The following is a 227,303-nucleotide window of genomic DNA, read 5'->3' as shown; positions in this document are numbered from 1 at the left end:
AGCTGCGCTGCAGGACCTCCAGGGGCACCTAGATCACTGCACCACTCCCACTCCGCCTTGAGTACCACTCACTCTCGGCAGAGGAACCTTATCAAACCAGTTGTCTCTTTGTGGTGAATTCTCTGCCAAGGGCCCGGAAGTTCTGATAATCTGACCTCTGCCAGCTACCCCCCAGTCTCCCAGTCCGCCCCTCCTGGTGCACCTGATGTGCCTTTATGTGCCTGGAACCCAAATGTGGATACTTCGAGTGCCAAACACAAATGACCCTCGGGCCAAGTGCGTGAGTGCGTGTAAACAGACCATGAAGATGTGAGTATTGTTCGCATCTTGGAGTAGTTATGAAATGTTTTCGGTCTGGATTTTGTGTTTTTGTTGGCTAACTTTTGTTGTGGTTGTTTGCTGTTTTATTTTCAGATCTCAGGTGCAGTGTTGAGTGAACCATAGTCCTCACTTTGTGTTACCTCTGCAAGATCTGTGCAAGGTCTTGTTCTTATTATTTAGTCCTCTTATTTCCATACCTACAGTGACCAAATGTTTTATCATACAAGCAAGAACCTTGTGAGAAGAGAGAGAAGCATGTTAATAATTACTGTGCTGGGACCACAGATGTAAACCAGGGCATGTGGTCACCCTGCCTGGACTTTATGTCCATTCCTGTGACCCTCTAAGTGACTATTCTATATTGTTTAATTTGTGTGTGTGAGTTTTTATTTTAAAGATTTTATTTCTTTAAAAAAATTTTTTTAAGTTTTATTTTTCATATTTGTGAGAGAGACAGAGACAGAGACAGAGCACAAGCAGGGGAGGGGCAGAGAGAGAGGGAGACACAGAATCTGAAGCAGGCTCCAGGCTCCCAGCTGTTAGCCCAGAGCCCGATGCGGGGCTCAAACCCACAAGCTGTGAGATCATGACCTGAGCTGAAGTCAGATGCTTAACCGACTGAGCCACCCAGGTGCCCAACAATTCTGTTGCTTCTAATAGATGCATAATGCTCCATGCTGGGCAACCACCACATACGTCGATGCCCCCACCCGGTGAGGATGCCGGGCTGCCCAGCCTTACCTCATCACGGGAAATGCCACAGTGGTTCTCGTTCAAGGAACCTCAGGGCTGCTGTGAGAATTGCTTTGGGATGTCAGGAGGAGAACTGCCAGGTTGTCATTCATGTAAGTAGGGCTGCATTGCTGTCCAAAATTTGCCTCTTTGTGAGGAATGTATAAATTTCAGCTCCAGCCCAGCTGGGACACGGGGGCCGAGACACCTGAGAACAGAAATAGGAGAAGCACCAGAATGTAGGGAGATGGGAAACCAAGTGGTCATGAAGCCAGGAGGGAAAACAAGAAAGGCGATAGCAGGGTGGAACAGGGGGTGTGTTGGTGCAGAACCCTGGCTCTCAAGTCAAACGCACCTGAGTCGAACCTTGGCTCAGCCACCAGTGAGTTCTGTGACTTTGAGTTTCTTATTTGCACTCAGGCTCGGTGTTCTCACCAGCAAACTGGGCTGAAACGAGTCCCTACCTTGACCGGCTGGCTGTAACTTAGTTCTGTATCTAGAACATGATAAGTGTGGGGGTGCCTGGGTGGCTCCTTTGGTTAAGCCTCTGACTCTCGATCTCAGCTCAGGTCTTGATCTCAAGGTTGTGAGTTTGAGCCCCACATTGGGCTCCACATTGGCCATGGAGCCTACTGAAAAAAAAAAAGAAAAGAACTTGATAAGCATGCAGTAAATGTTAGATATTTATTCTCTAACAGCTTTTCATTCAAGAACTTGCCAGAGTTTGTCATTATATTTTTATTTGTATGATCATTTGATTAATATCTGTATCTTCCACTGAATAGATTCTTCCTTGGACCAGGGACCTTGTCTATTTGATTATGATTTTATCCCTAGCATCTAACACAGTGCTTGGTACAGAGGAGACACAATAAATTTTTATCACATTAATTAGCCAGTGGAAATAAAATATGGAGGGTAATTATAGATTATGGGAAGTGGAACAAAGCAAAAGACTGCATGATGTGTTAGAGAGTGATTGAGATGAGGGAAGAACGTAGATAGGTCTGCAGGGAAGGCTTCTCTGAGGAGGTGATAAGAGCTGAGAGAGAAAGGTAGAAAATGGACCATCTCCATTGAAAGTTGAAGGAAAGCTCTTCAGGCAGAGGGACAGCACATTCAAACGCCCTGAGGCAGGTGAGGGCTTAGCGTATCATGGGACATCAATGAAGCGTCTTTACTGGAAAAGGAATATAGCAAGTAGAAACAGAGAACCGTTAGGAGGCTGTTGCAGATGGAAGACGGTGGTGGCTTGTGCTTAGTGGCAACAACATGAAAAAGAGTGGGTGGGTTTGGGATGCATTTTGCAAGGAGAATACAGGACATGATGAGTGATCAGGTATAGGATAGGAGGAAAACTATAAATCGAGGTTGGCTTGGGCAATCGTGTGAGCCGTTAACTGGGCCAGGAAAACCAGGGGAGAAATAGGTTTGGTGGGGGGAGGCAGTGACTGAGGAGAGAGAGCTCACATATCAACATATCAAGTCTGACCTAACTTCAAGATCACTAAAGAGAGACATTGAATAAGCAGTTAGACGGGGAAATCTGAGACTAAGGGAGAGAGAGAGGTCCCAATTTATGTGGAGTCATCAGCATAGAAGTTGGTATTTGAAGTCTTGGGATAGGACTGGATAAACCCTCAGGGTGATAAAGTGTCAACAGAGATGGCAAGAGGGTTGCCTTGGGCGCCCCCGCCTTTGGAGCCTGGGTGGGAGAGGGGGAGCCAGCAAAGCACCAGCAGCGGTCACTCCTCTTTCTCCTTTCTCCCTAGCCAATCCCAGCTCCAGACAGCCACTAAGGTACTTCTTTTCTCTAGAGATCTGCCGCTTCTGGACATTTCCTGTAAACAGAGCCATGCAGTCTGTAGCCTTTTGTATGTGGCCCCTAGGGCTGAGTATAATGTCTCTAAATTCCAACTATGTTGCAGCATGTATCAGGACTTCATTCCTTTTTTACGACTGAATAACAGGCCATTGTCTGGATAGGCTACCTTTACAATTTTTTAAAAAGTTTACTTATTAGTTTTGAGAGAGACAGAGAGAGGAAGAGGGAGAATGCCAAGTGTGCTCCAGGCTGTCAGCACAGAGCCCAGTGTGAGACTCAGTCTCACGACTGTGATATCATGACCCACCCTGAGATCATGACCTGAGCTGAAATCAAGAGTCTGACGCTTAACCACCTGAGCCACCCAGGCACCCCTCCATATGCTACGTTTTCATTCTCATGCGTCAGTTTGAATCTCATGGGTTGTGTCTACTTTCTGAAAGCTCTTATGAACAATGTTGCTATTGTTATTGCCATCTGGATGTTAAGTTTTTCTTTGGACATACATTTTCATTCCTCCTGGGTCCACACCTAGAGTGGAATTGCTTGGTCATATGATCACTGTGGTTCACATTTTCAGACAATGCCAAACTGTTTTCCAAAGTGGCTGCACCACGTTGAGGGTTCTGATTTCATCACAGCCTCACCTTCACTTGTTCTTGTCTGTCTTTTTTATTTCAGCCATCCTAGAGAGTATGACATAGTATCTCATTGTGGCTTCAATTTGCATTTCCCGAATGACTACTGCACGTGCATATTGGCCATTTGTATACGGCTATTGGTAAATTCGACAAGATTCACAGGAGTGATGGCTGTTGAGGCCAGCTGAGTTAAAGAGAGAATCGAAGGTAAGGAAGTAAGAAAAGGAGATACGAAAACTATTTGAGAGGTTTCTTTTTGGAGCAGTTTCAAGGAAAGTTTCTTTTTGTGTCTTCTTTTCTTTTTAATGTTTTTTTAATGTTTATTTATTTCTGAGACAGAGAGAGACAGAGCATGAGCAGGGGAGGGGCAGAGAGAGAGAGGGGGACACGGAACCTGAAGCAGGTTCCAGACTCTGAGCTGTCAGCACAGAGCCCAGGGCGGGGCTGGAACTCACGGGCTGTGAGATCATGACCCAAGCCGAAGCCGGGCATTCAACTGTCTGAGCCACCCAGGTGCCTCTGCTTTTTTGTCTTCTTAATGATAGGAGGCACTGGATATGTTTGTTCCTGAGAATGTTCCAGTAGATATGGTTGCTTTGGCTATGCAAAGAAGTAACTTCAGAAGCAAAGCCCTTGAGAAAGGGATGAGGGCGGAACTCAGCACGAGATGGGGTGGCCTTTAAAAGCATCCCGCTCTCCCTGCCCTTTAACCTGTGAGAACCGGGGTACAGGTCCGGTTAATCTATGGCCTTGGTGTTGGTGAGATGAAGGCGTCCCTTTCTGATGGCTCCCATCTTCTCAATGAATGAAAGAATGAGGTCTGAACAAGAAGCGGCTTGGAAGATGTGTGGGAGGTTTGAAAAAAAGAGAGGGGGGAAAATAGAAAAAAAAAACCAGGATGTAATAAAATAATTAGTTGGAGGGCAAGAAATCAAAGTTAAAAGAGAAATATAGGTTTGCCAGAGGGGCATCGAGTGCCCATCGTGTCTTGAGGCCATGGATTTATAGTAAATCCCATCAGTGTGATTTTCTCCAAGAACGTTCAGCGACTCAGCCACAGGAGCAGGGAATGTGGGTAGTTGGGCCCACACTGGGTGGAGGCTTTGCCGGCTTTGTAGCAGCGAGGGAGCCGGCAGAGAGTTGAGGATGTGCGCGGAACAGCGATTTAATAAGGACAATGGCGGTGGTTTTCCAGGTGTGATTCCCTGGCCAGCAGGGTCAGCATCAGTGGGAACTTGTCATACGTGCAGTTTGGGGGCCTCACCCTAGAACTACGTAAGAGGACTGTAAGGGGGGACTGTGTCCTCAGAGGACAGATGTGGAGATAGAAGGGAGTGAGCTGCTTATAGATCGGAAGCCCCGGAGGAGAGACAAAAGGGTTTGGGGGCTCTGGGAAATGGGTCAGCTTAGTGGATACTGAGCAGAGATTTGGGGGGTGGTGCACCAATGATGAATCACCCAGGAGGCATGGTCTTTAGAGCTTCCTAAGTAAGTAGGGATGTGAGGTCGGCTGGAATGCTACCATTACCATGAGGAATCCCAGACAACCGTGGTAAGAGTTCCCTCTGGAGGGGTGCCTGGGTGGCTCAGTCTGTTAAGCACCCAACTCTTGATTTTGGCTCAGGTCATGATCTCACGGTCCATGAGATCGAGCCCCATATCGACCCGGCTTGAGATGATCTCTCCCTCTCTCTCTGCCCCCCTCTCCCCCACTTACACACACACACTCTCTCAAAAGAAATAAATAAACATAAAAAAAAAAAAGAGTTCCCTCTGGGGTCCTGAATCCTTAGCTGAATTCTGGATGGCAGCACTTCCTGTAGCTGGAACCTGGCATCACATCATTTCTGTCACATTCTGTTGATCAAATAAACTCTCAAGCCCAGCCCCATTCCGGGGGAAGAGACCACACAGAGGTATGAATACAGTCAGGTGCGTTCATTGGGGTCCACCAAAGTAACAGACTTCCACAACAGTTAATGCTTTCCGCGTCCAGCTTACAAAATCACCGACTACTGCAAGATCATAAAGACACTCTATGTTTTCCTTTAAAAGTTTTACTGATTACCTTTCATTTTGAGGTCTACAATCCATCTAGAATGGATGATTGTGATACATGTGAAGTATAGACACCCATCATGTCAAAAAGGCCATCCTTTTACCATTGTGGTGGAGTGTAACCTTGCCATAAACGAAGTATCTATATAAGCTTGACTTTATTTCTGGACTTTCTATTTGGTTCCCTCAGTATATTTGTGCTTGCCCCTATTTCAACCTGTCTTGATTACTGTAATTATGTACAAAGTCTTGATAACCAGTACATGTAAATCTTCCAATTCCGTTATTCTTCTTACAAGATGTTCTTGGCTTTTTGCATTTTTTATATAAGTGCATTAAAATAAAATAAATTTTGAAAACATTATTATAAATTGAATTGTGCCTCCCCCCAAGATACGTTGAAATCCTAACTCCCAGGCCCCCAGAACGTAAACTGATTTCCCCATAGAGTCTTTGCAGATGAAATCAAGTTATGATAAGGTCATATCGGAGTAAGGTGGGCCCTAATCCAGTATGACTGGTGTCCTCATAAGGAAAGGGCTTGTTCAAATGCAGATGGGCTGGGCCCCAACCCAGGGGCTTCCAGTTCAGTGGGTCTGGAGTCAAGTCTGAGAATTTGAATTTTGGATGAATTTTTGATGCGTTCCCAGGCGAGGCCGATGCTGCTAGTCCTGGGCATCCTTTGAGAAGCAGTGGATTAGATTAATCAAGACTCATCTGTGAGGGTTGGGCTCAACTCCTAGAAAACACAGTGCCGCTCAAGAGGAAGGAGGATACCAGACAAACTGAGGGTTCCATCAGTGTCTAGGAGAAAACTAGAACACTAGGGGAGACCGCTGTTGGGTAGTCAACTGGTAGGGTCTGCTGTGGAGCACCCAAAGAACAACCTGGAAGAAATTGAGAAGGACTGTGTCCAGACAGCAGAACAGAGTGTATCCAGGGAGGCATGGAGAAGAGATTCAGGGAGAAAGTGGTCACGGCAAGTGGTGAAATAGGACCACTGGCTTTGACAAGTAGGAGGTCTTTACTGAAACAGAAGAGCAGTTCTGTTCTGAAAACGAGCCATGGGGACAGTTAAACAAAATACAAAATTCTATACGTCTCACTATCTGCTGCCCATGCCAAGTGCTAGGACTAATTTCTAGAGTAGGGATGGGCTTTCCTGGCATCCAGGAGTGGGGTTTGACTTACCGCTGAGCAGTGAGGTTAAGTTTACGGAGAAGGAACTCTGTTCTGAGCTCCAGTTTAAACCCAGCCTGAGTCCTGAGTTACAGACAAGAGGTCTTGGTTGTGGGGGAAAGGTTTGCGCGTCTCCATCCGTTTGCCAGAGCACACATCTGTCTCCGCATATGTTCAGTGATGTCTACTTACCCATCCAGTCCCGCCTCCTCCTCTATGTACGCCTATCATCTCGCTTCACAGACATGTGGAGTTATTGACAGACAAGTCCAGATTCCACCATTGGCTGCTGGAATAGCTCTCCTGGCCTCCAGTTTCACATCTGTGAAAATAGAGATAATAATTACCTCTCTTGGGGCACCTGGGTGCTCAGTCAGTTGAGCGTCTGACTTTGGCTCAGGTCTTGATCTCGAGGTCTGTGAGTTTGAGCCCTGTGTCAGGCTCTGTGCAGACAGCTCAGAGCCTGGAGCCTGCTTCAGATTCTGTGTCCCCCTCTCTGTTTCTCTCTGCCCCTCCCCTGCTCGTGCTCTGTCTCTCTGTCTCTCTAGAAAATAAAATAAACATTAAAAAAACTTGTAAAAAATAAAGTAATTAAAATGTGTGTGTATGCAAGATAATATTGTTAAGGCTACACATCCATCACCCTCTCCACACATTAACATCACCAGCTAACTAGCAATTGGTTCCTAAGTGTAGCATGAGTACAATTTAAAAAGTGTATTTATACTATATGACTCCATGTGACGTCCTGGAAAAGACAAAACTATGGAGACATTAGAAAGATCAGTGATTTCTAGGAGTTGGAGGTGCGGGAGGGATGGGTGGAGCACAGGGGATTTTTAGGGCAGTGAAACTATTCTGGCGAACACTGTAATGGCAGGTGCACCTCATCGTACATCTGTCCAAACCCACAGAATGCACAACTCCACGAGTGAACCCTAATGAAATCTAGGAGCTCTGGGTTATTATGATGTGTCAGTATAGGTTCGTCGATTGTGACAATGGTGGGGGGTGTTGCTAATGAAGGAGGCTATGTGTGGGGGTGGGGTAGGGGGTATACGGGAAGTCTCTGTATCTTACACTTAATTTTGCTGTGAATCTAAAATTGCCCTAATATAAGAAAATCTTTTTAAAATTTGTTTAATGTTTATTTATTTTTGAGAGGAGAGAGAGAGAAACAGAGTGCCCACTGGGGAGGGGCAGAGAGAGAGAGAGGGAGACCCAGAATCGGAAGCAGGCTCCAGGCTCTGAGCTGTCAGCATAGAGCCCAATGTGGGGCTCAAACTCACGAACCATGAGATCATGACCTGAGCCGAAGTTGGCTGCTTAACTACCTGAGCCAACAGGCGCCCCAAGAAAGTCTTTTTTATTTTTATTAAAAAAAATTTTTTTAACGTTTATTTATTTTTGAGACAGAGAGAGACAGAACATGAACAGGGGAGGGTCAGAGAAAGAGGGAGACACAGAATCCGAAACAGGCTCCAGGCTCTGAGCTGTCAGCACAGAGCCCGACGTGGGGCTCGAACTCATGGACTGTGAGATCATGACCTGAGCCGAAGTCGGCCACTTAACTGACTGAGCCACCAGGCGCCCCAAGAAAGTTTTTTTTCAAGGCACATTTATATCTATCCACTTATACCCACCTACACATCTCTACCTAGAAATACATATGCATTTGTTTCTAGCATTGCATATAAGTATGTTCTGTCTTCCCAGCAGCTGTCTACATAAACAACTCTCTGCCAGCAACACCCATGTGGACAGCTGTCTCTCCTTTTGCGGCCGAGAGGCGTGCAAATCCAGGTCCTCTGAGAATCAGATGCCAATATGGGATTAAATGCGCAGGATTTTATTAGGGGAAATGCCTGGGGGGGAAAATGGTGAGTAAGCAGGGCAGGCGGAGGCCGGGGTTGCTGTCCGACCGCGCTCCGCGAGAGTGCGTGAAGAGAGAGGAATCTTCCCAGACTGCCATGCAGCGTAAGAAAGATTTGGCAGGGCTGTTGAGGGGTCCTCCAGCCAGCTGGCCCTGAGGGAAGCCCTGGTCTCTCAGTCCCCTGCCCCACTCAGTCCCTGGCCATGGCCAGGGGCAGCCCCCCAGGGGCGTGGCCTGGACACAAGGGCAGCCCTGGACGTCAGTGTGGCAGCTGGAACCCTTGACTGATTACTCACTGCACTTGGAGGTCCGGGAGCGGTGCTCTCCAGGCCACCACATGAGGTGTCATCCATGTGTGCGTGTGATAGAAACACTCCACGCTGAAAACCAGGAAATCAGTGCAAACGTGGGGAATTCACCTGGGGATAGAGTTGCCTGTGTGGTCCTCCTGGCCGCCACGGCTGTTCCAGATGGAGCCCCGGCCCAGAGAGGCCCTCAGGCTGATGCCTCGGGAAGTCCAGGGCAGTGGCTGCCCGTGAGCTTGGTTTATGCTCTGCTGCAGGCATGCCATCGGTGAGCTCCGGCAAAGCTCACTGCTGCTTCTCCCTGGGTATTCTCACTGGGTATACCCTGGGTATATACTCCCTGGGTATTCCCTTGCCCTACCCAAGGACTAGAGAAGCCAGAACACTCTTGGCTGGTGTCTGTGGAGACCCAAACCTCAGAACAGGCGCAGCATGAGGTGGGGGCGCACCCCTCTGGGATTCCCCATCATGTCTCCCTCTCCCTGGGGTTCACGACCCCCTTCATGGCAGGGCTGCTGCTCCAGCCCCGATCAGAGGACAAGGGACCAATGGCAGGCCAGTGGCTCCGTGTGAATCACCTTGTGTCCCAAGGTGAGCCCCACTGATGAAAGCATGGAGACCCGTGGTGGCCCAAGCCCAGTACTGTACGGATGAAAGTCTTATTTATGTGAAAGATATATCTGCAGAGGGAGCAATAAACTGTAAGGCAAAGTATGAAGGTTTGCAGCAAACGCTGTTAAGTTTTATATTCCTGAAAACTAGGGATAAAAGATACAACCATTTAAAGCAAAGTGGATAAAAGGGGTTCCACACGATTGTAAAACAGGCTTATAATAGTTAATTGCTAGTTTCTTATTACAGCAGAGAGAGTCAAACTAGCCTTTAAAATTCCCACCATTGGAGAGCGGGGGTGGGGGGGGAGGGGAAGAGGACAGGTGAGGGTGACCTACCAGAAAGAGGGTTTGGGCCCAGTTCCCAGGTGTTTTCAGAACAGGGAGCACTGTTTCGTTCCTAGAAGCCTGCCCCATCTCCAGTACTGAGGGGGAGCTCGCTGCCCCGGCCCGTCCATCACGTTCTCGTTCACGCCCCTGAGTGACTGTGGACAAGTCACTTTGCAGCATCTTCCTGGCCATGAGAGAGTGCACGGTGATCTCCCCAGTCCCGCCAGCTCCAGGGCTCAAGCCACATTACTCACCCGGTGCCTCGACAGCCCAGGCACTGTGTTAGGAAGGCGGCAGGGAGGAAGAGTGGAGAAGACAGACACTGAGGCAGATCGCTGCAATTCCGTGCAGTAAATGTAGAACAGAGGCATGTGTGGGGGTGGTGGGTACGCAGGAAGGAGGCACTAAGAACTCTGAGGGGAGCTAAGATCTAAGCCAGATCTTGCCAGAATGACATTCTACGCAGAGGGACAAGCATGTGTAAAGGCTCCTGACAGAGCTTCCTGAGTGGCACAACTCCAGGGGCTCTGTTCACATTGGGGTCCGTGTAAATGGTGCCCCTAGGGTTGTACAGTGCACAACCTGTGCAGCTTGACAGAGCAGTCCTGTAAAACTGGTGCCCAGAGGCATGCTGGGGATGGTGAGGCCCACCCCAAATCCCAGAAGACACCACAGTAGACCTTCAGGGTTGAACCTCTTACCCATCCCCATTTCCCACCATCTCCCTGATATCTTGCCCTTTACTGCACAGATATGGCCTGGCCTCAGGGGGAGTTCTGTTCCACTCCCAAACTCTGGGCAACCCCCAAGGAGCTGTCAGAAAGCTAGGGGGAGATCCAAATCCATTTCCCCCTTTAGCAACACAATTGTACTTTCTTTCTCTCTACTCTGAAGCGGGGTGGGGGGGGGGCAGATGGGTTTCCTCCTCCATAAAAACAGATTATTAATGAAAAGCAGACCTTTAAGGCAATGGTTTATCTGAGGATTCCTTGTCAAGCCAGCTGCATTTAGCCGAAGCTCAACCCCACGGGGCACGTCCCCTCTGTCAGCAGTCCCCCTCCTCACTGCATCCCACCACCCCACACGCGAGCACAAGGCAGCGTCTCCTGCTCCGGGGGTGAAGGGGGTCGAGGGGGTTCGCAGAACCAAGCCCTCTGGATGGTGGGGGTGGGGCCCTCAGAGCCCCTTTCTGCCTGCCTGGGCCTGCCTCGCACTGCTTCCTGCTCCAGCATCAGCCCATCCTTCTTCTTAGAGGTGGGAGGGCAGAGGCCAGCCCAGGACCCCCCACCCCCCGCCCCATAGCTCTGCTGAGGAATGTGACCCCACAGGAAATCCTTCTGACCTCTGAGGCAAACCTCAGGAGGAAAACCATGATCCCAGAGTGGACAAAGGGCAGTGCTGAGGCCTCTCTCCCCCTCCCCCAGCCCAAGACCTCTTGTCCCTAGAATTCGTGGGAGTGGAAGCACTCCCAGCTGGCCAGCTCCAGCAGGGTCTCCGCCATGGAAGGGGCCGGGAAGACCCTGAAGAGGCAGGGTGCCCATGCATCCCGTTTGCCCCGGACAACCCCACTCTAGAGTAGGCTGTCCGTGTGCTGTTATTAATTCTGTCTCCGTTTCCGGGACAAAGATACTCCGGTCTGGATGAAAAATCCTATGGTCATCCTAGTAGACACAGACTGAAATGGAATCCACGCTTTCACCTTCCTTCCTTCATCCCACAAAGCCTGAGCCTCCCACCCTGGGCCAGGCATGCATCTGGCCCTGGAGGTGTGGAGCCGAGTAAGAAGCAGCCAGTCCCTGCTGGGGGAGGGAGTTCACCATTTCAGCAGACACAGCCCCAGACCAACTACAGTGGCTCAGTGTGAGGTCCTGGCAGAAAGGGATTCGTTCTCTTAAGGGTCTCGGAGAAGATTCGCCGAGCAAGTGGCAAAGGAGCTTCAATGGCCACCCAGCCTCCGCAAGGCGACTGCCCTCACGTTCCCCAGGACCCTTGCAGCTGCCCAGGTCTTTCTCTAGCACGGGACTCCCTGCCCCCCACCCCCACCCCAAACCGGTAGCCACAGTGAGGGCTGAAGGGCAGCCTAGAATTGAAATTTTAGGTAAGGTCTCCCTCTGCAAGCAGGTGTCTCTTTCCCCAACTGCGATGCATTCATTGATTCACTTACCAAATGCAAAGCACGGGGCGTGTTCAGGCACTAAGCGAGCGGTGACTACCACCAGAAACACCTGCCTTCGGGGACTTACAGGCTGGGAGCCGGGATAAATGCTAAAGCAAATCACTCAGCAAGAAATGAGTGCACCACAATTATTGTAAAGAAATTGGCGGGGGTGTGGGAAGAGCGTGTGCTGGCTGAGGCTAACATAGTGGGAGAAACAGCCCTCACCTTCACAAGACTCTGGAGGCGTGAGCCCTTGGTGGGAATTTGAAGCCCGAGGACAAACCCATATGGCAGACAGATTTGAGTTTCATTAGTGAGAACCAGAAAAGTGAGTCCTTGGGTGAAAGGGGCCATGGAGTTGGATATGTCAGCCAGGAGAAGAGGACACAGTGCAGAACTGGAGCCTAAGCCATGATTAAGTGTCACCTAGATGGAAAGGCAGAATTTCCTGGACCTTCAGCTGGGAAGGTCCTCTAGAGGCCATGCTGTCCATTCCCCTGCCTCCGTGTACTTTCTCAGGCAAAGAAGGTGGATCAGGAGAAGGGAAGTGATTCCAGACCCCATCCCATGCTGAACACCTCTTAACCTGGAGAAGCCCTTACCACTGTCAAGTGCCTCTGCCCACTGGGAAGATGAACAGATTTGGAGGGGGGGAGGAGAGGAGAGAGAGAACCTGCCTCAACCCAATCCTGTATCACCTGCCAGGCTGGGGTCTGGGACTCATTGCTTCCTGGGTTCTGCTTACATATTCTCTTCTGCTAAGTGATACTAATGCAGGATGCATCACCATAAACTATTGCACAAATGAATGTTGCCTAATAGAAAGTGTATTTCATATATAGTATTAATTAAATGGGTCTGAGATGGACCACACCTCATTTTGCTGATCAGGTGTCCGGGCAGGAAGCTTCTAGAATTGTGAGTAAGAGCAATAATAAAACTGTAGTTAAAATTTATCAAGCGTTTACTTTGTTCTCAACCCTTTACTTGTGTTGGTTCCTTTTTTTTTTTAAAGTTTATTTACTTATTTTGAGAGAGAGAGAGCATGCAGAAGAGCAGGGGAGAGTCAGAGAGAGAAGGATAGAGAGAATCCCAAGCAGGCTCCCTGCTGTCAGTGCAAAGCCCAAATCGGGGCTTGATCTCATGAACCACGAAACCATGACCTGAGCCGAAATCAAGAGACAGGCCCTTAACCCACTGAGCCACCCAGGCACCCCAGTTTTTGTTCTTTTATTCCCTGTAACAATCCTGTACGGCAGGTCCTGCTATGGAATGGATTTTACAGATGAAGAAACTGAGACACAGAGAAGTTAAGCACTTTGCACAGGATTTCACAGAGTTGTAGAACAGTGCCCTTCCCCCAAAGATGTCCTCTTCCTAATCCCCAGAACCTGTGATCAGGCCATACTACGGGGTAAAAGGAACTTTGCCTATGCGGTACAGTTCAGGATCTTGAGATGGGGACATTATTCTGGATTATCCAGGCAGACCCACCGTAACCACCAAAGTGTTTGTACGAGAAGGAAGCAGAGGCATCAGAGGAGATGCAACAAAGCAGAGAGATCTGACGCTGTTCCAGTCCTGGCTTTGAAGACGGGGAAGGGGCCACAGGCCAAGGACTAGAGGTGGCCTCTAGAATCAGAAAAAGACAAAGACGCAGATCCCCCGCTAGACATCCTGGAAAGAACACATCCCTGCTGGTCCATTTTGGACTTCTGACCTTCAGAACTGCAAGATAATAAACTTGGGTTTTTAGATTCGTAATTTGTTACAGCAGCAGCAGGCGACCACTGTCCCCAGCTAGCATGTGACAGCAGCAAAGATACAGGCTCTGTGCTGGGAAAACAGTCCTTTCGCTCACCGTGTTTGGGACCAACTGCACCTCTTCAACACTGACCCCAGAGCTCTTGGACAGCTATCTCTATGTCCCACCGCCTCTGTCTGACTACTGACCCCCACCAGCTCCTGCTCTGCCCAGTACCTTTCTTCCACCTTATTTTCCTGGGATCACTGAGAACCATCTCAGCCAGCCCAGGACGGCCTGGGGTTGGCGCCCTGGAGACGTGGGCAGCAGAAAAAGGCTGAGAGTCCTCCGTGGGCCTGTATGTGTACAGGTTTGGGTAAAACAGCTTCTGCACCATCAGGCATCAATACCTTCATTGCAAAAGCAGAAACCAGAGGAGCAGCTAGGTGTGTGGCTCTGTGTGGAGTCCAGCTCTGAGCACAGAAGAGGGCCAGTTGCCCAGGGATCAGCATGGACACAGCTGTGTGACAGGGGAAGGGGTCAGTGGGACAGCCTCTGCCCAGAGTATCAAAACGGGGCATGAAACACTCTGGTCCTGAAGGAAGAGGGCTTCAGAGGCTCCTGGGGAAGAAGCCAAGGGGATGATCCAAGGTTTCCGGCCTCTCCATAGAACGTTTGGACTTTGCTGCCACCTTGTGGACAGACTTCAGAAAGACAGGGTTGTGGCTCTTCTGGGACAAAGATTGACATCTTATTTCATGCCTTAGGCTAGATCTTTCTAAGCCTTGGGGTTGAGGGTGGGAAAGATGGTGTGTGTGTCGGGGGTCCTCCCAGATACATGGAAGGGACTCCCTAGGCTTCCAGAGTCCCAAGTGTCATCCTCATGGTGTGGCCCTCTGCCAAAAGTTTCATTCTCTTTGCAGACAGGGACACTGGAAGTGGAATGGAATAGGAGAAACCAAGGGGTAGGCCACCCATGTTGTGCCAGTATGCACACACCTTCCCAGCGCAGGGGCTCCAAGCTGTTTTAGGCAGGAATTCTGTGCAAAGGAGCTGGGAATGTGCAGGGTGAGACAAGGGGGAGTAATGGGAGAAAGGGGGACACAAAGGGATGGGGCCCAGAGGTCTGAATCCAACCTGGTGGGAACGGGAAGTTGAGCCCCCGTTGGCCTTGTGATGAGTGACCAGCTTGCTTAGCCTTCCTGTCTCTGAAATGGGGATGAGAAGGATAAAGGCCTCTACTCTCCCGGAGGACGTTCTCACCCATTCCGAATGTGATGTGAGCACACTGAGGAAGGGCTGATACGCCCCGAGACACCTCTCGACTCCAGCCTCATGCTTCCCTGGGTTTTTGCCCCATATTGGGAGACACGTGCCCAATGAGCCAGGTACTGATATGACCCCCACTTTGCAGATGAGAATATTGAGGCACAGAGGAGTTACGTACTTGTCCAAGGTTTCACAGCTGGCGTGTGATGGGGCCAAGATGCAAATCTGGGGTAGCCACTCGCACCCATGGTGCCCCCAATAACTGTGTTGTATAAGGAAATGGGGGTGGCCACTGCAGATGCCCCAGTTCTAGGTTCCATCCAACTTGGGCTCTGGCGGTGGAGACTGAGGCAGATCTTCCTCCCTGGTCTGTCCCTTCCCAACGTAGATACAGAGCTCTCTTTCTTCCAAGTCTTCTCGAAAATAAGATTCCATTCCTTCCCTTTCGGACTCTCAATCTAATTCATGTCAATATGACTGTCCAGAAGTTCCTGCTATAGTCTAACCTCCACACCTCTTCCTGCAGGCCACCACCTTTGCAAGGTCCCAGAGAGAAGAGACAGAAGATGTGGCTGTGTTTCAGAGAGGGGTATTCTTGGTCTCTAAAAGCAGGGTTTAATTCTCTAACCATGACAGTCAGGGCTGGCCAATCACAAGCATTAATGGGGGAGCTTAAATTATAGAGGACCAAGTTAGAGAAAAGAAAAGAAAAAAAAAAAAAAACCCACCCAACTCCCAGCCACGGGGACTTGCAGCTGATAGGTAATTATCTGCTGTTTGTGCGCACTGTTAGGGCTCCCCGACCCTGAGCGGTCAGCGTGGACGTGAACGGCGTGTGCACTGGGGGAGAGGGCCAATGAGTTCGTATCAGGTCAAGACAATTGTGAGGGGCCCATCCGGCCAGTTCTCGACTTCTTCCCCCCTCTTCCGCCCCTCCACTCCCCTCCAATCAGGGAGGAGCTGCCCTCTTTGCCCACCACCCCTCCCCAAACACTCGGAGAAGAGGAGGAGTGATTAGCATGGGGCATTGTCCCCGGATAATGGGCCCCAGCTGCCGCATGAAAGAAGAGACAAAGCGCCTGGCCGCTCCACGCGCATTATCCCCTCGTTAAATCTCTGTTATTAGATTAGATTCAAAATGTATTGATTCAGAGGCTGGAGGGAGGTGGGGGAGGGAGGAGAATCTGGCTAGTGATTGCTGAACCCCACCTCTCCACATGCTCTCCCTCCCCCGCTGCACCTCCCCCCCTCCCCACCCTGGGCAACTTTTTCTCTCTCCTGTTCTCTTGGGGAAATCTCCCATATCCTGGCTCTGAGTTTAGCTCCTCTCCCTGGACTATCCTGGAGGCCAGCGAAGGTCCACTCCTGTCGGAAACCCTGAGGTCGCGGAGCCCAGGCTGTGGCTGACCAGGTAGAAAGGCAGCCTCCTAGATGGGATGGTGGCAGTGGGCTCCACAACTTGAGCAGTACAGGCCAAGAATCCACAGGGGGTTGGAAGGGTTCATGCCAGGCACTTTCAAGACCTGCAGTGGGATCTTTTGCATAGACATGATAGGTTTGGAAAGCAGCGTGAGTGGGAAGGGAAGGTGAGGACCCAAGTATTGTAGGTGATGAGGGGAGGCTGCAGGAGAGGAGCAGGGAGAAGACAGAGAACCGGCAGGCTTCTCAGAAACACTTACAAAGACACAGGTGGTTTCTGGTTCTCTCTCTCTGGATGTCTCATGAGGAAATGAGCCGAAGTGGCAGGAGGAAGGAAGGGAGCAGGTTCTGGGAGACATAACAGGTGGGAAGGAAATTCTGAGCGTTCTCATATCCCGCACAGGGCAAAGGTCTCCTTGGGAGAAGATCAAGATCAGTACTGATCGATGAGAGGCAGTACACTGGGTGTTCTCTGGCCCTGGGCCTCAGTTTCCTGTCCCTGGGTGGCACAGTTTGGATGCCGGATCGATGAGCTGATTGGCTGTGGCTAGTGGAGCAGAAGATGTTACACGTGGCGGCTCTTTCTCAAGGTGGTTAATTGGCTGCCTCAATGCTGGGCTCTGTTGCCCCATTGATTGTGGGTGAAGGGTGGGGGGGGGGTGAGATGAGGAATCAATAGGTTGATTAGTGTCTTGCTAGCTTTCTGGTTGGACACTTTGTCAATAGCCACCCACTTACTGACCAGTGGTGCACTGACAGTGCCAGACTGTCCCCCTTTCTCTCTCTCTGGCCGGAGGCATGAGACTCTGCCAGTAGCCTGACCAGCCCCAGCAAATCCTGGTGGGGTGGGGCAGCTTTTGGTCCCAAGACCGGGCTCCAAAGTAGGAGCTTCCAGAACCATCCTGAAAGAGTTGGGGTGGACAACGACCACCTGTAGCCCAATCTCTGCTCAGCAGGAGGCAACAACTGTGAATGGAGCCAATCCCCAGCCCCACAGCCTCTTGATTTTTGCTGGGGGACCCTGATATCCACCCATCAACAAAACAAAGGTAAATATAAAGTCCCTATTTAATAGCAAAAGCCCATATGTCTGGAATGGAAGAAGCAGGTGAAATCTCATTCTAGTTCACCTTAGGAGCCAGCAGCTGGTTAGACAATATTTAATGAGTTCACTTTGCATGCTGGGGAGCACAGGGTATGAAGAAGCTGAAAGAAGCTAAAAGAGATGAGTCCTCTTCCTCAGTCTCTAGGATATCTCATTCTTGAAGCTCCCAAGGGCTCAAGGTCTACCCTCCATCCAGCTTCGCAGGGTGGTCTACAAATTAGAACTGCAGTTTGGGGTCGTGAAAAGGTATAACTTCACATGTTCCCTACTGAAGCCCTTATGATTGGCCAGCCCAGAACAGTTCATCCCAAAGATTCCTTTGGGGTCCTTTCCCTTTAGACTGGCAGCATTTAGTGCATTTCCAGCACGCCTTCCTCTGAGTGACAGGAAGTCCAAGACGGGGAGAAGGATAAGGCTGCAATGAGAAAGGGAGAACCAGAGAAAGCCTCAGGCAAAACATTGTGACACTAAGGTCACTCTGGGTGGGTTCTGGCATTCCTTTCCTCTGAATGCTTGTTAGATGGATGGAGTGATGGAGTGATAGAGTGCTCCTGAGCATGTCTTAAACCCTGGTGTTTGGGACAGGGGACCAAGATATGAAAAGTAACATTGAAGAGCAGGCTCCTGACTCTGCCTCTTTCATGGTCCTGCTCTCTTGGGTGAATGTGCCAGGGGCTGGCTGCTAAGAGTTCCCAAAGGAGATAAACTCAAGCCTTGGCTTTCCTCTGTCTTCCAAAGGTCAGTGGGTGCTGACCGTGGTGCTGATGTCTTGGCCTCCACTGCAGGATCCTCTGGCAGGGAGAGAGCTCGCTCTCAGCTTCACTGACAGACCATGAGCACAGAATGGTAACAAGACTGTGAGGACTCTTCCAGCATCTTCCTGGGGGTTAACAGAGCAGAGCATTGCTAAGTGTTCATGATCCTTACCCTCCCACCTTGAATTCCACCTCCTATTAGGTCTTCATAACAGCCACTATGTGGTCACCTCCCAATTCCCTGGGCTAGGAAGCACCAAATACTGAAACCACAGGTAACACCCCTACCTCATTTCCACCAGCAACGTTTAACTTCTTCTTCCACCCACCCAGCTGCTGACAAATGGTTAAGAAGAGAGTTTAGGCTTCATTGTATTTTATTACCCCCACCCGCCCCCTACCCCACCATCATCCAATGGAACATGAGTGTTCAGGGAAGTGGCTACAGGTGAGGTGAAGAAGGAGAACATTACGGTTGAATAAACCTAATGCAGCGTTAGCAGCCATGTGCAGTAGAGAGTTGGTTTGCTTTGTATCTAAAAACAAGGCTAAAGGGGGAGGAGCGGAATTTCAAAGTGCCTTATTCAGGGAAGTGACAATGGGGATATCAAGGATTGATACACAGATAAATAGAATGAAGTTAGGGAATGCATGGGTTTTTCTAGATCAAAGACAGCATGTTTTAAAGCCATGATAAGTTGGGTGGGGGGGTGGGGTACAAGAGTCTTGAACATCAAGCTTTTTGGGAAGGGTTAAGGCCCTGCTTCAGAATTACTGGCATTGGACAGGGTCTTGAAAACATCCCTGGCATCTGCAGGGCCCTGAAATCCTCAATCCCCATTCTAACCAGTGCCTTACCACCCCTCCCTCAAAACACCCCCACTGGGCTGTGCCTACTCAAGAATACTGCCAGATGGACCACAGAGTAACCAGGGTGATGCTGTAGGCCAGCACTGCCACCAGGTAGATGCGGAAGAGCAGCCTGTCCAGCACGGAGCCCACATGCAGCCATTCCCGGGCCACCTCTCGGCTCTCGTCCCTCTTCTCCAGGAAATGCCTGATGGAGGACAGCTCCTGCAGCAGCCCGCACACTGCCAGGGAGGCCTCCCGCGGTGGTGAGGGGGGGCTGCCTCGGCCCCTTGGGGTCTTCTCCAAGTCCTGGGGTCCTCTCAAATGGCTGCAGTGGTTCCCCACGTCTGGAAAAAGGGCACAGCATTGGCAGAGGAGGAAAGCCTGGCAGAATGGCACGACCACTGTCCCTTCTGTGCCTGTGGCTTGCAGAAATTGTTATTATGAATTCCAGACATAAACAGTATAGATGTGAACTTACCTATTTGTGTACCCAACGTCTCACTTGAGCGAACAAAGAAAGCAACACGGTTGAAGATTCCTGCATACCCCTCCTTAGTCACATCCTCCAATCTGTCCCCAGGTCACTAAGATATGAATTTGGTGTTTATTTTTCCCACGCATTTTTTTAAACACCTGGGCTTCCTGCAGCAATTTGATATCTATTATTTCACTTGAGCCTCACAATAGCCCCACGAGAGAGGCAGAGTAGGAGTGATTACTATTTGGACTTTTTATATGGAAGTGCTAAAGCTCAGAGAGGTTAAGTGACTAGCCTGTGGTCACACAGCTGGAGCATCATCTAAAAGTGAGGCCACCAAGGCTGAAGGTATGTGGACTGTGACTCCACTGCTGTCTCTGCTATGCCATATGGCCTTGCTGCCCTCTCCTTGACTCCAGTCCAAGTACCTTTGTACCGGAAAATACACCTTCAGCTATGGCTACCTCATAGGTGAGCAGTGAAATTGGGCATTAGGCTGGAGTACTCACTCATCAGTTCACTATGAGGTGGTCTTAGATTAACCCTGCATCTCCTGTAAAAGGCCTAGCTCTCGCCAGAAGGGAGGACAAAGAGGGGTGGTGAAAAATACAAGCAGAGCGTCAGCTGGGCCTGGGTTCAGACCAGTCCACCAGTACCTTGGCTCTGTGACTTAAGGCAAGCTAGTTGGCCTTATGCCTGTTTCCTCACTTGACAAATGAGGATGACAATCCTATTATGGGGCCTGCGGATGGCCTGGGATCACGCACAGAAAGCGCACGTGCCTGCCTCAAAGTGCTCAACAAATACATCAACAAACCACGACTACCACCACCACCAGCAACGAATGTAGCTGAAACAATTTGTCAGGGAGAACGAGCTTCACGTTTACTGTCCCCTGCACCCCTGTCTCTCTGTCATAGGTGTTTGAAATTCGAAGGGGACTTGGTCTCTTGGCTGACTGAATGCAGAGTTTTAGAAATCCCGGCTGCACACTTAGCCATGCGAGGTAAGGGGACCCATAACTGCTGGAGGGGCACCTGTTTGACCCCCTTTTGGGTCGATCTCAGAGAAAGGCAAGTCCTTCCGAGCTCCTGACAGGCTCAGCCTCCCACTTCGCCCCGTCTCTCTCCACACCCGGACTGATGAGGGGAGGTGAAGGTGCAGAAAGGGTCCACTGATGACTTTGGCTGAACTCTGCTGCCTCCCAGTGAGACCCGGCACGGGGTGCCAGGTGCAGGGTGGCACTCAGTTCCCAGCCCCGGTCAGACTCGCCAGCCAGAGACTCTCCACCACGTCCGCACCCCCAGGCCCTCCGTGTGGGACGCCCCCTTTCCCTCTTCACCTGAGCAGTCATCGGTCTTGGCGGCTCGGGGGGTGGCCGGGGGCCGTCGGGAAGCTGTTTGCTCCCCTAGGCAAAGGAGCAGGGCCACCCGCTCCAGGACCAGGTGGCGCAGCCAGGCAGGTACGGGCTGCTGCAGGTCTTGCTTGTGTACCAGCCGCACGATGAGGATGGTCTCAGCCAAGCTCACCACCAGCAGCGCCATGCACACTATGAAGTAGACACCTGTGCACGCGGGGAAGGTCGGGGGACACACAGCAGGTGGGAGGGCGCCGGTTCTTCAGCCCCCGCCCACCCCCACCCCCAATCACACTGTGCTCTTCCCCTGGAGCGGGCTTTACCAATGAGGGGAGTGCCAATGGCTGTGGCCGGCAGCGTGTCCGACACGATGATCAGGAAGACAGAATAGCCCAGGAGGAGTGTGATCTTAAAGGAGACCCTCTCGCCACTGTCTGGAGGCAGGTAGAAGCCCACGATGTCCATGAACATGAGGAAGATGCTGGGCAGCAGCAGGCTGACTGTGTAGAACAGGGGCCTCCGGCGGATGACCACCTAGGACCAGGACAGGAGCTGGGGGAAACCCGGGGCACACAGGTCCTGCACCCAGGACGTCCCAGCCCATCATGGACCCCTCGCTTCATGGAGCTTCTGGCCTGGCCCTGCTGGAAGAGGAGGAACCAGACAGACCTCACATCCGGCCTCTGGATTGAGGCCGGTGGCTGCAGAGGACGAGGAAGGGACAATTCCCCTGAGCTTCCCCATCTGCTGCCCTGAAGGTCCCACGCATGTGTGTGACCTGGAGCTGGGAGAAGGGCTATAGATGGTCTTCCCCACACGCCTCCTGAAGTCTCCCTGGGGATGACGCCCAGCAGTTCTAGCTATCATTTCCCCCGCGTCTGTCCCCGGGGCCACTCACGAAGAACTTCATCTCTGCGTAACAGCCGCTGCTTTCCATGCTGAACTCGCGAAACTGGGTCAGCACCCCCAGGAGCTCCCACTCGCCCTGGTTCATGAAGATAGTCTTGTCGAGCTTCACCTTTTCTGGCAAGCGCCACAGGGAGATGTTGATGTCCTGGACTGGGAGGGAAGAGACCGAGCCAGCTCTGGAGTCCAGGGCCAGGAGGATGCGCCGGGCCCTGTGAGGGTGGGGCCCGCGGTGGGCCGCACAGGCAGGACTTAGGTGGACTCAGCTCTTAGCCTTCAGCCTCCGTGTCCTCAGCCGTAAAACGAAGTGATAACGCACACTGTATCTACCAGAACCAAACTATTAGAAAGCCCCTTCTCTCCTTCTCTCTCCTCTCTTCCTCTCTCCCCCTCTCTCTCCCTCCCTTCCTCCCTCTTCCTCTCCCTCTCCCTGCCTCCCTGTCTCTCTCATGCACGCCTCTTCTAGGTTTCCATTAGGGTCCCCCATTTAGGAAATGAACAAAAGTCAACATTCTTCACGTTTGCCTTTATAGGGCTGACTGTCCTCAAAGGTGAATTAGGGAAATATGCAAAATCTTCACTTAGAGAAAAGCGGTTTTACTTCTCTGCATCTACACTAGAGACATTAGATATACAGAAAGCCAGCAGCGTCCGTTACAGCAAAGTATAGGGAACGATCTACGTGTCCACCAATCAGGAAAGTGCTTGCTTAATCAACTATGATGCATCCCAACCCTGAGCTATCCTACAGCAGTCAACATGTAGGCTAAAGATCTAAATATACACTAACTCAGAAAGATGTCCAATGCTTCTTGTTGTCTGTAAAGAGAATCAGGTAGCAGTGGCATGAATGATACGTTTAGTAAAATAACGTAAGAAATAATTTTCATGTACTTTCCGTAGAGGAGTATGTATGTGTATATGCAAAGGATAGAGAAGGATCTGGAAGAACATACCATATGAGGCTTACTTATACTGATAAAAGCTGTTAAGTCTTGGTGTGTGGAGTTGCTGGTGAAGAGTTTAGGATTGAAGGTAGAGGTCAAAAGTCAAAGATAATTTGCAATTCTGTTTTTTGTGCAAGGAAGTTCTGTATTATGTTTGTAATTTACAGTTAATGTGACGAAATCAAACAGAAGTGGAGGATGCCTTCTTGCCAGAGGGTGATGCTCACTTTGTAGACTTTAGTGAGAACCTCGTATTCATCCATTAAATAAAAGTTGCCAAGCACCTTCCTTTGTAGGCACTGTACTGGGGACCTAATGGTGGGCCGGAAGTCATGGTCCTACCCTCTGTGAATTTATATCTGATCGAGGAGCAGACATTGAACAAACACCTACAAGTGCAATAGAAGTGGGGAGAAGATCAGGGTGCTAAAAATTGGACAAGGGGGATGGCTAGTCTGGGATGAGAGGAGTTTCCCCGAGGCACTGACGCCAGTGCTGTGATTAGGTGAGTAGGAGACTTGGCTGAACTAGGAGTGGTGGGGGGCAGGAGGAGGGTGCAGGGTGGCCCAGGAGAGGAAGCAGCCTGTGAGAAGGAGAGAGAACAAGGGCTTTCGGGCCTGGGAAGGAAGGCAGCTGGGTTGGGGCAGGACTCAGGGGAACATGCATGGGCTGAGGCTGGAGTGGTGACTATGGGCAGCCCCTGTCAGCCAGGTGAAGGGTTTGGGTTCTGTCTCAGGAGTGCAGGAAAGCCACTGAGGCTTTTAAGCAGAGAGGGGCAAGGTCAGGTTTGCATTTAATGAGCTCTCCCTGCTGGCTCTGAGGAGCATGAAGGAGAGGGGGACCACTGGGGAGGTGACTGAAGAAAGCTGGGCAGAGAGATGAGGGGGAGGGTGCACCCATGGAGAAAAGACAAGTAAGAGACACTTAGTGCCAGATCCTAGCCCTCACCGGGTGTCCTGGCGATCATTCAACCCTTGTGACTACTGGGGAGATGGCAAGAACAACAGAGTCCCGTTTGGAGGATGAGGAAACAGAGGCTCAGCGGCATTACGAAATAAGCAGTAAGTAACTTGAATAAAGGAGAGTGCCTGCTAGGGTGGGCTCCTTAAGTAGGGGTTTTGGGGACCCTCCAACCTGCACCCCCACCCCCCAAAGCTTGTGTGCAGTACTCACTGGTGTGCAGCCAGCTGGTGAACGTCAGCGAGCAGTTCTGGACGTCGAAGGGGAAGTTGTAAATGTCCAGGCTACAGGCGGTCACCACCTGGAGGGGCTTGTAGTTCTGGACCTCGCCATGGTGCCCGACATACACGTACGGGATACTTGGAGACTTCCCCACGTCCACACTGGCCAGGGAACAGGGGCAGTTTGGGGGCTCAAGATTACCTGCCATTGTCAAGGCTACTTTCCAAGCAGGAAAGGGCATTGCTCCTTCATTCCCCCGGCAACCTGGCCACAAAAGGCAGGTGAGGAATCCAGGTACCTCAAAGCCACTTGCTGTCATGAGCATGCCCAGCTGCCCCTACTCCACCACCCACCCAGCTGGGCAGAGCTCAGCTCCCGGGATCAGCAGCCCAGTGGCAATGGGCAAACTTTGTTGGGCGATCCATCCTGGGGATCCATCCTGACCTGGGCTTCTCTTTGCCTAGAGGTCCTGTGACATGAGAATAATCTTCCCAGGAGGAAAAGGAACTAGAGAAATCCTTGAGAAGAAAAGAGGCGAGGTGGACTTTGTCACTCTCTCTCAGCAGATCCCCAACCCCTAGGCTCTCCCAAATGACCACTGTGGCACAGAGTGGCCTGAGCTTAGGGTCCTGAGCCTGCAGCCTTCTGTGGAATCAGGCCAAGAGATAAGAAACTAAGATCCAGGCTACTTCATAGTCTAACCTGGAGATCCAGCCAGTAACTGGGATCCCTCCAGCCTGAGGTCTAGGTCAACTGTCTCCCCTGAAAAGCACTTTGAGTGGCAGCCATGTCATTGGGCAATGTGGTGGGTACCGGCGGAGGGCAAATGGCCCCGGGGCCACCTCCTCCTTCCATCTGTGTCCCCCAACCATCTTCCACCGCCTGGCATTAAGAAGCCCAGGCAGTGGAGCCTGAAAAACCTGAAGGATGGGGGGAGGGCATGTTGGCCGGGGCTGTCAGCTGTTGGGAATCAAGGATGGTGGTACCCACTTCACATTGGGGGTGCGATCTGGAGCCAGCCAGGCATGTGTATGACTTGAGAGGTGTGAGTGTCTCCAAATCACCCCTGGGACCACTGCTGGAGCTTCATCCCTATCGGTAATCTCACTGTCCCCTTGAAAACCACAGCTGTCCTTCATTCAGCTATTATGACAGGGCAAATTCATTCCTCGGCTTCCCTTCCCTGGGAAGGGGGCCCTTGGACCAAGAAGTACAGGGTTTCCACATCAGGCATAGAAAAAGAGGAGTTTTAAAAAGAAAAAAGAAAAAAAAAAAAAGAGAAAGAAACCAAAGGGGAATTTGGGCCCAAGCCAACTTTACCTACAGTTCTGCAAGCCTGGGTGGGACCTCTCATGCCACAGCAGAGTCTTGCCCCCAGCCCCATCTTTCCACAGCCCCAGAACCACCCAGCCACCCAGCATCAAATGACAGCACTCACAACTCGTTGATGAGAATGTCTGGGACCCAGATGCTCTCGGTGGGGATGGACAGCTTGGTGATGTTGTCGAAGTCCTCAGGGTTCCACTGGAGAAACTCATCTGTCCAGTACTAGGGGAAGAGCAGGGGATGGTCACAGGCGGCCACCCCTCGGGATGACCTCACCGCTCAGTGCCCAGGCAACAGACGGGCATCTTCTTGGGGGAATCACTCAGCAGTACCGAGAGTCCCCCCATCTCTGTGCTCACACTCTCCCGGCATGCAAATATGACCCAGGAAAATGACGCCTTGCCCTGCGGTCATTTCTCCCGTATGACTATCCCATCCACCAACTGCGGGATCTTGGACACATAGCTTCTTGGGTCTTGGTCTGCTCATATGCAAATTGGGACAATAAGATGCATCTGACAGGGTAGAGATGGTTACTGTTAAGTTGTGATCAACACATTCCTCACTATCCTGTCAGAATGACTGGTCTAAAAAGTCAACGTAATTATGTCATTCCCTTGCTTAAAACTCTAGGGATGCCTCTTGCACTTGGGATAGAGTTCAGCCTCATGGCCAGCAAAGGTCTGCACAATCTGACCTCCAGCTATCTCTCTAGTCTCATTATTTTTTTAGATTTATTCATTTATTTTGAGAGAGGGAAAGCGTGTGTCAGAGAGGGGCAGAGACGCAGGGCTCAAACCCTTGAACTGTGAGATCATGACCTGAGCTGAAATCAAAGTCTGAAGCTCCACCGACTAAGCCACCCAGGCTCCCCTCTCGAGCCTCATGGTTTTTGCCATCTTCTCTATGGAGTCTCCTTTCCACTGTGTGCAAACACCCCACGTGTCTGCATACCTGCGCTCTCCCACACCGCAATCCCTGTCTTCTCCCCTGAGGGAGGTCTTCTGTGTCCCTCCAGACTCAGTCAGAGCATCTGTCTGCTCCCTTCTCTGGGAACCTTCCGTGCCCCCCACTCCCCGGGCTGGATTTTCATGTGCCCCCTCTGTGCCCTCATGGTTGGTATCTCATTCTTGCCTCATTGGAAATCTTGCTACATTCAACTGTCTGTTCATGTGTCTGTGGCCTCCCCTAGTCTGTGAGCTCACTGCAGGCAGGGCCTGAGTCTCATTCGTTTCTCTAATTCCGGTCCCTTGGCACAGTAGGTTGGCATCCCGTTACTGCTGGGCACACAAGTGACCCTAGAGGTCCGGAGGTGGGACCTAGGCCAGATGTCCCAGGAAAGGAGCCCTGGGCTGCTTCTTCTTGTGCATCCCTTCCTTTGATGCAGGGAGTGCTCTATATTAAGAGATTTTTCTAGGGCAGAAGAGAGCAGTCTGGCAGGAATCAGCATCTGGCTTCTGCCTCCACCCCACCCTCTGCCCCGCATGCTGGTGGTAGTGGGGAGCACTCACGAGCAGTGGAGGGATGTAACAGAGACCTGCACATGCCTGGCATGTCCCCAGACAGAGCCCCTCTAAGCTCTGACCTCTACGACCTGGCCCCATCCTCCCGCCCCCTCTGGCCAGCTCCTCTGGTTCCCTTCTACTCTCAAATCTGCTCTGCAGCTCAGGGCCTGCCAGCCCAGGACCAGCCTGCGGACAGCAGTCCCCACTACCTGCCCGCTCTCCCCCCTAGCTCCTCACCAGCTCCCCACCATTTTCCCCCCAGCTCTCCCCCCGCTCCCCCATCAGCTCCCCACCAGTTCCCTGCCAGCTCCTCCCCAGCTCCCTGCCAGCTCCCCGCAAGCTCCCTGCCAGTTCCCCATCAGCTTCCCACCAGCTCCCAGCCAGCTCCCTGCAAGCTCCCAGCTAGCTACCCATCAGCTCTCTACCAGCTCCCCACCAGCTCTCTCCCAGCTCCCCTCTAGCTCCCCGCCAGCTCCCCATCAGCTCCCCGCCAGCTCCCAGCCAGCTCCCCGCAAGCTCCCTGCCAGCTCCCCATCAGCTCTCTACCAGCTCACCCCCCACCCCTGCTCCCCACCAGCTCGCTGCCAGAAGGGCCACATGAAGGCCTTGAAGGCCTCAGAGACGTTCTCAGCAGTGGCTGAGCGATGTCCTTCAGAAGCTTGGAGAGTCGGGAGGTGGCTGAGGGTGTGAGGACTCGATGGATGGGACTGCCCCGTGCCAATCACCCAATTTGATTGTCATCACCCTTGGCTTAATAGAAGGAAGAACTTTCTAGCAATTAGAGTTGTTTAAAAGTGCGGTAGCTTCCCGCTGAGCAACTGGGCACTGGAGGTGTTTATCAACAGAGACCAGACAAGTTGTTGTTCGAGATGCTGTGAAACCACTCGGAACCCAGAGGGGGTTTGGAGGATTTCTCCTCCGCTGAGCACGGAGCTTCCTTCCATCTCCAGTCCTGAGAGGAGAGGGGCCCAGGGTCCCGGGTCTCCTGAGTCTGTCTCTGAGCCTCTTCCCCCCTCCCCTCACCAAGGCCTCTGACATTCCTGACTCTTTTGAGGAATCCTTCCTGGAAGGGGAAGATCCCGTCCCAGGAAATGGGGGTGGGTGCTCACCTGCCGGTACCAGATGTAGGTGGTCAGGACCTGGTTCTTCTCATCCTGTGAAAGGAAAGAGGGCTCAGCATCAGTGCCCCGTGGGCGGACGTCCACCTTGCACACGTACCCCAAGAGGAGCTGTTGCTTTGTGTCCCTATTCCTTCGGAAAGAGGTAGTGAAGAAAAAGAGAAAAGGGCCAACCAGGAAGAGTTGGTTGGTCTTTGACTAGGACACATCTAGGAAGAAATACAACTGTTTCTTTTTTAATTTCCTATCTATCTATCTATCTATCTATCTATCTATCTATCTATCATCTTTTACTATTTTCTATTATGTTATACATATATATGTCTCTATGCTACATATATTTTACATATATAATATACGTAACATATAAGATAAGGGAAAACATAAAGGGGGTGCCTGGGAGGCTCAGTCAGTTAAGTGTCTGACTTCTGATTTTGGCTTAGGTCATGATCACATGGATAGTGGGATCGAGCCCTGAGTCAGGCTCTGTGCTGACAGTGTGGAGCCTGCTTGGGATTCTCTCTCTTCCTCTCTCTCTCTGCCCCTCCCCTGCTCGTGCTCTCTCTCTCTCAAAATAAATAAACATTTTTTTTTTAAAAAAGAGAAGACATATAGAAAATATTTTATCTATCTGTATTTTTAGATATTTATTTGTTTATTTTGAGAGAGAGAGTACACATATGCATACCAGTGGGCAAGGGGCAGAGAGAGAGAGAGAGAGAGAGAGAGAGAGAGAGAGAGAGACAGAATCCCAAGCAGGTTCTGTGCTGTCAGTAAGGAACCCAACATGAGGCTCAATCCCACAAATCGTGAGTTCATGACCTGAGCCGAAATCAAGAGTCAGATGCTCAACTGATTGAGCCACCCAGATGCCCCTATATCTATACACTTTTACATATTTGTATGCCTGTATATCTACATCTGTATCTCCCTCCCACCCTAGGATGCAGTCAAGAAATGCAAAAACACACAGTCCAAAATTCATCACTGTCCCTCATTCCCAACTAATTCCCAGCTTTGCTTCCCGAAACAGCCACACGGGCTGCAGTAGAGACCATGAGGTCAGGTCCTGCTCGCTCTGCTGCTCTCCATCTCTGCAACTGCTCTCTTGTTTGTCTCTGCACAACGTCTGACCTCCTCACCGGGCAGTGCACCCCGCCCTACTACAGTCATTGATGAAGGAATTGATTTATTAATTGGTTTAGGATTAATTGTTCAACAATCATTTAGCAACACCTGTCATGTATCAGGGGCCCGTGTCAGACACCAAGGGCCTAGAAATGAATAGGACAGATGAACAGGACGGCTTACGTGGGGACATGGTTACCATGATACAATGCATGAAGAACCACATGTGGTAAGTGGACCTCTAGGAATAGGGGTTGAGAGAGGCAGCCACAGAGGTGACCCTGGTTTTCTGGTTTGGGCAGCTCTGTAGACGGTCGGTGCTGTTGTCCAGCCTGGCACGGGTCTGTGCCAGATCACAGGTACTCTGGGTAGTTGAATGTCCCCTGTGCTGCCCAGGGAGTGACCCGGCCTTACATGGTCTCTCACCCCAAAAGGCCCACCTCTGAGTGGGGCAGATTGGGGCCTAGTGCTCACCACGCTGAGGATGGCATAGACAATGACATCGATGGACACGGTGGTTGGCTTCCTCCAGTCCCGTACGGGCCGCACGCCCTTCTGGTAGTTGGCCAGGAGGTAATCTGACAGCCTCAGCAGAGCGGGCCTAGAGGTGTTCTGAGCCTGGGGGTGCTCCCTGCGCCTGGCTAGGAAGAACAGGGCAAAGCGGGCATCAGAGCCTGAGGCTTCCCCCATCTTTTGGCCTGGTTTGAAGGCTATTAAAAGGAAAATGTCTCCACTATTTTCACCCCAGAGTCCCAGAAACTTCCACAGACTGAAAGTCCCGTCACTGGAATGTTTTGTCCACAGAGATTCCTGCCCAAATCTGAAGGTATTGTCTCCTAAGGGTAACCTACACACTCATTTCCATGAGAGAGGGGAGCTGGGCTGTAAACGCAGGTGATATAAGACAGGTGAGGTCTAAATGGGCCAGGCGCTGAGAAAGGTTGAGCAGGTACCTGCCCAGAGGAGGTGGTCTGCAGGAGACAGAGGAGGGGAGCTGGGGAGCTAAGGAGGAGTGGCCCTCGGGATGGGTACTGGAAGGAGAGGGGGCTGCAAGGAAAGGTGGCCCCAAGTACACCATCTCTAAGCCCAAAGGTCTGCATGAAGGTTTGCCTCAGTCAAGGTCAGACCTCAGCGTCTGGCCAGATCCTCGTCGGCTCCTTGACCCCAGCCTCCTATTAACAAAGAAAGAAAGGAGGCATCCCGTGAAAGCTGCCATTCCTTCCTGCGAAATCCTCCCCTCTGAGTCAGGCACGCACAAACTCCTGGGGGCGGGTCTCCTCCAGAGGGTTGATTTATGGGCAGATTTGGTGGGTTGGGAAGAGGGTTAGACGTGAGGTTACAGGAAGTGAGGAGAAACTGAATTGTTCCCAGAGCAGGAGACCTATAAGGGCAAAATGGCGATGAGAAAACCTAACTCTGAGGTCCTCACCCCATTCTATGGGGGTTTCACGTGCACCTGTTACCCCTCTGGGAAATAGCGGAAGCACTTCCTGAAAGGTGCCAAGAAAAAGAAGGTGAAAGTCATAGGGTAGGGAATGCGAGAACCCTAGAGGACCAGGGCACAGGGGGCAAAGCTGTTAGGGGACTAGCAGGGTGCCTCTGGGGTCTTCCACAGACCAGGTGTCAGTGGGCCCGACTTTCTCCAAACAAGGCTGCCTCTTCTCGCATCTTGTCTATATAATGTGGGCAAATTTCTGCTACAGATCCCCCTTCCTGCTCCCCACCCACCTTCCCTGATAAACTTTCAGCTTCCCTCCGAAGGACAGAGAAGAGCAGAGAGAGGGGGAGGACAAGAGACCACTTACTGAGTGCCTGCTGTGGAATAATATCAGTTAACGCATTCTTCATTTCAATCTTCGAGCAGCCCATGGGGGCGGCTGTCATGACGGCACAGTTTCCAGATAAGGGTCCCCAAGGCTCAGAAAGGTGGAGACTGTGCCCCGCAAGTGGGGGAAATGAGATTCAAATCCAAATCTCTCTGTGTCTTCACTACGCAAGCAATAGCCCTGAGTCTATTGCTGGGAAACGGACCGGTGTGCAGGGAGCCAGACTGGACAGTAATTCTCCTCAGCCAAGAAAGCTCCGAGCCACAGCCTTAACATGCAGCCTGGGTCTGTTGGCCCTGCCGACCTTCCTCAGGGACAGCTCAAGGGAGGAAAGCCAGCACGCACATGCATGTAAGTTCTTCCTCTCTGTCCAGCCCTGGGACGGCATCCTAATTGTGCCCCAGCTCTCCCAACCTAGCTCTGCATGGGGAGAAAACCTTCCAAAACAGGAAATAAATATTGTTTGTGGCAAAAGGAAACAAATCCTTTTGTGACCCAAACACCTCATATCCCAGGAAAGCAGGAGGAAAGGGTAGGGGAATGCAGAGAAGTTTGGGGTTACTAGAGTTTAGCTCTGGAAGGGAACTTGAGGAAAGGAGGCCCAGGGAGCCCGTGCAACAAGACCAGGGAAGCTGAGGTTGGTTCTGGTCGCCACTCTGTTGCTAATGTGCTGTGTGACCTTGAGTGAATTATGCCCCCTCTCTGGACACAGCATTCCCATTTATAACAAGAAGGAGTAGACCAAATGAAGTCCAAGGTCCCTTGCAGCTGCTGTTCCATGAGTTTGGGGCCAGGGCAAAGAAGACAGGAGCCCCTCTCGGCAAGCCCTGCCCTCACCTGGCACTCCACCACCCCTGCTTTTGAGCTGGACCATAGTGCCTTCAAATTCTTGTGCTCGGATGTGGCAAGACCCCTGACTTTCCCGAAGCAGCACCCACTCTGAAAACCTCCCTCCCTCAACCCCTGGGGGAATCAAACATCCCCTACCCGACCTCTGCAGGTGGCCAGCCATGTCCCGTATCTTTTCCCACCGTCCCCTTACCTTGTCCATGTGCCAGGAGTGTGGGCAGAAGCAAGGCCAGCAGGACCCGTGGCACCCACGACAGCATGGTGACTTTCCCCGGGCGTGAGCTGCCTTGGAGTGGCCTCAGGGTAAGACGTGCTGACAAGCAGGCTGCCCACACTCTGCCGGCTTCACGTCCCAGCCGGCCTGCCTCCTCAGGGCCGCCTTCCACACCTCTGAGGCTGCAGCCTCCCACTGCTGAGGGGCCACCAGCGCTGGACAGTCGCCAAGTTCCTGCAATCAGTCCCTCAGCCGGATCAGGTTTCAGGGCGGGAAGGAAGGAGAGGGAGCCAGTGAGAGGGGAGGCCGCCCAGCTGATGTCATGGGGCAGGACTTAGACCGCCCCTTCAGCCAGGTGGCCGGGCCAAATGCTCCAAGGAGTAACTTGGGGTGGGGGGCTGGGGGGCTGGGGGCCGCTGCAGGGGCTCCTGGAGCAAGGGTGCAGCCTGTCTGCTGGGAGTGGCCCCGGGATGCTACCTTCATTTATGTCCCATGGCTAGTACGCTTGGGTAGCATGGGGCTGGGGCAGGGGGAGGTGCGGCGGGAGCAGGGGGGGCCATTCGTTCACTCCCCTTCCTAAGCAGGGGCCGGGCATCTCTGCACACAGAGGAAGGGACCTGGGTTACCACATGGGGTTACCTCTGTCCTTTTGTCCTCATCAAAATATTTATTTTTCTCAACAAAATATTTAAATTTAAATATTTAAGTAGTAACCTGTATATGTAATTTATACTAAGCAAATATATTTATATATTGTTTCATATACATAATATGTATTATTATTATTAAGTTTATTTATTTTTGAGAGAGAGAGAGCACAAGGGGAGCAGGGGCAGAGAAAGAGGAAGAGAGAATCCCAAGCAGGCTCCAAGCACTGACAGCACATAGTCTGATGTAGGGCTCAAACCCATGAACCATGAGATCGTGACCTGAGCCGAAATCAAGAGTTGGACGCTAAACTGACTGAGCCACCCAGGCACCCTCATAACATGTATTATGAAAATATAATAAGGGTGCCTGGGTGGCTCAATCAGTAAAACATCTGACTTCAGCTCAGGTCATGACGTTACGGTTTGTGGGTTCAAGCCCCGCATCAGGCTCTGTGCTGACAGCTCAGAGCTTGGAGTCTGCTTCAGATTCTGTCTCTCCCTCTCTCTCTATCCCTTCCCCACTTGTGCTCTGTCTCTCTGTCTCTCTCTCTCTCTCAAAAATAAAGAAACATTAAAAAAGTTTTTTAATTAAAAAAGAGAATACAATAATACACGCTTATTATAGAAAAATATGAAGAAACATTAAAATCATCCATGGGCTTACTCACTACCCAGAAACATCCCCTGTTAATATTTTGATATATATTCCTCTATAATTTTCTGTTATAATGTGTACAATGAAGTAAATACACTGTACATATAATTTTGCATCCCATCCTGTCCTTTGCTTATTACTACCATTTCATGAACATTGTCAACACTTTCCTTTTAAGAATTTTTTCAATGTTTATTTATTTTTGAGAGAGAGAGGCTGAGCAGGGGAGGAGCAGAGGGAGAGAGGGACAGAAGATCTGAAGCAGGCTCTGTGCCGACAGCAGTGAGGCTGATGCGGGGCTTGAACTCACAAACCATGAGATCATGACGTGAGCTGATGTCAGATGCTCAACCAACTGAGCCACCCAGGTGCCCCATCAATACTTTGCTTTTAAACGTTTTCGTGAAACAAGGGTTTCTTTTTCCTTTGTCAGTTGAGGAGGAAAGGATCTATCCCTCAGACACCCGGCTGTGTGCCCAAAAAACTGTCAGAGAAGAGTGTGGCTGGGAATTTCTGTTTGAGTGAATCTCACTCCCACTTCACCGTTTGGGTAGAAGCAGGCTTCCTTGCCTCGAGTGTGTGAAAAGCAAGATACACCTGTATCAAATCACGGCAAGCTTCAACCACAAATATTTGTATTCCTTTCAATTCCATTTCCAGCTGGATTTAAGTGTGGCATAGGCTGGGAACACTGTGGGAAAGAAGAATTTTCTCAGTTGCCATGGTTAAAAAAAAATCACCTTGGTCAGGGCCGAGTCCTTTTTGGTTTTGTCTGGATTTCCCCCCTTATTCGTGTGCATGATGAAATCTGCATTAGCATTTAACACTCACTGATGGAGTCCCTTTGGATGGCTATTAGCCAGAGTTTGGTGCCGGAATGCTTGGTCCAGCTCAAGGAGATTGGGCTCCCCTTCTCTGAAGTCATGTGCTTCCTCACTGCACAAGCCAGATAAAACACGGAAAATCATCTCCAGGAATTCCTTTTGGAGGAATGGAGATGAGGACACGCGGTACAATAGGAGAAACTAGGCACCTCCACTCCAGAACGAGTACATCCAGGCTTGACAGCAGGACAAGGCGAGAAGAACCAGGCTGTCCCCAGGCGTCCAGGCTGAGGTCTTGAAGGGGCTCAAACTCAGGAATGGCATTTGTGGATTCCTAAATCCACCTTCAAGCCCAGCATCTGGAGTGACACACAAAGATTCTTAAGCTCATGTTCATTTCTCATTGTCACTGAGAAATCTGCTGTAAATTTCTAGAAGGATGTTTCCTCTTGTTTACGTGCATTATAAAATCTACAACAAGCATTATACCATTCACTGATGGGGGCCCTTCGTATGGCCGTTACCAGGTTTGGTGCTTAGCAGTAACCCCCTGGGGTTTCCATTACAGTTGCTGCATCATTAAAGAACAAACAACACTTAGCCGCTCCCCTCCATGTCCTAACCACTGCCTCCGAATGCCCCATTTTGTCCTCCCTGGGGCTCCCTGCGCATACCCACAAGGCACTCCCTCACCTGTTGCCCCAAGCCACGACCAGTGTGGCCTGGAGCCCATTCCTTCCACAGAGCCAAGCCACCTGGAGACCGACAGCAGGAAGAAGCACTGGGCACTGAACTTGTGCGGGCATGGTCCCCAAGCAGTGGGGGAGAGCGGGGCAAGAAGATGGTGCAAAGAAACAGAAGGTAATACTACAGGAAAAGAGGGATCTGGAGAAGAAGGGAGAGAAGGCAAAAGTAAAAGGAAGAGGAAAAGGAAGACGAGAAAAGAAAACATTGGCAGGAAACGGAGAAGAAAAGGAAGCTAGCAGTAAAAGGCAAGGAGAAAAGTAGAAAAAAAAAAAGAGGGAAATAGAGGGAGGAAAAGAAAAGAAGGCTTCAGGAGAGGCAGAGCCGTGGAGTTGGGGTGGCCTGAATGTGACTGACCCTCCAGTGCTGTGGAGTGGACGGCCAGCCAAGGCCACATGCCAAGCTCCGGGCAGGGAGCAATCAAAAAGCCTGGAGACCCTGTCCTCTGAGCCCCAAGCCTTCACTTCTGCTCTGAGCTCCTGGAATCCTCTGGGACTGCCCAACTGTGCTGGGGAGGGAAGAGAATGTCTTGGTACAGTGTGTACATTAGGGAATTAGCTTTAGGTAATAGGATTATAGCGAGCCGGGCAGGCCACGGCCTCGAATGGAGATGTATTGCCTCTGTGCCTCTCTGATGGAGCATCAGTCAAGTTTCCCCCAAAGAAATTTCCTATTAATGGATTTGATGGCACAGCAGACAGGGGGTGGTTAGAGCTGTGGCCAGTGGCGGGGTGTAAATTGCCTCCGATGAAACTGTGGAGTCACTTTTGTCCCTTTTAAACAAGATAAAAATTAGCGAGCGGCCTTGATGAACTCGCCGTGGCCGGTGGGGACGAGGGAAAAAGCAGAGGCCTGGCTAATTTGATTCCGGAGCTCTGCCTGCAGACGGCCGGGCTCCTCCGGGGGCGCAGAGGCAGACACGCAGACGGCAGCGGCCCAGGGTGGGTAATGAAAAGCCCTGAGGATGCAGGACCTGTAGGCCTGTGCCTTGGCTTTGTGTCCAGCTGCTCCCAACACCGTGCCCAGGAGGACTGTAGTCACGCCTGTGCTTGGCACTTTCCAGAATTCAATCAATCAACCTGGGTTTAAATCCTACAGAGGGCTCTGGGACTCAGTGTAATCAGGCGGTGAAGAGCCCAGGCTCATGGGGGCGCACACCCTCCTGCCCCTTACCACGGTGCTTGCTCCCATTTTCCAGGTTAAAACACAGAGCCCAGAGAGCCTCTGTGCCTTGCCTCCGTTCCCACAGCCTGTTAGGGGATGGAGCTGAGATACCTTAGACTCCTGGCTGCAGCCTTTTACTTTCAGTCGTGTCTCCCATCTCCTCCAGTAAATTTTACTGGTCTCTGAAACTTTTACCACCAAAGAGCCTGACCTTTTAAAACCTATAAACTTAGAAAAACTTCTGCAATCTGTCATAGCATCTGGCCCCACCAGGCGCCCACCTGCTGGGGAAGGGTTCCGAATGGGGGATGCAGCTCCACTCTCCCACGGCACCTTGAGGAGAGGGGTCCACGGGCCCTACTGGCTGCATGCTACCCACGCTCGGCACTTGTTCACGGAATCCCTGTGGGCTCTACCCCTCAGCTCTGGGAAGGGCACAGGGGCAGACAGGGGAGCCCTTCTTCCACCAGTTCCAGGCACCTGACACATCCTGGTATGGAGGTTGAAAGATTTAGGTCATCTCCCCATGGGGAAGATGGAAGCCAGGAAGATGGGAAGAGGCCTGACTCAGACTTCCTAGTTTCCCTGCCCACAGAGGCAGCAGTGGCCTTTATGGAGAGGAGAGAAGAGGAGCAGTCTCTTCCCTCCTGGCCTTTTCTTTCCTTGATGCCCCATCATGTCCCATCTCTGGGCCTTCTCTGTCAAGGCCCTGCTCCTTGGAATGGCCTGCTTCTGCACCACTCCACAACAGTACCTGCCATTTAGCAAGCACACTGTGTGTCAGGCACTGTGCTAAACTCTTTATCACATTTAACTTCTATTTCCTACGAAGAAGATACGATTATTCCCATACCGCAGATGAGTAAAGGAAGGCAGAGATGGCACAAGAACAGACACTTAGATCATGATATGGAACAGAATAGAGAACCCAGAAATGGACCCACAAATGTATGGCCAACTAATCTTTGACAAAGCCGGAAAGAATATCCAGTGGAATAAAGACAGTCTCTGCAGCAAGTGGTGCTGGGAAAACTGGACAGCGGCATGCAGAAGAATGACACTTACTTACACCATACACAAAAATAAACTCAATATGGACGAAAGACCTAAATGTAAGACAGGAAGCCATCAAAATCCTCAAGGAGAAAGCAGGCAAAAACCTCTTTGATCTTGGCCGCAGCAACTTCTTACTCAACACGTCTCCAGAGGCAAGGGAAACAAAAGCAAAAAATGAACTACTAGGACCTCATCAAAATAAAAAGATTCTGCACAGCGAAGGAAACAATCAGCAAAACTAAAAGGCAACCGACAGAATGGGAGAAGATATTTGCAAACAACATATCAGATAAAGGGTTAGTATCCAAAATCTATAAAGAAGTTATCAAACTCAACACCCAAAAAACAAATCATCCAGTGAAGAATTGGGCAAAAGACATGAATAGACACTTCTCCAAAGAAGACATCCAGATGGCCAACTGACACATGAAAACATGCTCCACATCACTCACCATCAGGGAAATACAAACCAAAACCACACTGAGATACCACCTTACACCCATCAGAATGGCTAACATGAATAACTCAGGCAACAACAGATGTTGGCGAGGATGTGGAGAAAGAGGATCTCTTTTGCATTGTTGGTGGGAATGCAAGCTGGTGCAGCCACTCTGGAAAACGGTATGGAGGTTCCTCAAAAAACTAAAAATAGAACTACCTTATGACCCAGCAATTGCACTACTAGGCATTTATCCAAGGGATACAAGTGTGCTGTTTCGAAGGGACACAGGCACCCCCATGTTTATAGCAGCACTATCCACAATAGCCAAAGTATGGAAAGAGCCCAAATGTCCATTGATGGATGAATGGATAAAGAAGATGTGGTATATACATACAATGGAGTATTACTCAGCAATCAAAAAGAATGAAATCTTGCCATTTGCAACTATGTAGATGAAACTGCAAGGTATTATGTTAAGTGAAATTAGTCAGAGAAAGACAAAAATCATATGACTTCACTCATATGAAGACTTTAAGAGACAAAACAGATGAACATAAGGGAAGGGAAACAAAAATAATATAAAACCAGGGAGGAGGATAAAACAGAAGAGACTTATAAATATGGAGAACAAACTGAGGGTTACTGGAGAGGTTGTGGGAGGGGGGATGGGCTAAATGGGTAAGGGGCACTAAGGAGTCTACTCCTGAAATCATTGTTTCACTATATGCTAACTAATTTGGATGTAAATTTTAAAAAATAAAAAATAAAATTAAAAAAATAATAAAACAAAATAAAGTAAAAATAAAATAAAATAAAGTAAAATAAAATAAAATAAAATAAAATAAAATAAAATAAAATAAAATAAAATAAAAAGGAAGGCACAGAGTAGTCAAGCAGCCCATGCAGAATTCCAGGGCTGATAAATGGAGGGTGTGGTGTTAGGTCCTACAAACTTGAAAGCCTGGGCTCGTAACCTCCCGATTACAATGAGTCCAGAGAGAGCATTCTGTAGGATTGACGCCCAGGCTGACTGGACTCTGGCTCCGATCCCTAGTATGGATGGGAGTCCCCCCATTCCTGCCTTGACTGCTCTTATTGAAAGGGCAGGCTCATTGGGTTGGCCCTACATAAGCCTGCAAATTAAAGATATTTTTATTAAAGAATAGTCATAAGAATATATGATAACTTTAGGGACCATTGCATTTATTGTTTTCCCCAATACAGACTGGATTCAGAAATACTGCCCTTTCCCATCCTGGCCCCAATATAGCCAGTTTCTGCAAATGCTAGGTATGGGGCTTCAGAGTAAACTTGGGACCAGTGACCTTCTGCAACCCCTCGTCATGGGATGGAAGTGATGCTAGAATCTCTGGACTATAATATTATTCTATTGAGTCTGGATGCATGGGGTGGGGCTTCCTTGTCATCTGTCACCTGGAGAGGAAGTCTTTTCTAGTCCTCCAAGCAGAAGGGATGGAAATCCTGAAGCAGGTGGCACAGTGGGGCTTTTTCTGTCGATATGGACCTCAAAGGTCAAGATGGTTGAGTTCATTTTAAGGCACCACCGTCCACATGCAGACAGGCAAGAAGTAGAGGTGAAGAAGCCCCAAGAAAGGGTCCTCATGAAGTCATGCTTCTTCTTTGGGACCCCCTAGAGCATTGTGGGGCTGCAGGGAGGTATTCGACAGGCCTGGGATGACCCAGCACCCTGTGCCCTACAAGACCGAGTATTTCAGTCGGCGAATACTCCTTTGCCTCCTTGTCCTTTCTCTTCCCTTAATAGGTGTTCATGTGGGAATCCCCAACTTTCATCTGCCACACTAAGGGGTGGAGGAGGAGGAGGACTTTGTTCCTGATTGGCCAGTGAGGTGGCAGCAGCAACTGTCTGAGAGAGAGAAGCGTCCAAGCAAAGTGAAACCCTAGGGGCCCCACTGCCCCACCTTCCTAGAGATCTTCCTGCAGCGAAACTCTGGAGATCCGGGCACTTGTTTTCATAAGGGTGGTGGCAATCCTTCATGCAGGCCATGTGCAGCAGAGAGGCAGGCCCACCCTTCTTTTCCCCTCCCCTCCTTCCTGGCACAGAAGGGTGGCCATATTGCTCTGGGTCCTTACAAGTAGCTAAGACCAGGATGCTCCAGCTTCTGGAGAATGTCTCCTTCCTATAAGATGAAGCTCCCCTTCTACCCCAATCCCCAGATATCCATCAAATTCTGTTCGTTGGCCACAAACAACAGAACCAACTCCAGGGTGGTCTCCAGAGTAGAAGGTCAACCTGGAAAGTGCACCTAGAGTCAACAAGCTGGTAGCAAAGGCCAGGCATGAGTGTGGCTGGCAATGTGTCATTAGCCCATCTGGTCACCCCAGAGCTGGGCCAAGGACAGAAGGTTTGGTTTAAATTTCTCTTCCACTTGAATTCTAATTTCTAGAAAGGAAGGGACTAGAGAGGGCTTTTTATCCATTCCCTTGCCTCTTGGGATATTAGTGTCTTAATATATTGTTATTAGTATTTTCCAAAAACTTTTCAAAGAAGGAAAACTCAGAAGCCCCTTTGGGATTCCAAAGTAAAGTTTCCTGTACTATTAAATTTTAATTGCACTTGGTACAATTTGAATCATTTCCTTTCATCCTGTGGAAATGAGTTCCATCTCCTATTCATCCTCTCCATTGTCTCTGAGAGGGTGAGAACCTGCTGGTCATTTCTGGGCTCTTCCAGAGGCAGAGAATAAAAATATTTAGCAACCTTCGTGAGGCTCTGCATGGTTTACAATGCACTTTCCTGCATGCTCCCCTTTCACTTTGATACTCAGGAGAGCTCTCTGAGGTAGGTGACCTTGTCCCCATTTTATAGCTGGAGAACTCCTGCTCTGAGACCTGTAGCAACTTGCCCAAGGTCACTCAGCAAACAGGTGGCTGAGACTGGTTTAAAACCCTAAGCCAAGAGAAGATCTGATTCTCTCCTCTGCCGTTTCCACTGGGGGAAGGAGCGGAGAGGAAGGAACAGCAGGCTGTATGGTTGTTGCCTCAGGGGCGGTGAGATGCAGATCCGGGGACAGGGTGGGGAGGGAGACGTTTTCTTTATCTACCCTGTTACGCCTTTAAGTTTTGTCCAGTGTACATGTACCATCTCACTGAAAAGAAACTAGATGGGTTTTTAAAAGGAAGCAAGAGGAAGAACGGAATATCAGGCGACTCTAGCCTTGCTTCCATCGAATACTCCAAGTGTGGGCGTGGGCGAACCAACTAAATCGTCTGTGCCTAGGTCTTATCACCTATCAAATGAGAATAAAGGAATAGTTGCTCTGCCTACCAAATTCACGGACTCTTCTTGAGAATAGTATAGTTCAGTAATTATTACTCTGGAATGGGGAAGGCGATGCCAACATCATATGGTTCAAATTAAGCACACGCCTTCCCAGATAATCTGAGACCCGCTCCCTCCCCGCCTCCCCCAACAATTATGAAAATTGCAATTCATGTGTTGTGAAAAAAGCACAGACTCTGGAGTCAGACTTGACCTCAAATCTCAGTTGCTCAGCTTACTAGTCCTTCAACCCTGGTCCAGACACCTAAAGCAGGTCACCTCAGTTTTCTCATGTCTAGAGTGGGCATAAGCACGCGTGCCCCCCAGGGGTCATGAGGATTCAACGGGCTGAGGGACGCACAGCTCAGCATGCAGCCCAGGGCCCAGGACACAGCATAGGCTCAGAAGCTATTAGTTTCCTTCCCATTACAACAAAAGGGATCAATAGAATTAATAAATAAAAGAGGTAATGGCTTGTGAACACCCTAAAAGAGTTAAATACAGCAATAGAACCTGAAAGGGGTGGGTTCCCAGCAGCTTGCCACCAGCCTGGGAAGAGGGGAGGGGAGAATCAGAGAGCAATAGCTTGTCTGTGAGCCTGGCTGCCCTCACCTGCCTCCCACGGCACCTTCCCAGCGAGACCTTCTCTGACCACCCTGTCTCACATACACCCCCCTTGATCCCTATATTCCTTCCGCACACTTCTCACACGCTGCATGCTCAGTTTATTTATCCTGTTTATTATCTGTTTCCCCTGCTAGAATGTGAGCTCCACAAGGGTGGGGATTTTTCCTCTCTCAGCTTTACTGAGGTATAATTGAGAAATAAAATTGTGTACATTTAAAGTGCACAGAGTGGTGATTGGATATACATATGCATTGTGAAATGATTACCACGATCAAGTTAACGAACATATCCAACCCCTCACATAGTTATCTTTTTCTTTGTGTGAAAATTCTTAAGACCCACTCTCTTAGCAAATTGCAGGTATACAATACAGTATGGTTATCTGTAATCACCATGCTCTGTGCAAGATCCTCAGAACTTATTTGTCTTTTTTTTAATAAAATTTTTTAATGTTTATTTATTTTTGAGAGAAACAGAGCGACAGAGACAGAGTGCAAGCAGGGAAGGGGCAGAGAGAGACACACACACACAGAATCTGAAGCAGGCTCCAGGCTCTGAGTCGTCAACGCAGAGCCTGACTCGGGACCCAAACTCATGAACCGAGAGATCATGACCAGAGACGAAGTCGGACACTTAATCAACTGAGCCACCCACACATGCCAGAACATAGTCATCTTATAACTGAAAGTTTGGACCTTTGATCAACGTCTCCCCACTCCCCGCCCACCCTCCCAGCCCCTGGCAGCCACCGTCCAATGTACTCTCTGCTTCATGAATTTGACTTTTCTTCGTTAATCCTATATATAGTGATACCATACAGTATTTGTCTTTCCCCATCTGGCTTATTTCACTTAACATAATGCCCTCTAAGTTCATCACATTGCAAAATGGCAGGATTTCCTCTTTTAATGGCTGAATAACAAATACTTCAGTGTATGTATTGATCATATTTTCTTTATCCATTCATCCACTGATGGACACTTATGTTGTTTCCAATCTTGGTCATTGTGCATAATGCCGCAAGCAACATGGGAGTGCAGATATCTCTTCATGTAGTGATTTCACTTCCTTTAGATACACACTCAGGAGTGGGACATAGGTAGTTTTATGTTTAATGTTTTGAGGAACCTCCATACTGTTTTCCATAATGATTACACCAATCTGCAGGAAAGGGTTTCCTTTCATCCACACTCTCACAAATCTTTCTTTCTTTCCTTCTTTCTTTCTTTCTTTCTTTCTTTCTTTCTTTCTTTCTTTCTTCTTTTTTTTTTCTTTTTCTTTTTTTTTTTTTTTTTTTTTTTTTTTTTTGTCTTTTTGGTAATAGCCATTCTAACAGTCCTGGAGTGATACCTCATTGTGGTTTAGAATTGCATTTCTCTGATGATTAGTGATGTTGAAAACCTTTTCATGTACCTGTTGATCATTTGAATATCTTTTTGGAGGAAATGTTTATTCAGGTGTTTTGCCCATTTTTAAATCAGATTATTATTATTTCTTGCTATTGAGTTGCATGAGTTCCTTATCTATCTTATACGTGAAAACCTTATCAGACATATGGTTTGCAGGTGTTTTCTCCCATTTTGTTGGATGCCTTTCATTTTGTCAATGGTTTCCTTTCATTACAAAGTCAGAAGCTTTGTAGTTTGATGTACCTCTGCTTGTTTAGTTTGGCTTTTGTTGATTGTGCTTTTGGTGTTATATCCAAAAAATAACTGCCAAGACCAATGTCAAAGAGCTCTTCCCTATATTTTCTTCTTCTTCTTTTTAATGTTTATTTATTTATTTTTGAGAGAGAGTGAGAGAGAGAAAGAGAGGGAGACAGAGTGTGAGAGGGGGAGGGGCAGAGAGAGAGGGAGACACAGAATCTGAAGCAGGCTCCAGGCTCTGAGCTATCAGCACAGCGCCCGATGTGGGGCTTGAACTCACAAACCACGAGATCATGACCTGAGCAGAAATCGGATGCTTAACCGACTGAACCACCCAGGCGCCCCAAGTTTTTCTAACACCACTTACTGAAGAGACTGTCCTTTAGAGGCAGAGACTTTTATTTGTTTTGTTGATTGTTGAATTCCCTGAAACTAGGAGAGTGCCTATCACCTAATAGGTGCTCAATAAATATTTGTTGGGTAAATGAATGAACGACAGTAGTAAAAGGGAAGAAAATGAGGCTATTTAGCAAAATTCACCTGTGCTCTGGAGCTCTCCTGACCTCCTTGGGGGTGTGGCTGTCAACTGAGGTAGTAAGGATACTGCCAGGCCCGGCGTTGGGATCCTTGGCTCCCTCCCCTGGTTCTGGGGACACATGGAGCAGACTGCCATGGCCCCACTGCTGTCATAGCTCTGGTCTGTTGCTTTCTTGGGCAGTGACCCAGGGGGTCTTAGCTGGCCACTGGGTGGCTTGTAAAGTAATGTATGTCTTGGAGTGGAGAACATTTGGGCTCCCTGACCTGCCACTAACTGGAGAGAGAAAAGACTCTGTGACATAGAGACTGTAGTCCTGTGTGAGCCAATAGACAGATGAGACAATGGGGAGAGGACAGGCATAGGAGAAATCCCAGCTTCACTCCCAATAAGAGAGAGGCAGTGAGACCCCACAGGAGGTCTATGCTATGGAGCCCTCTTCCCACAGCACCCAGTGGAGACGCAGGATCCGGTAAGGAGGTCACATGGCCTTCCTGCTTCAGGGGCCACTGTCTCACTCACTTTGCACTTATGGGAGAGCAATCAGCCTAAAGCAAGGTCTTCAACACGTCCCAGCAGACACGCCTGCCTTGGTATGAACATTCTCTAGAGTTGGAGACATCAGAGAGAGCTCCCTTTGGCCTTTGAAACCATCTAATCCAGCCTCCATCTGGCACCCAAATCTCTATGGCGTCCCCAGCCAACGGCTCTCAGTTTTTACTTGCACACCTCCAAGCAAAGGAGGAGACCTTTCAGAACCATTTCATTTTTGCTGAGATATTTCTTATTTTGCTCCTCAGATGTATTTCTCTAACGTTTCCACCCACCCAGGGCTATTCTTCAGGACATTCACAAATTGATACCAAGGCCTGCCACCATTATGCTTTCTCATCTACAGGCCAAGCCCCTCACTTCTGTCAGCACAGAGTAGAGCAGAAAGGACCTAGACAGGGAGAGCAGGCTCACCTTAGGATCTGCAGTGTCTCCCATCTGCCTGGGGCCTCCGCTGAATGAACGGAGGAGTGAGAGAATCCACACAAGCTTCTCAGTCTGTAAGTGAGGAAAGTGAATCTCAGGGAGGCTAAGTGACTTCAGCAAGGCCATGCAACTCCCAACCCCAGAGCTAGCTCCCAGTTCAGAGGATTTTCCCGAGTTCCATACCAGCGGGTTTAGAGACCTTGTTTTACGCCGTCTTCTCTTCTCTTTAGGTTTGGCCTGGCTGGCTCCACAGAGGTAGCCCGCCGAGCTCCTGTTCCCTGTGTTCACCTGCTATGACCTTCCCATCACTTTGTCCACTCCACCTTAGAACCTTCGCTCTAGCTCTTTGCTCTCCCAGGAGCTCTCTCTTCCCAGATGTCCACTTGGCTAATTCCCCCTCAGGTCTTTGCCTAAACCTCACCTGTTCAATGACGTCTATCCTGACTAATCTTCTTACTACCCTCTCCTCCCTGTCCCCACCTGGGCACACCTGACCCCTCTTACCTGGCCCCACTTTGTCTTTTGTTCCACAGCCCCATCACCTCCTAACATACTATGTGATTGACTTATGATGATTCCTAATTGTCCATCTCCACTGGTAGAATGTCAGTACCTTGAGGGCGGGGAGCTTTGGGGGTTTTGTCTACTGATATATCCCAAGTACCCAGAACAGTGCCTGACACCTAGCAGGGACTCAATAAGTATTTGTTGAATGACTCTCCTAGTTGGAAAACCCAGGAGGGCCCTAGGTCTGAATCGCCCCCCACGGAACACAGTAGGTGTTGAACACATGTTTGTTAATACATGGATTAACTGATTATATAACATGTCTTTGCTGCTCAGTAGCACTGTGTATCATGTGCTGCCTCATGGCTGAAGAGAGATGTGTCATGGGCTCTCCTGGGGTTGCCACAGAGGTCCCACCATGACCTAGAGGATACCCCTATCTCAGACCCCATGGGAGATCTGTGGGGTGCAGCTGGATCATGGTTGCCCTTTTGCTTCCCAACCCATCTTGGATGTGTCATGTGGTAGGCTGGGTAATGGCCCTGAAGATACTCAGGTCCTAATTCCTGGAACCTGTGAGTGTTTGCAAAAGGGAGTTTGTAGATATGATTGTGTTAAGGATCTTGAGATGGAGAGGTTATCCTGAATCACCCTGGTTGGCCCTACATGTAAGCTTGAGCGTTCTTCTAAGAAGGAGGCAGAGGAGGTGTGATGACAGGATAGGAGAAAGCCATGTGGAGGCAGAGGCAGAAACCAGAGATGAGCTTGGAAGGTGGAGGATGGAGCCATGAGCCCAGGTGCGCAGGTGGCCGCTGGAAGCCTTCACCTTGACTTTCACCCAGTGAAACTGATCTCGGACTTCTGACCTGCAGAGCTATAAGAGAACAAATTTGTGTTGTTTTAAGTTATTAAGTTTGGGGTAATTCTCTAGAGCAGCAACAGGAAATTGATACACACCATTCTACAGGCACCCCCCAACCCCCTTCACAACCACCAGCATAAACCCCAGGTCTGTTTTTCACATCACCCAAACCTCAGACCCTGGGAGACCAAGGTTGGGGTGGGGGTGGGGGCATGCTGCAGTGTCCCTGATAGCCTCGTGTTCCTCCTTCTGAGTGTTGTTCCCAGTTGAGCCGCCCACTTCCCCCTCCTCTGGAGCTCTCCAAATGCTGCAAATAGACCCTGAAGTGTCTTGCTGGCCTAAGTAGCTTCCCAGAGAGGACCCTTTCAATCTTCCTGCTTCCAAGTATTTAATTAGTCCTAAATGAAGAGTCCTCCAAAAGCGTACAGCACTTTTGCACATTTGCTGACATAATCACATTTGCTGTTGCCTCTGATCGACATCCTGGAAACGTTCCTTCCCTTCTGGCTCCCCTGAAGGTGGTTTCACGAGCTCTGAGAGCAGCAGCACTTTCTAAAGCATGTCCCTTGTCTCACGGGAACCTCTGAATTCCGCAGCACCATTTGCCATTCCACCAAATAAAGGTTAAACCGACCAGTCGAGAGTATTTCTGAACCCCGCACGCAATCTCCATGATTCAGTCTTTCCAGGCTTGGGTTTCTTGTGTACCAGGTCACAGAGTCAGCGTGACCATCCTGAAAGGTAGAATTATTATTCCTTCCTTACAGGTGAGGAAATCAAGGCTCACTCTACTGTGGGAACCCATCGAGGGTAGGGATTAGAAACTGGGTGTGGTGGTCATTAATGTTACGCTCCAAATATTCTGGCTGTCCCCTCTTCTGGGTTCTTGGACAGATTGCCCTCCTGGCAACATGGTTGTTGAGTGGGTGCATGAGGAGGACAATGGGACAATGAGTTAATTGTGAGCAGAAGAGACAGAGATGTCTTCCAGGCCCTGTCGCTTTCCTTCTGCCAAGGTGACCGACAATGTCCCAGATGGACGCTGCTCCACCGGCCTGGGTCTCAGAGGGAGGACATGGTCCAGAACCAGAGCTGGCCGGCAGTGGGCACACAACATGCTGTAAGCCACTGAGACTTGGGGGTCATGCGTCACCACAGTATAACCTAGACTCAGATCGAATGTCAGCTCTGCTATTTTCTAGCTCCGGGGCCTTGGATGAGTCAGTCAACCTCTCCAGGGCTTGGAAGCATGGATGGATGGCATCTAGCATAGAGTTTTAGGGAGAAGTTAATGAGATAATATGAGTAGGATGCTTAATGTTATGTCTATCACACAGTAAGTGCTCGGTAAATGGAAGTTGTAGTCGCTTTTGTTACTACTGTTATTATTATAAAGGAAATTGTCCAGAGTCTCTTAGTGGGAAGTGGTTGGTAGGGTGTGGGAAGAGGAAGGGACCATATTTTTGAGCATCTATGACAAGTCTTATATACTTCACAAGTCCTCGTGCTGGGTATTGGACCTTATAATCCCTATTTTACAGATGAGCAAACTCAGGCTCAGAGAATTATTTGACTTGTCCAGCATCACGAAGCCATTAAGTGGTGGAGCCAAGATTTGAATTTATGCTTGGGTGACTCTCTCCCCAGCATCTTCTTTACCTTCCTTAAAAAAGAATTCCCCCATGCTCTTGCTGGGTCGGTGGGAATGCAAACTTATGTGGCCACTGTGGAAAACAGTATGGAGGTTCCCCCCAAAATTAAAAATAGAACTACCCTACGATCCAGCAATTGTGCTACTAGGTATTTACTCAAAGAATACAAAAATACTAATTCAAAGGGATACATGCACCTCGATGTTTATGGCAGCATTATTTATTACAGCTAAATTATAGAAAGAGTCCAGGTGTCCACCAATTGACGAATGGATAAAGAAGAGGTGGTATATATATCCAGTGGAATATTATTCAGCCGTACAAAGAATGAAATCTTGCCATTTGCAGTGCCATGGATGGAGCTAGAGAGTATTATGCCAAACAAAACAAGTCAGTCAGAGAAAGACAAATACCAAATGATTTCATTGATATGTGGAATTTAAGAAACAAACAAGCAAGGGGAAAGAGAGAGAGAGAGAAACCTAGAAATAGACTCTTAACTATAGAGAACAAACTGTTGGTTACCAGAAGGGAGGCTGGTGGGGGGAAGGGCCATATAGGTGATGGGGATTAAGGAGGGCACTTGTTGTGATGAGCACTGGGTGATGTATGGAAGTGTTAAGTCAGTATATTGGACACCTGAAGCTAAATTTACACTGTATGTTAACTAACTGGAATTTAAATAAGAACTTAAAAAAAAAAAAGGAGAGAGAATTCCTCCAGTGCCGGGCACATGATCCCCCCACTAAACCCCACGTCCTCCACTCTAGCCTCCAGCCAGCCGTATCACTTTTCCAGATCAGCACAGATTGTCATGGGCTCCAACATGCCAACCTTCTCCAGCCTCATTTTGGACCCCGCCCCTGATCCTTCACCTGCTTCTCTTTGCCCGGGTAGGGGAGCACACAGGGTTCTTAGGAGTCTAGCCTAAGACACTGTGTGTACCTTCTAACCCCAGGGCACTGGGGCGGGCCTGTCTCCCAGCGGGGTAAGACCCCCAGGGAAGCTCACTGCTTTGGGAAAGAAGAACTGCAGCTCTCGTCTGGGCTCTGCACTGAGAAAACAGTCCCTTATCTTTGCAACTTCCACCCCCAGGAGCTCACTTAATTCTGCCACTGCTCCTGTGATAGGGAGGCCACCCGCTGCCTCCACCATCTCTCCAAACACTAGATACCAAACACCAGATACTAAAGCTTCTAGATGCTCTGTCAGATAGCCTTGAGTTCAAATTCTAGTCTTTACCTACTCATTGTGTGGCATTAGGCAAGTCACTTAACCTCTCTGGGCCTCAGTTTCTGTATTCATGAATTTATCCTACCATAAGGACTACATTAGACACCCTATGGGAAGTCCTCATTGGTCATGTGACACACAGTGAGTGTCCCATAGGGAGTGGCTATCTTTAATCAGCCTCATTACTATCACCTTTATCATTATCTAGGGTTTATTATTATATATTATTATTATCCTCTCCCAACCTCATCTGAAAAATGAGAGCTTTGAACGAGCTGGTCTGGTTCTCCTCCAACTTTGAGTGACCACCTCAAACACATATGCACACATGCAGGTGCATATAGGCATGTAAACCCATACACACACACACACACACACACACACACACACACCCGCAATGCTGCCTCTTTGGGCAGAACAAGGGGCCTCAAGCCTGGGCTACAATGACAAGCCTGGGTTCTGCCCTGGTATCTTCAGCGTCAAGTTCAGGGAGAGTGCTTTGGTGGCTGAAAGGTGAGAGGGCAGGGTGTTCAGGGGAGATGGGCTAAGTGGCCAGAAGGATCTGCAGGCCATAGGGAGTCCTAAGGCCTAGAGTGAAGCCCCAGAGCCATCTCCTGCAGGTCTGGAAGCAGTGCCCCATAAAACCTAATGGATGTTTGAATTATCACCAGTGAGGGAAGGTCCGGGAAACAGAGCTTTCAAACCTCCCAGGAACCGGGGCTGAGACACGGTGACGGAGTGAGCAGACCACATGCAGCCTTGGGATGTGGGTAGGAAGACAGAGCGTAGGCTCTGCTTGAGGGATGCCTCCTCCCAGCACCTCTGGGAGGCACAGGGAAGGAGCAGGGACAGCAGCATGGCTTACCTGTCACCTGGAGTCCTTCCCCCATCCTCATCCCTGGTGCTTTGATACCAGAAGACGACAAAGGCTTCAACCCGCTGCAGCTCGGCTTTCGGGGGGGAGTGCATGTTCCCCGCCTAGCACCCTCTGTGCCTGTGCTCTGTGTCGGGTTTGTTCTGGACGCAGGAAAGATGACTGTGCTGTGGCCCCTCCGGTCTCAGGTCTACCTCTGCCTGGTGTGCTGATGAGTCACGGCTCTGGGGGAGAGTCAGAGCTTTGGGTGAGTGAAAGGGCTACATCGTCAGAGGCTAGTTAGTGAGAGGAGGCTCCTCCCTGAGAAGAGGGACTCACATAGCTGAGGCCCCTTGAGATAATGTGGCCATGACACCGCCAGGCAAGGGGGCTCAGTGGTTTGCCCATCACTGGCTCTCCAGAAATCAGGGTGTCTGCTGTCAGGGGAAGGAGGGCAGTGGAAGGGACCTTCCTTTCCCTTCACTCCCTTCTCCCCTTGGATGGCACACAGAGCCATCTCCGCCATCTGCCCACAGCCTATAATTCAGCCGCCCAGCTGCACGGGGGTGCTTGACTGCTCTGATTGTGGGGAGGGCAGATTGCTGAGTGAGCGGGGTGATTGGCAGGTGCCCCGCGGGCCCAGCTGCCTGGGGAGCAGAGGCGGGCTCTGCGTGATATTCAGCTGCCCCTGAACCCCAGCTCCCAGGCCTGCCATGAGGCCTCCCTCCCAGGGACCCCGGTCCCCCTTTACCATCATCATTCTTTAGATCCATGCTTCTGTCACTGCAGTGTGCAAACGAATCCTCTGGGATGAGGTCAGAATTCAGATCCTGATTCAGTAGGTCTGAGAGGACCCAAGATTCTGCATATCTAACAGTTCCCGTGCTGCTGCTGCTGATCCAGAGACTATACATCGAGTAGGAAATGTTTAGACTTTACATAGCTTATATGTATAACCTCTCTGGGCTCTGGGAACAGCCCAGTGGGAAGGTGGTGAATAATAATAATAATAATAATAATAATAATAATAATAATTGCTATCATTCTCAATGCCTCTAATGCCAGGTACTGTGCATAAATCTTAACTCACTCAGTCCTCACAACACCTCAGTGAAAGACACCTTTGTCGGAATTTACAGATAAGAAAAACAGCCCTGACGTTCTGAGCTAACTCAGTTACTTGCCCCAGGTCGTAAACCTAATGAGTGGTAGAATTAGAATTCAAACTCCTATCTTCTACAGTAGCCACGTCTAAAGCTAGGAAATAGGAGCCTCTTTTAAGAAGTGATGGTTGAGAGTCAGGAGTGGTGGGGGCAGGGGGGAAGAAGTAAGAGTCAAGGGTTAAATCTCTGGAGCCAGAGTGTGCCTGAGCACAGGAGACTCCCCAAGAGCATGGAGTCTGGAGCCACACTGCTTAGATTTGAACCCTAGCTTTGTCACTCGCTAGCTTAGTGATTTGGGGCAATGTACTTAACCTCCCCGTGTGACTGTAAAGTGCAAATGATAATAGTAGGGTGACTATGAGGATTATATACACCACGAGGTCTCATCATATATATACATATCTCATAGTACATATAATCTTCATAATAGCCCTAGTATTATCTATCTGTCTATCTATCTATCTATCTATCTATCTGATGCGATTACCTACAGAGATCAGTTAGAGAGTCTGGCACAGGTATACATGATGGTGACCACTTGTGAAATGGGGGTATTGACTTTAACAATAAAAATTATTATATAACTGAGTACTTAGTGTGTGCGGCACACTGTTCTAAGCACTTTACATACAGTAACTCATTGAATTCTCTTAAGAACGCTGTAAGCTAGGTTTAATATTAATCATATTTTATAGATGGGGAAACCGAGGCACAGAGTTTCAATGACTTCCCCAAATCACATGGCTAATCGGTGGCGGAGTGGAATTTGAACCTGGTGAGGTTCACTCAACCCATATCGCCGTATTGATTGATTCTTACGTGTTTGGCGCAGCCACAGGCACTGGAGACGTACCAGCGAACACGATATACTCCCTGCCCCACTGGGGCTGACATTCTTGGGGTCCTAGAATATTACCACCCATGCACCCAGAACCCTCCTTGGCACATGACAAAACCCTCAGTAAACGTTAGCTCTGCTTCTCCTCCTTTTTAAAAACAATTTTTTTTAATGTTTATTTTTGAGAGAGAGAGAGAGAGACAGAGGATGAGCAGGGGCAGGGGAGAGGCAGAGAGAGAGGGAGACACAGAACTCCAGGCTCCACACACCAGCACAGAGCCCGACCCGGGAGAACCCACGAACCATGAGATCTTGACCTGAGCTGAAGTCAGACACTCAACCGACTGGGCCCCCTAGCGCCCCTCTCCTCCTCCCCTCCCTCTCCTGGGGCAGACATCACAACTGATCACAGCAATCTTTCCCACAGAGCCCACCTAGGGCCCCCAAACCTGTCTCGAGACAGCGCTCCAGGCAGCCTCCACCAGACCTTCAGGTTTGCACTGAGACCAAATCCATGCCAACTCTGGGTAACCATGCTCTAGTAGAACAAACAGATGTTTCTGACTCCAAAGCCCCGTGGTGTCCACACCCGCTCCCTGGGGTGCGGGGAAGCAGTAGGGTTAGGAGACAGGGGTGCTGAAGAAGGCTTGTACAGGAAAGAGCTGCGAAACCGAGATTAGGCAGGGAGGTGGGGAGAAAAGGGAATGCTGACAGCACCTTGACCCTCTTGCTCTTGGCCTGGAGCTCTCATCCTGGAGGATGAGCAGGGTGACCAGGAGCGGAGTCCCATCAGGGGCTGCCTGCCCACATGCAGCCCTGGACCCTAGGGACACTGAGCAGGGCTGGTAATCCTGCTAGGCCCAGGTCTTTGGAGCCTGGCACTAGGCTGGGGGAGATGCAGAGACAGCGAGGCAAAGGGCAAGCGAGGGGCTCCCCCCTCAGATCTGGAATCTGTCACCAGCCACAGAGCCCGCCCACGGCCCAGCAGTGCCTCCCCAGCCCTGCAGAAAGCCTCGCTGCAATGCCTGCTTTATGGCCTCTGCCAAATGAAGCACAAACTTAACTACATCACCCCCCCAACAGGACAGGGGAGGGGGGCGGGGGTGGCACACTGGGCTGCTTCAGCCCCCTAATCTAATCACTGGCGTGGGTCATTTCAATTATGGACACCAGAGTGTGGTGGGGGGCCTGGCTGCTCATAAAAGCCTCCATGCTGTTGCTCAGCTAATTATGAAGCTCTTACTGTCTCAGCAGGTAAATAACTCAGGACTGAGAGGTTCTGGCTGCTGAGATGGAGTGTGAGCCAGGGAGGAGGACGAAGACGGGGGAGACGCCTGCGATGGGCCCAGGGCACTGATGGGAGTTGCAGGGAGGGAGGCATAGCCTTCCTTCCTGGGGGGACCAGGGGACCTGGGGTCTCTACCTTGGGATGATCAGCCAACATCCAGGAATTGGTAGAGGAATCCCCTACCTTGAACACAAAATCTGAAATTTTCTAGAAACCTCAGAGCCACACGGTAGGCGAAAAATTTCAGTTCCACCTCCTTTTGCTAACCTTGCCTTTATATGTATACTTAGATCCCTGAGAAGTTAGAGGACCCAGGGGCCCTCCAGGCTGCACCGAGGTGGGTCTAATCCCGCCAGGTGCTGCTCCATGCTGCCTGTGCCCAGGATGGGAGCTGTGAGTTCTTTGGTTTGCTTCCCGGTCTGACCTGTCCAGGTTCAAAGCTGGGTCACAGAGACTAAGGGTGAGGGGGTCAGCTTCCTTAACCGCAACAGCTCCTCCCTCTAGGACAAGCAGGGAGGGGGGTGGGGGTGTCTCAGGAGGGGAGCAAGACCCTCCACGGCCTGATTATTGGCCCTACACCAGACCGCACAGGCTACGGGAGACCACAGCAGCCGGACTTGGAAGCTATTCTGAGATAGAATGACATAAAAACGGAGGGCTGCCTGTCTAGCCTGGGGCTGTGCTTAGCTAAGTCTTTCTTCTAGACGTCAGTGAAGTCCCCCAAATTGGAGCTGTGATTTCTTGGTGAGCTCCGAAACTACCTTAGATTCTGGGAAACAGCAGATGGTCGGAGCAGTCACAGCTGGGAAAATCCCATTTTTGCTCTGTTCCTCAGTTTCCTTCCTCTGTGACACAGGAATCGCGAAACTTCTAAACATTTGGAGGAGCTGAGCTAAAGCTGTTCTGTAAATAAAGGCTGCTGGTGCCCTATCTTCCTCCCACGGCACAGGGACTCTCTTCCAGGGGGAGGGGTCCCATGTCATTTGTTACTAATGGCACTGCTTCAGGACGCAGACCTGACCCTGGGGCTTCAAACGCATCCCTGGCTGCCACATTGAGATCAGGGCCCCTTGGCACTTGGACAGAGGTGGTCCACACTGGGGCCCAGCTTAGTGGTCAGGCCTCGCTCCTGAAAGGCTGCCTCTTGGAGGAGGACCGAGGAGATGCTCTCTAGGGAGGAAGTGAAAGAAGGCTGCATGGAAAGTGGAATGGGACGTCCCTTGGGCAGCCCCACCACCCAAGTCCCTGGCCAGAAGGCAGGTGATGGCTTCAGGCTTTGGCCCTTGGATCCTGGAATAAAGGCACTTCTGGGGAGAGCCAGAGCTCGTAAGTGGATTCTGATCGAGGCAGAGGAAGAAAGACCTCACACCAAAGCCTGAAGAGTACAGTCCATCTGTGGACAGCAGGCAGGTCTTATTTTTATTTTGTGATGTATTAGTTACTTTTTAAAGTGCTGTTAAATACATTGCTTCATTCCAATCCTCAAAGTTCTGTGATTTGGTGGAGTAAGTATAAGCAACCCGTGTCACATAGTTGAAGCTCTGAGAAATCATGCTCAAGGTCTCCTGGTTGGACAGTGATGGAGCTGGGACCAAAACCAGACGCTTTCCCCAAGGACAACTGGAAAGGAAGGAGACAACGTAGTGGGGAGTTCACTGCAAGCCTTTTCCCCCGTGACAGCGGAGGAAGAGAAGAGACATCTGGGGATTGATCGAGAAGCTAACTGAGCAGGCGGAGGCAGAGGAGGAAGTGAGGAGGGAAACAGGTGGAGGTTGGCACGGACACTTCCTGTTCACAAACTTCTTATGTTCCTCATTTCATTAACAGCAGCAGCGGAATTTCATGGACAATTGGCGTTGAGCACTAACTGGGAGGTAATGAGAGAGGGAGGATGCAGGTAAAGGCTGTTTGAATTTAAATTCTTTTTCTTTAGGGGGATGGGGGAGCAGGGTTTTTAAAAGACAATTTTAGTGCCACAGAAAGTTCCTGGCAAACAGCTTTGGACTTTCGTGTCCTCTGCTGGCAGTGTTAGGAGAGTTGACTCTCAGCCAACCGTGGTCTGCCCGCCAACCTCCCGATGGCTGCCCTGGCGGAGGGCAGAGGGATGCCGAGGGGCTGGGAGTCTGACTCCGGGTAGATTTTCCCGCTCAGACCTGGAAAAACACACTAGAAATGTGTCCAACGTCAGCAGCGAGCTAGAATGCGTTGCTCTGCAACAATTAGCGCAGAATCGCCATGAGCGAAGCTCTGTGTGGACCCGGGCCGAGATGGGGATAAACTAGAACTAGAAAATGGGATGGCTATTCTAGGAGCATGTGGTCTGTGTGATGAGTGATGTGCACACACATGTACACCACACACACCACACATACATACGTGCGCACGCACACACACACCATATACCGATGTACACACACGTATACACACCCACACATGTGCACACACCACACATACACATGTGTACACACACCCCACATCCCACATATGTACACACCCACACACCTGTACACATATACCACACCACACACCTATGTACACACACACACACACATGCACACACCAAACATGCACACACACACACAAGGCCCTAAAATGTTCAAAGGGGGAAGGACACAGAATAAGGTAAGGGTAAAGATAGAGAAAGGGGACCGTCACGAGGTGCTCAGGGGAAGAAGGTGAGGGAGGCTGTTTTGAGCAGGCTCCTCAGACGCAATGGCACACAGACTGGAGAAACAAAAGAATATGTCAACTCACAGTTGGAAATGGCAGGCAGGTTAGTCTGGCTAGGCAGAAGACTGTAATAAGAAGCCATGAGAAATGAAGAAAGTCAAAACAGGAGGAAGGAAATTTTGTGGAAGACCTGAACTTCCACCTTAGAATTCAGGCTGTGAGGCCATGGAACTGCCAGAAGGTGAGCTATACTCATGGCAGACCGGGCCACTGGAGAGTAAGAGCCAGAAGTTGACCAGTTACCCCAGTTCCATGTGCTCAGGGCTCTTCTGTCCGGACAAGTAACTGTGGGTACAGATGGGAGGCGAAGGGGCCGTTGGGACTGTGATGGTTAGTTTTGTGTGTTAACTTGGCTAGGCCATAGGACCCAGATGTTTGGTCAAACATTACCCTAGGTGTTTCTGTGAAGGTATTTTTTAGAGGAGATTAACTTTTAAATCAGTCGACTTGGATGAAATAGAGTACCCTCCAGAGTACAGGTGGGCCTCATCCAATCAGCTGAACGCCTCAGCAGAAGAACACTGACGCCCCTGGAAAAAGTGGGAATTCTGCCAGCAGACACCTCCCAAATAGTTGAGTTTGGACTCAAACTACAACTATTCCCTGGGTCCTGGCCTTCCAGCTTACGTGCAGAGTTTTGACTTGCCAAGCGTCCACCATCATGTGAGTGCTATAGACTGAATTGTGTTCACCCTGCCCCCCAAATTCATATGGTGAAGTCCTAATGCCCTGTACCTCAGCATGTGTATGTGGAGGCAGGGCCCTTAAAAAGGCCATTCAGGTTAAATGAGGTTGTTAAGGTACGCCCTAATCCAACATAATTGGTGTCCTTATAAGAAGAGGAAATTTGGACACAGACATGTACATGCAGAGGAAAGACCACTGAGGACACGGGGAGAAGACAGCCATCTATGGGCCAAGGAGAGAGGCCTCAAAGAAAAGTTCCAGCCTCCAGAGCAGGGAGAAAATAAATTTCTGTTGAAGCCACAAAGTCTGTGGTGTTTTGTTAGGGCGGCCCTAGCTGATTCTACAGGGAGAGTAGATTATAATCTCCTTGAACCCAAGGGGCATGCATGAAGCCCATCCCCCAGCTCGGTGCCTTATACACAGTCTGCGTTGACTACAGGTTGTGCTAGATTGGGTCTGGAAGGTTTGGAGCCCGGCTTCTGTCCAATTGTGGTGAGGTACTGGGGAAGAGGCGCTCGTTGGAGCCAGTGGGAACAAGAGCTTCAGGATACAGACATGGTGACAATTTTCCATTCTGCTTTGTACAAGGTTGACCTCGGGAATCATTCCAGTGAAGAATGATCTGTGACTGACTTATTCTGTGTTCTCTCATGTCCTAACATAACGCTTAGGACTTAACTGACACTCGGTAAAGGTTTTGAACGGCTGCCTGAGTGACTAAGATAAAACAGGGAGATGAAGGAATCTTACACTAAAAACAAAAACAAACAAACAAACAAACAAACACCCAAAAACATACAAGTATGTATGTACCTAGAAAATTTCTGAAAGAGATGGCTAATGGTGTCACCTTTGGGGAGTGGCCCAGAATGAGAAGGCGGGCTTCCTTTTCACTGTGTACCTGGAGATGGCCAGACATGTTCGCCATGAATGCACTAGCCCTGGGCCATTCAGTACCTCATTAGGTGTGAGTACCTGCACTGAATGAAAAGAGGCAGCAAGAGGGGAGCTTTTTAACCTGCCATGCCCCCCTCCAACCTCCCCACAAAACTTTGCAACCTTCCCCAAGTACCGAGAAAGCGAATGTTGGGTGAGACCAACAGCCTCCAGTCTTCACAAGCTGCTCCCCAGCGCCCAGAGGGAGCACAGGCTCACGGCATAGAGCCCCAGCACGACGAGGCACGCTTTAAAGAGCAGTCGGTCAAAACATTCCAGGAAGGCCAGCCACTTAACCTCTTGTCGGTCCTCCTGGTCCCAGGTTTGGAAGTAGGTGCTGATGGACTTAAGCTGGAACGAGACTTCCTTCAGGGTCTCTGACTGGGCCTGGTGTTCTCGACAGACCGAGGGCTCTGCGTGAGAGGGGAGAATGGGCTTCCGTGGCCCCTGGACTTCCCACTGGAGCTGACGGCCTCATACTACAAGGAAGGTCTGTAGGGGGTTCAGGGCAGTGGATTGGGTTGGGGCCTCTCTCCTGCCTGCTCAGGGCAGGTGAGGCTGTGCTGAAAGAAGCCCTGGAGAACACGGCAGAGCTGTGTTGTGAGGAAGGCTGTCTAGGCTGGATCCACCCAGGAGGTTTCCTGAGAGAGGGAGGGGCCAGCCCCACTGACTCAGTTGGAGTTTTAGAGGCTGGGATGATTCTTTTTTGTTTAATTGAGATATAATTTACATATAACATATTAGTTTCAGGTGTACAGCATAGTAATTTGAGATATTTATATCAAAATGATGACCAGAGTAAGTCTGGTTGACATCCATCACCATGCATAGTCACATATTTTTTTTCTCATGATCAGAGCTTTTAGGGTATACTCTCTCTAGCAACTTTCTTTTTAATTTTTTTTAAGTGTTTATTATTTTTGAGAGAGACAGAGACAGAGTGCAAGCAGGGGAGGGGCAGAGAGAGGAAGACACAGAATCCAAAGGAGGCTCCAGGCTCCAAGCTGTCAGCACAGAGCCCGACGCGGGGCTCAAACTCACAAACTGTGAGATCATGACCTGAGCTGAAGTCGGATGCTTAACTGACTGAGCCACCCAGGTGCCCCACCTAGCAACTTTCAAGCGAACAGTAAAAATAGCCTCATAAGTTGGCATATCATCTTCGCATGGGGCCATGCTAACCTCTGTATTATTCCAGTTTTAGTATATGTGGGGCCAAAGTGAGCCCTGAGATCATTCATACACTTTTTCAGATTAAGTGATAGGAACCCAAATACATACAAACTGTGCATGTATGCTCTATTATTCTAGAGTCAGAGGCTCAGTCACTTTAGGTACTGGTTAAAACTGGAAAACACAAACACTTGATCTCAGCCAAAAGGCCGAGAAGCAATGGAAAACACAAACAAAAACAAGGAAAGCCAAATGAGGGCCTGACCTCTAAGCTAAAAGGAGGCCTTCTGGAAAGCCAGCAGGTGGTAGACAGACTTCGATCTCCAGAGCAGTAATATCAGATGCAGCACAGAGGTTAAGAAGCAAGTGTTTCACACTTTTCACCCAGCGGGACACCGGCCTGGCGCTCCACCAACGGAAACTAGGGTGGAGAGTGATAAAGCAAGATAGGGTAGGGGCCTTGAGGCTTCTCACAAACCTGTCACCCCAGCAGGCTGGGCTTGGGGATCTCTTCTAGGCCCGTCAGCGTCAATGTCCCCTTGAAGGCATGAGAGGGGCCACTCTTGCTCACTGCTGCACTCATCATGGAGGAATGTGACCAATAGGATGGACTTAAATAAGCCGAGAACCAAGAAGGCCAGGCAAATTGTGAAGAAGACTCCTGGTGGAAGGAACCAAATGAGGTGGCATCAGCTAGAGTCTCTGGAGCCTCTCCCTCCCCCAGCGCCCCCTGTCTGAAATGCAGCATCTCCTCTCTGATGGGAGTCTGTAACATGGAGGTCTGGTGTCCCCAAAGCTGCTTACCAATCAGAGGGGTGCTCACTGCACTCCTTGGCATCTCATCAGACACGTTGACCCTGAAGACGGTGTAGCCCACCAGCACATTGGTCTTGAACACAATCCTGGCTCGGCAGGTGGGTGGCAGGTAAAAGCTTCCCAGATCCACGAGCACGAGGAAGATGCTGGGAATCAGCAGGCTCATGACGTAGACCAGTGGGTGCCTGCGAATCACCACCTGGCCGGGGCCATGGAGTCTACTGAAGACAGGGTATAAGCTGATGGACTAATGTTTGGCCAAACCCACGGCCAAGAGATCCCCGAAGTCCCAGCAGTTCTACATAATGTGAAATGACTATGTAGTTTCAAGAACGGAGATTATTTTGTGTTTTAGAAAATAGAAAAAAAAAACCTTTAAGCTTTTATGTAGAACTTGTATTAATATTATTAATAATTATAAGAAGAAGCCTCTATTTATTTACCACTTGCTGTATGCCAGGCACTGGGCTGTGTTTCCTATGCTCTTATTCAACCCTCACACCAACACTAAAGGCTGGGTATTATCATCTCCAGACAAAGAAACCGAGGTACACAGACATTAAATTTCTTTTTCAAACTTACACACCTGGTGAGTGAGAAGCTGTTTTAAATTGAGGTCTCACACCAACATTTTTCTTCGGACAGCGTGTAGGCAACATCTTGTACTATTTTTGGTTTAGCCCGTCTTCCTATGTGGAACGTGAGTACCTTAGCACCTGTGTATGTGTCAGAGTCTGGGCAGGAACAAATAGCACCACTGGGAAATCTGTGGAGCGCTTGGCAAGGAGACCGTTTACAAGGAGCAGGGCAGAGGGAAACCACAAGAAGGGGGGCAGTGCCCCAGATACTTGGGAGGACTGGGTGAGCTGCTTCTGTCCTTAGTCCTGAAGGTGGCAAGGGCTGAGAATGTGAACAGAATCTGAGAGAAAGCTGGGTGGAGAAGGCCACCAAGCAGGAGCTGTGGCTTCCCCTTAGGGGCACAGCCAGCCTCGTGGTAACTTGACTCCACCGGGAGAAAAATGGAGTGCTCATCTGCACCCTCCTCACTCTCCCCTTCTCTCCAATCTCCTGCCACTCCATCCCCTCTTCCTATTGGTCAGAGAGACCGTGGCTCGTCTCCAGGGGCACAGAGCAGGAGGAGAAGGGGCGAAGTGGGTCTAAGTTGGGGAGATAACTGAAGACACCCCACAGGATGGCTGAGCATCCAGAGCTCCTGCCGGGGCTCTGTAGCTGGGAATTTGAGACTCAGAAAGTTGCTCTGTCATTGCCATTTTTGTAGACCTCGCTTCTCTGGGCGCGGTGACAGGAAGTGTCTTTTTTTTTTATTATTTTTTTAACATTTTATTTATTTTTGAGACAGAGAGAGACAGAGCATGAACGGGGGAGGGGCAGAGAGAGAAGGAGACACAGAATTGGAAGCAGGCTCCAGGCTCTGAGCCGTCAGCCCAGAGCCCGACGCGGGGCTCGAACTCACGGACCGCGAGATCATGACCTGGCTGAAGTCGGACGCTTAACCGACTGAGCCACCCAGGCGCCCCATGGAAGTGTCTTTAATAAACACAAACTATTTTCATCAGGGAACGATAGGACTGCTTTCTGTGACCCTTTGGGGGCAAAAGCAGCAACCTTTAAAACATTCCTCATGGGGCCAAAGATAATACCCAGCTTATGATGGGTGTTCAATCAGTTTGCCAAACAAATGCATGTTCTGAGCTCTTTGCTGTTGGATTTGGAGGAGGGGGGTGGCATGGAAATGATACCTGAAAGCCAAGGCAGAGGCCGGGAATGGAGGAGACGGAGGTGGGGTAGAGCTTGGCTGGGGGAGACCAGATACCTACCACCTTGCAGGAGATAACAGGGGTCCCCCAGCCTTTGGGTCTGGGAGCATATCCCGACTCATTGGAGCTTGGTAGGCCAGAGCCATTTGGAGGATTGCAGTCTGGCTGTTGTCTTTCACATGAAGCATAATGGGCTGCAGATATCTAAATGAGAGCCACACTCATGCTTTGTAATGATTTGGTTAAAACACATTTCTACCAAAGCACAGTCTACAAGAAAAACCACAACAAAATGAACTGTCACCAACCCATGTGTCTCCAGCTCTCTTGGTCATGCTGTGACATGACCCACCAGGCAGTGGTTAGCTGGGGGCCGTAGGAAGGGAGCCACAGAAAGGGAGCCACGTGGTCAGAGTCCACAGGGGTCTTGTGCTGTGGGCCTGACCTGGGCTATGTGGGGTGGTGGGGGGCAACCAAGCCTGCTGTCGCTAGAGGGTAGAAGTGGGAAGACCACCTCCGCCCCCCCAGACCTCATGGCAGATACGACATGAACAGTAAGTGTAAGAACCCTGCCCTAAAGGAAGTACAAGTAGGCAGCTGCCTAAGCAGGAAGAGCCTAGGCTTAGAGTCAAGGGAATAGAGTTGCAGAGTCCCTGGATTCTAAGTGCCTACATGTCCTAGTTTAAGTGCTCCCAGGTGCATGCCTTGATTTTCTTTTCTTTTCTTTTTTTTTTTTATGTTTGTTTATTTTGAGAGAGAAGGGGAGGGGAGGGATAAAGAGAGAGGAGAGAGAATCCCAAGCAGGCTCTGTGCTGCCAGTACAGACCCTGAGGCAGGGTTTAAACCGACATACTGTGAGATCATGACCCGAGCCGAAATCAAGAGTCTGATGCTTAACCGACTCAGCCACCCGGTGCCCCCTAATTTTCCTTTTTTTTAAAAATGCACTTCACTTTTGCTTGCTGAACATGTTGGGTACATTTGAGATTGGCTGTTGTCTCTTTAAATAAAGCCCCTGTGTAAATAACACATGCTGAGATGGTTCCTCTCCACCCAGAGGCTGGTGCAGAGAGTGAACATAAATCTGGGTCAGAACCAAAGATGGCTCCTCAGTTTTGTCAGACCATGTGTCCCCCACAGTGCCAGGGGGGAGGTGTGGCAGGGGCCAAGAGGCTGCGAGGTAGGCGGGCTTCATGGGCATGAGGCTTGGGAAACTTCCCGGGTCCTGGCACTTACAAGGGCTTGTTTGGTTTCAGGCTCTGCTGGTGCGATTTTGAAACTCGTAATTTATGAACAGGGGGTCCCACATTTTCCCTTTGCACCGGACCCCACCAAGAATGTACCCAGTCCTGTCAGGAGAATATTTGTCACTGGATAGTGCCAGCAGCCGGAAGTGCAAGGGAAACATGGCGGCTACAAGGCAGACAATTAGCTGTCCTGTAACATAAAGCAGAAATCCTGCCACCTATGTTTGGCTTATAACACTATAAAGCTACACAGGCCCCCTCTTTGGTTTTCTTCAAGAACAAGGGGCCTTCCTTTTTCTTCAGGTTGATTTAGGAGCAATGTACTTATGGACTAATTTTCTCTGCAAGCCCAGTGCAGCCTAAAGAAATTCTAATTTTATCACAGTTTTCAGAAATGGTTTGTTTTCATGATCTCATTTGATCTTCAAATCTCTTTACTCTCTTGTTGAAGGAACATTAACTGACCATAAACGCAGTGTCAGGCACTTTTTTTAAATACTGGAATTAGAAGAGTTAATAGGACAGGTTTCTGCCCATCCCAGGGGATCAGCAACTAGACTCTGAAGATGGAAAGGGAATTTGCCCCAGAATGGACCATATCCAGAGTCTGTACCTGATTTAGATGATGTGATTTGGGACTTTCTGAGTTTATATTTAGATGTTATTTTGGTCTCAGAGTTGATGCTGAAATGGGGTAAGACATTTAGGGATGTTGGGAGAGGGTGGATATTTTGCATAGGTGATGGACATGAATTTGGGGGAGCCAGAGAGGGCAGTGGACTGTCCAGGTTGAATTCCCTGGAATTCCCCAAGAATTAATGTCCTTCTTGGAAGGTAAGAATGTGACCTTATTTGGAAATGGGATCACCGCACATATAATTAGTTAAGATGAGGGCTGACTGCAGTGGGGTGGGCCAACACAACTGGGGTCCTTACGAGAAGAAGAGAGACGCACAAAGGAGAATGCCACATGAGGGTGGAGGCAGATCCTGGACTGATATACCTACAAGCCCAGGGTTGCTGTCAGCCACCAAAAGCTAAGAGAGAGGCACGGAACAGATTGTTTCTGGAGCTCCCAGAAGGAAGTAATCATGCTCACACCCTGATTTCCAGCCTCCAGAGCTGAGAGAATGAATTTCTGTTGTTTTAAGCCACCCAGTTTGTGGTACTTTGTTATGGAAGCCCTAGGAAACGAGCACAGGTTACTTGCCCAGTAACACACAGTTGGATGAACGCCAAAGAATGGACTAGAATAGACCATGTCAAGCCGAGTTGCATGTCAACATCAAAGAGGATTAGCACATAGTCTCTGGAGTCAGACTGACTGGGGGCTCAAGGTCAGGCTCCACAGTTACCCTGTAACCTTGGGCAAGTTACTTAAACTTGGGCAAGTTAACTTCTCTGTACCCCGATCCATCCATTTGTAAAAATGCAGATACTCAGAGTACCCAACTCATAGAGATGTGAGGATTACATGTGCAAACTTAAAATGGTGCCCAGGGTCAAGTAAATGCTGGGTTTTGTGGTCATTGTCACAATGTCTCCCTGGGCAACATCCCAGGCCCATGATGGATAGCAGAAGCCCCGCTTTACCCATGCTTGTGTCCTCAGTGGGGCCACTGAGCCTGGCACATGATAAGGGCTCAAGAGATGTTCGTTGCGTTGTACTGGAGTCTTATTAGTAATGTTACTTTTAGTTCCAAGAAGGTGAGAGCATGGAGTTAGCACAGATAGGGCTTCTCCTATTGAGATCCATCCCCTGAGGGCTACCTCTCGGAGGGTCATTCCAGAGACAGTAAGGGACTCCAGCTGATGGCTGATGCTAGGGGGTGAAGGGATGTCACCAGCTCAGTGAAACCACTCTCCGTGGAACTGCCCCTACCTAGAGCCCATCATTTCTAACGGACTAAAGGAGCTGGTGCCTTTAAATTCCACAGAAAGGGAAGAAAAAGCACTTTAGTTTCAGTCCGTGTTCTCCATTAGACACCCTTCAGGTGTTAGCAATATTATGCCACAATTTCATTATCCATTAAAGCCAGGTAATAATAAGTACACAAAGGTATTTGGAGCCTATTGATGTTAATGAAAGAGATCAATCTAATTCAGAATGTGTGTGTGGAGAGCTCCTTGGAGATGGAATAGGCCCCAAGGTTAGCCTCTAATTGCCTCCTTGATGGTAGACCCCACCAGTACTCAATTTTGCATGACCGTCTTTATGACATAGTTGGAATTTTTGACGCCCAGACTCACGCTTCATACAGAAGCCCATTTTCCTCCTCTCCCAAGCCCCTCCCACCATTCCCAATTCAGAAAGAATGGGAAAGTTGCTGCCATTTAAGTAAGATCCCTGCACAGGAGCGAGAGCTTCCGGACTCAGAGTTGGATCTGGACCATGGGTCAGGCTGGGTTAGCACAAAGTCCATGATGTCAGGGTGCTTGAGTGACCCTGGAATGATTTCTAGGGCTCTAAATTCTCATTCTCTCACTCCCCTCCCGATCTGGTGGAGTTCAGAAGGAACCTCTCTCAAGTTCATGAGCTGCATTCAATGGATATCTCAACAAAACTACTCTAACCTAATCTATAAAGGAAAACTATGCCAGAAAAAGAGGAAAAGATGGGGCACCTTGCTTTCTCAATTGCCCCTCTGCATTTTTCCAGGGGTGCCTGGGAAGGCTCCCAGCCCTGCCTGCATGAACATCTCACTCATTGTGAGTATATGTGCGTGTTGGGCTCACTTTAGTTCTTCCAACAGCTGTCCACCCTTTTCCATCCAAAATGAATTCTCACATTTTATTCCTACCTCCTCCCACTTCTACCCTCGTTTTTTTTTTTTTTTTTAAACAACAAAAAAACAAAAAGCTGCCACGTAGACATGGAATGCTCACCCTTCTGTTTCTGGAAGCAGCATGTCCGATAATGTATTGGAGGGAATCTTCCCTCCTATGGCTGTTGGAGCAGGCGCCAGGCTGCACACAGACCTCCTTGTAGGCAAAAGGTGCCCATGCTCTGAGCCCCCTGTGGAATGTAGCCTGACTCCAATGTGTTAGCAGTGCCCTCTGATAAACAATACGTGTTCTAGAGCCAGCAGATATGACTGCACATTAGCTCGAGCTAACCAGGAATCCTGAGCACTTGATTTAGTAGTAATGGCAGCAGTGTACATCAGGCCCAGAGGGACAAGATATTTAGATCATCTTTCCTCCTGTCTGCTCCACTTGTCTCCACCCCCGCACTGGGCAGCCTGGACAGGGACAATGCAGGTGATTAGATCAGGAGGGAGATGGCCCTTTGCTGTCAGGACCCTGGCAGACCAGTGCTGGCAGAGAACTGGGCTCTCAATTTCACGTCATTGCCCAAAGGTCACCGAAGGTCACCAGGATGCCTCAGTTGTTAACTTCAGAGCAGGATGACTGGTATGGAGTAAGAGATCATGAACCCATCAGGGCACATAGCAGGTGTGCGGAGGCATGGGGGCTGAGAGAGGCCAAGGGAGACAAGAGACCTAGGATAGCCACTGAATCTACTTTAAGTCTTTCCAAAGTTGTATAACTGCTTCTGGGCGTGGCTCCCTGCCTATGAAACATGATCTGTGACTACTCAGGGTTCTCTCCCTACTCTGTTCCAGAGGGCGAGGGTGGAAAGCAGCCCCCAGGGCAAAGAGACGCAGGAAACAGCTCCAAAAGCATACAGTGCTGTCGATGCCCACCTCTGGCATACCTCAATGTAAACACTGTAAATGCAGAGGAAGCATGGCGGTGAACAGAGCAAAGGGATGGGATCACTGTTCCCGAGACACAGGGAAGCTTCTCCTTCCGTAAGCACTGTTTTACGCCTCTGTCCATCATATTTAAAAACGGACATACTACATAGAAAGCCTTTCGCCACGACTGGGAAGACAAATTAATATTCAGGGTAAAGGGTGACGTGTAACTACAAATAATGGCTGCTTTATGGAAAGAGTGTGAGTGTATGTGTGTGTGCGTGTGTGCGTGCGCACTCCTGTTTATCGGCCCTGCCTCTTGCCTTTGTTTGTCTCCTTCGTGCAGTGTAGGTAATGGTGTGTGCAGCGTTCTCCGGAGCGCTTGGTAGGTGACTGTGTTCCACCTTGCACGTGCTCCTCCCTCACATTTCCCTTTAATGCTCGCCATTATTCGGGCTGCATTAATAATGTTTGTGGGCTGATATCTTTAAAATTAATGAGGTGTTTACTCTTAGCCAAGAAACTCATTGAAATTAAAAAAGCTTTCTTTTTTCCCCTCCCTTTCTCTCACTTAAAAAAAAAAAAAAAAAGTGGACAAATAAGCCACGACGCCAGCTTTGCTAAAAACCAAGCAGAACAGGCAAACACCCAGACTCCACCACCAGGAAGGTATGAGTTGTGATGAGTTAGTTATACATTAGTCACGTTCAAGCCACAGCTATTTCTAGGAGGCCCTGATTTAACCAGAGCTTTGCTGGAAAGCTGCATGGAACGTCTTTTGACCAATGGAGGGGCATCTGTGCCCTCAATAATAGCTTATTTCGATACCACCCCCTCTTAGCGTATGATTATCCAGCATAACCATAGCACCTAGGCTAGTCTGAATTTTCCTTCTTATCCAAAAGGATTGTTTCCAAGAGAATTCATCTCGTGTGTCATCCTGACCTGCCTGTAGTCTCTATTTGTCAATCACAGACATTACCTGGCATGAAGAACTCCTCCCCACCCAGCTATCAACACTATTAGCTGACTTTGTGCAGAAAAGCAGAAGTGAATACTGACAGCGGATCTACCAGTTGCATGAACTTGCTACAAACCACTTATCAGGACAGTTTGCCAGAAGGGTCAGGGAAGGGAGAATGGCTGCTTCTGGAGTGCAAAACAGCAGTTTCGCTGTCCTGCACCCCACCCCTCAGGCTCCTGCTGAACAAACTGTCCCATGACAATGCAGCCAACAGCATCCTGGTGGTGCTTCCGAGAAGCTTGGGTTCTCATCGAATCCCTTTAGAGCAGCTGTTCTCTCTGATCCAGAAACCACCAGGAGTCTCTGAGGATCCTGTAGGTGATTTGTTAGCTAATTGCTCAAGATAGTCAAATTAATAATGATAGCTTTATGCATTTGTTTCTGGAATTAATTAATAATTTACTCAGTTAAAAACAGGACAGTAACGTTAAAGAGATGCTCTTCTCCCACTCTGTTGTTGTTGCTGTATGTGGGTTTTCTTTCTTTTTTTTTGTTTCCCCCTCCTCTCAGCAGCAATTGGGAGTGGGGATGTTAGTATGCACCGAAAGGCTTGAGGATGCCGGCTAAGGTGGGTGGTTCAGGTGCCTGAAACCATTCTCTTTTTACTCACATATGGAATCCTTACAGTAGGAGTCCAGGATCTGGGACTGAATCTCTGGTCTGTGAAATGCTGTAATGCAAGGAGCTTCCAGAGCCACCTGAATCATCAGTTTTTGGATGATGATAAAGAATGAGAATACACGACAGAGCAGAGATCCTTGAGCCCAGCAGAGAAGGCTTGCGACTGCAGAGAAGTAGGCAACAGGAACAGGAAGGACCTACGTTAAACTGAATCTGTGCAAAATCTCCAGTGTTGCTCTGCAGGATGTTGTATGTTGAGGACACAGAAAGAAGCTCCCACTCACTGTCCTTCAAAAATTCCTTTTTGTCATGCTTAATGTCTTCTCTGCTCCTCAGGAAGGCCAGGTCTACATCTTCCACTGACAACAAGAGAAACAATGGACTTCCTCACTCACAGAGGCCCCAATAACCACCCGCTTTTCCAACTCCCAACTCAAATTATTCCTTTCACTCTTGCCCCCACATGTACAGTCTTACTGAGATGGGGCTCAGTACAACCATTTTGAATTAGGGATAGGGATGTGGAATAGAGTCTCCCTCTCAGTGAAAAAAACAAAACAAAACAACCAACTGTGAATTTATAGTTTGCACTCCATTATCCATAGAATGATGGACCTGGTCCTACCACTTCTATAACCTTCTCAGTGGCAGAGGAGGCCTAATACTGTATTCCCAAACCTAGAGCAGCAGTGATCAATATATCTGGGCACAACACTGTACTCAGTCCAAATTACAATGGTAGCCAAATAGCTGTAAGAAAAGATTTCAATTTGTAAAAACTATGTGCAAGAACAAAATAAACCTCACAGACAGCATGATATAATTTCACCTAAGTGCGCCAACCCAGCACAAGAGTGTTTTCCCATTGGCAGACTATGCCGCTCACGGTTTACCCGTGTGCAGGATGCTACTGAAAGTTAGGCTGCAGTTCTGCATATCAAATGGAAAAGCGTTATGTCTCTAAATTGCATGTGGAAACCACCTGGATAGGCTTAGCATTCTTAATGGTCCCAGATGAGTTCACATAGACATAGGGGAGGCCGGGTGATCATTCAATGTCCACACTATATGAAACACAAGAAGACCTCGCTGTTACAGAGAAGGCCTTAGTCATTTCAATACATGAACAGAACTGATTATGAGATGGTAGTGGCTGTGATACTCAGGACTAGTCTAGAAGTGCAAAGACAGAATCACATTTCCCATGACGTCATTTACCCTGGCAAAGATGGATTCAGTAATGACAGCCTCAAAAGATAATTCACTTGCTACTTTTGCAACGGACATAACCCATGAGTAACCTCAAGCATTTGTAATTAAATCTGTATCTTAAATGATGTCAACTCATGGTACTTCTACCTGGAATATTCCCAACACTCTGATCCTCTTTAGGTTAAGAAACAAAAGACAGCAACAGTGACTGAAAGTGACAACTGGCATAAGTAGTCCAAGCAGTTTAAGCCCCGTAGAAATACACCCCAGCACACTTACAACTCACTGATGATGATATCAGGGGCCCAGATGGCGCTTAGAGGTAGAGAGATCTCCCTGATCCCATCAAACACGGTGGGGCTCCAGGATAAAAATTCATCATCCCAAACCTGTTAGGAGGAGCTAGAAAAGAAATGTATCAAAAAGGGGCAATGTCAATCTCCCCAAAGAACTGAAGAAGGATTTGGATGAATAACCCAACTGATCTGCTTGCTGGTACTGTTAGGGGAGAGGGCTTCCCTGCTAACCCCTAAAGATGGTGCCCCACCCAGAAACCGTGGCCATATATCTTACACAGATTCTAATAAATTAGATCTGCTGCAGGTCTAAGAAACTAAATTGCAAACACAAAGAAAATATCTATTCCTTAGAATAATTATATTTTGCAACAGATTTAAATTTTTTTTAATGTTTATTTATTCTTGAGAGAGAGAGAGAGATAGAGACAGAGTGCTAGTGGGGAAGGAGCAGAGAGAGGAGACACAGAATGAGGAGCAGGCTCCAGGCTCTGAGCTGTCAGCAGAGAGCCCGATGCAGGGTTCGAATTCATGAACCACGAGATATGACCTGAGCCAAAGTCGGACGCTTAACTGGCTGAGCCACCCAGGCACCACTATAGAAATCAGGAGTCCAGTATGCATGGAAGGAAACAGCACTTACCTCATAGTACCATATACTTGTCTTTAATTTTTGATTCTGTGCATCCTGCAAAGCAAAAAGAAAATCTGTACCAAATCTCAGAATGTCAATAAATCAAAGCCCAATTCAACAGCATAATAATTCAGAGAAAGAAAATCAAATTTAACTAAAAATGCTGATTTTAAAAGCACTGCCTTGACTCTTCAAATCTGACTATTCTCAGCTCCTAGTTATTACATGTGCCTGTCACTGTGAACTTGACTATAGCATCCATGACAAAATGGCACGAGGACTACAGCAACATCTTGAATGATTTTCTAATCCCTTTCCCACCCTAATTAGTTACTCTGCCATTAATCAAAATTAAAAATGACATGTAGTCTTAGCCAATTCTGGGTACAAAGATGAGGCCAAGCTTTTATTTGTAATCGAGATATTATTCACAACATTTCAACGACTGTTAATCTCAACTGCTACTGGCAGCCATTCTTGTTAGGTTACCTGATGTTTGGATCTCTCTGGTTATCAGACTGAATGAGCCTAATGTAAATGAAGTATATTTGTGATGATATAAGTAGATGTGATTTACCCATGTCTGCAATAAGTAATTGTTTTGGAGAAGACCCTTAAGAATAACAACCAAAAAAAAAAAAAAGAAAGAAAGAAAAGAAAAGAAAAACCACAAAACAAAAAACAAAACACTCCTTATCAATTTTTTTCATATATGTTCTAGTAATGAGCATTCTAAAACTACTATGGTCTTAGGAACTAAGAGGGATATCTCACACCATGTACAAACATTAACTCAAAATTAACATAAACCTAAACATAATGGCTAAAACCGTAAAACTCTTAGAAGCAAACATAGGAGTAAATCTTCATGACTCTGACTCCTCAGACAATGGTCTCTTGCATATGAGGCCACAACCACATGCAGCCAAAGGAAAAGTAAATGGGACTTCATCAAAGTGAAAACCTTTCGCGCTTTAAAGGACACCATCAAGAAGTAAAAAGACAACCCTCAGAATGGAGACGATACCTGCAGATCATATACCTGATGAGGAGTTAATATCCAGAATACGTAAAGAATTTCTACAAACCCAAACAAAACAATAACCCCATTTAAAAATGGACAAGGGATTTAAATAGACAGTTCTCCAAAGTGGATATACAAATGGCTAATAAGCACATGAAAAGAAGCTCAACATCACTGCCAAGGACCAAATTATGTCCTTCCAAAATTCATATGTGACTAAATTTGGAGACAGGACTTTTAAGAGGTAACTAAGGTTAAATGAGGGCACTATCTACTAGGATTGGTGGCTTTTGAAGAAGAGGTAGAGAGAATGATCTCTCTGTCTCCTCCATGTGGGTATGGAGAAGAAGGCAGGCATTAGCAAGCCAGGAAGAGCTCTCACCAGGAACCTAACTGGCTAGAACTTTGATCTTGGACTTCCCAGCCTCTGGAACTGTAGGAAACAGAGTTGATGGTCTTTGTTATGGCAGTCCATGCTGGCCAATACAATCACTAACCGTCAGGGAAATGCAAATCAAAACCACAGTGAAATACCGCTTCACTCTCATTAGATGGCTACTAAAACAAAACAAAATAAAACAAAAACATAAAATAAGTGTTGGTGAGGATATAAAGAAATTGACATCCTCGTGCACTATTAGTGGAAATGTAAAATGGTACAGCTGCTATGGAAAACAGTGGCAGCTCCTAAAAAATTAAAAATAGAATTACCATATGGTCTAGCAATTCCATTCTTTGGTATAAATCCAAAAAGAACTGAAAGCAGAGACTCAGTTATTTGTACACCCATGTTCACAGCACCATTATTCACAGTAGCCAAGGGGTGGAAGCAACCCAAGTGTCAATCAAAGAGGAATGCATAAGCAAAATGTGATATATGCATACAACGTAATATTATTCAGCTTTAAAAAGGAAGGAAATTCTGGCACATGCTACAACATGAATGAACCTTGAGGTGACACTGCTTCCTTCCAAGTTTTACCAGCTGAGAGATTCTGAAATAGATACTGTTTTTAAAGTCAGTATTATTTACATCTGACTTTCTTCCTCTGAACTGTCATACTGTAGAACTGGGCTTTGATTTACTGACATTCTAAGATCTGGGCTGTCCCCCACTAAAGCACATAAAGGCTCAGTTCTGGGTTTCGCTGCCATCACAAACAGGGGAAAAAATAACCCAAGTTCAAAATGCACTTTGTATTACTGGAAAACACAGCTTTTTCACTCTTCTTTCACAACAAATATAGTCTTACATCTATGAAATGTCCTGACCAAGTGTTTTTTTAAATCCCCGTCTCGCCAAGGCATGAACGTATCACTAAGTCAGTTATGTGGCTGGGGAGACCAGCATTTTATCCCATCGATTCGTATTGACTGCCATATTGATGCCTCTGCTGGCCCTTCTGTTCCCACCCATTGCTCTGTCATGTTACATGTAACAAGTATGAAAAATTTTTTTCTAATATATTAGGGGGTATCTGGGAGCATTTGTCATTCAGCCCTAAAGAACACAATGTCAAAAAGGAGTCTGAGGCTAAAACTGAAATCTTTTTTTTTTTTTTTTTGTCACAGGAAACAAGTTTCTCAATGCCAGCTGGTGAACATAATTGGTTCTCTGGTGGCATTATTCACAGCTCTTCCCTCTGTGTATCTCTCTCTCTCTCTCTCCCTCTCTTTTTTCTTTAGCTACCTTCCATCTTGCTTGTTAAAAGCAAAGGATATTTCAGAGAATTGGAATTCATTAGTCTTCCTAACAGAGGGAGTCTATTTAGATCTAAATTGGTGGTTAGCAAATACACAGATAATTCCCGCACATTCTTATTTATCTTTCCCAGTTCGGAAGACTATAGAAACAGATGCCTCAACGTCTGGCTGGGAGGCTCTAGTCAATGGGCTGGAAGACAAAGGTATCTGGGATTCGGAATTGACAAAACTCAATAGAAACAAATTGAAACTCTTCACTGTTGAGTAGATTATCTCTATAATCAGATTTCCCTAAGGTACTCATAATACCCAGAAATTCTAAGACAAGACTGTAGTCTTTCATATAAACAAAACAGGGGGCAAAACATAATGGAAGCGAGGTGCCACAATGAGAGCTGGGCTGAAAGCTCTTCACGCCAAACAAAAGTTGCCAGCAGCTCAGCTGCCGCCAGATGCACCCAACAAGTTATCTATTCACACTGGGGGTGTCCTTGGCTGATTCCGTGTGCCATGTCATCAAGTCCTTCCAAACCGACCCTGCCTCCAGGATGGACTCTAGGCTTGGCCCTGCTGAATGTAATAGAGACGTTCGCAAAGCCTATTAGACGAAGCCATTCATAATGGCGGTACTAAAATTGGCACTTATGTATTTTGATTAATTAATTGCTTGACAAATATCTATCCAGTATCTTTGAAGCAAGATATGCTGTGCTGCATAATATGGGAAATATGAATATGAGTAAGCAAGTCCTTCCCTCAAGAAGCTTATTAATAAATTAGGGTATGTGACATTTTAACAAATCACTATGTGTGTTAAGAAATATATAGACTTGGGGCACTTGGGTGGCTCAATCGGGTAAGCGTCCAACTTCGGCTCAGGTCATGATCCCACGGTTCGTTGAGTCTGAGCCCCGCATTGGGCTCTGTGTTGACAGCTCAGAGCCTGGAGCCTGCTTCGATTCTGTGTCTCTGTCTCTCTCTACCCCTCCTCCACTTACGCTCTCTCTCTCAAAAATAAATAAATATTTAAAAAATTTTGGGGCGCCTGGGTGGCGCAGTCGGTTAAGCGTCCGACTTCAGCCAGGTCACGATCTTGCGGTCTGTGAGTTCGAGCCCCGCGTCGGGCTCTGGGCTGATGGCTCAGAGCCTGGAGCCTGTTTCAGATTCTGTGTCTCCCTCTCTCTCTGTCCCTCTCCCATTCATGCTCTGTCTCTCTGTCCCAAAAATAAATAAACGTTGAAAAAAATTTTTTTTTAAATATATACAGACTTCTGTGGATTTAAAGGGAGGAGATATTGCTGTCAGCTTGCAGAATTGAGGGAAATCTTTCTCAGAAGTGGAGATTTGAAGGACTAGAATATTTTACGGATGGAGAAGGAAGACAAAGACATTTAGTGGAGGAAACAGCATACAGGCAGGAAACAACAAGGAGTTGATTTCATTGTAGTATTGAGGAGATAAGGCTAAGACAGTAGACAGGGATAAAACTAGAGGGATAGAATATAATATTTTTCCAAATTTCTAAGGAAAGTCTGTCTTATCCAGTAACAGGGGTATGTCTAATGTATTCTAGTAAAAAATTAGTATATTCCACAACAGTGGAGAAAAACATATCTTTGAAAAAGTAATGGTGTTCTCCTTAACTACCATAAGGAATCTGGTTTTATTTACTTTTATCGGGATAGAAAGAAAGAATTAGGTAAAAAAAATTCCAATTTGACACAGTTGTTCTAAGGGAAAATATGAATATAGAACTTAACTCCTTTTCTATATTTATCTCCTAATAAGCCTCTAAAGGAAAGCCTGAGCAATTCTACTTTATCTAAATCAATATGAAATAAAAAGTGGGAGGATGTGGAGGGACCTAGAAGGCCTCTCTTATTCCCTTACTCAAGGCTGATTATACATCTGTCCCAGGGTTTCACATGACATGGTTCATCTCATGTGTCTTTACTCAATTCAAATCATGCTATTCCCACTGTACAATGTCTGGTAAACGACGCAGTCATAATAGCTCACAGACAACCAGCAAAGACTGACATTTCTTAAGTAGGTGAAAATATAGCCCCAGGAAATTAAGTCTCAAGAATTTTAGTTCAATATCCAATTACAGAGAGCATTTAAGGGAGTTTTCTGTTGGAGCTTTCTGTAAGACTAGGCCTTTGGAGGAGGGGTGGATATTTCCTGGCATGTATTAAATAATATTTTCTAGGATCTTAGATCTAGTACTTTTGCTAAAACTGAGATTTGTATGTGTGTGTGTGTGTGTGTGTGTGTATCATTTAAATGTTCCTGTTTGCAAAGAAATAATGATTGGGGATTTATCTAAGCTGGAGGAAAATTATGCTAAAATATCTTGCATCAGACAAAAAAAATAATTTAAACCCTGTTATATTGATTATACTTTCAGTTTCAAATTATGTTTTTCATCAATTACAATGCCTAATTCTCAGTCACAAAAAAATCAGTCTATGACTCCCAGCACAGCACTAAGATATTAACATAGAAAACTACCTCTATTTAAATAAAGAGAAATTACTAAGTGATTTTAACAAAGTACATTAAAATACTAACATTGTATTGTGGGGTATATTATGTATGTAAATGTAAAGTTGAAGGCAAAAATAGTAAAAAAGTCAGTGGAGCAGGTAAATGGAATGTTACTATTGCAAGATTTGTACAATGTATGTGAAGGATAATAACATTAATTCTAAGTAAACTGTATTAAATGAATGATGGAAATGGGAATCCCTAAAACAACAGCTAAAAAAAATGATTCAGAGGCAGGCTAAAAAGCCAATAGAAGAACTAAAATCAAATATTAAAAAAAATATTTTCTTAACAAAAACAGATGGCCCAACTAGAGAACAAATAGAAAGTATTGGTAAATGGATGAAATGCTTCAGTTAAAATGCACAGATAGACAGGTTAAAAAAAAGCAACGCCCTGGGGTACTACTCAGCAACAAACACAATGAACTGAAGATTATGGACAACTTGGATGAACCTGAAGGGAATTACACTGAATGAAAACCCTATCTCGAAGGGTTACATACTGTATCTTTGCATTTATATTCTTTTTTTTTAAGTTTATTTATTTTGAGAGAGAGACAGAGAAAGTGAGTGGGGGAGGGGCAAAAAGAGAGAGAGAGGGAGAGAGAGAATCCCAAGCAGGCTCCGTGCTGTGGGCCCAGAGCCTGATGGGGAGCTTGAACCCATGAACTGTGAGATCATGACCTGAGCCGAAATCAAGAGTCTGACTCCTGACCAACTAAGCCACCAAGGCTCCCCTATGTGATATTCTTAAAATAACATAAATACAAAGATGGAAGAGACATTTATTGGTTGCCACTGGTTAGGAATAGGGGGCAGGGACAGGGATGTGGCTATAAAGGAGCAGAACCAGGTAGCCCCATGGTAATGACTGTGTTGCTTAATGTGTGGTAGTGGTGGTCACACAAAGTTACACACATGATAAAGTTGCATAGAAGCTCACACACACAGAGACAAATGAATATATGTAAAACTGGAGAAATCTGAATAAACTCTGTGGATTGAACCAATGTCGATTTCTAGTACCGATACTCTATTTGCCTAAGATGTTAACATTGGGGGATGTTGGGTAAAGGGTGCACAGAACCTCCCTATAAATTTATTTGCAACTTCCTGTAAATTTATAATTATTTCAAAATAAAAGTTGACCAAAAAAAAAAAAAAAAAAAAAAAAAAAGCAAGACCCAACTATATGTTGTCTCCAAGAAATGACTTTGAATACAATGTCATGCGGAGAGATGGAAAATAAGAGGATGGCAAGACACATGCCATGCAAAAAGCAAGCATGAGAAGAACTTCAAGAAAAAGAGTATTACTAGATAGGAAGAGGGGCATTTCATAATGATACAAGGATCTGTTCATCAGGAAGGCATGCAATTCTAAATGTATACTCACCTAACAACAGAGCAGAGAAATAAAGCAGTTATAGTTGGGGATTTTAACATTCCTCACTATGAAATTAATAAAGCAACAAAAATTTAAAAAGTTAGAGAAGATTTTAATAATACTATCGAATACTTTTATCAAATTGATATTTATGGAATAGTAAACCCTTCTATTCAACATTGTACTGTAGGTTCGAGCCAGTGCAACAGGCAATAAAAGGAAATACAGGTATAAAGAGTGGGAATAAAGAAGAAAAACTGTCTTTATTCATAGACAACATGATCTTCTACATAGAAAATCTGAAAGAATCTACAAAAAGCCTCTAAAACTAATAAGGTATCGTAAGGCCACAGGATTCAAGGCCAATACATATAAATCAACTGTATTTTTGTATGCTAGGCAGAGATTCATTTTTAAATACCATTTATAGAATAACAAAAAATGTGAAATAGGGATACACCTTAACAATTATGTGTAAAGCACTAAAAACTACAAAATATTACGAGGAGAAATGAAAGGACTAAATAAATGGAGAGATAAAATGGGCTCACGGATTGGAAGACTTTTGTTAAAGATGTTGATTCTCCTCAAATTGACCTATAGATTTAATGCAATCTCAACAAAAATTCCAGCAGTTTTTTAAATAGAAATTGACTCTAAATTTTATATGAAAATGCAAAGGACCTATAAGAGTCAAAATGATTTTCAAACAAAAGAACAAGGTTGGAAAACATGCTCTGATTTCAAGTTTTCTGTAATGCTGCAGTAATTGAGACAGTGTACTGATGGAGGGAGAAACACTGATTAGTTGGACAGAACAGAGTCTAGAAATAGACTCAAAATATATAAAGAACTCCTGAAATTCAATAACATAATAAGCAACACTATTTAAAACTGGGTAAAAGATCTGAGCACTTTACCAAAAGAGATATCAACTGGCAAATTAGAGCTCAAAAAGATATTCAAGGTCATTAGTCTTTACTGAAATGAAAGTTAAAAAAACACAGTGAGCTATCACCACAAATCTACCAGAATGGTTAACGTTTACAAAGATTGACAATATCAAGTGCTAGCAATCATGTGGAGGAACTGAAACTCTCACACATTGCAGGTGGAATGCAAAATGATACAGCCACTTTGGGAAACAGTATGGTAGTATCTTACAAAGTTAAACACAAGCTTATCATACAACTCACAATCCTACATCTAAGTATTTATCCAAGAGAAGTGAAAACATATGCAAATGTGTATAGTGGCTTTACTCATAATTTCCCCACACTGGAAATAACCCACATGTCCAAAAACTGGTAAACAGATAAACCAATTGCAGGACACTCGCACAACAGAATGCTACTGACTGCAAACGTGGGTTGTCTCCAAGGCAGCATGCCACATGGAAGAAGCCAAAACAAAGTGTAAAATATCATGATTCCATTTATATGGCTTTCTGGAAAGGCAAAACTATAGTGAAAAAGGTAAGATCACTGGTTGCCAGGTATTGGGGTTAGGGGGAAGTGAGTGGTGTTTTAAAAGGTGTTTCAGGGGCGCCTGGGTGGCTTGGTCGGTTAAACGTCCGACTTCGGCTCAGGTCATGATCTCACAGTCCGTGAGTTTGAGCCCCGCGTCGGGCTCTGTGCTGACAGCTCGGAGCCTGGAGCCCGTTTCAGATTCTGTGTCTCCCTCTCTCTCTGACCCTCCCCTGTTCATGCTCTGTCTCTCTCTGTCTCAAAAATAAATAAATGTTAAAAAAAAATTAAAAAAATTAAATAAAATAAAAAATAAAAGGTGTTTCAGGGTGCCTGGGTGGCTCAGTCGGTTCAATGTCCAATTTTGGCTCAGGTCATGATCTCACAGTTTGTGAATTTGAACCCTGCATCGGGTTCTGTGCTGACAGCTCAGAGCCTGGAACCTGCTTCGGATTCTGTGTCTCCCTCTCTCTCTGCCCCTCCTCAGCTCATGTGTGCTCATGTGTGCTTGCTCTCTCTCAAAAATAAATAAACACTTATAAAAAATAAAAAAATAAAAAGATGTTTCATTTTATGTAACTTATATCTCAATTTTAAGATGCTCAAAATCTTGTACAATACAGTTAAAGCAGTGCTTAGAGGGAAATTTACGGCCATAATTGCTAAAATTAAAAAGAAAAAGGTTTAAAATCAAAGCTCTAAGCTTCCACTTTAAGAAACTAAGTAAAGAAAAACAAATTAAATGTAAGTAGAAGAAAGAAAACAAATAAAGAGCAGATATCAATGAAATAAAAAAACGATAAAATTCAAAGCCAATATTTGGTTCTTTGAAAAAAAATAAGTAAAACTGATAAAGCTTTCACAATATTGGTTAAGGGAAAATAAAAGAAAACACAAATTACCAACATGAGGAATGAAAAAGGCAATATTGTAAACGAATGAATATGACAACTTGGATAAAATAAATCCCTTTAAAAATACAAACTACTAAAAGTGACACAAGAAGAAATAGGAAATATAAACATTCTTACATATCTTAATTAAATTGAACGCACACTTGTTTTTGAGAGAGAGAGGGAGGGAGGGAGCAAGCAAGAGTGGGGGACGGGGCAGAGTGAAAGAGAGAGAATCTTAAGCAGTCTCCATGCTCAGTGAGGAGCCTGAATCAGGGTTCAATCCCATGACCGTGGGATCATGATCTGAGCTGAAATCAAGAGTCTCAATCAACTGAGCCATCCAGGCACCCACGAATTCACATTTCAATATCTTCTCACAAAGAAAATTCCAATCCTAGATGGTTTTACTGGTGACTTCTATCAAACATTAAGAAAGAAAAACATACGGGCACCTGAGGGGCTTAATCGGCTAAGCAGCAGACTCTTGATTTCAGCTCAGGTCATGATCTCATGGTTGGTGGGATCGAGCCCCACATCAGGCTCCACACTGACAGGGAGTGGAGCCTGCTTCTGATTCTCTCTCTCTCCCTCTCTCTCTTTGTTCCTCCCCTGCCTGCACTTGTTCTCTCTTGAATAAATAAACTCAAAAAAATTTTTTTAAAAGAAAGAAAAATATCCACATTAAACAACTCCTTCAGAAAATTGAAGCAGAAACATTTTTTAACTAGTTTTTTTAAGGCCAACATAACCCTGGTATCAAAACCAGACATGCACATTACAAGAAATAACAACTGCTGCCCAATACTCCTCATTAACATAGACACAACCTGTATTAAGTAGGTTTTAAATCCAGAAATATAGAAAAAGGATAACATATCAAGATTAAATGGGGTTTATCCCAGGAATGCAAGGATGATTAACATTTGAAAATCAAAATAATTTACCCATTATAACAGAAAAGTTATCTGCTCTCCAAATAGATGGAGAAAAAACATTTGATGTAATTCAATATGTAGTCATGATTAAAACAAAACAAAACAAAACAAAACTCTCAGTGTACAAGAAATAGGGAGGAACTTCCTCAACCTGATAACGAACATCTATGAAAAAGCTATAGCTAACATCATACCTAATGGTGAAAAATATTCCCCTGAGAATGGGAATAAACAAGGATGTCTGCTCTCACCGCTTCTGTTAACGTTGTAGAAGTCTTAGGCAGTACAATTTGGCAATGAAAAAATAAAGAGCATAAACAGATCAGAAAGGAAGAAGCAAAACCATGTGCAGATGACATGATTGTGTATGTAGACAACATTAATCTACAAAAAAAAACTACCAGAATAAGTAAATTTAGTAAGGCATACAAAGTCAACAGGCAAAATTCCTATTTCTCTATAATAACAAATAGAAAATTAAAAAATTTCAAGTAACATTTATAGCAGCATCAAAAATACTTTGGGATACATTTAATAGAAATATGTGTAAAGCTTCTACATTGAAAATTATAAAACACTGTTGAAGACCCAAATAAATGGAACAACATAATATATTCAAGGACTAGAATAATATTTAATACTATTAAAATGTTAATTTTTCCGTAAATTACTCTGTAGATGCCATATCATTCTAAACAAACTCCCAGCAGTTTTTTTAAAAAATAGAAACTGACAAACTGAGTATAAAATTTATGTAGAAATGCAAAGGTCCTAAAAAGCTATCTCAAAAATGAAGAACAAAGTCCAAGGACTTACACTGCCTGATTTCATGAGAAAGAGCCTGACACTTACCAGTCAATTTGGTTTTCAATCAAGGCATCAAGCAATTCAATGGGCGAAAAAACAAGGCTGAAACAACTCCTGTTTAAATGCAAAAACCCAAACCAAACCAAAACACAAAAACAATGATAAAAACCTTGATCTATATCACACACCATCACAAAGATTAATTCTTAATAGATCATAGAACTAAAGGTAAGGAGCTGTAAATCTTCTGACAGAAAATACAGGAAAATGATGTCTGTGAACTTGGAGTAGCGAAGATGTCCTAGGACCTAGAAAGCACTAACCACAACTAACGAGCTGGTTTATTTTTTTTTTTTAATTTTTTTTAATGTTTACTCAATTTTGAGAGACAGAGCATGAGCAGGGAAGAGAGAGGGAGACACAGAATCTGAAGCTGGCTCCAGGCTCCAAGCCGTCAGCACAGAGCCTTGACGTGGGGCTCGAACTCACAAACCGTGAGATCATGACCCGAGCCGAAGTCGGACGCTCAACCAACTGAGCCACCCAGGAGCCCCTTAACGAGCTGGTTTAAAATGGACTCCATTAGGGGCACCTGGGTGGCTCAGTCAGTTAAGTGCCCGACTCTTCATTTCGGCTTAGGTCATGATCTCACAATTTTTGAGCTCCAGCCCCACCTCGGGCTCACTGCTTGCTGTCAGACTGCGCAGACACTGCTTCGGATCCTCTGGTGTCCTCTTGCACTACCTCTCTCAAAAGTAAATAAAAAAATTTTTAAAAAACGAAAGAAGAAGAGAAAAACTACTGATATACACAACATGAGCGAACCTCAAAAACATGATGCTGAGTGAAAAACTCCAGACACAATAGAGGACAACACAATAAAATTTCATTCAATGAAATTCTAGAACTGGCAAAAATAATCTATGGTGAAAGAAATCAGAACAGCAGTTGTCTCTGTGGGTAGAGGGGATGGGAACTGACTGGGCAGGCAGGCAATGAGGGACCTTCCTGGGGCGATGGAAAGGTCTGTTATATTGACAGGGGTGTGGATTCTATGGGTACACCCAATTACCAGAACTCATTGGACTGTGCACTTAAGATCCATGCATTTCCACATATGTATGTTATACCTTAATTAGAAAAAAAGTTTGAGCAGTAACTTGAAAAAAATATTAAACTATATTAACAAACAAGCTCAGTAAGGTCTGCTCATAAGAAAAATCAAAATAAATCTGGGACCTATTGATACTGGAAATTTTGTAATTAAGAAGAGAGAGGAGCAGGGGTAAGCCACCATTTACTGAGGGTGTACTGAGACCTCTGCTAACTGCTTTCCATGAATTCTCTCATTTGATTCCTGCAACAACCCCCTCTTTAGATATAGGAGAGACAGTTTTATACACAAACTTCCCTCACCATCCTTATCAAATACGTTAGGTATAAACTCAAGACACCAGGGCACTTTTTTCTTTTCCTCAATTTCAGGCAGTAAGTGGTAGATGTAGGGGAGCCTGGGTGGCTCAGTTAGACGTCTGACTTCAGCTCAGGTCATGATTCACAGTTTGTGAGTTCAAGCCCCTCATTGGGCTCTGTGCTGACAGCTCAGAGCATGAAGCCTGCTTCGAATTCTGTGTCTTCCTCTCTCTCTGCCCCTCTCCCGCTTGTGCTCTCTCTCTCTCTCAAAAGTAACATTAAAATTTTTTTTTAAATAAGTGGTAGATGTTTTCTTAAATCTACCACTGTCACTAAAAAACGTGAGCCATGGGGAAAAAACATACCTATTGCTATTTTTGGTGTCAGCAAACTCATAAAATATGTACACTGATCTATGACCACCATTCTTTTTTTTTAATTTAATTAATTAATTAATCCACACCCAAGTTAGTTAGCATATAGTGCAATAGTGATTTCAGGAGTAGATTTCAGTGATTCATCTCCTATGTATAACACTCAGGGCTCATGCCAACAAGTGTCTTCCTTAATGCCCCTTGCCCATTTAGCCCATCCCCCACCCACAACCCCTCCAGCAACCCTCAGTTTGTTCTCTGTATTCAAGAGTCTCTTACATTTTGTCCCCCTCCTTGTTTTTATATTATTTTTGCTTCCCTTCCCTTATGGTCATCTGTTTTGTATCTTAAATTCCACACACAAGTGAAGTCATATGATATTTGTCTTTCTCTGACTAATTTTGCTTAGCATAATACCCTCTAGTTCCATCCACGTAGTTGCAAATGGCAAGATTTCATTCTTTTTGATTTCCGAGTAATATTCCATTGTATATATATACCACATCTTCTTTATCCATTCATCCGTCAGTGGACATTTGAGTTCTTTCCATACTTTGGCTATTGTATGACTATAATTCTTAAAACCTCTTGGGGTGCCTGGGTGGCTCAGTCAAGTGTTTGACTTCAGCTCAGGTCATGACCTCACCATTTGTGAGTTCAAGCACTACGTTGGGCTCTGTGCTGACAGCTCAGAGCCTGGAGCCTGCTTCAGATTCTGTGCCTCCCTTTCTCTGCCCCTCCCAACTCACACCCTGTCTCTCTCTCTCTCTCAAAAATAAATAAACATTAAAAAAATTAAAACAAAACTCTTAATTCCATGAAACTCCTATTTCTAGACTATCTGCGTCTCAGCTTGCAAGTTGGGGACTAGAAAGCATGTGTCTAAATAAGTATTTTATCTCACGCTTACTGCTAACATGAGTCTAGTGCAACTTCCCTACCAGCTCAACTGGAGTCTTAAGAATAAAACATCTCCTAGGCTCCTGCGTAAATAGCAGGTAGTTTTACAAAAGGGTAACATGAATCAGAAAGGGTAAGATGGTCCTTACCACATCCAATACGGCATGGACAAATACATCCAGGTATACCGTGGTGGCCTTAGTCCGGTCATGAACTGGCCTCACTTTCTTGTGATATTTCTGTAATAGCTGCTTGGTGAGACGATATAGAGTAGAATTCCTGGGATGAGGTGTATCTGTAACTAGTATTTCTGAAAAACAAAACTTAGCATCTTAGCATCTTTACGAGATTTCAGACAGTTCAGGACTTGGTGGTTCCTAACAGAACATGGTTTTCAGCTTACCCCAGTCTGCTTAAATTCATAGCCAGCTGGTGGGCTTTCTGGCAGACACTTATTTAAAGCAAGCTGATGGTCTAACTGCCCAGTAGAGAAATCTCACTGTAAAGATAAATAAACCAACCTGATCTCCAAGGATCTGAACTTCACCTACAATTCTGTTTTCACAGTCTTGCGTCTTGGAGACAGAATCCTTTATTTCTGTATCACCCCCACCTACACCTACATAGAAAAAAACCTTCCTATACACTCAGCCACAAGTTATGTCCTATTTGGATTTTTCTTTTGATTTTCCATTCACAATTCAACGGTTAAGTAGAAAATCCAAGCAGGAACATGGACAAACCAATGGACCCAAAGATCTGTGTGGATTCCTCAATAATGGGATTAATGAGATTACAATTCACACTTTTCTTCTCAAAAAAAAAAAAAAATCTCTTTTTGCACTCAACTGTCTTTAAATAAAACATGCTTGTCAGAAAATGAGATCTCCGCTTTGGGAAAAAATTCTTTCTGGTTCCAGAGAACAACCATTTTCTATGACCTGGGAATCCTGATTTGCAGAGGAGCAGTGATTGGTGTTGAGGCAGGGGAGGCCAGGGGAAAGGAAGCCCGGGAAGCGAGCACCAACAATTGGAAGTGACAAATTTGCGAGGGCTTCCTCTGAATTGCAAAAAGATATTTTGCTCACAAGCTCTGCCAGCTCCTGGGGGATTCAAAGCTTCGCTAAGTCATTGGACTGAAGCAAATTGCACACCTCCTGCCACAGTGCGTGAGTGAAATCTATCTGTCGTGTCCTATGCGTGAATTCACCTCACCTCTCAGTGGTTTTGATGGTTATTTTGATGAGCCGCTGAAGGTGTGCAGGGTCCAGCAGGAAACTGTAAATGAGATCTCTTCTCTCTGTGCAACAGTCCTGTTTCTACCCGTTTCTTTATGAATGATGTCGTGTCACTCGCCACCACGGGCAACAATTTCTATGATTTATCAATGTCAGTGTGACCAAAATGCTAACAACGATGCTGGGGGTGCAACTGCAGACTCGTTGTGGGCAGTGGAATATTCACTTTCATTACCACCAGAGCTGCAAAGCTAATGAGCAGTTTAACTTCCTAACTATTCACCCAGGAAGACGCCTAAAATGGCATCAGCTATTCAGGCATGCAGGACTAAGGCAGGTGGCTTGCATCAGGCGTCATTTTTAAGGTTTTTGTGAACTGTGATTGTCAAAAAAATGTGCTGTGAACCTCTCCACCTGAGACCATTTCTTGCTGTTGTACCCCAGGGGAGAGAAGTCAGGTGCATAAAAGCAAAGCTGGTTTGGTGCTTTTCCCGTGAACTTTGCTTTGGGCAACTTCACTTTCACCTCGCTTGGAAGCTCCCAATTCAAGTCCCAGTCGGGGAAGTACTGAAATGTGCGTTTTCCAATACAGGAAACTATCAGAGATAGAGTGAAAGCATAATTCTGAGAAATGAATGTGTTTTCCCTACACCCTCTGCCCATAAAGACCCAAATTTTCCCTCTGCTATCTTTTCTAGGAAACAATCCATAGATACCCTATAGAATAACATAAGTTTCCAGAACATGTCAAAGTCTTTGGGTAAAAAGAGAAAGTTCTGGAATCTAGAACTAGGAACAATAGAGAAACAAGCAATGATAGGAAGAAAAATAAGAAGGAAATGAAAATATGCTGAAATAAACTATAAGGGCAGAGTTCTTTGTTCAAAACAGGAAGAAATAATAAATTACATTTCTACTATGAATGCAAATTTGCCTGAGGAGAAAGATCAATTACGAGAGAGATTAAGGATTTAAGTGACCATTAATTAACAGTAAATTATGCCCCCTTGAAAGCTAATGTGACATTCACACAAGCACTAAATGACTCAGTTCAGTGATGTTTCAACAGAGCTGATGGAAATGATCCACAGACCCAGGAAAGATTCCTTGTTAGCACTGCCTCTGTGGATGCTAATAATTTATTTGTAAGATTTCTGGAAAGTAGAATGTGTTAGGGGACTGAGCTATGACGCACTTTTAGGTGAAGAGAGATTTTTTTTTTTAAGGTAAGAATACAATAGAATTATTCATTTTCCTTGTTTTAACAAATTACTCTCACACCTATCTTAAAGTGTTCTGGGCACTCTGATGAAAAGAGATGTTCTTGCTTTAGTGAGTATGTCATGTCTAGGATTATTAAAAAAAAAAGAGTTATACATCTATCTGAGGGGTTATAAGGACATTCAGATTTAGGTGTGTGGTCTATTGAATTCCCAAATCTGACTGAATATGTGCCATATGCCAGGCACTGTGCTAAGAGCAATTGACATGGATTATCTCATTTGGCTTTTACAGCAGCCTTATGACATAGGTACCCTACAGCCCGATGCAGAGTCACTTTGCTACAGGTAAGGGACTACAGGCTCAGTGAGGTTAGTACCACCCAAAGTCCCACAGCTTGCAAATGAAGAGGCTGGAATTTAAACACAAGTTATCTGGATCCAAAGCCCAAGCTCTTAATCATGACACTACACTGACCTGACTCCCCCAGAATATTAGGGATAGCAGTGAGTAACCCTTCAAAAGGAAGACTGACATGTTGCATGGTGTGCATGACTGGGTAGAAACAGCCCGCTGTTATTTTCTGTGTGTGTGTGTATGTGTGTGTGTGTGTGTGTGTGTTTAGGTCAAAAGTATCTTACATTTGCATTGCACCCTACAATTTCACAATGTTATCTTATTAGATCTTCACAAATATACAAGAGAAACATTTAACTTACAGGAGAACTGAATCTCTAAGAGACTAATTGGCTTCTTCAGAGTTACATGGCTGGTGGGTAGTGGAGTAGGAACCAAACAGGTCTCCTAACCTGGGCCTCTTACCCCAGCACACATCACCTCCAGGCAGTGGCCTTGAATTGGTGGTTGGTTCAGTGCTCTTGCATTTACAAATCATCTTGATATTAACCCAGCAAAGATTCCAAAGGGCAGATTTTTCTGCAACACATGTTCCCAATATGATTTATAGTCAAGTACGGATTACTAGACACCATTAAAACACATTTTCTGTCACATTTAGAACAAAAATCAAGCGTAATACTAAACATTAGCAAGAGATATCGTTAAGAACAATTTCTTTCTTTTCCTTACCCTTTATCCTTCTATCTTACTTAGCTTCATGTTTACAATTATTTTCTGCTAAGAAACTCATCTGGCATTTAATGAAATTTCCTATTTTCATTTTTATAATTAAATAATGATTTTATCTTCGAAGTTCAACATTCAGGATTTTTATACTTTAAGGCTAAGTGGCTACTTTTCTTCTCTACCCAAGAAAAACTCATTTCCAGCTGCTTTGCTACCAAATTCCTTCCTCATTGCCATAAATGACGGATTCCACTTCCAGTTATATTTTAAAACATGGAAATTCCTAGATGTGAGTTCCACAAGACCCCTCAAAAAAGTGGGGTGTTGGGAAACACCAGCCTAAGTGATCTGCTTGATGTGTATGTGTCTTTAAGAATCCATTGTATCCGAACTCTAATGGCCCAATTCAGTGCTGTTAATACTGGAACCATAAAAGTGTAGTTCAGTTCCAGAAATATGGAAAAATATTTTAGTTTCTAAAGCATTTTAAGGGGAACTGTACACTTAAAACACACAAGTTCATAGTGTTTATCTTTTGAGATATACTCATTATCTATACAGACTTTGTACAGCTGGATGAAACCCTTAATATCAAAATGATATCTGGGCATCTATAGCCATGCTGTATCCAAGAGACTCTTTCTGTGGTCTACTAAAAGCTTACAATGAAGCCAAGACCATTTTAGATAATAAAAATGTATTATTCAGACATAAAAGCAAATCTGAAAAAGAATGCTCCAGACTATCAATGTAAATTGCTGCCAAGAAAGCCTGATTTCTAGAGAAACAGGGGTTTATCAAACAGTTTTAACATTTCAGAGCATATTTCCAGCTGCCTGTACAAAGCCCCACTGTGTGCCTCTGTGTGTATGTATACATGTAGATAAAGATACAGATGTAGATATACGTATACATATATAGATCTATCATCGTAGGCCTCCATGTACCTTCAGAGGACTAGGCGTTATACAGATAAATAAAAACAAACACTTGAAAAGAGTTATACAGCACAATGTAGACAAATATCATCTCTCGCTTCTAAGAGTTAATACTCAATGCCTAAAATAAAATCATTACAAGGACCCACCTGAGGCAGCCACCAGGATGAAGGGCCACAGAGGAGCCATTGCACCTGCCGTTGTTCCCAGGCACATCCCAAAGAGAAGAAACGTAAACTTACCTACGGGACAGAATACCACTCAATTTTTCCCAAAGGGGCCCCTCTTCACTCCGTTCTTTGCTGTTTGCCAGTTTATGCTGTCCTCACCGGTGCTATTTTGTAAACATTGAACAGGACCAAAGGCGACGCCAGCACCACACAATGTTTCAGAATTGATGCCACAGCAATACCCCTTAACTTCTCCATTTGGTTCTGCCCCAGCATCAGATCGTGGCCAACATTTCAATTTCCCTGACAAGAGATAGCTAAGTGAAAAATGTAATCTAAGAGGAGCCCCTAAGGAGGGGACATTCCACACTAATATGGTTTCCTTTACAGCCTTTACCTAAGGCAATGATCTTGCTGACATTCAGGACACTAATTTCATTAATAATTGAGACCTAAATAGCTGTTCTAAACCAGACTTATGCAGGAGCATCTTCAGTATTTGACAATGGCTATTGGACTCTTGAATCACACAAAGCTAATGGATCCCTGTTATTGTCTAATCAAGAACAGCTGCTAACAATACAGTGGGGAAAGTGCACTCTGTCTTTCCTGAGCTCCTTTAATTAAAAGTAACGTTGATGTTTGATAAATGGGGGTGCTTCTTAAATTGTCACTGAGTATACAATCCAGAAAGTAAACTATGTATGAGAGGATCCTTCTAGGCTGATTGAAGATGAGGGCTACGAAAGCTGGACATCATGTGATAAATTTTTTCTTTCATCTTTTCACTGAGCACCCACACTCTTCATTATGAAGGAAAAAGAGACCTAATTCCATATGATTCTATCTGCCACTGGTAGACCCCTAGATGCTCTAGATACAAAAACTGAATTTCATACCATTTCCAACATCTATCTGCTTTTTACTATGAGTGGGATTGTAGAGGCATAGGATTGAGATGAGTTTCACAGAGCAAACGGAGGGGAGAAATACATACCTGATCCCTGTTCTGCTAATTTATCTAGTCCCTTTGTTTACAATCTATGAAGCTGTCTCCTTAATTTTCATCTACCAATAAAACGTAGCCTGACTGACTTCCTACTGTTGGTGACAGGAGTTACAAATATGGAAAGGGAGGAAACTAGGATGAACCCTGAGGCGTTGAGTTGGTTTTGGAGGCATCAGTGTGAACTTGTGGTTTTCAATACATGTGGCTACGCATAAAAATAAACACAGATGTCAGTGTGTGTGTACAGATGTTAATACATACTTGTATCCCAAGCTCTGTCCACTGGTGAGTCTGGGAGCCAAGACACCCCAGTAGCAATGAGTATACCCGACACCCAGATCTTAGTTTCTAAATAACACACTTACCTAAAAGGAAGACATGGAGCTGAACAGGGGATGTGGGGATGTGTGAGAAGACCCCAGAACATCTTGTTGCATCACAAAGTAAAGAAGTGCTAAAAGAATGACAAGGAGGGGCACCTGGATGGCTCAGTCAGTTGAGCATCTGTCTTGGGCTCAGGTCATGATCTCGTGGTTTGTGGGTTCGAGCCCCGAGTCGGGCTCTGTGCTGACAGCTCAGAGCCTGGAGCTGTTTCAGATTCTGCGTCTCCCTCTCTCGCTCAAAAATAAACATTAAAAAATAATTAAAAAATAAAAGAATGATAGACACATGTTAAAAGGGCATAGTTAGTTGAAGGATCTCCCAAAATAAAATACAAATCCACAGGGTGCTTGAGAGGCTCAGTCAGTTAAGCGTCTGACTTCAGCTCAGGTCATGATCTTGTGATCGGCAGGTTTGAGCCCCAAGTCAGGCTCTGTGCTGACAGCTCGGAGCCTGGAGCCTGCTTCAGATTCTGTGTCTCCCTCTCTCTCTTTCCCTCCCCCGCTCATTCTCTCTCTCTCTCTCTCTCTCTCTCTCTCTCTCTCTCTCTCTCTCTCTCAAAAATAAACATTAAAAAAATTAAAAAAAAAAAAACGAATCCACAAGTCCATGCTGATTTAAATAAATGAATGAAATGAAGACTTTTCCTTAAGTTAGAATGCCAGCTAATACATGTAGAAGGAATGTCAGAATCTTCATAGTCATAATTCACTCAAAAAACATCAGTGGCTGATAAAACCTAGCTGGCGAAAGTTTGATGAAAAACAGGACACTTACACAACATACTTATTAATCAGAATGAGTAAAAAAAAAAAAACAAAAAAAAAACAAAAAAAAACTTTCCGTGGAGAAATCTGGCAGACAACACATTAATCAAATGATGAAAATTAACGTTACCAATCACGGGAGTTGTGTGCCATGAGATAGGAGGGACTGAGAAGACACAGCTGCACTTCTGTGATCATCCTGCCAAAAATTCAAAACTTGGATCTATCTGGAAGGAGACACCAGATAACCCCATACTGCGGGACACTCTACAAAACAGCTTATAATCTTCAAAAGTGTCAAGGTTAGGGAAGCTGAGGAAAGACGGAGAAACCGTGTCCCATAAAGCCGATTAAGGAGACATGACAACTCGGTGCAATGTGTGACTCTGGATTGGATCCTTTTGTTACAAAGGAACATCTTGGGGAGACTTCGCAAAATCCAAGGTGGGGGCCTAGAGACTCCCGATTTTGATGGAATTGAGATCATGTAATGTTCTTGTTCGTAAGAATCACATTCTAAGCACTCACAGGCGACAGAGCATCATGTTGGCAAACTACTCTCAAACGGTTGGGGGCGGGATTCATTTTACTATTCTCCCAGTCTTGCTGTGTATCTGAAAATATTTCAGAAAAAAAAAAAAAGAAATGTAACCTGGTAGTGAAAATTTGATACAAACTTATGGAAAGTTTAGAAACATCCTTGAAAGAGGATGGCCAGATAAATGGGGCTTTATCAAGAGATACGATCACCAAAGACTGATCTGGCCACCAAAGTCCCAGCACTTTCCATGAGGAGAAAAGCAAGCTGCAGACAGACGTATCTATGTACCTAGCACTTTTTATGGGAAGGCGACACAGAAGCTTCCCTTTATGCAAAGGTTTAATCGCGATGATGATCGGCATTACATTCTTGCCACACATTTTATTTTAGCAAGCCATGGTAAGTCAGACCTTCTGGGATATGCTTTCCCCTCCCTTTTCTTCTCACTTCCTCATGTACCCATCTGTTACTGGAAGGCCACTGCTAATGATGTGTAATACAGGTACATTACAACCTTCATTAGCTAATTTAACAACAGTCTGGTGATCCTGCCCATTACAGCTCTTTATTGGCTGATGAATTCTGCCAAGATGGGAACGGTTTTGTGTGACTGACTTGTTTTCAAAATAGTTTATACACAGACGCTTCCCCATCTTTCCTTGATCGCCTTGCTCTGAATCACCAAATGGCTCAGATGTTTGTTTTTCCAATCTTACTGTCCTGTCTGGATTTAGTTTGTTTACTTGGTGCCTTTAGATTTGGTATCTCTTCCCTGTTCACTTTTTTTTTCATGAAAATTTAATTTTTCATGAAATTTTTCAGGAAAATGGTCTCTTCTCACTCATTAATACAGTACTTTTTATCCATTACTCAAAGATCTCACCACACCCCTCTAAGCTATTTAGGAAGGATGAATGTGAGGTGAACCCCGTTCAGGCCTTTCAAGCAGATCAGTGTATTAAAACGAAAAAAATGGAATTGTCAGAAGCTAAGCATTCAGCCTTCTTAAAATATCAGCTAAGAAAAAGACTTAGTAATCTGAGGTTTGAATCTGTTGTTTCTTGAATGCAGTCTAGGGTCAGGCCTGTCACTAAGAGGCTACCTAGAGATGTATTTCTCTCAGAAGTCCCATCTCCACATTCCCAGGAGCCCTTGCACTTTGTCTCTCCATTATTTCCAAGTAAGATACAACACCTCTTAGCTGGACCAGGGTCTTTTGGAAGGAGGAGGGGGAGAGGTTTTATTATGCAAACATAATAAGAAGTGTTTATTATGCAAACAGCAACTGAGTTATGTGTCCTTTAAGACTACTAAATAGTTTTTAATTACTGCTATATCAGTAAATCCCATAAATATGCAAATGCAATTAGTTCACAAAACAGACCTTAAATATCTTTATTCCTCTCCAACAAAATTCTTTGAAGTTAATCGCTAACTCTCTTTGTTCACTCTCTTGGCAGTTGTGCTAACATTGACAGGAATTTTGACAGATGTACATATTCAGGGGAAACCACATTTTCTGAGCACATCTGGTCAGGCTGGAGCAGAAAAGTAGAAATGGACACTCTAGCCGAAATCAAATATTTAATGAGTACAGTCCCATGTGAAACTTCTTTTACTCTATAGCATTATCCTCTGAAATAAATATCAAGGTAACCACTGGGACGCCACTTCAAATACAAAGCCGCACTCAACATTTGATTTTCTTCTGGCTCAGAATTTCATTTTTAATAATAACGCACATTTTCTCCTGGTCCTTAAAAATGAATGAATGAATGAATAAATGAACGAACGAACGAACGAACGAACGAAGGAACAGAGGAATAGTATCCCCCATGACCCTGGCCCTTCCTGGCTATGTGACATGGTTTTCTATGGGAAGTCATGGAACACAGGAGTAAGTTTCCCAGGCTTTGGAATCTGACACATCTCAGTTGCCCTCCCAGCCCCATCACTTGCTAGATGCTCATGGCCGTGGTCAAATTGCTTACTGTTTTTAAGCTTCAGTTTTCACATCTGTAAAAAGGGTGTAATAGGCTCTGTTTTCTATGGCAACAAAACAAATTCCTACACACTTAGCAGCTTAAAACCAAACTCGTTTGTGAGCTCATGGTTCTGTAAGTCAGAAACCCAGGTACAGCTTGAATGGGTTCTCTGCTCAGGGTCTTAGAGGGGGAAGTCATGGTGGTATACTGGAAATGGCTCTTACTGCATCAAAAGGGCCAACTGTGTACGTCCCTTCCCAACTCTGTTCAGTGACATCAGGTTAGCAGCTTGAGAGCAGCCATGATGGGAATGTCTGCCACACGGACGTCGGACATCGGCAAACGCTGCCAGTCAGGGCTCCTCCCGCCAGCTGGCCACCAAACACCTGCTAGTGTGCTATGGCCCACTCCCTTGAACTTCCAGGGTCTTACAGATACCTCCTACATTATGGCATTTATGCAAGTATATTGTGACCTTCCTGTCTCTTCCAGAATCCTGTGAATTCTTTGAAGGTAGAGCACTGTACCTAATTCATCTTTGTGTCTCCAGCACAGAGCTTGGCACCTAGTGAGTACTCATTAAATACATAAGGAGGATGGAACAAAGAGAGGGAGGGAAGAATTAACAGGCGGGCAGAAAAGAAGTTTGGTTTATGCAAGAAAGAGGACACACCAAAAGGGATGAGCTTTTTCACAACCATACCCAATATGCTGTCCTTCCTCCACCATCTCAGAAAGGATGGGCGGGAACGATGACTCGGGTTCAGAGCAAGATCGCTTTTGGTGGGTTTGGTCCAGAGCCAGCCAGCAAGCCATGCAAAGGATACACACTGGATCCAGACACAGGGAGTTCATGCCTCTTTGATTCTCTCAGAGGGTGCTAAAATTCAGGGGTCTCACAGTCACCTGGAGAGAGATGTCTGTCCCCCCGCCCCCCAAAAAAAAAAACACTAGAGGAACATGGGATCACATGGTTTGCTGCTTCTTGTCATGCCTCTGAGGACATCGGTTCCAGGATGCTGCTTCAACTGCCATGTAAGGCAGGTGGTCTTGGTAATCTGCATCGTCCAGGCCTTCTGCACACATTATGGGCCTTGAAGTCTTGCTGTGCCAGCTCTGGGCATCTCCCCGGATCTGTGGCGCACTGCAGGACCCAGGGCTTCTCCATTTAGGTCCATTTAGAACACTTCTGTGGAGAGACCACGGTCAACCACAGCAGCCAGTAAGATATTCTGGTTCAGGTCTAAATTTCTGGATATTTCCAACTCTGCTGCGGACTCAAGATGGGGCAAGGGCTTTGATCTGCTGGAGCCTGTTTTATTTATCCAGCCGTCCATGTGCTCACTATGTGGGGAGTTGTGGTGGACACTGGGGAATATAAAGAAAGTTCAAGGAACTTGGAATAGAGGTGATAGATAAGAAACACTGAGCACACAATGAGATAAACACTAGCTAGCTGGTAAGTGAACTCGGGACAATGGAAGCAAAAAGAGGAGCCAGACTTGGGGTGGGGTGAGAAGAGGGGTTTCACAAATAGCATTTGTGTTGGGAAAAGGCGAGGGCAGGAAGAGTGGAACTCCCAGCAGAAGGAATAAGGTAGGAAAAGGGCGAATGGTACCTTCCCTGGGACTGCAAGCCTCCTTTTGTAAAACTGGGGAGCAGACAGAACACAGGTTTCTACCTGAACCAGCCTAATTGCCCAAAGAAAGGCCAGTTGCTTTAAACATAAACACATGAAATAAAGTAAAAGAAAAGCAAATTAGGGAGCAGATAATTCTAGACTCACAAGATGAGCGGATTAACACATGCATGTTGCAAAGTGTTGAGGGAGGAATAAAACAGAAAAGGGAAATATTGTATAAGTCTGTATAAGTGCCGTTATTATAAAGCTGTCTCTAAATGGTCTGTGGCAATTATTCTAAAATGCACAACAGCTGTATTTGTCCCCTTTCTGCCACTGCTGAAATTTACACTGTCATTGCTCCAGGAGGATGGCTTGGCACTAATAACAGGCTGGCTGACTATGGCTGGAGTGTGACAGACCTCTAGTTAGAGCCCTTAAAGAGGAGAGAGGAGTGGGAAAATGAAAAGCACAGTGGAAGCCAAAGTAGATGTAGTCAGAGCACCGCCTTGTGGCAGCCACTGCACCTGCAGCTCCAGGGAACATCCATCCAACCTATTGTCCGTTGTACTTTACTGTTCACGTTTCCACAGCTTGAAAGTCATGCCATGCCTCTATTCATGCCTCTTGTCTTCTTTGCTCTAAACATTCCTCTCCAGGTTCCCCAACACCAATTCATCTAATCTATTTCTACTTTGCTTGCAACTGTCAACAAATTCCTCTTTGCTTACTTCCTTATTACTCTTCCTTCTCCAAACTCTTGGTCCCAGGAGCACCCAAGTTTCCCAGTGATGTTTGAAGAGGTAGTTTCTCTTTCTCCCTAAGAGTGGAAATAAAGAAAGCCTTGGCTCTCCACTTCTGAAATGTTATAAAAAGTATTATTAAAAATCATATAAGGGCGTCTGGGTGGCTCAGTTAGTTGAGCGTCCGACTTCAGCTCAGGTCATGATCTCACGGTTTGTGGGTTCGAGCCCCATGTCGGGCTCTGTGCTGACAGCTCAGAGCCTGGAGCCTGCTTCCAATTCTGTGTCTCCCTCTCTCTGTCTCTGCCCCTCCCCCATGCATTCTCTCTCTCTCTCTCTCTCTCTCTCTCCCTCCCTCCCTCAAAAATAAACATTAAAAAAAATAAGAGATGAATTTAAAAATATTTAGTGTTTACTTATTTTTTGAGAGAAAGTGACAGAGTGTGAATGGGGGAGGGGCAGAGAGAGAGGGAGACACAGAATCTGCAGCAGGCTCCAGGCTCTGAGCTGTCAGCAAAGAGCCTGATGCAGGACTCGAACCCATGAACCCTGAAATCATGACCTGAGCCAAAGTTGGATGCTCAACCAACTGAACCACCTAGGAGTCCCAAAACCAATAAAGAATATTAATGTTATAAAGGTCCACCTTTTCTAGAATGTCATATAGTTAGAATCATACAGTATGTAGCCATTTCAGAATCAGACTTGTAAATACAGAGAACTGATGGTTGCCAGAGGGGTGGGTTTGGGGGTCGGGCAAAATAGGTGAAGAGGAGTGGGAGATACAGGCTTCCAGTTATGGAGTGAATAAGCCACCAGAATAAAAGGCACAGCATAAGGAACATAGTCAATGGTATTGTAATAGCGATGTATCAGGATGTATCAGGACAGACCAGTAGCCACACTTGTGAACACAGCATGACATATAAACTTCTTGTATCACTATGTTGTATATATGAAACTAATGTAACATTGTGTGTCTATTATACTTAAATAAAACATAAAATAAAACCATGCATTTTCTCTAAGCACTAGGTTAGGGGCATTACACAAATTTTGATATATTGTATATTCATTACTTTTCTGTCTTAAATATTTTCTAACCTCTCGTGATTTTTCTTGCCCCACAGATTATTTAGAAGTTGTTTATTTTAAAATTTGGGATGTCTTTCTAGATATTGTACGATCTTCCTCAACTTGTGATGAGGTTACATCCCCATGAACCCATCATAAGTTGAAAATATCATTAAACAGAAAATGCATTTAATACACCTAACTTACCAAACATCATAGCTTAGCCTACCTGACCTTAGCTGGGCTCACAACACTTACATTAGCCTACAGTGGGAGAAATTCATCTAGCGCAAAGCCTATTTTATAATAAAGGTTAATCTCTCATATAATTTACTCAATACTATACTGAAAGTGAAAACCCGAAACCAGAATGGTTGCATGGGTATAGAATGGTTGTAGGTGGATCCATCGTCGACCCTGGCGACCACGTGGCTGACTGGGCATGGTGGCACAAAGCTGCTGCCCAGTGTCACAACAGAGAACCATACTGTACAGCAGCAGCTCAGGAAAAGATCAAAATTCAAAATTCATAGTGGTTTCTAATGAATGTGTATCACTTTTGCACCATTGTGAGGTTGAAAATTGTAAGTGGGATCTTCAAAAGTTGGGGACCATCTGTACTGTTCTTGACTTGCAATTTAATTTTGTTGTGGTAAAAGAACATATTCGATGATTTCAATAATCTTATTTTGATTGAGAGCTGTTTTGTGGGTTAGCATATGATCTGTTGTAAAAGCACCGTGTGTACTGAAAGGAAGGTGCAGTCTGACATCGTTGGATGTAACATTCCGTGAATAACAATTAGATCAAGGTGGTACATAGTGTTGTTTGGGTTATATTTTTGCGGTTCTTTTCTGTCTCTTGTTGTACCACTTCCTGTGGGGTGTTAAAACCTCCTACTACCATTGTGGAATTGTCCATTTCTTCTTTTTATCCTTTCAATTTTTGCTTCATGCATTTTAGGAGCTCTGTTATTAGGCACATACACATTGACCCACATTTACGAATATCACGTCTTCTTGATGAATCCATGTATCTGTCATTATAAAATGGCCCTGTTTCTGATAATACTCTTTGCCACAGGTCTGTTTTGTCTGATATTAATACCCACTGTGGCCTTTCCATGCTTATTTACATGCTTTAACAGGAACTTATTTCTCACCATGCTCGGGGCTGGAAGTCTAAGGTCAGGGTGTAAGCATGATCAGGTTCTGGTGAGGGACCTCTTCAGGGTTGCAGGTTGCTGGCTTCTTGTATCCTCATATAATGGAAAGGGGACTAGAGAACTCTCTGGGGCCGTAATATATAATAAGGGCATTAATTTCATCATGAGGGCTCTACCTTCATGACCTAATCACCCCCCAGAAGGCCTCACTTCCTAATTGGGGGTTAAGATTTCAATATATGAATTGGGGGGGGGGTGGAAACAAACATTCAGTCCATGGCACATGGTATGTCTTCTCTTTCCATCTATTTGCTTTCAGCCTACATGTGTGTTTATATTTAAAGCATATCTCTTACATGGAGCATATTTGGGTCTTCTTTTTCATTTCATTTTGTTAATTTCTGCCTTTTAATTGGAATATTTGATCCACTAATATTTAAAGTAGTTTTTGATACGTTTGGATTTAAGTTACCCATTTTATTATTTGTATTTTATATTCTTTTTTTAAAAAAACTCCTCCGGGGCGCCTGGGTGGCTCAGTCGGTTAAGTGGCCGACTTCAGCTCAGGTCATGATCTTGCAGTCCGGGAGTTCGAGCCCCACGTCGGGCTCTGTGCTGACAGCTCAGAGCCTGGAGCCTGTTTCAGATTCTGTGTCTCCCTCTCTCTGACCCTCCCCTGTTCATGCTCTGTCTCTCCCTGTCTCAAAAAATAAATAAAACGTTAAAAAAAATTTTAAAAATAAATAAATAAATAAATAAATAAATAAATAAATAAATAAACTCCTCCTTTTCTGCCTACTTTTGGATTTTAACTTTTTAAAAATTTTAAATGTTTATTTATTCTTTTTTTTTCAACGTTTTTTTTATTTTTTTTTATTTTTTTATTTTTGGGACAGAGAGAGACAGAGCATGAACGGGGGAGGGGCAGAGAGAGAGGGAGACACAGAATCGGAAACAGGCTCCAGGCTCCGAGCCATCAGCCCAGAGCCTGATGCGGGGCTCGAACTCACGGACCACGAGATCGTGACCTGGCTGAAGTCGGACGCTTAACCGACTGCGCCACCCAGGCGCCCCTATTTATTCTTTAAATAGAGAGAGAGAGAGAGAGAGAGAGACAGAGCACGAGCGAGGGAGGGCAGAATGGGCGACAAAGAATGTGAAGCAGGCTCCAGGCTCCAAGCTGTCAGCACAGAACCTGACACAGGTCTCAAACTCACAAACCACGAGATCATGACCTGAGCTGAAGTTGGATACTTAACCGAATAGGCCACCCAGGCACCCCTGGATTTTTTGGTTTTTAATAAAGATTACCTATTGGCTTTTTAGCTATACTTTTTGCACAACTCTTTTTAGTGGTTATACTAGAAATTAAAATAAACATTGTTCACACAGTCTACTTTTCAAGTTACTACAGCACTTTCCCATCAAATGTAGTTACCATGCAATCATTTGGTTCCATTTACTGGCCCCTGCCATCACCACGCTCCGGTGTGTCATGTGTTACATCTAAATAGATACACCCCACAAGACAGTGTGAGAGTTTTTCCTTTACACAATACGTACCCTACTATAAAGCCAAGTCAATGACTTTTTCATTTCAAATACCGAATGTTTAAGCTTGATTTTTTTTTCATTTTGTTATTATGTTTTATAATTATCTGTGGAGGTTCTTCCATTTTGCTTACTACAAGTATGGTTTTCTTTACTTCACAGAGCTTAGTTATCACAGACACTTTAATGTTCTTGTCTAATGGATTCTAACATCTTCATCTGGCCTGTCTTTTCTCTTGGTAAGTGATCATATTTTCCTGGTTCTTTATATATCAAGTAATTTGGGATTGTATTCCTACATATTATGTTTGTTTTTAATGTTTTTTTTATTTTTTTGAGAAAGAGAGAGAGAGCAAGAGAGAGGGAGGGTTGGGATATAGGGAAAGGGAGACACAGAATCGGAAGCAGGCTCCAGCCTCCAAGCTGTCAGCACAGAGCCCGACGCAGGGCTTGAACCCATGAACTGTGACATCATGACCTGACCTGAAGTCAGACGTTTAACCAACTGAGCCACCCAGGTGCCCCCTTATATATTATGTTTTACCGAGACTCTCAATTCTCTGTCTAAAGGATGGAGAGGGTGTGTGTGTGTGTGTGTGTGTGTGTGTGTGTGTGTGTGTGTGTGACCTCTTTCTCCAATGAATGTCGATGTTTTTGTGCTTTGGCAGCGAATTAATTTGGTGAGACTCAAACTGCAAACTGTCTCTTTTGGACACAGGCAACAGCTCAAAGCTCATCTGATTTCTTCTGTCCTTTTTGAGGTGCTTTGCGGCTGCTGGAAGGGTCAGCCAGAGACGTGGTTAGACTCTGCACAAAAACCTGGGGATCTTTTTCTCTACCTCTCTCCTCTTCACAATTCCCTCCCTTTCTTTTGGGTTGCCATGTTTGTCCTAAACTCTAGTTTTTGGTTCCTCAGTCCAGAAGCCTGGTTGGTTTTCCACTAGCACTTCAACCACCGCATGTCATGCTGTGACTATGGTCCGTTATCTGAGTAAAGCTGAAATAGTGGGGCACACACCCCTCGTCGGACCTTTCTGCCACGTTACGACTCCCTTTTGAAACCTCTATTCAAGCTCCAGATACTTCAGGTACTTTTTATTTTGCCCAGACTTTGTAACTGTTATCTGTTAGACAGCAGATTTGTTAAGATCTTAATCCTCCATACCAAAAGCAACATTCTTGATTAATTTATTTTATAAATTAAAAAAAAATTTTTTTAATGTTTATATCTGAGAAAGAGACGGAGAGAGAGTGCACAAGTAGGGGAGGGGCAGGGAGAGAGAGAGACAGAGAATCCGAAGCAGACTCCAGGCTCTGAGCTGTCAGCACAGAGCCCGATGTGAGGCCCGAACTCCCAAACTGTGAGATCATGACCTGAGCTGAAGTCGGACACTTAATGGGCTGAGCCACCCAGGCGCCGCTTGATTAATTTATTTTAAAAAGCAACACAGTGGGGTGCCTGGGTGGCTCAGTCAGGTGGGTGTGGAACTCTTGATTTCAGCTCAGGTCATGATCTCATGGTTCACGAGTTCAAGTCCCATGTCGGGCTCCATGTTGATGGTGTGGAGCATGCTTTGGATTCTCTCTCTCCTCTCTCTCTGCTCCTTCCCTGTGCATGCACATATGCTAACTTTTTCTCTCTTAAAATAAATAAACTCAAAAAAAGGCAATACTATCTCAGCAACATAAAAAGAAAATAAATATAACTTGTTATGGACTGAACGTAATCATCAAAATCACAATTATTAATTACTAAGTTTTCAAATCTGAAGAAAAATAAATAAGAACTACAAGTAACAATGAATCACATAAATTCTGTAAAAAAATTGAAAGTATTTTCAGTCTGTCATTTATAAGAGGGAAAATGAGTTCTAGTAGCTGTTAAATACCAAGATAAGGGCTTACATTGTATATACATACCACATCTTCTTTAGTCATCGTTCAATGGACATTTGGGCTCTTTCCATAATTTGACTATTGTTGATAGTGCTGCTATAAATATTGGGGTACATGTGCCCCTTCGAATCAGCATTTTTCCATCCTTTGGATAAATACCTAGTAGTGCAATTACTGGGTCATAGGATAGTTCTATTTTTAATTCTTTGAGGAACCTCCATACTGTTTTCCAGAGTGGCTGCACCAGTTTGCATTCCCATCAACAGTGCAAAAGTGTTCCCCTTTCTCCACATCCTCGCCAACACCTGTTGTTTCCTGAGTTGTTCAGTTTAGCCATTGTGACCAGTATGAGGTGGTACCTCATTGTGGCTTTGATTTACATTTCTCTGATGATGAGTGATGTTGAGCAACTTTTCATGTGGCTGTTGGCCACCCGGATGTCTTCTTTGGAAAAGTATCTATTCATGTCTTCCACCCATTTCTTCACCGGATTATGTTGTTTTGGGTTGTTGAGCTTGATATATTCTTTATAGATTTTAGATACCAACGCTTTATCCAATATATCCTTTGCAGATATCTTCTCCCATTCTGTCTGTTGCCTTTTAGTTCTACTGATTGTTTCCTTTGCTGTGCAGAAGCTTTTTATCTTATATGCAATGGAATATTACTCAGTGATCAAAAAGAATAAAATGTTGCCATTTGCAGCGTGGATGGAACTAAAGTATTATTATGCTAAGCAAATTAATTCAGTCAGAGAAAGACAAATACCATATGATTTCACGCACATGTGGAATTTAAGAAACAAAACAGATGAGCATAGGGGAAGGGAAGGAAAAATAACATAAAAACAGAGAGGGAGGCAAACCATAAAAGACTCTTAAGTACAGATAATAAACTGAGGGTTGCTGGAGGGGAGGTTGGTGGGGGGGGGATGGGCTAAATGGGTTATGGGCATTAAGGAGGGCACTTGTTGGGATGAGCGCTGGGTGTTATATGGGAGTGATGAATCACTGGGCTCTACTCCTGAAACCAACACTACACTAACTGGAATTTAAATTAAAAAAAAAAAAAAAGGTAAGGGCTTACAACACCAAAGCTTCAGATTTTTAGTCTTTATGATAACGAAGACAGAGATTCCCAAATAATGTGTGTCCATGGTGAGGGGGAGGCCAAAATATACACCATATATGGCTTTTCTAGTATGGTTAAATACTAAGAATGAATTCCTAGACAAGAAAAGAAACAAAAACATCACTTTTGTTAAACTTTTGCTTCAATAAGTGCTCCTTCCCCAACCAGGAACCTCTAGCACTGGCTCTGAACAGGCAGGCTTCCTTGGTAATGTCCACAAAGTGACAGAAAGGGGCTCTTGACCCTATTCAGTTTGAGCAATGCAAATTTTGTTTTTATAAAAATCAAAACTTATTTAAGTGTCACTTCATAATGCGGAAAGTATTTTCATCACGTTCTCCCAGCGAGGTCACAACCAGATCATGGACCTGCTCTCCATGATCAAGCCAGAGTGTTGGTCTGGCTGCTATTCCATTCTCTTTGTCTTGCCAATGAATTAATGAGCTTTAACATATGACAATAATTGTGGGGATCACTGTTCCTCTTTTCATAAAGTTAAGGGAACCAAATTTGAGAATCCTCTACTTCAAATAACATGACTAGTAATTTCGAGCTAAGTAACTTTTCCAAATCTTTTTACTCCTTGGTACTAGAGAATCTTGATTTGCACAGACCAGCTCTCTGAACTGCCAGCCCAAAGCACGCACTACATACCTGTCCTCCTGGACACAACTGATGTCCCCTCTATGGAGTGGCAGCTCCTCAGAAAAATGGCTCAAGAGTCCACTCTATTCAGGACACTGTCTTCCTTTGGTTTTCACTTTCTGGTTACTCTGGAGAAGTAGAAGAGACAATAAATACTCCAACAAACCACTGTTTCCAAATTTTAAAGTTGTTCCCTTCAACGTTCCAGGTCTAAATAAAATTCTAAAACTGTCTTCTCTCATGGGAAGAAAAAAATCCCACAAAAGCAAAAACAAAAACCCATTCAACTTCTGCCCCCCTCTGGCAGAGACCATCAAATATTTTCCCCCCTTTTAACTCCACGTTGTCTCCTTTCTCTTCCGGGATGGCTCTCAGGCACCTCTAGGCCTTAAATGCCACAGAGGATGGCTTACAAAACTGAAAAAGCTACCCAGTCCCTTAAGGGCAAGGGTCTCCAGGCAGTGATCCCACCCACCTTCAATGGGGTGCCCTCTACTCCCTCTGGCAATGTTCTTTAGAAACAGATGAACCAGTTCTTATTAATGATACATACTTAATCAGACAGGGCTAGAGATTTGCATTTTAGTTATATCTGAAAGACTTTGGGTTACACTACGGTGAGATTCTCTAGGAATTGCTTACTTTCAAGATAAACTGCTCCGTAGTAGGATGACCAGACAATTTAACATCCAATCCTAGAAGTTTGAGGAAGGAAAAGCTACCAAAAATCATTCCGGGGAAAACAGGGGGGGTGGGGTGGGGTAAACCGTAATTGCCTCAGGCAAACTGGGACCTGTGGTTAACTCCACTTATAACTAGTCTTTAATGGCCTGCCAAGACTCCCATTGTCTTACTCTCTGCTTTCTCTGTCAACTCAGTTCAGGTAACACCTCCTCCGAGAAATCTTTACAGGCTGTTTCTTCTAATGATTCATCTTTCCTGGGTTTCTTTAAGCCAGAATCTTATATTTTACCTCAGCCTATAGAAAGAGAGCTAGACTGCTTAGCTTTGAATCATGGCTCCCGTCTTTATAGGAGAAAAGTCTTGGGCAAAGTACTTTATCTTTCTGTGATGGTTTCTTCATTTGTAAAGGAGGTATTAATAATAACAGCACTTCATAGGGTCTCGTGAGGATTAGTTCATACTTGCAAAGCACTCAGGACACCACCTAGCCTATAAGTGCTCAGTGAAGTTATTACTTCCTCTAAAAATGTTCTGTTTTCTTCCAAGGTCAAGTTATCAGATCAGTAAAAACATCCGCATTTCCGAAGGCAAGTTTGTATTAGTTACTCTGGCCTCAACTATTTTTTCAAATTCTGATATTTTGAGGAGGAAGATTTTTCACTTCAACGGGGCCCTGGGTGAAAACATTAAGTCACCTTAAGTTCCAATTTATGCTTCTAGTACTTGCTGCATTATACAAACTTCTATTTTTTTTTCCTGGGTAGCTTTCTGGTTTTTATCTTAAATGATATTTTCGGTTTCTGTAGGAGGCCACAACTTTGACATAGAAGTCTTTCCCCAAATCTTGAAGCTAAAGAGGAAAATGTTTTATAAAATAGAATTTCTAGCTCATTGGACATCATCTAAAATATGGATTTGGGGCACACTCTGCATAAAAAGGAATGGTAATATTTTTCATTTATCTTGGTGATAGTTCAAATTATAATTCCAGAGAATTTTTTAAATTTTTTTTTTTATTTTTTTTTCAACGTTTATTTATTTTTGGGACAGAGAGAGACAGAGCATGAACGGGGGAGGGGCAGAGAGAGAGGGAGACACAGAATCGGAAACAGGCTCCAGGCTCTGAGCCATCAGCCCAGAGCCTGACGCGGGGCTCGAACTCACGGACCGCGAGATGGTGACCTGGCTAAAGTCGGACGCTTAACCGACTGCGCCACCCAGGCGCCCCTTAATGTTTATTTTTTTAAGACACACACACACACACACACACACACACACACACACACACACACACAGTGTGAGCAGGGGAGGGGCAGAGAGCGTGAGAGGGAGACACAGAATCTGAAGCAGGCTCCAGACTCTGAGCTCCAGCACAGAGCCTGACTTGGGGCTCGAACTCACAGACCGCGAGATCATGACCTGAGCCGAAGTGGGATGCTTAACCGACGGAGCCACGCAGGGGCCCCTAATTTCAGAGAATGTTAAATTTCTGCCTCATGCATCAGCCGGCATTCAAAAGGGTAACCTGCAAACCACAGAGACTTTTCTCAATATTTTTTGAGGGCACGGAAACATCATTAGAGCAAGGATTGATAGGCTTTTCATTTTAAGTTTAATGTTCTTTTAAACTTTTGTATTACTGAGTAGTTAATAAAATTTATGTAAAATGATATAATGAACCCTCATGTAAATACCACTTGATTTATGAAACCAGAACATTAGGAGTACCTGTAAATTCCCTTATATGCCTGTTCCCTATCCCTTCCCTTCCCTTATCTGTCCCTTCCCTTCCCATCCCTTCCTTCAGAGCTTCTAGTTCAAATTTTGTGTTTATAATATTCAGGCTTTCATTTGTAGTTTAACCATATGTTTATCTCCCTAGATGATATATTATTTGATGGTTTTTGTAATTCATACAAATGGAATTACATTATGTGCCATCTTCTGTGATTTGCTTGATCCCCTACAGTACTATGTTCCTAAGATTCATCCATGATATTGCATAGCTGTAATTCACTCATTTTAACTGCTCTATAAAGTTCCATCGAATGACAACACAAAACAATTGATCAATTTTACCGTTGATATATTTAGGTTGATCCCTGCTTCATCTGCCATTAAAAAAAATGTGTTAACAACATCTTATACATATATCCTAACTAACACTAAGAATTGTTCTAGGATACATACTTAGGACATGCTGAATGTGAGGCACACACAACTTCAAATTTTAGTACTAGATGCCAAATTTTTCCAAAGTGGCTGTGCTAATTTACACTACCAGCAAGTGTGTAAGTGTTCTCCCATTGCTCCACATTCTTGACCACACTTGTAATTGTGGTATTTAAAAATTTTTGCCAACTGGATGCATGACATGGCATCTTTGTGGTCTTAATTCCTGTGTTCCTCATTATCAGTGAGTTTAAGCATCTTTTCAACTGCTTGGGTCTCCTTTTCTATCCAGCATCTGCACAGCGTTTGGCTGTTCCTTCTATTACACTGTCTCTTTTGTAAAGGTTTTTCACCTGGTCTGGATCATTGGTTCTCAACTGGAGAATATGCTCCTTAGGGAACATTTTGCAAGGTCTGGAGACATTTGTGATGGTCATTGGTAGGCAGCAGAGAGCTACTGGCATCTAGTAGGGAGAGGCCAGAGATGATGCCAAAACATCCTACAGTGCATTGGACAGGCCTCAAAACAAAGAGGTATCTGGCCCCAACATGTTCACAGTGCCAAGGTTTGGAAATTTTGTTCTGGATACTAATATGTTATCAGTTACATTGTTACAATTATTTTCTCCCAGTTTGTGGATATTTTTTTTTCATGGTACCTTTTAACGAAGAGAAATTCTTAATCTTTTGTTAATTTTTTTTTTAATGTTTATTTATTTTTGAGACAGGGAGAGAGACAGAGCGTGAGTGGGGGAGGAGCAGAGACAGACAGAGACACAGAATCTGGCTCCAGGCTTTGAGCTGTCAGCACAGAGCCCGACGCCAGGCTTGAACCCACGAACCATGAGATCATGACCTGAGCCGAAATCGGAACCTTAACTGACTGAGCCACCCAGGCGCCCTGAGAAATTCTTAATTTTAGCATTAATTAAAGTTACCAACTTTTCTTTTATGGTTTGCACTTTTGTATCTGATTTAAAGAAGTTCTCCTATCCTCAAAGTATAATCTCCAAATGGATGTTTAAAATTTTTTTAATTTTGCTTTTTTAAAGTCTTTAATCCACCTAAAACTGGTTTCTACTTATGATGTAAGCTAAGAGTCCAAAATTAATTTTTTATATGGATAATTAGTTGTCTGAGTACCATTTATGAAAAGTCCCATCTGACGCCCACGGGTCTACAATGCTGGTTTGTCAAAAATCAGGTTTGCAGAAGTACACTTATTTCTGGTTCTTTATTATCACCTCTCAATCTGGAAGCTAAAGTTATATTCACCTTCTTATAAAAGGAAAATTGAATCCCACAGGTTAAAGGCTTTCATGAATTCTGAAGAAAACAGATTTAAGATGTTTGTTTTATGTTTTTTTTCTTTTTTAGTGTTTGTTTTCTAGAGAAACAAAAACAAGGAGATATGAGGTTGTTATTTTGCATACTAAGGCCAAATACCTTGAAAATGAAAATGAACTCATTCACCTTACTGAATGGGTAACAAACTACATTTGCCTACAGTACACACTTCAGGAAGGCCAGAAATTCGTTTTTCAAGTAGCCAAAGAGAGCCTTTTCTGAGACACTTTCAGAACACCTATAATTTAACCTTGTACTTCATCTAATTATTTAATCTAGGGGTTATAACAGAAATATCCATACTGTTTCCAAAATAGTGAGAAAGGCCATTTTCCTAACTGCTAAGAAGCTGGCCCGTAAGGACATTTCTGACTAGATTGTTCCTGGAAAGGAATCCACTGCTCAGAGAACAGTCATACCTGTCAATCAGCCTCAGCCTTCAGCTCTCAGTTCCAGTTGCTCCCAAGACAGTGGCAGAAACTATTTACAGAGTGAAACAGAGAAGAAACAGAAGTATGCATTTCCGTCTTTCTCCTTTTTTCTTTTCCTAACACGTTCCTTTCATTCTTTTATCCCACAAGCTCCACACAAGTATTCAATAACACAAAATGGGATCATTTTATTACAATACAAATTCTATTTTGGGTTTGAAGTAAGTCACCAACAGAAATATAAATCCGTTGATTCAGAGAAAGTAACTTAGCATGGGGGCAAACAGTTTTCAGGGAAAGAAAAAAAATTCAATTTCTCCTTCAGGAAAATAGCCCCAAAACTATTATTCCCCTTTGAAATATGTCAATTACTTGCTATTGCCCCTTATTTTTTTTTTCCTGAACACTCTTGAAAGGATTATCAACTAATAATGTAATTATTCTGGAGCCTTCACGTATGGGTTTCAAGAAGGAATAAGAAAAGATTTTCTGTGGTGACAGCGCATGTTCCATAATGTCCATTTTTGATATTTGATCACCATGAAACTTGCCAACTGATGGCCAAGCACTGACGCAGACTCTCCATTAAATACTCTGTTTGGACAGGGTGTCTCTAACTGACTACCGTGTCCAAGATCAGGTGGTAGTTAAACACAAGGAGGCGAAGAGGATTTGTCAATCTAGAGCCCTCAAACTGATTATATCAAATTTATTACATCTGGAGTTCTGTTTAGATCCACACAGCAGAAAGATGCTCAATCAAAATTCAGGGGCCTATTATTTACCAAATGGCCTGTATACACTTTTTTTTCCCCCCAGAAATACGAGTGTAGGAGGTGTCTGGTAGTTTTTCAAGGAAGTGTTCATGAATAAGTTACAGGTTTTCCACCCCATTTGCTCCCATTAAACAAGCAATTTCCTAAAATGAATGTGCAAAGACAAACGAGTTGTTGCAGAGACATGGTCAAGACACACAGAAATAGAGCTTTCTGGTAACTTAGAAATATGCGAAGCTGTAAATAAATCATACTGAGAAATCAACTTGTTTTGCCGTGACTCCAGGGTTGAGGCCATGAGCCTCAGGTGTGGAACTCATGGGGAAAAAAAAAAGGCAAAGGCATAACCATAAAAGTCCTGCAACCATCAGACACACACACACAGTCCGCCTGTTGCACGTGGAAGATTCTGATCACTCTGTCAGTTTACCTGTCAGGGAAAGGGGAACCTCTGTGTCTCCAGGTGAAAAGCAGCAGCAGTCATGGCCCCGGCTCCTGTGAGTAGCCAGGTCTCCGACGGGAACTGCTCCTGTTCTGCACCTGTTTCCTGGTGCCACAGGCTGGGCTCACCGGCAGACTAGAAAGGCCTGCAGGTGAAACATCACAATCACATGGGCAACAACGCCAGGAGCACAGGGGGAAAGGCCAAGATCCACACCAAATTCACACCCAAGATACCGCCAGAGGCCCAGATCAGGAAAATGGCATAACCATACCGCTAAAAAAGGGCTCTTCCACACCAGGCCTCTAACTGAGATTTGGGACAGCCAAATGGGTGCCAACCGAACGGCGGTCAGTGATAACACGTGAATAATGTGAAACATGGTTAGTAGTTAGGATTTCCACCAAACTGTTGAAAATGCAATTTCAGATCGGGGGAGGCACTGAGTTCTTAATACGCCGTCAGGAGCAGCTGGCTCGGGCTTAACCAAGTAGATTGGAATTCTAGTTTAAACTCCAGAAAACCGCAAAGGGGACAACGCGGCAACTCACTCCCCACGCCCAGGTGTGTGCGGGTGCTGGGCAGCAGGGATGAGAGGGTCTGGCCCGTCTGGGTAGCTCTGGCCAGACCACGGCGCTCAGCCTCCGCCTCTCCCTGCAAACGACGGGTAACCCCTCCAGCGCCTGGACTCCCAAGCGACTCTACTGCCAGGTGGGAAACCGCCCAGAGCGCGGGCTCCAGACAGCTTCCCGAGGCCGAGAGCAGCTTGAACTCTTCCGCGAGACGGCCGGGGGGGGGGGGGGGGGCAGCGAGTAGTCCACGCTTCCCAAACCATTTCCTGGGTGCCAACAGCCCCGGAACGCCGGCGCCGCTGACCGTTAGCCGCGGGCGGGGCCTGAGTCACGTGACCCGCGCCGGGTCAGAACCCTGCGTGCGCGGGAGCACGCAGAGCCGCTCGGCCCCGGGCCGCGCGCCTTGCGTGCGCGCGCAGGCCGGGGGGCGGGGCGTGTGGGACGAGCCTCCGGCGGGCTCGAGGCGGAGGCGGGGCCGGAGAGGGGTAGAGGGCGGGGCGGGGCATAGCTACCTCCTCCTCCTCCTCCGCCTCCGTCTCCCCCGCCTCCTCCGCCTCCTCCGCCTCCACCTCCTCCACCTCCTCCACCACCATCACCACCTCCTCCTCCTCCTCCTTCTCCTCCTCCTCCTCCACCTCCTGCGAGGCTGGGCTGGCGGCGGCGGCGGGAGCCGGATGACCCGCGGAGGGGCGCCTCGGCCATGACTGCGGAGCTGCAGCAGGACGACGCGGCCGGAGCAGCGGACCGGCGCGGCTCGGTGGGCCCCGCGGCGGCGAGCGGGGACCGGGGGAGGCTCGGGGTCCCGGGAGGGGAGGGGGCTGCGGGGCGCGGGCCGGAGCGGCGCGGGCCCGGGCGGGCCTGCGGGGCTGCGGGCTAGGGGCGGGAGGGGGCTACGGAGGGCGCCGGCGCTGGCCGGGCGGGGGCGAGGGCAGTGCGCCGGCGAAGGGGCTGAAGTCTTTGCAGGGCTCGGGTCGCAGGGATCGGGGACGCCTTTCGAGTCCGCGGCGAGCTCATGTTGCGAGGGGAGTAGGTATAAAGGGCAGGACTTGGGGTTGTGTGCATCAGGGCTTTTTCGGGGGAGCGCTCGTGGGCCCTGACCTGGGTGAGAAACTTCCGAAGGTGGCAGCTTAGGTGGGTTTTGTTGTTTGTTTTCATTTTTAAGTCCCTTTTATACAGTAGTGTTTTGAAGTGTCTAAGCAGACCGAACTTAGCTGACTTAAAGGAGGGATTTATCAACACCTTGTAAAAAAGACCAGGGGTCCTGGTTACCACTCCCTCCCTCCCTTCCCTTACCCCTGCCACCCTCGCTTTTTTTTTTTTTTTTTTTTTTTTTTTTTTAAATCAACCTCCCCAGTGCATTCATCCCTGGATTTTTAAGGAGGGAGGAGGAACAGCGCGAGGAATACAAGGTATGCTCACAAATGCCTTCCCATTCCTATTATCTGAGAAGATTGAAACCGATACAGGGATTTCTGGGCTAAGTGGGTGAGAGTGGAACACTGGTTTGGGAGCAAATCAAAAGGCCGATAATGCCCGTGTGAAGAAACTTGGGAAGTAGGCAATTTGAGAATGTCTTCTAAGGTTGCTTTGGAATGCTATAACAACATTACCTCCTCACCCCTCAACTACTATGCTTTTTGGAGACCGAATGGGAAACGTGTGCCAGGTATGCAAATGAGAGTTCGGAAATGAGGAATTTCATAAACATTTACAATACAAAGCTGTCAGATACCTCCACGTGGGAAACCGGTTATGGCTCTTTATTGTGTTCCTGCGCACAGGAGAGCAGTATTTTGGAAGTGAACACACTTCCTTTTTGAACTCCTGTAGTAAGAGATACCTCCTGGTCCTGGGCTCCAAAATGAAAGTAACGTGGATGGTATTTCATGTGCTGATTTCTAACGGGGATGCTATTGTTAGGTGTTCACAAATGCCCATTGGAATCTGAGTCAGGATTTTCTCTGGTTTCACAGATCGTTTCTATTTGTTATAGGACAGTGACTTCAAAACAGGTGGGAAACATCTTAGTTTTGAGACCGTTGGGTTGATTTTAGGGAAGAGGCTATTTTAAGGGAGAGTAAGTCATACTTAAATTTGTTGGGGACCATGTGCCTGTTAATCAAAGGCATCTTCATTTACCTCTGCCACAATGGCCACTATCAGCATTCCCTACAAGTTTGTATGTGAGGTGTTTGATGAGCACTTGTATGTAAGTCATAGCTATTTTTGGAAAACTTGGAAGTCCCGTTGGCTGCGGCTGGCTGGAGTAGTACCCTGACTCCTGGCCATCTGCAGAGTGATGACATTCAGTGTTCTTCGCAGTGATTCGCCCCATACAGACAGATGATAAGCTTGGAATGCTCGATAATGTTTGCCCTCTTTGTTTTTGCTAATGAAGATGCTTGAAATTAGCAGGCTAGGTTGAAGGAATTCTATACAGGGAAACTACTTTTCACATCTCAGAGGAAAGGTTTTAATAGCTTCCTCCTCTTGATGAGTTTCATGTTAGAATGGCTCTATTTTGGATTCTCTGAAGAATTCTACATTTCCCTTAAAGGGTCCTTAATTGTTCTAGTTGGGAACAGTTATCCTGTCCTGACACTCAGAAGCTATTTAAAACCTAGAATGCTTCCCTTCCCTTATTGGTCAGTTGTGCATGGGACAGACAGAACCCTTCATAGCCTCCCAAGAATTTTAGCGAGAAAAATGTAGTACTCTTGAAATATGTTCTCAGTATGTACTAGCATCTGAAAGAGGATACTTTGTGATATTACTGAATGCCCCAGACTGATATTCGAATTAACCTATAGAAATTACTTACAGGCAGGTTTCTGTGTTTTTTCTTTCCTTATTTTTTTAAATTTTTTTTTTCAACTTTTATTTATTTTTGGGACAGAGAGAGACAGAGCATGAACGGGGGAGGGGCAGAGAGAGAGGGAGACACAGAATCGGAAACAGGCTCCAGGCTCTGAGCCATCAGCCCAGAGCCTGACACGGGGCTCAAACTCACGGACCGCGAGATCGCGACCTGGCTAAAGTCGGACGCTCAACCGACTGCGCCACCCAGGCGCCCCTTTCCTTGTTTTTTTAAGAAAAGTTTTTAATGTTTGCTTATTTTGGGGAGAGACAGAGCGTGAGCAGGGGAGGGGCAGAGAGAGAGAGAGGCACGGAACCCAAAGCAGACTCCAGGCTCTGTCTGAGCTGTCAGCGCAGAGCCCAATGCAAGGCTCAAACCCACAAACCATGAGATCCTGACCTGTGCTGAAGTCAGATGCTTAACTGAGCCACCCAGGCACCCAACAGGTTTCTGTGTTTTAATCACTTCTCGACTTGGATAAAAACCAGAAGCACAGTTTACTGTTGTTGTAGGATAAACAACTTGAAGTCAGGTTGGTTCTTATAAACCTGTCATCCCTGACAGCTGTACTAGAACTCATCACATGTTCTTGATGCTAACTGGAGCCCTATGAAAACCTGCCAGTTTCAGTGAAAATTTAATGTTCTTTTTGCTTCCTCTTGATTTATGGGCTTTTTATTCACGTTTCCCTTGTCTCATTAGTTGTGATTTTTGGAACATCAGTCAGTGTTTGGTTGGCTTTCCCAACTTTTTTTTTTTTTGAGGGAGAGAGAGAGGTGGGGGTGCAGAGAGAGAGGGGGAGAGAGAGAGGTGGGGGTGCAGAGAGAGATGGGGACAGAGGATCCAACGCAGGCTCCACACTGAAAGCAGCGAGCCCTGTGTGCGGCTCGAACTCCCCAACCATGAGATCATGACCTGAGCTGAAGTCAGATGCTCAATCGACTGAGCCACCCAGGCGCCCTGGCTTTCCCAACTTTAATTCCTCTTCAGCTACAGTTTCTGCTCACACGATGAGTACAATATTTATAAAAAGAATTGACAAGTAAGGCCTCACCAGGCAAGATCTTCCCATGTGTTACATTTCATCGAACAAGTTTAAACAGTAGCCAATGAAGCATATGTTTCTTAAGGAGAATAATGATGCTGGTAGTAGTAGCAGCTAACATTAATTGAGCACGTGCTCAGAACTTAACATACGTTCTCTCAGTACTCATGACAACTCCATGAAGTCTTCATATCGGAGGCTTTCACTTGTCAGATAATTTGCCCAGGATCACCCACCTAATAAACGATACAGCCAGGACTGAACACAGCAATTTTGAGTCTAAGAGCCCAAGATATCCTTGATCCTACTTCTTAGTCAATGGACCTGTTGTCGTAGGTCAGTACCTTTCTTTTACCCTCCAGAACTTTCCTCGTGTTTTAAACTTTGAATCCTGCCTACATTCTTTCTAAATATATATACAGTCTTTTCTACTTGGTTCAGCCTGGTGCTAACTAAAGCGGTGTGTGTGTGTGTGTGTGTGTTTAAGGCGATTTCTTTCTTTCTTTCTTTCTTTCTTTCTTTCTTTCTTTCTTTCTTTCTTTCTTTCTTTCTCTCTCTTTCTTGTTTTTGCTCTTCAGTATCTCTTTTCTTGTGGTATGAGTTACCACCCTTCCCTTCCTTCCTTTCTTAGAGATGAATCTAGATGCATGGCGTCTAGAGAGCCTTTTGATTGTGATTGCTTGAGGAGGATGCTGCTGGCTTCAGCGGGTAGAAGCCAGGGATGCTGCCCAATGTCCTATGATGTGCAGACTAGCCCCCCAAAACAAAGAGTCCAGAATGTCAATAATGCTGAGCTTCAGAAACCCTGATCTAGGTGATGTCTCTCCTCGCTCTCCTAAATGATCTCACATTTCCTTGCCTCAAGCCTAAGCCCCAGATAGCTTCACTGTCTTCTGTAATCTTGAGACTGAAAATGTGGTCTGTGGACCAGCAGCATCTGAATTATCTAGGAGTGCCTTGGAAATGTAGAGATTTGGGTGTGTTAGAGCCAGCTTGTACTGCCTCTCCAGCCGAAAGTGTGTGTCTCTTCCCAACTCTGTATTCAGTGACCTCATGGTGGTAGCTTGAAGTTCTCATGGTGGAAGTGTTTATACCAAGGAAATCAATAGCCTCCACAAATCAACATACCCCTGTTGAGGCCTCCACCCTAGACCTGTTGAATCACAGTTTGCCTTTTGACAACATCCCTGAGTGATAACTTTGAGAAGCTCTGCCCGACTGTGCAGAATTCCCACTTTCTTCTCTTTCATTTTCTTCTTGTTCTTTTAAGTGCATTCATTTATTTTTGAGAGAGAGCAGGAGAGAGAGAATCCCAAGCAGGCTCGATCCCATGAGCCATGAGATCATGACCTGAGCGGAAAGCACAAGTTGGACACTTAACCGACTGAGCCGCCCAGATGCTCCAGAATTCCCATTGTCCATTCAGTTATGTACATGTGTCCCCGGTCCTCCGACAAAATAGCAACAGAATTGCCTTGTTGCTGGACACTGCCTGTCCAGTGTTTGCCTTGTTCAGCACCTTCCTTTTGTTTACTTTTTGAACCGAGTTTCTAAATCCACCTGTTTCTTCTCTAGAGCATTTTCTCAATTACATTTGTAATTCCAATTCACTGTGGAAAACTTGGAAAACGCTCCCCCACCCGATCCTGCGGGCAAGACTAGCTCTTGGCAGTTGGAGGCACAGCCCCCAGACCAAGGCACATTGGTTCCCAGCCTGCACCAGAGCAGCAGCGAGAACCCAGATAGGAGGCGATAGGAGGCTTTTACTGTTTGTCGCTTGGGAATGAAATGGATCGCTCGCAGGTGACCGGTGACTAACCCCCTTTTCGTGAAATCCGCGGCTTTACAGAAGTAATTCTTTTTGCCATTCTGCTTTGGTTATTCAAGTACCAACTCGAATCCCCTTCTCATGCTCTTATGTGTGATGATTCCTCATTGCCACTTTTTGGTTGCTGTTTATTTTGGCAATTATCTTTATTGCTACTTGTTATCATTTCTGGGTTTTTTTTTTTCTTTTTTCCTGAAAACTTCCAGTGTGTATTTTTTAAATCATTTGCCACAGTCTTATCACAGACTAAAGTATTGTAGTTTACCCCCACTTCCGAACTGGCTACATCGTTTTACAACTTTCTTAGGAAAATGAGGCCTAGAAAAGATGTTTGAATTTATGTAGTACATGCAGCCTTCTTCATCTTACAAATGCAGTAATGGGCCGGGGCGCCTGGGTGGCTCAGTCAGTTGAGTGTCCGACTTCGGCTCAGGTATGATCTCATGGGCATGATCTCATGGTTCGTGAGTTCAAGCCCTGCATCAGGCTCTGTGCAGACAGGACAGCTCAGAGCCTAGAGCCTGCTTTGGATTCTGTGTCTCCCTCTCTCTCTGCCCCTGCCCCACTCATTCTCATTTTCTCTCTCTCTCTCTCAAAAATAAATAAACATTAAAAAAATTTTAAAGGGGCGCCTGGGTGGCGCAGTCGGTTAAGCGTCCGGCTTCAGCCAGGTCACGATCTCGCGGTCCGTGAGTTCGAGCCCCGCGTCAGGCTCTGGGCTGATGGCTCGGAGCCTGGAGCCTGTTTCCGATTCTGTGTCTCCCTCTCTCTCTGCCCCTCCCCTGTTCACGCTCTGTCTCTCTCTGTCCCAAAAATAAATAAAAACGTTGAAAAAAAATTAAAAAAAATTTTAAAAACAAAAAACAACAAACCCCAAATACAGTAACGGGTCTCAAGAGTTAATTTACTGTTGATCTCATTGTCTAAGTCAGAACCCTGACCTCAGGCTTCAGTTCAGTGACTGGTTCGTACCCTCAGTGCTCCAGCTGCTTTACTTCCGGAACACTCTCTCTTGAACATTTTGGACCTGTATTATCCTGGTTCTTCTTCTCTTTCTTCTCTTTTAGGGGCTAACCTGTTAGCTTTCTTGGTTGTTACTTTCCTTTTATGAACTTCTTCCAAATCTGCATTTGTAATCCTGACTTGCAAATGACTTATACTCCCCTATTTGCAAATGCTAGTTCAACAATTCTTGCATATCAGCATCCTCGGCTATGACCATTTGCTGCATAGCCACTTTCGCCACAGGTGCATGAGGCATATATATACTTGTCATAATAGCATCTGCCTTATGCCATTTTCGGCCCTGAGCACTTTTTTGTACATACTCTGCAAGGTATGGTTATTATGTCTTATTACAGAAGAGGACAATCATACTCAGATCTTAATGTAGCTTAGAAAGGCCCAATATGAGATTTTAAACCAAAGCCTGTTTGGCTCCATGCTGCAGATGGGAAATGTGGCTTACCCGGGATTAAATTCTAAGTGGCAGAGTTGGGACCTCAAGCCATCCAGCTTTCTGCCTGGAACACATGCCTTTCTCAAACCAAACTTTTCAACTACCACTTGGTAATGTATGAAGTACGTTAGGGCGTATTCTCATCGAACCCATAGAGCAACCTTACGAAGTAAAATTCATTGTGAGGAGGAAGTAGAATTTGCAAAGCGGTGCAAAGCGATCAAACCAAAACCAAAGCATAGGTCGTTTCTCCCAACCTCTGGATGAGTTTCATTGGGCAGGTAGGCCACAATATTTTCCATTTCTGTTTTCTTCTTCGTTTTTTCGTTGTACTAACACATCCTGTATGCATTACTTCATTTGGTGGTCACATCAGTGCCATCAAAGCTCATGGTACTTTATTTTCCAGATGTGGAAATTGATGGCCTGGGAAGTTGAGATTTACCCAGAGGCTAATATGTGGTGGAATCTGGGCCGTGTAGCACTATTCCCACTGTCTAGCCTTTCTACATAAAAAGGGAGGTCAAAATACCAGACATTCAAAGCTCAATTAAAGATCTGCGTCAGTAGGTGCTGGCAGCATGCCACATGATAGCTTGGTAGTCATTTTATTTATTTATTTTGAGAGAGAGACAGAACAAGCGGGGGAGGGGCAGAGAGGATCTAAAGCAGACTCTGCTGACAGTAGAGAGCCCGGTGTGAGCCTCGAACTCACAAACTCTGAGATTATGACCTGAGTTGAAGTCAGACGCTTAACTCACTGAGCCACCCAGACACCTGCTGATGGTCATTTTAAACTTGAATCATCTTCAAGCAATATTTGCTTTCTCTAGTACTCTTGTCCAAGTTAGTACTTTCCTGCTGTCCTTTTTCTTTTTTGTGTGTGTATATGTGTGAGCACAAATCTTTCTTGATTTTATTCAGTTGAGGTGAAATTCACATAACATAAAATTAACTCTTTTAAATTTGAGAGAGAGAGAGAACGCATGCATATGCACAAGTGGGAGAAGGGATAGAAGGAGAGAGATGGAGAGAATCCTAAGCAGGCTCCATGTTCAGTGCAGACCCCGACGCGGGGCTTGATCTCATGACTGTGAGAGCATGAGCTGAGCCAAAATCAGTGACCTTTAGTATATGTATTCATGAATATTGTGCAGCCACCACTTTCGTGTAGTTCCAAAAACATTTTCAAAACCACAAGAGAAAACCCGTATCCACTAAGCAGTTACTCCCTAGTCCTTCCTTCGCTCGGGCCCCTGGCAACACGGATCTGCTTTCTGTCTCTCCATTTACTTATTTTGGATATTCCATATAAATGGAATCCTACAATATGGGACCTTTTGTGTCTGGCTTCTTTTACTTAGTATAACATTCTCATGTTTCAGCCACATTGTAGCTTGTATCTATCTGTGCTTCATTGATTTTAATGACTGGATAGTATTCCACTCTGTGAATCTACTACATTTTATCCATTTTTCCATTGGTGGACAATTGAGTTGTATCTACCTTTTGGCTTTTATGAATAGAGCTGTGAACATGCATGTACAAACATTTTTGAGTACCTGTTTCTGATTCTTTTAGATATATTCCTCCAAGTAGAATTGCTGGGTCATATGGCAATTCTGTCTTTAGTTTTTTGGGGAACTGCCAAACCGTTTTCCATAGCAGGTGCGACATTTTATGTCCCTCCACCCCCAGCAGTGCACAAGGGTTTTAATTTCTCCACCTCCATCCTCTCCAAACATTTATTTTCCGTTTTTCCTTTGTTTTGTTGTATAAGAGCCATCCTCATGTGTGTGAAGTTGTAACTCATTATACTTTTGTTTTGCATTTTCCTGATGGCTACTGTTGACCCTCTTTTCATGTGCTTATTGGCCATTTATGTAGTTTCTTTGGAGAAATGTCTGTTCAAGTCCTTTGCCCATTTTTCGAATTGCATTTGTTTGTGTTTGGTTGTTTGAATTACAAGAGTTGTAATATATCTGGATACTAGACTTTTATCAGATTTATGATTTGGAAATGTTTTCTCTCCTCCTGGAGGTTGTCATTTCATTATCTTGATAATGTTTTTTGATGCACAAAAGTTTTTAATTTTGGTGAAGTCTTGCTTACCTCCTTTTTTTTGTTGTTGCTCATGCTTTTGGTGCCATATCTAATCCATTGCCAAATCCAAGATCGTGAAGATTTACTTCTATATTTTAAGAGTTTTGTCATTTTAGCGCTCATATTTAGGTTACTTATCCATTTTGAGTTAGTTTATGGTGGAGGTAGGGGTCCGACTTGATTCTTTTGCATGCGAATGTCTACTTGTGCCAGCATCAGTTTTTGAAGAGACTATTCCCCATCGAATGGTCTTGGCACCTTTGTCAGAGATTAATTGACCATAGACGTATGGTCAATTCCCAAGTCTATTCCCAAGTCTAAATTCCCAAGTCTAATTCATTGATCTGTATGTCGGTCCTTTGCCATATTACACTGGCATGATTCCTGTAGCTTTTTAATAGCTTTTGAAGTCCAGAAGTGTGAGTCCTCCAACTTTGTTTTGTTTGGTTTTGTTTTTCAATATTGTTTTGGCTCTTCAGGGCCCATTGAAATTCCTTATGAATTTGAGGCTCCACTTTTCTGTTTCTGCAAAGATGGCCGTTGGAATTTGGACAGAGATTGCATTGAATTTGCAGGTCACTTTGCATAATATTGCCATCTTAACAATATGAAGTCTTTTGAGATGGTTTATTTTGTGTGTTAGCCTGCCTGGAAAATGAGGTGCCCAGACATTTAGTCAATTGTGTGTCTGTGAGGCTGCTTCTGAATAAGATTAACATTTGAGTTGTGGAGGGAGTAAAGCAGATTGCTCTCCCTGATGTCTGTTGGCCTCATCCAATCAATTGAAAACCTGGATAGAACAAATAAGGCTGAGTAAGAGGGAACGTCACCTACCTGACTGTTCAGCTGGGCCTTTGGTCTCCTGCCCTCAGACTGGAACTTACATTGTCAGCTCTCCTGGTTCTGTGGCTTTCCACCTGAGACTGGAACGACATCTCCAGCTCTTCTGGATGTGCAACTTGCCAACTGAAGATCTGGGGACTTATCAGCCTCCATGATTGCAAGCGCCAATTCCTTATAATAAATTACTTCTCACCCACCCATCTCCCCAACAGGAAACTAGGAATGCAGTGTTCATTTACACACACGCGCGCGCGCGCACACGCACGCACGCACACGCCCTGTTGTTTGTTTCTTTCTCTGGAGAACCGTGACTAATCCAGTCTTCCAGTGCATCAACCTGAATATCTTTCCATTCATTTACGTTTTCTTTAACTTTCTTTTTTTTTTTTTTACAATGTTTTATACTTTTCAGAGTACAAGTCTATCACCTGTTTGGCTAAATTTGCTCCTAGGTATTTTACTTTTTTGGATATTATAAATGGGATTAAAATATATATGTGTGTGTTTATTTATTTATTTTTGGAGGAGTGCAAGCGGGGGAGGGGCAGAGAGCAAGGGAACAGAGGATCTGAAGCAAGTGGGCTGACAGCAGCGAGCCCGAAGCAGGGCTTGAACTCAACGAACCGCGAGATCATGACCTGAGCTGAAGTCAGACCCTCAACGGACTGAGCCACCCAGGTGCCCCTGGAATTGTTTTTTTTTTTAATTTCTTTTTCATATTGTTCATTGCTGCTGTACAGAAACAGTTGATTTTTGCGTGTTGATCTTGTAGCAACTTTGCTGAATTGTTTGTCAGCAAACAAGCAGATGTAGCTCCTTTGGGGTTTTATGTATCCTGTCATCTGTGAACAGAGGCAGATCCTTTCCAGTTTGGATGCCTTTTCTTTTACTTGCCTAATTGTTCTGGCCAGAACTTTCAATATGATGTTGAATAGCATTGGTGAAAGTGGGCATCCTTGTTTTATTCCTGATGTCGGGATGGCTTTCTCAGTCTTTGACTACTGAGTATGATATTAGCTGTGAGTTTTTGTTTTTGCTTTTTAATAAAGGCCCTTTGTATCATGTTGAGGGAATTCCCTTCCATTCCTAGTTTTCTGATTGTTTTTATCATGAAGAGGTGATGAATTTTGTCAAATGCTCTTTCAACATCAGTCACGAGAACCGTGTGTTTTCTCCCCCTTGTTCTGTCAGTGTGGTATATTACATTGGTTGGGTTTCTCACTAGTCTCCTTTTCTGTAATGGTCAGCGGCATTCTCTCAGGCATCCAGTTTCAAATATTTGACTAAACTCCGTTTCTCCATTCTCTGAGCTGTTCACTGTGTGTCCCACCTTCTCCGTTCTCCTACCTGCATCCTCCCTGTCCAGTCACACCTGTTTTTATTGGTAGCTTTCTAACTCATAGTTAAGCTTTCTTTCTGTAGTCTCACCTCGCCTTGAAATAGCTGTTCACCTGTGCTAGATTACCGTCCTTAAAACACCTTTATTTTCCTTCCTATTTTTTCCCTGCCAAGGGACCTGTTTTCCATTGTTCATCAGATCAAGTCCAACCTCATGCTGACATTGAGAACCTTTCCTAATCCAGTCCCACACCACCTCTCAAGTCCCCATTGCTTATCGCAAATAGAAACTGCACACAGAGTCCCTCCTAATAATAACTTCGAATTTCACTGTTAGATTTCTAAAACTGGAAGCATGTGCATTTGATTTCTTCTGTCTTTGCCCTTACCTTCCTGGTTTCCCCCCATTGACCTTAGCAATATATTACTACACATGGCATTTTCTTTAATTTGGGAAGATGCATTCTGTACGTCCTTATTGTAACAGTTTCCCGGCCTCATTTCTTGTACTTGATTGGGGCACGTATTCAAAGAAATGAAAAAGCCTTGTCTTAATGTGTTCTACAGTATGAAAGAAGAAAGTTGCAGGACGTGGCATCCAGTGGAAAACATATATTCATGTGCATCGGCCATTTCTGGAAAGATATTGGAAACTATTAATGGTGGTTACTCCTGGGAAATGGGACTGAGATGGAAAGAAGGGAGAAATTCCTTTCCGCTTTGTATCCTTTTCTACTATTGGAATTTCTCTGCGCATTTGAAAAAAAAGAGGTGAAAAAAATTGAAAAGTGAATAATGGTTAGTTCCTTCCTGGTTTTTAATTCCAGTTTAAACCCCCCTCTGTGCCACACGAGAGTGGCTACATTTTAAAAGCTTTTAATGCTTTTTAAAAACCATGGGCCAGTGGATGAACTGAAACCATCCTTTTCATCACGTACCTACTTGACACGTCATTGAAGTAAGTTGTGAAGTAGCCTCTCTCGGAGTTTAGTTTTGTTCACTAAAAAGGATAGAAAGTCTTATCCTCATGACATGTTATGAGTAAACAGGGGTTGTTGGAATAAACGTGGACTTGTTGCTGGAAGAACTGAGAAGGCACCAGGGCTTTTGTGGCCAGGTCCTTGTTTTGTGGAATATGGAGGGTCAGTGGCCAACTCTGGATGCATCTAAGACCCTGATGTCCAGACTGGATTTCTGGAGTTGCTGCTAAATATTTTCTTTGATTCCTACAGCTATACTTTTGCTTTCCTTGGGTACTTAAGTTTCATTTTATTTATTTTTATTTTTAAGGTTTATTTATTTTGAGGGGCACCTGGGTGGCTCAGTCGGTTGAGCGTCTGACTCCAGGTCAGGTCATGATGTCATGGTTTGTGGGTTCAAGCCTCACATCAGGCTCTGTGCTGATAGCTCAGAGCCTGGAGTCTGCGTCAGATTCTGTGTCTCCGTCTCTGTCCCTCCTCCACTCTCGCTTTGTCTCACTTTGTCTCTCAAAAATAAATAAATGTAAAAAAAAAAAATTTTAAGTTTATTTATTTTGAGAGAGGGAGGGAGACAGACACAGTGCGAGTGGGGGAGGGGTAGAGAGAGGGAGAGAGAGAATCCCAAGCAAGCTCTGAACCACCCAGGCAGAGCCCCGTGTAGGTCTTGAACTCCAGAGCCCTGTGATCATGACCTGAGCTCAAATCAAGAGTTGGACTGAGCCACGCAGGTGCCCCTTAAGTTACATTTTAAAATTGGAAAAGCAGGTCTTTAATTTTGGAGAGGACTTCATTAGGCATACTTACAAAGAACTTTGGTAGTTTTTTGGAGTAAGAGAACATTTATCAGTTATTCACTTAGCTTCAAATTTAGAAATGTCTTTGGAAGAATAGACAATTGAGGTTAGGAAACGTGTATGTCCGAATGACAATAGCATTCCTGTATGAGGGAATGGAATAATTTAGAAAGCTCCTCATCACCATGCTAAACTGCGTGTTTTATTTTATTAAAACAAAAAAAAAAATTTCCGAATATTTATTTTTGAGAGACAGAGAGAGACAGAGCTTGGACAGGGGAGGGGCAGAGAGAGAGGGAGACACAGATTCCCAAGCAGGCTCCAGGCTCTGAGCTGTCAGCACAGAGCCCGACGCGGGGCTTGAACTCCACAGACCGTGAGATCGTGACCTGAGCCGAAGTCACACGCCCAAATGCCTGAGCCACCCAGGTGCCCCTAAACTGGGTGTTTTAAAGATAAAACTCTTAACTATTAATTTCACAAATTTGCCTCATCTGATCAAAGAGACTTCAAATTTAGCTGCAGTAGGATTAGAGGTGTTAGGGTTTATTATGTGAATAGTCCTTTTCATCGCTTATTGTGGGATGAATTACTGTCTTTGCTTTAAGAAAACATCAGTTCTGAGAAGTGGACTGGATTGCACCAAAATCACTGAGTGGCCGAGGTCAGAAAGCTTGAGTTTCTTCTTTCTAGAGATTTGTGTGTCCCTGTCTTTCTTCACTGCCTCTGGGCAAGAAAAGAGAGTACTTTTTGTTTAATGAAAACAATGTGGATTTAGCTAAGGAAATGCAAACCTGTTGGCTCTTGCTAGTTATTTGACTTCATTATGACTGGAGCACAGGCTTTGTCTTGTCTCCCGTTGGGTGTGGGCTGTGTATATTGCCTCGTAGTTATGGTGAAGTTAATATTTAAATCAGCTTCTTGAGGAGTGCCCGGAAAAGCTGGGAGTTACTAATACAGTAGGATCCTAATGAGCGTAGTGTGTTTGTTACTGTTAAACTAATACCTGAAACGTAGCACACTTCCTAGGATTTGGGCTTTGTTTAACTAATTACATAGGTTTAGCTAAACAGTCCCGAGACTGAGTCATATAGCCGTTATTTGTGTATGTCAGGAGCACGGCTTAATCCTTGTAAAATTTGTTATTCAGGTTCGTAATAGTTATCTCTGATTGGCCTTTTTAATTCAAGACATTTGATGACAAAATGGATTTGGTAAACCGTAGTTTCCTAATCTGCACAACGAAGATAACGATTCCTACCTTTTAGGGTTGTTACAAGGGTGACGTGTATGTGAGACACCTAAGGTTCTGGGCACAAAGAAGATGTGGACATGATAGTCCCAACTGTTACCAGCACAGTCCTTTGCATGGTTCAAATTAGGTATTATGTTGTATGATTCCTGCCTTTATGGAGGCAGGAATTTCCCCTTGAAAACAGTTAGAGAACCACATGATGAGAAATACCGGGTAAAGACAGTTTAGTCCCTTTCATTCACAAGCTCATTTGTTCCCGCAATATGGGGGATTCGAAAGGTAGAGAATAGTGTGGACCAGAGTTCTTGGGAATGACTTTAAGGAGGAAGCGAGATGAATCTATCCCTTGGGGCGCCTGGGTAGCTCAGTTGGTTAAGCGTCCAGCCGTGGCTCAAGCCATGATCTCGTGGTTCATGGGATTGAGCCCTGCGTTGGGATCAGTGCTGACAGCATGGAGCCTGCTTGGGATTCTCTCTCTCTCCCCCCCTCTCTCTCTGCCCCTCCCATGCTCATTCTTCCTTTTTCTCTCTCAAAAATAAATAAACTTAAAAAAAAAAAAGAAGGGATGAATATAGCCCTGGACTGTGGAATTGGGCATTCCTGGAGATAACAGAAGTTTAACACTAGAAGGCATGAGAGAGGATGCATTTGTGAGGTAAGGACTGAGTAGGAGAAAATGATGGGCCGGTTAAAGGTAGAAGCAGATAACTTCTGGATTGGAAGTAACTGGATTTGGATGTTGGATGTTGGATTTGAAGTAACATGTAGCTTATTGTTCCTGGAGTTGTACAAAATGATTTTACAAAGTTGTCATCTGTGTCCAGAAACTTTTTTCTGCACTGACAGCACAGAGCCTGACCCGGGGCTTGAACTCCCCTACCCTGAGATCATGACCTGAGCTGAAATCCAGAGTCAGACGCTTAACTGACCAGTAGCTTTTTTTTTTTTAAACGTTTATTTATTTTTGGGACAGAGAGAGACAGAACATGAACGGGGGAGGGGCAGAGAGAGAGGGAGACACAGAATCGGAAACAGGCTCCAGGCTCTGAGCCATCAGCCCAGAGCCCGACGCGGGGCTCCAACTCACGGACCGCGAGATCGTGACCTGAGCCGAAGTCGGCCGCTTAACCGACTGAGCCACCCAGGCACCCCTTGACCAGTAGCTTTTAAAAAGGGGGGACTCACAGTTTGTTTTCCTTCCGTGTGTGTGTTATTCTAGATGTCGTAGTGTCCACTGCTTATGTTACAAAGTGGAGAAAGGGGAGCGGGGCTTTAATCCATGGCTAAATATGATGATTGGTGAATTATGTAATACTTGAGTACCATATTTCACTGATTCACATTGATTTGGCATTCTGAGATCTCTGAAGTTGAGATGTTCCTTACATTGTCTGTCTGCAAGTAGCAGGTAGGAGGTACTTAGACTGTCTTCACACGTTTGTGCTTGGTCAGAGCTGTTCCTACTGTCCTGGCGGTTGACTGCATGTGCTGTTGGTTAGTTGAATTTTTAGTTAGTTAACTTTTCAGTTTAAAAGATCACACTGTGAGGCACCTGTGTGGCTCCGTTGGTTAAGTGTCCAACTTTGGCTCTGGTCATGATCTCACGGTTCACAGGTTCGAGCCCCACATCGGGCTCCGTGCTGACAGCTCAGAGCCTGGAGCCTACTTCGGATTCTGTGTCTCCCTGTCTCTCTGCCCCTCCTCTTTTGGTGCTCTGTCTCTGTCTGTCTCTCCAAAATAAATAAACATTAAAAAAAATTAAAAGATCACACTGTGATTTGGCATTTAAATGAAAAAAAGAAAACTGGATGAAGAAAGGCATAGAAACAGAACAGCAGAGTATAAATTTGATTTTATGGGAGGCAAAATATTTGTCCCTGGAGGGATGATCGCAGTTTCAAATTTTCTTGCAAAGGTACAATCGAGTGTTTTATGGGACCTAAGAAAGGAAGCCACCCTAGGTATATTAAGTTTTGTTGCTGAGAAACATGCAAAAGAATTGCTTGTCCCATGCCAGGCAGTGCACCTGGGGAAGCGGGGGAAATGGCTATATTTCTCGAAATAAATAAGAAATTTTAGGGCTGCAGGAAGCTGGTGTGACCAATTCACGTGTCTCCTGGGACTGTCATGAAGGCATTGTGTCCTGGTTTAAGTGGCAACTGTTTTTTCTCCTTTGTGGTGCATAAAGTAAGTGTGCCGTTCAGATTCAGTCAAAAGTAGTGTTTACCTCTGACACAGTACTTTCCTGTTTTAGAACTGATTGTCTGACTAAGTAGTCAAAGGTGTGGTTTTGTAAGGCAGGCAAAATAGTGATAGAAAACTCCCAAAGATGCAAGACTAAGGTCAAAATACAAGAATTAATTATCTGCATTGGTTTGCATTAAACACGTATTCTTTTTTTTTTTTTTAATGTTTATTTATTCATTTTTGGGAGAGAGAGAGAGAGCACAAGCAGGGGAGGGGCAGAGAGAGAGGGAGACACAGAATCTGAAGCAGGCTCCAGGCTCTGAGCTGTCAGCACAGGGCCTGACACGGGGCTTGAACCCGTGAACGGTGAGATCATGACCTGAGCCCAAGTCGGATGCTCAACCAACTGAGCCACCCAGGCACCCCTGAAATAGGTATTCTTGCCTGTTGCCCTTGTCTTCTCAGATACAGCCTGGCGTAGGGTGCAGACTCCCGTGGCAGGGCAGCCGGGGGTCAGATCTCACAGCAGCCCTTCCTACTAGTAACCTTGTGTTGGTGCAGGGACCTCCCTGTGCTTGTTCCCTGTCACAGCGGCATAATACCTGTCACAGCTTTCTTAGGAGGGTGAAACTGAAATCAGTTAATACATACGGAGCATGTGTAGCATTGCCTTTCTGACAGTCAGCAGCGTACATTAACTACTATTTCTGACTGGCATGATTTTCTGGGAATCCAAAGTGTCAGTTGGTACACAGGGTAATTGGAGGTGAAGATGTGATTATCAGTCCCATGGCTACCTTGTTAGTTCCAGTTTAGGGATAACACCGCCACTCGTTTCCCCCTCCCAATTACAGACGTATGAGGGTTCAGCTTTACGTTGGTGTAAGCGTGGCATGCATCCGGTAGGAACCATACCTTGAATTTGGCATTTCGATCGTTTCCTCAAGCTGGCGCTATGCGATATGCTCCTCTCTGGTGATGCTGGCCCAGGGGCAGTCAGCCGCGCTACCTTGGGGGGTCAACAACCGATACATTTACAACCATTCTGGTTTTCACTTTCTGTACAGCATTCAGTACACTGCATGGGATATTCATCACTTTATTATAAAATAGGTTTTGTGTTGGATGACTTTTTTTCCCCACTGTAGGCCCATGTAAGTGTTCTGAGCACATCGGAGGTAGGCTTAGGCTAAGCTGTGATGTTGGGGAGGTTAGGTCTATTAAATGCATTTTCCACTTAATGATATTTTCAACTTACGATGGCTTTACTGGCATGTAACTCCGTCATAACTTGAGGAAGGTCTGTATTATTCCACCCTTTTTGAGGCATATTGATTTTGATTTTTTAGAAAATTGTGTATGATTGAGATGTATAGATTCACACACTTTTACACATAAAATAAAATGGAATTAGAATTATTTTGAGGGGCGCCTCGGTGGCTCAGTTGGTTGAGTGTCCAACTCTCAATTTGGGCTCAGGTCACTATCTCACAGTTTGCAAGATCGAACCTCACATCGGGCTCCCCGCTGACAGTGCAGAGCCTGCTTGGGATCCTCTCTTTCCCTCTCTCTTTCTGCCCCTCCCCCACTGTCTCTCTCAAAATAAATAAACTTAAAAAAATTATTAAAGAAAAAAAAGAATTAGTTTGGGGAAAAAAACTTTTTAATACTTTATTTTTCTAAAAGCCCTATGCTAGCATTTGCCAAGGCTAAATCCAGACACCTTTTAGTCTGATAGCACTGTCCCAGTATACAGGCAGTGACTACCTTTGACAAGACTCATAGCCTCCAAGAGTGCTGGTCTCAGCAGCATCGGGTTCCATTTCTATCCTATGACTGTGGCCCATGACCAGAGCAGAAAGACTGTTGATGCTTTTCTGAGCACTTGTGCAGGTCTGTTTCAGTTAGTTATTTCTAGTTGTGTGATATTTAAGTGTTGCGTTGGGCCCTCAGCTGTTGAAAAACATAGGATACTATTTCTGTTACAGCTGACAGTGAGTGTAGACTGCCTCTTGGAGACATATTACTAACTGAAAGATAGTTGATGGGGAGCATCAGATATTGAATTGGGGCTTAATATCAAAACAACCTTAGGCATGGTGTACATTTGATTTCTTTTCGCTGAATTAAATTTGAACTATTTCGTTTTCAGTAATCTATCTAAAAGAATTGAGCCAGCCAGTTCTTTAGACGAGCTTGCTTGTGAAAAATAGGTGTTTTGTGTTAACTTTTGTCTTTGTGCAAAACAGGGTAAAGTGTTCCAATGAAGACTTGAAGGCTGTAAAGGAGTTAGAAACTGATCTTGTGGTAGCTGGAAGTTAACCAGATAGGTTTTTCCATGATTCTGATTAATGAAGACAAAGGCTTCCATAGTTTATTCCCTCTGGAATTTTATTTACAGTTCAGAAAATGTTGGTTCTGTCTCTGCTTTTTAAGCAATCAAATCTGAAGTTTTAAATCATGACGTTGGTGGTATCATTTGTTAATTACGCGATTGGAAATTTATTGTCAGTGAAAAATGACACATAAAAATGGCATGTGCAGTGTGGCTTAAAATAGCGCATCTTCACATCCATGCAGATTCCCTGGACTCCTTCTATGACCCAGTTATGTATTACTCACAGAAAGAAAAACCTCAGGCACTTTAGCTACTACGAGGGCTAACTACTACATTTAAATATTTTATGTACTTAATAGTTTTACTGTTAATAGTTTTACTGTTTACTAATATTATTTCCCACCAGTGCCAAAAGCATTTTTCATGATTAACCTTTTACAAGAGAAGTAAATTTGGCATTTTAGAATGTGTCTGACAGTCAATACTGTGTTGCTTGGAGTTTGTCAGTTCCTTAAAGTAAAATATGCAAGTCTCAAGCCTGATTATCCAAGATGCTTGTACTTAAATTCTTGAAATGTATCCAGGTTTACTTTCTGACTGACCTGTCTCTGGTTTTTTTTTTTTTTTTGTTTCTCAAATACAGAGCTGCCAAATGCTGTTAAACCAACTAAGAGAAATCACAGGCATACAGGACCCTTCCTTTCTTCATGAAGCTCTGAAGGTTAGTTTCAAGACCGCTGTTAGTCAACAGGCTTTAAAATAGTTGTCCATATCATGGTTATGTCAAGTCAAGCTATTTTTGTGTCAAAACGAAAGTGCATACAGGGACGGAAGCTCTACGGGTCAGATCACCCAGTATCTTCTCCATGTGAATTATAAGGGTGGGGGGATGTTGAGGATGGGGGAGACTTAACTGGGAGGAACCATACAGAGCAAAAGAGATTTAAGAAACGCATCTGCCAATTGCGTTTTATAGTGTTTATATGGATCCTGACTCAAACAAACTCAAAAATTGTTGAGTCAGGTAAGTTTGAACTGGTTATATGATATTAAAACACTTGTTACTATTTAAAAAAATTTTTTTTTAATGTTTATTTAATCTTGAGAGAGAGAAAGAGACAGAGTAAGTGGGTGAGAGAGAGAGAGGGAGACACAGAACCCGAAGCAGGCTCCAGGCTTTGAGCTGTCAGCACAGAGCCCAACATGGGACTCAAACTCACAAACCGCGAGATCATGACCTGAGCCAAAGTCGAATGCTTAACCTACTGAGCCACCCAGGCACCCCAAAACACTTGTTACTGTTAAGGTGTGGTAATAGCATTGTGGGTTATATTTTTGAAAGGATACATTCTGATGTATTGATAAGATGCTTAGGATTTGTCGGGCGCCTGGATGGCTCAGTCAATTAAGCATCCAACTCTTGATTTCGGCTCAGGTCATGATGTCGTGGTTTGTGAGTTCTAGTCCTGCATCGGACTCGAGCGCAGAGCCTTCTTGGGATTCTCTCCCCCTCTCTCTGCCCTTCCCCCATGCTGTCTCACTGTGTCTCACGTGCGCTCTCTCTCAAAATAAATAAATGTTAAAAAAAAATAAAAAGAAGAGCTTAGGGTTTGCTTCACAGTGTCTGGGAGAGGTTAGGCAAAACAAGATCGACCATGACTTGATAATTGTTGTAGCTGAGTGACGGGTGCATAGGGTTCAATTATACATTCCCTCTACTGTTGTGTATGTTAGAAAGTTTTCCTAATAAAAAGGTAAAAGCAGACAGAAGTATGATCACCACTATCGAATATGGTAACTGCCTAACATTTTTATTGTAGAGGCTGACTTCCTTTAGAATCTCTGTCTTAACTGTCAGCCCCTTTTGATACATCATGCCTTTGCTAGCCTGTAAAATCAGGAGCAGTAACTTCCAGAGCAGTGAGAACAAATCTCCAGCAAGATTTCATTCTTCTCTGCGTGTTGTGGGAAATCAGAACATGGCAGCTCCCTTCCTGGAGCCAACCATTTGATACAAGCTTTGAACGTAGTACCCTTGCTGTCTGTCCTCCGCCATACTCTCTTCTCCTTTCTACCTTATGCCTTGAATTACTCAGAATGTCACCAGGGTAGTCAGGAGTTAAACCAAAAAAACTCACTCACTATTTATTTTAAATGCTGTGATGCTTTACTTTTGAAATGTCCGTGTTTTCCCTTTCATTAGGCCAGTAATGGTGACATCACCCAGGCGGTCAGCCTCCTCACTGAAGAAAGAGTTAAGGAGCCCGGGCAAGACACTGTTGCTACGGAACCATCTGAAGTAGAGGGGAGAGCTGCTAGCAAAGAAGTATTAGCAAGTAGGTGTATCCTGTCTCCGTGTATCCTGCTCTGAACTAGCAGAACGTAAGAGATGAGTGTACATGAGTTGCCCGCCAATCACATCAACCCTGCGGGAATAATGCTAATAATTGCTAAGTATTGAACCATCACTGTGTGCCAGGCACAATTCTGAGCAATTACATGGATTCATTCATTCATTCATTCATTCATTCATTCATTCATTCTACGCTTATTTAATGGGCACCTACTATGTGCCAAGCACTCTTGTAGGTACTGGAGATGAGCAGAACGAGAATCCCTGCCTTCATGTAGCTTGTTTTCTTGTGGGGGAAACCCACAAGTCAGTAAGTAAATTATGTGGCCTATCAGAGCGTGGTGACCACTGTAGGGAAAAGTGAAGGATGGAATGAAAGAAATGGAAAAAGGAAGGGCGCCTGGGTAGCTCAGTCAGTTGAGTGTCTGACTCCTGATTTCGGCCCAGGTCATGATCTCACAGGTTGTGAGTTCGAGCCCCACCTCGGGCTCTGTGCTGTCAGTACAGAGCCTGCTTGAGATTCTCTGTCTCCTTCTCTCTGCCCCTACCCTGCTGTCTTTTTCTCTCTCCCTCCCTCCCTCTCTCTCAAAATAAATAAATAAAGTTAAAAAAAAAAAAAAAAAGAAATGGAAAAAGGAGCACTGGGGATTGGATTTTAAATGGCCTAAGACTAAAGATAGTGAAAAGGAGGTTGCTCAAGGCCAGAGCGGAAGCTTAGAGAGTGCGGCGGGCAGTGAGAGGTGAGGTGGTAGACGGACCAGGAGGCGGATCATGCTGAGCCTCTGCGCGCTTGGCTTTTCCGCTAGCTAGAGGCTAGCCGTTGGGACAGTTTGGAGCAGAGGCGTGACCTCAACTGATTTCCGTTTTCTGAAGGTCATTCTGATGGTTCTGTTGAGAACAGAGCTGTGGGGTGAGGTGGTAAGCATGGATCAGAGCAGGGAGCCCGGGGCAGTCAGGAGGCTTTGCGGGTTCTGGCGGTGTGGGCCAGGAGGTGGTGGCGGAGGGGTGAGGAGCCCCTGCCGAGGGGGACTTGCTTACAGCGGAGATAAGGGGTGTGTGTGAAAGAGAGAGAGAGGACTTGAAAGGGCTCCAGGTTTTGTTCCCGAGCTGCAGAAATGCTGGAGTAACTACCGCTACAGCAGACTGGGTGGCAGGTGAAGAGATCGTCGGGCGGTGCTGAGTTTGAGGCACCTGCTAGACATTAATTGGAGTGTCTGAAAGGCAGTGAGGGGATCCAAGTGTGCGTGTGGCTCAGGGGAGCGATCCGGCTACAGAGAGAGAAAACTTGAACCTGTGAATGGTCCGTGAAGTTGGGATACTTGATGAGTTTCCCGAGGGGTTGGGGGTGTACAAAAAGGAACGGGTTCAGTGACTAAGCAATGGACCCTCCCAGTGCTCAGAGGCTGGAGCAGGTGGACAGTGTCCAGGGAGGTTGGAGGAATACCAGGAGAGCTGGGAAAATGGGACTCTGGAAGCCAAGAAGGCTTCCTGGAGGAGGGAGCCATCAGCTGGGGCAGATGGTGTTAATGAATATTTGGGCCTTTTGCAGTTTTGAGTTACGGTGAACAGTGCTGCTGTGAATATTCTTGTATATGTCAGTGTACTAGTGACTCTTTTCAGTTAAGATTTTTCTTTTTGAAACTCGTTCATATTGAAGGTTATAACTGTAGTTCCTTTAGTTTCACTGGTATGTAGTATTTCATAGTCTGAATATACCGAAAGTGATATATTTGTTTATTGACCTGGGGTTGTTTCCTTTTTTTTTTTTTTTTTTTTTTGCTATTATAAACAAGGTTGCTGTGAGCTGTTTGATTCATGTTTCTTGTGCATGTATGCAAAATTTCTGTAGTTAGCATATACCCAGGAGTGTCATTGGTAGTAAGGTACTCTCATCTTCAACTTTATAGGTAGTGATATTTTCCAGAAGGTTTTTTACCTATTTATTAACAGGATTTGGGGATACCCATTGCTCTCAAACTGGTTATATTATAAAATTATTGCCCGTATTTTTGTTACAAAATATCTTGTTTTCAGTGAGAGTTTTTTTACGTTGGTAAGGAGATTGAGCAACTTTGTCCTTTTGACCACTCACGTTTTCCTGTGAGTGAAATTTCTCTTTGGGTTTTCTGCCTCAATTTTTCTATTTGTTTGTTTTTTTTTCTTATTGATTCCTGATACTCTCTTATTGATAATAGCCTTAGGCTTGATATATATCTTACTGATATTGACTTTATATATATTTGATATTAGCCCACTTTTTTGGATTTGTATTACAGACATCTTTTCCCTGTTGGTGACTTGGGTTTTTACCCTATGGTGTGAGCTAAATACCTTAATTTTATTGTGGTTGCATTTGTCAGTCTTTTCCTGTGGTTTGTGCTTTTTGTTTAAGAACTCCTTTTATACTCTGCAGTCCTAAGATATGAGAATTGTAATGTTTTGCTTTTCACATTCTTTAACCCATCTGAAGTGGATTTGCGGGGAGGAGGCAAGGCATAAGGTAAGGATACAGTTTTAGATTCCTTGGCACTCACTGGGCCCCATACAGCTACTCAATTGTCCTGGTACCTTTTATTAAAAAGACTTTACTAGGGCCACCTGGGTGACTCAGTTGGTTGAGTGTCCAACTTCGGCTCAGGTCATGATCTCGTGGTCCGTGAGTTCGAGCCCCGCGTCGGGCTCTGTGCTGACAGCTCAGAGCCTGGATCCTGCTTCGGACTCTGTGTCTCCCTCTCTCTCTGCCCCACCCCCACTCATGCTCGCGCGCTCTCGCTCTCTCTCTCTCTCTCTCTCTCTCTCTCTCTCTTTCTCTCTCTCTGTCAGAAATAAACATTAAAAAAAATAATTAAAAAAAAAGACTTTACTTACCCACTGGTCTGCATTATCAGCTCTCTGTTATATTGGATTTTCATGTTTCCCATTCTGTTTCTTTTGAGGATCTGTTTTTAATTCATTCCTACGAATGGAATTACTGGGTCATGTAACAATTCTGTGTCAACTTCCTTGTTTTAATTTTTCTAAAAGAGGACTGTTTTCTTAGCTGCAACATTATCACACATTAAAAATTAATAATTCTTTAATGTCACTCAAAGACCAGTGTAGAAATTTCCTTAATCATCTCATTAACCATACGCTTGCCGTTGGTTTTCAAAAATAATGATACAGATGGCATTAAAACATTAGATGTGTTTGAAATGTCTTTTAAGATACTCTTTATAAATCCCCTCTCTCTTTTTTACTTGCGGTTTAAGGTCCAAAGAAATCAAATCTTGCAGTATCTTTGAATGGGTTTTTTGTCCCTTGTCTTTCCCGTAGACTTAGGTGCTTAACTCGCACGACCGTGTCACAGGTAGTATTGTGTGTGTGATGGATCTTCTGTTTTGTCATGTTGAAGAAGCAAGTAACATCTGACCGCCCTCTTTTTGTGTCGTTAGAATTGTTAGTGTGTTCAGAAGATTATCCGCTTGATTTATTTATTATAAAATCCCCGACCTAGTGTCTTCTGCAGTCATTGGTGATTATTGCTGAGATGCTTTACTTTATTGGAGACTTCGAAATGCTAATATTCTATCAATACTTCATAATTTATTAGTTGGAAGTCTTTTTTTTTAGTTGTGGTCAAGAACACATAACATAAAATTTGCCATCTTAACCATTAAAACATTTATTTATTTAAAAAAACACATTTATTTAATTTATTTTATTTTTTTTAAATTGACATCCAAATTAGTTAGCATCTAGTGCAACAATGATTTCAGGAGTAGATTCCTTAGTGCCCCTTACCCATTTAGCCCATCCCCCTCCCAGAACCCCTCCAGTAACCCTCAGTTTGTTCTCCATATTTATGAGTCCCTTCTGTTTTGTCCCCCTCCCTGTTTTTATATTAGTTTTGCTTTTCTTCCCTTATGTTTATCTGAAACAAAATCCTCATATGAGTGAAGTCATATGATTTTTGTCTTTCTCTGACTAATTTCACTTAGCAGAATACCCTCCAGTTCCATCTACATAGTCGCAAATGGCAAGATTTCCTTCTTTTTGATTGCCGAGTAATACACCATTGTATATGTATACACCACATCTTCTTTAATCCATTCATCCATCGATGGACATTTGGGCTCTTTCCATACTTTGGCTATTGTTGATGGTGCTGCTATAAACATGGGGGTGCATGTGCCCCTTCAAAACAGCACACCTGTATCCCTTGGATAAATACCTAGTGGTGCAATTGCTGGGTTGTAGGGTAGTTCTATTTTTAGTTTTTTGAGGAACCTCCATCCTGTTTTCCAGAGTGGCTGCACCAGCTTGCATTCCCACATTTAAAAAAAATTTTTAATGCTTATTTTTGAGAGAGAAGCAGAGTGTGAGTGGGGGAGGGGCAGAGAGAGAGGGAGACACACAATCGGAAGCAGGCTCCAGGCTCTGAGCTGTCAGTGCAGAGCCCAACATGAGGCTCAAATCCACAAACCAGGAGATCATGACCTGAACTGAAGTCAGACACTTAAGTGACTAAGCCACCCAGGCACCCCTACCATCTTAACCATTTTTAAATATACGGTTTGGTAGTATTAAATGTATTCATAGTGTTGTGAAGTAGATCTCCAGAACTTCTTCATCTTGCAAAACTGAACTCTCTACGCACTGAACAATAACTCCCTATTCCCTCCTCCCTTCAGCTCCTGGCAACCACTGTTCTCCTTTCTGTCTATGATTCTGACTACTCTGGGTACCTCATTCAAGTGGAATCATGCAGTGTGTGTCCTTTTGTGGCTGGCTTACTTCTCTTCGCATGATGTCTTCAAGGTTCACATCATAGCCTATGTTAGAATTTCCTTCCTGTTTAAGGCTGAATAACACTCTGTTGTATGTATACACTGCATTTTCTTTACCCATTTATTCGTCGGTGGATATTTGAGTTGCTTTCACTGCTTGGCTGTTGTGAATAGTGCTTCTGTGAACGTGGTTGTGCAACTATCTCTTCGATACCCTGCTTTCGGTCCTTTTGGAATGTATATCCAGCAGTGAGATTGCTGGCTCGGGTGGTGGCCCCATTTTTATTTGTTTTGAGGAACCTCTATCCTGTTTTCCATAGCAGTTGCTGCACCATTTTACAGTCTCACCAAGCCTTCCAATTTCACAGCATCTTCACCAGCACTTGTTATTTCCTGTTTGTTTGTTTTACTTGTCATCCTGATGAGTTTGAGGTGATACCTTAGTGTGGTTTCGGTTTGCATTTTCTTTGATAATTAGTGATGCTGAACATCTTTTCACGTGCTTGTTGGGCCTTTGTATGTCATCTTTGGAGATACATCCATTCAGGTCCTTCACCTGTTTTCAAATTGGGTTATTTTGGTTTGAGTTGTAGGAGTTTTTTATATGTTCTAGATATTAACCCTTTATTTATTTATTTGAGAGACAGTGCAAGTGGGGGTGGGGCAAAGAGAGAGAATCCCAAGCAAGCTCCATGCTCCAGCACAGAACCCGACGTGAGGCTCGAACCCATGAAACCCCAGACAGTGACCTGAGCCAAAACCAAGAGTCAGACGCTTAACTGACTGGGCCACCCGGGTGCCCCTAGATATTAACCCTTCTATCAAATACGTGATTGGTAAATATTTTCTCCCATTCAGTAGTTGCTTTTTTATTCTATTTACATCTTTTTTTTTTTTTATGTTTATTTTTGAGGGAGAGAAGGAAAGAGCGTGAGCACGCACATGGGAGAGGAAAGAGAGGCAGAGAGAGAGGGGGACAGAAGTTCCCAAGCAGGCTCCGTACTGTCAGCACAGAGCCCGATGCTGGGCCCAAACCCTCGAACTGCAAGATCATGACCTGAGCCGAAGTCAGACACTTAATCCACTGAGGCACCCAAGTGCCCCATTTACTCTATTGATTGTAGCCTTCCGTGCACAAAAAATTTTTTTTAAGTTTGCTTTTGTCCCATTTGCCAATTTTTGTTTTTGTTCCCTGTGCTTTTGGTGGCCTAAGAAATCCTTGCTCAGTCCAATGTCCTAAAGCTTTGTATGTTTAACTTTTTGAAGGGCTGCCAGAGTCGGTTCCTTCAAACTTCTACTGCAGCTGCACCATTTTGTGTCCTCTCCAGCTAACACACAAGGGCTCCAATTTCTCCAAATCCTCATCAGCTCTTGTTATTTTCCTGTTTTGTCTGTTTATGATACCAGCCGTCCTGGTGGGTGCGGGGTGATAGCACATTGTAGTTTGATTTGCATTTCCTTAATGGCTAATGATGTTGAGCATCCTTTCATGTGCTTATTGGTCATTTGTAGATATTCTTTGGAGAAATGTCTATTCAGATTCTTGGCCTGTTTTTAACATTGGCCTGTTTTTAACATTGGCCTGTTTTTTTTTTTTTTTTTTTTTTTTTTATTCAGTTGCATGAGTTTATTTATTTAAAAAACATGTATTTATTTTTGAGAGAGTGTGTATGAGCGGGAGAGGGGCAGAGAGAGAGGGGGAGACAGAGAATCTCAAGCAGGCTCTGCGCTTGCTGTCTGGAACCTGATGCAGGGCTTGAACTCCTGAACTGTGAGATCATGACCTGAGCCAAGATCAGGAGTTGGGTGCTTAATGGACTGAAACACCCAAGCTCCCCTTTTATTGTCTTCTTGTAAGAACTGGCCAGAATGTTCAGAACCACAGTGAATGTATGTCCTGATGGTAGGCATTTTTGTCTTGGTTTTAAAATAAATGTGTTTTCAGGGGGGTGTGAAAGCCCAGAGAAGACCTCTCACCCAGCAGAGGGTGTCCAGGAAGACTTCCTGGAGGAGATGCCTCTAAACAGAGGCCTTCAGGAGGAATAGGGTCAGACAGGAGTGGAGGGTAGTTAGGGGAGAGAGGCCAGAGCCTGGTGTGTTGAGGAGGTGCATCAGGTACACTGTGGCCAGCGGGTGGAGGTGAGTAGGGTTGAAGGAGAAGCAAGAGGAACTAGAAGGGTCATGTCATCGTAGACCTTTTGGATCAGGGTGGGCACCCACCAGGCATTTGGGAACCTTGGGAGTGAACAGAGAAGGGGACTGGAGGCACCGAGTTTCTATTTAAAGATTGTCCTGGCTGCCGTGTGGAGAAAGGAGAAGATTGGCAGGGGAGCAGAGGGGGCAGTTTTAGAATGGATATAAAGAGACCGCTGGGAAGGACCACTTAGTTATCCTTCCAGATGCTCAGGCTCAAAGCTTCATCTCTGTCTGGCTCCTTGCTTCTTCTGCCTCCCAAAGGATCTTCAGTAAATCCGACCGCTTCTCACCTCCTCCATCATCATCCTGGCGTCCTGGCCTGGCTCAACTTTTCATCCATAGCCCTTCCCACCTTCCAGTCTACCTTTTGGTTGACTTTTTTAGTTTGTTTACTCTCTGTTGCTTTCCCGGAGAATAGCGTTTGGGCTACTGACGTTTGGGACCAGATAATTCTTTGTTGAACAGGGCCATCCTGTGTATTGTTGCATGTTGAGCAGTATCCCTGGCCTCTACCTGTTGGATGCCAGTAGCGCCCCCTCCCCCAGGTACTGGCAGCTGAAGACACATCTCCAGGTGTAGGCAGGTGTCCCTAGGAGGGGAAGGGTGCAGATTCACCCCCAGTTAAGAACTGTTGCGCCGAGGGGTGCCTGGGTGGTTCAGTTGGTTGGGCGTCTGACTTTGGCTCAGGTTATGATCTCGTGCAGTTTGTGGGTTCGAGCCCTGCGTTGGGCTCTGTGCTGACAGCTCAGAGCCTGGAGCCTGCTTCCGATTCTGTGTCTCCCTCTCTCTCTGCCCCCTCCACCCCGCTCAAAAATAAATAAAACATTTTAAAAAATACTAATAAAACAAAATAAAAGTGTTTTACATTTCACAATTAAGTATAAAGTTTGCTGTGGGCTTTTCATGGGTACTCTTTCTCAGCCTAAGAATATTCTCTTTTGTTCTTAGTTGGCTTGGGATTTTTATTCTTGAATAGAGTTGAATGTTAAGTACTTTTTCTGTATCTATTAAGATGATTATTCCTTTAAGTGTATTTTGATGGTAATTTTCTAATGTTAACTCAGTATTTCATTCTGCAATGAACTCAGCGTGGTGTTACTATTTGATTTTGGGGGGTAGATTACTGGATTTTATTTGCTCATATCTTCTTTCTTTTTTTACATCTGTGTTTATGTTTGTTGCTTTTCCTTTCACTATTCTTGATTGGTTTGGGATATACCTAGATGTTACGCTGACTTCATAAAATGAGTTGGGGAGTATGTCTTCTTCTTCTTTTTTTTTTTTTTTTTTTTTTTTTTTAGTTTATTTATTTTGAGACAGATAGAAAGGAGGCAGTGGAGGGGGAGGGGCAGAGAGAGGGAGGGAGCGAGAGAATCCCAAGTAGGCTTCATGCTGTCAGCATAGAGCCCGACCCCATGGATTGCAAGATCATGACCTGAGCCAAAAATTAAGAGTCAGACACTTAACCAGCTAAGCCACCAAGGCGCCCCTGGGGAGTATGTTTTCTATTCCCTAGAAGAGTTTGTGTGAGATTGAAAATATCTGCTCCTTGAATGTGTTTGATATTTAGCTGATGTTTTATGATGACAGATAAACTATTTAACCTCCATATATGGGATGTATATTTTACTCTGTGGAATAAGACTGCAGAAGTGCTTATTTGATTCATTACCTCTCAGCAGCTTATCATTCCTGCCCTTTTGGCTAATCTTAAGGTTACCGTATAGCTGTGAATTACTCATTTGCCTCTGGCCTGGAGTAATAAAGTTGTTCCACAGATGAGCCAGTGTCGTGAGAACTAGGGAGCATATCTAGTTTTGTGAATGCTTTTGCCTTTTTTCCTACTGTACAGCCAGAAGGCTGTTGTTTCCTACATATAGATTAATTAAATTTCTGTTTATCTTCCAGAAGTGATAGACCTTACTCATGATAACAAAGATGACCTACAGGCTGCCATTGCTTTGAGTCTGTTGGAGTCCCCCAACATTCAAGCTGATGGAAGAGATCTGAACAGGTTATTTATGCAATTTATCATCTTTACTCCTCACAATAGTATGTAGGTCAGAGGCAGTAATAGCTGTGGATGCCACTGAGGGACAGTTCTGCCAGGCTCTTTTAATTGTATCCAAATGAAATTTTTTTAGGAGAAAATTTAAATTCCCATTAGCTTACTTTTTGGTTTACTTTTTGACAAAGCCAAATATGGCAAAGGTCTTAGAGTAGATGTGGTCTTTGAGTAGAGGCCTGCAGGCCTTCGTAGTTTGCACTTGAGAGGGAGAGAAAACCCATCCTAGTACAAACATCTGACAGTGTGTATCCCCTTCATAAACTTGGAGGCTTCGTACACATTGAAGGTTATGTTGTTGGCTCTTTGAAAATGAGTTAACGCTCAACTACCCCATCTCAGAAGTGACCACACATATCTTTTTTGAATTAGTACTAATTTGATGATTGACTGGTATTGTTCATAAACATCTAGTTCCAGTGGAGGCCTGTCAGTTTCTGGACATGTTTATTCCCTCACACTGCTGAGTTGTTTCAGGAAAACATAGGGCCAGGTTTTGTGTGCTAGGCAATTTGAAGGCTCTTATCTCTAGCAGAGTGTCTCTCTTGCCTCTCTCAATGGCAAGGTCTGAGATAGGTCACTGTTGCTGAAATCTGAATCTTTTGATACGGCAGCCATAAATAGTCTTCAGTGTCAGCTCGGTTCCATCATGGACCTTATTGGTAATAATCTCTGTTACGGACGGATTAGCATCCATGTCTAAACCTTACTTTTCATTTAGATTATAATGTTATAGCTACTATACAGCCCAGTGATTACCCAGGAAATAGTGTATCTGGCATTTCAAATTATCTGTGAAAGATGACCATGATTCTCCATATAATACATCGTTCTTTAACTTTTTCCTTTTTTGTTGTGTGGTATGTTGGCACACTATAGGATGCGCGAGGCAGCCTCTGCAGAAACTAAACGCTCAAAGAGAAAACGCTGTGAAGTCTGGGGAGAAAATCCCAATCCCAACGACTGGAGGAGAGTTGATGGTTGGCCAGTTGGACTGAAGAATGTTGGCAATACATGTTGGTTTAGTGCTGTTATTCAGGTATGATGTGTTTAAGAAACAACTGTGTCTTCTGGAAACAACTTTGTCATTTATCGAGTTGAAATGTAAGAAACCCAGCTTAGAGAAATGGAAGCAGAGGTATAAGACTGGTGTTTTCCCGCATGGCATTATTGTGTTTTGCTCTCCTGTGTTTGGGTCTAGATGCTCTGGTGTCTAAATTAGGCAATGCTAAAAACAAAATATCCTGTGGTTGCAAATTCGTTTGTAAATATGTCAAATAGGTGGTTTGGATCAGCATTTTGACTGAAAAACGTATTACAGCAGAGTCAGTAAGGAGAAAGCAGTTGGGACACAGATACCCAGGCAGGAAAAGATGGCGGCCTGGAAAAGGGAAGCAGTGTAAGCCGTGGAAGGAGAGAAAAGCTTTCTAGAGTTATGCAGGAGATCAGATCTACAGGTGCTAGGGGAGAGGTTGGATAGAGGGGATATGCAGGAGACCGCCGAGAAAGACTCCAGGGTTTCTAGCCTGAGAAACTAGGTGGATGATAGGATGGTTAGATGCCGGAAGAGGAATATTTGGGTGTGTGTGAAGAGGGGGATCTCAGTTCGGTTCTACACATGCTGAGTTTAAGGTGCGACACGGAGATGCGTATAAACCGGTACTGACTTGAATCTGCCGTTCAGGAAAAAGATGTGGGCTACACATGCCACTGTAGGAGTCAGTGGCTTATACACACGGTGATAGAGCCCACGGAGTTGACGAATTCCCCCCTCGAGAGTGTTGCCTCTCTGGAAGTACCTCCCAGGCATCTTAAACTTAATAGGGCCACAGTGTGGCACCTGATCCTGCCCCTCCAGTCTTCCCCTTTGTGATACTTGACCTCTCCCCAGCGGCTCAGCCAAAAATGGAGGCCTCCCTTTCCACACGTAGGATCCAGATTCTTGCAGCTTACTCTGTGCCTGGCCCTGTGTTAGCACTGGGGAAACAGCAGTGAATAAAGGAAAGTCGTTAACAGAGAGTTTAGTTTGAAAAAAGCAGGATGGGCAGCAAATTATACATATCAAGTGGTGAGAAGTGCCGTAAAGATGAGTGAGGGTAAGAGGAGCTGGGCAGGGAAGGAGGCCTCTCTGGAAAGGAGGGCATTTGAGCAGAGACCTAAAGGAGGTGAGGGGATGCGCCCTATACTTACATAAAGGGCACGGTAGGCAGAGGGAACAGCAAGTGAAAAGACCCAGGTTCAGGAGTTTGTTGAATGTGTTGAGAAATAGAAAGAAGGCAGAACTGAGTGCTCATGGGCAGGGAACAGACAGTGATGATATCAGAAGGGTAGTGGAGGTGAGGCGGGGGGTGCCCAGCATCACGATGAGGGCTTAGGAAAGTGCAAAAGTATTGGAAGGTTTAGAGCAGTGAAGTGAGATGATCTGCTTCCATTTCACGAAGATGGTAGGCATCTGTGTGGAGGGTAGCATGTAGGAAGGAATGTGGACTTCGGGACCTCAGTCAGTCCTTTCAGAGAGGAGGGGGGAGAGGCTGAGGACCCTGCCTGCCCTCCCACCCTCCTCAGCCTTCTCGCCTGTGGGCATATTGAAAGGCGTAGAGGGGGCTCTCCGCTGTCAGCACGGAGCCCACTCTGGATCCTCCCTCTCTCCCTCTCTCTCCCGCTCCCCTGCCCACGCTGTCCCTTTCTCTCTCAGAAAATGAATAAACATTAAAAAAAAAAAAATAAAAAAAAAAAAAAAGGCACAGAGAGGATCACAAAGTAAGGTTTCTGAGAAAGCCCGAGAAGACAGGATCTAGAGCCTGGAGGGAGGGATCAGCCCCGAGTAGGAAAAGGGCAGGGGAGTAATAGGGGAGAAGAGAAGGAAGAAAGGCACATTGCAGATTACAGCTGAGGTGGCTTCAGATCATCGTCTCTGTGAGGTAAGCAGCCCTCATCTGAGTCCCTGGAGAAGGGATGGCGTCGGCTTAAAGGGGCGGTTGCTGTGGACAGTGGAGGCCAGTCGGCACCAGAACACAGTAGTAGGACTTCTGCGAATGTGAAGGTCTGCTTGAGGGTGTTGACCTTAAATGCGTACTGACGTCAGGATGGCCTGTTTTATCGGGACTTTTCTCTTAGCAGCGCTCTGAGACTCTTAGGTGGAAACTGAACATTATTTAGGTTGGGGGCTTTGCTGGGTTTGATGCCAAGGGCAGTTTGAGGATTTAATGGGGGATGGTTAAAGACCATGGAATCAGAGCTGGAGACAGGAAGGGACTGGTGGTCAGGCAGAACAGAAGGGAGTCCGTTGGCTTGGGTCTTTGACAAAGTCAAAGAACAGATGTCCTCTGGGTAATTGGATCAGTAACGCTGGAAGACAGGTTGCGGTCCAAGAGCGGGCTTTTCCGAATGTGTGATCTGAGAATTGGCCGCTTCTCCGGAATTGATACATCCTGCGTATGACCTCAGACGTGGTCATAGAGATGGAATGGAGGAATGTGTCCCTAGGCATAAGATGCTCACAAAGCCAAGGGGTCCCGGGCTGAATGGGTGTGCTTGTGTTCCCTGAGCAGATGTTAGTTGAACACCCACTGTGTGTGTAGCCCTGTTCTAGGCCCTTGAGATAAAAGAATGAGTAAAACCGACACAGAGCCTTGGGTTTGTGGAAGTTAAATTCTCGTGAGGCAAGACACACAAAGAGCAGTAAAGTGGAAAAGTAACTAGTTAACTAAGCTTACAGAACACATTAGGTGGTGATCACCGTGATAGAAACAAGAGCAAGGTTAGGCATGGCCGAATTGCTGCAGAGGAGATGGGAGAATCAGGGCACAATATAAACTGTGCTGCTGAGGCCTCGCCCAAGGGAGGAGGTTGGAACAGATGCCAGATACTTGAGAGGTGATGGAGTGAGCCAGGCAGCTTCGGGGGAGAACACTCCAGGTGGAGGAAAGCACGGAGCAAGGGCCCCAATGTGGGAGTGGGCTTGGTGTGCTCACGGCGCTCAGGAGGCCCGAGGGGCTGGGATTCCAGGAGCAGAGGAGGGAGTCACTGAGGGTTCTGAGCAGAGCAGTGATGAACTCTGACTCCTCACTGTCGCCACTGTGGGCAGAACAGAATGCAGGTGGTGAGGGACAGGTGGACAAAGCTACACAGGAGGCTGCTACAGTTGCCCACGTGAGAGGTGATGGTGGCCTGGACCCAAGGCTGGTAGCCTTGGGGGAGGTTGGATTCTTGATTTATTCTGAGGGCCGAGCTAACAGGATGTCCTGTTCTGTTGGGTGTGGCCAGGACTTGGGAGAGGAAGAGCTGTGGCCCTGTGGCAGGTGTCCGTGAATCAGCAGCTTTATTTCTGTCATCTCAGGAAGACAGAGGAACCTGTGTGGCAAGTGAATTGATCCGGGCAGGGAGGGGGTCCCTGGAGGCAGGGAGACCATGAGCAGTGACCCAGGTGAGAGGTGAGGGGAGTCTGATGAGCACTTGGTAGGGATGGTGGGGAGGAGGTAGTTACGAAGAGCACCCCCCGGAGGCAGAGTCCGAGTGACTTCTTCCTCAGGGGATGTGGATGGATAACAAAGAAAGGATTCAAAGATTCCTCTGAAGTTCTGCACTTTGATGAGTAGAGGAGGAGTGTGTAGTTAAGTGAGTGACACAGTTAAGTGAGTGACATGGAGAAGCAGCAGATGTTGGAGGGTCGTACTGACGCTGGATCGGGAAGCGTAATGTTAGCTCACACTTAGATGGCTTTTAAGATGCCTGTGTCTTTGAGGAAGCCCAGATTCCGGTGAAGGAGAGGAGGCGGAACGGAATGACTTGTGAATGTAAGGCCGTTTTCCTCGTGGTGGAACAGAAGCCCTGGGAAATGGTCTGGTGCCGTGAGCAGAGTGGGAATGACCACGGGAAGGGGCAGGTGAGGTGGGGAGAGAGGGGGGCAGGTTGAGTGTGGAGCAAAGAGGTCTCGCCCTGGCTCCAGGTAGACAGACCGTTGGTGCCGTAGCGTGACCAGACTTCACCAGCACTGCCCGGCGGGATGCTACCCCTGGCGGTTGAACCCCAGTCGGGTCGTCATAGTGGGAGGGAAGCCGCAGGCCTGTGGTCTGCCAGGATGCTGCTTCCAGACTTCCAGTGAGCAGGCCTGAGGGGTCTTCATCTGTGGAGTCCATGGGGATGAGGAGTTCTCTTCATACAAGGGATTTGTAAACACTTTAACCCTCAAGAGATATTCATAGTCGAAACATGTATGACTTACAGACAATAAACCAGAGATATCTGCTGTTAAAAAAAAAAAAAAAAAAAAAAAAAAAGAATGGTTCCTATGACAAAGTGGAGAATAGCACCCACTGCTATACTTGGTACCCAGCTTTAGAAATAAATGTTACAAGTCCCTGGACTGCCTGGTCCCTAAACAATGTGCCATATTGTCTTATATATATTTAACCTTATTATCAACCATTTCATACTCTGTTTTTCTGGAACTTCGACCTCCACGGAACATAGCTCTGAGATTTCTCCGTGTTAACCTTGTAGCTCTTAGGCATTCAGTTCCACTGCTGTGTCTTAGTCCACATTCCAGAAACATTTTCTCTACAATATTAATGACTACATAATAGCCTATTGTGCACATGTACCATAGCTTATTTAATCTATCTCTGTCGTTAGCCATCATGTTGTTTCTGGTTTTCCCCTAAAAGGATTCATTTGGTCAGCTAAATTCTTACACGGAGCCATCATCATTTCCTTAAGCATAGAAGTAGAAATAGCAGGTGACGGTCATACGCGCTTCTGAGGTAAAAGAAGTATCTTTTTTGCTGCAGTTATTTTGAAAGAAAGGCTAGGAATCTCTTTCTTTATTTCAGTCTCTCTTCCAACTGCCTGAATTTCGAAGACTTGTTCTCAGCTATAGCCTGCCACAGAATGTACTTGAAAACTGTCCAAGTCACACGGTGAGTTGGTGTGGAGAAATCCTCACTCTTGCTTAGTCCCTTGCGTCCCAAAGGCTTTGAAATTTTGGCTAAAGCTGACAGCTGTGATGTTTTTTGGCTCGTGCTAGTATTTGTTTTCCTTCTTTGTGACACGAAACAAGGGTCTGCAAAAACGTAAAGTTAAGTAAAAATAAAATTAGAAAAGCGTATCCAAGAAAGCGGTCGGTCATCCTGGCAGCCTTGACTTTTCTGCTTCTGAGCGGAAGGTTCAGAAACACTCGTTCTGTGTGAGGGGTCCCTCACTGCTCATTAGCAGGTGAGGCCGAGTGATGCAGAATGGGTGACCTGGTGCCAGAGGCCTGGATCCTTCTAGAAGAGCCTATGGTGGGTTCTCGCCAAACAACGTGGCCTTCTGCCGGTGATCTAACCCTTCCCAGGATTTCACCTCGGGGATGCATTTTCCTAACAGGAGGGAGGGCAGCAGCTTAGGAAAGTAAACATTTTTGCCTTTCTGACAGTATTCCCTTTCAGGCTTCCACATAGATAGTCTTCAGTTTAAGGCAATCCCCACATGGACCTTACAGAGTATGGGTCACATAGTTTGAGTCCCCACTGCTCTAGATCTAGGTAAATATGAATTAGGGAGGGATCAGTGACAACGCTTCTCTTTCGTATGTTATAATTTTCCAAGTGAAGGGTTGTAAGAACACACGTTGCTGTCTCCTCTACAGGAAAAGAGAAATATCGTGTTTATGCAAGAGCTTCAGTACTTGTTTGCTCTGATGATGGGATCAAATCGCAAATTTGTAGACCCTTCCGCAGCCCTGGATCTCTTAAAGGGAGCATTCCGATCACCTGAGGAACAGCAGGTGCGAGAAGCCTGTGATTCTCGTGTTTTCCCTCAAACCCTGTGATGTTTGAAGTCCTGCCTTGTGGATCCTACTCTGATGTTGCCCCAGTTCAGCCATGGAGTCAGCCCTGAACATGACTAAGGACCAGAAGTGTCCCGGGTCCAAGTACACAGGGGCTGTTGGAGGAGAGAGGAGGAGATTGGAAAATATCTCAGCGAATCATAGCAAAGGGTCACTGACAAAAGTAAAGCCCTTTGTCTGCACATTTGCCTTGGGATGGCCCCGATATTATTCCTGTTTTTAATATCACCTAAACCTAAGTTCAGCAGCTTTTCTGAGCCATCTTTCTCTTTGAGGCAGTAGGACTTCCCTTTCCCGGCCTTGTGTTAAAAAACAGAGCTGTCACTATTGGAGCAGCGCCTTCTGTATAAAATTGACTTTTCCCTCTGTTTATCTAAAGGTCTTACAGGTCTACAAAGTTCTCAAAACATTTCATAAAACTTTCCTTTCTCTGTTCAGATCTCATATTATTCTAGAGCACTGTAGTCCATTCTGTGGACTTTTTTTTTTTTTTTTTTTTTTTTTTTAAAGCCTACCTGGAAGAATTTGTTTGCTGGTTGGTTACAAATAGATGTGGCCAGAAGTGGTGAACTTCCAGTTTCCTCTCTGGCCATAAGCTAGTCAGAAGCTGCCTTCTGTCTGTCTGCAGGAGCTGCCTTCCAGTGCTCCTAGCTTCATGATATCTGTCCTTGCTTGGTAAAGAAGTCCTTTCACAGCAGTGGTGTCTTACTCGTTGGTGGGATAAGGGCAGATTTTCATTTCCTGTAGTGTTGGGTCTAACTCTTCTGCAATTTGTGCCTCTCTTATAGCAAGATGTGAGTGAATTCACACACAAGCTCCTGGATTGGCTGGAGGACGCATTCCAGCTAGCTGTTAACGTTAAGTGAGTGTTGAGGATTCGTTTGTACGGCCTTCCTGCTCACAGTGGTCCAGGGAGAACTGCAATATGGGGAAGCGGGGAATGGACAGGGTTTTGCTTCTCAAGCGGAAATTACTGGGCTTTGCCAAACTTCACAGGGTCACCATTCAGATACTTGTCATTTTGTATCCTCCTTGCCTTTGCTTTTCGCCTCTGAGGATGTAGATAAGCATCTTGACCTGCAGCTTTTTACCGAAGGGCCAGAACTCTTAACTTTGTTGAAGTCACAGCCCATGCTACAAAATGTATTTAAAAGTCAGATCAATCCTAGATGTGAGCGTGGTGGTAGCACATGGATACATTGAATTTAATCATTTCAGTCACTGAAACGAATTTCAGAAGTGAAATTCCGGGCAAAGACTACAAGGATCCCTTTTCGAATACAGATGCTGAGACATTTTCTAAACTGTTTTAATGCTGAGTAAAAGACCTGCACATCATAGGACAGCTTTGTACATGGAAGCTTACATAGTAACCATTTAAGATGGGCTTGTGGAAATAAACTGTTTCCCTTCATTTCTGTTGTGCCCCTGGGAAAACTTTGTGTTTATTTGCACAACTGCTCAAGAGGGTTGATTCTTACTTCTGTCCTGTTCTGTGACTCGTATACATCTGTCACTTCTTATATATAATAACTGTATAAAGACACATGTATTTTTCTGCATGTGGGACGCTCCTGTTAGACTTTCAGCTCCTCACAGCCAGGGATCAGGCCCATATATTTGTTCCATGAGTGTTTAAACTGATTTAACGCGTTACTTATTTTAGACCATATCTGGCTCTTTGGAGGTCGATGAAAATGTACTGTTTTCGCTTTTGAATGATGATTAGGTTTAGTGCAGTGCTTATCTGATCCAAATGATAGAGAACTGTTTCCTTTTTTTAAAAGCAGCAATCCCAGGAACAAATCTGAAAACCCAATGGTGCAGCTATTCTACGGGACTTTCCTCACTGAAGGGGTTCGTGAAGGTAAATTCTTTCCTCTCAATGTTGATTCTAGACCTGTGACCGTATCTGTATTACTCGAAAAGGCTTTCGAGTCAGGCAGTCCCAGGTCTGAATATTGGTTCTACCTTCTTAGTGTGTGTTTAATCCTAGACAAACGGTGTGAGTGCCTGGACCCTCAGCCTCTTCATCTGTAAAATGGGCATACATAGTGTCTGTCTCAGAATTGTTAGATTAAATTGTATAATGTTTGCACAGCCTACGTCCAGTGTTAATGTCCGTCACAGTGATGCAACTCAATTTTCTCTGTGTTGTTTTTTTCAACGTAGTGTTTAATCTCAAAAGGCTTTATTGAGTTAGACTGCCAAAAAATGTTTCTCTGCTATGGAGGCTTATCTAAGCTGCATGTTGGGTGTGTAATTTTAATTCTTTTTTAACTGTGGAGAATTTTTAGCACACGCAGATAGAACAGTCTAAAAACCCACGTGAACTCGGCAACCATTAGCCCATGGCCAGACATTCCCTAAGTCGTTTTTTTCTCTTACCCCTCTGATATTCTCTTCAAAACAATCCAATACCACTATTCACTCCAAAAAAGTAGCATTTCTTAATATCAAATATTTAGTCAGTGTTTAGATTTCCAAGTTGTTTTATAATTCTATATATTTGGGGGGAGGGAATGAGTATTTATTTTTACAGTTTGTTTTAATCAGGATCAAAATGTGGATCATTTATATTTGGTTGATACATCTTTTAAGTCTCGTAACAAAATCCGTACACTCTCCCCCATCTTTTTTTTCTCCTTGAAATGTATATTTTAAGCAACCACGTTGTTTTGGGGTACCTGGGTGGCACAGTCGGTTAAGCCTCTGACTCTTGATTTTGTCTCAGGTCATGATCTCACGGTTCGTGGGTTTGAGCCCCACATAGGGCTCTGCGCTGACATCGTGGAGCCTTCTTGAGATTCTGTCTCTCCTTCTCTCTTCCCCTCCCCTCCTTGTGTGCCCTCTCGCTCGCTCTCTCTCAAGATAAATAAACTTAAAAAATTTAAGAAACCAGGTTGTTTTTGGGATTCCCCACAGTCTGAAATTTCTCCCCTTGCGTACCCACGATACAGTTTAACACACTCCTCTCTACCCCTCTTTTTACAAATGGGTAGTTGGATCTAGAGTTTGACCAGATTCAGGTAAGGCTTTTTTTGGCAAGACGAATTCACAAGGGATGGGATAGTCCTTGATCAGGAGGCGCGTAATGTCTGGTGGTCTTTCTTTTTGTGAAAGAAAGGTCATGGCAGTCGTTTGTGGCCAGTACCGGGATCTGCTGGTCGTTGGCGGTGGCCCACAGGCTCACGTGCACTTCTAACCGGTTCTCAGCAAGTTGCTGAAATAAGAAGATAACCTGTCTCTGTGGTGCCAGAAAAAACAGGCTTCAGATAATACCAGTGATGTCTTTAAAAGAGCAATCTGTTTCTTTGCCTAGGAAAGCCCTTTTGTAACAATGAGACCTTCGGCCAGTATCCCCTTCAGGTAAATGGTTATCGCAACTTAGACGAATGTTTGGAAGGGGCCATGGTGGAGGGGGACATTGACCTGCTTCCTTCCGATCATTCGGTGAAGTATGGACAAGAGGTAAGTTGGACATTTTTATTTGCTGTGCCAGTGACAGAGCCAGTTAAGTAGGACTGAGCTTTTTGTCAAACTGTCTTCCCATCAGATAGTAGCTAACTTTACATTTAACACATGGTGAACTAGTCTGAAGTTTCTTACGAGTTGCTATGCATTAGTGAGTCTTAGTGTTTGATAAATGAATTCTTTACCAAAAGTGTGAATTTGAGTTAATCATATAAAGGTTGTATGCTGCTTCTGATGTTTTAAGTATGATCAAGTTTCTCTTTTTCTGTTGAAGCCTACCTGTACCTGAGTAGGGAGAACCCACTGCCTCCATATTTTCGGAGGGTAAAAGTACAGTGATTAACTCCTATGGTATGCCATTTAGAATATTTTCCCTCTTATAATATTTACTGTTCTTCATAGTAAATTCTGCCTTTGCTTTTAACATTTTTCAAGTTTAATATTCGTTTATTTTTGTGGGTTGGAAAGAAGGGGGGGAGTTAGAGGGAGAGCACTGGTAAGCCATACCTCAGGATTCCCAGTTGGGTTAGGAATTAGTGAATTTGGAGCATCACTGTCAGTACCACACAGCTTGGATCATTCTCCTTTCATCACGTGTGTTGAAACGAAGCTGTGGGCTTATGTGAGTCCAACTCAGTTGCTGACTATTTTTGAATCCACATCGGGAGCCTGACATGAGCCTTTTCAAAGTGCGCTAGGCAGCCATAGGGCAGTGTGGGACCTAGGCCAGAGCTGCCGGCTCCCGGCTTTCCAAGGAAAGTCCTAACTCAGGGTCGGGAGGCACAGCATTTGTCCCACGCATGCTCGGCTGATGCGTGCTCTTACAGAAGGGAAGGTGTTTACCAGCTCCTTAGATCTCTGGAGACCTTTATTCCAGAATGGGAACTCGGTATAAAAGAAAATAGAAAACTCTTATCCTTACTTAGATTGACCCTCAGGTAGTCAGGCTGTCTGGATTCACCTCATGCCAACAAGGGTGCGTGGAGGGAGCTTAGCCATGTGCACCTTTGGTAAAGGGAGCATTGTAAAGCTGTTCTTGCAGACCTCTGGCAGACAGGTGAATTGAGCAGGAATGCCTTTCCTGGGTTAGCGTTTCCTCATCTGGGATCAGGAACAGTTGAGATATTTTTTATAAGTCTGTGCTTTCTTTCCTTGAAACTCAAGGTAACATCTAGGTAGTTTGACCGGGTCCCTTATAAGACATCTGTGAATTCTTAGAATTCAGAGGGTTTTTTCCAGAAACTTGAGCCCTCATAATCATGAGGCCATTTCAAGTTTCTTTTTTAGAAATAAAGGGGATTCAAATTATGTTGAATAGCTTGTGAACACACATATTAGTGTTTTGAGCTGATTTCATGGAGATAATTGTCTCCTTAGTTATATGCTGCTTAGGTCATAATTTCTAATTCTTTGGTTAGGCTAGCCATTTTCTTCAGGTTTTGATCCTCTTTTGAATACTGATGACTTAGTGAATCAGTTGTGTAGATTCTTGGTGCAGTTCATGCATTTAAGGGTGGTTATTTCTGAGGACGATAGTTGAGTAAAATGTTGACTGGCTTGTAAATATGGAAACTTGAGGAATGTTTAGCCATATTCTCTAAGAGGGCATGATTCTAAGTGGTCATTTTAGTATTGGGGATTAAAAAAAAAAAACAAAAAACAAAAAACTCCAGGGTGAATTTGATTTGAATATAAATTCTATACCAGAAGAAGAAAGTTTAAATCTGGCTTTTGCTATTTCCTCAAATTAACTTCTTTATTTTTGCTTCTGACATAGCGTTGGTTTACAAAGCTGCCTCCAGTGTTGACCTTTGAGCTCTCAAGATTTGAGTTCAATCAGTCGCTCGGTCAGCCAGAGAAAATTCACAATAAGCTGGAATTTCCTCAGATCATTTATATGGACAGGTGAGTTCTGTGATGGGTTGTCTTCTTGATGTATTGCAGAAGGAGAGGGGAGAGTTTACTAAGTGTATTGTGCATAGGAGTCCCCTGGAGGTTTTGATAATATGAAAATACGAATTAATGGAATTCATTGGATCTAGGGTAGGGCCCAAGAGTTTGCATTTCTGAGAAGCTCTCGGGGTGATGCTAATGATGATTTTGATCTGGGGACCACAGTTTGAGTAGCTAGGCTTCAGGTGAAAGCCTGCTAATTCTTGGGTGAAGAACAGTGTGTGAAGTAGCCACAGTGTATTTCTTTCTAATCTGAATACCATTTGTATTCCTGGAAAAGAAAAATCCTAGACAGACTTACATTATAGGATTTTAATCTTTTTAAGGTCTGGTTTATCAGTGTATGGTTTACATGCAAAACAATCGTACATTCTTAGGTGTGCAGCCAGTGAGTTTTAGTAAAATAATATTGTCAAGTAACCACCAGCACAGTCTGTCATATTTCCATCCCCCAAAAGGTTTCCTCATACCCCTTTGCAGTTAATCCGTTTTCCCCATCCCCAGGCCTTAGCAACCACTTAACTTGTTTTCTTGCCCTATAGTGTTGCCATTTCTAGAATGTCCCATTGTGACATCAGTATTCAGTATGTTCCCTGTTGTGGCTATCTTTTTACACTCAGGATTATGTTTTGGGGACTCATCCATATTGAGTAGTACTCTAGTGTAGCAGTAATCCAATATTTTTTCCATTTAACAGTTGACAGACGTTTCAGATATATCCAGTTTTAAGCCATTATGAATAAAGCTACTATGAATATTTGCCTAAAAGTCTTGGTGTGGTTTTTAGTGCTTCTGGGTAAAACACCTAGGAGTGAGATTGCTGGGTTGTATGAAAAGTGTATGTTGAAATGTATAAGAAATGCCCAAACTGTTTGCTCAAGTGTCTGTATAATTTTGCATTCCTACCGGCAGTATATGAGAGTTCCATTTTCTCCAAATCCTCACCCATAATTAGAATTGTCCATCTTTTAAATATTAGCTATTCTAGTGGGTTTGTAGGAATATCTTATTTTTCTTTTGATATATGTTTCCCTGATAGCTAACCATGTTGACTTTCTTTTCATGTGCTTAATTAATGGTCACTTGTATATTTTCTTTGGTGAAGTGTCTTTTCAAACCTTTGTTCACTTTTGAATTATCTTCGTTGTGTTCATACTGAGTGGTAGGAGTGAGTTCTTTATATATTCTGGATACAGATCCACATATTTCTTGTCTGTGCTGTCTCTTTCATTTTCTTACCAATGTCTTTAGAAGACCAGGAGTTTTTAGTTTTGATGAAGTCTGATATATCAGTTTCTCTTTTACAGTTTGTGTTTTTGTGTTTTAACTAAAAGATCTTTGTTAACCCAAGATCACAAAGATTTTCTTCCATTTTTTTTCCTAGAAATTGTATAATTTTAGCTCTTATATTCATGCATGTCTATTACCCATTTAGAGTTTATTTTTATATATAGTATGAGATAAGGGTTCTTTTGTTGTTGTTTTGTGTGGGGGTTTTTGTTCTGTTTTTTGCAGGAGAGGGAAGGGAGGCATGTGGATGTCCAGTTATTCCAGCATCATTTGTTGAAAAGACTCTCCTTTCCCCCATTGAATTACCTTGGTACTTCTGTCAAAAGTTAATTAAGCATATATTTGTGGGTCTATTTCTGGAGTCTCTATTTTGTCTATTGTCTAACCTTAAGCTAGTGCCACATTGTCTTGATTACTGTGGCTTTTTGTAAATTTGTCATCAGATAATGTAAATCCGCCAACTTTATTTATTTTTTTTTCCAAAATTGTTTTGACTATTTTGGTCTTATTTTGGTTGGTTTTACCTATTTCTAGATAAATATTAGAATGAGCCTGTCAGTTATTACCAATAACTATTGGGATTTTGATTGGCATTATGGTGAATCTGTAGATCAATTTGGGGAAATTGACATCTTAACTATTTTGAATCCTTCAGTCCATGAACATGGTATAGCTCCTTTTATTTGAATCATTAATTTCTGTCGACAGAGTTTTGTAATTTTAGTGTTCAGGTCTTACATATATCTGATTAAGTTTATACCTAAACAGTTAATGCTTCTGATGTTATAGTGGTTTCTAAAAAAGTTCTACTTTCCATTTTTTCTTTGTAAGCATACAGAGATGCAGTGGATTTTTTTCCCTCTCTGTTTTTGAATTGACTTTATGTCTTTTGACTTTACTAAACTCACTCACTAGTTCTGATGCATTTTTATAAATTCTTTGATATTTTTTTTCAACGTTTTTATTTATTTTTGGGACAGAGAGAGACAGAGCATGAACAGGGGAGGGGCAGAGAGAGAGAGGGAGACACAGAATCGGAAACAGGCTCCAGGCTCCGAGCCATCAGCCCAGAGCCTGACGTGGGGCTCGAACTCACGGACCGCGAGATCGTGACCTGGCTAAAGTCGGACGCTTAACCGACTGCGCCACCCAGGCGCCTCAATTCTTTGATATTTTTTATGTAGACAATTTGTCATCTGCAACAAAAGGCAGTTTTACTTTTTCCTTTGCTTTCCTTTGTATGCCTTTTCTTGATTTCTTTTCTCTTTTCTTTTTGTTTCTTTTCTTTTCGTTTTTCTTTTCTTCTTTTCTTTTTCTTTTCTTTTCTTTTCTTTTCTTTTCTTTTCTTTTCTTTTCTTTTCTTTTCTTTTCTTCCTCCTTTTCTCCCTTTCTCCCCTCCCTCCCCCTCTTTCTCTCTTTCTCTCTTTCCTTTCTTACCTTCTTTCCTTCCCTTCCTTCCTTATTGCATTGGCCATGCCGCCAATAAAAACATTTAGTGGAAGAGACAGGAGTGGATATCCTTGAATTGTTTCTATTCTATTAAGTATCATGTTAGTTATGTGTTTTCATAGATGTCCTTTGTCTGTTTGAAGAAGTACCTTTGTATCCCTAGTTTGCTGACACGGTGTGCTATCAATGCTTTTAAATATAAATGGTGTTTGTGGTGTTATCATTTGCTTAGGTACATGTACAAGAGCAAAGAGCTTATTCGAAGTAAGAGAGAGTGTATTCGAAAGTTGAAGGAGGAAATAAAAGTTCTGCAGCAAAAACTGGAAAGGTGAGTCGTGATACCTTCGTGCTTAGAAATATAAAAGAAGATTAAAATCAGATAATTTGCTTATATTTAAAAATTAATTCAGAATTTAAGTATTAACTTGCATGTTTTATAAAATAGCTAAGAAAAATTCTAAGTGTGAAGCAGTGTTTAAGATGAACTGGTAGTATCTATGGGCAAATAGTAGTCCCAAGGTCTTACAGGACTCAGTCAGGCAGTCAGTTATTAGCAGTGCACTAAAGCCCTTTACTCCTTCTACTTCCCTTGTCATCTTTTTCACAAACATGAGAGAGGTAACTGTCACAGTACTCCAGTCCCTCTGTCTTGAGAAGGTGGAAGTATCTGGGAAAGATAAAAACAAAAAAAAAATGCTGTTCTACTTGGAGCATTGCTAAATGGTTCAAAGCGCTAATAGTTCTGACACATACAAAGTCCTTTCTCTTATGGAGGAATCTTTCCCTTTTTGTTTATTTGTTTTGCACTGACTATTTCTTTGGCATCACCCCATGATTTCTTAAGGAGGAGTCAGTGTAATTCCTTTCTAGTAAAGACAGATCCCAATGATTCAGCATTTAAGAAGTAAATCCCATGGAATGTCATTTCCAGCACTTTCCATACCAGCTGTCCATACCAGCCCAAGACCCTGCATCTACAGGTCCCCATCTTTAGCTTCCTCTCTCTCACTTGGGAAGAGCTTGTCCACGGTGAGAGTGATTAGTTTTCTACTTGTCTTAATATAGACTTAAACTGAGGATTAATTCCTCAGATACTGTCCTGGAAGTGATTTAAAGGACTCTACATGTGACTATATGTTACTTCTAAGGTTTCACTGATGCTTTGTAAGGCTGGAAAAATTTGTTTTTATAAGATCAAATATACCTGATGTATTATAACTCAGAAGAACTCAATTTGCCAGTAACCAAGAGGGCATTCTGACTTATTTAGATTTTAAAACAGAGTATAGGAGCATTTTATGTAGTATGATACTAGTTAAAATAAAAAGGCTGTTAAAGGGCACATGGCTGGCTCAGTCGGTGGAGCATGTGACTCTTGATCTTGCAGTTATAGGTTTGAGCCCCACACTGGGTGTAGAGATTACTTTAAAAAAAAAATCTTAAAAAAAATAAATAACTGACTTTTAATATCTGATAACTTTATTTGGGTAAATTTTTTTTTTTTTAAATGCTTACCTAAGTGTGACATGCTCCTGGGAAAAAATACAAGACATTTTTTTTTTTAATGTTTATTTATTTTTGAGACAGAGAGAGACAGAGCATGAGCGGGGGAGGGGCAGAGAGAGGGAGACACAGAATCTGAAACAGGCTCCAGGCTCTGAGCTGTCAGCACAGAGCCCGACACTGGGCTCGAACTCACGGACCGCGAGATCACGACCTCAACCGACGGAGCCACCCAGGCGCCCCAATACAAGACACTTTTAATGGATGCTAGTAGGCAGTAGAACCGAGATGGGCTGGGTAAATTTCATAATTTGTTTTACACTCTTTTGTCTTTGAGTTTTCTTGCCAGCTGCGTGCAGTACTTCCATCATTAAAACAAAAAAAGGTCCACTCTTTCTTTAAGATACCTCAGCATAAAGCCTAGACATCTTTTCTGAAACTACTTTCGCTCCACTTTTATTAGCTTAATAGAGACGCTGCATTACATGAAGTAGTTGGTCTAAAGGAATTCAGTCAAACGGGAAAATGATGACGTCAGAAAATTGAAGATAAGTTTCTTAGAGAAAAGTTCTCACTGAAGTTTTGTATAAGTACCCTACTAAAGTACAGCATACCTGGGAAGAGGTTTATGATGACTTAAATGATGTGTAAAATGATGACTTAAAGTCCCATGCCATATCATATCTTGGCTGCATTTCCAGTAAGAAAATGTTTCCTTTGGTCCAGGCCAGTCACGCATAAATTAATTCTTTCGACAAATACCGTGTGTTTCTGAACACACGTTAACCATGTCTGTGGTACAGATAAGAAGTTTAGGTCCTGGCCTGTAGAAGTTCAGAAGGGGGTAGATGGGGGCTGGAAGGAAGACTTCATAGAGAAAGTAGATCTTGAAAGGTAAGTCGAGTTTAGATAAGTCGAAATAAATGCAAGAAAATAAATTTAAAGAATAGTGCAGTTCTCTAAGGTTCCTCTGAGTTTAAGTATTTGACATCCTTTTCAGTGAAAGCCTCAAGTCTCTGTGGCAGCCAGATGCTAATTCTCCTTCTTTAAATTAGTGAGGATGAAGTGTCTTTGCTACCTACCCTTTAACATATGTTTGGCTTTGAATTGCATTACACTTTGTTTCCCACTAGCAATTTCATTTCAAAATGCCCTTTAAAAAAAAAAAAAGTTTATTTATTTTTGACAGAGACAGAGACAGAATGTGAGTGGGTTAGGGGCAGAGAGAGAGGGAGACACAGAATCTGAAGCAGGCTCCAGGCTGTGAGCTGTCAGCACAGAGCCCGACACAGGGCTCGAACTCACGAGCTGTGAGATCATGACCTGAGCCAAAGTCGGTCGCTGAACTGACTGAGCTACCCAGGCGCCCCTCAAAATGCCCTTTTTGATATGGACACAATTTTCTTTCTTCCTAGTTCTGTACCTGCTTCTTTCTTTCACTTTATTTGGAGAAGAAAAATACGAAGTGCCTCTCTATCCCTTTGTAAATGGAAGCCCATAATTATAGGGTTTGCCTTTACCAACCAGTCAACCAGTCCCATTTAAATTCTGTCCACTATAGTGAATTATAGAGTTTATGACTTTAACAGTGTATCTTTTTATTGGGTCTAATATGTGCTGGTAACGGCAGAATATTAGGTATTATTACAATAATTTGTTAATTATTTTGGTTATATAATGAAGATATTTATTAATTACTGATCACAGAGAAGCTTTCAACAATTTATGGCTGGCCTATGCTGTTGAATGAGTGCATGAATAATAGGGTGCTGGGGACCCTGCAGAGGAAAGATTTGTCGGTTTTCTTAAACTCTGACCTTTATCAACACCTTCTTTTCGTTTCCAGCTGGCTCTCTATTATTTTCCTTAATTTCTCAGTAGGGGGTCTAACGGGCAGCAAAGAATAACCCTTGGGTACCAGTTCACCAGTGTTATTTGTGGATCTGTGGATCTGAGTCCTGGTAATAAATCTATTTTTCTTAAAGACATAGAATTTACTTTTATGACCTGATCCTACATGTGGTTTGGAATAAAGAGAACGCACAACAGATAAGACCTGAATTGGGAGCTCATTTGAAATGTTTCCTGCCAGGTGTAATCACATAGATTGTTACCAGTTTCTACTTTTGTAGTTAGAGAATTTTTGCCTTCTGGATTGTTTGAGTGACCCATTGAATACCATATAGCATTTAGGAATGAGCCTTTCTTTCCACGGACTCTGCACAGTGACAGACCTTTTGTCAGCAAGCCACAAAGCACTAGACAAACCTGGCCAGTCAGAGCACCATTGTCTTTGCATCTTAGGTACGTGAAGTATGGCTCAGGCCCAGCTCGGTTTCCACTCCCGGACATGCTGAAATACGTTATCGAATTTGCCAGTACAAAACCTGCCTCAGAAAGCTCCACGTCTCAAAGTGACCACGTGACGTTACCGCTTTCTTCAGTGCACTGCCCAGTTTCTGACCTGGCATCCAAGGAGAGGTAATGAAAACAAATGTTTAACATAGTACACATGGCGGGAGGGTGGGGGGACACCTGGTTGGCTCAGTCAGTGGTGCATGCGACTCTTGATCTCAAGGTTGTGAGTTCGAGCCCCACGTTGGTGTGGAGATTACTTAAAAATAAAATCTTTTAAAAAATACTGAAAAAGAAATAGTAAATGGTTTTTTGTTTGTTTGTTTGCTTGTTTAATTTGAACTGTGCACCATCTTCCCACCTGGTGAGCACTCACTCCATTAGAGCTCAAGGGCTGTGAGTTCTTTGTCGTTAAAGGGATGAGTTTGCTCCTGCTTAGGTGGGAGTATTCCTGATTGCCAGCAGGGCGCTGCACTCACTTGTCTTGCCCACAGGATGGTGGGGTTGTTTCAGAGGGTTCTGGTCCATCTGCAGTGGTGTTCCTGCCCCACCAGGTCTACCTTGTTTTTAACTAGCTGTAAGCTCACTGCCACTCCAGCCCTGATCTTCCAGAACATCTCATTCTCACATCTGCTAAGGATACTCAACCAAGTTAACCTCAGGGAAAGCTTTATTCTTGAGTAGACAATTAAAACATGTGAAAAACAAACAAACAAAAAACGGCTAGAAAGTGAAGAGGACAGCCCAGAGGGGCTTACCTAGTGCAGGAACAGGGAGGCCCAGTGACACGAGCCCTCTGATTCTCTTCCAGCTCAGATCAGGATTGATGTATGTGTCCTGGCTAATAGAATCTCTAGAAGCCATTGAATAAAAAAAGTCCATACTTCATAATTATTGTTTCCATATATTTTACTCAGTCATCTGCATCGTGGAAACTCTGTAGTTGATTCCTTGATTCTCTCAGTCCAGTCTTCTTTGAACCCTTCTTCCTTGTCCCTTCTTTATATATATATATATATTTTTTTTTTCTGTTTCCAGTTTTTAAAAAAAAATTTTAATTTTATTTAAATCCAAGGTAGTTAACATGTAGTGTAATAATGATTTCAGAAGTAGAATTTAGTGATTCATCACTTCCATATAACACCCAGTGCCCATCCAAGCAAGTGCCCTCCTTAATGCCCATCACCCAGTTAGCCCACCTTCCCACCCAACACCCTACCAGCAACCCTCAGTTCTCTGTATTAAATATAGTCTCTTACGGTTTGCCTCCCTCTCTCTTTTTATCTTATTTTTCCTTCCTTTCTACTATGTTCATCTGTTTTTTCTTAAATTCCACATGTGAGTGAAATCATCTGATAGTTACCCTTGTCCCTTCTTACAAGAAGTAGTTAGCATGAACCATAGACTCAGATAGATCTGGATTTAAATCCCATAATTTACTAGATGGGGGAGCTTGGGTAAATTGCTTAATTTTCTAAACCTTAGATAGTTATAGTTGTTGTAATTGGTGATAATAATAGTATCTGTCTCATCAGCAAGTTGTGTTAAATGAGACGATGCATATAAAGACTCGGTTTGGCTCAGTGCCTTTACTGAGCAAATATTCACCAAATTATAGCTGTACTTTTCCATATAGCAGGTAGCTTTATGAAGCACATTAACCGAGGCCAAGCCATATTTTGGAAATTATCATGTGAATGTGATTTTTATCCTCTTTCAGTACAAGTAAAGAAAGCCCTTCTCAGGATGTCGAAGGTACCTTTTCTTCTCCTGAAGATTCTCTACCCAAGTCTAAGGCAATGAATAAGCCATTTACATCGTCCCGGTCTTCCATGGAAATGCCCGCACAGCCGGCTCCTCGAACTGTCACAGAGGATGAGATAAACTTTGTTAAGACCTGTCTTCAGAGGTGGAGGAGTGAGATTGAACAAGATATTCAAGGTTGGCTCTTTTAAAACTTGTCAGACTGTTACTCTTTCCCTTTCTGCCGGAAGTTAGGCATAAATGATGGAGAGAGGCATGATTCTGACGTGGGGATTGGGACTTCTTTTGCACTTTTGGTTCCTCCCATTATACAGCTGTGGAAAGACTCCTCCTAGAAACTCCTCAAAATTTCTAGGAACTCTTGGGACGCTTAGATGCACGTGATCACCTTTGGCTGGGATTTTTCCACATCTGCTGATTTCTGTTCCTGTAGTTCATGTGAACTCTGGCTTTTGTTGACCCAAACTTAGAATTTAGCTCTCTTAGATTTCTTTTAAAGACTTGTCTAGGGCTACCTAGCTGGCTCATTTAGTTAAGAGTCTGACCAGCTCAAGTCATATTTCACGGTTCGTGGGTTTGAGCCCCGTGTCTGGCTCTGCAATGACAGTGCATGAGCTTCCTTACGATTTTTCTCTGTGTCCCTGCTCACTCTCTGTCTTTCTCTCTCTCAAAATAAATAAACATTAAAAAAAAAGTCTTGTATGAAGTACGTTTTACTGAAGGCTAATTAGGCAGAGAATGAGCAGTGGACACAATGTAAAATGGAATTATTCAGCATTATGTTTTTTGTTTTATTTTTTTAATGTTTATTTTTTGAGAGAGAGAGAGAAAGAGCATGAGCAGGGGAGGGGCAGGGAGAGGGAGACAAAGAATCCCAAGGAGGCTCTGCACTATCATCATAGAGCCTGATGCGGGAGACGAACTCACCGAAATCAAGAGTCGGACACTTAACTGACTGGGCCACCGGGCGCCCCATTCAGCATTCTGTTTTTAAAGATCCTTTGGCATTGTCATCTCGTTGCTCACTTTCCCTCCTCCCCTTCCTTTCTCCTTTTATCTAGAGGGCAGAATGAATGAATGAATGAATATTATCATCATCATTAGGGACATCTGGGTGGCTCAGTCGGTTGAGCATCTGAGTTCAGCTCATGTCATAATGTCACTGTTCGTAGTTCAAGCCCTGCATCAGGCTCTCTGCTGTCAGCATGGAGCCTGCCTCAGATCCTCTGTCCCCCTCCCTCTCTCTCTGCACCTCCCTCGCTTGTGTTCTCTCTCTCTTGCTCTCTCTCTCTCTCTCAAAAATAAATAAACATTAAAAAAAAAATCAGATCAGTCAAATCACATTGGTCAAATCAAATCAAATCATCAAATCCAGATCCCTCCTAAGTTCTTATCACAGAAATCTCACCTCTTTCTTCTCCTCTCCAGTCGTGTATGAGGAACATATATTTTTACACCCAAAGTGACCCATTAAGGTCTTTTTCTAAACAGAGACTGCTTCTTTTGGGGGAAATGTTGGTGCCAATTATAAGAGAGAACTTTTTAAAACCTTAATGCAAATGTGATGAACTAAAAGCCTTCATAACCTAAAGCATTAGCTGCTTTGAAAGCATCCAGTCTTTTGTGGCTCATAGAATTTGAAATCACCAGAGCGCCAGGGATAGAGACGCAGTGCTTTTTTGTTGGCTGTATGGAACAAAATCATTTTAACTAAGTTTTGTGTGTGTGTGTGTTTTTTTTAACAGATTTAAAGAATTGTATTGCAAGCACTACCCAGACTATTGAGCAGATGTATTGCGACCCACTCCTTCGTCAGGTAGAATGAAAATTGATGGGAAAGTAGTCAAGGCATGTCCTCAAGTGCTAATGGTAGATCAAAAAGAAAATTGGATAGTTTTCTTTGAGACTGAACGGGAGCCTCCCTGAGACCTAAGAATAGACTTAGGACAGAAATAGATATTTTGCTGTTTATTTTTAGGCCCAAACAGGGAATATATCTTCTAACAATTACATTTAACACATACTTGTTTTGATTTTGCCCATGGTATTTTTTCATATAGTAGAAAGGTTTATTGTCAAGTGTTAAAAATTTCTCATAAAGTGGTAGTTTAAGTCATGTGGTGAGGAAAACCCCAGGCAGGGACTGGCCACCCACCCTTTCCACAGTATCCTGTCCTTGGTGATGCTTTGTTTAGCAGTGTGCTTTCAAGCTTTATTTCCCTCATAACTCCAGAACGGGATGTGGCCAGGGCAGAAATTCTTATTGTCCACATGAACTTTTGTTTAGAATAACCTTGTGGGCACAGAGAGGAAAAGATGCTCCAGCCAGAGGCTCGTGTGTGCAGGGTTGGAGGAGGAGAGCTCTGTCTGATTCCAGGTCTCATGGAGGCACAGTAGGAACGCGCCATGTAAATCTTGGGTTTTCTTCATTTGCTCTTCCGTATTATTTCACAAATTTCATTGCCATAAAAACATGCCAAAATACTGATTGAATACAGGTTTAACTTGACTCTCTGGCTGATTTTCCTTTTTCCTCAATATTTACTTGGCACCTTAAGTATTGCTCTCTGTGTTCTCCATATTGAAAAAGAACAAATGCTTTTCAAACATTGAAACAAATAAGTATGTCGTTGAAAGGGTCTTCACCCCAGAGAGGTGGACGGATCCCTTGGAAGAAGAAATATGAGGACCATATGACTGATTCATGATGAAGTGTGCTAACTTGAAATTTGGTACAAAATAAAATAAGCACAGAGCAAGACCAGTACTAAACTTGCCGCATGTCCCTGACGCAGTATACCTTTTCTCAGCAGGAGTGGTGAAAGTGATTCTATTTTTAGGTAAACTGAGTTTGGAATTGGGAGGATAAATAGGTCTGCATTATCTTTGACTTCAGCTCTGGGATTTTAGGAATTTAAAGAGTCATCAAAGATGCTATCTCGTTCAGCCATGTGGTTTTAAAGCTTCATGAGTTGAAACATAATTTGGTAAATTCCAAGGCTGTGTTTTGTTGCTTCCTATGGAATCAGCAAGATGTTTTGATATTAACTCCATATCAAACACATATATAAAGAGGCAATTTTCTTATGTCTCATAGTTGGCAGTAAGCTTGAAGTGTAATAGCCTACACTTTCTCGTTCACGTTGCTTAACCTAACTCAAGAACATGCCTTCTGCCCTGCAGGTGCCTTATCGCTTACACGCAGTTCTCGTTCATGAAGGACAAGCCAATGCTGGACACTACTGGGCCTATATCTATAATCAACCCCGACAAGTCTGGCTCAAGTACAATGACATCTCTGTTACTGAATCTTCCTGGGAAGAACTTGAAAGAGATTCTTATGGGGGCCTGAGAAACGTTAGTGCTTACTGTCTGATGTACATTAACGACAAGCTGCCGCACTTCAATGCAGGTAAAAATAGCCTAACGGAAGCTCGAGATGGGGAGAATCTGTACTGCTCACAGAAGGGAACAACCTTGTAGTCTTTTTGTTTTTGTTTTTAAACTAGAACTTGGGGCGCCTGGGTGGCTCAGTCGGTTAAGCGTCTGACCTGGGTTCAGGTCATGATGTCACAGTTCCTGGGTTCATGAGTTCAAGCCCTGCGTTGGGCTCTGTGCTGATAGCTTGAAGCCTGGAGCCTGCTTCAGATTCTGTGTCTCCTCCTCTCTCTGCCCCTCCCCCGCTCGTGCTCTGTCTCTCTCTCATAATTAAATCAACATCAAAAAATTGTTTTTAAATAATTAAACTAGAACTTACTTTTTTTTTTAATTTTAAGCTAATTTATTTAGTTTTGAGAGAGAGAAAGCGTAGGTGGGGGAGGGGCAGAGAGAGAACAGAGAGAAAATCCCAAGCAGGCTCCACACTGCCAGCACGGAGCTGGATTCAGGGTTCAAGCTCAAAAACCGTGAGATCATGACCTGAGCCGAAACCAAGAGCCGGTTGCTTAACCAACTAAGCCACCCAGGCGCCCCTGAATTAGAACTTACTATAAAGTAATAATGCATTTAAAAAATACAGTGTTGGGGCGCCTGGGTGGCGCAGTCGGTTAAGCGTCCGACTTCAGCCAGGTCACGATCTCGCGGTCCGGGAGTTCGAGCCCCGCGTCGGGCTCTGGGCTGATGGCTCAGAGCCTGGAGCCTGTTTCTGATTCTGTGTCTCCCTCTCTCTCTGCCCCTCCCCCGTTCATGCTCTGTCTCTCTCTGTCCCAAAAATAAATAAACGTTGAAAAAAAAATTAAAAAAAAAAATACAGTGCAAAATAGAATGAAAAGAAATGTTTGCTTTCCTGCTTCTATCCTGGAGCCCAACATATATCTGTTCTTTAGGTTTCTTATGTAGTATTCAGGAAGTGATCTGGGCACATGCTAGGTTTTATCTATCAGTGTCTGTCCCCACCCCATTTCCCCCCCAGATGGGATATTTTTCCATTCTATCCTGCATCTTTCCCGTCACTCATGTGTATTAGTGATCTCTCTCTCTTTTTTTTTAAAGTTTATTTATTTTGAGAAAGAGAGAGAGCATGAGCAGGAGAGGAGGGAGAGAGAATCCCAAGCAGGCTCCACGCCATCAGTGCAGAGTCCGACGCAGGGCTCAAAATCACCAGCCATGGGATCATGACATGAGCTGAGACCAAGAGTCAGACACTTACTTAACTGACTGAGACACCTAGGCACCCCAATGATCTCTATATCGTTATAAATAGAACAAACTCATTCTTTTTAACAACTACATAATAATTCCATTGCATGAAATATGTATATAATTCGTTAAGCCAGCTTCCCACTGATAGACTTTTACATTGTCTCTCATTTTTTTTCTTTTTTAGTGCCATCTTTGTGCACATGGTTTTGCGTCCTTTGAGAATAGCTAGATTCTATGAGTAGATTTGCCTGAATAATTTCATACCCCTCATAATACAACTGATTCTAAGAGCAATCATAATTATCATTTATATTAGAACTTCTTACTACGTCTTTCAAACTTTATTTCTCTAATAACTTAGAACTCTAAAAGACACAGTAGGAACTCATTACCTGCATGTTCTTGGTACTCTGCTCGTCCAGAGTCACACAGCCAGTAAGCAGCTGGCAGGCCCAGGATTCCAGATCCAATTCTGACTCCAAATTCTGTCACCTTCCATTTACATTACTCTCTCTTTCTTTCTTTCACATTTTCTGGAAGAGGTCTTGCGACCAGCATTTCACATCTAAAATTGTGGAAAACCTTTTCTTTTCATATTCAGGCTGTACTTTGTTGAGTAAGTAAGAAAACACAGAAGGCATTTTGTCCAGGGAGTGCATTGTCTTTCCAATTGGCAGTGTGGCTGGGGGACCAGGGGATGGAGAGAATGATCACTTAGCAGTAACTGATCTTCATAATTGCATCTTTGCACATGAAAGAGGGAACAGCTGCTTGTGGGGGGCGTACAAATGACTGGACTATTGTTGGTGGTATATATGGCAGCCTTGTTATTACACATATGGTTCATTCTTCTACTGTAGAAACACATAAGTGGAAGCTGTCATTTTCCTAACGAAAAGGCTAGTTAGTGGCAACCAGGAAGTAGATGTGTTGTTCTACTGTAGGCTTTTGTATTTTGATTTAGTCACAGGATTAGAAATGAAATTTAATATGCCCTTGATATCCTTGTCCTTTTTCCTCAAAGCCTTTAATTATCCCCTAGGTATTATATACCATCTAATAAGCATTGTGTCCCATGGCTTTCTGATAGCACTTAACTTGTGTGAAACTTGAGGCAGTATAAATGTCTTGGAATTCACTTCTAACCGTCTTGAGATGGATATTCTTTTTTTTTTTTTAATTTTTTTTTAACATTTATTTATTTTTGAGAGACAGAGAGAGACAGACCGTGAGTGAGTAGGGGAGGGGGACAGAGAGAGAGGGAGACACAGAATCCAAAGCAGGTACCAGGCTCTGAGCTGTCAGCACAGAGCCTGATGTGGGGCTCGAACCCATGAACTAGGAGATCATGACCTGAGCCAAAGTCAGACACTCAACCGACTGAGTGTCTAGGCACCCATAGATGGACATTCTTATCAACAGTAGTTGTACTGTTTACATTGATAAAACTGTTCAGCTTGAAATTTCCATTGGATCTAACGATTTTCCGGATTTCCAAGAAATGTTTGGTCCGTTCCTGCTATTTTGCCAGTGATTGGCCTCTATTCCAAATTCTTACTCTTTATTCATCCATCCATTCAACAGATATTCAGTGTATGCCTACCTGTTAATCTTCCAGGTACACTTATTGGTGTGCTGTGACTGTTGGCTTTATACTGTCCTTACTTCTGTTGGATTATGAATGTATGTATGTATTTTTCACATGGAGTAAGAAAAAAGACCGAGTGTCTTATTTTCCTTCTTTCTAGAAAGGACCTTCTTTTTTTTTTTTTAACTTTTTTTTTTTCAACGTTTATTTATTTTTGGGACAGAGAGAGACAAAGCATGAACGGGGGAGGGGCAGAGAGAGAGGGAGACACAGAATCGGAAACAGGCTCCAGGCTCTGAGCCATCAGCCCAGAGCCTGACGTGGGGCTCGAACTCCCGGACCGCGAGATCGTGACCTGGCTGAAGTCGGACGCTTAACCGACTGCGCCACCCAGGTGCCCCTAGAAAGGACCTTCTGATTCCTGGTGACCTTTTGCTGGATGGCACTCTCTTTTAACTCTGTCTTTGCGCTTGACTCAGAGGCAGCCCCAATTGAATCAGATCAGATGTTGGGAGAAGTGGATGCCCTGTCTGTTGAACTGAAGCATTACATTCAGGAAGATAACTGGAGGTTTGAGCAGGAGGTCGAGGAGTGGGAAGAAGAACAGTCCTGCAAAATCCCTCAGATGGAATCGTCCAGCAGCTCAGTGTCCCAGGATTTCTCCACATCCCCAGGTATCGGTGAAGGGCACGCAAGCCAGTGATCCAGTAGCATCCAGTCTGCACGATGTATAGTTCACATGTCGTGGGTATTGCACAACCTCACAGAACAGCTTGTGGCTTCAGAATGTCTTTCCTGATGAGCAAAAAGAATATCAGAAAGACCAGCTCCCTGTACTTTCAGTCTGTTCAGTTTTCAATGTTTCCTGGGTTGTAGGAGAAGGTATGATGGGATTAATGAGGGTTCTCCAAGGGCATTCTCTTCTAACCAGCAGCAGTTTGTGGTAAGGCTCCTCGACATCAAGAAACAGGACAAAGTTGGGAGCACATTAAATTCTACAGAACCACCTGTGGGCTCTCGTTGAAGTAGATACCTCTTCGAGTCCCTAGTTCCGAGGGGAAATTTGCACAGGGTTAGTTTTTTAAAGGCCCATTAGAAGGGCTGTAAATGAAACTCCGTGTCTGTTTTGCTTGCCTTTTTACAGAGTGTTCTAGACATTGCTTATCATCAGATGCTGATTCCTTTGTGCCATTCTTTATCAGAGCCCTCAGTAGCCTCTTCCCATGGGGTCCGCTGTTTGTCTTCTGAGCACGCTGTGATCGCAAAGGAGCAGACGGCGCAGGCGATTGCCAACACAGCACACGCCTATGAGCGGGGCGGCGTGGAAGCCGCGCTGAACGAGGTGAGGACGTCGATGGCGCCTGCTGCCAGCCGGAATTGCCACCGTTCCCCACCTTTCCATTATTCTGTGTCTCTGCTCCGTTTAACCACCCCCTCTTTATTTCTCCTGTTTTCTCTTACTCTTTCTCCCCATCCTGCTGCCACAGCTTCAGGAAGTTGAGCCCGAGAAGCCCATGTCCCCGGAAACAAACCCCGCAGGGCAGACTGAGCAGCCCCCAAAGGCTGGTGACACAGAGTCTGCTGCCCAGCCTGACTCTGAGGCCTCTGAAGTCGAGATTCCTAGTGTGGGAAGGATTCTGGTTAGAGCGGACGCAGATGGATATGATGAGGAGGTACAGCGATGAGTGCAGGATTCAGCTGTGTGTCGCTGCTCTTCTGTTGCCTCCCCATGTGACCGAATCTACTTTTTTAAGGTGTTTGGCAGTAGTTCATATTGAAACAAATATTCCTAATTGAAACAACTAACGAACAAGAGGGCCTATCTGGTTTTGACCTTAGCTACTGTTCTTTAAAAGAGAGCCTTGGAGCCTTTTGCCTGCTGTCCGCTGCCCCTGGTGTGTATCTACCCAGGCATATACTCACTGAGGCCCCTGCAGGGTCTAGTGGCTCAGAAAGGTAGTGTTTAATTCCTTTTTTGGTATTATGAGGAAAAAAAAAAATGGCCTTTTCAATTAGGAGGCTTTGTCTTTGGTAGTATTAGCCCATTTTTTTCTGCCCAAATATCAAACTTGCAATGGTGTATAGTGAGCAAAACAAATGTGAATCGAAGTTGTTTTTGATTCCAAAGCTTTTGGAAGAAGCTTTGGATCCCACGTTATTTATGGTTCATCCCCTTTGGAGTTGTCACTGCACATTAGCAGTCATGAACCCTGTCCCTCGAAATCTTTGAAAGCGTTTGATTTTATAAAGTCATATTAGCATATCGCCTAATTTTGAGTGTCTTAAGTGTAAAACATTTAAACATTTTTAGTTAAACTCTAGAATATTTGTGTACTGGAACACACACCCAGATTACAGAACAAAATTGGAATTCTCACTGCAGACACTTCCCCTGGGAGACCTGTAATTTAACTTGATTCTTCAGCAGTCGCCATTTGTAGATATTTTCAGATATCCATCTTAGTTCATCCGCAAAATTAGAATACATAGGAACAGCCTGTCTTGGGCAAAGTCCCGACATGCTGTGCAGGGACGGGGCTGTGGGTGTGCATGGGGGGCAGGTGTGCAGATCTGGGCCGGCCACGGGCACGCTGCCCTGCTTCGCTTCAGCCGCCCACTCGCCTCTCTGTCACTCAGTCTTCTTTTGAACTTTTCTTCTCTCCTTTTTCTCTCCGTGTTGTGTGCCTTCTTGTGGTAGGTGATGCTGAGCCCTGCCATGCAAGGGGTCATCCTGGCCATAGCTAAAGCCCGTCAGACCTTTGACCGAGATGGGTCTGAAGCAGGGCTTATTAAGGTACCTCTGTTTGTTTTTTTTTTTTTTTTAATCTAATATCCTTACACCACAAGTATCATAATAATGGAGCCGTAATTCTATTAGATGGTAAAAAAAAATGGGATGAAGTGTGTTTTTCTTTAACACCTAAAACTCCACTTCCGGTACTGCACCACCGACAGCGCCCCCTCTCGGGGTGAACGCAGCCTTGGCAAGCTGTGCCCAACTGGATCACAACTAGCCTGGAGGGCCGGTCGTGGTCCTTAGGTGATCTCCATTAATAGAGCTGCCTCTGTGGTGTGAGGGCCATGATAGAAGATGATCTAAGAAAGCAGGCCCTGCTTTTTAAGGTACCTGAGTAAAACATAAGGTACTTGAATAAATTGCATTCATGTGAATTTTTAAAATTCAGGTCCTTGGAACTCCAGGATACGCCCAAACTCATTAGAACGAAATACTCGTTTTCCTTAGAATTTTATGCGAGAGACAAATTTCTTACGAGCACAGTGCGTCTGCGGTGCCACGGCGAGTTTTAGCCGTCGTGACAGGCAGACAAGTCCCAGGTTCCGCACTTGCCTCTGTAATTCCCCAGTAGGAGCTCCTTCAAGTCTTCTTGGAGTTCTGCAACACCTCTCTAACGTAGGCATCGGGTTGTGTGAGCGGAAGGCCACAGCGCCCCCCCTGCTCACTGCCGACCTTGTCGTCAACAGGCATTCCACGAAGAGTACTCCAGGCTCTACCAGCTGGCCAAGGAGACGCCCACGGCCCACAGCGACCCTCGGCTCCAGCACGTGCTTGTCTACTTTTTCCAAAATGAGGCGCCCAAGAGGGTGGTGGAACGGACCCTCCTGGAACAGTTTGCAGATAAAAATCTCAGCTACGATGAAAGGTGAGGAGGGAAACGCGCAGGCGCACCACCCACCGCTTCCGGCGCGAGCCCCTCCCACCCCTGCTGGGAAGGCCACGCCTCTCACTGCTCTCTGACCTCGGCCCACCCAGGTCCATCAGCATCATGAAGGTGGCGCAGGCCAAGCTGCAGGAGATTGGTCCAGAGGACATGAATATGGAAGAGTACAAGGTGAAGTCTCCTCTTTAAGTGTGCTAAACAAAAACATCAACTCTTGAGGCAAAACGTAACAATTTTGTGTTATCACAGACTGACTAACCTCCACCCGCTCCCCCCAAAAAACCCACAATTGGGTGCCAATGGATAAATGAGATCTAACCCTCAGAGTAGGTGGTTTCTTTGTTCGATTCTTCTATTGGAGTAAATTAATGCTTCCTTACCGTTTAATACCTACTCCAGCCTTGGACCCAGGAAGTAAAATTCTTGATTCATGGTTTGGTTTCTTGTAAAATAATACTGTTTGCTGGTATTTCTGTATTCCAAATGAAACTTCTGTGCGTAAAAATGCATACATAACTGCAAATTTCCCAAAAAAGCAGTGTGTTAGAAGGAAAACAGTGTTCTGTGACACCTAACGGGGTCCCACTGCACCCCACTGAGCTCAAGTGCTCTTCTGAATGACTGGAACAGCCTTGTCCTTCCGTGTCCCCTGCACACGCACGGTTTTGTCAGAACCTGAGAGGCATCTGTTGAAACCAGAACCGCAGGACTTTGACAGGGGTGTTGGAAATGAGAATAATAAACTCTAAAGCTCCTGTGAAATAAATATTTCTGTTCCTCGGGAAGTAATAGCTCACTGAAAATGAAGGTCAGCAGTGGGCTTTTGTTGTAAATATTGAACACATCATTATCGAAAAGCTTTTGTGTTTGTTGTGTTTGTGCCTGGCCATACATGCTCAATAAATATTTGTATAGAGTTTAAAACTTAGTGTGGTGGGAAGTGTAGAGAAAGTTCCTGGTGACCATCATCGCTAACGGTAGTCATTCCTTTGCAGAAGTGGCATGAGGATTATAGTTTGTTTCGAAAGGTGTCTGTGTATCTCCTCACGGGTCTGGAACTCTACCAAAAAGGAAAGTATGTTGGCCTTTTATGTCTCTCGGATTGTTGGTCAGGGCACTGTTACCTGCTGATGGCCACCCGGGAACAGAGAGAACCATAGCCATGTGTTCCCTCCCTTGTCCCACGTGGCAGGGCACCTCTGCTTTTCCCAATGTTTTACTAACCATCACATGTGGTTTTTCATCCTTTACGTAGTGATAGATACACTGGTGAAAAGATGTAATGGCCAGATTTTCTCTATGATAAAGATGAACTCAGAAAATGAAGTTTAGAGTTGTCACGGACCTTAGTCAGCATGCAGTCCCCTTCTCTGGTTTAGAGTTGAAGAAAATGGAAAGCCAGGGAAGTTTCACGATTGGCCTTGGGTCTCTTGGCCAGTCTGTAGAAGGGCAGAGACTGGCTGCAGTCAGAGTATCCCACGCTGCCTCTGTCCTTAGGACAGTTATTTTTCCATAATTGGAGCTACAGAAATTTTTGTGCTGGGGAACAGAGAGGCCTGAGCCCTAGATTTTGGAGAAAGAAGGAGCACTCAGCTGTCATTTATCCACCATTTTCTAAGGTACCAAGAGGCACTCTCCTACCTGGTATATGCCTACCAGAGCAATGCCGCCCTGCTGACCAAGGGGCCCCGCCGGGGGGTGAAGGAATCCGTCATCGCTTTGTACCGACGAAAGTGCCTTCTGGTTTGTACTGTTTGTGTAAAGCCTTATGATTTTTATTATTTTCTTGTCTTTACCTCTGCTCCTTGAAGCCGTGAAGAAATACGACTTAAAAAACAAAATAACCTTGGGTAGGTTGTAGATTTTTCTAAACTGTTAGGAGTAGTTGTGCACTGAGCCAGATTATTTTAGGTCACTTAAATGAATATAATTCTTCTTCAACCCCCGAGAGAAGCTAGGATGACAATCAGTTATCCTTTTTTCTGTGCCCTCTATGCACACCTGCATTACACGGTTTACTGCATTGCTTCTCTAGTGGATTGTGAGTTCGTTGAACACAGACCCTTTTCTTACTTCTTTTTGTGTGTTTTATTGTAAAGATTTTATTTTTTTTAAGTGATCTCCCCACCAAACGTGGGGCTCGAACTCACAACCCTGAGATCAAGAGTTACATGCTTTACCCACTGAGCCACCCCTCACAGATCCTTTTCTTATTCAGCTGTTTTCTCTGTGTCTGGCACATCGTAAGACTGTAATAGATGTGTCTTGAAGAAATGCAGTGTTTTTTCTATGTTCCCTGCTAAGCTAAAAGATGAGAATTTGGTGATTTCTAAGAAACTCCTCCTCCCTCTCCCCCTTTTTTTTATGTTTATTTTTGAGAGAGAGAAACCATGAGCAGGGGAAGGGCAGAGAGAGAGGGAGACAGAGGATCCGCAGTGGGCTCCTTGCTGACAGCCGACAGCCCGATGCAGGGCTGAAACTCATGAGCTGTGAAATCATGATCTGAGCCAAAGTTGGACGCTTAACTCACCGAGCCACCCAGGTGCCCCGAGACTGCAGTTTTGTTTTTTGTTTTTTTTTTTTTAAAGATACAAATTATAAGAATTGGTCCTGCTGGGGCACCTGGGTGGCTCAGTTAACTGTTTGACTCTTGATCTCAGGGTTGTGAGTTTAAGCCCCATGTTGGGCTCTGTGCTGGACATGAAGTCTACTTAAAAAAAAAAAAAAAAAAAAAATTAGTCCTGCTGTTCTGTTAATATCACTGTCATACGCCTGTTTTGCATTTGGCAGTCCTGGGGAATGGCAGACCCATATCCCCTCTGCCTATCCAAGGGTTTATATAGTGCTCGTCCTTCAGAGATCTGTAGAGGGGTGGCTTGCCTTCTGATTGTGAGCTTGCATTTGTCTTCCTGACACCCAGCAGGATTGCCCTTCCCGGGAAGAGCTGGGCCAGCATTCCTGCCACTGCCTTGTTACTACCAGATGGAGGAGATTCAGTCATGATGTGTATTCGTCTCAAGATTTTCATTTTCTGATTTGTACCTTGATTTCCGTATCAGTTATAGGTTGTGGCAGGGCATTTTGAAGCTAAAAGAAGGGCCTTGTAGATTTGATGGATCTGAATTTTATTAGAGCCATGCTTTTATGTTTGAAATCACCAAATACAGTTTGCATGTCCTACTCAGCTTCTGCAGGTGGGTGGTAACAGTGATTTGGGTTCTTTCCATCACTGGCTCTCAGCATTCAGCAGGCATCACAATGACATAGGGAGCGTTCCCTCCTTGGACTGTCAAACCAGAGGCTCTGGGGAGGGGCCCAGGGCATCAGCATGTCTTCTGCAGGTGATTGTGGTGCTCAGTGGAGATCGAGAGCCATTGAATAGGCCTTTTAGTGGAAGCATGTGTTAAGCAAGACCTGGACTTGTAAGTTTAGGTAAGTGGGTCACAGACTTTGCTACATTAGAATCGCCTTGGGAGCTTTTAAAAATCCCAGTGCCCCAGTCACCTGCATACCAGTCAAATCAGCGTATCTAGGATGGGGCATCAGTAGTTTTTAAAATTCCCAGGAAATTCCAATATGCAGTAAAGTTTGGGAACCGTTTGTTTAGGCTCTTCTAAAATAGGTATTTATCCTTTTCAGACACCGCCCCCCACTCTGCCTTTTATCTATAGGAGCTGAATGCCAAGGCAGCTTCTCTCTTTGAAACAAACGACGACCACTCTGTAACAGAGGGCATTAATGTGATGAATGAGCTGATCATTCCCTGCATTCACCTTATCATTAATAATGACATCTCCAAGGATGACCTACATGCCATTGAGATCATGAGAAACCATTGGTGCTCTTACCTTGGACAAGATATTGCGGGTATGTTGTTGTTAGCACTTGGAATAAATTCTTTCTTCTTCTTCTTTTTTTTTTTTTTAAGTTTATTTATTTATTTTGAGAGAGACAGAGAGAGTGCAAACAGGGCAGGGCAGAGAGAGAGGGAGAGTCTCAAGCAGGCTTCTTGCTGTCAGTATACAGCCCCATGCAGGGCTTGAACTCCCACAACTGTGAGATCATGACCTGAGCCCAGATCAAGAGTCGGACACTCACTGACTGAGCCACCCAAGCGCCCCCTCACTTGCAATAATTTCTAAGGCTCTTGAGACTTTTAGAAATTACAGTGCTTTTACTCAATAGCACTGGTTATCAAACCTTTTTAAAGGATTATCGAAACATCGAAGTTGGTTGGAAGTGGCTCTGCTCTACTGAAACAAGGGACAGGATCCTAGGCCTCTGTCCCTCTTAACCTTCCTTCACCTCCTCTGTGGCTGCTGAAGACTTCACAAACAGCCCAGAAGTCCTGTTAAAAAATTTTCTCGTCTCCAGGGATGTCAGACTTCCATTACTTTTTCATCTGTCAAAATCTGAACTCCAATTTTATAGTTTAAAAATCAAAATGTTTATGCACTTTGATTACCTGATGGTGCCATAACTCAATTTTCCTGTGACTTGAAGTTGTAAGACAGAACACCCACTATTAACTGTGATGCCCTTGAGATTAGTAGGATAACAAATGAAATAGTCTTGCTCGTCCAAAGCATTTTGGAGAGGGGAACTTATAACTAGTCATTTTTAGGTGAGTTTGGTAGACTTAGAAAGTTGGTATGTATTCTAATATGAAGCCTCTTGGTTAGTTTCTCACTGATGTAAAGATATTCTATTGACTTATTGAAGTGTTTACATTTACAGTATTAATGTGAATTTCCTTTTAACATCTTGGGTTTTTCTTTCTTTTTTTTTTTTATTTTTTTTAACGTTTATTTATTTTTGAGACCGAGAGAGGCAGAGCATGAACGGGGGAGGGTCAGAGAGAGAGGGAGACACAGAATCGGAAACAGGCTCCAGGCTCTGAGCGGTGAGCACAGAGCCTGACACGGGGCTCGAACTCACGGACCGTGAGATTGTGACCTGAGCCGAAGTCGGACGCTTAGCCGACTGAGCCACCCAGGCGCCCCTTGGGTTTTTCTTTAGACTATGTCTATATGTGTGTGTGTGTGTGTGTGTGTGTGTGTGTGTGTGTGAGAGAGAGAGATATATGCCTTTACTTAATGCCATGTGTGCACATTGGTATGCTTTAATCACCGAAAGAAAATACACCATTCTATTTATGGTAGAGAGTAGCCTGTCCAGTTTTTCAAATGTTAGACGGATGGTAGATTAGAAGGCCTGCCAGTGAAATGAATAGGCAGTGTTATCCTGGCACCCATCATACGGCTTAAAGCAGTGACCTCCCTCTTTGGTATATCTGGCAAGTAGTCTTTGCTCCTGGTTCGGCTTAAAGGAATTGTTATTTGTTGTTAGCTGGCCAGCACAATGCAGTGACCTTCGAGGCCGGGTGATGGATGGACTCTGTGGAAGACCTTCCCATATAGTTGCAGACTTAACTAGTTTTTACTCAGAGATCTGTTGAGCTGTATATGTAACCATCTGCTTTCCCTCCACAGAAAATCTACAGCTGTGCTTAGGGGAGTTCCTACCCAGGCTTCTCGATCCTTCTGCGGAAATCATTGTCCTGAAGGAGCCTCCAACTATTCGACCCAATTCTCCCTATGACCTTTGTAGCCGATTTGCAGCTGTCATGGAGTCAATTCAGGGGGTGTCAACTGTGACAGTGAAGTAAGCCCCCACATGTTCAAGGCCCGCTTTGGTCCGTGGCTGCCTGCCTGTTGCACAGAAGTCTGTCATCACAGTGTTTGCCCTGGGGAAGGAATTAGGTGGGAAAGTAAGATTCAGATCCAGCCCCCAACCATGCTCTGCGTGTAAAGAAGGATTGAAAATAAAATTGCACTTTTTAGGTACAGAATCATAAAAGCAATTTCATCACAAAAGACAAGAACCATTGTATTAAGGTATCGAATTACGTCACAAGACCTGAAATGCCTCTTGTACCTACACGCGTGTTCGAATGCTCGAGCTTTTTTGTAACTCTCTTGCCACTTTTAAAATTATCCTGCAGGCATAAATATTTTTGACAGTGGAATAGAAGGGTGATCCATCAGAACCTGAACCAGATGAACAGCTACTAGTTATTTTATCAAATACAGATGACATTTCAAAGTTCTAAATGGCAAGAGATGAGAGCTCTGAGCCTCGCCTGTCTCTTGATGGGAGAAGACAAAATGCATTGCTAATGAACTACCGCCCTTCACGTGTGGGTAGAAACCTAAGGGCACGTGGCAGCAAGGGCTGCAAAGTCAAAAGAAAACTGCCTTTCCTTTCTTCTCTCTCTCTCTCATTTTATATTTTTTAAATAAACCAGAAAACCTCACACTCAGTCCCGAGTGAAAGAAAGGAAAGCAGTAAGGACCTTAGACTGAATGGCGTTGTGAACCGTCACTAAGACAGGAGAGCCTTGGGATTTCAGTAAAAGCTTCTGGCATCCGAAAACTGTCAACAGCAGGTGTCTGAGGCCGCTGCTGGCCCCAAAGAACGTTTGGATGCCCCTCCCCTTTTGTGCTCTGAAAAAAAAATAAGGGGTGAGGGTTTGTAAAAAGAAAAAAAAAAGAATATATATATGTATATGTAGAGAGAGAACTATCCCCTGTTGACCATTTTTAAAAGGCTCCAGATTGGATATTGTGTTTTAACCAAATTTTAACGTTAATGAGGGAATAGTGGGCAGGAAGAACACTCGATACAACTATGCAGATTTTATAAATGTGCAATAAAAGTATCTGTTGTACCTTTGGTGTCCAGGATGGCCTTCATTTAAGCACACATTTTCTGGAAGTCAGTGAACTCAGTAAGCATTTGTCACGTTCCAGTTTTTCTTCTTTAAAAAAAAAAAGGTTCTTTTTAATGTTTATATTTTATTTTTGAGGTAGAGACAGAGCAGGATCTGGGGAGGGACAGAGAGAGAGGGAGGCACAGAATCCGAAGGAGGCTCCAGGCTCCTAGCTGTCAGCACAGAACCCAAAGCGGGGCTCGAACTCATCAACTGTGAGATCACAACCTGAGCCGAAGTTGGACGCTTAACCGACTGAGCCACCCAGGTGCTTCATTTTTTCTTCTTTAAAAGAAAAAAAAAGCAGATGAAAGGGTTGAGAATCTTGCGGATTCTTGAGCAGCCCCTAGTGGTGGCTGGTGTCCCACACCCCCTTTGCTAGTTGCACTGCACAAAGTGTATCTACTTTGTAATTTAGAAGGCAAAAAAATTATTCACTTAGGGGCGCCTGGGTGGCTTGGTCGGTTGAGCGTCTGACTTCGGCTCAGGTCGTGATCTTGCGGTCCGTGAGTTCGAGCCCCGCGTCGGGCTCTGTGCTGACAGCTCAGAGCCTGGAGCCCGTTTCAGATTCCGTGTCTCCCTCTCTATCTGCTCCTCCCCAGTTCATGCTGTCTCTCTCTGTCTCAAAAATAAATAAAAGTTAAAAAAAAAATTAAAATAAAAGGCATTTTAAAAAAAAATTCGCTTAAAGCCGACCTTCTTACATTTTGACTAAATTAACAGTAGGCAGTCCTTTACAGAATTTCAGAGCTGTGTTTGTGTTTCAGAGCTCAATGCGAGGATCGTGGTTTCATGGGAAATTGATCCGTCTTCTTACCCTTTAATTTGTTTCACTGTTTAAAATTCTGGGGGCCACAGTTTGCTGTTCACTTTTTTTTTAATTTTTTTTTAATGTTTATTTATTTTTGAGACAGAGAGAGACAGAGCATGAATGGGGGAGGGGCAGAGAGAGAGGGAGACACAGAATCGGAAGCAGGCTCCAGGCTCTGAGCCATCAGCCCAGAGCCTGACGCAGGGCTCGAACTCACGGACCGTGAGATCGTGACCTGAGCCGGAGTCGGACGCTCAACCGACTGAGCCACCCAGGCGCCCCTGCTGTTCACTTTTTAATCTCTGTCATCATTGAGCCCTGTGCCCAGTTGTATTATTTCACTTTCTGTAACGGCCCTGGGATGATGACAGGGACTGGTCTGTCCAAGGTCATAGATGTTTTAGGCACTGGAGCCAGGACACGAACCTTTGGCAGTCTCACTGCATAGCCTGTGCTTTAAACAACCGTTCAACTGTCCTTGGCGGTCTTGTAAAATCTTTTGGTTTGTACCTTTCTACATGTGCTACCTTCTGGTCAGTTCTTGGGAGTCTATAATCGACCAAGACAGGAACAGATGGACATTTGTATGTTTGGTGTGGGGTAGTTTCTGTCATTTGGAGCCACCCAAACCACCCAGTGGGGTGCAGAGGAGTAATGTCTTTTAACTCACTTTCACTGGGTGCTTTGGGTACAGCCTGGTTTCTTAAGGGGTCCACAAACTGCCTCAGGCCAAGAATGGTTTTCACATGTTTAAAGGATTGTGAAAAAGCAGGATGAGGGCCAGGAAGGTGGTGGGAGGAGAGAGGGAAGAAATGTATTTGACCCTTACCCAGAACGATTTAAGGGTTTGGTCAGGGCACTTGACCTCAGCATAAATTCCCTTGAGACTGGGTTTAGGCTTTCTTTGGCTAGCTGGAATTGCAGCCCTCCCCTGCTTGCATTTGTTAGCTCCTTTCAGAACTCCAAGGTGTATGAACGCATTTTTATCCTACCTGCTTCAAGAGAGAAGCGTGAAGTACGTACATAGAATAGTTGAAGTAATGAATGAACCAGAGGCAAGGACTGAATGAAGGGCTGGGGTATAGCAGAGATGGGATGGAAGGAATGATTCATTGTAGCAGTAGTTTATCCATTTTCATTGCTTGGTTTACTGTATTTCTTTGCATGCCCCTATCTTGCAGTTTATTCTGCTAATTGTCATTTTGGTTTCCAGGTTTTGGCTACTATCTAACACTGCCAGGAGCATGCATGTGCATGTATTTCCATGCACGCACGAATGCATTTCTGTTGGTATGGAACTGTGAGTGGAATTACTGGGCCACAGGGCATGTGGGTCACAAAGGGTCACAGGGATAGATGGCTACGTCTTTATTAGGCACTGTCCCACAAGTTCCCAAAGCCATTATGCCAACTGAAACTCCCGTGGTAGTTGGTGAGCTCCTGTTACCCTGTATCCTTGTCAAGATTTGGTTTTGTCAGTATTTTTAATTATAGCCATTATGGTAGATGTGCAATACTGTTTTAATTTGCCCTTTGCACACTAACGATGTTGAGCATCTCTTTACATGCTTATTGGCCTTTGGCTATTTTGTGCAATACCTAGTTAAGTCTCCTGCCTCCTTGTTTTGTTCGATTTACCGTCTTGCTAACGTATTGATGTGTAAGAACTGTAAAAAAAAAAAAACCCAGTTACGGAAACTTTTTATATGCATTGCTTGTATCTTCTGCCACTCTGGTTTTTTGCTCCTGATGGCTTGATGAAAACAAATTGTTAACATCGTCCAATTTACTAGTCTTTCCCATCACGGTTAGTTAACGGTATTGTGCCCTGTTGAGGAAATCATTATGTCATGAAGACATTCTGTGTTATCTCCCGGAAGTTTTGCTGTTTGACATTTCCCAGTTAGCTGACTGACCCCAGTAGCTTTCACTGTGTTTTTCCCAGTACTGTGCCTTTGTCATAAACCACGGGTCTATGTAGGGTTCTGTTTCTGGGCTCTTTTACCTGTTCCATTGGTACGTTTGTCTACTCGTAGCAATATCACACTGCCTCAATTAGTGTAGCTTTATGAATCTTGATTTCCAGTACAATAAATCATCCAGTTTTGAATGTCCTAAGATCATCTTGTTTATTCTTAATCTTTTGTATTGCCATATACATTTTAGAATCAGTTTGTCAGTTTCACACATACAGATTTCCAGGGATTTTGATTAGGTTTACAGTGACTATAGATAATTTGGAATTGACATCTTCTAATCTATGAACATTGTATATCCTGCTTATGTAGGTTTTCTTTAATTTCTGTATAAAATTCTTCCGTATCTTCCATAAATTGATTCCTAGATCTTTGATGTTTTTCAAGGTATTGTAAGTGTTGTCATTTTTGGAATTACATTTTTAATTGTTTTGTTGCTGGCATCTAAAAACAAATCGATGCTTTTGTACTTGCTTCGGCAGCACATATACTAAAATTGGAACAATACCGAGATTAGCACGGCCTCTGCACAAGGATGACGCCCAAATTTGAGAAAGAAATTGATATTTTTATATCTACTCTGTATCTAATGACATTGATAAGTTCAGTTGCTAATTCTAATAGTTGATCAGTAATTTTTTGTAAAGATTTTTTTTTCTGTGCACAATTATATTGTCTGTGAATGATGGCTTTTATGTCTTTATTTCAGGTCCTTGCAACATTTATTTTTCTTGCCCGATCACACTTACTAAGACCTCTGGTACAATCCTGAATAGAAGTGGTGATACTGGGCCTCTTTTTCCCCTAATATCAGGGGGGAAAGTTTTCAATATTTCATCATTAAGTATGCTGTAGGCTTTTTGTAAATTCCATTTATTAGGTAAAGAAAGATTCCTTCTATTCCTGTTTTGCAAAGAGTTTTTTAAAAAATTATGAATGGCTGTTGAAATTTATCAAATGTGTTTTTCTAGATCTATTGGAATGATTACGTGGGTCTTTTCCTTTATTCTGTTCATGTGTGAATTATGTTTATTTACTTTAAGTGTTAAACCATGTGTTGCCAGAAGACAGCGATCATATTTTCATACGTACATGGAATTTTTCATATTTTGTTAAGGATTTTTGCATGTATGTTCATGAGAAAAACTGGCCTTTACTTTTCTTATTACATTCTTGTCAGGGTTTTAGTATCAAGATTATTCTGGCCTTATTGAATGAATTGGGAAATGCTCTCTCATCTGAGATCGTCTGAGCTTAGAATTACATGTTTTTGTAGGTGTGCTTTTCATTATGGTAAAGCAGTCTTTTTGATACCTACAGCATTTTTGGATTTTTTGGGTTACTTCTTCTTGTGTGAATTTTGGAAAATTGTTAGAAATTTGTCCTGTTTCATCTAAAATTTATATTTTACTAGCAGAAAGTTCATAATACCTCATGATTTTCCTTCCTTCCTCCACTTTCCTTTCTTCCTTTTTCTTCCTTTCCTTCCTTCCTTCCTTCCTTCCTCCCTAGCATCTATGATGTTCTAGTGATGCTGAAACTGGGTGATGTGTATTTTTTTTCTGGTCACTATTTTCAGGGGCTTATTAGGTCTTTTCAAGGAACTACATTTTGCTTTTGTTTACATTTCTTTTTTGTTTGGGTTGGGTGAGGGGGGGGTCTGCTTTTTTTTTTTTTTAATTTTTTTTTAACGTTTATTTATTTTTGAGACCGAGAGAGACAGAGCATGAACGGGGGAGGGGCAGAGAGAGAGGGAGACACAGAATCGGAAGCAGGCTCCAGGCTCTGAGCCATCAGCCCAGAGCCTGACGCGGGGCTCGAACTCACGGACTGTGAGATCTTGACCTGAGCTGAAGTCAGAGGCTTAACCGACTGAGCCACCCAGGCACCCCGGGGCGGGGGGGGGGGGGGGGGGGGGGGGTGTCTGTTTTTTTAATGGAAAGCTCTTCAGCAGTGGTTCTTAACCTTGGCTGCCAGTCCAGGATCAGCTGTGTCACAGTAAAACAACAGCAGCTGGCCTTCAACCCTGCAGATCCTGACTTGTTAGATTTGGGCTGGGACCCCGTTGCTTGTGCTTAGAAGGGCATCACAGGTGATTCTGATGTACAGGCACAGCTGAGAGCCACTCCTTCAAAGAACATCTGTGCCTGCTAAGGAAGTGGCTTTTACATTGTCGCCCACACCCCAAATTCTTTGGTCTTACAAAAAAAGCTCTAGAACCTCCTTCAGTGAGAGTTTACAGGCTTTCATGTTTTCTGGACGAATGTGTTTTGGCACTCCTCATGTTGAACTCGACTCTGATAGAGATATCAAAAATATAGTTCTTGTAATTCACCTTCCTTTTAATTCCCATAAACACATCAGTTCCCTAAAGTTTGCTCGTAGGCTCAGCTTCTCAGCTATTTGGTCATTATAGTACTTTTTTCTGAACCTTGAAGAAAGATTTCCCGCATTCTTTCTAAGTTGTTGGACAATAAACTGAACTATTAATCTACTGCAAGGACGAGTAGAACTGGCTTAAGAGATTTTCAGGACCTTTTCCATGTCTTCCTCCTTTCAACACTGTGGCTTGCTGCACTGCCCATCAGGCTGTTCGCAGGTTATGATGACCTCTCGACCTCCTGTGGACCATTTATAGGCAGGTGAATGGGTACTACAGGACAGAGACCTGGTCTCTCCCCTTGTCAAAAATAAGATAATAAGCCTGATTGCTCCTGTTACATCAGGTGGACCAGAAACTGTGATGATAAGCAACGAACAGGAATATTTGAGTAGGAATAGAGGCTAGACCTTCCATAGAATGTAGGTGGCTTGGAATTGATATGTCGGCATGAAAGTGGTGCCTAGGAACCAGCAGTAGTCATTCTTCAAAACTGAATGTATGTTGGTCCCAGTGCTAAAGCAGACATGGAAGGGTGGCCCGTTTTCTGTCTAGAGTCCTGATGGTGGGCTAGATGTGTCCTTGCATGCCGAAGACGGTCTTCTCAATGTACCATGCAGGTTTTAATAGTAAGAACAGAATTCCCAGTTATGACCAGAAAGTAGCATGGTCATTCACTAAGTCACCCTGACTGTCCCTGCGTAAGGAATAGCTGGATCTCCTCCTTGAGTTGCATAGGTTTCCAGCTTTCCTGACTCACAAATCACGGCAGAATCAGTGTCTCTTCTAAGAAGATGTTTCATGGAAAGAATATTGACACTGGAATCTGACACACCTGAGCTCAAATACTGGCTGAACGTGTTTTCCTGGTCTGTGAAACAGGAAAATACTTACCTCGTAGTTAATGTTTTAAGAGTCAAGGACAAAATAGATGTAGCAGTGACTCAGTGTGAGCAGAGCCCTGGATGCAGTTCTCATGGGGAAACTTGTCACAGGATGAGAATTTTTTTTTTTTAATTTTTTTTTCAACGTTTATTTATTTTTGGGACAGAGAGAGACAGAGCATGAATGGGGGAGGGGCAGAGAGAGAGGGAGACACAGAATCCGAAGCAGGCTCCAGGCTCCGAGCCATCAGCCCAGAGCCCGACGCGGGGCTCGAACTCCCAGACCGCGAGATCGTGACCTGGCTGAAGTCGGACGCTTAACCGACTGCGCCACCCAGGCGCCCCCAGGATGAGAATTTTAAGGGCTGGCCAGACCTGTGCAGGGCTCACAGGTCGGTTCTAAATAATTGGGGCGTACGTAGATATCCAGAGGGTTATGGGTCTCTGGCAAGTGGAAGTGTTCATATTGGCCAATCTGACTGGCAGAGAGAAATGTTGAAGGGATCGGACCTCATGCTGGATAGAAACATTGCAGTGTCTTCTGCCTGATTCTTCTCCTGTTTTAGATACATTTTTTTCTTTAATTGTGTTATCGAAAAGCTTGAGCTTGGTAAGGTACAGGGAGTCAATAGTTTTCTTTTTGTTTCCATTGCCACCTTCCATTATGATCCTATGGATCCTGTTTCCCTGCCCCTGACAGCATCTCAGGAAGATTGCATAGCTGTACTGTCATGTGGGAGCCTTAAAACAAAGATTTGCATGTATTGCAGAGTCTGGACCCATCTAGACCAGTTCGGTCATTCGTTTTTTGGGCACTTCTCGCCTCACCTTAGTCCAGGCCTTGGCCCGATGGTCAGGGGCTAGCAGTAAGGAAGGGGCCACAGGATGTTGTTCCACTCCCCCCTGCTCTGTGCCTCTCCTCACCCCCAACTCCTGGCTCCCCTAGTGCCTGAGGGAGGAGGCTTTATAGGAGAAGGCAAGGGATGTTGTCTACTTTAAAAAACAAACAAACAAACAAACAAAAAACAGTAATATTCTCCTGGTTCTCAAATGTCCTTTGTTAGGTCAGGAATGCAATTACTAGCTCTTGTGTGAGGTATTTTATGTGTTCTCCAGACAACCCTGTAGAAACCTCCGCACTGTCCTTTGATGTGGCTTTTGGACTTCCTGGCTGACTTACAGACCTTCTAAGCTCTTGGTTAAGTCATTCGCCCCTCCCAGCAGTGCTCTGGGACAGTGTCACCCAGACTGGCTCCCCTGCATCCACTTGGGCTGTGGAAAGCTCACCACCCGCCCCACAGAGGCCAAGTGCAGGTGCTGCCGTCATGCCCCGCTCTGGCCAGCCTCCTGATTCAGACTGCCCTCACTGGGTACCAGGCACCCTTCTCTGTGCCTCTGCAACACAGGTCAGGTTTTCTCAAGAACTTTCTTGGGCACCATCCTGAGGGCAGCAGGCGTGGGCCTATGGAGCTTCTGCAGCTCAGCAGGGGTGGGGTGGGTGTGTTTCAGGTACTGTCTGCCCTGCTAGAAACAACTCCCATCTCTACATGGTTCTCTCGAGGTCCATCTCCACCCTGTTCTCACATAGAAGGGTTGAGAGCATCACCATACCCGCCCCCCACCAACTGTTAAGAATTCCCTTCCAGGAATCCACCTAATGAATCTGTGTGCTTCATTTATATAGGCTGTTGGGTGTGGCGCTGGCCCGCTCGGCCCTTTCTTGGAAGCAGTGTGTATTAGCCCCTGTCTTTAGAATTGGGGGCACGTAGCACCCATGGGACTTGACTTTGAGGCTTTGTTAAAAATTCTGAGCAACAGAGAAGTCTAATCTACATTCTATAAATGTGGATGAAATAGCAAGAATGGCTTAAAAAATAAATCCATCAATCAGTAGAGTGGAAAGTGACCTCCAGTTTCTTTGGTTCTATGTTTGAAGCCAGTGACTACAAACATTTTCCTAACTCTGAGTGTCCTTTGCTCTCATCCTGGCTGCTAAGACACATCTCCTGTCCAGAAGCTCATGAAACTACTTCTGACTTCTCTCCCATCCCCAAATGTGTCTAACCCACATTGGCTTCCCTTAGGACTTTTTCCTCTAGAGTCTTGGAGTCTTGGAGGCCCAGAAGGGTAACAGATGGGTATTAAAAAAAAATTTTTTTTAACGTTTATTTTTTTTTGAAGGAGAGAGAGAGTGTGTGAGCAGGGGAGGGGCAGAGGAGAGGGAGACACAGAATCCGAAGTAGGCTCCAGGCTCTGAGCTGTCAGCACAGAGCCTGATGTGGGGCTCAAACCCACGAGCTGTGAGATCATGACCTGAGCTAAAGTCAGATGCTTAACTGAGCCCCAGATGAGTATTTTAATAGGGATCTTCTGGAATGCCTTGTCTGCTGATGGCGAGGTTTTCAGACCCAAAGGCAGGCTGGTGGGGAGGATGGCACTGAGGCATCAAATCTGGTGAGTCCCTGAGTTTCTTTCTTACAGTGTGGGCACATAATAAAAGCTTTTGACTTGAAATTCCGATTGACTGGTGTCCTTTGCTGTTTCTAATACACATGACAACACACCTCTCCATGTGTAGCCACAATAAAGAAGTGTTTTTCATGTTAGAATAATTTGCTGCAAGTCTACATGAGAAAAGGCTGAGTTGAAGCCAAGACTTAATTAGTTCTATTTTTATCTCTCATTATTTTCCCTACAAAGTAGGTAGATGAAAACAGTGGCAGTTTTAAGTGAAAAGCATCTTCTTCCTCTAAAAGTGGATTCACATCCCTGTCTGGGAATGACATGCTGTTGATTATTTGGGAATCAATCAACAATTCTCATCCCCATTTAAAAAATGCTGCTGTGTCCTTGATAGGGAAAGTTAGGAAGACAAAATATTTTCTTAACAAATATTTAGTGTGTGTGGGGTGTGTGTGTGTGTGTGTGTGTGTGTGTGTGTGTGTGTGTTTCCATTGGAGGACATGATCACACACTGGTGATAAATATCCCATTAGCACCTGCAAACATGGGATTGGGACAAAGGCTGGGAGCCACCAGAAGGAACAGGTGAACCACCTGGCAGTAAAAACCCTATGTTTAGGCCTCAACAAAAGCACAAAGGACAAGATTTTTCTTTGTAGTTCTTTGGTTTTTCCTTCTGCTTCATTGCTAATTTTTCCCTTGGTCTGGTGGATTATCTCAGCAACCCAACTTTAAGAAGCAACAGGATGGGGTGAAGAAAGACTGCCCTGATGCTGAAGCCCTGGGTTCAAGTCCTGACCAGGTAATTACTCACCATGGGCATGTTGCCTAAATTTTCTGGATCTCAGTTTCCTCATTAGCAAACCAAATAATATCTGCTCTCCCAACCTCCAAAAAACCTCTCAAGATGTGTTTAATAATACTACCAAGATACGTGGAAGTGTTCTGTAAACTCTTACTCCCTACACAATCGTGTGATCAGGGAAACTGTGTGGGGGTGAGGTGTTAGAGGAGAGGGAGCAGGTACAGCTGTGGTCACCTGGGGGCTGAGTTCCAACTCTTGGCCACATGCTTGGCTTCCTGTGGTCCTGAAGGTAGAGACAGTGTCCCATAATATGACCTGTAGGCTCTGCAAGTCTGGCTGCTTCCTACCTCACTCGCCTTGCCTTCTACATTTTTCTTTCTCCAACCAGAACTGCTGTCCGTCCTTCAGCTTTTACCCAATTATTGCTTCTTTAGGGTATCCATGCGGGACTCCCCGGCTAGGTTACAATTTCTCCTGTTGCGTGATCTTATAGAAGCACATACCTTTCCAAATTTGTAAGGGTTGTTGTGGTTACCATTTCCCTTTATTTAAGTGATTTCATATTAGTATTTGTCTCCCCTATTTGCCTATACGAGGGGCAGGGATAAATTTTGTCTTTTACCTTTTTATTCCTGGTTCCTAGCACAATGCCAAGGATATGGTAGGTGCTCCGTGCATATTTGTTAAATGACTGAATAAATGACCAGATGGATGAGTGAAGAGATGCATCCATCTTGTAGATCCTGTAAAGATCCAAGGATAACTCGTGGATATTTGAGCCTCACCCCTGAGTGGTCAGCTCTGTCTTCCCAGCATGAAGTTAAGAAATAGTGTGAATGAGTAGTTGGGTGAACAACTATTCTGGTTTGCCCAGGACTGGGCACTTTCAGTGCTAAAGCTAGGAGGGTCCCAGGCAAACCAGGGCAAATTGATTACCCCACCTCAGGTTGGTGAAATTGGTATTGGAACCACAGAAAGCCAGAATACAACTGGTGCAAACTGCCCTTTTATGCTCAGAAATGTATTTACCTAGGAGTCATTTGGATTTGTGTACATTGACTGGACATTCACAAAAGGACACATATAAAAGGGAAAGGAGCTTTCTGGAGAAACCATGACTCCCAGAGAGCACCCCACTCTGGGTAAGAAGGTAAACGGTGACGGGCATTAAGAGGGCCCTTTTTGGGATGAGCACTGGGTGTCATATGTAAGAGATGAATCACTGGGTTCTACTCCTGAAGCCAAGACTACACCGTATGGTAACTAACTGGAAAATAAATTAAAAAAAAAAAAAAGTTGCTGGAGATGAAGTTGCACCTGGGCTGACTCATGTCCTCAGGAAAACAAACCGACAAACCCCGTGTTATTTTTCTGAGGAGGGAACTGTGCTGGGCTATGCCAGCAAACTTGTTTATACTTGTGTTGGTGTGTGTGTGTGTGTGTGTGTGTGTGTGTGTGTGTGTGTGTGTGTGTGTGTGTTCTTGCTTGAGCAGCGGCTATCAAGAAGCCAGGGCCATTTTGTCCAGAATGGGAGGCGTCTGAGCACAAGCAGCCCCAGAGCTGAGCAGGCAAAGCGCAGCACCAGTGCTGGGGAGCGGGGTCTCCGTTTTGCAAGCAATCCTGCATGCCTCTGAGCTTGGGGAAGTGACCTCTTTGCGGACACTGGGAGTGAGCACCTTTAGTTATTCTTCTGCAGGAATCGTGGACCCTTTAGACTGAGTAGGGGAGCGGGGGTGGGGGCTGTAGATGGCAGTGAGAGGAATAGGTGCAGGGTGCTTTCAGCCGACAGACAGGTTTATGGGTAAGCTTGAGGCTCTTCCTTGAGGACTTGCACGAATGCCTGAGGAAGACCTGAGGTGGGTAATGAGGCTGAGGGCCTGCCAGTGGAGGTGGGACAAGCAAAGGCACCCAGGTCATTGTGAAGGGGACTTTATTTGTAGCCACAACTTGGGTAGCTCGGCTGACATTTGGGTTCCATTTTGAAGGATTTATAACGTGATTTTGCATATGGTGGAAGTGGAAGACATTGCTGAGAAGCTGATAATTCTGTCCACGTACATGCCCACATTGGGTAGATCTTAGGCACAGCCATTCTGGGGTAATCAATTTGCCCTGGCTTGCCTGGGACTCTCCTAGCTTTAGCACTGAAAGTGCCCAGTCCTGGGCAAACCAGAATAGTTGTTCATCCAACTACTCATTCACACTATTTCTTAACTTCATGCTGAGAAGACAGAGCTGACCGCTCACAGCCCCATAACATAGCAGAAACAAGAGTATGTCTTCCTCTGGGATATTAAGAATCCTCAAAACTGGGGCACCTGGGTGGCTCAGTCAGTTAAGCGTCCAACTTCAGCTCAGGTCATGATCTTGAAAGAGCAGACCTAGGCCGGCTGACTAGTGACTATGTCCCTGACATGGCCGCAGAAAGAAGTTCCTGCTCAAACCTCAGACCACGCATCCCCCCCTTGAGTAACTTATGTTTTCTAAGAAAGCAGGCTACCGATTGATGCATTCTTCCGAAGTCTGAGGTGGGAGGAAGGGGAGTGTGAGAGGCGTGGAAACTGTGAGTAGAAGAGGGAGGGCTTCTCTCAGGTAGGGGCCAGGGGCAGGAACCCTCAACCTTGTCCAGGCTTAGAATGACCTGAGAGCATTTTAATAACTGACCCCTCCCCAAACCAATTAAATCAGAGTCTCTGGGGATGGTGTTTGGTGCTAGGTATTTATATAGCACAGCAAGACTGACAGCCAATGGTTAATAGGTGACCAGTGAGAAACGTTCTGTATACACTGAGGCCAAACATGTTAAACAACCTCAGACACAGTGGTTCTTAAACTTCAGGTGCATCAGAATCTCCTGGAAGACTTGTTCAAACACAGATTGCTGAGCCCCACCCCCAGAGTTTCTGATTCAGTGGGTCTGTGACCACCAGGCCCAACATTTGCATTTTTAACAAGTTCCAGGTGACGCTGATAATTGCTGATCTGGGACCACACTTTGGCAGCCAATCGGCTGAGGCCACGACCCTTCCCCAGCCAATCGGCTAAGGCCATGATCCCTATAAAACCTTTGTGCTTTTGAAACCCGCTCTCTTTCTCTCCGGTGTCTCACCACTGCATTAGTGCAGGTAGGGGATTGAGCTAGACCTATCTCGAATAAAGGCTCTTTGCTTTTGCATACGACTCGGCTCCCTGGTGGTCTTTGGGGATCACGAATTCTGGGCATAACAATCTCATGTTTCGTGGGTTCCATCCCCGCATCAGGCTCTGCACTGACAATCTGGAGCCTGCTTAGGATTCTCTCTGCCCCCCCTAGCTCGTGCACTCTCTCTCCTTCAAAATAAATAAACTTAAAAAAAAAAAAAGGAATCGACAAAATCACGAAGATATATCGTGAAGCTCCCCTTCAAATTGTGTGCCAGAGGCAGAAAATGAACACAAACAAGGAAGCTTCCTATCTTAAGAGGCTATCCTGGGCCAATAATTCATTTTCATTTGCCAAGGCATATTCTCTAGCATTTCTATTTATATCTGCAGTGGCTATTCACACTAGATTTCCTATGATGGAGCCAATTTTGCAATATATTTTCCTTAGTAATGAATCAAGTACATAATTAATGTTATGAGTTTAAAAGCATATTATACAAGTAAAATCTAAGTCAGAAACATGTTTGCTAGAAAACTGTGCCTTGATTTTTCATTCTCAAATTAGGATCACTATATCACCATGATAGTCAAATCCTTATCAAGTTGGGACAGCGACTACCACCCCCAAATGAGGAAAATATATAGAAGGTGGTAAAGAATAAGGAAGGGAAAGGGTTCTACTGACATTCCTTTATTCCGGAGATTCCTTGGCAGAAGCAGGTCCTAGATGAACAGGTTCCTAGGTCTTGGTGTTAGATAGAAGGAGTCATTGGACTCATTTGCTGGGGCACAGAACGGCGGGGCTCTAGGGCCAGCCATCTGGAGAGAGGGCACGTCTTCTTTTCCCAGACAGGCTGAGAAGATGAGGAGTAACCCACCAAGGGCCAGGAAAATACCAGCAGCCCAGCCCAGGTAGAGGGCATCTCCAAACTCCCAGCGAGGCACAATCTCAGGGATGCTGTTATCCCAGAAGTCTTGGATCGTGGCATAGGCTACCCAGGAGACTGGAAAGAGGGTAGTGGCTGAAGCAGATGTTTCCAAAGTCCCTCCCAGGAGGCAGAGCCGCCTCTTAAATACCCATCTGATCCTGTGAAACTGGAAGCATTCGGACCCACAGCCAGAGAGCAGGAGCCCCAGGAGCCCCAGCCCGTGGGAGGCTACCATGAGGATTCGGGATACCTGGAGCTCCTGGGGCAGAGACAAGAAGGACTCAAAGGCCTTGCACACGGCAACTTCCTCCTGATTCACGCAGACCTCCCAAAGCCCCATGATCCAGGTCTCCATTTCGTTCAGTTCCAGATTGAGAGTCTTCCACTGGGGCAGGATGGTGGTGACACATGAGCAGACCCAGCCGAAGAGGGAGAGGAGCAGTCCCCCAAGCTGGGCTTTCCCGTGGAAACTCCAGGCCATGGTTGCTCCCACCACGGAGCAAGAAAGTGAGGACAGGCGGCTGGGTGACCGGTGAGCAGGCAGCACTTTGGGGGAGACCCAGTGGAAGGTCTTTCACATTCGGAGAGGGCTCTTGTTTCAGTTTTTAGGCAGCAGCTGAGGCAGGTGCCAGGAGCTTGGCAACACTGGGTTTAGGGGTGTGTCCAAGATGGGATGTGGGCGTGGGTTCTGGGGGAGGGTCCCATGAGAGGCAAAGAAAAGCTAGAGAGTAAGCCATCAGTATCGATTTGATGAGTAAATTCAGAAACCTGAAGTTAAAATCACTCCCCAGTTCCGAGAGGATGAGAATGGTGTTTTGGGAATATACACTGATAAGGTCTTTCTGGAGGGCAACATGACTTCACATTCCATACTTTTTTTTTTTTTTTTTTTTTTGAGAGCGAGAGAGAGCACAAGTGAGAGAAGGGGCAGAGTGAAAGAGACAGAGAGAAAGAGAGATGGAGAGAGAGACACACACACACAGAGACAGAGAGACAGAGAAGCAAGGCTCACTCAAAGCAGGGCTGGAGCTCACCCGAACTCATGAACCATGAGATTGTGAACCATGAGATCATGACCTGAGGTGAAGTCAGATGCTTAAAGAATGAGACACCCGGGCTCCCCGAATTTCATACTTTTAAATACACACATACTTTGACGCAGCACCTTACCTCCAGGAACTTATCCCAATTTATTGCGAATATATACAAAGATTTATGAAAATGTCCATTGAAATATTATTAATGATTGCACACTTTTGGTTAGTACTAGGTAGCCATTTGAAAGTGATGTAGAAGAAACTTCAGGGGCGCCTGGGTGGCGCAGTCGGTTAAGCGTCCGACTTCAGCCAAGTCACGATCTCGCGGTCCGTGAGTTCGAGCCCCGCGTCGGGCTCTGGGCTGATGGCTCAGAGCCTGGAGCCTGCTTCTGATTCTGTGTCTCCCTCTCTCTCTGCCCCTCCCCCGTTCATGCTCTGTCTCTCTCTGTCCCAAAAATAAATAAACGTTGGAAAAAAAAATTTTTTTTTGAAAAAAAAAAAAAAGAAACTTCAATGACACGAAAAATTTTGATTCGTTAAGTGAGACCAGCAAGTGACCAGTTTTTATTTCCCTATTTGTGCTTGTCTATGTACTTTATACATTTGATAAGTTTACCATTTAATATTTTTGTAAGCAGAAGAAAATAGAAAATGCCCCATTCAATGAACCTATCCAGACCCAGAATATACCAGGAGGGAAGTGCTCTCTCCCCATTCTCCTACTGCTGAAGGACAGCAGCTGTAATGAGTGGTGGTCATACCAGCTTCCATACTCCTATTTGCTGCTGCAAAGAGGCAGGTTTGGACAGGAAAGGAGATAATTTGCATTTACTGAGAATGGCTACATGCCAGACTTCTGACTAGATACTTTATCCTTATTTAATTTTCACACCGCCACTGCGAGATACATGGTGGGTAACTTGCCAAGGTCCCCCCCCCAGCTGGTAAACAACAGGTCCAGCTCCTGAGCCAGGGGACTCAGACTGTGACACTTCATGTTTCTGTCTCCAGGCTACAACAGTGATTCCTCCCGCAATGTGCATGCACACTGGTGACACAACATGTGGGGTAGGGGGTTAATCTTTATGGCAACACACAGAAGAAAATTGGGACTTTTTTTTAAAGTTTATTTATTTATTTTGAGAGAGACAGAGCGAGCGGGGGAGGGGCAGACAGAGAGGAAGAGAGAGAGAATCCCAAGCAGGCTCTGTGCTGTCAGTGCAGAGCCTGACGAGGGACTCGAACCCACGAACCATGAGATCATGACATGAGCCCAAACCAAGAGACAGACGCTTAACTCACTAAGCTACCTAGATGCCCCCAAATTGGGATTTCTTATAACGAACACAAATGTTGACCAATGTATTTCCCTATTCATATTTTAACCTCCTGATTGCCCTGTGGTGCACCAGGAAGCAGGGGTGTTGAGGGGAGGAAGTGAGGATGAGTATCTAAGGAAACACCACCTTGACATTATCCGAATGATGTCTCGATACAGCCTGATCAGATTACCAGTGGTGTGGGGGTGGAGGGAGGTGAAGGCTCTTGAAGGCTCTCTTTTTCTTTCGTGTTTTATTATAGAAAATTTCAAACACATACAAAAGTAGAGCAAATGGGTAAAGAAATTTCATGCCCTACCACCCAGCTTCAGAAATGATCCCCACATGCCAATCTTATTTTATCCATACCTGCATCCACCATTCACATCCCTCCCTTCACACTATTTTGAAGCAAATGGGGTGCTTTTATAACAACCACATGTTCTAAGCAACACAATGGCAAAATGTTATGCATCCCTGGAAATGCTGCCTGCTTGTGCTATGTTCATCCGGATTGGTGTCTGATGTTTTGACTCTTGAAAACGGGCATGTCACATGTGTATGAGCTCAGGACGGATTCTCTCAGATACTACTCCTTATTTCCTTGCCTTTTCTTCAGAGCCCTTTCTTGACCATTTGTGGCCATCTGTGAGTTGGAAGACATGTAAACCATGGTAAGTGTGAACCAGGTAGGAGGTCAGGTTGGTGAGGGAAAACAGAACCCATTCATGTTATTGATTTCTTTTGACTTATTCAAATATTCATTCGTGCCCACATGCACGGACTGTGTGTAGCAATCCCACTCCATCCCCTATGTTCTTTCTTCTCCTTCCTCAAACTAACTCTGGGTCTTCCCAGAAAACTTGAGGAACACTGTGCCACTAATCCAGTGGTCTCTCTGCCAGATACAGGTGGAGCCCTGCAGTGGCATTTGTGGGTATGACCCATGGATTAGTTAACTGGAGAAGATCTCAGATGCTCAACCTCAAAGTGGCCCCTCCTTCCATTCTCAGTTCAGATTCCTCCTTACTGTGAAACTTTTCCGGTTCAATTAGAGCCTGGGTGCTCCTCCTCCAACATTTCCTCTGCCCTCTGTACCTTAGCTTCAGGGCCTGTTACTTGCCCATGTCCCTTCTAAGGCCTGTACCGAATTTTGTATTTATTTTATATTCTTTTCCTTAAAGGGCCCTCCCCCTCCCAGCAACTGATAAGATTTAGGCCCCACAAAATCTGGATCAATCTCTCATTTACCTTCAAGATAGCAATGATAATATTTCCTGGGATTCTGGATTCCCAGCCTAGTCCATTGTCTGTCATACAGTAGTTGCTCAATAAATATATAATACAAGTTTTCAGGAAGGTCATCTGCAGGTCCTTCTTTCTCACTGGACCTTTCTAGTAACAGCATTTAGAATTCAAAGTGAGGCTGACAGGTCTACTGAACAGAAGCTGATCTGGTTTTCTAGGGAGAGATACCTTCCCAGTATGTTAGGCTGTCCTTTGTACTTCCTGTCTCAACCCCAGTTTCCTGTCCTTTGCTCATGTCACAGGAAGCCGCCCTAGCCTCACTGGGATAAGCGGGTTGTCCTACAGACACTTAAAATATAGACACTTAAAATTGACAAGGACCTTAATTAACATCAGCATCTACTTGAGGTCAACCCTCACAAGATACCTTTTTAAAAAATTAAACGTGACATTTTAACTAAAGCAGTACATGTTTATTACAGAAAGACAGGAAAACATAGAGAAGAGAATAAATCCCGTAAGTCAGCCACTAATATGGTGTATGTTCTTTACCTCTGTATATGTATCTGTATCTACTTATTTTAAAAAACAATCATAGTGTACATAGTATATTGTGAACATCTTTCAGTATGTAACAGTAAATAATGAAACAATTTTTTAAAAATTTTTCATCAAGTTGATTTATTAACCTCTGATAGAAAGTGTTAACAGGCGCCTAGGTGGCTCTGTCCCTTAAGCGTCTGACTTAAGCTCAGGTCATGATCTCATGGTTCATAAGTTTGAGCCCTGCATCGGGCTTCATGCTAACAGCACAGAGGCTGCTTGGGAGTCTCTCTCTCCTTCTCTCTCTCTGCCCCTCCCTCTCTCAAAATAAATACACTTTAAAGAAAAAAAAAGTGTTAAGTATCTTGTTCTAGTCCATCCAGTACTAATGTTATTTATACTTAGGTAATATAAATAATACAAACAATATAAATACGTAATGTATTATTACATAGATGTAACACATATTTGCTACATGACATAGTATATATGTAATATATGAACAAAGATCTATATGATGTAATATATGTACATAGATTGCATTGTAAACTATGCAACATAAAAAGAGTGCAATTTAGGGGTGCCTGGTGGCTCAGTCAGTTAAGCCTCTAACTTCCGCTCAGGTCATGATCTCATGTTCATGGGTTCGAGCCCCTCGACGGGCTCTGTGTTCAGAGCCTGGAGGCTGCTTCGGATTCTGTCTCCCTCTCTCTCTGGCCCTCCCCCTGTTCGCACGCTTTCTGTCAAAAATAAATACATAAAAATATATATATATACATATATAGTGCAATTTAGTCAGACTTTTAGTTTTGAGGTGACGCCACTTCGTTTGCACAACTCCAGAGGGCACTACTCACATAGACTCTGATGGCCGCTGCAGCCCTTGAAAGTGAATATTCAACGAAAAAAGATCAAGATGGGTTCGTCCGGTATTCCAGCTCGCTAAGTGTCACAGGTAAGCGTTTTGAAGTTGAGAAAGGTTCATTTAGGACTGATTTTTAAGTAAAAACCCTTCATTTTGTCTAGCGAAAAACAGGCGGGAAGAGACAAGCTGTTTGAAAATAGCTAGGGAGGGAAACGCGTCTCCCCTGGTTTGCCAGCTACGGGACACCGTGGAAGTTCCTCGCTAGGACAGTCGCGGTGCCTGCTGGGAGTTGTAGTGCGGCTTCGCCTTCCCAGCGGCGGTCTGAGCCTCGCGAGACTCAGTTTCCCGGCAGGCCGCGCGCCAACGCCGCCGGCGGCGGGACTGGGACTGCCGCGCTGGCCACCGGAGAGTGACCCCGTCAGCGTTGGTTCCAGTCGTGGCGATGGCTTCGTTCGTGACGGAGGTTCTGGCACACTCGGGGAGGCTGGAGAAGGAGGATCTGGGCACTCGGATCAGCCGCCTGACCCGGCGGGTGGAGGAGATTAAGGTGAAGGAAGGCCCGGCACCCGGGGACCGACTGAAAAGGAACCCGGCTCTGTTTGTGGAGGGACCGGGAAAGGAATGGGGGCTGAGGGCAGACAGAGTGGGTGTGAACAGAGTCAGGTGGGGAGGCTGAGTGAGAAGAATGCGAAGTGGGAAGGCTGGAAGTATTTGGATTGAGGAGAGGGCTCGGAGGCGAGTCCGGACAGGGGCTGGGGACTAGGGAGGGGGGAGGCTTGAAGGGGAGGAGACGGTGGCTGGTGAGTGGGGTTAGGTTGGGGAGGGTTGGGGTGGGGTCGGGGGGTTTGGAGGAAGACTGAGGAGACCAGCAGGAGAGGTGGGACTGCAAGCCCCGAGGTGTCTAGGGAGGGAGCTAGTGAGAGAGAGAGAGAGAAATGCAGGCAGGACCCCCTACGGCATTTCCTCCACCCACTCCTTTTTGTACGATTTGTTGATGAATAAAATAGCTTTGGGAGAATGGTACCTTTCTCCTCTCTGAAATTTTTGTTGTTCAAATCTGTCAACATGTTTATTAAACTCTGTTCTTCACCCCCAAGTGCTTTGAGGCTGTCCTGAGTGTTACAAAACTTGTAAAGAGCACGTTAGTGGACCCTGCTGTCTTGAGATTGATACACACACAAAAAGCACGCAGCCGTCCACAGTTTTCACTTGGTATTGCTGTCCTTACCTTGCCAGTATTCACCCACATCTCTGTTGGATTCATTTAAAATTATGTGCACCCGCATGAAGTCTGAATTTAAGGGAGCAAGTTTGGCACCTTATCATAAAGGCACAAGTAGGTCTTCCTAACAACCCTTGATGTTATGAAAATAGTTTCCTGAAATCAGTAAGTATTCATGTTACTGGCATCTCTTCTTTTACAGGACTGTAGCGTTTTTCACCACTTTTTATATGGTGGAAAGACTATTAAGCTACCTTAGCACGGCACTCAAGGCCCCTACCGTTCTGGATCTAACTCTCCTTTCACCAGGTTTCCTTTACCAACTTGAATCCTCAGCCAACAGACAATTACTTTCTGTGCTCCAAGCAGACCCAGTATTTTTCTTGGTTCCCAATTTTGTTTACGTTGTCATTTCTCCATCTTTGCTTGTAGTATTCTACCCATTTTTTATGTTCCATCTCAAATGCAGTTTTCTGCATGAAAAATATCCCCATTTTGCTCCAGCAGAAGTGACCTCTTTCTCATTTGTGTTTCTGGAGGACATTAACTTTGTTCCTTAATTACATTTTTGTATTCTGGTTACATAAGTGTATAGTATTTTTCCTATTTAAAAATAAGTTATTTGTAAGCAGGCGTAATTTACCCTGGTATCTTCCAAAGCATTCAGTGCAAAGTATTCAGTAATTTGTTTATTGATGAAACTCAAAATTAAGTTAGACTTCTAAGATCAGGCCTTAAAGTTTTATAAGCAAGAAGATAGAAATTCATAAACTGAAGTATACAGATTGTGAATTTAATTTGTCTATTTGCTTTTCTGTTGGCTGTATGATTAAAATTGCTGGCTATAGTCTGAGCTAATCTAGTTCAATATGAAAACCTGCTCCCCCTTTTCTTTTTTAGCATTTGTACAGCTTTTGGGCACTGGCGGAATTTGGTGATTTTTGTCTTCTTGCATCTAATAATGTTATAGGATCCTTCAGGGTGAGAGAAATGTGATTTTCTTTTCTTTTTTTTTCTTTTTTCTTTTTTTAATTTAATTTTTTATTTTTAAAAATTTACATCCAAATTAGTTAGCATCTAGTGCAACAATGATTTCAGGAGTAGATTCCTTAGTGCCCCTTACCCATTTAGCCCATCCCCCCTCCCACAACCCCTCCCATAACCCTCAGTTTGTTCTCCATATTTATGAGTCTCTTCTCTTTTGTTCCTCTCCCTGTTTTTATATTATTTTTGTTTCCCTTCCCTTATGTTCATCTGTTTTGTCTCTTAAAGTCCTCATATGAGTGAAGTCATACGATTTTTGTCTTTCTCTGACTGCTTTCACTTAGCATAATACCCTCCAGTTCCATCCATGTAGTTGCAAATGGCAAAATTTCATTCTTTTTGATTGCCGAGTAATACTCCATTGTATGTATATACCACATCTTCTTTATCCACTGCTCCATCGATGGACATTTGGGCTCTTTCCATACTTTGGCTATTGTGGATAGTGCTGCTATAAACATGGGGGTGCCTGTGTCCCTTCAAAACAGCACACTTGTATCCCTTGGATAAATGCCTAGTAGTGCAATTGCTGGGTCATAAGGTAGTTCTATTTTTAGTTTTTTGAGGAACCTCCATCCTGTTTTCCAGAGTGGCTGCACCAGCTTGCATTCCCACCAACAATGCAAAAGAGATCCTCTTTCTCCACATCCTCGCCAACATCTGTTGTTGCCTGAGTTATTCATGTTAGCCATTCTGATGGGTGTAAGGTGGTATCTCAGTGTGGTTTTGGTTTGTATTTCCCTGATGATGAGTGATGTGGAGCATGTTTTCATGTGTCAGTTGGCCATCTGGATGTCTTCTTTGGAGAAGTGTCTATTCATGTCTTTTGCCCAATTCTTCACTGGATGATTTGTTTTTTGGGTGTTGAGTTTGATAAGTTCTTTATAGATTTTGGATACTAACCCTTTATCTGATATGTTGTTTGCAAATATCTTCTCCCATTCTGTCGGTTGCCTTTTAGTCTTGCTGATTGTTTCCTTTGCTGTACAGAAGCATTTTATTTTGATGAAGTCCCAATAGTTCATTTTTGCTTTTGTTTCCCTTGCCTCCGGAGATGTGTTGAGTAAGAAGTTGCTGTGGCCAAGATCAAAGAGGTTTTTGCCTGCTTTCTCCTCGAGGATTTTGATGGCTTCCTATCTTACATTGAGATCTTTCATCCATTCTGAGTTTATTTTTGTGTATAGTGTAACAAAGTGGTCCAGGTTCATTCTTCTGCCTGTCACTGTCCAGTTTTCCCAGCACGACTTGCTGAAGAGACTATCTTTATTCCACTGGATATTCTTTCCTGCTTTGTCAAAGATTAGTTGGCCATATGTTTGTGGGTCCATTTCTGGGTTCTCTATTCTGTTCCATTGATCTGAGTGTCTGTTCTTGTGCCAGTATCATACTGTCTTGATGATTACAGCTTTGTAGTATAGCTTGAAGTCTGGGATTGTGATGCCTCCTGCTTTGGTTTTCTTTTTCAAGATCGTTTTGGCTATTTGGGGTCTTTTCTGTTTCCATACAAATTTTAGGATTATTTGCTCTAGCTCTGTGAAGAGAAATGTGTTTTTCGAAGAAACCCATTGGCTGGGAGGAAAAGTGTGGGTAACTGGCAAGAAGGCTCCAACATGGAGGATTCCTTATGGAAGATGAGCTGTATATGTTTAATAGAGTTCTCGACTCATCTCACTGTAATTCTTCTGTCTTATTTTATAGGGTGAGGTGTGCACCATGATCAGCAAGAAGTATAGTGAATTCCTGCCTAGCATGCAAAGTGCACAGGACCTGGTTACCCAAGTGGATAAGCTATCTGAGGACATTGACTTGCTGAAATCTAGGATAGAGAGTGAGGTAAGAATGGTTTGTTATATTGGTTAGGTTTGTGGGCTGGTAGTTCAGCTTCCTGATTCCTAAGACAATTCAGTTCTGTGTATAAGTTTTCAAGACCTCTCTTTTCTTATTGGTAAATGGAAGTGGCATTAAATAATTTTAGGGTAACTGCCAATTTTTTTTTTTTTTGTAAAGTTTTTTTTTTTTTAACATTTATTTATTTTTGGGACAGAGAGAGACAGAGCATGAATGGGGGAGGGGCAGAGAGAGAGGGAGACACAGAATCGGAAGCAGGCTCCAGGCTCTGAGCCATCAGCCCAGAGCCTCACGCGGGGCTCGAACTCACGGACCGCGAGATCGTGGCCCGGGCTGAAGTCGGATGCTTAACCGACTGAGCCACCCAGGTGCCCCGAACTGCCAATTTTAAAATAGAAATATTGTCCAAAACTATAATTTAAATGATTTTCATAGTAAAAATTTAAAGCTATAATAATAATGTCTTGCATTCGAATAGCACTTTATAAATTAAAAAAATAATCTCAGAATTTTATTGTCTTCAGAATAAAAAGAGATAAAGCTTAGAACTGGGTCATTTGGCCTTTTCTCTTGTCTCCTCTTAGTTTAAAATGTTTCTGTCTCTCTTTTTTTTAATTAAAAAAATTTTTTTTTATTTTAGAGAGAGAGTGCTCATACGCGTGGGCGGGGGAGAGGGGCAGAAGGAGAGGGAGAAAGAGAATCCCAAGCAGTCTCCACACTCAGCGTGGAGCCCAACGTGGGGCTCAGTCCCATGACCCACACAGTGCAATGACCCTCACTCAGGTCACAATTGTGACCTGAGCTGAAATCAAGAGTCTGATGGTCATCCGACTGAGCTACCCAGGCTTGATTTGCCAATTACAAGCACTGTGCTTCCTGTCATAAAGCCACTCTCTGGATGCAGAGAGAATCCTTGCCCATCTCGTACTGTATCACTGTGTAGGGCCAGTGCTTGCTGTGTTTCTTCTGGATGGTCTGGTGGGTTTAGAAATGCTTATCACGTTTGCCAGAGTGCTGCCATCACAAAAAGAAGTCAGCCAGTCTGCAAACAAAAATAGCCACTTTATAATTGTAAAAACATTTTTTCACCTATGTTATTTCACCAGAATTTTTTCCCTGTATTTTACTTTTAGGAAACAGTCATTTGAGGGAAGGAAAGCTGACCCTAGAGGTTTAATCAGGTGTACTCTTCGAGGCCTTCTACATCTATTGCCAAATTCTTGGGCAGGGCTCATTGATACCCCAAATCAAGTTGGTGAAGCATTTTCAGGGTCCTCAAGGGAAGATACCCAAGTCTTTTCTCTATGTGATAATTACTAAAGAAGGAAAATGAGCAGAAGTGTTTTTCAAAAGTTCTGTAGAGGGGCGCCTGGGTGGCGCAGTTGGTTAAGCGTCCAACTTCAGCCAGGTCACGATTTCACGGTCCGTGAGTTCGAGCCCCGCGTCAGGCTCTGGGCTGATGGCTCAGAGCCTGGAGCCTGTTTCTGATTCTGTGTCTCCCTCTCTCTCTGCCCCTCCCCCGTTCATGCTCTGTCTCTCTCTGTCCCAAAAATAAATAAACGTTGAAAAAAAAAAATTAAAAAAAAAAAAGTTCTGTAGAAAATTTCATTCATAAATGGGGAAACCGTTGGTTACCTGGAAAATCGATCACCGGTTCATCGACCATGATGATTAGAGGTTTTAATAAACATAAATCTGTTACTTTACAACTCTCTCACAGTTCAAATCATATTTTCAAGGTGTATTTATAATTAGTTGATTGATCAGCGAGTCAGTGGTGCAGTCTTAGATTGTACTATTAGACATACAGTGTCTGTAACAAGAGGGTCATGGACTGTCTGTACCTTTTGCTGGCCAGATTATGGTTGGTGAAAGTTATTCATTTCTGGTTGTTATATTTTGAAAGGTGCCTGGTCTGAATGAGAAGGTCCATGCCTAAACATTGTATCATTGGAACAGTGAAAGAAACTAAGGGCATTTAGCCTTAGTAAGATTCAAATTTATGGCTGGAGAAGCAGAATTAGGTTGAACAGGTAGATATTAATAGAGATTTATTTAGCCATTTGGTATATTTATTGAGCCATCTGCTAGGTGTGAAATACTGTGGTAGCTGCTGGACAAGACAATTTTTTATTTCACAATGCGAATGTCATGCTTAATGTAGATGACTAAAGTAGTATGATACACATTAAGTAGAAATAATTCAGTCAGAGAGGGAAAATACAGCTCAGCTTGGCTTCTTGTAGGAAGAAGTATCAGACCAAAACCTGAAGTGCTTGGTAGTTAGACAAAGAGGAAGGAGTGTTTCAGATGGATGTAGGAGATAGCATTGCAGAAGCATAGATGTAATGAGAGATGTTGCTTTTGGAGAGCTGTGGCAATTCCACGTGACTCATGTCTAGAGAGTGTGGTGGAAAGGGACACAAGATGAGACTAGAAAGGTAAGCAGGGACCTTGTATATCAGGTTAAGCGGTATGGAAATTATCTTGATGGCCCTGTGGAAGCCATGCCTCCATGGCTTTTAAGCAGAGTGGTGACATTGGATTTGAATTTTAGAAATCTCATTCTGCTGGCAATTTGAAGAAAGGACTTGAGGAAAACGAGACCGAGAAATGAGAAGGCAGTTAAAGCATAAGGAGGCAGTTAAACTAATCAGGGAAGAAAGGACAGTGGCCAGCTCTGAAGTCAATGGCAGTGAGAATAGAGGAGAGGATGAGGATGAATCCTAGTGATGTTTAACAGGTAGGATCTTTGGGACGTTAGGTGGGGAGTGAAAGATGGAGGGGTCAAGGATAGTGAAAAACCAGGTCATTGATGTGCCATTCACTGCAGTAGAGGGTCTAGAGAAGGAGTGAGTTTTTGTGGGGAGCCTTTGGGATATCCCAGCGGAGCTGCACAGTTAGAGTGTATTAAAACAAAGGCTAGACTTTGAAAAGAGAGAGACAGACCTTGAAATGCAATTGCTCAGATGGCTCTTTAATAGCAGTAGTTTAGGCTAGCAGGCTGATCCTGTACAGTCAATAACTTTGAGGGGGTCTCAGATTTTAATCTACACACAAGTTAGCTAGTTAGCCTGCCACGATTTCATGGATGCTGTTAGAAGACATGAGACTCCTTGGATGGCAGATGGATAGTGTATTACTCAGAGCAGTGGGCCGGTTGAGCATTTTGTTCAGAGGTTAAGAGCAAAGAGAGGGCACGGAGGAGGCACATGTGTTTTCCTGACTCAGACTTGGAAATGGTGCACATCACTTCTGCTTCGATTTCAGTAGTGAGATCTTAGACACATGGTCACACTCCACTGAGAGAAGCTAGAACGTATAGTCTCATTGGGTAGCCACGTGCTCCTACTGTGAGAGAATGGGGAAATGGATTTGCATTTCACCCGTCCATATACATGTTTGAAGGTTAGGAAAATAATATGGACTTGAGATAGTAGTCCTTAGAAATTGAAGCCTTGGGAATGGATGAGATTGCCCAGAGAGAGTGTATAGAGCACGGTTTCTCAACCTCAGCCCAGTTGATATTTGGAGCTGGATAGTTGTTTGTTGTGGTGGGCTATCCTGTGCATTGTGGGGTATTTAGCAGTATCTCCTGCCTCTACTCACTAGATGCCAGTAGAATTCCTTCATTTGTTACGACCCAAAATGTCTCCAGATATTGTCAAATGTCCTCGAATGGGAGTGGGGCAAAAAAAATAAAAATAAAAATAAAATTATTTTTTGAGAACCACTGGTTCAGAGTAGAAAGAGGGCCAGGGAGAAAGGAATATCAATATGTGTGAAGTAGTCAGAGGGCAAATGAAGTGACCCAAAGAAAATGAATGGCCAGAGAACTAGGAGGAAAGTCAGTGGAGAATAATTTCAGGGAATTAAGAGAAAGAAGTTAACTGTACTGATAGATAGTTAAACACTGATGACGTATGCTTTGGATTTAGCCACAAGGAGTTGATTGGTGTTTTGAACACTATTTTGCAGTAGTTTTGATGGAAACCAGATCTCAGCGAGTTACAGAATGAACGATAGGTGAGAAACTAGATTGTGAATATGGCTCACTTTTGAAAGAAGCTTGGTTTTATGAGAGGGAGGAGACAAATAAGGTAGCTACTGAGAAATATACGTGGTTGCTGAGGTAGAGGAAATTTTTTCTCAAAGAGGGGGGAAATTTCAGCATGTTTAAACCTGAAGGAAGGAGCCTTGCTCTAGTGGGTATTCAGTGTATATTTTATAAACGAAGAATGAATTAGGAAGAGGTAAAGGTACAGAAGAGAGGAAATAATTAATAGTGCAAAGTCCCTGAAAAGGCAGGACAGGATGGGAGGTGGATTCTGATTTAACATAAAGTCCTTCTAATAGAGCTATCAGCTGTGGAATGAGTTGTCACTTGGCAATGGGGATACCGCTCTAGTCATCCAGGTAGATGAGCTCTCTGATGAAAAATACTGCTTAACTTAAGGATAGATGGTGACCTGAGCGTATTATGTTGCCGGGAATAAGGTATTGCTGCAGAAGGTAATGGTTTGGACTAAGTGGATGCTTAAGATCTCTTCCTCATACATTCTGTGTTTTTTTTTATTCCGCTCTTAACCAGCATTTAAATTTCAATGTGAATTATGTTCGCCTACGAAAGCTTATGAATTAGCTACAAACGTCTTGTTTCTTAGATACCGTATAGCCTGAAAGTACTTTTCTTTGATGTGGATTAGGTCCGCCGGGATCTTCATGTGTCAACTGCTGAATTTACAGATTTGAAGCAACAGTTGGAAAGAGACTCGGTAGTTCTGAATTTGCTTAAACAGCTGCAAGAGGTCAGTTAAACTCAACTCAAACTTCAGTGTTTCAGGGGCGAGAAAATTATTTGTTTTCAGTTGGTCTCATTTTTAAATGTGTATCCCCTGGTTCTAAGGGTTTTTTTTTCAGATTTTAAAAACAAAAGCAGACAGACTTGAAATAATAGGATGTATAAAATGAAATACCTAATAACCATGCTTATCTTTTCAGTTTTCTTCTGCTATTGAAGAATATAACTGCGCATTAACAGAGAAGAAGTATGTTACTGCTGCTCGGTGTCTGGAAGAGGTATTAAACTCTTTCTCCACAGTATAAGCAATTAGTACTCTTCTTGTTTTCAGTAAATTTTGTGTTCTGTGTGTTCCTTATCATTATACAAATAGATTCTAACTGCCCTGAGTCCAGATGGAATGTCTAACGATGATTCCATTTCACTGCCAGGCACAGAAATGCTTGAAGTTACTAAAATCCAGAAAATGCTTTGATTTAAAAATGTTGAAATCTCTCAGCATGGAGCTCACAATACAGAAACAGAACATACTCTATCACCTTGGAGAAGAGTGGCAGAAGCTGATTGTATGGAAGTTCCCGCCATCAAAAGGTGCTGCTGACCTCAGGTGGACTGCTTTGCTTAATCTGCCTGAACCAGTTTGGCCTCTGAATATATTCTAAATATTTTATTTTGGTGGATGAGGAGGTTTCATTTATCATTATTCCGAGTCTGCCCTGAATTCTCATATCAAGCAGAATGCTGGTTAGGACTCACTCCTCTGGATTCTTGAAGTGTCCTCATTTTACTTCCCTTACATCCTTCTCTCTGTCCCCATCATGAGGAAGGAGCACAGAAGAAGAGGATGATTGGGTGGGTGGGATTCACGTGATGATGGTGTGGTAGAGGAGGTCCCAGCGGTTTAAAACCACACCGAGTTTCCACTGCATTGGAGGTACACCCATTCCCAGCAGCCCTACTCCCAACAGTTTACCTTGACTAGAAAGCTTTGAAAGGCTGTTCTACCATTTTCTCTCTTGGTGAGGAAAGAAGACAGGGGGTCACTGGGACAGGGGTCTGGCTTAATTTTTTTCAGTCCTTGGGGAAAAAATAGTGGCAAAATCATGCGATAGGGGATGCTTTATAAGATGAAGAAATAGGATTACTTGGCCCTGGCTTTGATTTATGTTGTTTGGCTCTCAGTCTCTCTGCTCACTTGTAGGTGTGAGCCTTCTTGGAAGTCTTGTTTACACAAAGTAAAACCTCGGAGAGTAGATGTAAGCGACATGCCATTACCCCTAGTATGTTTTTCTAGTATTGAATCTTGAAAATTTTAGTTTGTTTCAGGGGAAAGGTCACAGTCTCTCCCATCCCCTGGCCCATATCCACGTGGGGGCCTCCAAATTCACTGTATATGTATGTGTGTACATAGACATACACACAAACATACACATATGTATTTTATACAAACAAAATATTTCATATTTTGAAGGAAGTAATCTAGAAAATTTTGGATTCTATTTCCGAGCAGAATGTAAAATTAAGAGAAGATAGCAGGCGTGTTAATACTTTGTTATAATACAACCTTCTTGTTAAACTTGTTAGGCTGTTCTCTATACTCGGTAAGAAAGAACATTAAAGAAGATATCTTGAGACCAGGACCTCACTTTTCATTCCTTACCTTCACTCCATTCATATTTAATAAGCATTTATTAGGCACATCATGTTGCTTTTGCACTTAGTTTGATTCTTTGAATATCCCAAAAACAGTCATTTTCTGTTTTAAAGTGATGCCAAGGACATGTATGTCATAATTAAAATTTGGTCACAGGGGCGCCTGGGTGGCTCAGTCGATTAGGCGTCCAAAGTCGGCTCAGGTCATGATCTCACGGTTCATGAGTTCCAGCCCCACATCAGGCTCTTTGCTGACAGCATGGAGCCTGGAGTCTGCTTTGGATTCTGTGTCCCCTCTCTCTCTGCCCCTCCCCTGCTCATGCTCTGTCTCTCTCTCTCTCAAAAATAAACATTAAAAAAATAAAATACAATTTGGTTACATTAGAAGTGTATTATAATAAAACTACATATTGAGGAATCTCAGTAGTGAATGAGCTCTGAGGAACAGAAGTGGGAATGTATTGTATTGCTGAGATAGCTGATGTTTTTCCCCTTTCTCTTAGATACCAGCAACGTGGAATCTTGCCTACAAACAGAACTTCATTTATGCATTGAACAATCTCAGAAAGAAGAGAAGACCCCTGGGCCACCAATCAGTTCGGTGCTCTTGGCATTTTCTATTCTTGGGGAGCTACAAATGAAGCTTAAATCATTTGGTAAAACATACTACTTTGTTTCGTTTACATGAAATCTTAGAAGGTTCAGTGTTTAAGGAATAGCAAAGAAGTCTAGAGAAGAAGTCTAGAGAAGTCTGTTCTCTAGATAATATTGATGATAGATGTAGGGTTTGGCCTCATGATTTATCAAATGCAATTCTCATAAATATAACCCTTTTTATTAAGGGGTTGGATCCTTTCTTGTCTTTCCTTTTTTCCTTGTTTTAAACTGGCTACTGCTATTTATTTTACTGGACTGTTTTGAATAATTTAAATAAAGACCTGTAGACAGTCTGGGAAACTTCAGTGGTAAAACCTGCCATGCATAATGAGTGGTGTGTGATGTCACATTATATGTATTTTTATTGTTAGGTTCAAAGATTTTTTTTTTTTTTTTTTTGGGTGGTGTGGCATGCTTGCTTTTTAAAAGTTTCTTCCAGTGGTTTCTGATGAACGTTCATAAAATTTTTCAGGTCAGATGCTGCTGAAGTATATCCTTAGGCCTCTGGCATCTTGCCCATCCCTTTATGCTGTGGTAGAAAGCCAGCCTAACATCATTAGTATTCGTTTTGAATCTGTGATGACTGACTTGGAACATCCATCACCTTCTGAAGTTTTTGCAAAGATCAGACTAGTACTGGAAGTGCTCCAGAAACACCTTCTAGGTATGTGTCCCCAAGGTAGTGCTCTCATATTTTTACGTTTGGGAAAAAGTCAATATTATTTTTAAAGTAAATAGTATTTTAAGGTAGTTAAACATGCCCCCAAGTTGAATGTATAGAGGATTGGAGGTGAGTAAATTATGCCATAGGAGTAAAGTCATTACCTTCTTGTTTCCTGCTCTGCTTTACGATCATTTTCCTCCCCATATGGAAAGTAGGGTCACCAAGGGTACCCCAGATTCTGTACTTGTAATAGTTACTTAAATTCTGGGCTATGCTTCTCTCGCTAGACTTGTAGCATCACATATTGGGACTCTTGCTTTAATTATGCGCGAAGCAGAGATGAACCAAGTACTGCTTTACGTATTTCATTGGGAAGATCCCATTCATCCGGTAGAAACAAACTAGATTTAAGAAATAAAGTACATTCCATCTCAACCAGTTGGGTAGATCTTTATATATTCACGATCGAGATAGCCATTTTCTGTATTGCTCTGAATAATTAATTTTAGTTGTAATACTGTGAAAAATAACATGTTCTTCTGGTGTATTAATACTGTTGCTTTTTAGTTATTTGACTTCTTTATGCTGTTTTCAGTTGTCTGGCTTAATAGTCAAATCAGACAATTTTGATGTGGACAAAATAAAAAAAAATGCTGGTGTTGTTTGAATGCCTTCCTGGCAGTCCTTTCGTTTATTAATGTAAAATAATTTCTGTGTAAAGCAAGGAAGGAATTGGTTCTAGTTTTAACAGTAGCAGAGAAGAAGAAAAGTCTTAAGACTTGTATAAACTGCAGAAATCCAAGGTAGTTCTTTTGTTCCTTCACTTAGGGAGATAATACATAGCAATAAACAAAGTTGTAAACTAAATGTCGAAGGATTGGGAAGAACCAGAGATCTCTGATGCTTGAGTCTCCTCTCTCACACTCCCATCCATGGATCACAAAGCCACTCTGAGCACTGGTAGTGAGAGCGAGGTCACTTCCTCTTGATGCATTCTGTTCTGTCTCTGGGCAACTCTTGAGTTTTATGGAGTTTTTGTTTGTTTTTTAAAAATCATATCTTCTCTGTCTATGGTAAATACTACTGGCAAAGCCTCCATTTTGCAGATAAAATCTTTAAGGTAGTCGTTTGAAAAAGTTGTTCAAAATACATTGCTCTGTAATGTCTGCTTCATGGATGCCATTCCTACCATGTGGAATTACATATAACATGTCTAACTCCTGTTACACATGATGGACTTCTAAGTTCTTTACAGTAGCTGTTATTTCCCCTGTATCTTACCACCAATATAAACATCCTTAGGTTTTTTGAATCACATCGTTTTAAGTTCCTATTTTCATTGCTCTTCTGTGAATGTATTCCATTTCTTCTATAGTCTTATTCAAAGTATGGTATTCAAAACAGAACAAAGTATTATAGGTATAATGTGAAACACTTTAGTTTGCCAGTACTCATGCTCTCATTCTCAGTTCCATGCTTCTATGAAGATAGCCTTTTTGTTTTTATTTCTTAATTTTTAAGAAATTAATTTTGTTTAAATTCTAGTAAGCATACAGTGCAATATTAGTTTCAGGAGTAGAATTCACTGATTCATCCCTTACATATGACACCCAGTGCTCATCACAAGTGTCCTCCTTAGTACGCATCACCCATCTAGCCCATCCCCCACCTGACTCCATCCATCAGCCCTCAGATTGTTCTCTATTTTTACTAGTCTCTTATGGTTTGTTTTCCCTCTCTTCCCACCCCCTACCATATGTTCATCTGTTTTGTTTCTTAAATTCCACATATGAGTGAAATCATATGATATTTATCTTTCTCTGACTGACTTATTTCACTTAGCATAATACACTCTAGCTCCATCCACATTGTTGCAGATGGCAAGATTTCATTCTTTTTGAATATTCTGAGTAATATTCCATTGTGTATGTGTATGTGTGTGCACATATTCCATTGTGTGTATGTATATATATATACATACACATGTACATATATATGTATATACACATATATGTGTATATATACATATACACATATATGTGTATATATACATATACACATATACACATATATGTGTATATATATACACATACACGTACATACACACACACACCACATCTTCTTTATCAGTGGGTGGAAATCTGGGCTCTCTCCATAGTTTGACTGTTGCTGATAATGCTCCTATAAACATCAGCGTGTAGGTATCCCTTCAAATCTGTATTTTTGTATCCTTTGGTTAAATACCCAGCAGTGCAATTGCTGGATCTTAGGGTAGTTCTATTTTTAACTTTTTGAGGAACCTCCATACTGTTTTCCAGGGTGGCAACACCAGTTTGCATTCCCACCGACAGTGCAAGAGGGTTCCCCTTTCTATGCATCCTTGCCAACATCTTTGTTTCCCGAGTTATTAATTTTAGCCATTCTGACAGATGTGAGGTGGTACCTCATCATGGTTTTGGTTTGTATTTCCCTGATGATGAGTGATGTTGAGCATCTTTTCATGTGTCTGTTAGCCATCTGGATGTCTTCTTTGGAGAAGTATCCATTCATGTCTTCTGCCCCTTTTTTCACTGGATTATTCGTTTTTTGGGTGTTGAGTTTGATAAGTTCCTTATAGATTTTAGATACTAACCCTTTATCTGATACGTCATTTTGCAAATATCTTCTCCCATTCCATCGGTTGCCTTTTAGTTTTGCTGATTGTTTTCTTTGCTGTGCAGAAGCTTTTTATTTTGATGAGGTCCCAGTAGTTCATTTTTGCTTTTGTTTTCCTTGCCTCTGGTGATGTGTCTAAAAAGAAGTTGCTCAGCTGATTTCAGAGAGTTGTTGCTTGTTTTCTTCTCTAGGATTTCAATGGTTTCCTATCTTGTATTTAGGTCTTTTCATCCATTTTGAGTTGATTTTTGTGTATGCTGTAAGAAAGTGGTCCAGGTACATTCTTCTGCATGTTGCTGTCCAGTTTTCCCAGCACCATTTGCTGAAGAGACTGTCTTTTTTCCATTGGATATTCTTTCCTGCTTTGTCAAAGATTAGTTGGCTATACTTTTGTGGGTCTATTTCTGGGGTTCTCTGTTCTGTTCCATTTATCAAAAAGAAAAAGGACCCAAATAAATAAAGTCATGAATGAACGAGGACAGATCACAGTCAACACCACAGAAACACAAACCATAATAAGAGAATATTATGAGTAATTATGTGCCAACAAATCAGGCAATCCAGAAGAAATGGATAAATTCCTAGAAATATATAAATTACCAAAACTGAAACAGGAAGAAATAGAAAATTTGAACAGACCCATAACCAGTAAAGAAATTGAATCAGTACAAACAAGAATCCAGGGCCAGATGGCTTCCCAGGGGGGATTCTGCCAAACATTTAAAGAAGAGTTAATATCTGGGGTGCCTGGGTGGCTCAGTCGGTTGGGCAGCCGACTTCAGCTCAGGTCATGATCTCTTGGTCCGTGAGTTCGAGCCCCGCGTCGGGCTCTGTGCTGACAGCTCAGAGCCTGGAGCCTGTTTCCGATTCTTTGTCTCCCTCTCTCTGACCCTCCCCCGTTCATGCTCTGTCTCTCCCTGTCTCAAAAATAAATAAAAACGTTAAAAAAAAAAATTAAGAAGAGTTAATACCTATTCTTTTGAAGCTGTTCCAAAAAATAGAAATGGAAGGAAAACTTCCAGACTGATTTTGTGAGGCCAGCATTACCTTCTAAACCAAAGACCCCACTAAAAAGGAGAATTACAGACCAATTTCCCTGACCAACATGGATGCAAAAATTCTCAACAAGATACTAGCAGATCAAATCCAACAATACCTTAAAAGAATTATTCACCATGATCAAGTGGGATTTATTTCAGGGCTATGGGGATGGTTCAATATCCTCAAATCAATCAGTGTGATACATCACATTAATAAAAGAAAAAAGGGGCGCCTGGGTGGCTCAGTCGGTTAAGCGACCGACTTCGGCTCAGGTCATGATCTCGCGGTTCGTGAGTTTGATCCCCGCGTTGGCCTCTGTGCTAACAGCTCAGAGCCTGAAGCCTGCTTCGGATTCTGTGTCTCCCTCTTTCTGCCCCTTCCCCACTCATGCTGTGTCTCTCTCTGTCTCTCAAAAATGAATAAATGTTAAAAAAATATTTAAGTAAATAAATAAAAGGATAAGAACTACATGATCCTCTTAATAGAAGCAGAAATAATTTTAAATATATGAAACTGTTTGTGTATATATTACCATATATTTGTGTATAAGGTTATTATAATGTTACTTATAATACTGAAATACTGGAAAGTAATGAAATCTTGAAGAATAGGGAAATTACAAAGTAAATTATATAGCTATGTAGTAGATCACTTTGCATAATTATGGTATGGTTTATTGTATTGAATTTTTTTAAAGTAATGATTGGTTTTAAAACTAATTGCTTCTAAAAAGCTAACAACAAGCATTCTATTAAAGGATTAAAAACTTTATTTCCATTAAAATCAGTTGTAAGTCAGAAATGCACGTTATCATTAATATTCTTTGGTATTGTTTTAGGGGTTGTAGCTAATGCAAAGAAGAGAAAATAAAATAAGTATGTATATTAGAAGAAATTATCTTTACATATAAATGATATAATCTCATACCTAGGAAACCAAAAGACTACTAAAACTTTAATAATTAATATGAAACTTAATAGTTGTATAGGTACTAGTATGAAGATATAAAATTGATAATTTCTCTCTGTACTAGTAATAATCACTTGTAAATTAAATATAAAGAAATTTATAATGCTAACAAAATCTATAATATTTTTAAAGTTAAGCTTAATAAGAAAGGAGAGGACATATGTGAAGAGAACCATAAAATTTTCGAGGATATAAGACCTGAATAAAAGGGAGGCTATCTTGGATTAGAAGATAGCCTCATAAAATTGTCAGTTCATTCCAAATAATGTATAAATTTAATACATTTCCAGTCAAATACCCATTATATGTTTTCAAACTCAACAAATTCTAAAGCTTACATCAAAAATAGATTTGGGGGCGCCTGGGTGGCGCAGTCGATTAAGCGGCCGACTTCAGCTCAGGTCAAGATCTCATGGTTTGAGTTCGAGCCCCACGTTGGGCTCTGTGCTAACAGCTCAAAGCCTGGAACCTGCTTCAGATTCTGTGTCTCCCCCTCTCTCTCTGCCCTTCCCCTGCTCATGCTCTCTCTCTTTCTCTCTTTCTCTTTCTCAAAAATAAATAAACATTAAAAAAAATTAAAAAATAAATAGATTTGGGGGCGCCTGGGTGGCTCAGTCGGTTACGCATTTGACTTTGGCTCAGGTCACCGTCTCATGGTTTGTGAGTTTGAGCCCCACATCAAGGTACTCTCCTGTCAGCATGGAGCCTGCTTCGGATCCTCTGTCTCCCTCTCTCTGTATCGCCCCTGCTTGTGCACACTCTTTCTGTCTCTCTCTCTCAAAAAGAAATAAATATTAAAAAAAAATAGTTTGGAGGATTGCCAATAATGATTTAAAAAACATTAGTGGGAGAATTTTAAAATTAAAACTGTGTTCTTGGTACGAGGAAATCAGTGGAATAAAAAAGAGTCCAGAAGTAGAGCCAAGAATAAATGAGAACTTGCTGTTTGATCAAAGTCACGTTTCAGTTTTGTGGGACTATAGATAGTTCATTTAATAATGGTGCTAGCAAAATTGGCTATCTGTGCAGTAAAACAAAGTTAGATTCCTGCTTCATGCTCTGCACAGATGTAAATTCCAGATGAATTAAAGCCCTTTATGAAAAAAACCAAAACCAATAAAAACGTTGGAAGAAAATTTAGGAGATGTGAATAGTCTGAGGACGCTCAGAATGCATAAAGGAAAGGATGGACGAATTTGACTACATAAAAATGTTAAGTTCTGTGTGGTAAACAATAACATAAAGTCAAAAGACAGTAGTGGGTTGGGGGAAAGTCCTTGCAATAGGTTTGGCAGACAAGGTGTTAGTATAAGGACTTTTTTCCAGAGAAAAAGAAAACATAATAATAGAAAAATAGGCAAAAAATATGAATAGGCAATTCATGGAAGAAAAGGTGCAATTTGATAATAAACATAAAAAAATGTGTTGCTTAATCTCCCTAGTGGGGGGACGGAAATCACACCACCAAGGTAGAACTTTCATCCGTAGGGCTGACGTTAAAGGTCTGTGTAAAACACTTCTGACAAGAAAGTGGAAAAGTAGTCTCCTTCATTGCTTTTTGGAGTACTTTGTAAAATATTACGAAGCTCTATTATAGTATATGTATAGTAAAATCTAAAAAATGCATCCCCTGTATTTCAATTTTTAATTCTTTACGGAAGTGATATCAGTCGGTTATATCTTTGTGTGTGTGAGTAGTATTATATACTTGCAGACTGGACTGTGCACCCATCGTTTGAGGAATGGTTGAGCCATACTGGTGCATTATGTAGCCATGAAAAAGAAATGAAGGAGACCTAGATATGTTGACTTAAGAGATGGCCATGGTCTACTTTGAAGTCATAAAAAAGTTAAGTGTAAAATCTATGGCATGAATCCTTTTTTGTTGTTGTTGTTGGCATGAACCCAATTTATAGAAAAGAAAGCAGTCCCTTATGTAAGGATTGTGTTAGTTTGCTAACACAATGCCACAGGCTGTGTGGCTTGACCAACAGAAATTAATTTTCTCCCAGTTTTGGAGGCCAGAAGTTCCAAGATCAAGGTATTAGCAGATTTGGTTTCTCCTGAGCCCTGTCTCCCTACCTTGCAGACAGCCTCTTACCGGTCTGTCCTGTGTAAGTGTGCATCCTGGTGTTTCTTCTCTTCTTATAAGGCCACTAGTCATACTGGATGAGGACCCCTCCCTTATGACCTCATTTAACCTTAATTACCTCTTTAAGGCCAGACCCTATCTCCAAATCCAGTCACATTGGGGGTTAAGGCTTCAACATATGAATTATCAGCGGGGAGAGTATACAGTTCTGTACAATTCAGTCCATTTCAAGTGTGTGTGTGCATTTGGCAATTCAGATGTGTGTGTGTGTGTGTGTGTGTTTGATTCATATATATGTGTGTGTATTTGGCAACTCATATATAAATATATGTAGTATGAATGTAAGGGAGGAAGAAGACAAACCAAACTTAACGTTGGTCACTTGGGCGTGGAGAGAGAAGCTTGTGGATATGGAGAGGGAAGATTTGGCTTTTTCTTTAGAAACCTTGGTGGTTTGGGGCTTGTCATAATAAGCAAGTTCTGCTTTTGCCGTGATGATTTTCTAGAAAATGTCAACAGATTTCTACCAAGGAGCAGAGACTCTGAACATACAAATAACTATAGAAGAAATTTGAAAGATTGTTAAAGACTTGCCACTGAAAAGGCTACCATCAGGCACAGAAAGTTTATGGCTAAAATTTCTGTGGATTCTTCAAATTATAGATAATGCCTGTGTTAATCAAGCCCTTTTGGTCAATAGAAAAAGATGATTATGTCCTACTTAATTTTTTAAAAGCCAGCATAAATGTAATATGAAAATGTACATTTTGTGATAGTTTACACATAGAGAAAACCCTATAAAATGATTTTACTTTTGGCTTACAAATGTAAACATTTACAAAATATAGTAAGTTAAAGCCAACAGTACTGTTAAAAAGGACACGTTGTTTAGTCTAGGAGTGCAAAGGTAGTTTAGCATAAAAAACCTATCAACCAGTTTATTATATCAGCATATTAAAAGGGATTATATCATTAGATATGGAAAACATTATGACAAAATTCAGTACCCTTTCCTAATAAAAAACTAAGTAAAATAAGAATAGAGTACTTTTTAATAGTGTGGTGAAATATTTATGATATTTGCTGAAAATGTCTCTTGTCTGTTTTATTATCTTCAAAAAAAAGCAGGTTCATTTGTTTTGCTTTGTGTTAGTGAATTGCAGTTACCATTTATTGTGAAATTTGTGACGTATTTTCTCCAGTCTCTCTTTGTTTTCCCTTTACTGTTCCAATGATTCTATTGGCTTTTGCATCTTCACTTAATCCTGCATCGGTAGTATACCTTGTCCATAGTTATCTCCTTTAAACTTAGAGAAATAATTATGTCATAATTAAAATAGTTATTTTGACTTAATTGCCTTTTACAATTTATATAGGTATCATTGCAACTTGTGCTGTATGCATAAATATTCAGATAAACATTACGGTGTTACATTGGTGCATAGTCAACAAATAATTGGAATGGAATGAATCTGTTCACACCAAGTGGATTGGTCATGTGTGTGTGCGGTGCTGGAGGGGATCCGTGTGCCCGCCACAGACACAGCAAGTGTGACAATAGCTGACGCGGCGCAATGGTTCAAGTGAAATGAAGTCTTAGCAAAACAACGAAGTTGTGTTTAATAGAAAACTACACTTTTTTTTTACTTTAAAATTTTTGTTCAAACAGTGTTCAGAGGTCCCATGTCCCCTTCCGCCATCTTCCCCGGTGTTAACATCTTGTATACCTGTAATACAATATCAAAACCAGCAAATTGACTGTGGTCTGATTCACAGAGCTGATTCACATTTCACCTGTTTTACCTGCAGTCATTTGTATGTGTGTATAGTTCTGTGCAGTCTTATCATGTGTGGATCCACGTAGCCACCCCCACAATCAAGATACGGCACTTTGCTCTTGCCACAGGCTGCTCTGGGCGACCCCTTTATAATGACGCACCCTTGCTTCCATTTTTAAGCTGAAATTGAAATCAATTAAAAAAAAATTAGTTCCTCAGTCACACCACCATTCAGGTGCTCAGCAGCAAAGTGTGGCTGGTGGCTATCATATTGGCAGTACAGGCCTAGACTTTAGACATTGTAAGGTTCTCAAGGCTCTAAGATAATATGCTCACTTTCTTTTAAGGTTCTTATCCCCTAAGGTCTTCCTTGGTGAATCAGAACTAGGTTAAAAATAGCTGGTCTCTTTTATGGTTCCTCTTCTCTCTACATTGGTCCCTGATTCTTCACTATTATTTAATTAATTAATAGTTTATTTTAAATATAACCCCATTAAAACCCCCACGATACAATTCAGAGAGGTATTGAGGTATTCTGTTTGCTAGGCTAGATAGTACGCTGTAATGTAAGGGATTTGCTGATATTTTACTTAGGACAAACACGCAGATCCTAGGCAGAGATGACAGAGGATGTTTATTCATTATTAAAGGCCTGGGATTTTATTCTAAATGAGTTTCAACTTGATACACAGAACTTCTGAGTGCTTGTCATGTAATCAGATCAGTAGATTAGCAGTAGATGGTTACTGTATAATGTAGATGGCTGAATACTTTACTGTTGTGGAGTACAGGCAGTAATACAGTGCAGACTGTCCAGTTGAGCAATGAAAGTAAAGTAATAATTGTATGCCATGCTGTGTCCCACGTAGGCAGTTGAGATGGCTGTAGGATTATCTGTGCTGTTTTCTTCCCCCTCATCCTAAAATGAAAGAATTCTAGAAAACGAGGGAACTTGAGAATAATCTGGACTGTGAGTGGCTTCTTGTTTAAAACTTTTTCTTATGATGCAGATTTACCTCTTGATACTGATCTAGAAAATGAAAAACCATCTGAGATCATATTGGCTGAGCTGCTCGGTGACATGATCTGGGAAGACTTGTCTGAGTGCCTCATTAAAAACTGTTTGGTTTATTCTATCCCAACTAATAGCAGCAAGTTACAGCAGTACGAGGAGGTAAGTACAGAGACGTCACACAAGGTTTTCAGAGACCGCAGGTGCCTGTCGGTGTCTTTTGTAATTCCTTAGAGACTTTTTGCTCTTCAGAGACATCTTTAAGGAAATTATAATAGGAGGTGGAAGCAGCTTTTCCTGTTACTTCATTTCTCTCCGGGCTTTCTACCTTTCGACTGGGAAGTAGGTTTTCTTTTTAGGTATATTTTCTTTAGTGAGATACTTTTGAAAAACAATTGTTCTTTTATACTTGTATCAGCTCTAGTAGCTCTTTTGCGACACTGTACCTTTTTGCTTCTTTTTAGTGTTTCCATGAACACTAAAATAAGTGTATTTGTTTCAGAGATCTTTGCTCTTTTACTAAGTAGAGTAAGAAATTTATATTGAAGGTACTATTCTTAGTGAATTTAAGGCTGGAAAAATATATAATATATGTATACCTGCTAAGTGCTGGTGTGCTCTAAAACTTAAATGACCAGCCTGTCCTTCTTACTTTTTGTACATTGGATTTGAAATTTTAATATTGGAATGGAATATGTGTATATAATTCTTTTTTCCCCATGTCTCTCTTTCTCAGATCATACAGTCCACTGAAGAATTTGAAAATGCCCTAAAGGAGATGAGGTTTTTAAAAGGAGATACTACTGATTTGCTGAAATATGCCCGTAACATCAATTCTCATTTTGCTAACAAGAAATGTCAGGATGTGATCGTGGCAGCTAGAAATCTAATGACCTCTGAAATCCACAACACTGTGAAGGTACTGGGGCTATCTTGTATTACATTGTGTTTAGGAAGCCGCTCATTTTTGAGAGAAATTTGGCAGAGTGGAACAGAGCACGACAGTTGCTGAACTCCCTGGGAGAAGTTACTCATCTTCTGACATTAGTTCTCATCTTTCAAGTGGTCCTGCTCTCTGCCCCTCTCATGGAATGCTGTGAGGCCCAAATAAGTAGTGCACCCGCAAGCATTGTATACATGGAAAAGCCCGTGTAGATTAATTACCTTTGTTGAAATTAGACAGTATATCAACCTATGTAGATTTTTCTTAACTTTATTACTTGAGATTTTAGTACACAATTTTGTGACACATGTAATTGGGCTTCATTATGTCCAGAGATTATACTCTATTGTGAACATGTTGACTTCATCTGTGAGGCTACTAGCGGCCCTAGTTTTGAAGTCAAGATAATAAAACAAACAAAAAAGATAGAATCTTTTTAGGGCATCGACAATTATCCGCAGTCAGTGGACTCTTTAATTTGCATAAAGGGGTAATTTACCCCTGTGACCCTGGGTAATTTTGTGTATTTTCTTTTCTGTTTTTTTTTTTTTTTTTCATATTTTACACATATAAAATAATATTTGGTAATTGGAAAGTATTACTTAAATTAAAGTAAAACATAAATGAAAGTAGTCCCTTAATGGAAAATTCCTCAGCCAGTTTTCTCCTGTCACAGTGTTAGGGATTAGGCTCTCCCTCCCTCTGTTTCTCCTTTTACCATCCTCCCTTTTCCTTGGGGGTAGTACACTCAGTGTGTCCACTGAGAAAAACAGTTAATTAGCCATTAGAGGTGCACAGATTTTAACACACTTTGAGGTATTTTGGATTGTTAAGGAGCTGCAATTCACTCGGTCCCAGGAACTGTGCTGTGGGGTCTTACTTACTTTTTTACATAAATATCACTTGATTATGTAACTCCTGCCCCAAACCCAGTGGCTTCCCATCTCCTATAGAACGAGACCCTGTAGTCTCACAGCCGCCTCCAAGATCGTACAGGGTTTGCCCTGACATTGCCTCTCTCTCCCTGTCTCCTGTTACTTTTCAGTCACCACAGCATACAACTGCTGGACTCCTTGCTGTTACCTGGATGTGTTGGGCCCACTTGTGGCAGAGCCTTTGAATCTCTTGTTCCCTCTGCTGGGGACATTTTTTAAATCTTTTTTTTTTTTTTTTTTTTTAATGTTTATTTTTGAGAGAAAGAGACAGAGAGAGGAGACAGAAGCAGGCTCTAGGCTCTGAGCTGTCAGCACAGAGCCTGACGCGGGGCTCGAACCCACGGACTGCAAGATCACGACCTGAGCTTAACCGACTTACGATCACTTAACCGACTGAGCCACCCAGGTACCCCTGGGAACATTTTTACCATAGATACCTACATGACTTGTTGCGTTTCCTGGCAAGTCTTAAAATTGTAACTTCCTCCTATTCCTACACCCTTTCCTTCTTTATTTTTCTTCGTATTTCTTATTATCAACAAACATTCTGTATGAATTATTTATTGTTTTTTTTCTCTCTGGAAAATTAGCTCCATGTGGACTTTTTTTCCCCTCCCCCCTCTTCTGACTACTGTATCTCCAACATCAAGAAGATACCAGCCCATGGTACTGTGTACTTAGTGCTCAGTAAATATTTGGCAAATGTGTTAATATGTGTCCCACTTTCCTGTCTCCTAACTCCTTGATGTAAATAGGATTGTCAGTGGATTGCTCTGTGACTCCAGGCTAAATCTTTTAACCTTGTTGGACCTCATTTTCCTCTTCTGTCATGTGACAGAAGTGAACCAGCTGATCTCTGAGCTCCCTACTCAGCTCGTTCTGACATCCCGTAAGACTGCATTATCTTCAGGGCCCCTGGGTGGCTTAGTTGGTTAAGCAGCCAACTTCGGCTCAGGTATCTCACGGTTTGTGAGTTTGAGCCCCGAGTCGGTCTCTCTACTGACAGCTCAGAGCCTGGAGCCTGCTTCGGATTCTGTGCCTCCTTCTCTCTCTCTGCCCCTCCCCCACTCATACTCTGAATCTCTCTCTCTCTCTCTCTCTCTCAAAAATAAATAAACATTTAAAAAATTTTTTAAAAGATTGCATTATCTTCAGGAACTCAACCTAGTGGTGGCTTCCTCTAGGTCAGGGTTTCTCAGTAGTGGCACTGTTGACATTTGGGACCAGGTCATTCTTTGTTGTGGGGGGCTCTTTTGTAGGATGCTTAGTAGTAGCCTCTGCCCGCTAGATGCCTGTCTCCCCGTTGTGACTCGAAAAATGTCTCCAGACATTGCCGGATGTTGCCCTGAGGGCAAAATTGTCCCTACCTGTGAACCACTGGTCTAGACTCTATCCTGGTTCTTTCCCTGGGCATCTAGGCCGTGGGATTAGATCTTCTAAGCTGCCCAACTTTAAAAAGATCCTCTTTCTTTTTCTAAAAACCATTTTCAGCTTAATTGCCTTTCATGGGCTTCATCTAAATTGTCTCTAGACAACTGCTTGTGTGTACCCACTATTTTCCCCAAAGATGCATTTTGTTGCTGACGTCGGTTCTGTTTGAACATTTTGACCTGACCATTTACCAGATTAGATCTTCCATACTTCCGTCTGGGGTTCTCTCACTCTCCTCAAGAAGTCAGCGTTTTTTTGAGTCCTGTGTATTTTGGGCCCATTATTTTTCAGACAAACATCAGCATTTTTAAATCATCTTTATAATTATATTTTTCTTCTTTCTGATCTTAGTCATAAATTTGACTGCAAGTTCCCTGACATTTGTATTCTCATTTAAACTTCATTATCGCCCTCTGAGGTAGATATTATATACCGGTGTACAGATTAGGAGGGCACAATTGGTGTTTAAACGTTTGTATGAGACTCAGAGCTTTTCCTGTGAGCAGCGCGGTGTGGAAACCCAGCGTGTGTGGAGCAGGACCGCTGCTCTTGCCGTGGGACTTCATTATGTTTTGGCCCCTGTGGCATCTTTGGGAAGCAGGGTTTGAAGACCATTATTGCGTATAATTCCTTCATTTTACAATGAGAAAATTGAGGTCCAGAGAGGTTAAATGACTTTGTTAAAAGTTAGGGTAAAAAAATGTTACTGATGTTTCCAGACTAGCAGCCTAGTGCTCTTTCATTTAGTCTTGATGAGACTAGGAATTTTCATTCTGTATAAATGTTAGGGAAGCTTTGTTTTGTTTTGTTTACCGGAGGATATGCTAGCCTGAATGGGTTATTTCTTTGACTAAGCCAACACATGTTCTTGGTGGAAATGATTTCAGACAACGGAACACAAAATTATACAGGTCTGCAGTAATCTAATAGTTTAGTCTGAGAAAGATGATTTAAAAAAAAATATATTTATTTTTATTTTTGGGGGAGAGAGAGAGAGAGTGAGCGAGAGTGAGGGAGGGGCAAGAGAGAGGGGGACAGAGGATCCAAAGCAGGCTCTGTGCTGACAGCAGCGAGCCTGATGCGGAGCTCGAACTGATGAATTGCAAAATCATGACCTGAGCCGGGTCAGATACTTAACAGACTGAGCCACCCCGGTGCCTCTGAGAAAGATGACTTAAAAAAATTTTTTTTTAAACGTTTTTACTTATTTTTGTGACAGAGAGAGACAGAGCATGAGCAGGGGAGGGGCAGAGAGAAAGAGAGATAGAATCCGAAGCAAGCTGCAGGCTCTGAGCTGTCAGCACAGAGCCGAATGCGGGGCCCGAACTCATGGACTGTGAGATCACAGCCTGAGCCAAAGTCAGATGCCCAACAGACTGAGCCACCCAGGTGCCCCTGAGAAAGATGATTTTTTAAGGTCCTTTCATTTACCTGAAATCTTGGGCCAGTTTCAGAGCTTTGCTCTTTCCACCAAGATTAAGAATACACAGAAGAAATGGAAGAATTGCACAGGAAAGGAGATTCTTTATTTCTTATGACATGCTCTCACCCAAGATTGAGTAGTCATTAAAATACTGCTGTATTTCCTCAAATCCTTTGATTACTGTAGAGCCACAGCTTTATTATTATTATTTTTAAAAATGTTTATTTATTTATTTTGAGAGAGAGAGAGAGAGTGCACAAACGGGAGGGGCAGAGAGAGAAGGAGAGAGATCATCCCAAGCAGGCTCTGCACTGTCAGCATAGAGCCTGATGCGGGGATTGATCCCACAAACCTTGAGATCATGACCTGAGTGGAAACCAACATTGGATGCTTAACCGACTGAGCCACCCGGGAGCCCCTGTAGAGCTACAACTGTATCATCGTGCAAGCAACCACGTTGCCCTTCTCTGATGCTTTCGTTTGAATTGTTCTGAGGACAGTGCTTTTTCTGTGTTTTATGTTTCAATCTTAGATTACTGCTGATTCTAAGATAAGTGTGCCAGACTTACCCAGTCCTCAGAAGGATGACAAGTCAGCAGTACAGAAAATGTGCACAACTCATTACAACGAGGTGGTGAATTTAGAGCCTGAAAATACATTGGACCAACATTCCTTTTCTTTGCCCACGTGCCGCATCAGTGAGTCTGTGAAGCAGTTAATGGAACTCGCCTATCAGACTTTACTAGAGGCCACAACCAGCAGTGATCAGTGGTAAGAGTTCTGAAAATGGCAGTGACTTGGTTAAATGCGTATCTAAACTAGACGTTTATTAAGAAAATTATCTTTGGGTTTTCCTCTCCCATTAGCGTTTTTTTTTTTTCCTGGAAAAACAGTGTAACACAGAGACCTATATCGATAATTAACTTTTATTTGTAATGACGCATGCTTCTTACAGCATATCTAGGAAATGGAAGAGTGTGCATGGATGGATGAATGGAGTTTCTTTGACATTAAAGTTGTTAATCACTTTTTTACAAAAAACTCTTTAACTTTTGTTTAATTTGTTACTTTTTATTTGAGTTGAATGATGTTACGTGAGGAAGCACTTGCAGGGAACTTCGAATACTATCTGAAAAATCATCAATACTCAAATGTCTGTTATTACCGACGGTGGTGGTAGCAGTGGTAGTTATGCCATCTGCTCCAGCCTGCCCTGGCCTTTTAGCTGAACATTCGTTTTGCCTTTTGTGAAATCCAGGCCCTAATTATAATTAATTTACACTTTAAATGTTTGTTTTTAGCGCAGTAGTAGTTTGTTGGAAGGCCAAGGTAGAAGGAAAAGCGTGGAATGTTCGAAGATCTCATTTTACCCTTTGTAGATGATTTCTCTTAACGTACACCATATTCGGGGTGCCTCACCCTCGAGTCCGCATCTCATACCGAACTCTTTCTGCTCCGCGAGCTCCTCTCTTACTAAATGGAGGAGGACGCGGCATGCTGGAGCCCGAGCTGTGGAGCAGACTGGCAGAAGCCTCCTAGTTTGTCTGTGGGTAGCGGCGCCTTATCTCCTCCTCACGGGAGAGAACAGTCCTGGTTAGGGCCTGCCTCAGCCACACCATATCTCAGGTGGGCTTCCAGAGTTTTCCTTCTTATCTCCACGTGCAAACAGACCCTTTGATTTTATTCTGCTCTAGAAAGAACATGTTGACTAAGATATTTCCATGACTTCAATGAATTGTGATGTTCACAGGTCCATCTGGTTCTAAATATAAGTAGGAAGAAAAATGCAAACGAAAAGTACATACTCTTTTGGCAAAATAAATTTTGGAGTAACTATTTTGTCACATGGCTGTCACATGAATGAAATATACTAACCAGAAGTTAGAGCTGCAAGGCAGTGTTTCCTAAGTTTTTTGATAATACAGAACACTATAAACAATGAGTGTCTGTGTACTCACTGCTTCCTCTAAAAGAAATGGTTTTAAACAGGACATACAGAAACACAACTCCATTACAACTCACTTCCCCATTACCAAACCTTGAATAGCAACACGTGGGGCAAAAATGAAATGACATAACTTCATCAGGTCATTGTAGTAATCGAGTAGTAACCGTGTTTTGGGGTGTAGGAACCATGACTTGTTTTTCTAAATATTTGTGGAATTCCTTTGTATTCAAGGTACATAGTTTAAGATATTCTTATGTGGAAGTAAGCCGTACAGACTTTATATTTGCTCAAGTGCATTTTAATAATAATCTTTAGGTATTCTAAGGCCAGATTTAAAGGGCAAAAAAAATTTGAGGTTGGATTCTGTCCTAGAAATGTTGATTCATCTCCTTGCATTGGAGTAAGAAGGAGAAAAGGTGAAAGCTGACAGTCAGACTGATTCTAAGAGAACAAGTGAATGCCTTTATGGACACCTTGCCCTTTGCAGAGTGCGTCTGTGAGTAGGTGACATTTGCTTGAGGCTTAGCTCCATTTGTTACTGAAGGGATGGTCTGGGTACCGGCAGATTGATAATGGGAAAGAGGCTTTGGGTTAATGCTGTTCTTCTTGAAATTATTAGCAGATCAAGGTTTTTACAACTGCCATCTAGTTAGTAAACACTGGTTGAGAATATATTTGCATCTAGATTAATGGTGTGTTCAGCAGTGACAAAGGCAGGTGTTTAGGTGATGACTAATGTGCACTTGACCTGAATTTTCTTTTCTCATTGCCACTATCCTTATGCATTTCTATTGAAACTGTTTTTTATTAGTGCTGTTCAGCTTTTCTACTCAGTGAGGAATATCTTCCATTTGTTCCATGATGTCGTGCCAACATATCACAAGTAAGTGCCCCCGTAAGTTGGACTAAAACCAGTCATTTTATATTTCCACCAAAAATATTTTGGTTACTAAAATTCACAATTAAATGCAGTAAGCCATTAAAAAAAAAAACAAACATATTTAAAGAATATTGGTCATTTGTTAATAAAAGTCTAAACATCTATATATTTAAAAATTTCCCAGGTGACTCTAAACTGTAGCCAATTTGAAAACTAGAGCATTAGAAAAGAGTTTAGTGCTTCATTACATAGATGAAAAAGGAATTTGGAGGAAGGACAGGTGAGTCCTTCAAGGGAATTATTATATACAGCTGTGCTAGGTTTACATACAGAGTCAACACAGGTCAACACTGGATTTTCTGGCTCGCTCTTTTTTGTTACTCCCTGGGATAGTCTTACTGGATCAGGCTGCACTCAGGCGGGACGCTGTCACTCTGAACAGGGTCAGGGTGATGAGGCCGCATCTTGTTATGCAGTTGTACAGGAGACAGTTATTAAAGCCTCGAAGTACCTTTAAAGTACCTCGAAGAGAAGTAACATTTCCTCCACCTCAATCCCAGTAACTTTGATTTCTTTCTTTTTCTACCCCTCCTCCTGGCATAGGGAGAACCTTCAAAAACTGCCCCAGTTGGCCGCCATTCACCACAACAACTGTATGTACATTGCTCACCACCTGCTGACCCTCGGACATCAGTTCAGACTGCGTCTCGCCCCCATTCTTTGTGATGGCACTACCACTTTCGTGGATCTGGTCCCTGGCTTCAGGAGGCTTGGTAACGGAATCCTTAAGTTCAGGAAATCGTATTGATTATGCAGTCCCTCGGCCTAGTATCTTTGTAATTCATGAACAAGGCAGCTAGAAATTAGGTGGTGGTCCTGAGCTGTATTGGAAAGTGGGAGAGCATTTCGTTAGCAGTTGTTCCCCATCACTTAATTTGCTAAAGTGAATGCAGTCTTTGTGGAAGTGTTACTTTTCCATGACACGACTTCATGGTACATCAGAGTTCCAAACTGCATTGCTGGTGTGCGGTGAATTTGCCAGATCAGAGTCATGTCAGTAGAGTGACACATAATAAGATTTGTATTGTGATAATTCTGTTAGCATTGTCGGTAAGAGCTTACTAACGTAAGTGCCTGTTCTTTTGCAAAACCTCAAGATAGCTCCCTGCTCTTCCACCTAGCTTTACTTGGGATTATTAAAAATGAAAAGAGGGGCACCTGGGTGGCTCAGTTGTTTAAGCGGCCGACTTCGGCTCAGGTCACGATCTCGCGGTCCGTGAGTTCGAGCCCCGCGTCGGGCTCTGTGCTGACAGCTCAGAGCCTGGAGCCTGTTTCAGATTCTGTGTCTCCCTCTCTCTGACCCTCCCCCGTTCATGCTCTGTCTCTCTCTGTCTCAAAAATAAATAAACGTTAAAAAAAAATAAAAATGAAAAGAAATGAAATGTGGAAGAAGTCAATGTGTTTACCATAATGATAGCCTAAGAAAAGCAGAGGACCCATATGATTCGCTTAGTTTTTTACTTCCTGACTTTCCCCTTAGGTGGTGTTGATGTAGTCAAAAAATAAGTAGCTGCTGCTCTTGAGTAAGTGACGTTTCTTATCTGACCCTGGACAGACTATGGGGAAAGACATTATCCTGAGATTGGGTTTACCGGGACTGGCATGTGTTAGAAGCTATCATTTCTGGTGACCTCACAGCAGCTTTATGATGTTATCTTGCAAGCAGTTGTTTTCAAATGAGCAGGCTAATGCGTGATTCATGCTTGTCTCTCTCCTTCCACCCTGGCTTTGTACTGTGTAACTGGACAACAGTGGCAATTCTCTATTCTGTTTTTCCACCCCAGGGACAGAGTGTTTCCTGGCCCAGATGCGGGCGCAGAAGGGAGAACTTCTGGAAAGATTATCTAGTGCTAGAAACTTTTCCAACATGGACGACGAAGAGAATTATTCTGCAGCAAGTAAAGCAGTCCGGCAGGTGGGCAGCTGCTCCTGGCGCTGCGATTTGTACTCCTTTTGTACATGAGCCCCCCATCCCTGCTCCCCCACAACCAAAGAACGTGTAGCAGTTAGCTCTATTAATCCCCACGCCCCCCCAGTGGAAAATATGGATACCTTCAACAGGAATGTTTACAGACTTGCCCTTTCCTTGCTCCACCAAGCCAGCAGCAGGCTATCTTTCCATCCACCCAGTACGGTGACTAGTTATTAATAAGTCTGTCATGGCAAGGTTTTGACCCATCAACTTGAGTTTGGGAAATTTGAAATACTAGCTTTTACCTCAGTGCCCCTCTCTCCTACATGATTTATCCTTTTTTTTAAATGAGCAAATGGTTTTTATGTATTTATTTTATTTATTGAAGTAAAAATGAACATGCAGTGTTATATCAGTTTCAGGTGTACAATATATTATAATTCCACAATTTTGTACATTTCTCCGTGCTCCTGGTTTAGCTTCTCACAGTGGTTTTCCCTTCCTCAGCTTAAGTTCTGCTTTTCATCGAGCAGGGATATCCACTAGGGTTTAATAGTCAAGAAGCTGATATTTGTGATCACTTTACCTCCCCTTCTCATAATGCCTCTTCCCCCAAACACACACAAATGATGCACGTGAATGTAGACAATAGGAGTTGCGACAGTCTCTCTTTCGTGTCAACAGCTGTATCCTCCTGACAGGTTCTACACCAGCTGAAGAGACTTGGAATTGTGTGGCAGGATGTCCTGCCAGTGAATATATATTGTAAGGCTATGGGGACTTTACTCAATACAGCAGTTTCTGAGATCATTGGCAGAATCACTGCTCTCGAGGTAAGGACCGTTAGATGCCTCACCAGGCGTAGGATGGCAATTCCTGTCTCCGATTATTGCTCTTCTAAGCAAATGATGTTGGTATCTTATTTTCAGTCAACATAGATGGTAGAAGAAATTGTTCATGTTTCCTGTCTAACTCATTGTAGGGTTATTTTTTTTTTAGTTTTGCCTTCATTCTGTTTTGCCGGTGACTAGCTAATGTCTCTCCTTTACGCGTACCTAAGAGTAAGACGATCCTGCTTCTCCATGTAGCATCTGTGTAGATTATGAACGAAGAAGCCGGAAACTGGGTAGCCCTTAGATGTATTGTAAAGTATGAAGTTATGTATTTATTTAATTTGCAGGTGAACTCAGTAACTTAGTAAAGAGAAACGCAGCCTTCCGCAGGAGCCCCTTTTCCAGCGCACTGTGGTAGTAGAGATTATATACGTGAGTTTACAGGCAAGGGGCCCAGGCTC

General features: G+C 44.2%; 5 protein-coding genes and 1 non-coding gene across 19 annotated transcripts; 3 read left to right on the top strand and 3 right to left on the bottom strand.

Annotated features, from left to right (window-relative positions):
- Positions 1–18,709: 18,709 nt before the first annotated feature.
- On the bottom strand, positions 18,710–34,487 carry HTR3A (5-hydroxytryptamine receptor 3A). Its single transcript, XM_045038321.1, has 11 exons — positions 34,352–34,487; positions 34,150–34,254; positions 31,993–32,247; positions 29,599–29,765; positions 27,988–28,032; positions 25,486–25,595; positions 24,039–24,208; positions 21,911–22,071; positions 21,336–21,546; positions 20,998–21,219; positions 18,710–19,521 (listed from the first exon to the last, which is right to left on the bottom strand). Exons 1-11 carry the CDS (start codon positions 34,464–34,466, stop codon positions 19,223–19,225), a joined length of 1,860 nt encoding a protein of 619 aa, XP_044894256.1. The 5' UTR covers positions 34,467–34,487; the 3' UTR covers positions 18,710–19,222.
- A 16,029-nt stretch (positions 34,488–50,516) lies between these two features.
- HTR3B (5-hydroxytryptamine receptor 3B) lies at positions 50,517–108,485 on the bottom strand. The gene is given in 15 exon segments (XM_045038322.1): positions 50,517–50,648; positions 57,521–57,797; positions 59,036–59,218; positions 59,362–59,572; positions 67,946–68,103; positions 68,638–68,698; positions 68,700–68,808; positions 69,236–69,345; positions 69,896–69,940; positions 83,493–83,653; positions 87,976–88,068; positions 88,156–89,459; positions 102,515–102,633; positions 107,128–107,188; positions 108,346–108,485. Coding segments are annotated over 10 exon segments (1,341 nt in total). The 5' UTR covers positions 88,043–88,068; positions 88,156–89,459; positions 102,515–102,633; positions 107,128–107,188; positions 108,346–108,485; the 3' UTR covers positions 50,517–50,648; positions 57,521–57,561.
- A 117-nt stretch (positions 108,486–108,602) lies between these two features.
- Positions 108,603–176,595, top strand: USP28 (ubiquitin specific peptidase 28). Of its 14 annotated transcripts, none has more exons than XM_011286351.4 (26): positions 108,603–108,740; positions 128,600–128,677; positions 130,160–130,292; positions 139,183–139,288; positions 140,219–140,378; positions 145,171–145,257; positions 145,968–146,105; positions 146,957–147,030; positions 147,956–148,035; positions 149,491–149,639; positions 151,420–151,547; positions 154,567–154,662; positions 158,142–158,318; positions 159,913–160,133; positions 161,702–161,772; positions 163,140–163,368; positions 166,665–166,859; positions 167,388–167,527; positions 167,673–167,858; positions 168,884–168,979; positions 169,669–169,847; positions 169,958–170,036; positions 170,861–170,940; positions 171,485–171,608; positions 173,537–173,732; positions 175,358–176,595. In XM_011286351.4, the coding sequence occupies exons 1-26, from the start codon at positions 108,738–108,740 to the stop codon at positions 175,531–175,533; spliced, it is 3,381 nt and encodes a 1,126-aa protein (XP_011284653.3). In that variant the 5' UTR covers positions 108,603–108,737; the 3' UTR covers positions 175,534–176,595. The 14 variants fall into 14 exon arrangements, with proteins under 14 accessions (XP_011284653.3, XP_044894253.1, XP_023094885.2 ...); XM_023239112.2 differs by lacking the exon at positions 108,603–108,740 and adding an exon at positions 109,491–109,686 and having other exon boundaries at positions 147,959–148,035; XM_023239111.2 differs by lacking the exon at positions 108,603–108,740 and adding an exon at positions 109,491–109,686.
- A 3,295-nt stretch (positions 176,596–179,890) lies between these two features.
- LOC111556786 lies at positions 179,891–179,994 on the top strand. Its single transcript, XR_002736514.1, has one exon. It is a non-coding gene; the product is annotated as a U6 spliceosomal RNA (small nuclear RNA).
- A 9,791-nt stretch (positions 179,995–189,785) lies between these two features.
- On the bottom strand, positions 189,786–190,962 carry CLDN25 (claudin 25). The gene has a single exon (XM_003992364.2). The coding sequence runs from the start codon at positions 190,508–190,510 to the stop codon at positions 189,824–189,826; it is 687 nt and encodes a 228-aa protein (XP_003992413.1). The 5' UTR covers positions 190,511–190,962; the 3' UTR covers positions 189,786–189,823.
- Positions 190,963–195,378: 4,416 nt separating this feature from the next.
- Positions 195,379–217,385, top strand: ZW10 (zw10 kinetochore protein). The gene is made up of 9 exons (XM_019811299.3): positions 195,379–195,588; positions 199,006–199,140; positions 203,862–203,963; positions 204,157–204,234; positions 204,388–204,547; positions 206,113–206,265; positions 206,739–206,930; positions 216,615–216,639; positions 217,214–217,385. Exons 1-9 carry the CDS (start codon positions 195,484–195,486, stop codon positions 217,248–217,250), a joined length of 987 nt encoding a protein of 328 aa, XP_019666858.1. The 5' UTR covers positions 195,379–195,483; the 3' UTR covers positions 217,251–217,385.
- The last annotated feature ends 9,918 nt before the right edge of the window (positions 217,386–227,303 follow it).

This window comes from Felis catus, chromosome D1 (genome assembly GCF_018350175.1).
Source record: "Felis catus isolate Fca126 chromosome D1, F.catus_Fca126_mat1.0, whole genome shotgun sequence".
Classification (NCBI taxonomy): domain Eukaryota; kingdom Metazoa; phylum Chordata; class Mammalia; order Carnivora; family Felidae; genus Felis; species Felis catus.
The sequence above is the reverse complement of the archived record's forward strand: the minus strand, read 5'-3'. Positions and strand labels throughout refer to the sequence as shown.

Bases quoted from the DNA above. Each gene is read 5' to 3' on its own strand.
- HTR3A (XM_045038321.1), bottom strand. From the start codon at position 34,466: ATGCCATTCCTGAGTTTGAGCCCCTTCAAGACCTCAGCCTGGACGCCT. The intron at 28,033-29,598 runs GTGAGCACTAGG...TTCCTTTCACAG, and splicing joins TCTATGCCATCCTCAGCGTG to GATGAGAAGAACCAGGTCCT. The intron at 25,596-27,987 runs GTGAGCACCCAC...CTCTTCCCCTAG, and splicing joins CCTACATCTGGTACCGGCAG to TACTGGACAGATGAGTTTCT.
- USP28 (XM_023239111.2), top strand. From the start codon at position 109,630: ATGACTGCGGAGCTGCAGCAGGACGACGCGGCCGGAGCAGCGGACCGG. The intron at 147,031-147,955 runs GTGAGTGTTGAG...TTTTTTTAAAAG, and splicing joins CAGCTAGCTGTTAACGTTAA to CAGCAATCCCAGGAACAAAT. The intron at 166,860-167,387 runs GTATCGGTGAAG...ATTCTTTATCAG, and splicing joins GGATTTCTCCACATCCCCAG to AGCCCTCAGTAGCCTCTTCC.
- CLDN25 (XM_003992364.2), bottom strand. From the start codon at position 190,510: ATGGCCTGGAGTTTCCACGGGAAAGCCCAGCTTGGGGGACTGCTCCTC.
- ZW10 (XM_019811299.3), top strand. From the start codon at position 195,484: ATGGCTTCGTTCGTGACGGAGGTTCTGGCACACTCGGGGAGGCTGGAG. The intron at 204,548-206,112 runs GTGCTGCTGACC...CCTTTCTCTTAG, and splicing joins GAAGTTCCCGCCATCAAAAG to ATACCAGCAACGTGGAATCT. The intron at 206,266-206,738 runs GTAAAACATACT...AAAATTTTTCAG, and splicing joins AATGAAGCTTAAATCATTTG to GTCAGATGCTGCTGAAGTAT.